The sequence below is a fragment of the Drosophila simulans genome, chromosome 2R (assembly GCF_016746395.2).
Source record: "Drosophila simulans strain w501 chromosome 2R, Prin_Dsim_3.1, whole genome shotgun sequence".
Classification (NCBI taxonomy): domain Eukaryota; kingdom Metazoa; phylum Arthropoda; class Insecta; order Diptera; family Drosophilidae; genus Drosophila; species Drosophila simulans.
The window spans coordinates 9,247,615-9,517,120 of NC_052521.2; the positions used below are offsets into that span (position 1 = coordinate 9,247,615).

Consider the following 269,506-nt stretch of genomic DNA (forward strand, 5'->3'; position numbering starts at 1 on the left):
TGTATGTTTCAAATATAATTATTAACTTTAGTGGAAAAGCAAATAGCATTTTGTGTTTATATTTAAGCTCTCAAATACCAAAGGTTATTTTGCCCTGCAGTTATCCAACTTGTTTGCGTTGTTTGCATTTTGTTTGGCTCTTCCCCATGGCGATGTTTGTCTGTCGTATCTTCAGTTGCCACTAGTTGGACTTGAACTTTGTGCGTGTGTTTTGGTTTTCTCAGCGTTTTGTTTTCGACTTCGAGCCGCTTGTTTGTCAAGGCTCTGGTTTAGCCCAGTAACTCATAACGAGTGTGACTACAGTGAACCCAACCTAGCACCCCCATATGGTGCCCGAAATTAAAAATATGTTGACCCCAAGGCGTTTTATTTCGGTTTAGCAGCAAATTGGCAACGCTCGATTGGAGGCCCAGCCGCAGACTTTTAATAATTACCAGAGGTGCGGCCACTTGAACTTGACTTTAATTGGCTATCGATAAAGTAACAGCGATCCAGCACCTGTGGGTTCTCTCCTATTTTTATGGGCGTCTTTCACTTTGGTCTTTCACTTTTCATTAACGCGACCAATTGATTTTGGAGCCGTTTCGAATGTTATGTAATCCCCGCATACCAGCGATTTCCGATGCCAGCGTTGTCTCATGGTAATTGAATATGGATTACCAAAGTGTAACAAGTGCAAAGCCGTGCGGGCTGCATATTAAGATGTATGAAATGAACAATAACGGGGGAAACTGCTTCGCATTAACAGCAAATGCAAAACGACAGCTACGCCCCCACTTTGCAGTTTCATCAGCTTTTATGATGCCATCCGCGTGACTCGGACTGTCATACCTACGAATGCTACTCCTCTTCAAACGCACTGGAAATGCTCATAATTTGATAATGGCATCAATTAAACTTGATTGCTGGCCGCGACTCTATGCTGGCTCCCATTGTGGTTGGCCGTAATTAGCACCCAAGCGAAATGTTTATACGCCAGTAGTCAAAACTTCTTATTGCCCGGCTGTGCAAACGGTGTCATTAGTTGGGGATGAGTTATGTATGCGAACCGGAATTTTTTCCTTTTTTTTGGCACGTAATGAAGTCATATTTGCTTAGACAAATTAAATGGGAAACTCTGTGCGCTTCTTATCGATAAACATGCGCAAGAAGAAGCAGCAAGCATTCGTATCAAAACAAAAGACTTAGGCAACGAACTTGGGCTTGCGTCGACATGAATTTATAATTTTACGCGCTGCGGATTTCAAGACAGCATTCCCAGCATTGTTGCTGGGCCCGTCCGTCATCATCAGCAGCCTCACGATCTTTATTCGCCATATACACAGGCAGTGTATATTTTAAGCATATTTTGAACGCAATAAACAAGGATTTAGTGGTCAAATAAAATATTTAAACTGTTCGCCTCTAGTTAAGCTTCTGCATTTCAGTTTAAACAACTTTAGTGCGCTGTTTTCGTGATTTATTCAAATTTGTTGCTTGTGCTAGTACCGTGCCTTAAAATATTAAGCTAAGTATTATGCTATTAAATCGTTGACCCGAATATTTATTATTATTTTCCATATATATAAAGGGTATTCAAGATTTAAATTCTACCAAAGTGTCTTGTCTTTTGCATTTTACAAGCCCAGCAGAATGGTTTTAATTCCATTTCAATTTGATGGAACTAGTGCATTTGCCTCGTGTCACTTTTGGTTTCGCCTGGTGATTTTGCAATTTAATTTCTGCCCGCTAAACGGGTTGCGAAAAAGACTCGGCTAACTCGGACAAGTTCTTGGCTCATGCACTTGTTGCAGCGGTGTTATTTGTTTAATGCAGATTTTTAATTGCCTGTCACATAAATTCCAGAGATCTGCGGGCGTTGTAGAACCGCAGGTAGTTTGACATTTCGATTGACCTTCAGAAAGCCATTAGAATAAGCAGCGCATCGGCCATAAAAAGCAAATATAAAATCCAGAACCGTTAGGCCTGCCAAAAAATGTCGGCTAAAAGCTTTTAAGTAACGAGTTGATAAATAAAAATTAAAACATTTTGGATAAGCAAAAGAAAAAACGACAAGAAGCATATGGCGATGATGTAATTAAGGTGTAGAAAGCAGAGAGATGAGATTGATGACCACCAAATCTTGCTGGGAATTCAACAAAAATGCAGCTCAAAAGAGCTGCCTAAGAGAGCGCCTATTCGAAGAGCTAGAAATGCGCTCTTGTGGGAACTCTTTTCGAAAAAGCTTCGCCAAGCTTTGGACACGCTAAACGCTATTAAGCCAACTTAGCCATGAAGCGACAAGGTAAGAAAAAAAAACAGGTAAAAGAAATACCGAAGCAACGTAACCGAACTTACGGTAAGAAAAGGCAGGTAAGGCCGCCAGGTAAGCTCGGCTCTGCCGCCACGAAAGCCCGGCTCTGCTTTTCGCCTTCGATTTTCAGTCGAGTCGCGAAAGTCGTCGAGTGCGTTTGGTTCGCTGGCTCGTCGGCAGTGCAGCTAAGAAAGAAAAGCAAATCCCAGCCACTAAGAAATATTATCAAAAAAGAAAACAAACTGAGAAAGAAGAGAAAGAAGAAGCTGCTGGAAAAGAAGATCGTCATCATCACGAATTTTTGTGCGCGCAGTCTTCGCCGTTATGCAATTGAAGTGCGTTCACAAAATGCCGAGATAGCAACAATTTTGAATTCATTAATTTGCTGGCGAATTAGAAATTTCTGTCGCGCGAGTTTAAAAGACGCATAAATACTCGTGTCCAAATTAAATATTACAATTTATGGCAAACTCGTTTCCACACAAAACAGCAGCAACGAAAAAGTGAAATTAATAAAGTGAAAAGCAAACGGCAATTGTAGCAAAAAGGCAATTACAAAATCAATATAAATAATAATAGAAAATCATTGTTGCAGCATTGAAGGAAAATACGTATACGTATAAAGAAATAAACAACAGTTAGGGGCAAGCACTTTTCCTCGTCGTCGCTCTGCGAATACGTAATCATTGGGAAAATATCAGCAATTTTGCAACAGTTTCGACACAACAACAACAACAATAACAGCAGCAGCAGCAACACCAGCGACTGCAGCAAAAAAAAAACAAAAGTAATTGAGCAGAAAGGTGAGTTCGCAGAGACCAAGAGACACGCATGCAAAGCAGGAAAAAAGCACGAAAAAAGCAGGGAAAAACGAAGTGAAACCCTAGCCCTTGCACCTGTTGCCTTCCTGGAGGAAAACCCAGTGCCCAGCATCTTCCGTTCATAATTGCCCGCTTTTTCTCCAACTGTATGGCTGGACTTCCTGCTTACGCGCTTTTTATTTTTTGGTCGCTCTGTTTGGTGTTTGCTGTTTGCTACACTTCAGTTTCATTTTCATTTAAATGCGAGCTGAAAACACGGCTTTGGCTCTCAAGGTTGACAACATCTGCGCTTGCCGCTGTGCTTTTCGGCTTCCTCCTCGGATTGCGTATTCACATTTGAATATTATACAATTTGGGCCGTCTCAGTTTCGTAAATAGTTCCTTTTTTGCCATCAATTCAAGCGATTAGTGCTGAATTAGCAGCACAATGTCAAGTTAATTTGGGTTCAGCAACTTTTTCTGGCTCTCAGTCTTCATCTCTCAAACTCTTATTTCTGATACATGTGCACTGAAAAAAACAAGTGGCCTTTATTTTGACGTTTAAATATTTGTGCTTACAACAATGTATATTCATTCTTAAAACCAGATATATATAGATATATTAAATCTATATAAATATACAATATATTAATCTTTGCATTTCTTCTTAAAATTCTTTTTGAGAATTCTGATTTAAGTTATGGCCCGAAATTAACAAAATGCAAAACGTTACCATGTGACCTTTAAAATATTCCATATATTTTTGGCCTTTATAACAAGTATATTGCCGCCTTAAAACCAATAAATAAGAATTGTCAATAATTGTTTCAGCACTCATATATATTTGGCAATAAGTAAGCAATAAATGAAACCTCAAAAAAATGACAATCCATTTAAAATCTTGAAAAGGTCTAGTTTCATGATTTTTTTTCGGTTTGAGAACAATTTTTCTCAGTTCACATATAGCCTTGAATAAAACAGATGGATGAGTTTCAGACTGCCAACACGCCTTCGAAAACAAATGCATTTAATAATGAAACGGAGCGGCCCAAAAAAAAGCTAAAATTAAAATGTGCAGTAGGTGTTGCCATTCCGATTCCGACTGCGATTGCGATTGCGACAATTGCCCCGACACTTGCATATATATATATATATAAATCGTATAGTATAGTGTATATATCCGAGCGAAGAGTGAGTGATGAAGAGCTCGAGAGGCAAAGGAAGGAAGTTGCTGTCGGCATGAGTTGCAGTTTCATTGGGCTTCGGTTACAGACTCGAATCCAACTTCTCAGCCCATCATCTCTGCAGTTTGTGGGCCTGTGGGAGTCAATTAGTAGGCAAAATTTAAATACATTTAGGTAGATGGAGAGGGAGGTGAGGGGGCGGCTGGCATGGCACCCAATTATGCATCCATAAATGTAAACAATCGTTGAAAAGACCCTGTAAAGTGCGGTTCTTCGGCTAAAGATGAAGTAGAAGAAGTAAGTGCTGAAATCCGTCTGGCCAAAAGTTCACCATGGCCAGAATCTGCAGACAATATAACGTGGCCGAATCGGCTAATGGGAAATGTCAGTCAGTCGGCCGACAACGTTGACTTCATTTACATTTTAGCAAAACAACAAATGAGCTTGCACTAAGCCCCGAAAAAAAAGGTCGAGCAATAAATTTGTTTTGTAACTCTACCCTTTTTGGCCGAAAACTAAACCCATTTTCTACTTGGCCAAATTCCAGGAGAATTTGCATTCGACCGCCTAACCGTTCTTTCACTCTCTTTGTGCTTCTGGCCATTTCTTTTCACGCTGTGCGCATATTTCATGAGCTGTCGATGAGCTTGGTTCTATTTGGGTTTATTGAAATGGGCACCGTTCATTAGCGGAAAAATGGGTTAATCTCATTCAGCGGTCTGCCATACAGTTGCGGTCAAAAAAGTGGCACTGATATATTTGTTTTTTTGATTGGCTGTAATTTATCTGATTAATTTATGTGTCTTAGTTGTTAAGGAAATTCCTTATAATAGCGAATGGCAGTGTGTAGATTGTGATAGTAGTAAGTGATATAATCTTATGTCAAAAGTGCCTTAATATCTTTACTTACCCATCTCTAAGATACGTGTCAGAGCTTCCGCACCTTCAAAGATCCTATAAAAAATGCGCTTTTCAAGTGCGTGCAGTCTGTGATTCAGAAGCTAATTAATCCGCAGATGTGGTGGCGCCAACAAAGTGTGAAAGAGACATTAAGTCTGATTGGGAGGCACGTGTTGTTGTTTGTCGGCGATTAGCCAGATTTTGAGATACAAGCAGATAGATAGATACATATATAGATGCTGCGAGATGATGGCCTTTAACGCCTAGCCGCCAGACAAAAGGCATCTTTATTAAAACATTTTTTGGCTCGGCATTGTGGGCCCGGGGTATAAATTGCATTTTAAATACAATTTTTCTGTTTCTGTTGTGGGCAGAGCTACCAATAGCTGACTCAATCAGCCGAACAAAGAGCTTCAACACAAATATTATGATCTTTCTGATTGTTACACGTAAACTTCCGCTCCCGGCTCCACGATCATCATCATCATTATCATTATGATCCGCTGCTATGCGAACTGAGAAAGTGAAAACTTGGACGATTTTTTGATTGCAAGCATTTGATAAGCAGTAAACGCAGGAAAGAGTGAGAGAAATTTTGTCATCTATTGAGCCAACTAATGATGGCCAACGTAACAGAGGTGCACAGAAAAAAATACCTAGTTTATTGCATTTCTCTAAAATTTAAAGTTTAATGTCTACTAGAACATGATGTATTTATCAAAATATTATACCATTATTTAAAGTAATGTTTGGAGGAAGCAAGATTTATTTCCCAAATTTTATAGATTTCTTTGGCAATAAAATCTTTTGTTATTAATATTTGTATAATAGTACTAGATACATTTTGAATTGACAAAACTAGCTTATGGAAAATCAAATACCAAAGGTCGAATGATGCTAGTTTCCTATTGCAAGGTGGTTCTTGAAATTTCGTTTGTCTCCTTGGCGGATTTCCGGTTTGAAATTTGAGGTCTTAAGCGCTTTTTCTTGGTGTAAACTTCTCTACCGCTCTCTAAGTATCTATGTATCTTTCTTTCTTTCTGCTAAAAGAAATCGGTTTCAGTTTCGTTTACAGTTTTGGTTTCGGTTTCAAACTCAGTCGGTTGTGGAAAATTTAGTGCAACGGCGCTGTCATAGCTTCGCTTCAAATTGCTTCGTTTACCCGGCTTCCCAGACTCCATCCATCTCTTTCGGCTGGACTGTGTCCGTCTCTTTCGCTCTTCCTGGGAGCGTTTTGGAGCAGTTGAAGCGTGCAGGCGAAAACGAAAGCAGAAGCAGCCGCCAGTTGCAGCTTTTTTTCCAACTTGCTTTTCATTTGCTGAAATTCGTGTTTTTATTTTGTGTTTCTGCTTTTCACTCTAGTTGATTTTGTAGCCTGTTTTTTTTTCGCTCTTTTTGGCCAGCAAATTGTTGCACGGACCTCGCTTTTGGTCAGGGCAACTTGGAACGTAACGCAGAAATGCGGAAAAAATTCGCTTCAATTTAATGAAAGTGTCAACTCGTTTTTCATGGGGCTTTTCGTTAGTCAAAGGCAAAACAAATTTGTGGGATTGGAAATGAGTTTGTTGCAAAAACAGCGGAAAATACAACTTTTTTACTCGGTAAATACTTAGTGTTTTCCATTTTAGTAACTGTTTTAATGTAGTGATGTTTGGAATTATTTATGGAGCTATAAAAATTCGAAAAATGCTGAAATGCATTAAGTAAAACTCGTTTTCACTGATTTTTGAAAACATTTTCTTTAAAACCACATAACAATAATAATAATTTCAGAAAAAAACATTTGAGTTGTATTTAAATGATTAAAATTATAAGTTAATTCTTAATAACTTTTTTGTAGACTTCTACTGCCATTTGAAGATTTATTTACAAATTATGCAAGTTTGTAAAGTGCTAAAAATTTCAGATATATTTTTTTTTTGTGTCTCTATTAATTTTATGAGTTGTTTATCTTTGTTAGCTCGAATCATTTGATTTAATGCCCGAAGACGTTTTGAAAAGGTGTCGGGCAATTTATAAATTTACATTTTGAAAGTGATGCAGCAGCAGCATTCGCTGCATTAGCAACGAAAATTAATCAAAAACCAGCTAAGACATTCGAACATCTTCAAAAATTGAAATGTTAATTTCTTGGGCTTTTTGTATCTATCTATCCATCCCCATCCTCTAGTTCGTTCGTTTGTTTTTTGGGATTCGGATTGCGCAAAGCGCTGACAGTTACATGACTTTGAAAAGTATCTTATGGGTGATGCTCGCACAGATATTCATTTATACAGATATGATTTAACATATTTTGGGGGGCTTAATAACTGCTGGAATGGTGAGCCGAGCGCCAGATGTGCGTGATGGGAAATCCGAATGCTTTTTGCGAAATCGAAATGCACAACCTGTCCGTATCGGTTGGATGTTTAAATATATATTTACTTTTATATTTACCCGTTGCTACTCGTGGAGCCAATCTTACTGTTACTGTTACCGTTCGCCGATGGGGCCATGATGCGCCGCTGATGCGCTCAGGTGTTAAATACCTGGCAGCCAGTTCCGCAATGCGATTCGCTGTTAAATGCTTCGGATTTCGCATTATTAGCTTCCCGATGTGAGCAATTTTGCATAATTTGCACTGCGCACTGCCGCGCATAATGAAAACCTTAACCCCAAACGAGGAACTGAACCATGGCGATTGCTACTGCGAATGGGATTCGGATTCGGATTCGGGTTTGGATTTGAATTTGGACCCCGACTCCACGCCACTTTCACGCTATGCAAATTGAAGCATTTGCAGACAATGCCGACCGCAGACAAGTGTTAGGAAAATATGATCCACTCGCCCACACTAATTTCATTATTTAGTTTGAAGGGCTTTGGTGGTTTTGGTGGGTGGCGAAGGGAAAGTCACAGGAACTCTTCAAAACGAAAGGAAGTTACGTGTTATCACAAAGGTACGGGAAACTGAGTGCATGTAAAATAAATCCCATTCAGTTAAAACCTGCGGAATAAAAATAAACACTTCAAACATATAGTCTTCCAACATGTTCGAGGTGAAATATGTTCAATCTTCACACCTTTCAATTAGAGCCGCGTAAAATAATAAGTGTTAGCCATAAACGTGATACGTTCCAAAGGAATCGATAATATGTCTATATGTCTATAACCTGCAGACATTTCTCATATGGAATTAAACGGATTACCAGACTATGATGAGATCTTCTCAGCACGCCCATTATTTCAACGAAAACACTATCAAATGGCCGATGCGGCTCTTTCTTTTCTCTCCTTTCCACAAGTCAATGACTGCTTAATTTAATTTGGCCACAAATCAATGGCCACATGTATCTTGTTCCCCTGCCTAGTTCTGTTTTTTTTTTTCGTCTTCGGGAACATTTCGCTTGACCCCTGTGAAAGCAATTTCGTTTTGGGGCTCTATTCTGAAGTTTCGGCCAATCAATCATGTGGCTCCCCAGCATTCCTGGCCAGCGTATCTTCTTCGCGGCCGCGAAAGTATCGAATGTTTCGTCGACATCCCATTTTTCGACGCTTCATTAGGTCCAAGGGAACTTTCATGTGGTTTCTGGTTACATAATGATACCATTAGGGGTGCCAAAAATACTTTCTAGCCAAATGCGCGGCCAAAATGTATCTGACCTTAACATTTAGCTGGCCAGCAGCAGAGTTTGGCAAATGAATGTGCAAAAATGATAGCTGGGGAAGCTGGTTTTCAGCCAAGTAGGCACGTCTAATCTTTGCCATCTCGTGACGCACTCGAACAATGCAATCATCTCGGGGGTAAATGAACTGCCAGCTATTTGCACTCTGCCGATGTCTCGCTTACAGTGAAGCACAGCTGCTAACGACCTCTTGACTAGGCACAGTGAGACCCCCACCCCATCCCATTCCACTCCAGCCGTATGCATCCCAGGTGCAATTGCATTAGAATCATTTACATTCACCGATTCAATTAATATGCAACTTGTGTTGTCAGCCAGCGATTGTCATCATCAAAATTCTTTATTGATTGCCTAGAGTCGTGTCTCGTCCCCCTTTCCACTCGTAAAACTACAATAATTCATGACGTTGACTTTCATTCATAAAGTGCGCGATCGTCTGGTAGTTGAATATGCAGTGAATGTAGCCATTAAATTATTCATTGTTTCGGTCCGAGGAAAGTTCTGTAGAAAGTCGAGGAAAAAACGAGTTTTCCGCCTGTCAATCATTGAGCTCGAAAAGCGTCGTTAATATATGGGAATGCATAGAGATTCTCACATAAAATATTATTTTCAGTTCATATGGGCTACCATAGATGATTTTATATGAATCATAAATGTTTATTATTATTTTGTACGTACTGGCGTCTGGCATTCTCTTATCAATTAGTGTTATACCTATTTCAAACCTACATAAGATACACCTACTATATGGTGTGAAACAACGACCTGAAGCATATGGCGTCATCTTTTTAGAATAACAAAGTGTGGGCATCCTCAATGTCAGCTGTTAAAAAGGCTTAAAAAAAGAAGCCACCTTTGTTGTGGGAATTGAAAATACTAATAGAGCCCAGAAATGACAGCCGCATAATGAATAAACTCTTGAGTCGGTAAACAAGCCCAGCTGAAATTTTCGACAGATTTTCCCAAATCAATATTTGCACCCAACTTATTGTATATTTTTCTTTCCATTTCGATTCGCCGGCCAGAGTTATTGAACCCATCATCGGAAATGTGCGGAAAATGCCTGCTTATAATTTAGTATCATTTCGTTGGACAATTGTGAAAGTTCAACAAATTCGAAACTTTAATCAGAGTTCGATTGTGGCTGAACTTGCACTTGGATGATGATGCGGCGGATTGCATCGAATTAAGAAGTAATTGTCAATTGGCATTATTTAAATGATTTCAAATTGCGTTTTTTAACCTTGGCATTTTTTCGTGAAAGTTGCTGCACATTTTTGCGTGTGCGAAGGAAAAATTTATTATTTTCGAGCGAAAAGTGAATGCTGATGGCTGAATAGTTGCCAGCCAGCCAAATGGACGCACACATTTTCCCAATTCCTGAGCTTTAAGATTCGTAACTGTAAAAGATCAGGGAAATCAGCAAAGTCAACACGCACACACAGTCGTCAGATGAAAAAAAAAATAAATAATGCTGAAAAAAGTCGAAGAAAAAATCCAAGGCTCTGATGACTTTATTTTATGGCATCAAGTGGCATCCACAGTTGTTCTGTTTACAAAAGTCCAGTAAGGAAAACAGGCCATCCGCTGCACCGCCGCTGCGATGGTGCAGGATACTCGAGCACCACTTGGCCACCACTCAGATCCACTCCACTCGACTCGACTCCAGTCCACTCCGCCAGCTGCAGCCTGTGGGCCGTTAATTGTCCGTCATATCGCATAAAGAAAAAGAAACTTTCTTGATCTGTCAGCGTTATTTGGCCAGAATTGTTCCGAGAACACAGGCAGATGCCGTTTAAGTGTTTTAATTTGACGTGCCCCATAAAGAATGCGGTGAAATTCGCGGTGCTTTTTGCCGTTTTTTCATCGCATTTTCATAATTGGATAAAAGCATTCTCGTGTAATGAGTGGGATAATATTAAAAAATAATTAATTAAATGATTTGAATATACAACTGACATATTTTTCAGTATATACAATAGGACATTCCCAATTTTCGACAAATAAAGTTTGTTTAAATATATGGAGAGATATTTCCCATTTTAAATCATAGTTTAAAACTTCTAATAAATCAACCACTTTTGGAAATCAATGTCTTTATGTTTGAATATAAAAATAGTGTTTATTTTTAGAAAGTAAATGCATGTTACGTACATGGCAGCATGTTGCATGTTAAACCCTCACTTTATTTTCATATACTATACTAACTTTTTGTTGTTGTGCCTCTACTCTATATATTTTTACCTCATCCTCGGTTTTTTTGTTCAATTGGTAGTTCTTAAACCGAAAAGTAGACAGGTATATCCGTGAGGATCATCCAGTAAATCTCCGCGCCCATAAATGACACTCAGAATGCAATTCACGTAATTACCGGAGACGAGAGTCAAACTAGAACACGTATGTTTTTTTAGAACGTGCCCGGCCTGAGGAACTTTTTGTTAGCCACTCTATGGAACATACATACATATGTTCTATATAGCCGTATGGTGATTTCTGATTTCTGGGCTCGTTTTTGTGTCGCAGACAGTGGCCCTTTGTTGGCCATAAACAACAATGCATGTGTGTGCACAAAGGAAAATGCAGCTCAATAAAGCGGCAACAAATGGCACTGAGACACCACCACCGAGAAAGAGAGACTTGTACAACTTAACGGCTTTTGTTGCATAAATCGGGCTGCAACAGCGGCAACATTTGTTATGCGATTGCGATCTATAGCTAAGCTGGCGCAAAAAATGGCGTCGATCGTTGACAATATCGGCGGCACAGTGGGTATTGCGCAAAAGTCGATGAATATTTATGGCCAGCCCTTGCAGCATCCGAACTGTCGTATCGTCGATCACTCAATCTCTGGGTTTCTGCAAAAAGAAAGCCAACAAATACAGCGCACACACATCACAATTATAGACACTAATAACAAAGACGGCTAAATATATATGACAACAGGTTAGCGAACCTCGCACATTTGCATGTGCGACAGAGACGGGGAGTGTTGCGAAGAAAGGGACGGCACTTTCTTGCCGCTACACGCTTCGAAACCCCGAAGCCCCAAGCCCCCATAGATGTTTATTATGCAATCAACGTTTTTCATCAACTTGACAGACTGAGCCGTGAAAAAACAAAAGACTTCAATAGAAATACTCTAACAGCTGCTGGTCAAATAGAAGATGAATATGTCCACTTTTATTATTCACAGTGTAATATTTGATTTAGACTTCTCTAAATGTGAATTTAAAGCGTTTATATAATTAAACTTAAATTTAATGTAATAAAAGAACAATCCTTAAGGTAAATTTTTTACATACCCTACAATTAATCAAAGTTTGGTTTGTCTAGATGGAAAGATAAAAAATGCATTTAATTGAAGTGTTCTTTTCATATCTTTAAGTATTGTACTTTAAACATTTTTGATTACCACACAGAGCAGTTTGGTAAGGGTATTACTCATTTTACCAACAAGTTGTTATTTGCCACTTAGCTCACAGGTGATTTCGTCTTTATTTACCTTTATTGTGCCGTTGTCAACGTGCCCGGGATGGTATCTCACCCGCACCGTCTGATTCACAAGCCGAATCGCAGTTGGGATCTCAATTCCGAATCTGCTATGCGTAGCTCGCACAACATGATCGTCATAACAAGGCATTTCAATAAAAATTGCATGTTTTACACATAAATTCTTGGACTCAAAGGGAACATTAAGTTTATGCCATAGAAACGGAGAAAAGGCTCAAAAATACAGGAAGGCAAATTGCATTGGTATATGGAGTATATTAGCTTGGGCCTCTCTGCATGCGGGATGACTTGTAAAAAGGGAGTCCAGGTCATAAACAATAAGTGTGTTTCGGTTCCAGGTGCGTTGAACTCCATCCGAGGGATGCCAAAATTCTGTTTGCTTAGCGGTTCGAAGAGAGTAAAACATTTGTTGGGGCTTCTTTTTGGGATTTTTCGCGGGGCCTGTCAGCGTAAAATGAGGAAATTTTGATGTGTTTGCTGTTTTTGGATACCGTTATGCGACGGCCTACCTTCAGATCGCACCGCCCATATTATGAATTTGGTTTACAACTCGAGTATTCACACAACCCTTTACGACTTGATCTCACTCTTTGCAGAGGACAGAGACCCCAGAAATCACACAAAATGGTGTCGCGTCGAAAAATTCTATCACGTTCCCGCGACGATCTTAATCTCGACCAGACGTTCACCCAGCAGGAGGAGGAGGAGGATATCTGGTTCCAGAAGGATAAACTATACAAGGTGAGTTGTTCGTACTTCAAATAATGGATTTGGTGTCACTAGATGTATCTTAACTTTCAACTATTTTAAATTTAAGTTAAAAGCAATAATAATTTCTGAGTTTATATTAAAGCAAATTAAGGTATTAAGTAAGATCCCACTCATCCCTTATTTTAGAATTTGTATATTTTTGATAACATTTTTATCTGAGAAACCAAACCACATTTGCATTTTTCCACCTTTTCCCCTTAAATTCCAGTCAATATAACTGCATTTTGGTTAACTTACATTGGCAACTTTGGTATAATTGGCAAATTACCTTATAGAGATTTCCGCGATATCGTCGAAAAAGCGATGCTAAATGTTGGCTGATCCGTAGAGAACTGAGAACTGGCCCTGGCCCATCGGCCATCGTGGAGTGACTTCCGCTTGGCTTGGACAGGCGGCTTCTATGATTTGTGGCTATTTTCCTGTCGCTCATTCTCAACACGTGCGCTAAACGCGGAGTCGAGTCCACCGCATTGGGGTCACCATGAGACGCACTAACGCCGAGGCTTTGGTTTAAGCTTTTTTTGTTTTTGTTTTTTTTTTTTGTGTGTTTTCCGTTTTATTTCATTGTTTTTGGCTAGGGTTTCTGGTGTTTGTTGTTTGTTGTATTGACCAATTGCATTAATTACCGTTAGGCCATCGCATTGCGTTGTGCATTTTTAATTTGCCTACGGGCCGCCAAGGCAGTAAGTCAGCTGAGTGTGGCCAAAAGCGTAAGGCAAATGCCCAACGGCATTAAGCGGCAGCAGCACTATGGCTATAAAAACGCCATAGGTAACCCTAATATTTGGACAAGCCCAGCACGAGCTCAGCGATCGGTATTCATTCGCCCATCTTCGATTACGCTATGTTATTTTTTGGGTCCGTTTCTCTTTGCAACATGTGTGTGTGTGTATAAGCGGGTTGTTTATGTGTGGGAATCCCATTGACGAAGCTGCTAACTGGTAACTAACAGCCAAAAGCCAACCCTTTTGGCTTTTATCAAGGAGTGTTGGTGGTGGGCCACACAGTATAGGCCTTGGGTGTGTGGGTCTTTTATGGCTCCACGATCGTATATAATGCAAGTCAGCTGCGTTTAAGCTCCATAAACTGAGGTTTTAGTGTAACCTTTTGAACTCTTTCGAGAGCTTTGGATACTTGGGTACGGCTAGGTAATTGTTTTTCAAGCCAAAAGAAGTTAGAGAAGTGATTAAAATGGGTAAAACGTTTTGGAAAAACTTGAAAAAACCAACCTAAAGAAGATTGCACAGTTGAAAATTTGAAATTGAATCTATAACTTGCTTACAACTAATTTTATGTACCTTATTAATATTTAAAAATTAAGTAAGTATGGTTATCAGAACTTTAACTCCTCTTAGCTATATTTCTTTGGCCCCCTTTCCCGCAAATTGCGTACGTCTATTGACTTTTTTGGTTCACCCTAGGCAGGCGGTGCTGCCCACACACTCAACTGGGTTAACTGCAATTCATTCGGCAGCAACACCCAGGGAAAAAACCATCAAAAGGCTGGCCATTAAATCGATGCTTTATTTCTAATGGCGTTTTGCATAAATTTCGTTTCCAACAGCGATTCAGCGGAATTACGGGGAGCCAAAGGCCTCGCCCAAAGTGAAAAGCGTGCGGCAGTTTCTGGATTTCAGTTTGGTCGCATTTGTCTTTTTCCGTCTATGGTTATGTTGCAATTAGCGTGAGCGTGGCATCTATATAATTCCGTTTAGTCTGGCCCCACACAAAGGCGTCGACAAAAACAGAAACTGTATTTCCCATGGTGGAAACGGTCGCAAATGATGTCTGAATCTGAGTTTTCCTTTTGTTGTTGAGGGTTGTTAGTTGTTAGCCCTTTGATTCGACTTGTGTCTGACTGCTGGCTCCTCGGGGCGCTTATTGAGCAATTTCGGTTGCTCTGGCTGCCGCTGTGCTATTTTCAATATTGTTTACAAATTTATTATCTGGGAACGGAGCGACAGAAATTGACTTGCAAACAAAAGACTTAGGCAACGAACTTGCATGCATTCAACCAGAATTCTAGCGTAAGAAAACGAAACCAAACACATAGCCATCAACTACATCGACTTTCCGCCGTCGTTTTTCGTGAAAATGAAAGTTTTTCTCGTTGGTCTGCAGAGTTTTCGCTTTTTCCACTTCCATGCGCAGGCTGTTTTGTTCATTTCTTTTTTTTCTTGTCTGTAAGCATTTTCTTTGTTTTCCTTTTCCTCGGGATTTGTTGTCTGGCGACGGCTGTTTTGGCACCCGTTCACCTGGTTTCGGTCTCGCTTTTGGCCTGGGCCGAGCAACAGGATTTGGCGTTGGCGCAAAATAACCGAAATAAGCAGGAAAAACCACTAAAACGAGACAACAGACATAACACACACACACACATACATCGTGTGGGCTGGCTTTTAAGCCCAAAAATTATACGACATATTCAATGGAAACTTTTGTGGCTGCCACTTCATCAACGTCGCAGGATCAATTGAATTTCCTGCTCGTTGCTTGATTGATTTACCTCATGGCGAAAGAGCTGCTCTGGTCCATTATTATCATATGTCAGCCTAAAATTTGCATAGATTATATATCTGCAAAATGTATTTGCCAGCTGATCCCACTTGGCATTAGGCGAACAAATTGAAAATGAACATATCAATGAACTTTGTTCGCAACTGCTGCTGCAACCTGTCACAAGATGAATTTATCAAGACCGTAATAATTTGCGGTGATTGTATCTATTGACCTGGCAGACACAAAGAGTTTTACCGATGCCGCCGCCGCCGCCGGATCCCAAATAAAAATCATTTTATTAAATGTCAACTCTGAGCGTTGCGAGCATCTGTTGCTCAGTTTCCTCGGGAAGTCGTGACTGCAAAAGTTCAACAACATTTTACACGAAAAAGTGCAGCCAGCACCGGAGATTCTCCGACGTCTCATCTTCGGTGGTGCACCGTGCACGTGTTGCAAGCCAGACTTAATCCATTGGGGCTCCATTACGGATCTTGCAACAGAATAATAGACTTTAATTGCGCCCACAAAAATGTGGTTTTTCGCCTGACGTCACCCGAAAATTCGTATATCTCATGTTTCTGATTTAATGTTGTTCGTATGCTAATCGAAACTCGTTTCGAAACTCGTTCGAACTAATTCCACATGCACAAATCAGATTACGTATACGCCAGGGAGAACACGCGCTCATGGTGTGGCACTTCTGCTGCGGCAGCTTCTGTTGCAAGCTGCAAACTGGGACTTGGGGACTAATTAAAAGTCAGTCAAGAAGCCCAAAAACCAGCACTCGATGAACTTCGGCATTTTGAGGTCGTCTCTCTGCACGGCCTAGAAATATGAGAAACAACTACAGGTTGTAACCAGTTTCGTCGACACTCGAGCGACTCGAGCCTACAAGATTCTTCTGCCGCGGCCGTTGGAAACCTGAAGTGAATCTGCCCAAAGAATCCAACGGAATGAAATCAAAAGTGCTTCCAACTCCCAGACTCTCGATTTCGAGTCCGACGAGTGCGCAAACGCAAAGCATCTGAAAAGGTTAACAAGTTTCACTACATGATTTATTTGCATTTTTAATGTGTGTGCCCGCTGAATGAGCTGAGTAGTGAGCTTGCCTAGACGAGTTTTGGCCAAAATGCTCGTCCGTCCGTCCGTCGGTCCGTCCGTCTGTAGAATTGTGGCCAAAAGCCAGACGAGCCAACCAACATTTGATGTTTGCTGGTTGCCCACAATTTTTGTTGTTCATATTTTTCATATTTCACTTTTATTATAACCCAAAAAAGTGGCTCAAATTGTGGGCATGTTGGTTACTGGGCTAATGGCTTTGTTTATGACGTTCTTTGTTCGGGTTAATTGAGTAAGCCAGGTACGGCGGGAAAACATACCAGCTGTTGTGTTTTTGGCGTTTTTATTGTTGCTGCATGCATATGAGAATAAAATGGGCGGGGGTCATAAATGGAAACCATGAAAAACTAGCACATCTAAAGTTTCAATGCTCATGCTATAGTTTAAAGGCATATTACAACCAAATAAACACGATTATAACATTATTAAGAGTGCCAGTTTAAAGTGAATTTGGAATTTAGTTGTGCATTTATGAAAACTTATAAGTGTTGTTCTAAATTGACGTGTATTCGTGAGGCGCTGATCTAGTTTACAGCCACCTGCTCACGATGAATCGGATAATAGCCCTGGAATCCAGATCCAATGTGGAGTATGTTTTAGACTAGTCCACTTTATGTGCAAGCCTGTTTTTTAAATATAAGACAGAAATGTAAAATATTTCCCGAGTGCACTTGGGCATGACGCAAGACGAGAGCAGAGCAGTGCAGGCCCCACAGACAGAGCTGCAATCAACAGCCTTGCAGCACTTCAAATATCCATGCATATAAGTATATTGTTGGATATAAAAAAGACTTCAAGCCGAGCAACACAAATGCAGCAGCAGCCAAACCAAAGGCAACACCACCGACAGCAACGATATTGTTGTCTATAATTTTAAATGTCTCACTGCAACGCGAATCGAGCCGAAAAGCCCCTTAAAACCCCCTGTAAAACCCCCTGAAAACCCCTTTTTTTTCTGTCTGGCTGTGTTCGTGTCAGCATTTGCTCCGATTTGATTTTAACTTTTATTTAACAAACTGCAAAACAACACAAACGCAAACACAGACTGACGCTTGTAATGGCAGCCAGGCAGCAAAAAGGCAACACAAATAAGTAAAAGTAAAGTGAGTGAATAAAACAAAAAAAAAAAACTTAAAACGCAAGCGCCCAACAAGGCCGTTCACTTTGGCACAAACACTCAAACACGATGGAAAGTGAAAATTGCTAGCATTAGCTGCAGTCACTATGTTTTCCAGATTCCCCGAAAACAAGTTTCGAATCTTTTAGGATCAAATCGATTGATTTTTCGTAGTTCGTTTTTGTTTTGTGCTGGCTTTGTAATGGGTTTTGAAAGGATCGTTAAGTTTGTTAGCCAACTAAAACGATACGATCAGGGTTCCTTATTACTCCAATTAAAAACACACGCTCTCAATAATTGGTGCAGTTTTTGGCTGCTAATAAAATGGAGTGTTTGGAAACTTTCAAACATATAACATAAAAGCGTTGCAATAAAACAAAACGTTATGCCACCTATTTATATTGTGGAAATTAGGCTGTGCTCTCATAATATTTTGCTTTATTTTTTTTGGGTACAATATTTCAAAAGTGAGCTTTAGATAAAATAACTTCTTCTTTGCAAGATAAGCTAAGATATCGATTTATGTCATTCTTTTATTATAAAATGTTTCTTTTTAAAATTGAACAACTTAATTTGTATTGAGTAACAACAACACACTCCCCTTTGGTTTGCCTTTCAGGAGCACATTCAGGAAGTGCTGGACAAATGGACCCAAATCGACGACGAGATCTGGGCCAAAGTGATCGTCTTCGAGCGGAATCGTCGCGTGGCCAAAGCGTACGCACGCGCCCCAGTGCTGACCATTAATGGATCCGACGATGGCTTCGACGGCATGCGGTGAGTAGCAGTTGGCCCAGTCCTCCAGCCCTCCAGCCCTCCAGCCCTCCATCCCTTGACCAGCCATAATTATCGGTCATTGCAAAGCGAAGGCGAGGCGAACAAACAGAGGGTACGAGGCAAAAAAAAGCCCAGCAAAACACATTAAACATGGGCAAACAATGCCTTTGAACTTTGCTAAAACAAAACAAAATGAGACACACACATAAATATTAATGTCAGTTGGTGTTGCTTGAGCACTAGCAAAATCATATGCCCTTGACCCACTGGCAAAGAAAATACCCAGCAGGAGCTGCTCGTCTTTCTCTCTGGCAAATTGAAGACACGAAGGGGTAGCATCACTTTGATAAACATTTTGCTACAGAAAGTTAACTCAGCGTTTTGGAATATTCAATTAAGTTGTAGTAGAGATTCCTAGAATTGATATGCTCATTATTGATTAATTGTTATAAAGTTTACAATGAATGAACATATAAAGTGGTGTTGAGTTGAGAGCCTCGCCGATTCTTGCACAAGATATCCATCTCGGAAACTCATCCAAAACGTGCTAGTAATTGAATTTTCAGTAATTCCCATGACAAGTGTATCGCCAACTTCGATGCGAATGGCTGTGTGGCCTTCAGTTGGCCATCTTGCTGGCTTTTTGCTGTAATAATAAATGCCTGCTGATGTGCTCTCGAAGGGGCATTGAATGAAACGCCCATCAAATTGATGGGCATGCCATTAAAATTTAATTCCACCGATGAACTTCACTACGCAGAAGATGTAAGTGGAGGAGAACCTTCGCTGGGCAGGGGCAGGGGCAGGGGCATTGCAAAACGGTGACCTTAGTGGAAACAATTTCTAGCATGTGAAAAGCTTGCTGGTGGGCTGACTGAATAAAAAAACAAGAACCGAAAAGCGAGTGAAAATGCTTTAATAATTGCGCTTATTTCTATGAAATGAGCGATTTCCGTTTTGCCAAAGCAATTTGAGTCAAGAATTCGGCTTGTCTTATTTCTACTATTTTTTGTTTTTTTTTTGGAGGTCTTCCAAGTGGTTCTTGGTATTTTTGGGTGGCTGCAATTGCAGCAGAGGCCCTAATTAACATATTTCGCCTCAAAAATATTGCTGTTGCGTGCCAGAAATTGGCAAATGCCAAATGCTTTACGCTCAATTGCCGTGGCAATTTGCTTCAGTCGAAATGTCAAGAAGTTTTCAAAACCTAGCATACTCGTACATACTCGTAAAAAGTTTCAATTCAATGGATCTATGCATTATGCATAAGGCTAAAAGTAGATGGGCATGGATGTGGCGATTATTCAGTTCAAATATTGAAAAGAGTTGGCCAAAAAAGGGCATCAAGTGCAGGAGGAGATCGTGTGGCGGCAGCGGCGGCATCCTTTGTAAATGGCCACAAATAAAGTTGCTGCCAGCCAAATGTCAACGGCGCAGATACAAGTACAAATAAATTGCCAGCGGGCCGAAGACAATGAAGATCGAGTGGAAAACAAATGAAATTGAAAATAATAACGAAAGTCATTCATTCAATTCGTTTTCATTCGTGACGAGGTCATCACAGATTGGCCATGCAAATTGCTCTTGTCATGGCAAGTCTTTCACTGCAATTTCCCCCCTATCCACCATGAAGATTGCATTTTTTCGTTTTTTGTGACCATTTGACTACTTGTTTATGTCAACTGGGGGTTAAGCAGCACACAGCATCGGATTGGCGGAGTATCGGAAAAACTACGAAGCCAACTTTGCATGCCGAGAGTGTCAAGTTAATCAATTGCCAATTGCCGCCGACTTCAAACATGCACACCACGGCAAAGATAATTTATGGCCATGTTGTTGGGCCATGTTTATGAGTCTGAGTGTGGTCCAAAGACCCTTGTACTTGTCACTGCCATTGTCTCTTTGTCTCTAGCTGCCTGATTTTTGTCTGCTTTTTTTTTCTTCGTACTTTTCGTAGTTTTATCGCCGTCTAGGGCCAGCAGCTTGTTTGTTTAATTAGCCGCTGTCAGCGCTTGTTAGCCACTGCTATCTTTCGGGCTAACCGAATTGCATTTGAATGTGGAAAGGCGAGGAACTTCGGCGCATATGTACGTGCATACTGAATGCCATTTCACACGCAACGCTTTTCATTGGAAATCTGGACGGTATGCAAATATATGGAGCTATGGCCACGATCTCTACGATGATAGGTTTCATGTGCATAACGTATATATGAAGTATAAAGTATGTGTGGCTAAAACAATAACTATTAATTTGATGTAACCCCTGCATTTTTCACTTAAGTTGCGCTATTTAAATTAATTTATTTTATTAGTTAGTTATTTATGCACTGAAGCTGTACTTGCCTTCGAAAATATTCATTTGAGTGCATTGACTTTCAAATGCACAACAAATTTAAATGTTATGTGTATTTTGTGCAGTTATTAGTCACTTAAACATAACATTAAATCGGTTGTTGCAATAATTTCAACTGCAAGCCGTTTAGATGCATTTACAATATTTTAATTTCAAACTTACAGCAAGATCATAAAAATATATGTTCCTCGTTTAGATTTTCATTTATTGCCAGTCAGGGCATTTGGCCATCGGCTTAGATGAGTGTACTACTTCCCATTTTTGTGTGTTGCATGCATAGACAAATTTCCATTTGTGGAGTCAACTGCCAGCTGCTGCATGTAAATTAATTAATTAGACTGACTAGTTGGCAATTGCTGCTTGGTGTTGCCAGTTGTTAGTTGCTAGTTGCAAGTTGCACGTTGCTGGTGTGGGCGCAACACTCAAAATGGGGGACCACACGCACACGGCAGCAGCTGCGATCAATGATCTTTCAACAAGCGCGTTTAATTAATGGCCAATCCTTAAGCACTCATTGTGGTCCGGCAATTACATTATCCGAGCTCCGACTCCGAACTCAATTGAAATGGCGCCAATACACTTTTGGCAGCTTATGACAGTTTGCGAAATATTCCGCTGCGTGGGCGTTGCCAATCGAATTTGCATGTGGCTGGGAACAAATGAAATGGAAATCAAATTATAATATCAAGCTGTGCTCCGATTGCAACACACAATATGGGTATACACGGTATACACTTTAATTTTTTTTTTTTAGCATGTTTCGTGCGGAAAAAACTAAGGCAAGGGGCGCGCCAAGGTTGAGATTTGCGAGAGTTGGCCGACAGACAAAAGACATTTTCAGCCTGTTTTTATTCAGTTTTATTTTTTCCTTCGACGGGCTGCCGCTATTGCTGAGTAACCGCAGTAGTTGCAAAAGCAACACTGTCATTGTTGCTGCCACTGCAGCACACGTGCCACATTTGTCAGGGCAAGAACAATGGTGGCGACGGCCTTCGGCCCAGCAATTTAAGGTGTGACCCCAAAAACTGGAGCGGGAAATGCTCTGGCCGCACAAATGTTGCCTATAATTAGCCATAATCTAATTAACGGCGAATCAAGCCAAACTAGTTCGCCGATCAGATCAGGGTTCGTTTCCTAAGTCTTTCGTTTGGCGACTTTTACTAAAGCACATAAACCGAATACATGGCCGCATATAAAATATTTTTGTACGTATGTACATATGTATATAGCTATAGCTATAGTAAATCGTTGTCTTTGCTATGGTATTTTTAACTGAACCGGTTGGACATTGTTTTTGCCCACTAGCCGCAGGTCAAAAGCTGCTCCCAACCACTGTTCGAAACCAGTTGCCGTTAACTGCAACTTTTTTACGGTTGCACCAATGATGGTGATGGTCTGGTTGTCCGTTCGCTGGCGTTGGCTTCCTCGAAGAAGCCACATAGCTGGTTCGTCCTCGCAAGTGCAGCCTGACCCAGTGCACACGTTTAACTTGAACTCCAAAATCGCAGTGGTTTCCAGTTTTGCAGTTTGGCAGAGCGAGTTGGTCCGGTCGATGGATCGACTCTCGCTTTCAGCTGGGCCTTTCGTATTTCCAGCTCATTTAGGCGTGTCAAGTCAGGTCCAGTCCTGAGACCAGACGACCTTGCAACCAATATACCTACTCACTATATGGTTATCATACATAAGTGCGATAATGCCCCGGCCACATCGAAGTGAATGTCTCCAAGACATGCTCTGAATAGCTATAGCTATACATTATATCAAACTGACAGTGGGTTGGGCTGCTGGTTCTTGAGTTTAGCTCAATAGCCTGGCACAATAGAACTCTGCAGAAGGTCTTTGAAAACCGAATCTAAATATAATCTAAATGTACTTTGTTGTATAAAAGCGAATATTAATGCTTTACTGTTTAAGATGGTATAGACTTTTTGCTGAACATGCCGCTTAGCGAAGTCAACCTGTACTTCTTACACCCTTCTGCTCTCAGCTGTTGCCTTTCAGACTTAATAACATTTCGCTTTTGATGGCTCGAATTTAACGAAGCATTTACCGAACAAAGAACTGCAAATCCGCTTTCGGCAGCTGGCGTTCAACCTTGGGGGCCACACATCGCATTGGGCATACGAGCGCGGCACAGCCCGTCCATGTCGATTTCATTTCATGGAAAACTTTGACACACATTTCAACGGTTTTTACAAGCGTTTAGCCAATAAATCAGCTCCGGGCGGCAGACGTTACGCGCAGAACTGAAGCACATGGCCAAATGCCACAGCGATGCTAACGGCGATTGTGGTTCGTAGTTGCAAGTTGCTGTTGCTACCAGCTGATGTTGCTGCTGTTGTTCTTGTTCTGCCTGCTGATGTTGCGCTTTGCTGCGCTGGCAGCGCTTCATTATCCAAATTAACATAAAGCATAATAGTGACAGAGCGGCGTCAGGTGAAGAATCCCCGGCAGCAGGAGCAGTGCAACCAGTGCCACCATTACCACCACTTCCATTGCAGCAGCGCAGCAGTAGCATCATCTTCAGCTTCAGCTTCATCTTCATCTTCAGACGAAGATTCAAATTCAGCCTCTTGCCGTGGCCTTTTATGCAAACGACAATTACAATTAGCCTGGCTTCATTGTCTTGGCTCTGCGGCTTCCTCTTGCCGCTTCTTGTTAGCATTTCTGCCGACATTTTCGGCGACCTTAGCGCCGAAGGAAAAACCAAAGAAAAAATCATCGAAAACCTAAAAAAAAAAAAAACGAACATTCATCATTTAGTTAAGACCGAGCTGCGGCTTAGCTGGATTTTGTTTGGGCCCAACTACGGAAAGCCAGATTTATTGTAAGCTTTGAAAATAAACCCTATTTTGGAAAATACAAATTACACGGCGCAATCCTAATCACCATTCACTTTGCAACTTTGATTTAAGGGCATTGATTAAGTTGTGGTTAAGTAAGAAATGTTATATATCAGCTTGATAGTTGAAAAATAACACCTATTTATTTATTGTGGTTAAGTAAACCATATTATATATCAGCATGATAGTTTAAAAAAAACACATATTTATACATTAATCTTTTATTAATAAAACTACAAATATAGCATAATTCAGTGCTAAACAAATTCACAAAATTCAGCTGTTAATGACTCAGCTTTTAGACCTTAGACAATTAGGATGAAAATTAAGGCCTTGGCGCCGAAATATGACATGTTTATTTAATAAATTTTGGGCTGCAGCTGCCGCACTCTGCCGCATGTGGCATAAATCACTGTCAGTCTGCATTTGAGCCAGTCGATTGAACAGTTCTTTTGGGCCTGAACGCCAGGCAAAAACGCAAAATCCGTGGCCCAAAACCGAAAGAGCCAGACCCATGGTAAATGTTTTGTCAAACGTTTAGTGCAACAAAATGTGGCACAGGCAGGCACACGGGCCAAGAAACCAAGTAACCTAGTATGTTGTGAGTCACTCGAGGCAGCAACCTCGATTCGATTCCAGAAAGTGAATGGCGCCAAGTGGCAAATCATTTTGGCCACATTTTTGGGCATGCTGGCTTATCGATTTTAAATGCGGCAGCTGATTGATTTGCAATTAATAAAACGCTCATTACGGCTCTTTAACGATTGCACAACATTGTCTACATTAATTTGTTTTGCTTTTTATTACTTTTTTTTTGCAGAATTGGACTGTGCGGCTTCGACAATCCGATGAGGGATCAGAAGACCGACGAGATGAAGCGCGTCATCGGACAGGTAAGTTTCCAATTTATGGCACAATCAAAGCGACAGCGGTTTAATTAGCTTGGACAATAAACCCCAATAAATCGACGAGAAATCTCCATTAGCGGGTAGATGGCGTGAAGATTACGGAATACTTAAAGCTTGTATCTAATGCGAAAAATAAATTAAATTTTCATACGGTTATGGGAGACATTGTTTTAAATAGACACTTTGAGTATTCTTTAATGCATAAAAGAAAGAGTTGTCATTTTTCCGAATCAATGGAATCATCGCTCGTTAAAAGTTAAACCATTTAATTACCGCATCAAATTCACGAACTTAACTGTTTATAGGGTGTTAAAATCAAAATGGATGACGCTGGGAACATCCTCATCCGGCGGTACGCCAAAAGCAATGTCTACGTGAAGAGTACCGCCAGCAGTCCCAACGAGGAGACCTCCATCGGTGCCGAGATCTTAAAGCTGCCCAATCAGGCGCTCGAATCCGAAAAAATAGTCAAGGTGAGTGGGACGGGACTTTGTACGTGGTTGCCATTTATCGCGATCCGCGATCCCACCTCACATCCATTCCAAATGCTAATGAGCGTTGCATTGTTCTCCCCAGCTCTTCGACATGAAGAAGTTCCAGTCGAATGTGAATCGCGAACTGCGACGCGCCTATCCGGATCGCCGCCGCTTGGAGACGCAGTGCCTCTCCTCGGTGGCGTTTGTCAAGTCGGAGAACGACATCTTGGAGTGCCCCATCTGGGTGCTCATCGTCAATGTGGTGGCCATGGATATGTTGAAGAGCAAGCTGCCACCAGGTGGGTTCATCGAAGCCATATCCCATCTATATCCTAAGCATAATATATAATGTTATCCTCTTGATATTCTCTTCCTATTCAGTGCAACGTCCCATTGTGGACATAAAGAACCGCCCGCGCATTCCGATTCCCGACGAGGATCCCTACAGCGTCGCGGGCAATGGAAGTGGTGGCAGCTCCGGCAGCTCTGGCTTCGGCAGTGGCCACCAGGCGCAACTGCATCCGCAGCAACAGCTGGGCAAGCATCTCAATGGCAACGGTGGCGGACATGTGGCCGCCACGAGGGAGCAGCTGCTGCTGCAGACGCAACAACTGGCCCACAAGCGCAGCGAGAAACCGCCAAAACTACCGCCCAGGGATAATATCTACTCGCACGATCTGATTCCAAAGGTAAGAGAACAGCAGTTACATGTGGGTAATTTATATTTTATTAGTACTATTTATATTTAAATACTTTAAAGTTAGAACTGAAAAGAGCGCGGCGCCTTAACGCCATAATGATTCAATATAAAAATTGCAATATTTAAATATATTAAGAAAAGTTGAACGTAGTAAAGCTTAAAGACACTTTAATGTGCCTGATTTCTTAATATTTATGTCTGCTAGTTCGTTTTAAAGAGTGATAATAATTTCAAATCGTTTCAAAAGTAATTCCTTTGTGAAAACAGTATTCAATGCAAAATGAACATATATGTATGTATGTACATTGGTGCGATCGTGGAGCACGTAATATACACTTTTTATGGCATACTTAGAAGCAACCGAAGTGTGGGAGATTGCCCAAGTGCAGTTCATTTGCTGGCAAAGTGTCGGAACAAATTTGGAAGCGCCAAAACACGAGTAATAAAAGCCACGCCGGCGCAGGAGAAGAAGTGTGGCAACCTGTCGACTCGCTGGGTTGAGTTACTTTTGGTGGCTAGTTAGTTAGTTTGGGTGCCCATGCTTGGTCATATGCGCAATGCGGCCACTTGCAAAATGGAAAATGGGTCTCCCTCATGGAACTCCATGGCTGCATGGCTGCTTGGCTGCATAGCTGCATGGTCTCCATTGCTGGCGATGATTTCGCCGTTGGGCCTCACTGAGCAATTGGCATTGCATTGCACTCAATAATATTCGAATTTCAGCAGCAGCGACTGGCCGCAAATAACTGCAAACGAATCGCGTGTAATTAATATGCGCGGAATGCCGCCGGATTGCTTTGCAGCTCGATTGCCAATTGGGCCCAACGACCGATTCAGTGCCTCTTGGAGTGGAGCACTGGTGGTCCGTTGTGCCGAACTGGTGGGCACACCTTGCGCAACTGTGAATGGAAAATTATGATCGGAGATACCATCACCTGGTCACTTTCCTTCTAATTTCACGCCACACATTTCTATCTTTCAGCCGGACTACGATGACATCGACTTGGAGACCCGTATCAAACTGTCTCGCGGTAAATCGGACAAGGGCAAAGATAATAAGAAATATGGTAAGATCGAGATCCCTCCTTTCTGTCCTTTCCAATAGGAAATTCCTTTAAGCAAGAACTTCCTTAGTATGAACAGGCTACTAAATTAAAAAAAAATAAACCATTATAACTAAACTTATCTTTGTACAGATGATCCCTACTACTGCGGCCTGCGGGCCCGAGTTCCGAACTTTGTAAAGTCCGGCAAGCCGATACCCGCCCAGGTGTCCAAGGATCAGCGGGATGGCAATGGGAACAACATCGGGAACGGCGGCATCAGCACGCTCAGCCAGAAGAAAACGTCCATGATCCACAACCATTTGGGCGGCATGCATCCGCACCACATTCAACAGCAGCAGCAACTGATGGCCGCGGCGGCGGCTGCGCATGCGGCACAGCACCACCATGCGGGCCACCAGCGGGAGCAGCAGCAGCAGCACCACCAGATTTGGCAGACTCGCAGCTATGAGAGCGGCATAGGTATTTATAAACAGGGTGGGCCCAACGCCGCCCACCAATCACACAAATCGCACGCACTGCAGATGCAAATGCATCAGCAACTGCAAATGCAAATGCAACAGCAACAACAACAACCACAGTCACTGCCAACGGAACTAACAGCAACCACTGCAACAGCAACCACCAAGACACAAAGCACAGCTAACCAAGCACGTAGCCACCAGCCACATCCGCATCTGCATCCGCACTCGAATCCGCACGCACATCCGCACCACAGACTCCACCGGCATGTCCACGTTCGCTGCGAGCGGCACGCCCACTTGCAGCAGCAACACTCTGCACCGCTGCAATCAGTGCAGCACCAGCCGCAACAGCAGCAACATGTGCAGCAGCAACAACCGTACTACGACAACTTGGAGGACTCTGTGGCTCGCCGGGTGACACGGCGACACTCCACCCGTCGTTCTGAAGAGAGCTCCGCCTGCAATTGCGTGAGCTGCTATGCGCTGGCTCCACTCTGTGGTGCAGTTCCTCCGCCACGTCCGCAAAGGAGCCTGAGTCAGCAGCAGCTGAGGCGTCACCAGCGGCTAAGTGGAAGCCTGGTGGAGCAGGAGGTCCGGCCGGCGGTGGTCAAGTGGTGCAGCGAGAGCGATGTCTCGGTGCTGGAGCTGGAACCTACGGAACCCACAAACGAACGGTACGACGACTGCTACGACTACGACGACTTCGACATGGCATTCGACCTGGACGATGACCTGGGCTTGACCGAGAACATACCGCGCCGCAAGGGCACCGAAACCGTTGACATGTACATGGATCGCTCCCATCTCCGCCAGCTGCAGGCGCCGGCAGTGCTGCGCACCAAGTCGCAGTCCACCGAGAGCTTCTTTGAGCAGCCCAACGAGGAGGGCTCACTGTACATGTACGGCGGCAGGAAGCGGATTGCGGTGAAGGCGCCGTCGGCGACCAATATCTATGACCGCGTGCGCGGCACCATCGACTACTCGGACAGGGGACGCAGTGCGGCAGGAGCGAAAAGGGGCCAGTGCCACAAGAAGCCACAGCTGCCAGCGCCCAGTTGGCGGGGCGGCAAGCGACAGGAGCAGGCTCAAAACGCTGACAAAAGACAAAGATATGACAATGCCACCAATGGCAACAGCCATGGCAACGGCAACAACAGCAGCAACAACCAGCACAAAAGACAGCTAACGAACGCCAAGCAAGACAATGAGGACATGTTGAAAAGCAAAAATTATTTCAATAGTAAAAACAAAAGTATAGCAGCGGCAGCCGCAAATGCAGCAGCAGCAGCATCAGCAGCAACAACAGCAGCAGCGAAAGCGACAGCAGTATCAGCCAACATTGCAGCAACATCTGGAGGCGGTGGAGCTGAGCCGGGAGCGGGAGCGAGCGCAACAGGAGTGGCTGGGGGAAAGGCCCGAGGAGGCGGTGGGCCAACGATGGCCCCACCACTGGCCACCAGTCTAGCCGCAAACAATGCAACTGCGGTTAGTAAGGCACCTTCTGCTCCTCCGCCGACGGCCAGCAGAACCGGACGCAGTGCCAGCCGCCTTGACATCAGCGACATGGAGTCCATTTATGGCTACCTAAAGCCCCGCAAGCCCCGCAGCCTTAGCCTGAAGAAAATCCAAATACTCGACTACTAAACGGACACGTGAATTTCTATGGGGTTGCTCTAAATCGAAACGAGGTTATATGGCCCAGACATCGATATTAGTTATTGTTTTTTGTTGCCCTATCCCCTTGGATCGGATGATGGGTGGCTGTACATACATACATACTATATTATACCCACAAACGCATCTCGGTTACCTCCTTGCCCGGTGAACAGAACCACTAAACTGTACGATACTTTTACTAACACAGCACCTTGGACTCCTCTAGCCTGGACAGTCACGAAACGCAAATGTACATACACCAAGTGAGAGTGGGTTACTGATTTTAGAGGTAGTCCAAAGTCCAACGAGTGGGTTGTAATCTGTGGAAGAATGCCCTTACATTACATTATATCCCAAAAAAGAGATAATGCAATTAAACAGATAATACCTTCACCAGATTACAACCAAGTACCCGCTTGGGTCTACCAATTGAATCCACCCACCCCAGCACACATCATTATCCTGACAATTGTACCCGCACCCGATTTGTAACCACCGATTTCTGTGCTTCTTGTAGATTCGGAGCTTGTTGAATCACCCTACAATCACATCTACGGACGCCATTTACCGCTGCCAACGCGCGGCTACGTGCCCACGCCACGCATGTTCATCGGGGAATGGGACTGAGCGTAGTTCACACCGCACCTGGGCGGGATTTTAGCCGGATTTTGAGCGGCCAAGGCACAAAACACACCACAACACTTGCACATCCCGGCGTGAGAGGGAACGACGCCTACAGTGCAGAGCTAATTTAAGTCAGCCGGCTGCACACAGCTTGAAATATTATTTACATTATATTAATTTAGCAAAATATTATGGTAAAATAATATTAGGCTAGGCATAAGCAGCAACAAAAAACAAGAGCAATCGCAAACCATTGTAATATTTAGTGGTACGGCAACCGATTTTTCGCGCTTTTCCCCTAGCAATTTTGAGATTACGCACTTGAGCCAATTTTGTTTACCCTGTTGTACGAAATGAATAAATAGCCATTACATTACGAGTTCAGTTAAGCTTTTAAGTTTATTGTAAATTTCTCTTGAGCAGCCGTCGAATCAAATGTCCTGTTTGCGTATTTACTTGAAAAATCTTCTTAACTACGAATTTTTCTAGTAAAAACTTAAACAAGCGTTGTCTGACAGTTTGCTGCTTTTTATTTTATATCTGTAATAATCTGTAATATTCTGTATTGTGTATGAAACGTAATAAAATAATCTTTTAAAACAATCCGTTTAATTTTAGTCTTCTAAAATGAAAACTTTTATTTCGTGGCATAAACTAATGATTTTAATGGCTCACTATGCATGGCATTCCTGGTAATTACATGTAGTAATCGGGATTCCAATCTGGTGGGCGCATATGATCTGGATTGATTCCACCCTGTCCCGGCCTATTCGGATTCAGGGGATTGAACGGGTCGAAGCGGGGCAAAGGTCCCGGGCCCATATTTGGGCGTGATGGAAAGCTGAACAGGTTACCATGACCACCGCGACCCAGTGGATCGAGATCCCCGCGTCCAACGTCCGGAAATCCAAAAGGGCGAGGCTCGAATTGACCTGGAGTGAAGGATCTAACCGAGGTGAATCGATTAACGAGTGTATAAGAAACTATCCACAAGTGTTCTTACCCGCCACGCCTGGGCTCGCCAAAGGGATCTGGAGTCGATACATTGGGGCGTGGTGAATTGGTCGTCTGTGTGGTAACCTCACGCGAGTTGCCCGTGAATACAGGGTCTAGGAGCTCCCTACGGTAGCGTTCAACAATCTCTGAGGCACTCGGCATTATGGTGGTGATGCCTCCTTTGACCTCAGGCACCAGGGTTTCTGGTTCCACGCAGATGTTGGACACCTTCTTAGTGTTGATGTCCAACAGGTTGATCAGCAGGGAGCCCTCGGTGATGTGGCCCAGCAGCAGATACAGCATCTTATCGTGCACGTAGCGCAGCGAGTACTTGGTATCGTCATCATTCCAGCTGTCCGGCAGCAGCTCACTGCCCTCCTCCTCCGGCAAGGTTTTCTATGGAAATCCAGATGATTTCACTAATATCAGTGGCCATGATCATACTCACATCATCGCCAATGCCAACGCATCGGAAGTTGTAGTGCTTGGTCAAAAGAAAGTGGACGAGGGCAATCAACAGGTCTGACTTCTTGGAGACATCAGCCTTAACGGTCTTGTACAGCAGATCCCAGCCGTAGAAGAAATCGCCCGTCTTGGCAGACGACCCACTCTCCATTGCGGCCACCGATAATCCTTTACAAAATCTGGGTGGGGGTAAACAGAACGATTGGAACGTTCTAATTTATGCTTAGTAGGTGGAAATATGCTTACATTTCGTTTGCTTGGATGTGACGTCCGTTTCGATCTCTGAAGCACAATACAGAAATTTCCTAGATAATCTTCCTGAGGAAAGTGCGAGAAGTTCTTTTTAGCAATTTACCACAACATTCTTATTTATTAAGTTTTTTTGGACGTACTTTAGCTCAATTCTTTAGATTGTTTAGATAATACTCAGATAATTTACGTCGATGCTGCATCTTTGTTTAGATAGAACATAGCGAAATTTAATTATTAGAGCTGGGCTAGGGCATTATCGATTTTGTAATATCTCAATACGACTTGTTGATTTTGTTATCGATATAGATTTCATATATTAAATGTTTTAGTATACAAATTGTTGTGAGAGTACATCACAAACATTAAAATAAAAATATATAAATAAATAATAAATACATCAAGTTAATACTAACAACATAATTGCCAAAGTATTTCAAAGAAAATTTCACGGTGACATTTGATTAATACTTCCGGCAAGTTATAAAGTTTTCTTATATCGTACATACCAGACATAAAAGAATTAATTAAATTTCAAAAGTGATCCATATGTTCATATTAAAAATATCTAACAGAAATTTTAAGAAGTCAAGCAAAGTAAACAGTAATTGTAAAAAAAATAAGATGAGCAACTATCGATACACTTTACAATAAACATATTCCTATATATACATCAATATATTTCTATAATATCTTACAAACTAGTAATAGGAAATGCTTAGTACAACACCTACATATATAAACCAAACCTTACGATAATTGCAATTTGCAATTATACAATTCTCTATTACTGACTGAATGTTTTGTTCAACGATTCATGATGATTGCCTCTTTCAAGTTATTGAATTTATTTTAAGTTATTTTTACTCATACTTTGACATTGTAGAATTCATGTTTCCAAAATCTTACTTAATATATTTTTAGAAGTTGCCTGAAGATGAGTTGTTGCGTTCTGAAAACTTGTTTTAATGATATAATGTTAAGTCATGATTTTCTAATTCTGTTCACTTTTAATTTATCGATACGTTGTATCGTTATCGATATGTCGCATATATATATCGATTGCCTGGATCCGGTTCTCCATGTACTTTAGATATCTGCAATATTTTTATGCGGGCGAAATTAAAACGTTAAAAATATAACGCAATTTGGAATATTGATTTGTATTAAAAGATTCTTGTTTTGCTTAAAAACATATATGTATATGTTGTCTCTTTCTTAACGTGCTCGTATTCTTATGGTCGGACGATGGGTGCAAAAGAGATGACTAGTAAGTTTAGGGTTGCCAAGGCTTGCAAAGACTAACAAATTCGAAAATATTATTTAAAATATAAAATATATTTATCAGCCATTAAAATGATTCATAAAACTTAAAATAAGAGTTTATAAATGCTTTGCTAACATGTTATTTTTTCGTTTTTTTAACTAAAAGATCGCTGTTATATAGTGACATTATTGCTAATTTAATGATCCTCTGATGCCAAAAAATTAAATATTCTTTTTGATCCAAATTTTAGGCGTATTTTCCTAAGAAAATTTTAGAGTATCGCTCCGAACTTGTTATATAGACTTCGTAGATCCTACTTCGGCTTGAACCCGAAGGGGCAGACATATTGAATTTGATGCCGAATATCTAGCTGTCATTCTCGGGTGAAAAAATTTTCACATTTTCGATAAGATTTTCTGCGAAGCAGTCAGCATAAGATCTCCCATAAATATTTTTTGCCGGTTTGCCCAACTAATAAATAATTGTAAACACGCGTCGATTGCAGCCCTGTTGTTATTGTTGTTGCCAAACATAAAAGTGATTAGCGCGCCGCTTTTCTCTGCGGCGGCAGCAGAAAATCGTGAATTTTTCGCGCTTTAGCACAAAAATTGGTGCGAATCGCAGTGTTCTAGTCCAAGAGGCCCGGATACGGAACATAAGTCATGAGTAGTAGTGCTCCGGGTAGCGAAAGTGGCCTGGCAAAGGTATCGACGCCTTCGCCATCGCCACTGGCCAAATTGGATGCCGATTTTACGAGTGAGTACTGGGCATCACCATGTGGTAAAGTAAATTGCATATCCCCGGAACGCAGGCTCCAAGTTCGAGATGCACCCCTCGCTTTCAGACGAGGAGCGCCGCTTTTACCTGAAGATGTACCCCAACGTGGATCTGGTGAACCAGCGAAAGGTGCACTGCACCGTGTGCAAACTTCACCTGGGCACAGCACCCGCCGCCGAGAGCAACATCAAGATGCATCCCATACTGCGGGTGACGCACTGCGTCAAGTGCCACGATTTTTACAACAGCGGCGAGTTCTCCAAGGGCGAGGATGGCTCTGAGCTGTACTGCCGTTGGTGCGGACAGGGCGGCGAAGTATACTGCTGCTCCACCTGCCCCTACGTCTTCTGCAAGTCGTGCATCGTGAAGAACCTCTCCAAGGGCGTCATCGTGGACATCGAGCAAAACGAGAACTGGAACTGCTTCAGCTGCACCTCCAAGATCCTGTGGCCACTGCGCGCCCAACACTGGGCGTTGGTCAACTATCTTCAGACGCAGAAAAGGTACGGTTTTTAGTTCTACTTGTCCATGCTTATCACTGTCTTAAGATGGCAATTTTTAGTTGTCATTCGAACGATGATTGTTAAATGGATGTATCCCTTTCAAATTCGAATTCATTAGAATTCTACTACATGTTTTATGATAGTGAATTATCTCTTTCTAAATGCCTTTTCTTATTTAATGTTATGCAGAGCCCTACAGACCCTTCAGCTGCCCGAGGTGGAGGCCCGACGCCAAATGCTTAAGGATAACAGCAATTGCTGCCGCTTGGCAAAGTCGAAAACCAGCAGCTTATCCGACTCTATGGAAAGCTTGGAGTCCAATGTCTCCAAACGCAGCCAAGGCAGCTCAGCGGGCTCGGGTAAGCGGGGATCCATGCCAAAAACCATTCCTCCGGGACCACCATCCAAGCGCACTAAAACTTCCAACAACGAAGTTGTTTGCACACCGGATCTGCTCAGCATGCTGGAGCCGGATTGCCAGCTCTCTGTGACGTCCAAGCCTACTGGACGTCAGCCGGTGACAGCGGCAAATATCACAACCACTCCGAGGATTGTCACTGTCCAACAGAACTACCAACCGGGACAAAGTTCCAGCAGCAGCGGCAGTAATGGAAGCGTAAGTGGTTCTTCATCAGTGCCACCGACACTTAGTAGCCTGCCACCTCCCTTGGTTCTTAGTGGATCTGGAATCCGCTACCGCCAGAATGCCCCTGGTGGGGTCTCGGGTGTGGTACGTCGTACTGTGGTCCCTAACTCGGTGAGGACCAGTGGGCCAGTCTTTCACACAATTAATGGGTTCAAAGTAGATTTAAATAGCGCTGCACAACAGGATTCCTACCGCTTGCCTAATGGTCGACTGATTCAGGTGAAACGTCAGGTACCCCAGGCAATTCAGCCGGCATCAACACTACCAACACCACAAACACCGCCTGCTTTGGTCGTTCCTCAAGTAGGTCCGGGTGTAGTTATCCGACCTCGAGCTCCAATTACGTCCAATAGACCTTCACTGCATATCAGCGCGTACGGTTCTAACATGGGTATCTATAACCCGCAGACGAACCAGCAGCAGCGGGCTCCGCAAGTGCGAGTTGGAAACACCAATCAAGCGCCTCCACCGCTGCAAGGTCCTCAGCCCAATGCCAATGGCGGTCAAACTCTCATGATTACTCCAGCGCCACCACCAGCGCCTAAGGTTCCAACTTTGGTTCGTCACACCTTCCCCAACACGCCGATGGGTCAGGCACGGGCGCAGCTGCAGGAGCAGATCTTTAGCGCCATGGACATCTGCACTCATCTCACCGGCAAAGTAGTGTCCCTTACCCACTCGAACGCCTACAACCAGGTTCGCAGCTATCTGGAACTGAAGCAGTTATACATTCACATGTCCTATTTGATGACCTATGCCATTGGACGGTTTAAGAACCTGCACGAGAAGTGTTTAGTGGACATGCGAGAGAAGGGCTTCAAGAATGACGCCAACAGTCTGGAGAATGGTCAACTAGCTGCTGGTGAGTTACGAAATTTACTATGTTTAAAGAATAATTATTGGACATAGGGGGAAATATGTCAGATCTATAATTGATTAAATATAATACTTAATAATTTACATGGTTGGAAAGCATATAGAAATATATTTGCTAAAACAATAATATGTTAGATTAAGATTCAGGTGGAGCTGGCAAAAAGCTGTCTTCACTTGGAGGCCAAAATATCATATTACTGTCTTTGGAGCGTATTTTCGACACATGGACGGGCGTTGATCTTTAATTTCCGGGTTTCGTTTCGCGCGTGTGTTTATTTTAATCGGATGGCGAAGAAGAATTGAAGAAAGAGCATGTAAGTATGCTGTGTTTATGAAAAACTCTGCGAGTTCCATTTCATTGGCTGCGATGAATATTATATTAATTTAAGCGTGGTCCATGTGTTTGCAAAATACCATCCAGAAGAGGCAATGGAATAGAACCCAGCAGCAGTTTTTCCTGTAAGTCTAACGCTTTACATCTCTCGCTTATTGCAGCCGTGGATTATGTGTGTTACGGCCAACTGGACGACGTGGATCTCTTCAACACAGGCTGCAATAGCTTTCACAATCAGGTCTACGAATACCGCAAGAGTTTGCATGCCAATCTTAAGGATGGCGAGGACTGCGAGCCACTGCCTCCGCTGATGCCGCTGGGAGTTCGAGCCGAAGGTGATCCCATCGATGAGCCCGAGGACCCGGAAACGGTACCGCAACTGGAACCGCAGCAGGATGACACCGGAAAAGACCACGAAGATGCGACCGAAATCGATTATGATGAGCCAGACGATTTGGATGATGATTTGGATGACGATGAATTGGACAACGAGGAGTGCGGAGAACTGGGCACCGAGGAGAGCATGAATCGGAATGAACAAGCTCACGCCTACGATCGAAAGTTGACACGCCTTCTCCGCGAGTATCCTTCGTTGTGGTGCACCCGTCATCCCGATTACGGCAAAAAGGAGGTCACTAATAAGCAGTGGCGGGTGATTGCCAGTCACTTTCCACGCGGCGATGACATCAAGCTGCGCTGGAAGAACGTAAGGAAGCGATACGTTCGGATTGAGAGGCGCTTGAAGCAGGGAAAGCGTTTTAAAGGCTACTTCGACAAAGCGACAAACTATCTGGAGAACAGGGATCGCCCGAGAAGCGAGTGGCTGGCGGTGGACTGTGGCGAAGATGACGGCGACGGTTTCGAGCGCAAGCACCTCGACGTAATAGAAAATAAGATGGAGCAAAAAGCACAAAAGCAGCCAGCAGTTAAAATCAACCTAAAAGGTGGATCTAGAGCACCGATGCGACCCCTCGAGGTGCGTCCCATTGATCAACGCATCATAACTTTCGCTAAGAGCCATCCAGTATTATGGCGCAAATCCGCTGATCCCGAATTCAACAGTATTGACGAGCAAACTAGAAAGTCTCTGTGGCAAAACTTTTGGAAGTCAGCGCCCAGTACGTTAAAATCAAGATCTATAACCACAGTTATCTAAAACCTCTTTATTTATTAATTCATTAAAAATATATAATTTTTCAGATTATGCTTGCGAGTATCTTGTGGAGCGCTGGCAGCAGATGTACGAGATGTACAAGTCCTTCCGCCTGAAGAGTATTAAAAACAAAGGCATATTTGCGAATCTAGAGCTAAAGTACTCAAAGTACTTGGCCAGCTTGTATTTTCTGTACAAGATCGATGAGCAGGACCTGCGCGAAGAGTTCGAACCGCTGCAGGACTGTGTCCCGAGCGGCACTGACTCAGCTGGAAACCTAAAAGATATGCCCGATGACAAGCAGTTTTGTCAGCAACTGATTTTGGCCATGCGGGCATATCCAACACTTTGGAATCCACGCCATGTTGACTACAACGATGTGGGAGCCAGGGAGCGCTTATGGTCGGAAGTGGCCAGGCGGTTACCCCGATTCAAGCGGGACGCTCAGGCCTGTAAGCTCCGCTGGCAGATGGCCAAGTTTGCTTACGAGTGTTACCTACGCGAGATGGAGCGCCATCCGCGGGTTAACGAACGAAAGTTGCAGAAGTTGCGCTCCAACTTTCCGCTCGAGGAGATGCGCTTCCTCAACATTTAGTCTTGACATTCCAGTCTCGTTTTAGGCTAAGTTTTTGTACTTTGAGATTATAGTTTAAGCGTAACTAATCTGTATTTGCCAACTTTGCCAGGAGCCATATATTAAAATATAAATGCATTTTTAATCTGTCGGCAGTGTTGTTAACTCTATGGGTCCTTATGGAATATGAAAATTGTATATTTAATTGAGTTACATTAACATTTACCGTTGCCTTATAGATAAACAAGCTAGCGATGACGAAGATAATGAAATCGAGATTGTGGAGCCCAAAACGGACACCATTACCATTGAATCTGACAACGAAGATGACATGCCATCCACCTCGACCGCAACACAACAAAAGCAGCCTCAGGAAACGGCTATAATGAAGATTACATCCGTGACATCGGAGGCGGCGAAAAACGAACTGCAAGAGAACAACCAGACCGACATCGACGTGGCCGCATTCAGCTCCACGATATTGGCCAGCCTGCTGGAGGTGGAGGTCAACGAAGGCGCTAGTGAGCCCAAGCCCACCTCTCCTGGCCAAAAGAAGCAGCCACGCAAGAAAACTACAAATAAGCCAAATCCAGCACTCTTGCAATTGGAACGCCAACGCATGGAGGACATGAAGAAATCCGATGCCAAGCTGAAAATGAAGGTCATGGTCAAGTTGAAGCGAGCTGAGGATGAGTTCGAGGTGGCGCGAAAATGGGTCGAGGACATGAAACGGGAGCAGGAATTGGCCACCAAGATAAAGGACTCCAAAGCCGCAACACCATCAAACAAAACTAAAAACCCAAGTGAAAATCTTAAAATTTCTGAAACAGGATCTTCAGCCAAAAAAGAGAACAAAAAGCGACACGGTGAGGTTGATAAGGAAAATACCAAGAATAAGGAAAAAATTGGAGATATATTGAAAGCGGCCATAAAAGCCAAAATTGGCGAAAACGAGAAACACATGGCCGAAGATGAACATCTGCCAGTGGATGAACTTCTAACAGATAAAGACAAGGAATTGGACAAGGAAAAATCGACATCCACTGAACCAGAAAAGAATAACACATCAGGAATAGAAAAAGAAGCAGACAAAGAACAACATTCAATAAAAGAAAACATTGTAAAGGGAGAAAGTAAGGATGAATCTAAAAAAGTAACAAAAACTGATCAGAAATCCGATTGTAAAAAAGGCCCGGATTCTGAATGTACAGAAATGGAAGAGGATACTGAGATGGTATCGGAAAAAGAATATGGTGGGTCCGCAGAGGAACAAGGTGATACTGAAAATATGAAAGATGACACATCTTCCGAAAGTCCCACTTTAATTGGAGAAAACGAAAAACAGCTTCTCAAAGAGGGAAAAGAAAAGAACTCGGAAAAATCTGAGAAGGAAGTAGAACCATCAAAAGATGTTGGAAAAGAATTCCCAACGGCTCAAGGTAAAGGTCCCATTAAAGCTGAAGAGCAAGATACCGATGAACTCAAGGACGCTGGTGCGGAGCCTAAAAATTCGACCCAAGACGCTTTAAACACAGTTGAACCCCCCGTAGAAAAATCCACTTCCACACTTGAAAATGATCAGTCTTCCGTAGGGGAACTCATTGAAAGAATGGACGTTACCGAACTTGATGAAACGCCCAAAGAACTACTAGCTTGCGCTCTAGACGAAGTAATTGCCATGGAGGGCATCGAACTAGGTGATGATACAGAGGAGCTGATAAAAGCCTTGGGCAGCCCCAGCGTCCTGGCTTCCGAAAATACAAAGGATAATGAGACTGATTTGGATGCAAACGATTTTATTGAAAATCTCCCACTCGAAACAACCGAGCCACCTGAGATCCTCTTGAAGGAGGATGAGATCAAGGTGGAAAAGCCGACAGGGACTTCGCAGGTCGGAGCATCCAGCCCCGCCGAAAATGGTGACACAGAAATGGAATCCACACTCGAAGCCAGTGACTCTGCTCCAGACGAGCTCGCCACGGCTGAGATTGTTGGCTAGTTTATGGTGATCATTTGAGGTCCCGCCGAAGAGGATTGTTAGCTGTGGCCCTCAAAACCTGCCATTTAGTATTTGTACTAGAATTTAAAACCAAACAAAAAACAAGCACCACAATTTATGTAAATACTTTGATCTGTTTATAATTTAAACAATATTGTTTAATGCTTAAGGAATTGTTTTTCGACATTAACACCATTACATTAACTGAATCGCGTATAAGTTCGTTAATAGCTTTCAGATAAAATTCTTTTGTACAAACAAAATAACAATAATACGGCACAAAGTAAACAAAAGACAATTGTTGACTTTCTATTTGTGTTCTAAATTGTATTCTACGCATATTGTTATGTTTCCGAACTGCTTTAAAAGCCTAAAGAAAACTCCCAAGAAACTTGTAAAGCAATTTAAGATTTAAAAATTTTCTTAATGTTCATTTATAATGAGCAAAACCGAATTGTATGAAGTAATATAGCCGTTTGATCATGAAATAGTACTTAAGCTATTGATTAAAATTGATATAAATGTGTAGTTCTAAGCTTATCTCATGACGAGTGAAAATTTTTAAGATTTAGCTAGCATTAAAGCTGTGTAATTAAAATCTTAGCAGTGTGATTTCTTTGATTATTGAGCCTTGACAAAGTGCTGTGTTTAAGAGATTCCATGGCAACTTCACCTTGTAGGTGGTGCGCAGGTTATAGCCCACTGTATCCTTGTACAGCGGGATTGTACTGCCCAGCAGAAAGTGGAGCAGATTTGGCACATTTACAAAGGTGTCATCATCACACTTGAGAAAGAAGGCGGCTGATGTGTTTCAGGGCCATCACCGACTTAAGGGTCAGGTTGTGGTAACTGTCTATGAAGTTCTCCTGGATGATGTCGTTATGCTGCACAGACTCCCTAGTTCGCTTATCATGTTCCCGCCTCGAATCGTTTTGGATCGTCCCACGATGAATACTATAAGAATCTTGGCAGTCAGGGAGTCATCCAATCCACTGAGATACATTGAGTACAGCGTTCGGAGACCTGGCATTACGCTAAGGTATTTCCCTGCAATCGCAATCGGCGTGGTGTTCTCATAATTAGAATTGTATTTTAACAAGAAATTATTCAAATTTGAAGAAATATAAAAAGGAGACTAGTTTTTTATCCATCTAATGATTCAAATTAATGAATATATATATATGATTGCCTTCTGTGACATCTAGCACCTTTGCATCTTGGGCAGACGCAGGTGGAAGTCCTTGTTTGGTGGAGGGCACTTGCTGCTGAAGTTGGTGACTCGGTACCAGGCCTCCCACATGACATAATCCTTTGCACGGTGAACGGTGAAGGATCCCTTGAGGGCGCACTCTTCATCCCCTTCATAGGGATAGCTGGACCTGAAGAGCGGGTGGTTCGTTCGCTTGATGCCAGCCTTCTCTGCACACAGTCCGGTGACGAACATGTCTTCCAAGTGCACGATTCTAGTGCCCAGCGACGCCTTGTACAGACGTGGCACCACATCAATGGACAGCAAGTAGCCGGATCCGCACAGGTACCTGGGATACACTCCACCCCGGAACATGTACGCTGGCATGTACCATTTCTTCAACTTATTGGTTACCGGCGAAACATTGCAGTGCTGGCGTCCGTACATCATCTCCCTGCGAGCCGTCAATCGTTTTCGCGGCGATGTGACCTCGTATGTGTTGCCGTAATGGAACCCTGCCGTAACCACGTTCACAGGAATCGTTCCTCCGAGCAGGAAGTGCAGTATGTTAGGCACATTGACGAAGGTGTCGTCGTCGCACTTGAAGTAGAACGCTGTTGTGTTTAGACAACTCTGGGTGATGTGCTTTAGCGCCATCACAGCCTTGATGGTCAAGTTGTTGTAGGTGTCAATGAAGTTCTCCTGGATAACATCATTATACTTCTCCGCCTCGCTGGCCACCGCCTCATTCTCAAGCAGGGAAGCCAAGTTCCTGCGGCCCAGAATGAAGACGATCCGTATGGAGGCCTTTAGTGAATCACCCTCACCACTGAGATACTCGCTATACAGTTTTAGACGCTCGGGCAGCACGTCCTGGTATCGTCCTTTAAGATGACCATGCAGCTTTACAAAGACAGAGTAGTTGAAGTCGGTGGAGTTGCCCCAAAGCATGCGGATAGCTCGTCGCCGTTCAAAGTGGTGCACATAGGAGCATACTGCTATTGTCAGCAAGGCCTTGCTCCGACAGAAATCTCGCGGAACAATGAGCGCCGTGTCCTTGGTTGGATCCAAGTAATCGGCTATACTTCTGGGCGCATCACGACTCCATCCAGGCAAAGATGCTGCACAAAATAAATATTAGATAAGTAGTAACGCTACAATAGTTAACTCACCGTTCCGCTTGCTTGGATCTGGCTTTAAAGTATATATCCTGTAGGCCAAGAACACTGCTAGGATAATAATAGCCTTGTACCTTCTGATAAATAGCCAGATTCTGGCCACGATCCCATAGAGCCGCTTAAGCTCGTCCACGAGCCTAATATGCATTTGTTTATGTTTAAAAAACCCCAAATCGACAGTTTTCGAAAAGGCGAGTTTCGAAAGTGTAAAACAAAAGATCAAAAGCAAACAAAATGGAAGCCAAATTGAGTTTTAAAAGTTTTTATTCGCTCTTTTGAACAGAAACAAATTGTTTATTTGGCAATCTCATTTAGTTAATATAGTTCTATTACGTATCATAAATTAAAAAAATTATTTCTTATTAAAGAATACTTCTGTGCGTCAATTCAATAGATTGAAGAAGGTCATGTTACATCACGATTATATAGGATATTTATAGTTTAGAAGTGAAAAAATAGTGATGATGTGTGCCGACTAAAAAATAATTTACATCATATGCTAAATGAAGATACACATATGTGGCGAGTGATGTCTAAAAATAAATACTTTCTCTTCTATTATAAACTCTATGTCATTAAATAATTTTTTAAGATTCTAAGAATATGTGTTTGTCATTGTGCATTACTTTTAACATTGATATGGAGTATTGGGGATGCTTTGCATTAATCCATCTAAAATTGTATATACATGCCTTGACAAGCGAAGTTATCGTTAGTGAACTATGTATGAATGAATGACCTCATTAGGGCTATTTATCACTGTTGCCTGGCCATCAAGCTGATTACATTTTATCCCTAAATGGTCTGCAAGAAATTATAGGAACTGAATGTCAAGAATCTATGCAGAAGCAATAAATCATATATTATATCGCTTTTTATCCAGAGAGCACGAGAAATGGGTAGGGGTAGTGGACATGTGTACCCTGGAGTTCTAGGCTAGGACTTCTAACAGATAGGCCGCTTTCGCAGTCGAACCTGGCTAAAGTACCGCCCCGGAGGTGGGCATTTGATGGAGTAGTTGGCCACGTAGTTCCAGGCGACTACCATGCTATCGTCTTTTAACTGATGCTGTGTGATGCTGCCCTTGAAAGCGCACATCTGTTTCGAGTGAGCAAAGCTAAAGAGCGGGTGGTGGTGTCGATTGATCTTTGCCCTTTGCGCACACAACCCAGTGATGTAAACGTCCTCCAGATACACGAGCGTCGTATTAAGCGAAGCCTCAAACAAGCGCTGCACTACATCGATGGACATTAGATAGCCGGCTCCGGAAAGATACTTTGGATATGCCTCCGGCTTATACATGTATGAGGGCATGTACCACTTGCTGCTTACTTCGCTCACCGGCACCACGTTGCAAAACTGATGGCCGTACAACACATCGCTGCTGGCTTTCAATCGGGTTTGTGGTGCAGTGACTAAATAGGTGGACCGGTCGTGGTAATCCAGGGTATCGTTGTACAACGGTATAGTTCCTCCGAGCAGAAAGTTCAGCAAATTGGGTATATTCACAAAGGTATCGTCGTCGCACTTGAGGAAGTAGGCCGCGGTATTGAAGCAACTGCGACTAATGTGCTTTAGAGCCATCACAGACTTAAGCGTCAGGTTGTTGTAGCTATCCACGAAGTTCTCCTGAATGATGTCGTTGTACTGTTCCGATTCGATGTGAATGCGATTCAGGGTCTCATTGCCCAACATGGCCTCATCTTTCTGGTGGCCCAAAATGAAAACAATGCGCACTGAGGCAGTCAGAGAGTCGCCCTCGCCGCTCAAATAATCCCCGAACATTTTTAAGCGATCCGACAGTGGCGGCAGGTAGTGCCCCTTGAGATGACCATGGAGCTTTACAAAGGCTGGGTAGTTGAACTCGGTGGTATTGCCCCAGGTCTCACGGATGGTCTGTCGCTGAATGAAGTTGTCCACGCCGGTGCATACGGCGATTACCAGGAAGGTCTTATTCCTGCAAAAGTCCTTGGGAACAATGACGCCAGAACTGAGGCCCATATCCAGGTAGTCACCTATGCTGCGGGAGGTTTCTAGCGTCCAATCGGGCAGACCAGCTGTGAAAGCATCAATGGATTATATTTAAAATACATGTGTGATTCAAGAAAATCATTGTCCCCTACCACTACGCTTGTGCACATCCAAGTAGACGAGCGGCAGGTAGACGAGGAGCAGCCCACAGATTATGAAGGCGCTCAGCGTGTAGCAGCCAAGGCGTCTCAACATCCTGGGTAGCGGCATGCGATTTCTTAGCTGCCGCTTCCTCAGCTTTGCTTTGCTGCGTAGGGCTCCACTGGTGGACACCGCCTCGTCCTCGGATCCGGAAGCAGCTGCTCCCGAGCCGGAGGAATTTTCCGCTGCCATGAGGAAGCACTGCTCCTCCAAGTTTTCTGGATTCCACCTCCTGTCCATGTGACTGGATTAACTCGCTTATCGCCACTGGTCCTCCGCCTACAATTCAATGCACTGTTCGCATTTTATCAACTATTAGAACGCCTAGCTGAATTGGGTTGGTTTAATCGCCCACTCCTTTTATTCACATCTAATACTTTTTATGGGAATAACTGAATAACAATGATTCAATCCAAATTGATAAAAACAGCGAATGGGATTGTTCAGCACAGCTGATAGTAAAAATGCTCGTGACTATCGATAAGTTTACCTACCATATATATAACTGAACTCGAAAATTTGAAATTGTAATTATTTAAATTCTTAAATTTCCCCAATATCTTTAATTGCGCATAAATAGTAATAAATTCTTAAATTTCCCCAATCCTTTTGATCGTTCATAAATAGTAATTTTTGAAGATTTTTTTCAGAATAATTAAAACTCAATTTCAATTGTAGTGCTTAATAATTGTCTATGCATAAATTTATTTAAAATGTTGTATGTACAATGAATTCGGAAAAGGTACGCTCCTCGTAATAGTCAAGTGTGTAGATAGTATTATAGACGTAATTGGAGGTCCATGTAATGATTAGGTGAATGTGTTGAAGGTCTGTGATTGTTCTTAGCCTATGTTAAAATTAAAAACGGACTACATATATTCGCCGTCAGATTAAAATATAAAGGATGAGAAGCCAGCCCTTGAGAGGTTTAAATTGCCACAATGATGTCCGGGACCAGCCCTAGAAATCCGCGTCCAGGGTGAACACGTTGTCCAGGGGGTTGCTGACCACTCCCATGCGCTGGTACTCCGCCACCTTCTTTTCGAAAAAGTTGGTCTTTCCATCCAGCGATATCATCTCCATGAAGTTAAATGGGTTTTTGGTGTTGTAGATCTTTCCAACGCCCAACTCCACGAGCAAACGGTCCGCTACGAACTCAATGTACTGGGACATCAGGTCGCAGTTCATGCCGATCAAATTGACGGGCAGGGCATCGGTGAGGAACTCCTGCTCAATGGCCACCGCGTCGCGGATGATCTCGATGATGCGCTCGCGCTTGGGTCGCTGCACCAGGTGCTGGAACATCAGCACGGCAAAGTCGCAGTGCAAGCCCTCGTCGCGAGAGATCAGCTCGTTGGAGAAGGTCAATCCAGGCATCAGACCGCGCTTCTTAAGCCAGAAAATGGAGGCGAAGCTGCCGCTGAAGAAGATGCCCTCCACGGCGGCAAAGGCGATGATGCGCTCCCCGAAATTAGCCGACTTGGACGAGATCCAGGACAGGGCCCAGTCTGCCTTGCGCTTCACAGCCGGCATCGTTTCGATAGCGTTGAACAGGTACTCTCGCTGGTGTGGATCCCGGATGTAAGTGTCGATCAAAACACTGTACATCTCCGAGTGCACGTTCTCCATGGCGATCTGGAAGCCGTAGAAGCATCGTGCCTCCGTGATCTGCACCTCCTGACTGAATCGCTCCACCAGGTTCTCGTTTACGATGCCATCAGAGGCGGCAAAGAAGGCCAGCACGTGCGAGATGAAATGGCGCTCGTCGTCCTTCAGGCGGTGCCAGTCAGTAAGGTCCTTGGACAAATCCACCTCCTCGACGGTCCAGAAAGAAGCCTCAGCCTGGAAATGGAAAAAAGTTACAATTTCAAAAGAGATCATTACTGTAGACTATTTTTTTTTATCATTTTCCATTTTAACAAGTTGTCAAGAAATGTCATCGTGGACAACGAGCTTAAAATGCAAATAAAATGTAAACCAAGTTACAACAAAGCAATTAAAAGCGGGGAAATGTAATTGGCTACATAAAATAGTATAGTATGTAATCGTTATGTACTGCATTTTCCCGCCAAAAACGAAGGCTATTGTTGACATTGGGTAAACCATGCTGCAGTGAATCAGCGGAAGGGGAGGGTCGAGAAATGTGGGAGGGGGTTATTTAGTCAAACAACGCAGCTATCATAAAGTCTGATTCATGTAATCAACCACGTTGAGTACGTGACCGGCTTTTGGCGCGCTTTATCTCGAAATGCCCGCCCTTTTGAAATTTTGCCGCCCAAAAAATGTATTTTCACCACCAATGCGAATGGACAGAGTGTTTTGCTGTATGATATACACACCTTCTTGTACATCTGCCAGATGTCGTGGTACTGGATGGGAAAGATGACGAAGCGTCGGGGATTCTCGCGCAGAAGGGGCTCCAGCGATGGGTCGAAGGGGGTTACGGACTTCTCCATGAGGGAATTGGCAGACTTTCCGATGCCATTCACGGCTGAGGCCTCCTTGGCCAACTGGCCGTTGGCCTCGTGGCCAATGGACATCTTGCGAACGTTGTTGGTGCTATCCGTCAGAATCTTCTTGCTCGGGCTCTGTTAACAACGAAAAACAAAGAAGGCCAACTAAAGCATAAGTATTTTTCCGCTGCGTAGCACTTTTTCGTAGGGAAATCAACACAAGCACACTGATCGCGGTATTACGTCTATGTATAGCTATGAACTTTCCGACTTTAATTGCGTGTTGATTACCTTAAGCGAGAACTTCTCCATGTTGTCAGCAATGTTTTCTTTGGACGCCATTTGAGTTGTTTTTGAATGGATTATTATTAGCAGGTAGTGGCGCTTCTCTGATTTTCTGGTGAAATTCACTTAAACCACGGCGTGTATAAGCGTACAGTTTGAAGTTTGTGTTGCAAATGATCAGGGAAATACAGCTACATTGGTTTTTATGCCGGGCGGCAAACTGTTTCGATTTGCCGCCATTTTTGGTGATGGGAAAACTATGGGAAAATCAGGGTTGTCGAGTGAGGCATTTCGCTGTTTAGAAATTCAGGGTAAATCAAATGTATGTTAGAGGGGTGTTAGTTTGCTCTTCTCAAGCCAAAATTCTAATGCTTGCAGAATACTTTTATGTTTAGCTTCGCTGCTTGTGCCAATGAAGTAAAAATTAAACTTGGATAATGTTATTATCAATAGTTTCCAATTCCAAATAAAATTTCGAAATACTATTGTCACCGCTACTTGGTTCATTAAGACAACCCTGGACTATTCCAAAAATCAACAGCTGATGAAACGCCACTCAATTAGTTTTGAGTGAAAAAGTTTTTGCCCTTTTGCTATTATTAGATTAAATAATATCAGGGCAAAACAAAGTTTTAATTTTTTTTGTCAAGAACATTGATTTAAAATTCAGCATCTTTTATCTGGAAATCGTGAATTATTTGGAAATGCAACAGGTGCTAATGTTACTCAATTTAACATCTTTGAGTGAATTCCATTACAGCGCATCATGTAAATAACAGTACAATAACATAACAGCTGGCTCTTGATATTTATCGATAAGTTCTAACCGTGGACTTGAAAATATTAGTAAACAAATCCGTTTAGTTATAGTTTTCTTTTTAATAGCCGGAATATGGAAGCCTCTTCATCTGAACACCACAAACGTCTGGAATACTGCACTACCAGATTGAAATACCGTCAGGGCCGGGAATTGAAAGCTGTCAAGGTGGGATAATCTGGTTTTCCTAAACTTCTATTGATATCTTAATCTTAATCTTTGTAGGTTTATACAGTGGCTAGTGAGTCTCGGCATTTGCTGATCTTTGGGGTACCTAAAATAAATCTTCAAGCTAATCTCAAGACGAAATTACAGGGATTTGGTAAAGTACAATCGTGTATTTCGGTAACTTCAGAGATGGCTTCAAAAAGTATGATTATCCCTGTTCAATATCTTTTTTATATAGTGTTCCTTTTCTTTCAGTGGAGCTGGAAGCTTTTACAGATGTGTTTGCCGTAAAGTTCGAGCGCCTTGAGGTGGCGAGAAGAGCTAAGAAAATGCTCGATGCCCATCAGTTCTATGGTGGAATCTTACACATATCATACGCTCCAGAACGTGAATCCCTCGAGGAACTTAGGGAGAAGATCGAGCAGCGCAGACATGAAGTAGCTTTTCGTATACGGAGGAATCAGAAGGATCAACCACAAGTTCCAAAAAAGAGCCGGGAAACCACATGAGTACAGGATGTCAACGATTTATTCAACTTAACTGATTTCAATGAACTTCTAAGGCAGAACGATGTCACTATTATCGACACAGCGTTGTGCTAGTTGCTACCGCTCTCTTGCCTCAGCTCCCCGTCCGTTCACTTGGCCAATCCCCAAGCCTCCTGTACTATTTCTGCTTCGTCCGGCGCAGGTCGTGGTAGTAATTCAGCAGACCAATGCGTTTTGCCCATATCTGTGCTCCATACGTGGCCCAAAAGCTGTAGATTACGGCAGGATTAATAAGACAACCAGTGATGTTAAAAACATAGACGCCAAACTTACATGCCAAACATGGCGCCGCCCAAGTGCGCTGCGTGATCGAAGAACTTCCAGCCCAGCATGACGCCGGCAAAGTCGATGCCCATTAGCACTTTAATACCAGCTCCGGCAGAGAATGTCAACGCGGGTAGAAAAAGAATGCTAAGTTGCGTGTCCGGATACTGGGTGCATACATAGGCCAGCAGTGTCATTATAGCTCCAGACTAAAGGAAGAGCTTTAAGTTTATATATGCTACATGGAATAATGGCTGCCTTACCGCACCAAGGGACATCCCCGCCTGACTCGTGGCCGCCTTGTAGAGCACGCTCATCAGACTGGAGAAGACGCCGGCGCTGAGGTAGACTGCCAAGAATTGCTCTTTGCCCAACGATACAGCCGCAGCGTTGGCAAAGCTGTGCATCACGTACATATTGGCGAATAAGTGCATAGCCGAGTAATGGCTGAATGTGGACAGGAACATGGGCCAGCAGACGACTTCTGCGAGAAAGGCAGCAAATAGAATTAGTTAGGAGGGTTGTAAAAATAAATATCATAAAATACTGCTAAGTAAAAAATAGTTTATAAATCCAAAAATAGCTGAACTTAAGAAGTTTTTAGTATTAAGGTTAAACCATAAAGTTTACATAAAAAATATGGAATATAACAAGCAGACATACATAACTAGAAGAAATTTGACCGCTTTCTTATATAACCATATATAACGTATGGAGATCCGGTCGACTACTATTCGTCTAATACTAAGTGTAATGTATTAAATAATTGTTTTTAGGCACTCTTAATAATTGATTGTATCTTATCTGATACATTATGATAGTGGCCAATTTCACTCCTGTATAAAATGCATTACAAAGATAACTTTATAATTTTTTTGTGATTCAAAGGCAATCAAATCCAACTTGGCATACTGCCTAGAAGTACGTAATTTCGCAAGATTTGGCCGTTGTGACATCACTTTTTCTATTTTATATTGGATTTTAGCACTTACTCGCCGCTGGATTGGATGTGAAGTAGGTAATCATTGTGGATTTCAGAGCGGGCACTCGCCACATGGCGAAAGCCACCAAATTGCAGAGTAAGATAGGAGCAAACATCTTGTCGCCGGGTGTCAGTGAGTCCCAGTGCCGCCGGATGTCTTGTTTTATCTGTGTCCAGTAATCCCTGTCCGCCAGCGAACGACTCTGCCACCAACCGAATCTCGCCTGGCGCGCCTTTTCCAGGATTAGGCTACGTGTGTTTTCGTACTCCAGGATGGTGGCACCCGCAAAGCAGCCGACCGTAAACTACAAGTGTGAATCAGGGACTATATGAGAGTCCCGTACAAGTGCTGGTCATGATTAAATCTTACTGCTCCGGTGAAGGCCACCGCCTTGATCACATTGTTCACCGGCACCGGGGTGTTCTGCTCCGCTGCCACAGGCTCCCCAGTCGTCGGCTTCAGGTTGCTGCTCTGTTTTCGGTTGCTGTGAATCTGCCGACATGACCTCGCCGCCGGATGACCAGAGTTTATCCGCAGGACTGGCAAATTCACATTAGCATGACATCTGCGGCTGTAAGTTTACGTGGGGTTACTCCGGATACGGAACTCCGTCGCCGCCTGCTTACTTACGCCACCTGGGGTAGCCAGCTCCGGCAGAGCGCTCGACTCATGAGCATAGTAGTACGGATCTGTGCCAATTTAGCATGAAATATGGAAAATTTGTTTCTATTTTGCTGCCTGGAGAAAAGGGCCCGGAAAATTTTACGTGTGACCAGATTGTACAAAGCCAAAAATGGCAACCTTACAGGGTGTCTTAGAGTTGCCTGAAATTCGACAAATGTTGCTCTGTGTTCATGTATTAAAAGATTAATTAAAACTTTAACATTAAAGATATTAGACCTATTGCAGGCATTTATAGTAAGCCGAATTAAATACAAAGTCTTTTAAATCAATATTTAAATTAGTCTTTTGGTAATTTTACATAATAAAGGGTATTTGAAGTCGTAGAATTTATTTGCTTTACAGTCACATTAACTACTCTCGATCGGTATTGTACAGCAACCTGTGGTTGGCGTATTCGCTATGAAATCGATAACTAGCAACGATTTACGATGAAACAACGAATTTTTACATCACTAGACAATTGGCGTTCCAAAAAGCGACAACAACAAAACACGGCTTGCTTATTTTGCTCGGCTAGCGAGCTTTAACACCATTTAGCACGTGTCCGTGGACACCGAGCAGGCCAAAGATGTCCAACGGGCGCTACGGGAGATTCGGAGCTCTCATCGGCGTCGCCTGCGTGAGCAGCACCCACTGCCGCTTTCTGGTAAGAAGGTCCAAAAGCCGAAAACGGCCGCTGACTCAGATTCTATTTCCATAGATATACTCAACGAAAAATGCCGAGGTCCTGGCCTACCATGAGCTCAAGCTGCGACAGATTGTCCACCAGGCGGGCTGGATGGAGTACGATCCGTCAGAGATATGGAAGAACACACAGGAGTGCATAGAGGTTGTTAATCGCCGGGTTATATCATCATGCGTCAACTAATCAGACTACATTTGCAGACCGCCTATAAGAACCTGGTTATACTGGAGATCAATCCACGTGATATTATTGCCATTGGTATCGTAAATCAGCGGGGAACCTCGGTGTTATGGAATTTGGAGACGGGACAACCGCTGCACAATGCCATCGGCTGGTCAGATTGCCGCAGCACTCCCATCCTGAAGACCCTGCTCCATAATGTCCGGCACAATGTGGACTACGTGAGGTATCGCAGTGGCTTGCCCCTGAGCAGCTGTTTCAGTGCCCTAAAGATCCGTTGGCTGATGGATCACGTTCCTGCCGTAGCCACTGCCATTGAGGAGAACAAGTGCTTATTCGGCACCTTAGACTCCTGGCTTCTGTGGAATCTCACCGGCGGCGTTGAGATGGGGGTGCATTCTACTGACCTTACCAATGCTCACTACACCTCCCTTATGAACGTGTCCACAGAGCAATGGGATCCTAAACTATGCCAGTTCTTTCGAGTGCCCCTGAACATACTGCCACGGATACGATCCAACTCCGAAATCTTCGGCTATGTGCTGGAGGGTCCTTTGCATGGCACCCCCATAGCGGCCATGATGGGTGAGCAGCCCGCAAGTTTGTTGGGCCAACTCTGCGTGAAGGCCGGGCAAAATGTGTGCACCCTGGACGATAGCTGTTTCGTGCTCCTCAACACGGGCAGGGAGAAGCTAGACTCTGCAAACGGACTGATAACGGGCATAGCTCACAAGCTGGGCGAAAAAGAGGCCACTAACTACACACTTGAGGGAGCCATTTCAAATGCCGGTTCCACGGTTACATGGCTGCGGGATAAGCTACAGATCAATACTGAGATTAATTCCAATGATAACGTGGTGGAGTCTTTAAATACATTCATCGGCGAGAACTCGATGATCTCGTCCTCTTGTTCCTCATCCATGCTGAATGCCGAGTGTGGTCTGGCGGCCAAGAGGTCGGAAATTACGTTTGTGCCGGCATTTCATGGCTTGTACGCTCCCTACTGGCGGCACGATGCCAGGGGCATAATCTTGGGACTTACCAGCCAGACCACATCGGAAAACATTGCCCAAGCAGCTTACGAGGCCACCGGGTTCCAGATCTTTGAAGTGCTACAGGCGTTCAAGCGCGATACACCCAACTGGGACCGATCCTGCATGCAGCCCGTGCTTACATTCGGCGGTGATTACGCCGAAAACTCGCATTTGGTGCAGTTCATAGCAGATATTATTGGCTACATGCTGGAGCGACCACAGACCACCTCACCTGCTGGCTTGGGCGTTATGATAACCGCAGGCGTGACGATGAAAGTGGTGTCCCTGGAGCATGCCGTAAAAATGTACACTCCGCCCACTGATGTCTTTTCGCCAACAACTACCAAAAATCGTAAGTTGAATTTGGGTCAGTGCAACGAAATAACATGTTCCCTTCCTTAATTACGAGCTATGTGCTTTTCCAACTCATACTACTTCGTTCATTATACAGAACTATACTATTTTTCTAGGACGAGAGCTGCTCTACAAGCGCTGGGACTATGCGGTAAAGAAATGCCTGCACTGGAACAACTACGAGACGTACGAGGCTGATATTGAACTGTTTGCTCAGCGAGAACTTGATCCCAACTTACCTGTTAGGCGTTCCGTACCGGGCAGTATATTCCTGACCACGTCGTTTGCGATGATTCTCCTGGCTAACTACTTAAAGATCAATCCCCTGAAATAGTTGCTGATGTAGGGAAGAACGGCACCTCTATCTAGTCAACCAAACACGTTCAAATGTGTGCATTAAAATTTATTGTTTAGTTTAGCATATAATCTTATATAGTTGATTTTATATGTATATAATCCGAGTTGTAGATCAAAATGTTTGTGATTCACGTATATACACCACTGCAGATATACAAGTCTTTTTTAAGCCAATGTCCTGATTTATTAATCATTTAATTTAAGCTGTGCGTTACTTCCTTCGCTACCCAAAGACAATTGTTAAAGCTGTTGAGAGATGAGCACAAAAGGGGAAAATCCTGCATGACGCATAGATGATGATGGCCAAGTGAATGTGAAAGCAATCTGTTGAGATTGTGTTTTACAAGTGGAGAAAGCGAGGCACAAGTGCCTAGTGTTCGCCAGATGAAATCCATTTGCCGCTTAATTAGCTGGCTGGTCTCCTCCACGTGGAGAGGCATTCATCACCGGCCCCGGGCTGCAGCTCACCGCATTGAATGAAGCTTAAGTTATTGCGCTTATTGTTGACACGCGAATCGCTGAAGGAGCAGCTGTGCCCGTGCATTCCAGCCTGCAGCCAATGTGCACTTGAGCGCGCCTTCCCCGGAACTGGTGGAGGAGTACGATGGGAGCCACGGAGGAGCACCCTCGCCTCTTGTCTCTGCTGCCCTGCGTTGTCGTCCAGCGCAGGCGAGGCACTCTTTCAAATGAGTTTTTATGCACGAGCGTTTGCCAAATGCCCTACGGAAACACGAGTGAGGCTAATGATTTGCCATCGCGAGCTGTAAGAAAATGTTTAAAGCACGGTTACTACTGACTTAGTAAAGGATACTATTATTTACTTAATTATTTATTAAAATGACAGATTGCTTATGGCGGTACACAAAATGTTTGGAGTAAGACCAAGAGTCGAAAATGACATGTGTTAATTATTGTTTTAAATCATTTTGCTTTATTCAAAAATGTAATTGATTCTTTTTCCTAGAATTTAAGCTGAAAAGGGAACTACAACTATGTGAATTTAATGCTATAGTCAAGAACTTATATAACTATTGAATTTGAAGCGCAGTAGCACACATTAAACTGCAGTTACTAAGAAAGTATTACTATCATTTAAATGTAGAACCGTGTGAAAGTTAAAAAAGTTTAAATAAACCTGGTTGAATATCTAAATGAACAAAATGTATTTCCAATAACCTCAGTACCTCACTGAGATGGTCGGTTATAGCCATGCCGTGAATCTCAGTCATCGGTTTGCATTCGTAGACAAAAACGTCGACGGGCGCAGTAAAATGTGAAATTTGTGCAAACAGTGAGACAGTTCCCCCACAAAACTCCTTCAAAGGTGGTGGAGTTGGGGCCCAAGACGCCAGTAAACTTTGCACGTAGTCAATTTAAATAAATTAACACGCTGTTGTGTGCTTGTGTGTGTGGGAGTGTGTATCTGAATGGGGAAGATAAGGAGAGGGTGTCGCTTCCGATGAAATCCGCAGGACAAATGGGTTATTCCTCTGTGCCCCACTGTGCTGCAATATGCCAAAATAGCCAGCATTTGACATGCCCACGTAGCGAGCGGGCTATTCCTGGTCGAGGGCAACTGGGTATCGATGTCCTGGCCGGGTGGGTTGCCCGCACTCCGTTCGCGCCGTGCGGTTTCCCCCCGGACCGGGTGCAATGCTCCTGGGCGGGTGCTTTTTGGCTGTTTTGTGCGACTGCCACAACGCATAAATCTTCAACTTTATGGCATCAATAAATGTCGGGGCGAAGTAATGATTTCGTCAAGTTCTTTGCCATTGTGCAGTCGCCCAAGCCGAGAAATCCTCCCCTCGTCGTTCGCTGCACTCAATGGGGGTTGGTTGGTGGTGCTCGTGCTAGAGCTCGAGCTCCTGGGTTCCTGCGTTGCTGGCAGGGATCTGTATAACTGGGTAGATCCTGGATGGCACCAATCGAGTTTCGAAGCTAAAGCCGAATATGCACAGAAAAATAAAATCTATATCTAGCACTTCAAAGTAAACGTTTGTAGTAGATCAATATAATCCCAATTATATTAAGACTTTAGTTATATAAATACAAAACCACCTAGTACTTAGATTTCTATTTACATATATAACTCTAAATTTGCTTTGATTAAAAACTTCGCTCAGGTACCAACCAATTCTCTTGAAAGGCTTTAGTTCTTTGAATTTTACAATTCAATTTTTTGGCAGGCTTTCGTGCTTACATTTGTTTGCCTGTACGGGTTCATTCACCTTCCAAATCCCCAAAATAATAAATTGTGGGCATGTTGACGCCCACCAGGAGCACAAGGAGCCAGCGACTGAAAGGCTTCACACATTGGGCGCACAATTTATTTATTGAACGAAATGTGCCAGTAACTCCACGACCGGAGCCCATCTGCATAAGCGTTTCGGGGGAAAAAAATGGAGCTGGAGGAGCATTGAATATCCTGATGACTGGCTGCCTTATCAGCTGGAGCTGGAAAAAGGAGCTCCTGCCACTGACAGAAACTTTTTACGCACTTTTTACGAGGCAACCCACCCAGAGAAACCTCGAAAAACCCGCTTTCGCATGGCAGGCCGTCATAAAAATGTCGTAAATTCGCCGAAGCGAAAGTTTTCCAGTGGAGAACCGGGCTCAGAGCTCCGAGCTTCGAGCTCGGTGCCATCGTAAAAGCCTTAATTAATTTTCTAATCAACATTTTGCCTGCATGTAAATCGTCTGATTTTCCGAGTCCATTTCCAGCCCGCTTGTGTGTGTGTAGCATACTTTCAGGCGCTCCGCCCACAGTTCTCAGTACTTTCAGTACGAAAGTATCCGAAGTTGTTAAGCCTTCAGCTCGATTAGTTGGCCGAGCGGCTTGGTTAAGTCAACGGCGATATGTCAAAGTAAACGCCTATAAAGCCCCAACTGCCAGGAAGGTCGGGGCGGCGGATGCGCGGGGCATCCAAAGTGGCGCCAGTAGTCAAAAGTTGCGTGCTCTGCGTTTGGATGATTCTGGACATTGTTTTGGTGGTGTTTGCTTAGCTTGTTAGCCGGTCCTTGTTTTTATGGTTGGGTACAGTAAAAGAAAAATATTCGATGATAATCAGTTTACTAAATATTTGAAACGTATCTGAAACTTATGTTACTTATACGTTTAAACAAGAAACAATCCGTATACCTATGTTGTATGCCATATAGCTGCTATAGGAGCTATCAGAAAATTTATAATAATTTATAATAATTAAAAGAAGTTAAATCATCTTTGTTTGTTTATTTTGCGGGGTATTTTATCAGGGCTTAATTTATCCGGAGGTTATCTTGTCTGGAGGTTATTTTTTTTATCACCATATCAAAATATATATTTTATTCTTCTTGATTAGGATCAATATTCCTAGATCCGATGGCAAAATATCTCGGGGAGTTAAGTTTTTAAAAGTTAATTTGTCTGAAGATTTCACGATCACTATAATACAATTAATAATAATAATAATAAAAAACCTAAACCTTAATTTAAACGTTACAATTACAATTCATTTTTTCTACATAAACGGGCTTTGCGTCTTTAGATTTTTCATAAATTCATAAGATTTTTACCAAATATTTGCATTTAATTGTGTTGGCTACTTTCTTCATTAAATGTTAAATGAATGCTCGGTTAGACTACGTTTCTAGTGGCAAGTCTGCGAATTACCCCCGCCCAAAAACCCAAATATCACTCATTCGCCCCGTCAGCAGCAGTTCTGTCCTTGCCAATTAAGTGCGGAATTTCGGTTTATTTTTCTTGTGCACAACTGCATGGCACAGCACAAATTAATTTAAATATTTAAAGAGTTTAATTATTTTTTAACTGCCCAACAAGGACGGGCGCAGACAGGGTGGGCAAAACGGAGTAGAAGGAGCAGCAGGAGAGGAGCAGGAGCAGCAGGAGGCCATGAGCAAGTGCCATGATCCGGGGCCATAACTGCATGGCAACCTGCGAGGACGACGACAACGGGCAAACAGCCAAGCGTAAACTTAACTGACAAGTGGAGACTTAACTTCCCATAACAAATTGCATTCCAATTGCATGTCGGGAACGCACACATCCCCCAGCTGCCCAAATCCTCCAGCCCACCTTCTGGATGCCGTGGGGCATAAACAAACACACACGGAGTCGCATTCACTCACTGTACTCCTTTGCTCCTCCTGGCAGGACTTGGTCGTCGTCATTGCTGTTAATTTAAATTGCTTTAAAAAAACGCAGGTGCACAGCACAGTGAATGGGCGAAATGAGAACAGAAACGAGTTCCATTCAGGGCAAATGGCAACAGGAGCAGCTCCTGGCCAGGACTTTCCTCCTGGAAGCAGCGAGCACAGCCTCTCCAGTTGCCAGCCCCGAGATGCCATGCACGAAATAATCCTAAAGGGTGTGAAAAGTATGAATGCAGCCAAGAATGTGCACACCAGATGGGTGGAGTTGCTGGCTGGATGGGTGGTCTGGTGGGCTGTATGGGCTGTATGGCTGGTGGAGGACGCGAGAAATGAGCTAGCTCGCTGTGAAAGGAAAACAAAATTATGCAACTTGAAAATGGGCGACAGACAGACGTGGATGCCTACACCGAACCACACACAATCCCTGCTCCTTGGCTGCTCCTCAGTTCCTCAGCCATCTCAGCTGCAGCGTTCTGTTTTTGTTGCGCGATTGGAGGCGTCTCCGGATCCCAGTTCCATCCACCCACCAGCCTCACATGGCTGACTCCTCTGTGGCTTGGAGCAAGAGCGTCTCGACAAATGTGCTGGAAGAAAGAATATATTGAAGTGCAAAACATATTCTTAAGAATAAGGAACAGCAGACGTAGAAGTTGGATTTAAAGCTCAGTAAATTTAAATTTCAGATTTTAAGTAAATGAATTAGGAAAAAAAAGTATCTACACTTTGAATTCTCTTACCCCAATCAAAAACTTTTTCTAAGAGGTCCCAATTTCCCTGAGTGTACATGTTTATTCAGTGCTACTCCGCAAAAGTGAAATGTTTTGGGTTGCAGTTTCTACTTTGCATTCAATTAAATCCGGACTCGAAGTAATTGCCAAGTAAATACGAAGAGCAAACCGAGATGGGAGCAGACTATAAAAATGCTTGACAAGATAACTTTGCCAGGATTTTGGTAGCTGGAAAATGAGGGAAAAACTCTGCATTTTTATTATTGATAAAATTTGCTAAGCGACAACTTTTGCCGACCGACCAAAGTTCGTGCGGGTTGTGACAACCCTTTTGGCTACCATCTCCTCCAACGAATCAGTTTATTAAAATTCAGGACGAGCAGCAGCAGCCGCAGAAAGAAAATTCCGAGGAGCTCCATGAAATTGTATTACCAAAAATATTGAATAGGGGAGAGGAATCGGGTATAAATAAGGAAGAAGAAGTTGAGATAGGGACTTCCGAGGATTCCAGCCACATGTGTCGCCTTTAGGGGCCAATCGATGGCTGCGATTGGATGGCACAGGCAGCTGAGCCCGCGGGTGCCACCGACTCCTACTCCTCCTACTCGCATACAATCCTGTCGCACTGCGGTTGAATTCAATGATTTGTGGTCCTGGCTGCGTCTTAATTTATCCAGCAGCTTGCTCAAGACAATCACCGCCTAATGGAGTGGGTTTTTTTGTGGGAAAGTTTTTAAAATACTTTTCAGTCGCTCCAGAAGTTTTTGGCCAAAATCATTTGTATGCGGTGGCGAGCGTACAAGCGAAGTTTGGAAAATAGTTTGGAAAAATCCTTCGCCTTGTAAAAGAAAAAAGAAATGAAAAGTGCAGAGGTACAACTACAAGTTAAGGCTACTTATTAAAATCTCCCCTTGGCCCATTGAGCAGTACAAGCACTTGGCTTTCCTTTGAGCACATGTGAGCTTACTGCTCGCTTTTTTCGGCTGAGCACTTGAGTTGCATTGTCCTTTTGTTTGGCTGACTGCTCGTTTCTGGGAAATGGGTTGGGTGGCTCGGCACAAGGACCTTCCTGGCTGCCTGTTGGAATGTGTTGACATAGCGCTAAATTTTTCAGTTACTTTTGTTTGCCCTTCTGCTAGACTTTCTCCGACTTTCGCTCTTGTCTGTGGGCGTGTAGTTAAAGTTTTCCACTCTCTCTCTCCCTCTCTCGGCGGCATATTTGCTCGGGGCCAAAGGGCAAAAGCCCGTTTAATGCTCAAGTCAAATATGTTGGAGCGTTAGACTGTGAAAAAGGATTTGCGGCTAATCAAACAATATGAATAAGGCACTAAGGACATAACCCTTTTAATTGAGCCCTTTACCTTTTTAGCATTTGTGTGTATATTGGTGTATATTGTGAATATATTTTGAAATTTTGATGGCACTTAATTTCCAAAGATTCAATCCAATATATCAACGCATTTATTATTGTTAGCTTATTATTACAGAAAATCTTCCCCCAACTCCACATCATCGAATTTCCCATTTCACAGTTTGCTGTTACCCAACGTTCCATTACCTGTTTTATATGTTTGGCCCCCGCCCACCTCATTCAACTTAAATGCCCCGTGGAAAAGAAAACTTTGTCTTCAGTTTTCCATCCCAATCGCCAAGAACCCTCCAACCCAACATCCATTCTGGCCTTGTCTCAGCCCACTAACCTTGCTCATTTACCGCTAATTCTGAGAATGCTGCAATCTCGTTTTGGCCAAAGACAATAGTGGGAGTCGAAGCAGCTAATGCCGCCTAACCGTTATGGCCATAAAAAGGAGATTCCGAAACTTAACGCAAAGCGACTCAATAAGCGATGGGCAACATCACCTGGGCTCCCCAAATCCTAACCCTTGCCCGGAAAACTCTACCATCAGCCGCAAAGTCCCCCAATGGACTGCTGACTCCGACTACGACTCCATTGAGGCGTAAGGCTCTGGCAAACTCCATTCCATTCCAAATCAACTGCATTCCTAAGCCCTGTCAGGCATTTTATGGCCAACACGAAAGCTAAACTTTTGCCGAGGGAGTCGTAACGCCGCAAGGGAGCCAGTTTGTCCTTGTCCCATGCCCTGCTGGTGCTCCCGGGTTTTCCCGGCTTTTCCCCTATTTTTCCCTCCCGCTTAGCTGCGCTCGTAAAATTTTATGCGTTTTTTGCGCCCTACGCTCGGCGTTGAAAATGAAAATTGTTACTCCACAACAAGCGAGCTCACTGTCGACTCGACTCCGGATCCGGCTCCGGCTCCAAAATGCGGACCTATCCCCCGGAATCCCTTGCCCCGTACTTCAACCAAGTCGAGTGTCGTGTCGACTGACAGACGTGGCCAGGGGGTGGCACTTTGTGTGGCCCAGAGGTGAAAGCGCAGACGGTTTACAATTCATCGAAAAAAAGCCAAATCTCCGGAAGGACCATATACAATTTTGAGAATTTTTTATAAATACTTATCTGGATCTGAAACTTTTGGAAGTATTACCTAAAGTTGGTGATGGCTAATTCTATAACAACTTAAGTAAAATCAATTTTAAGAAAAATAGTATTTTTGTATGTAAAGTATTAAATATTTTGTTTAAAGGTTTTTGCCTTAAAAGATTTAAATGATAATAATAATGTGGCAAAAAAAATGATATAACATTTTAAAATGCGAAGATATTTAGTTTGAAATAGTTTCTATCTTTTATATAAGACATTTTTCAGCATTTAATTTGAAATGTCAGCTTTTTTTCGCTTTCTTTTCCCGCCAGAAATGGCTTGAAAAAAGTTGGCAGCACGTTTTGAATTTGTCCTTTGTTTTTGTTGCTGCTTGTTTTTTATGACTGTGGGGTATTTATTACACTGAGCGGAAGGGGAGGACGCTTCAGCCTGATGTTTCATTTCTGTCGTTTCGCTGGCTCTGTCACTTACTTTCCCCACTTCATCCCCCTCTACCACAACCTGTGCGTTAATGAGTCAACACAAAAGGCTCAGCTGTTTGTTTAATGCATGTTCCACCCCTTTTCAGTCGCCACCCCTTCAGGTGGTTGGGTGGGTGGTTGAGTGGGTGGCTGGAGTTTCAATGTCGCCTTTGTTGCGCTACGGTTTGTACAAATAGAGCAAAGTATTGTACCAACTTTAAGGGCTCCCATCTCGCAGATTGACACAAGTGAATCACTCCAGGTGGAAGGTGTCAGGACGACTTATCTTCGTTTATCCCTAATTACTGTGACCACGTCCGATTCACCGATTTGTTGGACTTGAAATTAGGGATGATACTTTACATATTTGAAGAAGGTTTATAGTTTATAAATATTGTTTGTTTATCTTTGTATCTTTATCCTTTTGGATCTCTTGCTTTTGATACGACTGTTTTAAGAGGAAACCAATCTAAAGTCATGATAACATATGTATTAATATTTTTAATTCCAGTTATCTACTGTCAATAGTTTTCTCCGAACATTCCGGACTTAATGTGCACACTAATTAAAGCTACCGCATATTTCCGAGTCAGCTTGAATTAATCAAGTAAGTTATGGTTTCGCTTTTGAGTTGTCTCACATTCAACATGCCCCAAAAACACAATTCAAAGTTTCCCTCTCACTAATTGTGCAGAAATTTTGCAAATGAAAGCGCCATCAAAAGCAGGGAGAATCCATAAAATTCTGCAATACACGCAGCCATAGGATTGCCATGGAGATGGCTGCGTTATAAACGAGTCTGCGATGTGCTTCAATTATGTGCCAGGATGCCAGGAAGCTGGGCGGGTTTCCCTGTTTCCCCCACTTTTGCGGCAGCAAAAAACTTTTGCCATGTGATGAATGCGAAAATATGTTTTCGGGGACTCCATAATGAGGCAACTCGGCAGCGGCAGCAAGTTGCACCATCAATCTGCCGGCATTCGGCTTTCGAGTCACTTGATGGCTTTGCCGCTGGGCCTGTAAACAGTAGCCGAAAAATGTAATGCGCAATTTATTTGTGCGTTTGTCCTGGCCAACGGTGCGTATGCGTAATGTGATGTGCAATTTATGCGTGCGCCCAGGTAAAAGGCATAACAAAGTGGTGTAGGTCATCCCGCCGCTGGCCCATGCGGCGTATGAGTAATGCACATTTTACGCCTGAATTGCCAAAGCCATTTTCAGCGTCCGCCATTTGCGTTCCCTGCTATTTATTCCCATTCCGCCAGTGGCCCGTATAAAATATTAATAAATTGAAAGCCATGCGAAATGGCATTTTTATGTTTTGCCTCTGTGTCGAGCTTAGGCTTTTGTTGCACAGCTGTCGTTCCATTACAAACATTGCAAATATTGCGCATACGCCATGTGCGGCAGGGCATGGATTTTATTTTTGGCAGCTTTACCAATTGCGAATGCAGTTGAGCCTTTGAGTTACCCCATTTATCTCGTTCGCTAATGCTTTTAAAAGTTAGCAAGCATTTTAATTTTAAAAAGTGGCCTATGTGAAAGTAAATACGTTTTGAATCTTTTTAGGTTGCCTTTACATGTGAAATAGAGTATCAAATCAAATGCCATCCCGTTCCGACATATCCTGTGTGCTCCTCCTTTTTTTCCTGCCACACTTCCTGCTACCAACTGGTTCAATCAACCTTTTTTCGAAGGCATTTGATATTCATGACAGGCAGAAATTTGTACGTGCCAGGAAAAGCTAAGCAGCCTCTGCACTAGGCGACTAGGAAAATGGCAACTCATTGTGTAACGGTGTTGTTTTTGCTGCTGATTCAAATGCAAATATGGCTTGGATTTGGTCCTGGCCAAAGTTTTCGCACGAAGAAACTTTGTTGGCTACGTAGGCGCTGGAACTTCCGGCCAAAAATCGGGGAATGCGGCGACTTTAAGCCCCAATAAGCCGAGGCAACTTTACGGTTTATTGCCATGTTTGTTTGTCAATCGTTTTGGGAAAAGACGTGGAGGCAAGACGGCCCAATCCGCCATTCAATAGGCGCTCATTTTTCAAATCAAGTGAAGTGTGAATGAGCCAAGTCCGCTTAGGCCCAAAAGGACCCTCAACAAATTTGCCATGCCAAATGAAATGCCCATAAAAAGTAGTAGCCCACGAAGGTTTCATCTCTCCCCTTCGAAATAAAGCTGATTCTTTAAATTTTCGCCTTGATTAAATTTATTTATTCGGGTTTATTTAAATGTTTTGTAAACATGCATCAAAGCTTAAATGGCTAGTCATAAAATTGTTTCGGCTGTTTGTTTCTTACGCATTAAAAGTGTATAACTAGGCTTGTGATAAAATATGTGGTGGTTGTGTGTGATTTATATTTAATGCTAAACTTAAAATTTGGCTTAGTTTCTCAATGTTTGAAAACAATGAAATCGCTCGTTGTTTTGTGTGATGCATATGCTTTTGGGTTTTAAATGTACCTACTAATTTAGCTTAGAAGTCGATTATTAAATGCTGACGAAGGTTGAATGATCTAATCCTAGAAATGCTTCAACTGGTTTAAATGCATATTTGTGGCAGTTATTATGTACATTTTAGCTGCATACCTACATATATGCAGCACCACGCAATACTATTCTCGAAGATATCCCCATTCCCATACATTGTGTTTGTACAGTGGCTGCTTAACTTCATTTTGTGTGCCATGTTGAACAGGCGCAGTTATCCTTCGAACTTAAGACTAGGTTTCTGAGCGCATAGCAAAACTCGGGCGGGCAGACACTAAGACAATACTACGAATTACTTTTTGGCATGATCGAGCCATCAGTCTGGCCTCACTTCTCGGCACTCTGCATCGCCTTGCTCAGAGCAGCTCCCAGTTGGCTGAACGAGGGTCGCTCCTTCGGATTGGACACCCAACAGGACAACTGAAAGTGGACGGAGAAGAGGATTAGATCGTTAGTTTGTCAACGACTTTAGCATTCATTTCATATCTAAGGCAAGACTAAAAACCAAAAGATAATATTCAAAGCCCCCAATTACCATTATTCTTATCCATTGAATCATTGACTAATATCATTATCTTCATTTAATTGAAATAGTTAAGTTATAAGTATGCTTACCAATATCTCTCGCAGGCTATCGGGCGTCGCCTCGGCCACTGACCACTCCAAGGAGCCCGCCTGGGAACGCTGCACCACCTGCTCGTTGGTCAGCTCCTCGTGCGGCAGCTTGGTGGCCTGATTGAAGAGCTCCCACACCACCACGCCGTAGGCAAAGATGTCGCTCTTGGTGGTGTACTCGTCCTCCTGGATGCACTCGGGCGCCAGCCAACGGATCGGGAGCAGCGTGTTGCGATGCTTGTGGTACTCGCGGCTATACTTGTCCTTGCAGAGAGCCGGATAGGATACCTTCACTATAAACTCACTGGAGATCACGCAGTTGCGAGTGGCCAGATCCCTGTAAAGTAAAGCATTGCCAATGGGATCTATGATATTTGCTGGCCTCCTCAAAAGACTTACCTATGGGTAAAGCGAGCTCTGTAGATGGCGTCCATTCCCCGGGCGATTTGATAGGCCACGGCCAAAACCTGACTGGTGGTGAGTGGCGGCGGCGAGGAGCTGCCAGCGGTGGCGGTGTTCACTTTTCCGGCGGTGGCCAGCAGGAACTGCTTGAGATCGCCCCAGTCCGTGTACTCCAGCACCATGTAGTGCGGATCCTTTTCGCGACACAGGCCAAACAGACGTACTACTCCCTTGTGCGAGATGGCGCGCAGCAGATCTAATTGTCGTCGAAACTCCTGGCAGGCCTGCTCATCCTTCACTTTATTCAGGGCCTTGACCAGGACAAGCTGCTCGAGACCCGACTGATTGTGCTGCTCCTGCTCCTCCTCCTTGATCTCCTCAATGTCGTCCATGGAGGTCTTGGAGCGACGCTTCTCATTTAGAGTACTCAGCGTGGTGCTTCCACTTCCGCTGCCTCCACTGCCATTTTCGCTGTTGCTGTGCTGCTTTTCCGTATCCGCATCTTTGTCCGAGGGCGAGGTGACCAAGGTAGCCTTAAGTTTGCCCACAAACACATCCCCGAACTCGCCGCGTCCAATTTGAATGAGTTCACTGAGTCCGGATCTTGGCAGAGCCAGTTGCTCGTAGATGTGGGCCGATTTCTTTGAGGCTCTCGACTGCTGGCTGCAGGCTGTGTCATCGGATTTCTGGGCATCTCCACTGGACTTGGATCGGGATTTGCTGTGGCCATTGTGCTGCTTGGACAGGCAGGGTTCCTGCTCGGAGCCCTTGCCATTGCCAGCAGCATCCGGCTGATCCCCGCCAGCTTCTTTAGTGCTCAGATCGTTTAAGCGGGCTTTTCTGGCTTGACGGCGATAGCGACACCACAGCATCAGACCCACCACTAGCACAATGTAGGCCAGGGCCACCGTCATGGTGATCAGTACAGCTCGGGTGACCAGGAAGCCATCGCCTCCGGATTCCTCTGGAGCGAAACCATCCCCAGTCGTCTTAACCACCAACTGGACATCCTCTCGCTTCAGACCTGCACTATTTCCAATTGTGCAGCCGTAGCTACCCTCGTCCTCCACCTGGACATTCCGTATCTCCAGAGTGCCGTTCTCCAGGAACCTAAACCTTTCGCGGTCCGTGTTGTTCTCGCTCAGATACTTTAGATCCTTGTCCCACTGAATCGTAGGCTTGGGGTCCCCAATTGCCTGGCAATGCATCACCACGGTGCCCTGCTCCGAAGTCTCGATGGGTCCCACTGGTGGCACACTAAATTTGGGAGTGACCACCACATTTATGGCCACAGTGGCATTTATCTGACCTTGGGTGTTGGTGGCCAAGCAAGTGTAGTTGCCGCGATGTTCCGAGTTCACGTTTCTGAAAATCAGTGTTCCATTGGCATCCACTTCCACTTGGTCGGGTAAAGTGGTATTTTCCCCATCCTGCAGAGAAATAATTTTGTATTTTGTTAGTTAGGATACTAACTTTTGATGTATGCCATTTTACATTATATTTTCTGAACCACTTTCTGGTTATTACTTTTGCCATATTGCCGCGGCATTCCCAAATTTCTGAATTTGAATATCAAAGACACATGCAAATTTATTATGCAATTCCAATCTGTTAATATCAAAGTTGAATGAAACATTTTTGGGCCGCTATCAGTGGAGAAATAGAAACAGACAGCTGACCATTACCAACCAATTTGCCAACGTGTGCCATGCGTTTTCATCAAAAATGCAGAAAAGCAGACAAAAAGGACGCAATACACTTTGAACAGGTTTGAGCCAGGTTTGTTTTTCGGCCAAATGAAAAACTTTCTTTGAAAGGGTTCGATCCTCTTTTTTCGCCCCGTTCCCAAATAGACAAACAGTTGTCGAAATTGGTTGGCCATGGCAAACAGCTGGCAACACAAAACGCTCAATGGCCACCAAATGGAGTGGGTTCGTTTTTCGGCCATTCGGGAGATAGAAGAAGGGTGCTTAGGCCAGATAGACACGATAGAGTTTTGCATATGAAACGGTTTGTTTGGAGCAAAAGTTTGCCCAGCGGCGCAGTGCGCGTTTTTCAATTTGTCAGTGACATGTGGTCATCATTGACGTGGAGTGGGCGGAAAAGTGCCAGAAATGTCTAACATTCCCATTTGGAAACGCTCGAAATGAAGACCGAAGTGCCTGGTCAATTACTGAATAGGCGGATGTCAACTGGATAGGAGGTACTAAAATTTTGCAAGAACAATCTATTACTTATAAAAAGTAAGTGCAACAAATATATAAATAAGAGCTAGTACTTGTTTGAAACCAAATAGGTGTATTTATATCTATTTGAATCTAATTGGATTGGATTACTTACCCTAATCCATTGAACCTGCGGCGTTGGTGTGCCCTGCGCCTTGCAATGAACCTTGGCCACCACTGCATCCAGCTCCAAGTTCTTGGATGTGGGCTGAGGAACGAACTTCAGCTGTTCGATGACCTCCAGGATGCCAGGAGATGAGCTAATCGGAGCATGAGCTTCCAGCTGCAGCTGACACTGATACTGACCCGCATCGCTGGCAATAATGCTGGCAAAGCTTAGGGTGCCATTCTGCTTGTGCAGCACTAGTCGGGCGTCCTCCCGCAGCAGAGCATCCTTGCCAGAATCGAAGGAGTGACCCAGAATGGGCGCCGAGCCACCGAGTTCCACTTGCCGCAAAAGTTTGCCATCTTTGCGCCAACGGAGTTGAATGCGCTGGTTCTTCAGCTCGTCGGGCAGTTCATAGAGGCAGGTCAAAGCCGTGGGCTCACCCTCCTTGATAATCGACTGAGCAATGGGTCCCTGCACAATGCGCAGATCCTCGGGAGCGGCGGGTAGTGATTCTAGTCCAGCAGCTCCGCCGCGTTTGCCGCGGCACAGGAATGTCTGTTTGTCCCAGGACTCCATCATCTTTTGGTTCTTGCGCCTGGGTAGTCGGGGCAGGCACTTCACACTGGACTGGTAGACATAGCCCTGCTTGCTCATCACTCGACCCGCGGCATTGGAGGCGGTGCAGCGGTACAGACCATCATCCTCGCTTCCCGGCTGTCGGATTATCAGCCGGTGCTGATCCAGCTGGACGTTCTTCCAGGTGCTCAGCTTCTCGCTGTTGCGATACCATTCGATCTCCAGCGGTTCCAAATCTCCTGAGGCGCCTTCCACGTGGCACTTGAGCAGCAGCTCGTTGCGATTGCTGCCCAGCAGTTGGACACTGGCCGACTCCAGATCTGAAGGTAGGAATGAATGGGTAGAATGGTGTTATTATAAGAGGATTATAGCTTTTATATAAATAAAATAGTGGTTAATAGTGGATGTCTATTTAAGCCGATATTATATTATTTTTTTAATTATAATTATTAATTATAAAGTATTAAGTAAATTCAAATTTCCCATAGGTATTTTCTGACTGTGTAAAAGTAGCAGCAGATGCGGAGATTGAGGCTGCGGAATGAGTGTGGGCTATAAACTAATTGAATTAATGCAAGACGCAGGCCGAGGGTTGCCACGGCAGTTCTGCCAACGGAAAGCTCGATGCCAGCGAAGTTATTGATCAGCCCCGTTGAAATGCGAATAGGCTGGCATTCCATAAATATGCATAATATATCCGGAAGATACATTTAGCCTTAATGCGTTTTCTTGGCTATGCGAATTCGCTGCGCTTGCTCCCCCTTCTGATTTCAGATTTTCTGCTTTCCGCTTTCCGGGGCCCTTTGGTTACAACTACATACATATTTCGAACTGGAAAGCAGGGGTATTTCGCGCGGCATTAAGTGCATTTTATCGTCAGTTCAGCGCCGAACACGACGCTGCAATCTTTGTCTTTATCGGCACAGCCTGGCAGCCCATTTAAGGTGGCGAGGAAGCATAAATTGAACTGTCAGTCAGTCGGGAGAAGGCTCCACCTTTTGCTCCCACCTCGCTCCCACCTTGCTGCCCATATGTAAATGCTCACATGCCCCCCGTTCTCCTGCCCGCCGGCTTCTTTCTCCACTTCTTGGCCAGACGGAACGGAATGGAACGGTACTTGCCAACAATTGCCGCATGAGAAAAGAGTTTCTATGGCGCAAAAGAAAAGCGCATAAAAAAATGGGGGGGGGGGAAAAAAACTGCAGTCCAAAAGAAGAATGCGCTGCTCTCTAAACTCTCTGCCGTGGCATAGGGTTTAATTTATGTTTTAGTGGCAGCCGGAGGCGCAAGGGGCGTGGCCAGTCATGTTGCAGACACGCTAGCATACACAATCGCTGCACAGAAAGAAAACTCATAGGTGTTCTTGATGCTAAGAATCCCAGATAATTTCTAATATGGTTAAGATTGAAATACTTCTCAAAATAAGCTACATCAGTACAAATAATAGCAGCTTAGTTAAAGAAAATATTTGCTGTATATTCCCCAAAATTTAAAATATATTCACTAAATATTTTATTGATATCAAAGTTAGTTGTGTGGTTTGAAGATCAGAATGTGTAGTAATTATAAAATATTTCTCTGTGTATGGCTTTTGTATGACCGGACTTCCATAATATCTTGTAGCTGCAATCGTGTATTTGCAGCCCATTGTGGCGATGTGAATGAGATACTTTTGTATTCCGAGCGATAATTGTCGGATACCGAGCGATGCTGCTCCTTAAAGTTCTAATTTGGTATCCCCCCAAATAATTTATTCAAATTGTTTTCCTAGATTCCCTATATATGGAAGTATGTATCTATGTTATGTGTGATTGCTACAGCCTTCGGAGATGGTGCCATAATTTTCATAAAACATTTTTTATCTGCGGCCCGAAGGAGCGAGCCGAGATCTAGGCAAATGGATGATGTATGTTTTATGGATATTTCTCCTCTTTGCCTATCTGAATGTTTGCCAGGTCTGGATGGCTGCGGTTTGCTGGCCGCGTTAGAGAAAATTTACATATGCACATAAATCTTGTTTGGGCACCGACTTTGTTTGCTTCTCGCAGACTCAGTCAGTGAAGAAAAAAATGCCTCTAAATATTTGTAGACACTTATTTGGTGGCAGGCAATGGAAAAACAGAACCAAACCGAACCGAACCAAACTGAACCGACAGCAACAACTCAATAAACAGAGCCCTGTCTTTCGTCTCCGCTGGGTAAGTGTCAAAAGTTTGAAATGTGTTTGTATATTTGCTCTTCTTGGGGCACGTCCGTCAGCTCGACGACGACTTTGTATGGTACATCGGTGGTACGTAGTACGTACCGATGGATATACTCGGTGGGCTTGTGGCACAAAGTTTTTGGTATATGTTACGACTAAAATGACAGTAGAGTGAACTAATTGGCACTTAGACAGCCGAGGAGCAAAAGTATCTAATGGATGGCCAAACATCTGGGGGAAGTGAGCAGCGGGTAAGCTCGCCACTCGACAGGTAAGCACACGAGTATCTGATGGGTGGGCATCTTGACATAGAAGTGGGGAAATGTTGCTTAATGATATTCGTATTTTCGTTAAAGAGGTTGGGCATTTACTATGGTTCGTAGGTAAAAGATTCTAAAGTGCCTTAGGTACGATTATAATCTAGTGCTAGTACCCATACAAAAACCAGAGATTAACATCCTCAACTTGCAAGTATCTTTAAGATACATATATAGCTTGTTTGGTGCTACCTCTTTTTGGCTTCATGTTGAGATACCTCTGCGATCCTACGAACTATTATATGAATCTCGATCCCATACACTGACTAATAGGTAGGACTAACTGTAACTTTAATTACTAGCAAGTCGCGAGTCGCTAATTAACGAGCTTCTCATTAGGCTGATGAATGCATCGTCAGAGACAGCAGATCTTTTGACACCCATGGAGTGTATCTACATGTACCTGTGGGCGTGGGAGGGCGTGCCTAGTGGTGGAGGAGGGGTAACCCTAAGTTGCAGGAGGGGTCGGTCGGAAGGCGGCCGTCATTCACACGTTGAACGTGCAAGTCGAGGTAAACACTAAACACTGGGAACGAGGCAAATAAGACGATGTAAACCAACACGACTCCGAAACAAAATAAATTTGTTAAACTTTTCGCTGGCCGAGGATGGAGCATAAACCACAATCGCTGTAAACAATTGCCGGAATGCCGAGGAGTGTGGGTGTGGGTAGTACCCATAAAAAAATAGAGACGCCTTGGGTAAACAAAGTGGAAGTAAACGTCGAAAGGCGGGCAGCATTATAGATATCGAAATTGACAGTTCCCCCGAGCGGATCGTTCTTATCGGCTGGGTCTTGGGAACCCACCCCCCTTTCTCCGCCTCTGGAGCACCAAAGAGCCCAGAATAAGTGTGCCGACTGCGTCTTATTTCGTCAACTATGAGTCCGCTCCTCCCGATAAGATAACTAGTTTCTGTTGGAGCTGCAGTGCTGCACTTCTTGTTATCGCTCGCTTTTATGAAAATATAATTAATTGATAATCAAAAATAGATTATTTTCGGGCGGGCAGAGTTGGGTATCGAGCTCGAGTGGAAGGGTTTTCAGCGCTGTCATAAACCCAAGTGGCCCGTGTCCACCGAAAGATGGAGGAATGGCAATGGGAGCCCATAGAAGTGGCTGAGTTTCTGAAGTGGCCGGCGGTAATTGTGAACGTTAATGGACTTACGCAGCCCTTCTATCCAGTTGTGCAACTGGAAAACTGGACACTGGCCAGTGGCCACTCCACTCCATTTCACTTCAATTGGCTGGGCATTCTGTGTGTGTGCGGTGCACAAAGCGGCTTACAAGTTATTGACCCATTTCACAAATTGGCGCAGATGCAAAATGTGGAAATGCATCAAAATTGTTTGCAGATACTTACTCAACGAATTAACTATTTCGCAGATCGTTTGCCTCAGATACAAATCGATGAGTGGCTTTCATCAGCGGATTTCGATATCAATGAATTTCCGATTTTCCCATCCATTTTCGCCAGCTCTCCGTTTTCAGTGGCCAGCCATTTATATTTATGGAAAATTTATTGCAACGACTGACCGAAGCACATTCGATGTGTCCTGCTCCATAGCGTTATCGTTGGATCTTTAATTAAAGTTGGCCAGTCGCTGTCTCAGCACCCCAAACGTTTTTCAAATTAAAACGTTAAACATTCGATTATCGCACATTGTCTGTCCTCTGCTTTTCCAGTGGCTGGCGAAAAAGGGGACTTCCGTTGCTGTGACCTTTGCCCTCTGGCGAGGGCAGTTAGCCCCCGTTTTAAAGGGGGATTCCCCGAACTACGCCCCTGCTGCCCCGTTGCCCCGCCGTAATGCTTTCCCCAAAAGTTGCTAATGATCAACTCGTGTAGCAGCACAGAAAAGCTAAAAGTAAAATAAATGCCAAAAAGGAATATAAAGAAAATCCTAGAGTTAGGAAAAGAGTGGTTGAAAGAGATGCACAGAGGAAAAAATTGGTCGCAATTTTTATGCTTTAATTTCAAATCTTTAGTCAAGTAAGTTTTTAGTAATGGTATTTCTTCGTATAAAAGTTTTTTTGTGCTTCAATACACACATGTAAATACGTATTTTTAAGAACTTTTGATAAAAAGAAAATGTGTAGTTAAGAAGTCAATCTAGTTGCTGTTTTTCTTAATCATAGTTTGAAATGAAAACTTGTATTATCCTTGCTGTGTAGAGAGGACTAGAAATGGAGAGAGGACGCAGGATAGCGCGCCAAAAAGTTGGCTACATTTTCTGTTTGCAAGCTCGTGTCTGTTTTTCTGTTTTTCGGTCTGTCTGTCGTCGTCGTCTCCCTTTAATGTTCTCCGAGCTCGGCTCGTAAAATTTTATGCGTTTTTCCGGCATTCACAAAATGAAAATTATCCGGTTCCCCCCAACCTACCGCCCCCCTGACCGCGCGACTCCCCGGGCATCGCGTTCCACCCCCGCCGTATCCGTAAAATAAAAACCCAACTTGCCAACTGCAGTCAACTTGAACTTGTGTCTAGAGCACAGATACAACAGTCTATATGTGATGGGGGTGCGCGGGTGCCCGGGTGCCAGGGCGGTCGATTTGAGGGTTGCTTTTCGCCCTGACATTCCCCTGCAAATCCCGTCCTGGTGCCCGCGTCCTCGTCCTTGCTGTGTCTTTGCATTTTGTTTGGTTTTTATGACTTTGCTGGCTCGGTTCGGTTGCCATTGTTGCTGCTGCCATTTCTCATTTTATGTTTATGTTTCGTGTTAATGTTGCATTTCATTTCCCCCATACATTTCAGCGCACAACACACATTTCCCTCCGGTTTTAGCCACCAGCTCCGCTCAGCTGTTCAATGGTTAGTCTGTGTATCCTGGCTGAGTAGCGGAGCTGCCAGTCCTGTGAGTCCAACAACCCCTTTCGCTGAGCAAATGTTTGGAATGTCCCTTCTCGCCCCAAACTCATCGTCCTCACAGAGGAGCAGCCAGTCGTCTGGTTTTGGTCTGACGCGGCTGCTTTCTTCTTGGTCCTTGTTTTTGGCTCTGACTCGCTTTTGGTTTTATTGCTGTCTGTTTAATTTCTTCGCTGTCTGCTTAATTCCTTCTAGTCATCGGTTAGTCGCCGGGCATTGTCAGCATTTGTCTTCCAGCTTTTATGAATCCCGAAAAAGAGGTTTACTTGATTTGCCCGCTAAGATTGGAACTATCCTTGGGATTTCCATTAAAGAAGCGCTTACTCACATTAGCTTAATAAATTCAGATTAACTTTAGTACTAAAACTCAACTATGTATCTGTAACTTTGGTAAGACTAAAATATATTTACAAACTCAAAATATTTCTTTAAATATATGCTTATTTCAGTACTTTCAGTAGCTATTTACCATCAAATATATAAACATTCTGATTTAAAATGTTAATGCTCTATCTCTCTGCTATTTTTATTGACGCAGAACTATATATTCCTCTATCTAATGAGCTTTTACCAGATTGCCTTTCCCATCCACACAATTTTCTTATTTTCCAGTCTCCATTGCAAATTTGTTAAATGTCGCATAGGAAAATGACATTTTTCTCGCGCTTAATTGAACACTTATTTGCGAGAAAAGTGCAGACGGGGAAAATCCGGGCTAAGACAATGCAGCCAGGGGACACAATGGCGACGAGTCCTGAACAAAATAGTTAGCGAACCCCAAAACTGAGGAGCAACGACACCATCTCCATCCATACTGCGCCATGCATATTTTAATAGTTTTTGTCTGCTGCTCAAGAATTATGAGATTGATGCAAGCTGGGCAGGAGTAGGTGGTAATCACATAACCCACTTAGCTTCAGCTGGCGCCAAGATACATCCCCTCCAAGATACAAGTACGTATATACACTCTCCACGCTTTTCAGCAGCAGCTGTTTTTTTTTGGGGGAGCTGTGGCAATTAAAATCAACTCCCGAAACTACAAATTAATTAGTTAATTAATTAGCTAAAAACACTTGAGATGAGGCTGGTGTATAAATAGCGACGGCGGAGGGAAGATGCCCCTGCTGTTGGGTGGCTTTGATCACAGCTCGGATGCCGTGGCCGCGCTGACAGCCCTGCTACAGATACAGATACAAGTGCAGATGCAGATGCAGATAGCAGATACCAGATATATGTATGTATCTCCCATATTGGAGGGCCCCCAAACACATGCACTCCAGATTGTGCATAAAACTCGCGTTTTGTTTACATGAAAGAGGAAGATGGTGGAGTAGGGGAAGGCGGGGGGAGCTATTTGGTAAATTTATGCATTTTTCTGCTTAAAGGCAACGCAACTAAATGAACATCAATCACGTGACGCCGCTGCCTCAACACGAGGCCAAGAACTGCAACTGCACTTGCTACTTGAAGGAAATCAGCGATGCACTGAGAGATATTTTAACTAATTGTATTGATCAAAACTTAAAGCTCATACAATCATATGTTTCTTTATCCGCTATAAAGAATTGAAGAGGTAGATTTGAGATATGATCTGCAATATATCATAATTGCAAATAAGAAGAAGATGTATCTTGATTTCTTGAAGATGGTTATCTTAGTTAAGAATGGAAGCACATTAAAGTAATCAGAGAAGTTTACTTTTAGAATTTTAGAACCATGTGATCTTTCTCTGTGTGATTCTTCTGCGACCAGGGTCTTCTTCTTCACGGTCCGATGCATGGGATGCATTCTGTGCACTGCACTGCACTTCCTGTAGCTCTGGGCGAGGGGTTAATGGTGGGGAGGGGGCCTTGGGCAGGGGGCGTGGGCAAAGGGGCTGGGTTAGCATGGGATCTGACGCATGTACATCAAAACTTTCGGTTTTTATCTTTCATCGGTTTGTTGGGCTGCGTTCCGTTCGCTTCGGTTGCGTTTTTATGCCTCTTTACCTTTTCTTGTTGTCTTGTGGTTTGCCCGTATGTGAAAAGGGGGGGTTTGGGCCATGGTGGGAGGGGGTTGGAATACCATTAAATGCAGCATTAATCAAATGAATTTGCCCTATGCATGGCAATTACACGCAGAGAAATCGGTGAGCATTTACAAAGTGCAGCAGTTACTATCAACTAGCTAAGTTCTATGTAATATTCCAATGAAAGTTTATGGCTCAAGAACTAGAGTTTTTAGATATAAAGATGCTTGAATCTTAAAATATCAATTGAAGTTTTTTGCAGTGCTCTCAACTACCCGCTTACAATTCAATTTCGCTTTGTTAATTTGCACAAGCAAAGACAGATTTGCTGTCGCCCTTAACCATCAGTCAATTTGCTTATTGCGAACAATTGTGGGTCGTGGAGTTGGGGTGACATGGGTGCTGGGATTGGGATGGCGATGGGTATTGGTATGGGGACTGAAACTGGGAATATAACTACTCACATATCACGCTCAATTTGGCGGGCGGAGACGCCTCCCTGGCGCCGCTGGCCAAATTTGTCGCGATGCAAACATAGTTGCCAACATCCTCCGTGCGCCGCACCGCCTCGATATGCAAATTGGAGCCGATTTGATGGACACGCTTGTCATACGCAATCCGATGACCTGGAATGGAGTGCAAGGAAGGCGAATGCTTAATGCACGGCCATGGGATATGTAAATCGCGCTGCTCACCATTATGCAACCAGTCGTAGTGCAGTTCGCTGTAGGAGTCAGTCGATTCGCACTCGAATTTCACGGATTCATTCTCCACCACGGACTGACTTTGGGGCACTCGCTGGAAACGCGATGAGCTGGCCAAAACGGAAGCTGTAATTATAGAAATAAGCGCGGGAAATTAGTAAACTGGTTCGCATTACAGTCAGCCATTATACAGATTAAAGGGGAGAATTGAAAAAGTCCTTTAAATTTAAATTAAACATCGAACAATTTGGTGTAATTAACTATGAAAAAAAGTGCATTAACCATAATTTCGTTTATTTAAAGTGGTTTAAACAAATTAAATGCGCTTAAGCTGCTTAAATTACAGTGTTTAACGCAAATGTAATTTTGTAAAGCGCTCTGCAAGGGCAGCAGCACAAAAAACACCAGCAACAAAATACTCAAAAAAGGGCGGAAGCACAAAAACAGAGGCTATTTGTTAAAATCGAAAAACCCCTTTTTGAATACTCTTTAGCTTTAATGATTAAGATACTTATTAAGTATTATAAAACTACCTTTTTAAGACAAGCTATTACCAACTATACAATTATATAAGTTCAAGCAGCTTACATAAAATGAATTTTGCATTTAAATTTCAAAAAAATACATTTTATAGAGTATCAGTGAGAGGCATTGAGAAAAAACCATCCAAAGTTGCGTGTCCTCAAACAAAATTACAATATGGTGTATGGCGAAAAAAACAAACAAAAACGTATTCAGAGTTTTGTACCAACATAATTAAAAACCAGAAGGAAAAGGCGTCCATAAAAACCATGCGAAAAATAAACGCATTTCGAGAGGAAAAATGTTTTTATACATTTAATTTGTGTGTTTCTCTTTTATTTGTGAATGCAAATCGGTTATTATATTAAATCAACAGCCGCGAATGCAATTTGCTGCATTTAAAATGCAATTCACTGGTCAGTTGTGAATGCATTTCAATGGCGATTACCAAATGAGCTGCCCACAAACTCCGGCGAAGAACCTTTTCATATCGAAGCTGTTTAAATCCAGACCACAAGTGGCGCCATTCGAGGCTACAAAGTCAAGTGAGTAGATATGGCCAGAAGATACATAACTCCCAACCGCAACTCGAAACGAAAAGCAATTCAAACGCAATTACTTTTGATTACACGACTTGGGGAGCAGGAGCAGGAGCAGGAACATGAACAAGAACTACAAAACGGCCACCATTATATTTGGCCACTAATTGGAGCAATTTGAGACAACACCTCAGATTGTGGGTCCCGGGCGCAGTTCCTTTCGGCCAAGAGCACGACCGCGCCGAGGAATCAATAAGCGGCCCAACAACAACAAGAGGCACAACATCATTACTGGTCTTTCGTCGTTCGGAGGAGGGACTCCATGCGATTCATATGCCAGTCACATCGCCGACAGACGTGTTATGATACACGGCCCAACCGAAAAGGCAGTTGGGCAGGCACCGGGCTGCCCTCCTCCTCCACTTGGCTGGGCTCAACTGCCCCTGCTCGACTCGATCCTCCCCTGAATCGATTTAATTTGCCGTGCGGAAAACGAGTTCGAGTTCCAGTCAAGTCGAGTTGAGTCGATTCGATACGAGACGAGGGAACAAAGTCAGTTACTGGGCGTCGATTAAAGAAATATGCGTCCCGCTCTCCGCAGTCCGTTGATTGCGCTGATGTGGGCACAAAAATGCGTGAGAGGGTGCGGAAAGCGACGAGGGACGACGAGGAGTGGAGCAGGAGGTGGAGCTCTGTGGAGGAGCACTGGTGGCGCAGGAGCCGCCGAGCAGCAAGCTGAAAAAGTGTTGATGCTGCAAACATCAGCGACAGAGCCACGGAACAGCGGGCAGTCCCGGTCCCAACTGCCCATCTCGATCTGTCTGTAGACATACACTGGCAAAAAAAAGTAGTGTAGCCAAGATAGGTTTTTTTGATTTTCTAAATTTAAGACCATTAGAAACGACATTTCAACACTGTGACCTCAGAACACAGTGTTGAGAAGTATGTTTTCAACATCTTTTGAAACGCAAAGAAATTTTTCTCAGTGCATCGTTCCTTTCTCGCATTTACCCTCTTCGCGGGTGTGTGTGTGTGATAATTAGTTCGTTTGTTTGGCTCGAATAACCGAAATCAGCAAGTCAGCAGCAGGCAGTATTACGATTGCCCACTGCTGTGGCCTCCTCTGCTCATCAGCATCTTGAGATTCAGATTCTGATTCTGATGCAGATGCGGATACAGATCCAACTTCGACTGCCACAAATGGTGCGGCAACATTCGTCGATTAAGCACAATGAATGCGAAATATTGTAGTAATAATCAGGCAACCCACTGTGGCAGCCACTTGAACTTGCCCCATGGGTGGCGTTTTGATTTGATTTTGTGTGCGTGTGTGTGTGTGTGGGGCGGGGGTTGGCATTGGTAATGGGCGGCTAGAACTGAACTGTCACTCTGGAATGTGCGGCATTTGTCTGGGAAAAGCGGTGCTGGAAAACTGCAAGTCAACAGACAGGCAGGCACTGAATGAAAAGTGGAATTGCGTCTGACAATTACGCGTCAAACGTTTGATCTAGAGTTTTCTCAGGGGTAAGAATGGCCAGAAAAAGGACTGGATGGTCTTTGATAGAGTTGGAATTCAATTTAAAGGTTACAGCATGGCTAATAATCACTCACAAGGCTGTATTCAGGGATTTTTCCCTTCAACTACAATTGAGCTTCTCTGGATCATTTCCTTTGTATTTCAAACAAAATTGATTTAACAACATGAAAATGGGATTTTGTACTGCTTGCAAGGCATTTTTTCTCAAAAGTTATTATATATTCTCTTACTTACTTACTGTGTAAAAGAAATATCATTTGGGATATGCTCTCATTGAACGCTAGCTTACAAAATTAGTTTGGCTATCACATATAGGTAAAACCCTTTTGTTAACCAATCCAGTGTAGTAGAAAACCTCAAGGATACTGCATTCAATTCAAAGTATCTCAAACGGAGAACAGTTGTTCGTAGAACACAGCCTAATAAATTGGATTCATTATAAGGCAGCATTAAATCCTGAAATTCCCTTTTATACCCCGGCTTTCTAAGCAAATGCATGACTAGTTCATACAATTTTCAAGAGAGAGCCCCCTGGAGAACTTTCGACTGGAAGTCTTTAAGGTTGCCGAAGGATGCAGACAGGCGGAAGGGCAAGGGGCGGGGCGTGTGGCTGTGGCAGTGGCAAAGGTTGGCCAAGGGGAGTTTTGTAGTTGCCACAGCTGCCCTTAATGTGGGATGTACGATGCTTTTGCTTCTGGCCTGGCATGTTGCATGCAGCATTTTGCATGCTTGAATAACAAATTATGACTGCCACACAAAAGGAACTCACACACACACTGACAGCCACATTATTTGCCATACAAATAATGGACCTCTGTAGCGTTGCACAGATTTTGAAATATGCGAATCCGAATCCCCCTATCCTCGCTGTCTGCCGGCTGGCTTTTGTTAGCGGCTGTTTGCCTTTGTGCTACTTAACAGTCAGCAGTTCTCAGCTCTGTCCTGTCTCACACAAACACACACTCGCACGCACACACATGCGTTGTTAAGGACCTCCGTTTGCATAATCGTATCCCTCTTGAGACCTGAGATCCCCCTCCTTCGGGCTCGATCCTTATCCCACTCATAATCCCCGCTGTAAACTATATTTGATTAGCCGAAATTTCGGCGTCGCTTGTCTCACTTTAAGTGGGTATCCTGATCCTTGGCAGGATGGTCCTTTCATTTCAAGTGTGTGTGTGCGCTAGCACTGTGAAAAATATACGGAAACATGCCTTTATAGTAAGTTGTATTTATAATTAGTGAATCTATTAAAACAGAACGGATGTTAAGGGTATAGAAATAAAATATTTATTATTTTTATAACAATATTTTGTTATTCCGAGCAAGTTATTTAGTTGACTGTATATATAATCTGCCTATAAATTGACTACTTTATCTAAAGAAAAGTTTTTAATGAGCAACATCTGTCATTGAAAAGGATAACCTGGCTGCAAGGACCTCAATTGTTGCCTGAGTTAGTGAGTTCGTCACATTTTTCTCATTTCTTTGCTGGCTGTTGATGTTTGCCCAAATGACTTCATTTTGAACTGAGTCCTGGAGACTCATAATTTTCCAAAACGGCTTCTCTCCTCTCCCGCTGCTTTCCTACTCCTATTCCAAATTAGTAATGCCAGCTTGGTGGCTCCTGGCTGACTTTTAATTGAGTCATTTTGCACGCCGCTTGCCTTTCAAATTGAATAGCCAGAGACAAAGGCTCTCTGGGTTTTCGGTTTTTCTTCGCAACACAAAATAGCCCTCGAAGAATAAGGAAATAGGAGTAGTTCTGTTTGGATGGCAAAGCCCTCGAGGTTAATAGAGTCCACATTATGGGTGGTCTCGCCCAAGATGGAATGGCCAATATTCAACGCAACACAAATGTTGTGATTCCTTTGAAGTTTCGAGCGATCCAGTTGCAAAGGCAATCGCCAAATGCCGACATCGAAATAAGCAAATAAATGCGAATGGAAAACCCCTTAAGCAAATGAAATGAATTTGATTGCGAGAAAAAGGCAATCCCTCAAAATCCAATCGTAGCAGACCACTTACCCATCATCAAAGCCATGACCAGGCCGTATATTGAGATCATCCTGGCAGTCATCCGCCTCACTTCGACACCTTTGCTCTCAATTAGCGACACAAAAATATATATAAGCACTCGCGTATCGGATCAGTATCGAAAACGAAGTTTTATGCTGCTGGCAATCCGATGAATACACTCGCACATCCACCAGATAGTCACTGTAAGTGCCGGCCACTCGAAAATGCACTCAACGCATTTGTAAATATTCAATATTTGGATGGCACAGACGTACGACGACGACGATGACTACGACTGCCCTTTTCAGGGGTTTCACTGGGATCACTGGGCTCCACCGGGGATGGTGGTGGTGGTGGTGGTGGTGGTAGTGACTGGAGTCCAGGGCGGTTTTTTGATGTTTACTGTGGACACTCAAATTAAATTGCTATTTACATAGTTGGAACGCATGAAATGCATTTATCACCGAACACACGAACTGATACGCCACTTGCTGTTTGTTGCTTTTTACTTTTATTTTCCGTTGACGGCTGGTTTATGTTTCGTGGCTGCGTTCGCGTTTGCGTTTGCTTTTTTATCAGCGACCAGATTGACAAGCGACGGATACGGATACCGACAAAGGTATCTAGATACACAAAATGCAACGAAATGCTCGAAGACCGAAGAACGAAGACCGCGCAGCAGAGGGCGCAAGGAGCCCAACTGTGGGGTTCAATTACCCAAGAGAACGCGAGCGCAACAAATCAACTTAATTTGTATCTTAAAGATACAAGAGCCCGGCTGCATCAGCTGCATCCTTGGCATCATCGCATCCCGAACCGGCTTTGGTGGGTGATTTTTGGTCGGGGCAAACTCGGCTAAACAAAACGTATCGCAAAAGGAACTTGGATATCTCGAATCCAATCGAACCTCAATCTCAATCTGAACTGTACGCGTTCGAAGTCTGTTTATTACTGAACTCCGCCGGCTGTTCGAAGTTGTTGGTGTGAACCGGCTTTTGCCGCTCTCTCAGTGGAAAATACTGGGCTCAGTTTGCGCTCTCTCCGGAGGAATATACCTACTCATGCCCAGTATTTCTTGCATGCCCTGTATTTCTGCCAGTGTTGCCGAGCTGCAGCTGTCGTTTGTCGCGCGGCAAGTATGAAGTGGAATTTTGAAGCCCTTAAGTCACAAATTTCATTTAATTTAAAATACAAATTTGTGCTCCTTAGAATAAGGAATTTAATGTGAGAAAGTTAGGCAACGCCATCACCTATATTCTAAAAAGCAACCAACTTAATATGTTTATCTTGAGGTGTGTTACAACTAGTTTATTGTGATTAAAAACTAATAACTTTTTCATGAGTTTGTATCAAACATGAGTATTTAATTTGCGATTTTTCTCCCCAGCTGAACACGACACTCTTCCTAATTTCATTTGATGAAATAAAGCTATCAGTTGTCGGCAATCAGATCAGAGTCACTATGCAAACCGCCCGCTGTCTCATCAGCCAACCGTTTCCCCCCCGTTTTTTGAGTCCAAACAATAATGCGTCTTAATGACCAAACCAAGAATCAGCTAAAATGGGGTGGCCGGTCGGCAGTGGGAGGAAATCCATTGGTGGCTTGCTGCTTTTACGAGCAGATATACGCGCGTGGCTCGACGAAACTGCAAGATACTTCCACTACCAATTTTCCACACTCAAAAAAATATAGAAAATCTTGAATTAAGAAATCTGTCAGTTCTTTAAGAGGAAATGTTATTTAAAAGCGATGAAAGAAGATTTTTGATAATACATCAAATCCAATTTTAAAACAATAACTTATATATCTAAATTTACTTTGACTTCTTACTTTGACGGCAAGTTACGACTTTTAATCATATTATTATTATAAAACTGTAGAAGTTTTCTATAAAATGGTTGAATAGGTAAAATGTTATACTGTCCAATCTTTATAAACAAATTCTAATAGATCAAATACATTGCTGTGCATCTAAGACAGTCCATGGCCGCTACTGTGCGTGAGTGTGTGTGGATTTCCATTTTATAGTTTTCCGCTTGATTTTTTTACGAGGCCTTTCAACCCCGCACAATGGAAAACCAAGCGAAGAGCCACAAAAACAATTGCAGCTGATCCTTTAGCCGGCGTTGACTGACACCCAAGAGTCGTAAACTGCCGTTGCCATTTGTATAAACTATATATCCGAAGAGGGGTGGTGCCCACCCCATTTCCTCCTACCCCCAAAACTCCCAACCCCGCCCCTGATTAACAGACCCGGGCCCTTTGTGATTATATCTGCATGGAAATGCGTGTGTGCGGTTATCAAAGGCTGGCCATGGCGATGCCCAGGAGAGCGAAGGGCGAACCATCCAGAGTTGGGCCTCCAGTGCGCTTTTCCACCTCCCATTTGCCAGTGCTCGCGCTGACTCCTCGGACGAACGACAGTTATTGATGTCATAAAGTTGGAGATTTATGCCATGGCCTGGCTGGAATGTAGGGCTTATGTTTTATTATAGGCCTTGTTTCGAATTTGGTTCCCCTTCGCCTTTCGCCTTCCTGGATTTTGGGGTGCAAAACGATCGGGCGAACCGAAGCTGCAAATGGTGTGTTAATAATATTGTATTAACTTTTCATATCGCAAAGGGGTTGCGAAGGGGTAATATGTTAATTGGATAAGTTGCAGAATGCCACAACTTCATTTATTTCAAAAATATGAGACCCTCTTATACTTTGCTACAGTGAAAAGTTTCAATTTGAAAAATTTAATTTTCGAAATCCCACTATTTTTCGGAAGTCTTAAATATATCCTTAGAAGATTGTTACAAATTTGATGGCTCTGTTCTTCGGAAGTTTAACTTTTAAGTTGCAACTTATTCCTGGCCAAACTAGAAAGAAATCTTTTCATCTTTTAGGGTCTTTCGACTATACCGCCATATATGTCTAAGTTATTATTTCGAACTGCTTACCGTAACTCAACGCCTCACAATCGTATAATTTTATGGAGCATCCCAAAGTTGCAACGGATTCCGGCTAGAATCCAAATCGGATTGCCGCCCATAGCAAACATCAAACATTAGAAGGCATTAAAATAAATTTTAGTAACGCGGCCTTTGCGTAGACTAAACAAAATAAACATACATGTACTATACACAGCGTTTGAAGGTGTTTTTGGGCTGAGGCCCGCCCCGTGCGCACTTACTATAAACAAATAAGGCGAAAAAGTACCAAAAAAAAAAGGAAAAAATAGGAAAAAGGGGGGAAATCGAAGAAGAGGAAAAACATCAGCGGAAGGGCCCCCAACAACAAGTTTTTAATGCATGTCGATGTCGTCGTCGCCGCCGCAGATCAAAGGCAAATCGGCTATATGTACATATGTATGTATGTAGGTGCATAGTACATACATATATAGAGGTTGGGGTGCTGCATAGGATACCATACCACACCATACCATACCATACCATTCCGTTTGATGGGCTGGTGGAAATGCAGGCAGGGGTGGTCGCAGTCGCAGTCGTTTAATTGCACTTGCCGCTTACTTTTTTATCTGCTGCCTGGTGGCGGAGTAACCTGCGCATGTGTAGTTGCCATTGGATAACGCCTTTGATGTGTGCTGCGCTGTTTATTCGAGCGCTATAAAAAGCCATAAAATATGCATAAAGCACACTGGCAATTGGAGATTGCAGGCATATGCCAATGGAAATGGACATGGAAATGAAGCGATTAAGTGCAGACGCTGGCAATTGAAGGGAAATTGTCGCTGGAGGAGATGCGGCAAATTCACTACAAGATGATGGGTATGGGTGACACAAAGGTTGGCATATCATGGTGCAAACTAGTCAAAGAATCCAAAATAAATTGTTAAGGAATTTGGCATACAAGGATACCTTTTACATTTCTCAGTATTTCTCAATATAAGCTATACTATGCAACATACTGATAATATATAAACTATTAACTGATAAGCTATAATTTCTATCAAAAAACTTTCATTGTTTTAATTAAACGATAGTAGAAACGCCGTAATGTCGCGCTATTTTACGACTTTTTATCGGAGGATGGGGGGTTGCCTTAATGTGCAGCAAACTTCTCCGTCCGTCATAAAAAGCGCATAAAAAGCCATGGCGGAACACTCATCCGGGTTCCATGGGCTTTACGGCCGTGCCAAGTGGGCTTCCAATTTACGAGGGAGCAGCGGAGGAAGTTTACGAGCCCCGCACAACGTCTGTCCGCCGCAGAAAAAAAGGAGATTGAAACGATTGCGCTATAAAATGCGGCTCTATGAGAGCCATAAAATATTTATTCTACTAAAAAATAACTGTACATGGGATATATACACAGAGACACGCACATGCATAAATACATAAAATATTTATATATATATGAACTAGATAAATATATAAATACAAATAGATTTCTGGGGGATTTCACAAGTTCCTTTTTGATTCTCAACAACAGAACGGAGTAACTTTCGAGGGGCATGTTTAGCGAGATCATGGAAAGTGGCTGAAAGGTGACTCCGCAGGCGCAGGAGCACTACTCCTCACACAATATCGTCGGCCACCTGCGACTCCTGCTCCAGGATCGTGCTCTCCCTCAGCTTGCTCTTCAGATTCTTGCTGGAGTTGGCCTCCGTCAGGCAGGGCTCGTTTTCGTGATGGTCGTGCTCCTGGCCATCGGTGGGCCCATTGACATGGCCATCTTCCAGCTGCACCTTGCCCAGGTGACGACGGTAGCGGTACCACACCTTCAGGCCCAGCACCAGCACAAAGTACAGGAAGGCCAGGCAAATGATCACAATGATAATCCGGGTCACTATCGAATTGGACGCGGATTTTGTTGACTTCACCACCAGCAGAACATCCTCTCGCTTCAAGCCCGCACTGCTGCCAATGGTGCAACCGTAGCGCCCCTCATCCTCTGGCCGAACATTGCGTATCTCCAGAGTTCCGTTCTCCATCAGGAAAAAGCGTTCCGGGTCAGTGTTGTTCTCGTTCAAATACGTCAGATCCTTGTCCCATCGAATCGTGGGCTTAGGCTCTCCGATTGCCTGGCAGTGGATCACGGCAGTCCCGGCTTCCGCCACCTCGATGGGTCCCTCCGGCGGAACACTAAACTTTGGAGCCACCACCACATTTATGGACACGGTGGCTGTGATTTGACCCTGGCTATTGGAGGCGATGCAGGTGTACTGACCTCGCTGCTCATTGCTGACCTGGTTGAAAATCAGCGTGCCATTCTGATCGGTTACGTTTACAGGAAGAGGAAGCTGGGTTTCCTGGAAGGATTGAATTATATGTTAATATTAATGGAGAGTTCTTTAATTTTAATTTGATTTGAACTTTCAAAGGAATGCAATGCTTACCCTCATCCATTTGACTTGTGGAGCAGGCGTTCCCTGCGCCTTGCAGTGGACCTTACTGAGAGTTCCCAACTCCAAGTTCTTGGAGGTTGGCTGCGGCATGAACTTCAGTTGCTCAATAACCAGGAGCACCCCACTACTGGAGCTGGCAGCCACGGAGCCGTCGATGACCAACTGGCACTGATACTGACCGGCATCGCTGGCCAGCACGCTGTTGAATTGCAGGGCGCCACTATCCTTGCTCAGCGCCAATCGGGAATCCTCCCGCAGCATGGTTTCCAGCTGGGGTTCGCTCGTAGTGCTGTCCATCCTGCCCAGCTCCACTTGACGCAACGTTTTGCTATCCTTTCGCCAGCGCAGGATGACGCTATTCTTCTGAAGATACCCATCCGGCAGTTGGTAGTCACAGGGCAATTGCAAGGAACTTTGTTCCTTGATGGTAATCGAGGATTGCGGACCCCTTGAGATGCTCACATCCTCAAACGATGCTGGCGCGGCTGAGGGGCAGATAGTGGAGGAGTTATTGGACTGAGAAGAAAAGATGAGTCAGTCGGTCGACTTAACTCACCGTAAGAGCAGAAGATCAGGCAGAAGAATCCCAGGCCGCAGCCCAACAATCGTCGTCTTCCGTTCAGCCCCATTTCGAGCTGAAGAATTCTTTTGATTTCACTTCGTACTTCCTTCGCTTCTTTCGCACAAAACCGGTGTGTGCTCTTCTTTTCTTCTTGTTTATTTGCCGATTTTTGAAGGAATTCCGTTTGCCTTCGTCGGTTTCTGTTTCAGTTTCTGTTTCGGATTCGGACTCTGTTTGCCCCTTGCTTCACTTCACCTCACTTCATTTACTCCGCCCGGAGTGGTGGAGAGCATTTGGTTTATGGTTATTTTTATGTTACGCACACGCGTCACGCTTTATTATCCTGCCGCAGAAGCAGAGCCCGGGGATCTTGCGAGCGATTCGGTTTCAAGGAGACCCACTAATGGTATCGCTTTCTAGGGGCCAGGGCACAACCTTCCGCGTTCGGTTTCGGAACTCTACTGACGCCGCATCGGGCTAATTTACCGCTGGCAGCCGGCGCACGGTTCGCACATGCGCCCTGGACTGCACCCAGTATTTCCCGTTATTTATCGACGAATGAGAGCGACATTTGCTGGAACTACCTTTTTTCAACCCTACTACAATTTGCGGTTGCTTTCGGTGAATTAAGTAGTAGACGTTAAAAGGTATGTTTTCATAATACAAATGAATATAAATAGTGTTCTTTAAATGATTGACATTTGTTTATTTAGATATATTTTTTCTTTTAATTTAACAGCTCTATAAGTATAAACCAATATAAGATTTCATTCGAACTGCTAAGGCCTAATTAAATAAATAAATAAAATTAAATTAAATTTTAAATGAATATGGATGGAGGACATTGATTACATTTTTTCACTAATTGGAAAACAAATTTAGCACTTTGGACTAAAATGTACATCAATTTACATTGCTACTACTCAACTCTATCCGAATATAAGCTACTTGTCTATAAATACGATTTTAATTTCATTTTGAGTTGTATATTCGAGCAATTCTTGAGAATCTTGGGCTTATTGTCCATGACGAGTGGAAAATGCAGTCTAAAATTGCGGTATAGTTGAGACGCGGTTATAGAGCGTCTGCCTTTTGGCCACGCGGAAGGGACAACGAGTCATCATCTTAAAGACGACGAAACCACAGACGACAAAAAGTCCCCAAAATACATAGGTGAAGAGCAGGATAAAGCGATTTGGCTGCCACAGCACCGTGTAGCTCAGATTGTAGTTTTCTGTAGTCGAAAGCAGGGTCAATCATTACTTCCATGGAAAATATGAAAACTATTTCCGAACTCACCCAAAACCGCGTAGCCCAATCCGATTTTGGACTTTCCCATGCGATACGAGCAAGTGGGCACCATTATCTCCAGATAGCTGTGCTCCTGCTCTTTGAGGGCCTTCAAGTCAAAGTGCCTCACTGAGTTTTCATAAAAGTTGATCACCTTGGTGGAGGGGTAAATAAATATTCTGGATTCGTGCCAGTGTCCTGAGAAAATGATATGTGGATCCAAGTCGCTGATGATGGCTCTCAACAGGGGTCCTCCGCCAATGAGCAGCGGAGCATGGGATACGCCAATTCTAAGGCGATCTGCATTGTTATCCCTATCCGGGTTGCTAAAGTCCAACAGCATGCGGTTTATCTTGAAGAAGCGCAATCGATTGTCATAGTCGAAGAGGTCTTCACTCATGAATTCGTTCTCAAAACGTCGTTGGTTCGAGTTGGATATGTAGTCGCCATTCTCGCCGCCAATATCATTGTCACCCGGCACATGGACGCGCTGAAAAAAGGCAGAGATCATGCGGAACTGTTAGGTTTTAAGGGGTCAATCCCATTCGCAAAGTTGTATAATCGCTTTGGGGAAACTTCAAATTTAAATAATTATAGGTGCACAACAATTTAAGGTGATGCGAAAGCAGTACTCCTTACTTTTTTGTAGTTCTTGTTCTGATAAATTCGTCTGAACCGCTGAACGTACTGTTTGTACTCCTGGGCCGTGGCTATATTGCCTTCGTCCAACAGATCGCCCAGGAACACTATGATGTGAGGCTGTGTAAAGGCCAGAGCTCGCTCGAAAGTCTTGGCCAGGTATCTATCCGAATCGTACCTGGCCAAAGGACTGTGCGACGATCGATCGTAGGAGTTTCCCAGTATCTGGGGATCAGCAATAAGCAGCAGGCGCGTGCAATTATCTATGTGTGAAAAAGAGGTTTTTATGATGCGACTCAAAAACTGCGTTACGGCTTACCTAGTTTGCAATCGATTGGCTGCCAACTGGACTGGGCCATGTAGTAAACTATAAACTCGTTGAAGAAGACCAGCAGCAACGTAAGAGCCACAAAGCCGCGGCACACTAATCTGTTTCTTTCGGAGATTACGGAAGGATTAAATAGTTTGGTTAACAAAAGTAACGTCAACTATGACCCACCTATTGACGACGCGCAAGGAAGCCATAATCCCGGCTATGCCGCATCGGTTTGGATTGCTTGATTAATACTTTTGGTTCTCTGGCAAACGCAACTGGCTTACATTGCGTCTGTATATGAATAATCTATATTTAAATACGCACTGACCATGCAATATTTACGTAAGAATGCTCATATTTTCGGGAATGTGGAGCTGCTGCAACGGACGGCGCACATCTGACCACAACCGGCCCGCATCACCGCTTTCAGGGCACACGCTTAATTGGATTAGAAAGCAAAACATCTAGAACGGCCGGAACGTTGTGTTGCGTCCATTACCACATTCCTCCGATGTTTCGCCAATGCGCGCCATTGGTTTTTGAACGCGGGCAATTCCGTTACAGCGTTTGCCGGCTGCAGGTGCCAATAATTGTGCAATTATCTTTATCCTATGTTTGCACTTCTTGCGCCGCGACGGCTATGTGGCAACGCCACAGCTGTTTGCCAAGCACAACAAACAAAATTAGAGGTGGGCGCGTGATTAGCACTAACTGCATACCCAAAACATAACAAACATGATACTCGAGCAAAATCCATATCTTAAAGTGGTATGAGTTTTGAAATGTTGTAATTAAATTTATAAATACTTTTTAATAAGTTATTAAAATCCCGATTTCATTCCGATTATATATCCGATTTCGTGACACGACCCCTTCCGCTCTCCTCGCTAGCACCAACAACACGTCAATGCTAATCAGCTGAAATGCAATCAAGTACCAAACGGTGTAGAGTCTGGCCACACTTTCACAAAACCTCTGGCAACGCTTCGTGCGTGGATTAATGGCGTGCCACTCCACATAAATGCTCCTCGGTTTTTGCTTATTATTAACAACATAGGCACCGCAAAAGACTTTTATAACCGAACATGTGTAAATAGCTGGACAGGCGCAATCCCATCCAGAGTGCAGTGATTCGAAGGAGACGCGCGCTAAGCGCTCATCGATAGCAGGGGTTCGCAAAATTGCAAAAAAATTGTGCCGCTTCCTGCCCGTTGTGAAAAGTAAGATTCCAAGTGCCAAAAACTGCGCCGCCGTTTAGCATAAAACATTGGGTAATTGCAGGGTTTGGGGCGCTATAATTTGGGCGCTCTCTATTTGTTGTTTGCGAAAAAGAAATAACCAAACAATATTGGCCACTCTGTGTGCGTGTGCTGGTGCTGCTGCCACTGTGTGTGTGTGTGCGTGTGTGGAGCTTCGTGCTTGTGTGTTCGTGATGCCACCCTCCTCCACTTTTTCAATGTTATTTTGAGGGTCGCATTCGTTGTTGTTGATGTCGCGCGAAATTGTTGCACCTGCCACTGAATCCTTGAAATCCTGACTTGCAGGTAGCTCCCATTGGCGGTGAGGATGGCGGACATAGTGTACCCCACTGGATGCCGGCCGCTGGTCGAGGATTTGGGCACAGACGAGCTGATAAGGCGCCTCAAGGTGAGTCCTGCCTCTGGTTCCCTTAACAAAACCCCTCACTAAGAACCATTCTGCTTTACAGACCCTCGCCAATGTCCTGCAGACCATGGACCAGGACGACAATCTCTACCAGCAATACATACCATTGGCTCTCCATCTGCTGGACGACTTTTTCATGCAACATCCATCCCGTGATGTCCAGCTCTTAATCGCGTGCTGCGTTGCGGATGTCCTGCGGGTTTATGCTCCCGAGGCGCCCTACAAAGAACAAGATCAAATCAAAACTATATTTAAGTTTTTTATCAAGCAACTGCACGGTCTAAAGGATCCGCGCGATCCCTCCTTCAAGCGTTACTTCTATCTGCTGGAGAACCTTGCTTTTGTCAAGTCTTTTAATATGTGTTTCGAACTGGAGGACTGCCAAGAAATCTTCCAAGACCTGTTTAGTACCATCTTCAAGATTGTCAAGTAAGTCGAGCTCTTCCTTTATCCTACGAACTCTTTATAATCACATGTTATACAATTTTCTAGTGACCAGCACAGTGTCAAGGTTACTAACTTTTTTCTAGATGTGCTAAGTCCGTTGATCACAGAGGCCGACAATCTGTCGGTGGAATTGTTGGATCTCATTCTGATTAACATTGTAGAGCCGTATAAATCGAACAACAAGTTTGCCTGCCAATTAACAGAACAACTTCTCACTAAAACGGGCGATGCTCTCGAGTCCACCATCAAAATGGTAATATTTTGCTGATCTCTGATGCACCACGTTATTCAAGCTAATCTCTGATCTACAGTTCTTTAACCGTGCTCTGGTCATGGATAAGCCAAACACAAAACTGTCCATTACAAACAAAATTTATGATATCATTTACGAGCTTAACCGCATCAACGCAGGCTTGCTGTGTTCAGTGCTGCCTCAACTGGAGAACAAACTGCTGTCCACAGACGATGCTGAGAGGCTAAGTGAGTAATTTATCAGCATGTACCTTTATTTGCATATTAATAAACTTATTTTCGCTGCTACAGAGGCCACCACTCTCTTGTCTCGTATGTTCTCCGAAAAGGACTCGCAACTAGCGAAAAAGTACCCAAACCTGTTGAAAATCTTCTTTGGGCGCTTCTGCGACATCACCGAACCAGTTCGCATCAAGTGTGTTCAGTCGTCCATGCACTTCCTGCTCAATCATCCAAGTCTTCAGCACGATATCACAGAGAAATTGCAGCTTCGAAATCACGATCTGGACGAAGTGGTGCGCCACGAAGTGGTAATGGCTATTGTGGAAACTGCCAAGCGAGACTTCACCCTCGTTCTCGAAGCGCCCGATCTACTAGAAATTGTGCGCGAGCGGACGCTAGATAAGAAGTACAAAATTCGCAGGGATGCGATGAATGGTCTGGCCTACATCTACAAGCGCGCAATATGCGAACCCAACGATCTAAGCACTGGCCTTAAGGTCAGGGTTGACTGGATTAAGAACAAGATACTGCATGGATACTACAAAGTGGGCTTGGAGGACCGCCTGCTTGTGGAACGCCTACTTATCACCTGCCTGGTTCCCTATAAACTAGCTCCGGAAGAGCGCATGAAGAAGCTATATCATCTGCTAGGCGATCTCGATGCCAATGCCACCAAGGCCTTCGTCGAGCTGCAGAAGAACCAAATGAAGACACGCAATACGGTCAGTGATTGGATCAAGCTACATCACTCTAAGGAGTTCACGCCGCGCGTGCTCAGTCAGCTCAGCGCCAAGCAGGCCAACATCGCCAAGTGGGTTCTATAATAAGTTTTCTTTTGAGAGTTTGTAACCAGTGATGTGTTTTTCTTTTCAGACTGCTTCCAGATCCCCTGAAAGCGGCGGAGTACCTAACCCAGTTTAGCAACAACCTGCGAAAGGATGCTCAGCTCCTACGCTGCATTAACATAGTCCTTAAACGCGATGTAAGCTGTCGGGAGTGTGCTGACACGATGGGAGTTCTCCTGAAAAAGCTTGGCGCACACGTACAATCGAATCTGTATTACAACACAGTTAAGATGCTGATTGAGCGCGTGGCATCAGTGATGGTGGACAAGGAATCTATTGGCGTACTTATTAGGTAAACCGCTTGCAAGTGCCCTTTGTTGCTAGACTTAATCCGTTAATCTTTTTGCTCAGCCTAATTGAACAATGCATTGAGAAAGGGTCCATGTGTGAGGAGATCGGAATTTCGGCTCAGGAAGCGGGCGAGCGCGGACTTAAGTTGTTAGCCGTAAGTATAGAGATAATTTAAGTTATGATACAGAAATCCACATGATTGCTTTATACTTGCAGATGCTTTCATACGTCTTCTCTGCTCACTTCTTCACCGATACTTCGCTGCGTCATTTAATTTCCCTGCTCAGTTACGAGCAGGATTATGTTGCACCACTGGTGCTAAAGACACTAACTCATCTGGGGCGCTATCAGCCACTCATTGACGACCCTACACCGGCTATTCTCGACGAGCTGGCACCGGTGTGCAAGGACTTCGCACTCATTGGAACCCCCAAGCAAGCAAAGCACGCGGTGCGATGTATTTTCGTAAACAGCCAGTCGTCGGCTGCCACTGATGGAGCAACAAGTGGAGCCGGAAGTGCGTCCACAACTACACAAACAGTGCATCCTATTTTCAACGAGATCATCGAGACGCTTCGCTTAAAACTGACACCAAACTGTGAGGATCAGCGCACAAAGATTGTGACCTTGGGTCACATTGCCTACAATATGCCACAGGCCTTCCTGACGCCCATTAAGAATATGATTGCGCGACGTATTGTCAAAGAGCTGCTTATCCAAGAAGTTCCTGCGCAGCGGGACTACGAACTGCCAGAGGACAGTGACTGGTGTGCCCAAGAGAAACTACCGCCGGACACTCTATGTAAGCTGGATGCGCTCAAGGCTATGGCTAGGTGGCTTTTGGGACTGCGTACCGATGAGCACGCTGCCCAGAAAACATTCCGAATGCTGGCGGCGTTTGTTAACCAACGAGGCGATTTGCTCGGCCAGAACCGCCTTTGCGGTGCCGAGAAATCCTGGCTGCGCCTCGGGGCAGCATGCGCCATGCTCAAAGTGTGCGAACAAAAGGGCGTGGGTGATCAGTACAGCGCTGAGCAGTACTTGCAGCTTTCCCAGCTGATGGTGAGTAGAGACATTCATCTGGTGCTTATAGTCTCAATGTCTAACTCGGCATTCCCGTAGGCTGATCCAGTGCCAGAAGTTCGGGAAATCTTTGCTCGCAAGCTGCACAAAGGATTGAGCAGAAGTTTGCCTAGGAACTGTTTGCCGCTGGACTTCATGGGCTTGTATGTGCTGGCTGGTCTAGAGACTGAGAGAAAGTGAGTAGTTCAAGCAACCATCGGATTCGTTCGGAAAAGTATTGATAAATATTTTCATAACAGATTGCAAGACCTTGTGCGTCACTATGCAGAAACGGATGTAAACAAACGGCGGGAATATCTCAAGACTGTGGCTATGACATGTAGGTGTTTGGCTTAAGGAATCATATTGTGTATTTTAACCATCTAACCATATTATTCCAGCTCCCGACAGCTCAACGGAGTCACAATCACTACACATACTACCTGACTACATGCTGGCTTTCGCTATTCCCGTGCTGGTCCACGATCCCCGCTTCACGAATCACGAGGACTACGTACAGCTGCGCAAGATGGAGAAGTGCCTGCGTTTCATACTGGAGCCGCTGATGGCCAAACGCGAAACGTTTGTCCACAGCTTCTACAAGCAGCTGCTGCAGCTGATAAAGCATCGGGAGTTCAGTCTAGGGTCGGACAAGCGCGACAACTATGTATGCCACTCATTTATTTTCCCAGGTTTCCCTTTTTTTAATCATATATATACATATATTTTTTGGTTTTCAGAAAATGTGGGCACTCTGCGATCTTGCCATGTACATTATCGACTCCAAGTTCAGTCCATTTGATGGCAACACGAGCACCTTCTCCATGCCGCTGGCTTTGCCAGAAATGTATTATAAACAGCCTGCCGTTGCGAATTTCCAAAACAATGACGTCTATATACCGCTGGACGTGTATACGCTGGGAGCCAAATCCACGAGCAAAGCTGCCGCAACAGCAATGACGACGTCGCGAGCAGCAGTAGCTCCAAAGAGGCCGGCGGAACAGTCAATCATGGATGATGAGAATCCGCAGGTGAGTGAGGTCCTTGGAATATACTGAGAATGAATCTAACTCTTGTGCGAAATTTGATTTCAGGAGAACAATCTGTTCGACAACATACGAGCGGCTGACACTACGGAGCCCATGGCCAAAAGAACGCGCGCAGGAGCCGCTTCAGCCAAATCATAGGGGCTGGGATGGCGCAGACTGGAGGTGGAGTGAGCGCATACTTGTTAGTTTAGTTATGTTTAGTCTAGGCGCCTAAGTTAACTAAATATTTAAGACGTAGGAAAGACCACGATAGTTGTTAAACCGACACTACCTTTATCCACACCATGCAACTCACAACTTAGCACCCAGAATTCGGATTGTTCAGTTTCGCATTCAGTATGTACTATATCAATTTTGTGAGATACACCAAAAACAGAAACATCAACAAAAAAAAGAAAAAAGTGTCGAAAAATCTGTTAACCGCAACTCTGTAAAAGTAATTATTTATCATTTAAAATGTTTTATCCTGTTCTTTTATAGTGTTTGATTTATTAATTGATTTTACCATTATTTTTAGACTATTGTATATCGAATAAAAAAAGGAAAGTATATCGCGCATAAGTTAAAGTACGAAGTAAAGTAATGAAAACGTAAACAGAGCCTTATTAAGTAATTAAAATTAACTTTTCTATGATCGCAGTTAATTTTTAGTTAATGTAACATCATCATAATACATACAATTATCTCGTTAAATTCAACAAGTATGCATTCAAAATGCATTCAAAAAGGAAACCTAAAAACGTAAGAATTGAAAAGAAAACTACAAAGATAAAAATAAAATGAATACACACATTAAACTATAAAACATGTACATTAAACAATTATGGTTTTTCAATTACAAATAAACGTATGATTATTATTTTAATGTTAAAATGGATATCGAAAGTGGGATTTTAGTTTAAATTATTAATATTTGGCCATTTTTTAATTTAACGTAAGTATACAAAGTGGCTAAAATATAATTTTTGTTTCAAACTTTTTCATTTCAATTTTAAAGTCGCTCTTAGAAGGGCTAAAACAAATTTGAATATAGATAACAAAAGGGCTATCGATAAGAGACCGTCGATAGTTCACAGTGCAACATCAACTCTCCCATCACTAGTTCCAATTGCATTTTCTGCGTTTGTTTTTTTTCGGGGGTGTGACGTTTTTCTTGTTGTTTTTGTGCTATTGTGAAATAAACCAAACAATTGTCGAGTTAAATAGACACTGATTGTTGTTTTGCGCCGCAGTTCGAACAACAAAAACCAATTCCAAACAAAGCTTACGCCGGCAAAACTGCGAAATGCAGGTGGAACCAGCCGACGTCGGCTGTGACGTCACGCATCGCCAGCAGGAGAAAAACAAAACCAATGGGATTTTCTCGACGGCAGTCAGAAGTAAAAAAAACGGGCAACCGAACGGACGGATCTACACCTCCACGCCGAAGACCTCGCATCCAAAACTTGAGCACTGCGTGGGCGTTGCTGAACCCACGGAAAAGGGGCGAGTGGGCGTGGTGACCGCCTTCGATCCGCTGATCAAAAAGGTTGCCCTTCTCTTCGGGGTTCTTATCATTGGCTACAAAAGCGTCATCTTAACCAGTAAGTGTGCCAAGTTTATTGGATTTCCATTTGTTTATATATATCCCCGATGAGGCGGGGGTGCGAATTCAAGGTTGCAATTGTCGGTTGCGTCGTCTTTACTCGCACTTTGTTTATATTCTCGCGTTTATAAATAGTTGAAGTTCGTGTGATCTCATAGCGGCGTTGTTTGTTCCCCCTGCATAAGCCACCGAAAAGCGAAAAAACGTCTATATAAGGAAGGTAAATTGTTTGATGCGCATTAGCCGACTCATTTGCATACGAACGTACTGAAGACCTTAGAAAAATCGGCTGAGAGTGATTAGTCGCTTCATCTTTGAGGCAGAATGCCATTAGTTAGTTAATTGTTTGCCCAGCGGCTATTAGTTATTCGTCTACGCTTAGCTTAACGGTATTTAGCACTGGGTTTTCGTCACGCGACACATACATGCATACATATTAACATTAGAAGGTACCGCTAGAAGGCCCAGGAAAATAACGAATTTTTCTAACGATTCACCAATCTTCATTTGCTGCAGGTTTTGCATTAGGGTGGCTCCAAAAACGTACCACTAAAAGTGTATCAAACTTTAACACTTTTTAGTCATTGGTGGACTTATTCCAAAATATAAATTTAATATAAACAAAAAACGAATTTTATACATTGGCGAGAACAGAAATAATTACAGCAATACAAACGAATATTTATTTCCAATCGTTAAGTGCGATCCAAATCTATAAAAAGCGCAACCTTGGTACATATGATGTAACGAATGGGGTTTCTGTACATTTTTGTAAATTTCTTTGCCCACAAATACTTTCCATTTAGCCAAATTACTTTGATTCCCTCATAGAGTACATATGCATGTATCTGACTAATAAACTTGAACCACCCTAGTTATAAACCCAACATTTTGACGTGTTTATCACGCTAGGACTGATAACACTGAAATCAATAGTACGACAATACTAACGAGCTTCTTGCGTTCTCTTTACAGTGCCATACATCACGGGCGATTCCATCCAGGTGCTGAGCCACCAGGTGCAGAGTAGGTGGAACGAGACCTTGGTGTGGGCGACCAGTCACCAGCTGGGCTCCAGGCTGAGTCCCCTGCTGTGTGGCCTTCTAGTGGCAGCTTTCGCGTACGGAATCGTGTACTTAGACAGCGCGGTGCCTGGCGTAAATCCGCCCTCGCCCTTTACGCCGCGTTCCAAGAAACGGTAAGCTCTGGGGGAATCACCTTCAATTATTCATTATAACGTGGAGTCTTTACTTCAATTTGCAGTTTCCGCGAGGAGAAGACTGCCTCGATGCACTTGGGCTACTTGTGCGCCCTGTTCTGCGGATTTCTGGTAACGGTCTTCATGTACTTCGACTTGTACTCGTAGAACTGAATACCCATTTCCTTCCAATTAGTTTAATAATAATAAGTTCACCAGTATTAGAGTTTATACGCCCACTTCGGAATTTGTATTTATTGTAGTCCTTGAAACTGTGCAATGCTCCTGGAGAGAATCGTCAGGGGGCATTTTGAAGCTAACTTAGTTCCTAGGTATATCAATTATACATAAGTTACTAACTATAAATTATTCATGATTTGTAAACTACAAAAGTACAAAATGAAACATTTCACTGTTGATTGGAGATCAGAATCGAAATGCTTAGGCTAGCATATTTATACCTTATGAAAAGTACACTATTGGCTGGCCTAAAAATCTCAAGAAAACTGTATCCTTAAAAAATAAATTACTTTTGCACAGTGTTTTGCATTAAAATATACGAGGTCACATTTTCAATGCGCATAAATTGCTGTTGCCAGTCAATGTCGCTTACCTGGTCAATCTTAAAAGTTTTCAAGCGATTTTCGCCAATAAATTGGCCCACGAGATGGACAAAGCAGCCTTATAATGGAAAAAACTTTGGTTAAGTAATGGTTATCAGTTTCCTGCATTTTACCTGGGCTCCAAGTTCTCATAACGCCTTCGAAATCGTAGTAAATTCCCTGAAGGACGGGACCCGATTCTTTGTTTCGCACGAGCAAGGTGTGCTCTCCACGTTTTCCCACAATGATCCGTAGCAATTTTCCTGAAAAACGATGATTAATGATTTAACTTGCCAGATTTAGCTATATTAATAATTTTGTCTAAAAATATATATAGTAATTTGATTTTGAAAGTATTTCACTTAAGACCCACCGTAAACATTCCAAATAGCGTTGATTTCTGGATACATTTTGTGAGTTTTAAGGCAGAAATCCACTCGACCAATTAAACTAATTAAGTTTCGTCCTGGTTTCAACATCGGGGAGCTTTGCAACCCTGGTGATTCCTTTTTGGCTGACATTTCGCAACTGGATTTTTCCAGGATAATCGGTGATTGAGCGTTCTCCTTTTTGGGACGAATTTTCACTTCCTCCACGAATCCATCGTATATTAGCTTATTATCCTTTCGACTGACAGTTAGTTTGGTTTGCCGCAATTGGCTGCTATTTTTGCGCAAAAGCTCAGCGGCCGTTGGGAAACTGCGATTCAATTGCGAGACGTTGTTCGCCAGTTGGCTCTTAAATTGAGCTTGGTTGTTACCCAGAGGGGTGCGGGGCTTAACTGGAACAATGATTATTTTTGTTAGTTTAAAATAATTCTCAGTGCTTAATTGCAAAACTTAACCTTTAGCAAACATTCTTGCAGCAATCAAATTGTAACGGCTATATTCCAATCAGCCTGACCGTTTTAATTTTGTTTAAGAATACTTTACGATTTGTTAAGTGTTGGCTAACGTTGGGAATCGACAACAATACTGGGCGAATCGATTGTATCGAATACATATCGATTACACCCCCAACTGTCCACGCGAGAGTTTTATATTTTTTATTTTTACATGCATATTTGTTGATAACTGGGGTTTTCTGTGAACCGCGTCTAACTCCCAGCCAGCCATGAGCACAATATTGGAGAAAATCTCGGCCATCGAGTCGGAGGTGAGTGGAACTTGGAGCACCTGCCGATTTTACAGAAACTAACCTGTCTCGCATCCATTTACCCCGCGGATTCCCCCCTGGATTCCATCAAAATCACCGGGTTATTGGACCACCTTCTCAACTGCATCCTAGATGGCCCGAACCCAGAAGAACAAGGCCACCTCGGCCCATTTGGGTCTGCTGAAGGCGAAGCTGGCCAAGCTGCGACGCGAGCTGATTTCCCCCAAAGGAGGCGGCGGCGGAACCGGCGAAGGTGGGCTCTTGGATATACAATTCAAGCAATCTCCTAACATTATGTATTTACAGCTGGCTTCGAGGTGGCTAAGACTGGAGATGCCCGGGTGGGATTCGTAGGATTTCCTTCAGTGGGTAAATCCACACTGCTCTCCAACTTGGCTGGCGTTTACTCCGAGGTGGCGGCCTACGAATTCACAACGTTGACCACTGTGCCGGGATGCATCAAGTACAAGGGCGCCAAGATCCAGCTGCTGGATTTGCCCGGTATCATTGAGGGCGCCAAGGATGGCAAGGGTCGGGGTCGTCAGGTGATAGCTGTCGCTCGCACCTGTAACCTCATTTTCATGGTGCTGGATTGCCTGAAACCGCTTGGCCACAAGAAACTCCTCGAGCATGAATTGGAGGGCTTCGGCATCCGGCTAAACAAGAAACCACCAAATATCTACTACAAGCGGAAGGACAAGGGCGGCATCAATCTGAACAGCATGGTTCCTCAGTCCGAGCTGGACACGGATCTGGTGAAGACCATTCTATCCGAGTACAAGATCCACAATGCGGACATCACCCTGAGATACGACGCCACTAGTGACGACCTGATCGACGTTATCGAGGGCAACCGCATCTACATACCCTGCATCTATCTGCTGAACAAGATCGATCAGATCTCCATCGAGGAGCTGGACGTCATCTACAAGATCCCGCATTGCGTGCCCATCTCGGCCCATCACCACTGGAACTTTGACGATCTGCTGGAGCTGATGTGGGAGTACCTGCGGCTGCAGCGCATCTACACCAAGCCCAAGGGCCAGCTGCCCGACTACAACTCGCCCGTGGTGCTCCACAACGAGCGCACCAGCATTGAAGATTTCTGCAACAAGCTGCATCGCTCCATTGCCAAGGAATTTAAATAGTGAGTGCGCTTCATTTTGTATCCTTTCTCTTGGTTATTAACATTTATGTATTTCCTTCATAGTGCGCTGGTTTGGGGCTCATCTGTGAAGCATCAGCCTCAGAAGGTGGGCATCGACCACGTTCTCAACGACGAGGATGTCGTCCAGATTGTGAAGAAGGTTTAGACTCTGTGCAACGATAACACTTTGATTATTTGATGGCATTTTTTATTCGAAAATAAAAAACGAATGTGCTTTATGTGTGCGTGGATTCAAGGCGGCTTAAGTTTAAGAAAAACCTTTCAATTTTTATTTTATCAATTTTTTTTATTGGCGCGCACATTGAATTAAATTAAAGCTAGATTTAGCGGGAATTAATTGCACTGCCAGCTCTATGGGAATAACTTTGCTATCACTTGCCCAAGTATATCGATAACCGATAGGTAAAGACAGCCCATATCGAAGAACCTCATAGCACGCTGTTTTGTTGACAAACTTAAATTAAATTATTAAAGCGAAATGGTGGAGCTAAAGATGGGCGATCACAACATGGAGGCCACCGCCTGGGATCCCGGCGACAGCAAGGACTGGTCGGTGCCCATAAAGCCGCTGACGGAGAAGTGGAAATTGGTGCCGGCATTCTTGCAAGTGAAAGGATTAGTGAAGCAGCACATTGATTCATTCAATCACTTCATCAACGTGGACATAAAAAAGATTGTGAAGGCCAACGAGCTGGTGACCAGTGGAGCTGATCCTTTGTTTTACCTGAAGTACTTGGATGTGCGGGTGGGCAAACCGGACATCGACGATGGGTTCAACATCACCAAAGCGACCACGCCGCACGAATGCCGCCTGAGGGACACCACGTACTCCGCTCCCATCACCGTGGACATCGAGTACACGAGGGGAACCCAACGGATCAAGCGGAATAATTTGCTCATCGGAAGGATGCCCCTCATGCTGCGCTGCTCCAATTGCGCCCTTACCGGCAAGTCGGAGTTCGAGCTGTCCAAACTGAATGAGTGTCCACTAGATCCTGGCGGTTACTTTGTCGTGCGGGGGCAGGAGAAGGTTATCCTCATTCAGGAGCAGCTGTCATGGAACAAGATGCTCACCGAGGACTTCAACGGTGTGGTGCAATGCCAGGTTACCTCCTCCACACACGAAAAGAAGTCACGTACTTTGGTGCTGAGCAAGCATGGAAAGTACTACCTCAAGCATAACTCGATGACGGACGACATACCCATTGTGGTGATCTTTAAGGCTCTGGGCGTAGTCTCCGATCAGGAAATTCAATCGCTTATTGGCTTAGACAGCAAATCGCAGAATAGATTCGGTGCCTCTCTTATAGATGCTTACAACCTGAAGGTCTTCACACAGCAAAGGGCTTTGGAGTACATGGGTAGGTTGGTTATCCCTACTTGAAGACTGTCTTTAAAACTCTTTTTATCTAGGCTCCAAGTTGGTGGTCAAGCGTTTTCAGAGTGCCACCACAAAAACGCCCTCGGAAGAGGCCCGCGAGCTGCTGTTGACCACCATTTTGGCGCACGTGCCTGTGGACAACTTCAACTTACAAATGAAGGCCATCTATGTATCCATGATGGTGCGTCGTGTAATGGCCGCCGAGCTGGACAAAACGCTCTTTGACGACCGCGATTACTACGGCAACAAGCGTCTGGAGCTGGCAGGTTCCTTGCTCTCCATGATGTTCGAGGATTTGTTCAAGCGCATGAACTGGGAGCTTAAGACCATTGCGGACAAAAATATACCCAAGGTGAAGGCGGCGCAGTTCGATGTGGTAAAGCACATGAGGGCGGCACAGATCACCGCGGGACTGGAGTCTGCTATCAGTTCCGGCAACTGGACCATCAAGCGATTTAAGATGGAAAGAGCTGGCGTAACGCAGGTTCTGTCCCGCTTGAGTTATATATCAGCGTTGGGAATGATGACCCGTGTGAACTCGCAGTTTGAGAAGACGCGTAAGGTGTCGGGACCCAGATCCCTGCAGCCTAGTCAATGGGGTATGCTGTGTCCCTCGGACACTCCAGAAGGTGAGGCCTGTGGTTTGGTCAAAAATCTGGCTTTGATGACGCACATAACCACTGAAGTGGAGGAGCGACCAGTTATGATAGTTGCTTTCAATGCTGGCGTTGAGGATATACGAGAAGTCAGCGGCAACCCCATCAATAATCCGAATGTATTCCTCGTCTTCATCAATGGTAATGTTCTGGGTCTCACCTTGAACCACAAGCATCTGGTGCGGAACCTTCGCTACATGCGCAGAAAGGGTCGGATGGGCAGCTACGTGTCTGTGCACACATCATACACCCAGCGATGCATCTATATCCACACGGATGGCGGTCGTCTGTGCCGCCCCTATGTAATCGTGGAGAACCGTCGCCCGCTGGTGAAGCAGCATCACCTGGACGAGCTGAACCGTGGGATTCGCAAGTTCGACGACTTTCTGTTGGACGGACTAATCGAGTATTTAGATGTGAACGAGGAGAACGATTCATTTATCGCCTGGAACGAGGATCAAATAGAGGACCGGACTACACACTTGGAAATCGAACCCTTCACTTTGCTGGGAGTCTGTGCAGGCCTGGTACCCTATCCTCATCACAATCAGAGTCCCAGGAACACCTATCAGTGTGCTATGGGTAAGCAGGCGATGGGAATGATTGGCTATAACCAGAAGAACAGGATTGACTCGCTGATGTACAATCTGGTGTATCCCCATGCTCCTATGGTGAAATCCAAGACTATTGAGCTTACCAACTTTGATAAACTGCCTGCTGGTCAGAATGCCACTGTGGCAGTTATGAGTTACTCTGGCTACGATATCGAAGATGCGTTGATCTTAAACAAGGCCTCAATAGATCGGGGATATGGACGCTGTCTGGTGTACAAAAACTCAAAGTGCACTGTGAAACGGTATGCGAATCAAACCTTCGACAGAATCATGGGTCCCATGAAAGACGCGCTAACGAACAAGGTTATCTTCAAGCACGACGTTCTGGACACTGACGGAATTGTGGCTCCAGGCGAGCAGGTTCAAAACAAACAGATCATGATTAACAAGGAGATGCCCGCGGTAACATCGATGAATCCGCTGCAGGGTCAGTCTGCACAGGTTCCCTACACCGCAGTGCCCATTAGTTATAAGGGTCCCGAGCCCAGTTACATCGAACGCGTGATGGTTTCCGCCAATGCCGAGGAAGACTTTCTCATCAAGATCCTGCTGCGCCAGACACGTATACCCGAGATCGGGGACAAGTTCAGCTCTCGACACGGGCAAAAAGGCGTGACTGGCTTGATTGTTGAACAGGAGGATATGCCCTTTAATGACTTCGGCATCTGCCCGGATATGATCATGAACCCCCACGGATTCCCGTCCCGTATGACAGTGGGTAAAACCCTAGAGCTGCTCGGCGGGAAGGCTGGTCTCCTGGAGGGTAAGTTCCACTATGGAACTGCGTTCGGAGGCTCCAAGGTGGAAGACATTCAGGCGGAGCTGGAGCGCCACGGTTTCAACTACGTGGGCAAGGACTTTTTCTACTCCGGCATCACAGGATCACCACTGGAGGCCTACATCTACTCGGGACCCGTGTACTACCAAAAACTGAAGCACATGGTGCAGGACAAGATGCATGCCCGCGCCCGAGGACCCAAGGCTGTGCTCACCCGTCAGCCGACGCAGGGCAGAAGTCGCGAGGGTGGCCTTCGTCTAGGTGAAATGGAGCGGGATTGCCTCATTTCTTACGGAGCTAGCATGCTGATCATGGAGCGTCTGATGATCTCATCGGATGCCTTTGAGGTGGATGTTTGCCGAACTTGCGGCAGGATGGCCTACTGCTCCTGGTGTCATTTCTGCCAGTCGTCGGCGAATGTCTCTAAGATATCCATGCCGTATGCCTGCAAACTGCTCTTCCAGGAGTTGACTAGCATGAATGTGGTGCCGAAAATGATTTTGGAAAACTATTAACGATGCAATGGTCTGAAACGGAATAAAATAATTGTTATATAATAATTATCTTAGAAGTGCTTAAATGGTTAATGATGGAAACTAGCATCCGTTTTTGAATATTTTTGTAAAAATAAAACGTGTGTAATCTCTGGCAAAGGTAAAATTCCTACGCATTCATTAAGTTTCCATGACCGCGAGCTGCAAATGTCAAAATGAAGAGGTTCAAACGAAGTCAGCGAAAGAAAGTCCTCTTGAATTTTAACGAGGTCCTTTTGCATAGCAGCTTTCTGTTCGTTAACAGGCACACGCAAGCTGTTACTGAAAAGGACTTAGCCGTGTTAAATCGCTTATGTTATCCTTTTTTATTGCGCAAAGGATCACCTGGCTTCGAGGTGGAGCCTCAACCCAGATTCCGGCCGATGTGTCAACGTCTCCGTGGTCAATGCACCGCGGTGCATGCACGTGACCTGCGAACTGCAGCCGACACAGCCACCCACACAAGCCAATGTCCTTGTGCGTCCTTTCGAGTGACCTGCGCTTAAAATAGTCACAGCCACCACCCGGTGTACCACCCACTGCTGCTCCTCCTCCGCAGGACCCGTAGAAGTTACTATGTGCAGTGCAATGACAGCAAACGGGGCAAACTGCCAGCAGCAGAAGGAGCATCAGCATCCGAGGAACCAATGGTGCGCACTAGGATGACAATTTAAGGCTGCCCCATCTCTGATCCCCCATACTTGCATGCCCACCTCTTTTCCGGGCTATTCAGTTCCGTTCTACACAGAGAAAAACTATTTCGATTTTTATAAAGCTACTTATAAAGTATTTTAAAGTATTTGCATGACTAAAAGCAAATTACCCAATGTCTGTTATTTCTATTTATACCTACATAACTTTATTATATATGGATTCCATATGCCAATTAGGCGTTGATAAGTATGCAATAGATTTTTAGTTTTTATTAGTTTTTAGTATCTGTGTCTATTTTTCGCCGTGCATAAACTGATGAGAACACAATCTGGGGCCACCTTCCGGCTTTGGCTTTCCTTTCATGTATTTTGGCCATTTGTCAAAAGTTTGCTTTTTGCTCTTCTTATCTGGACGGTTCGTTGATGTGTGCATGGCAATAGATGTATATAGATTTAAATGGGTGTTGGCCACTTGAGTAGAAAGTTAAGCGTAGTCCAACTGCTCTTTTGGCCGGGTTCCAAGCGGGCGAGGGGATTCTGAATTGACAACACCGGATATCATTGGGCTGATAATGCGCAACCCCTCCCAATGGACTAATTGAATCCGAAAGCACCTTCCGATGGAAATAGAGATTAGATTGCTGGAATCACCTTAACTTTTCAGCCAGGATTGTTCCAGCAAACTCTTTGTGTTTTCTAGGTCCTAGGCCACAGCCAAATGTTAACATATTCAGCGGAGAGAACGTGTTTTTGACTATGCTTGTTGGCTCTTTGTAAGCTTTATGTTTCAATATTATTAAAATTTCTAGTCAGTTTTTGTTTTGTTTTAGAAGCAAAGTATTACAAATAATTAACTGATACAATAAAAAAGCTGAAATAATCAAAATGTACAGAGAATAATTTATTAAAAAATTAATTTTAAACGAAAATATTAAGCTACAGAAAAATGTTTACTTATCATGATTAAAAAGAAACATGGCCAATAGAACATAAAACAAATATTATTTGAACTTATCAGTTAACATTCATTTAACAGTGACCACTCGCAGTGCGAACTTAACATCTGTTAGAAAGCACTTTTCTCTGCGTATAAAAGGCAGCGCTTTTGAGCAAATCGCGCTCATTTCAAAACCGGCGCTCATCGCAACGAAAGCTCCGCTGCGGAGCCGAGAAAATATTGTTAATTCCCCATTTGAAGTGCAGCTTGTGGAAGGAAATTCTAAGTTTGTTTATTCGGACGCCGAGTGCAAGTGCAAGAAGCAAGCGAAAAGTAATCAAATCTATAGAAAAGTCATTTAATGTGGAGCAATTAAGCCTGGAAACAAAGTGCATAGTTAGAGTGAATAAGTAATTTAGTTGGAGCAAACAAAGCCATGGAGACTGCAGCGAACTCGGGCGACTCCAAAAAGCCTTTCAAAGTGAGTTCCCCTGTAATTGTAAATTGAAATAAAGACCGCAGGAACAATTGCATTTTAGGCGCATGCATTATTTTCCTGGCATGTCCATTTTTGGGCGTTGTTGTTTTCGCCTTTGTTGTTGTTGGCCGCGTGCTGCGTTCGCTACTTTTTTTCCTTTTTTTTTTGGATTCTTATGGAAACTGGGTTGAACTTCAGAACTGAAGAGAGCCAAAAGCTCGAGTTAAGAGAGTGACGAAAGCTCAGTAATAAGCATTAACTGCCTGAAATTTGACTTTGCAAATTCAAAAACACTATTTAGGTGCTTTCTTTCTCTTTGTCCTTTTTTGCATGTTTGTCTTGCTTTGCATTTGCCTTTTGATTCGAGTATTGGGAATTGTGTGCTTTTGGCATTTGTTTTACTTGACTGCTGGGCCTTTGTTTCCTGTTTAATTTGTTTATCTGCCGCTTAAACAGCAGAAAGCTGTTTAAAGTATTATGGGGATGTAAAAAACGTGCTTAAGGTTGCAGAAAACCACTGGAAGTACATGCAGCTGACAATTTAAAGGAAACCAATAAACCACAAAGCTATTTAAATTGTCTGTGGAACACAGAAAACAACTTTCGTAAAACATGACTGGAGATAACCTCCAGGAGTTCCCCTCCCACCCACTTTATCCATTAAAATGCCGCTGCTTATTTAAATAATTAATTCAAAAACCACCAAACGCAAATCGGCTTAAAAGCTGTCAAATACCATGACAGCCTTCATGGCTGCCATTAAAAAGGGAAAACTTTTCATCCCGACATGTCGCTGTAATTAGCCGCCAGCCACGCCCACATCCACGCCCACGGCCCGCCTCAGGCATTTTGTTAATAATTTATTAAACAATCTACATAATGCCGCGGCATAGTTCAAAAGCAATTTAAAGTTGTCGCCTGATTTCCCCAGCGACTCGAAAATCTGCGGCCTACGCCCATCAACTATTAAAATGTCCTGCGACTTGTGGATTCTGCCCGCATCTTGGATGCAGATGATACGAGTCTCTGGCACGTATCCTTCGGCTGCTCCTAAACGTAGCCAGACGCCGGAGGTCGTTGCACGTTCATCTACGTACGTATGTGTGGTCCAGGACCCTCGGGTCCTGATGGTTGAGCAGCTCGAGTTAGTTGAGATTTAAAAGCCATCAGCTAGCTGCTGCTCTACCAATCTGCCGATTTGCATAGACTTTTGTGTATAAACTGGTCATCTGGAAAAACACTTCACTGATTTGATCTAGACTTTCACATAAATTAGCCTAAACTTGTAGTGATGCTAGTTTGGAACTTTTTATCTTAAACAGTAGCTCTTTTCAATATTTAAATATTGTTTTTATACTTAATTATTATTAAATAAAGTTTTACTTACCACGGAGTTCCAAAAATTTGCTGCGAATGATATAACCCAAAAGCATTTCTGTTCAAGAACCCACTTGATAGACTTTTGAAACATGTTTACTTTCCGAATAAATCTTGTTTCTGTATAATTTTGCGGGTAATTAGATAAACTGCTAATTGAATTGCGACCGCTTGAAAAATCGACGGCACTTGGAAAATCAACTAATGCGATCAACTAAAACTTTTGACAAGTTTCCGAACAAAAACTATGCTCTTGTTTTCGACGCTGCCGCGACTCCCACTTGTCAGATGCTCCAGTAGTTGTGCAAAAAGTTTTCATTGTTACAAAGTTGTGGCCCCACACGCCCCATTCATGATATGATTAATATTTGGCGCTTTCGCAGCACAAAAGTTGTCTGGCTTTAAGTATTTATAAGATAATTTAGGGACGACCTCCGCCGCTGTCTGGGCAAATGGAATTGGGATGATAGAGCAGCCGGGCATGAGTAAAATGAAATGTTCGAAATGCAAACTCGAGTACAATTTCATTTAGTCACGGCGCTCTCAAATATTCATGAAGGACCTCAAGGAGTTGCACGCTGCCCGACGTTTCGGGGCTATAAATTCTGGGTGGAATGCACTCGTGCCATTTGATCCTCCTTGCGCCTCCTTCTCGACGGGTCTAATTTATGTTTCGTTTAACCTTAGTGCTGAGGCATCATTTAACATCGCATGCAAGTTTAATAGAGCCAAAGGCTTGCGTCCTTCGTCCTTGCAACCGGCGAACAGCACCAACCTATGGCACTCGCGAAGGAGCATGCAGCATGAAGAATGCTGACATGCATAACTTGTCAAATAAAAAGAAATTTAAAAGGATACGCCAGGGAATCGGGGAGTGGGGAACGTGGGGATAAACGACAAATATTTGCACCGCAGCTGCTGGAGTGCATGTCAAACTGCCTTCGAGATCTCGAGCAAAGCAAAAGTAGAGGAGCACATAGAACTCGGCATTCGCAACTGATATATGCACAAAGTCGTCGGGCTGTGGGAGGCACTTTAAGGTGGTGACATCCCCCGCCGGGAAAATGCCGTCCATAAATCTCAATTAGAGCAAATGGACATTTGACAGCAGGACATGACGTGGTCGCAAATATTGCGTTCATTTATTCATTGCGATTTTTCGGGGAATGGAAAACAATCAGCGTCGACATGTGGTTGTGCATTTATTATTTAGCAACTTGCACTCCTGTTTATCTTTTCTCTTTGTTTAATGGCATTTTTAAGGATTCCCTAATTAAATAACTATAAAAGCTGGACAAACTTTGCGTTGAAAGGAGAAACAGACTGAATAATTAAGTGCAAGCGGGAGGATAATGAATAAATCAGGCGGAAAGTTTCCATAGTTTCTCCATTCCGTTCACGTTGTTGTCCCAAGAAAAAGGGTGCAGCTAAAGGAAAATTTACAACTTTTCCCATTTCGATTTTTTTTCCGTTTTCTTATTTGGGGTGCCGGCGATGTGAATATTTTATAGGACCTCAGTTGTTTCCCATCTGACATTAATATATTATTCATTTGATGAGCGGGGCCATGTGTAACTGCTACTGCCTCTGTTTCCGTAATTGCAAACGTGTAATGGTTTATTATTCCCTTTTCCCGGCACTGTCCTTCCGCTTTTTTATGGCCAGGTCAAGGACGTAACACGCAACATTAAGAAGGCTGTCTGCGCCTCCAGTCTGGAGGAGATCCGCAGCAAGGTGGCGGAGAAGTTCGAGAAGTGCGACCACCTGCCCACCATCCACCTGGACTCCGACGGCACGGAGATCGACGACGAGGAGTACTTCCGCACCCTCGACGAGAACACGGAACTGGTGGCCGTCTTTCCCGGAGAACATTGGATCGATGTAAGTAGCCCTTAAATAAGGTAGCTTAAAAGGAAACAGGCACTTAAATATAATTATATCAGCACCTTTTTTATTTAAAGCACCTCAATAAATTCGTTTTCCGATTGTGTAATTTTCATTTCTCCAAGTGAACACCGCTTAATTGGGATAACTCATTTTATGTGTCCCTCCTTTTATCTGCCATAATGACTAATTGCATTATTTCTGGAATGCCATGAAAGCGCTCCATGAGCAGGGGACCAAAGCCAGGGAGATTAAATTAAATGCTATCTGCACTCTGTTTATAGCCCACTCACTACGTGACGATAACCACTCCACATGGCAACGAGGCAGGAACTGGAAACGGGGATCTGAACGGAGGAGGCGAGGGCGACACCACCGATGCCAACAACTCGGAGTCGGCTCGCATCCGCCAACTGGTGGGCCAGCTGCAGAACAACCTCTGCAACGTGTCCGTGATGAACGATGCCGACCTGGACTCACTCTCCAACATGGATCCCAACTCGCTGGTGGACATCACGGGAAAGGAGTTTATGGAGCAGCTCAAGGATGCGGGAAGGTGAGCTTAATGGCTTTTCCTAATACCACATAATTGTAGCAAGATTTCATGACTTTAGGCCACTGTGTGCCAAGCGAAATGCCGAGGATCGCTTGAATCTGCTGAAGCTTCTAAAAGCTGGTGCCATTTTCTGCTCGGAACGTTACCCCGAGGATGCGGAGGCCATTGACCGGGAGATTGGACGGCAGTTGAACGAGGCGGAGAGTGGTCAGATGAGCACCACAACGACGAGCAACACCCGCACCATCGAGGTGGTGCAGTGCGACAATCAGAACACGACGATAACAATTACGGTGGGCGAGGCCACCACCACTTGCGCCACAGCCAGTGGAGCGATGGGATCCTCCGCTGCCGAAGCGGCGGCCAATGAGGCCAATGCCAATCCGAATAGAAATCCAAATGCCAACGGCGACATCTGACTGCCCATTTTGGGCAGTCTTAGGTAAAGTCTGCCGGCGGAGGACTAACGCAACTGGGTGCGCAAATCAAAATCAAGAGCCAAAAGGATATACCGAAGACATCAGTCCTGCAACATTGGGTTAACATAAATCGTATTTGTAGCATGTAATTAGGCACTGCGAAATCAGCAAAAACGAAACGGAGACGAAATCAAGTCATGGAGAATGCTTCATAGTATCTAAGAGCAAATGAAAGTTAACGAACAATACACGTACTAGATTTAAACACCGGGTCACGAGGCTCCAAAAGGTCACGAGGCCCGCGCAGATTTGAAGAGTCTTTTAGCAATCACAGTCAGCGGAATCGTATTTAACCGCATATACACGAGTCACATCAAGCCGTACTAGGTGAATAATAATCAAAGGTTAGCGAAATAAGTATTATACTTGAGGTAGAGTCCCACAACCAGAGCGAATCCCAATTGGATGGAGGTGTCCCAGGAAACTGTTGATTTGCTTGCCGTGTAAATTGTGTTACGAATAGTAGGTAGAGTGGAAACGCACATCAAAAATTGTTTTTAGACCAATGCCATTGTGAATGTCATTCGTTAAAGGCCAATTGAGACTGACTGAATTTATGTGTAATAGGTTTTTTTCGTGGTTTGAGCGGTTCGGGAAAGATCGGATGGAAGCCTCCAGCGCTGCTGCCCTGTCCTCCCAGAATCCCCGTCTTCCCGCCCCCGAATCCATAGCCAAATGAATTTAAGCGACAGCAAAACATTGTTAGCTAATTAAACAATAAAGGAACACAATAACGCAAATTGCAATTGCCCAATCAAAGTTGGTAACTGTAACTGTCTACAATTCGAATAAGCAATAAGGGAAACCGTAAACGAAAACGAAATCTAAAACCGAATGCAAACAGTGAACAATTATTAAATATAGTGAAACGCATACAGTAAATGCAAGTGAAAATTCCGAGGCAAACTATATACACGAAACCAAGTAATAAATAAATGATTATTAAACTAAAGTTGATTTAACTAGCATAACTGGCAAACGGGGCGTATGCGCAACGCACAAAGCGTGTGCAACAGGGCGTATGGACTACATCCCGCTCTTCCGCTGGTAAAAGAGAGTTTCCGTACCTTCACCGCTCCATCCATTTCCCTTTTTCCAGTGTGAGAGAGCACAAGAGAGTGGGACTCCTGCACCTGCTGCTGCCATATAATTGCATTACTCTTCTGCCATTCAACTTTCTTCGTGACGTCACTGCCCCATGACGTTTGCAGGTCCTGGCTAGCTGATTGCGATGGCCTACTAACACAGTTCAAAGCTCCCGGGTGACCCAAATTCGTGACGACAGCGCCCCACAGCAACGTCCTCTTTGTGGGCGTGGCCCTGGCTTTGATCAATTGAATCCAGCGTCCTGTGGCCTTTGCATACTCAATACACCCCTACTAGCACAGCACATCCTTTTTCGGTTCCCATTCCTTGGCTGCTCTTTTAATTTGCGCCCTCGGCGATTTTCATCCTGCTGGCAGGGGAAAAAAACGAGAAATCATGGGGCGAAAAGCGCCCAAAAATATTAAAAATGTAACTGAAAACCGCTTTTGACTGCTTTTGATGTGCAATGGCATTTGCGGTGGGCTGCCTGGCCAAGAAATTGTCACACACACTTGAGTTTGTAATTCTTTTGATGTTGTCCTGCAGATTAAGAGGAAATGCCGGAAGCGGAAATGGAAACTTAATCGAAAGCAATCTGAGCTGCACCGATTTTGTTTCTTTGAATAAAAATTATTGCAAATTATTCAGTTGTCAGACATTTTATTTAACAAGTCTAGTACGAATAATTTAGATAAAAACTTAAATAATTGCTTAGAAAATTACGTTTAAGTAAAAATCTAGATTTCATTTCAAGTAAATTTTGTACGCTTGTTTCCTAAACGTAGACAACAATTTTTAACAGTCTAATTTGGACCGCTTCATAGATAGCTTGCGGTAAGCACCACCCAGTACCATACTAGCCGAGATCCGTTTCACCTTAAACAATCGACCATCTATCTCGGCACATGAGAAAAACTTGGTGCGGGCAGGGAAAAAGATCGTGGATGTACCGCACTTGCTACAGTTGACCGCGCGATCTTCGTAGAAAGTCTTTTTCGATTTATTGATCCTTGTCCTTTTGCATTTTCTCACATTCACTGATTTCGACGCTTGGGCTTTTGGTTCCTTACATTTACTTTTCCGATTTAAAATCCTAGAACTTCTGCAGGCCTGGGACATGGGTGACTTTTGAACCTCTACGGTTTCTTTCACATTTTCCGCAACGTTTTCTGGTGATTGCGGTAATGGAGGAGCTCCTTCATCAGGCGCGGCTTGTTCTCCTACATTTGGAAGCTATTCAATTGGGTGAAATGCCTGTGCACTTATGTGGTGTGCCAATACTCACCGGAACATTTCCTTGACTCATTGTCTTGTGATATTTATCTACAACTTATCGGTAGAACATGTGATTCGTAGAAGGGAATGTTTGTAAATGACGACTGTCTGTGTTTTAGTAAGACAACAGAATTCAATGGGTACTGAGTTTTCATGAATCCAGTATTTCCTGGCTGCTACGTTGCATATCTTGCTTTAAATCTTTCTAAATCTTAGAAAGAGCTGCAAAATTCTATGTTTACCAATAGCTTGCTAATCCAACTTGAGCTCTATGCTCTTTTGTGGCGATCCAAAACACTCGACAGTGGATTAATTTCGGTGGAAATCAAGTCGGGTATCACCACTTTATTTCGCAAAGCATTCAACCCACATACATATACTCAAATCCATCGTCTATGACGCTTGTTGCGTGCACACACACACACGCAAACAAACGAGGACTATATGTCCTCCAAGCACAAATGTCAAACGTCTCACAAGAAAGAGGCGGCGGCGGCGGCGGAAAGTGGGCGTGGCAGGGTAAACAACATATCGAGTGAAGTCCTGCTTGGCTCGTCTTACTAACGAGTCGCTTTTCCCCCAAACGAGGACATAATTCTCAACAATTTTTGCTGCTCGCCTTTTTTATTTTCGCATATATACTTTACACACATTTCCCCCAAATAAAAGTCAAGGATAGGGTAGCGGGTGGCCAGGATGTCCTTAGCGGAGCGGTGAAGGGGAAGGGAAGGGATTGCAGTGGCAACCACTCGCCCCGGGCTGTTGATTTTTATTCAAGAGCGTGCGTGTGTGGGTGTGTGTGTGTTGCACATAAACAAGACGCTGTGTAATAGATGCCGCAATGGGCATTACTAATGCGCCCCGTGGCACTTTTGCCCATATTTGCGACAGCGGGGCAGGGGCAGGGGTGGGGTGTGGAAATCAACGGGCTTTGTGGGCGGCGAGGGCGGTCCATAATTGTGCAGTTAGAGCCGCTGGCAGCCGCAAACTGGTGCTTAGATTGCCTCATTTGGATGTTTGCTTTCGCCATCCGGAAGTCATTATGGCTGCGGATATGGGTATGCGCACCTACACCACGAGAAACATCATTCAAGCGAAATTAGTGGATGTATAAAATCAAAATGTAAATTATATATAGTATATATTCTACACAGACTGATGCATCAGATCATTATTGTCATAGGTTATAGCATACAAAACAACTAAATGATTATAAAGATTGTTTCTACTCACATTAACATAAGTTTTTCAGCTAGAGATGGACATAAACTACTTACTACTTTTTTTCTTGAGTGCAGCAAGCCCTGGGACAGTGAACAAGCTGTCAGTAATGAAAATTCAGGCAAGTTCGGCAAATACAAATATGAAATTATCCGTTTTGTTTATCGTGATGCAGTTGCTGGTGCTGCTGGCTGCACAGGCGATTGACCTTTCGCCGCAGCAACAGCATGGTGCGGATTTGGCAGCCAGCTTGAAGGAGCTGCAAGGGGAGATGGCGCATCCATTGGGCAGCCAGTGCATCCGCGATTGCCTCGCCGAGAAGGGCAGCCTAGTGATGGATACACTGCGTGAATGTCAGCAGGTCGAGCAGCAGTTCGACTGTACACTGTACTGCATGTTTGATGTAGAGCCGCGCTATTAAGCCATTAACCGATATAGTGCAAATACGCACAGGCTTGCTGGCCATTAAACCAATTATGGCCAGCCCGTAGCACGTAGGTATCCTTACACAGGAAACACACAAAATAATGAAGTATGCCATTAAGGGGGAAATGTAATTGCTTGTTACATGGCGGCAAGGTCGATGCCAGTGCTTGTTTTCTCTCATTATTTTCCATTTCACATTTATTTTAATTTAATTAAAATGTTTGGCATTTTTTTGTATGTTTTTGGTTTGCCCCGCATCGAAATGCTATTTTTTTCCATTTAATTTCATTTAGACTGCTGACAGCAGGCGCAAATATTTGGCATTTACCCGCACCACTGCCTTGTGTGTGTTTTTCGCCTGACGAGTTTTTGGCGAAAAGTGCCACATATCCAAGGACCAGGATCAGAGGCCATTTATCATCGCCACATGCGGCGGCATGACCTTTGCGACGACATGTGAGTTAATTAATCTAACTGGCCAGACGGCCAAGGTCGTGCATCGCAATTAAACATGGCAGCTGATGATGAAGGGAATTTACCTTCGCGACCAGACGCATAAATTTCAATTTGCACCTATGCATTTAAATTGATGGCGATGGAGGTCCTGCAGCAGGAGCAGCATGCTGCATATGCGAAAAGTTGTTCGCGCCGCGCTTCAATGCGCAATTAGCGGACCATGGCCCATAAATTATTTGAACCGCCGGCGGGGGAAAATGGGAAATGGAAAATGGCGGGCGGAAATGAATGCCCAGCAGGGCGAATAAACAGATGAGCGTGCAAAATTTCGCCCAGCAACCCGAATGCTTGGGCCTAAAGTATGCACCTTAGGTAGTTGGGACAAGGACCAGGCTCAAAGTGCGTAAACGAGATAACCGACCCACAGATATATTGTTATCCATCACGTGACTGCAGCGGGAATCACGTGCTCAGTCCATGTTCAATGCCGAACTTCCGCCAGCGGGCGCAATCAAATTAACCTTGGCTCACGCGGCGTATGCGCAATATTTCAGCCATTTAAGCCCAGCGCTGTGATAAATGCGGCTAAGTGGCTTTGTTTGCTCCCAATGCGAACAAATTCGATCGGCGCGCAGCGGCCGGGGACTCTCTCATGCATTTTAAACATTCCGCCAATGCAAATGCCAATAAATCTCGGCTTTTGTCTCGCCCTCAAAGGCAATGCACCTTTGTTGAAAACTTTTGCCCAGCTCTCGGACGCTTTAATTATGCAGCCAGCAGCAGCAGCAGTCTCATTATGCCGAAGTGACATTTTTCAGCTGCCCGCCGGAGTTTTTCGCCAAAATTGCCAACTTTATTTTTATTGCATTTTTAAACTTTGCCCTTACGCGCCCGAAAGTTCAGGCCAAAATATTTATATTTGCCATCACGCCCCGCAAATACACAGTGCTGTTTGTATTCGTTTTTATCTTCTTGTGGTCCCGGCTAAGTAGAACTATTTGCAGCTGCTCCAGTAAACTTTTCCCACCTACCAGGTCATAGAATCCCGATCCCAGGCCAGAGTTCTTTTTGCCAACTTTACTTTATGCGGCATAGGGTCTATGCTTCTGGCCCGGCACGCCCAGCGTGTCCTGGCTAACAGCGGCTTAACAGAGAGCGCGCTCTCTCTTCCTCTCTTCGCCTCTCTTCTTTGCGAGTGTCCTGCTCTCACGGCCAAAGCTCCGCGAAGGTTAGACTTTGCTGTGTGTTTGCAGGACCTGCTGACTTTGCGCCGTGTGTGTTTGCGCTGGCCGAGGCTGTCGGCAAACTCGACGAGTCCTGCCACGTTTAAATACAGCACGCACAGACGTCTGGCAATTTATTCCAAGTTCGGCCGGCTTTTGTTGCACTTGGCTGCTGTGAGTAGTCGGCTCGCGATCTCAGCCAGAATCGCGTATTGTGATTGTTGCCGGAAGATGTGAAGAATTCGGTTTTTAACTTAAAGTGCAAGGTAATGAGAAACTAAATGTTGCTCCTAGAGTTCAGTGTATATAAACCAACTTACTAGCTTTTTGTCTAAAAGAGGCTTGTGTAAATTATGGAACATAATTAATTTAAAATAATTAGTTTAGCTTTCAGGATAAAAAATAACAAGCAAGCACATGCAAACTATATTCTTTTGGACTTATAATTGCCTCGATATATTTAAATGAAGTTTTACCAAGCAAAAAAGTTGGCCAATTATATTCGTTTGAAAAACTCTAAACACGTTTCTACAGCTACTATTAAATACAGGACACCAAAATTGATATAGTGCAAATTACATTACTATATAAAATTTAAAAAATAATATTATTTTGTGGGTAGTTTTTTAAAAGCCGTTGGTAAAATTCTACAGTATTTAAAGAGTCGATGGTGAAATTGTAATGCAATAACATGCCATAGTCTCCTATTTTTTGGTCACGAGAAATTTCGTTTTCTATGTGGCTTTAAGGTCAAGCAATTTTAGAAATTGCAAAACTTTTTTAAATCAAAGCCAAAACAAAGGCCAAACAACGATTTCGTTATAAATTTTACGGTCAATGCAAACAACGTACACGCGTTTATGAAATAACAATAACACACAGTCTGGCAGTTTTAGTATGCTTGGCTCAGCTTTGAAACATCCCCGAATGCCATACAGCATATTTCAATTATCGTCTAAATTTGTTTTGCTCGTCATAAATCTCTTTCTCTCTCTGTCTCGACCATGTTTTTCAACCAGTGCAGCAAGGAGTCCAGACAAGACGAACAAACTCTCGAGACGAGGTAAATAGATGACAGCAATGAATGCGGATGAGACAAAGCAGGCTGGAATGCCTCAAGGAGCTGAGGAGGAGCAGGAAGCGGAGAAGGAGCAGAAGAAGGAGAGCGATGGAGCAGGGCAGTGTGATCCTGAGAGCAGAATAGTGGCTCCGCCGCCCAGGCAGCGAACTCTAACAAGGACGGCCGAGCTGGATGCGGACTGCGAGGACATCGAGTTGGATGCCGACGATGGCGTGGACGATGCGGCGGATAGCATCACCTTGGAGTTGGCACTATCGCCGCACAGCAGCACCACGCCCACGCCCTCGCCCACCACCGCCGACGAGGACTTCGCCCAGCTGGACAACAGCAAGCCCTTCAAGGTGGGTATTCCACTCGCTACTCGCACATCCTTCATGTCCTTTGTGGCATTTAGCCACGCTACCTGGCGCCCCGTCAACTGGGCCAGCATTTCGTTAAGTGATTACTGCGGTGCTATTGTTACGCTTGATGGGTATATAGAAAAAAATACAAAAATTAAACTGAAAACGGAGGAAAAAGTTTGACGGTCAGGACGAACAAAGTGAAGGGTTCCCCGACGGAACGGCCACTTCAAAGCCTTCGGCGTTGAGTGGCATCATCGACATTGGCACTGCTGCTGAAGTGTTGCTACCGGTGCTTTATTCGCCCTTTAAGCATTCGCCCAACTTTTCAATCCGCTGCAAGAGCTGGTGCGGGAAAAATTCCGGGAAAACAGAGCTGTTTCCTTTCGCCCACTCCGCACTGCCTTCACCATGGCAAACTCCATTTGATTGTGCGGATTGCGTGGCCCTGCCCAATTTGGAGCACAGAAAGAAATGATTAGGGTCACAAATAGTCGCTGTCAATTCTGCAAAGTTTACGAAACAATTTACGCATCCATTTACCTTTTTACGAAACTTTGCATTTGAAAGTTAAAACTCTAAAAACTGTGTGTGTGAAAAATACAACATCAACTTTTGCAAAAATATAGCAATTTTGCTTAGTATTGATATGATTTAATTCTTAAATTTAAATGATTTAAATGAAACGTTTACAGTAATATCCAATTAGCCACTTATAGTAAGTCATGCTCAGTTTAAATCACCAACACTATTAACATAATAATACCATATAGTATAGACCATATTTCACCCTCTACTCAGTTTAGCTCCTTGCACATTTTTTGACTGTGTGGCTGGTCAACAATGGAAATTTAATTAAAATGTTCAAACTGCTCAGCTGCATAGGGTAGTGGGATCAACATGCGGGCGCCCAAGTGCCTCGTATATCATTGTAGACCAGCCAGCTGGCCAATCATCCAGCCATTCCGCCAATCGCCTCCAGTGCCACGCCCACATCTAAGCCGCCTCGTGGCGTCTGTGTGGGCGGCGATAACGATAAGTAGGTGTCTTGGCCACGCCAGCTGCACATCCTAATCGATGTATTGTGTGTTAAAGGCATCAGTGCGATGGCCATAACAATATAAACTGGCCAAAAGATCGGCGTCTACGAGCTATCAAGTAGCTGTAAATTTGCCAGGCGAAAGCAATTAATTGACGGCTTGACGTGGCCGAAACGCGATGTCATTTGTCAGTGGCAACCGACCGGTGATGATGATGGGTGAGCGTGGGCCACGTGACGTATGCGTAATTCATGCGCATTCCGGCTAATTAATAAGCCCTCATCTTGTCTGCCATCTGACACGGGCATCTTCTTTATCGAGCTCTCGAGGGAATTGCCAAGTGCCTGATTCAAAACACTGGCTTTCCTGGAGATTTGTATAATCCCTTTGACTAATTCCAAAAGCAGCTAAATGAGAGTGGAAATTAAGGAAAGGGTTGGTAGTCAGATAGCAATTAATATGCCAACACATGAATGCGTGAGGTAGGATTAATATTATCCTGTATGAAAATAATTTGCATCTCTTCTGCTTAATAGCAGTTAGTTCAATAATTCGATGGTAACCATGACTGATTTGTAGTTTGGTTTACACCGAAGGTTAAATTGGTTTAGATCTACCGCTCAACTGAAAACTCATAGCAGTGCTGCCTCACAGAAAGACAATTTTTGACTTGAAAAAAGGAATAACTTGAAAAATAGCTTGAATTCAGTTCAGAAACTTAATCGAAATATATTAAATAGAGCTAAATTCGACTGGAAAATATCTGAATTGGCAACTTTACCTGCCAGAGACTTCAGTTGACTGCGTAGTAAATTATTTTACTTCGCATGCAGTTTTAGTTATTATTTTGCTTAAGGAAATTCTGTGGTTGCCCAGAACACTTCTGGTCCTGGCAGAAAATTAGATTCCTGTAAAACAAATCTCATTGGACGAGGAAAAATCCAGCTTCCATTTTCCCCACTGGCGTAACGCGCAAATGTGTTTTTCATGTCACAGTCATTTGGGGTCCACAGTCCACCTACGGGCACCACCTTTCCCTGGAAGTCAGCAAATGCAAATGGTTCAAAAATAAATCCTGATCCATTCGGTATGGAGAGGTTTAGATGAAAGGTGGGTTGGATATTAAATTAGCAGACATGCCGCATGGAACAACATCAGCAAGGAGACAGGCAAACAAATAAACAAATAGAAACGAAGAGCAAACATATCTCAGAATACGTCGTACTGTGACTGAGACATCGCGTATACGCCACGTTGCGCATTAAGCCAAATAAACGGGCATTCTTCGTGTCCAGACGAGCGTGCAACTTAGCGCCCCGCTGTCCTCCGACTCAAGTAAGCTAATAAGTACGTGTAAGTGTGGAATGCGACGAGTTTGAAACCAGTGAGAAGTCATCATGGCCCATGGAGCTCGAATGAATGAGCGAAGCTAATGATTTCCTTAAAACAAAGCAGAACACTGAGAAAAAAGCAATGAGTTGTTTAAAATTCTGGGTTTTTGTAGAATTGCATATAGAGTGCATTGTTTCAGTGCCTAAAACAATGTGTTGCTATGACATTTCGGTGGCAATCAGGAGCAATTAGTGCCCAAATGTCTCCGATAGACTCCGAATGAAGGCAACATGAGATGGACAATGGGCACCGCAGGCACATCACAGCAATTTGTGGGGGTCGTGACCATGGGCCATACCAAATTAATGCGGCTTTCGTTACCTAGCCCCCAAATCGGTTTTCCGCATTCGAGTTACTCGAATTCGAGTGCCATAATTGCTAGCATCCTCAGTAATTTGCATATCCTGACCGACCCTAAGTGCTATTTGAACAACAGTTTCCCTAGCAGGCCACATCTCGTGATGCCTCATGGCGAATTCATGGCTGCATGGCGAGAGTCCTGCGCATTGTCCTTGCCACACTTCTGTCTTGTTTGTCGCCTGTTCTAATGATGGTCTCCTGCTACGCAAACTATGAATTTACAGGGGCAATATTGACGCTGTCCGCCGGCAGAAACAGAAAAGCGAGTGTATATGTATAGCCCTAAGGCTCTACCACACGGGGGATAAATATTTGCCAGTCTCTGGAGCAGAGACTACAATTTGGCCAAAGTGAAACCGCAAATCAGGTCGAGGCACTAAGCGCTGCACGATGAACCCACTTCATTTTGCCCTGCCAGCCAATTGAAGGGATTGACCAAAAAGTCAGAGTTCAACAGAGGCCACTCGAAAAGTGAGAAAACTCGGGCTCGGCCCGTTAAGAAAGCCAAGTTATAATGACTTTCTGGCAGCAAAAAGGACGAAAAAGTGGTAACAGGCAAAGAAAGCCGCAGGACATTGGCATTTGGCCCAGATTTCGTGGCAGGGGTGCAGATTGAATGGTATGTGCGTGGTCGCTGATTTCCAGAATGAATACAATCCCAACGGTTCGTTATACCAAATAGTGCTCTTGGCTTTAATGCCCACCCAAGCCCACAGACCAATGAAATTCGCATTAAACGCGTGATAAAGTTTCATTGTTGTCGCTTTGGCCTGGGTTTCCACCAACTGAGCTCCAGACTGCCACCAGACGGTATGGCGTTGGCCGTTTGATGGATTCACTAAGCAGCCAAAGCATCGTATAATTGGTTTAGCACATTGATTGATGGGCTTGTGATGGCAGAACGTAGGACTCTTTTGGGGCTGATGACTCTGCTTTTGAGTGCGGACTGTGAAGGCAGCGATTAAATGGCCACAGACCGCTTGACAGTTGCCTGTCAACTGGAGACACCTGAAGATCTGTCAGAAGCAACCGCACCCATTGGCAATTCATCAGTATATGTACGTACACAATGCCCAAAAGGATCGCAATGGAGGCGTTGGCAACTTTTCGACACAGCTCTCCCACTCGCTTGACCATTCGTTCCTTCTGGTTTTCTTTCACCTTTCGCCTGACCCACCCATCCATGCTCGACCTTGACAGCCTGTTTGGAATCGACAGCATTATGCCCTAAATATTTTAGTAGCAATCTTTTAGGCCCAACAAACGAGAGAAAGAGAGCCTGGACGCCAGCCGAAAAAGCAGAAAAGGTTGAAAAATATAATCGCTTGAATGTGCCGACTTCTGCCTTGACCTTCCCATTGTTCGTTGGCTTTGTTGTGATGGCAAATGATAAATTGATTAGTTGTTGCTGCTGGCTGCTGCCTCCACCCCCATCCACCCCCATCCACTTTCCACAAATATTCAAATTCATATTTATGTTCATCGCAATTAACCTGCGTCTTTTTGTATCCGCACTCTTATCTTTGTCGCCGCGCTTCGTTAACTTCATATTGTTTTTATCGACGGCATTAAATGGATGCCTTAGGGGCCTTTTCGCAAATTAAAGCAAACAAATGTCGTCTGTGTGTTGCTATAGCTTAATGGATAAAATGTGCGAGTGCTAAACAATTGACTACGAGTATGACAAACATTTTTGGCTAGCTAAACATTTTGTATTCGACTTCACATCTACATAGCGATTGGTAGATACTATTACCTTAAACGCTTAAGTATCTACTTTTAAAAGCCAGATTGACAAATTTACCTCAAAAGCCTTAAAGTGCCAATTCGCAGCTCGAATATTTGGGTTAAAAGTGGTCAGGCATTTTATTTATTCTAGACTTAATTAAGTCGCCAAAAGGGGTTCTTCGCTTTTATTAAAAATTCTTTGAAAATTTGTGATATAAGGAGTGTCACATGTTACACTGTAATAATCTGTAAGCCCTGTTTTATGTTTTATATTATAGTTTAAACATTTAACAAGAGGTTATACACTATGATTATCATAATACTAGGTGTCCTAACCCTTTTAAATATAAATACCCTTTTACGCAGCCATTTCTCGCAGTGTACTAGTTAAGCCTTCTTCCATCACAGCTATGCAATTTCCGGCATGTCAATACTGAGCGTGAATTCGGCGTAAAATTCCTAGTAATCCGTCGCCTCCATTCCAGATCAAGGACATCACGAGGAACATCCGCAAGGCTGTTGTGGCCACAACGCTGTCGGAGCTGCGGGCGAAGGTGTCGCTCAAATTTGAACGGGCTCAGCCGGCGATACACCTGGATTGCGATGGCACCGAGGTCGACGATGAGGAGTACTTCAGCACTCTGGAGCCAAATGCCGAATTGATTGCCGTCTTTCCCGGCGAGCAGTGGCGCGATGTAAGTTTCTTAAGTCCTTCTTCTTTTATTCAACCTGGATATGACTCCGACTTAGACTCATCCGACCATTCATGCATCGAACCCTTCCATTTGCCCCACAGCCCAGTGACTACAATGCCAATCTGCGTCGCACATCGCTGGATGCACAGCGTCTGCGGAGTCTGGTGAGCAAACTGCAGCCGAACTATATGAACGATGATGATTTGGACAAGCTGTCGAACATGGATCCCAACTCCCTGGTGGATATCACGGGTCGGGAGCCCAAGGACAACGAATACTCAGCCAGGAGCGATGCCGCCCGGCTATCCACGGAATTGTCTTGCTAAAGGGGTATCATCGTTCCCTCAACGAATTAACGTATGTTATCTTAAGAAATGTGTGAATTGGGATGTAAATAGGGAATTTGTACGAGTTTATATGGCTAGCCGGAGTATTTTTGGAAAATGTTTTGATGACGGCACTTGATGCGACCGATATTTGGATGGTTGTTTTTGCTGCTGGAGGTTTTAACTCGCTAACCGTAGACCAGAAAGTTGTGTATTTTTCGAGCCCACATTGTCGTAGAGCAACTCACCCCGAATGTCTATTATCAGCCGCTAATTGTTCCTAGACCAATAGTCGTGTATGAGCCCATAGCCTGGAGTGCCTTGAAGGCCGATCTCCAGTCCTGGGCTACCTTATCCTCACCTCACCTAACCTCACTCAGCGGACGATTAACGAGCTGCAGAATAGAATTTGATCTAGACAAATAGATATAAATATATGAAATATAGTATATTTTCCATAGCAGAATCCTTGTGAATGTCACACGAATACCAATGCAGATTGGGTTATTAGGGAGCAACTAGAACTTGACGTTACTGAATCTCAATTAAATGAATTAATAATGGAATAAACCTTCACCCTAGGTGCACAGAAAGGGTTTTTGCCTGTTTTTTGTATTTATGCTGCATCATTGAACAAGCACCATTTGCTGCACCATTCGAAAGGTTATCGAGACCTGAATTTAATTCAATTAACATTTACGTTGTGCCCGCAAAAATCAATTGGAAATCGTAATTTGTAACTATAAAAAAAAAATACAAAAACAAAAGATACAAAAGAAATAAATAAATGGATAAATGTGTGAAAATTACTTTTTATCGAAACAATAAAATGCGATTTTATGTGCTGAGTTGGATTCTTGTCCGGATTTGTTGCGGTCGAGAGAAACTACTTTTCACTTTCAAGGATAAGCAACTTGTGCAGTAATCCCTTTTATTTATCTGCTTTGGGAAATGCCAATACCTTTTACATCAATGCAATGATATTTTCATTCAACATTTTCGAATATTTTTAGCTGGCAGTTTGAAGAGCTATTAGTCTGATGCATTTGGGCTTGAATGCAAAAACTATTTTAAAGCATATTTAATCAGCTACCTGTTTTCATTTAGGGCTTCTTCGAATTTAAGATTCATACACGTGCTGCATTTAAAGCTTACCTCCCAGATGGCAAACTAGTTGCATCCAGATAGAAAGGATTCCACAATGTGAAACATGGTAAACATACTTTCCCCATCACCCATCGCCCGCCGGCCAGTCCGGGTTTTTGTTTCCATGTTAAAGTTCCGGCTGCAATGTGCTCGGCAATCCCTGCCAGGCGTCGAAGTTTGAATGGAAATGAGATGGAACTTCCACTTAACCATCAGTCGTATTGGAAGCCGTGCGAGGACCTCTGGGCATCCGTCGCACACACAGAATGCGAGAAATTCTTAATGCGGATAATTTGCTGGGCTGGCGACAAAAGCGCAGGAAGTGTTACACATGGCTGCATAAAATGTGTGTTTTTGGAGGAAAAACACCGGGAAAACTGACAGATAAAGGTAAAGCCATGGAATGCCAGCCAGCAGCCAAATGCGGAAGGCATTGGTCAAAGTTGGCTGCCCTTGGCTGCCGGGTGATATATGCTGGGATGTGTATTTATAGCTAACCAGCTCATTTCCCATGCAACTTTTTGTTTTGCCACCGTTTGCTTGCCCTTAAAAAGTTCGAACGTGCCACCGGGGGATGGGTATATATATATGGGTATAGGTACACCCGCCAGTTGCGGATTATATTAACAACCATGGCAGATTTATGCCGCAGTTATGCACTTCTTGGCGTTCCTTACAGCTGCCTTAACAGCTCATTGGGCGGTTGGGGAATCCAACGAAACACCTGAGCTCCTTTTTCGCGCGAAATGTCCTTGGCTTACGTTGCGGCGCAATGTCATTGTTGTTTTGAATCAAACGCATTAAAAATTTATTGAATTTATTTTCACGAGCTTGTCTCCGTGTTTCGTGTTCCTTGGCAGCCGTGCCATTCGACTTGGTTGCTGCTCCTGCTCCTGTTCTTCATCCACTGCACTTAAGCTTAGTTTTCCAGTTCACCGGGGGGATGGCGTTTGCTTATGCAGCTTGATGTCTCACAAATCGCACCATTAAATGCAATGACAGGACTAAGGCCGGGCACTCGGCAAGTGTCAATCAAAAGCAATTAACAGGATTCGAAAAATCCTGGCGAAAGACACTCGTAACGAGGAAGCAGGACTTGAGGAGATGGATTGTGATGTGATGACTCTTTTGGCCTCTCTTCGCTTGGTCGGGAACTTAATTTATAAACATTTTGAGGTATTTTTTAGCACTCATACAATAGCATTATTCCCTAAAATCAAATATACATTGATTTTTCCCCAGTATTACCTTTCCAAATTCAATGGAAATTCGTATATTTAGACCAGACCAGAAAGCGCGCATCTTTCAATTGTTTCCATTTTCATTTTATTCATCGTTATACAATTCGTTCTAGCAACTAAAGAAAATAATATTATGCAGACGCCTCCGTCAAGGGAAAATCATGAGAATAATCGAGAGAAGGACGTAAATGCTCATCGACTGGCGGAGCGCCTTGAACAGTGCTCCTGGCTACAGTTCCTTTTTGGATGTCCTTCACGCGCACCAAGGAGCAGGGTATGGATTTCGGGGCAAATCATAAATGAATAACAATTTCCGAATTACAATATCGGGCCGTTTCGATGGAGATTCTTATCTGGGCGATGGACGGTGGACGGAGGTTGGTCAGTAGACGAACTTTTTCTGCTCCCCGTAGAGCGACTCGTAGAGGGAGGGGGCCAGGTGCTCGGCCAGGAAGATCTGCAGCCGCTCGCTGGATGTCACTGGGGTGTAGCGGGCCATGGGGAAGGTCCTGGTCACGGCATCGATGAGAACGCGCAGCGTGGGCTGGATATCGGCCGCCTGGAATTGGAGAAGGTGCGGATTAAACACTCGTTAGCCAACGGACACAGGGATGGTGGGGGAGGGGACTGGGAAAAGGGGTTGCCTGGGCACTCTCACCTGGCGCGAATACTTCTCCACCGATGTCATGGCCGCCTCGTAGTAATCCTCGCCGTAGGTCTTCTTCTGCTCCGAGGAAAGCTGGTTCCACATTTGCTTGGCCTGCGAAAAATACGGTGGAATGGGGAAGGATGGGTTGAAGCCAAGTTAATGAGTTCTTAGCAAACTGTTTTAGCAGTCCCCGCTGCTTGGGAATAGTTATCATATCGTAAAAAACTAAAAGCATGAAAAGTCTGATCCACGTGGAAAAAACTGGTTGTAAAAGTTTGGTTAATATAAACATATGAATACTTTGCGCACTTTCCTCGTTTCACTAGTTTTATGCTTAATTTAAACTTTATAAATGCTTCTAAGTGAAAAATTTAAATATTTTGTTATATTTTAGTTATATTAGTTTGTTTAGGAGGAACTTTAACTTCGCGTGTAATGTTCAATGTATCCTTATGCTGGTTTGCCATTAAAAGGACCTCCATCGATTGAAAATTTCTCCCAATGCAGTCCATTAGTAGCTGCATACCCGAGCAATGGGGCCATTATTCTGTCCTCACCTGGTCACGCAGCTCGGTCTCGTTCAGCCAGCCGTTGCCGGGTGCAAATTCACCGGCAGCCACCACGGACACGTCCACTCCCCGGGTGCGCATCTCCTGGCGCAGACAGGCGGCGAAGCAGTCCACGGCCGCTTGGGTGGCACACTGGATTCCCCGGACGGGAGATGGCACGCGATTCAGGCCGGAGGTCAGGAAGACGACGCGACCATGGGCACGGCGAACCAGGGGCAGGAAGATTTGGGTTAGCCGAGCGGAACCTGAAACGTTTGAAAACTAAGATTTCAGACAACATCCATGACAGGGTGGCGCCCCACTTACCCAAAAGGTTGAGGTCCAAGCTCTTGCGAAGCACGGCAAATGGAATCCACTCGAGTTCACCTAAAGCTATCCAGTGGGCGCAGTGCACCACAGACCACAATCCTTCGGCGCCGTGGGGCAAGTGCTGCGACACATAGCGGGCAGCTTCCAGGATCTAAGCAACGGATATGGTTGTGAACTCGGCTAAAGGTTTAGGGCTACCAGATTGGAAAAGCATAAGGAAGCGATTTTTCATGGAAGAGTGTTGCTCTTCCTGCTTATTGTCTCCTTTTCGTTAAATAAGGAGAGAGCTTTTCCTTTTTTTCTCCTTTTTTAGTGGAATAAGAAGCGTGCACAACTTTCCACGAAAAAAAGGCTCACAAATTTCAAATTCTACGCATACCGATTGAAGCTCTTTCTTAAGCGACACTCAAGCTAATTGCTATATCACTCCAGTTGGTGGTTGTCATGGATAAGCCTATCGACTCAGCTAAAAGCTCAGGACATGCCGCCTGTGTAGACTTACAGTTTTCTCCGATGTGACGTCCAAGTGCAGCAGCTTCATGCGTCCCGAGGTCTCCTCCTTGAGAATCTTGGCCTCGTCCGACTCCTCGATGGGCGTGTTGAATCCTGCGTAAACGGTGAAGCCCAAGTCGTCCAGTTTCTTGGCCAAGTACCAGGCCAGGGGAGCCTCGCAGCCAGTGATTAGCACGCCCTTGCCCGAAGCCGAAACCTGAAAGGTAAGAAAAGGGACGGCTAAGATTAGGTATGGTTCAATTAAACATTCTAGCTTAGTATAAATCGTTTTATTACATTTAATTTGTTTATACAAACAAGCGGTTTTAATACAAAATGTTTCCCAACCTAACAGAGATACCAAATTAGTTTTCATTATAAATTCTTAAATATTTCTTGAGCAATTTAGAATTTAATTTGCGTATATTTATTGCCGTTTAACTATTTAACATTGTTTGAATAATATCCTGTGATATTTTATTATTATATTCATCTCTTGAACTTACAAAGGAGAATAATATAAAATATTCGAAATATATTTACTTTAATATAAGAGTGTAGCATAAGGTGAATGGATTGATTTTGGAACGTTGAACTCTTCAGGCAATTAACGTTCGGTAATTATGGCGCCAATTAGCTGACAATTGAGCCGTGGCATTCTGTTTGATTTTGAGATGAAGTATCAAGTTTTCGTTGGGTGTGGTCTCTGAAGTTTCACCTTTGGCCCAGCCGAAGCGCCGTCTGTGGGCCTTAAGTCCGCTCACTTAAAAGTCGTGTCACAAACTGGGCTCAGACGTCCGCGAGTTGGCAACTTTGTCGAAGGCTCTTTGAGCTCGCCCCCACAAGAAGCGGCCTGCTTTCGATTTCAAAGCGAAAGTCCGGCGTGGTGCGGAAGGACTCCCACTCGGGGTGGGAGTGCTACCATCTGGGGCTGGGTGTGAGAGCTGGGATGGCTGTCGCAGATATTTGTTTAAGTTCATCACGGCTTGAGACGACGCCGCCGATGATGATGCTGATGCTGATGGAAAGTTGAAGTGGGCGAGCAGGAAGACGTGTGCTCACTAGGACATCCGCTTTAGACACGCGCTCCAGTCAGTCAACTTCTTTCTTTCGGTCTCCGTCTCCCTGGATTCTGCGGGCGGGGATAGTGTCATATCCATCATGCCATTACCCCATATAGTTCGCCTCGATTCGAGTGGGGTTGGCTCCAGTGTGCGTCAATCGGGTTCGAACGAGGAAAAGGAGGTGGACGGCTACTCATTGTTCGGGCTATTAAACTGTTATAAAGTGCTCGTAAAATTGTGGAAAAAAATAAGAGGAATCGGGCCAGCACGGGTGTATTATTATTGGCCGTGCTGTTGACACCCATTAAGACTGGCCGACATTTTATTGTGGCCATAAGTGTTTGGCTTATCGAAATCTGTTGGCCGTTGTTTGGCGTTAATAAAAACACAAACACTCGACGGTGGGCGGTTGGCGGTTGGCTTCTTTGCCGCACACGCCCACCCACCCACAGAATCCTGTCAAAGTTTCCCGCAAGTTATGTCCCTTCGGTTTTTACGGGAATCTACTTTAGATATAGTACTACAACGCTGATGCAAACTTTGGGCCAACTTTAGCACTAAAAATGCACGGGGCATTCTTCGTCCTTAGTTCCTTGGGCTGCCACCCCAATTTATTGCGGTTCAGCACAAATTACTTTAAACTTTTGCTGCAACTAAAAACAGCAACTGACTTAACGGAATTGAGCAATTAAAGCGCAGCAAAAAGCAGCAATAAAGGCAAAATATAAAAAACCCCAAGCAGCTAAATGTTTAGAGTCTATTAAATTGCATTGGGGGAAACCAGAAATTGTGGCAGCTTCTTCTGAAGAAATGCGATGGAAAAACAAGGGATTGCCTTTGCCAAAGAAAATGTACTGAGGAAAGCTGGGAAGCTGCTGTATTCCTTAGCTTCCCGATTATCAAAGCAGTTATAACTTTTGCAAGAAAAACATTTAATTACCGACCGCTTAAGCATTTGACCTTTTCAAAAAGGGTAGTTCAATTAAAAGTTTCAGTTCAGCGGAAAGAAATTCGCACAATTGTATATAATGCAGGAAGATATACTGACATGATTGAATATCTTCAATCGCAATAAGTTTTAAATTGATATATCGGGATTACTTATGTCTCTGAAGTTTAGAAGTATAAATTATCTCACCCAAGAAGGCAAATATATGTTTTTCATATTCTAATTTATAAATTATATTTAGTACATATTGGCTAATATCTAGGATAAGGATATGACAGGATATACAGATTGAGTTTGAACAGTGTGAAAATCCGACACTTAATGCTTAAAATGACAACGGTTACTTTTGAGTGCATTATAAAAATCCGCCCACTGAATGGATTTTGTGCTGCTGTTGGCCATTCGAGATGGCCATTCACCCAGTTTCAACATTTGTTCACTTCTGGCGGGTGGCTTTAACAGCTTCTCCCGGTGCTCAACAAGGATACCGGGGCAAAAAAGAGAGAATTTCGACAGTGCAGTGTCTACGTGCGAGGCATGAAAGAGTCGCCCCCTTGACGCAACCGCGTGCCTCTTGCCACCTGCCACTTGCCACTCTCCGCTGCTTTCTGCTTTCCACCTGCCACCTGCCCATTTGGCCACCTTCTCCAACGCCTGACATCGCACCTCTGGGCGAACACGACGGCTTGCGGTTTTTATAAAGCAATCCCGAAATAGAACCCAAGTTGCATGCACCCCGAAATAGAGCGCGGTGGAAGTTTGGGGTGAACTGGCGGGGCGGAAGGCCACATGGGTGGCAGGTGCATGTCAGACATTCCGTTTAACTGAGCACTTGGGTCGGAAATGCATGCCGAGCACTGGAAGCGAGTAAGTCAATAAGGAGGCGTGCCAGGATCCCTATTCCTTCCCACACACACACACATATCCTTCGGCTGCACTTTGTGCTTTAGCAATTTAAATGCATCCTTTATTGCATTTTAATTGCGGGCAACTGGAAGTGGAAGATTTATTCGCTGACCAGGAGCAGCAGGTGCTATCTGCGGTTGTGTTACCCCGAAAAGCGGAGCTTTTTACGCGCACTTTTAGCCACGCGGATGATAAATGGTCGCGGGGCACGCGATTCACCGCCTGCAGCTGCTTTTCGCGCACTCATTACCTCCGGCTTACGTACACCGCGGCGTATGCGTAATATTTATATAATGCATTATGCTGGCCAAGCCAAAAGGGCCTTCTGTGTCTCCTGTGCGGAAGTTAATGTGCAAACTGCTCTAAGTCAGCCGACATGGACTCTGTGTGGCAGGAATTGCGAACGCCATCAAATGGCGGGGAAGTGGCGAAAGTGTTGGAGCAACTCTTTTGCCCCCTTTTCCACCATCTGCTGCTGGCGTGGCACGTGTGGCAGCGTGGGCGAGCTGAAAGTTACGAGTGTAAAATGTAAACAACAATAGGAGGAGTCCGAACCAGACTCATGAACATGCCAACAGTGCCTTCATTTGCGTGAATAAATTTATGACTGTCCAGGGGTGCAAAAAACACACCGCTTCCTATTTCGAGGATAATGCGGAAGCGTGGGCTGTGGCGTGAACTGCGTAAAAGTTGTGAAAATATGTTGACCGGAAGCTAGCCCACTCGCTCAGGATCAATAGGTGGGTATTTCATTTCTTAGAAAATTACGGCCATCATAATAAATATATATTAATTTTGTTGTTGAACTAAGTTATATACTCGTATAAGCTGGCTTCAAAATTTATATTAATTATTACTCAATCTCAATTGCAAAACTGTAAAAAATTTGATTTTCGCTTGGTTGATATTTTGCGCATTTCCAATGGCCGCTAGTAATTGAAAAACTTTGACTGGCCAGTCATAAACTGAATAAATAACCAGGAAGTTAAATAATAATAAACCAGTTTTATTATTGTACTTCCGGGGCGGAATTAGTGCTCGCAATAAATAAAATGAGTATCGAAGTAAACAGATTTCATTCCGTGCCGAGGAACTATTGAACCCCTTTCGATGTCGGACAATGAGCCAGGCTGATGGCCGCTTATCGGTGGCCAGAGCTCTGCTTTTATTATCTTATTTTTATTTTGCCGTCCATCGCCGTTTGCGCTCCAGCTCCAGCGTCCTGTGTCCTGGCGTTATCCTTGCAGACGCATAAACCTCTCAAGAAAACGGGGCACGCTTGACCGCTCAAGAGGCCCCAAATAAATCTACATAAGCGAAATGGTGCAGCTTCGGCGGAGTGGGAGTCGCTTGGAGTCTAAGTGAAAAATGGCAAACAAACCGCATACAAATTGTCCTCGCTGTGTCACCATTCCCAGGACTCAACTGGGCGGTATCCTTTGTGAACAACGAGGCGACGAAATGTGGCCAAAAAAAAAAAAGAAGAGAGAAAGCAAGAAATGCGAAACAAAGAGAGGCACGCACACGCATGCACGCATATTAAATCAGTGGCTAAAAATAGACAGCGAATAAAATACGGCCAACAGAGAGGGAGAGTGTGGTCGAGAGTGGTGGCCAAAACTCGAGGGGAAACCCCTCACCCAACAGAAGTATAAATTAACTAAAAAACGGAGGTGGTCGCTGGGCGGTTGGCAAACATAAATGACAGAGAAAGACGGGCGCCAAAAGTCATTGAACGTATTAAGCTGTAATAAATTAATTAACCGGAAAGTTAAAAACCATTTCTGTGTTTTGCTTTCCTGCACACCATCGCCCCGATCCGATACACGCACGAGGTATGGTATCCTGTTGGCGTGCGGCGCTCGCAGGACCTCCGCCAACTTCACGGCGTCGGCATTAAAGGCTTTTCGCATTGCGCATACGACGCGTTGTACCCAAGGAGACCTAGGCCAATTTGCAGCCTGTTTCCCTTATTCCTGTCGCCCCACGTTTGCGCCTGTGTGTTGGTTAGACAGATACAGTCGTACACACATACACACATGGGTGTGTGGGTGCCAGGACACGTTCGTGCGTTAGTGTGTGTGCGTGTGTGTGAAGCAGGCAACACGCAAAGCTTTGACTTTGTGCCAAGCCAGCCATTATGGCAGCTCAGCCTGTTAGCCAACATCTCTGGCCGGGTGTTTAAACGAAGGATTAGACGGAGCACCCTTCTGCCGTATGGAAATTTATCTGTATTTAAATTCCCATTGTATCCGGTCGAAAAATGATGCCCCTGGCAATGGCTGTTAATTAAAATATAGTGTAGCAGGTCCTGCAGTGAAACAAGGAAACAAGGACTGAAACAGGATTGAGAGCAGGGTACTATTTATACTACCAGGCTATTAGAAGTAAACGGGTAGGTAAAAGTCAATGCAGTTAAAAATATATATGGCTAAAAATAAAACAAATTTATATGGCCGTGTGGTTCAGCGATTGTCTAATGACCTATATAGTATTATAACTAAAATTAAACACTCATTTAGATATTGAGCCATAGTTTCAAGAAGAATGTTGTAGATATTTTTGTAATATATGGATAATATATGAATCATATGACAGCTATTTGATATATAAAAGAGTTGTATTATTTGGGTTGCTTAATAATCAATTATAGTTTTGAATTATTTATTTAATAATATGTTATTTATTGATTTATGCATAATTTTTCGGATTTTTGCATCGTTTTTTTTCGAATTTTCCAAACTTTTTACCATGTGTAAGTTTTGTAAGAGTTTTGGATTTCCCAAATTGATTTAGTTGGAAATCCATTTACGGCTAATGAATGCCTACGATTAGGATTGTAGCTGGAAAACAGTGTCATATTGTTGCGAACGTGAAATGCGAAATGAACTGGCTGCCAATCAATTGTGCGGCAGCTTTGTCCGCAATTTACTCACATTCGGTGACCTTCGACCTTTTGGCTGCCGAAGCATGATGTGCGATGCGCGCTGGCTGCACGGCTGCCTCGGCTGCAGTTGGTTTTTAATTTAACTAAAGTGCGCAGCAAGGCAAGCAAAGAACTTTCCAGGGTTTGGCTGGCGGTCGGGGGTCGGGGGTCAGGGGTCAGAGGGCAGCTTGAGTTGTCAAGGCGATTTAATGGTGTGCAATTCTAAGAAACGCAATGCGCGTTTTCGAATCCCACGTCCAATGTCCCATGTCCCAGCTCACAGCTCACAGCTCAAAGCTCCCATCTGCCGCGTCCTTCATTTTCAGCCATTGTCAGGCCGAGCACGCCATTGCCATTTCTGAATGTCCTCAGTGTATTTATGTGTGTGTGCTTGCATGTGTGTGTGTGAATCAACAGGCCACGCGCAACACCATAAAACCGAAACAGAAAACGGTGGAGTATATGTATCCGTTGGATACAAAGGAGAACGCAGTGCGGCCACCAATGGGCAAAAACAAGCGAACGCAACTTCGCACATAATGAGTTTTTATGGCCTGCTAGCGAGCACCGTCCTTTATATAGCCTTCACTGGTCCCGAGATTGGTGCCCAGGGATACCCCAGCCAGCTTCCAACTGCTGGGTCCCTCCACCATCATCATCCACATCATCATCATCACCACCATCTTCATTGCCGCTTCCTAATTGCGAATGCACTCGCTCCCATCGTTGACATAGCAGTTCTTGCACTACTTTTTTTTTCTCCGTGCACGACACACGAATCAGCGTAAAATTTGTCTACCGCCAAAGTTTTATGGAACTGTAACTGCGACAAAGTGTGCTGCAGTGGGACTGTACGGAAGCTGTCCCATTGGAGCAAAAACCCAGGGAGCTAAGTAGATGGTTTGCTGGGTAATAAACAGGACTCGGGCACCAGGACATTGTTGCAGATGTCGCTGTCGCATACACTAAGAAAAAAGTTTGTATTTGCATATGAAAGGAAATGTTTGGCCAAAAACAATGCATTTAATTTTAATTGTTACAAACATTATATTTATAAAAGGGGGAGAAAATACAAAGATTTGTGGACACTACGATTTAGAAAAGAATCTTTTCTTATAATATGGCTAAACATAAAATAAAATTGTTAAAAATAATTTGTATTTTTATATCCTTTATAGAATTGAAGCTGTGTTTAAAATCCATTGGCACAGTGTTGCAGCTGCTTTTCTATCTGAGTGACTGGATCAGGACTCAGTCGTAACCGAAAAACTGGTGGGTGGATCAGCTGCGGATTCACCTGGCGGAGATGGACAGTTTTGTCGGGCAGTTCCTCCGCTGAGAGCTTCAAGATCCCCGGACATTCAATTACATTTCAAAATGGCATTGGGATTGCGACTGGAGTTAGGCGGGGGCGGACATAGAGGGGGCGTGTTGCAGTGGGCGTTGCTGATGTTGAGCAACTGCTCATTAGCGTGGCTCACACGAAGCTATTAATTCAATTATTTACACTGTTTCTGGCAGCTGACAAGCCGCACACCCATTTCCATTTCCATCGCACATCACCCATCGCCCATCTCGTGTCTTGTTCCGGGAAACTGTTGCGCTTCGCCCGAGGAAAGTTCCCAGACCCCCAGGAGAGATGATGGGGCAAATGGAGTGGAATGGGATCGAGTGGGGCGGGAAAGCGGATTGTCGACTTAATTATGCATATTAAGCTGGGTGTAATTTGCGTTGCAGAGCGGATCCACTGCCGAATTCGATCCAAAGCCGTCAGCCGTCTGCGGTCTGCAATCCTCGGATGCAGTTGCTCCTACCAGCTGCAATTTAGGCGGGCATAATAAGGGAATTACGTAACTCCAACGCGAGGGGGTGCGTGGGAGTGGGCGTTGCCGTCATCGGTGAGCATTTCATTAGCTGCGCATTTACATTTCATTGCACCCAATTTGTGCTGTCGCGTCAACAGTTGCCAACCCAACCCATAGCAACCCATCGCAGGCCATCCCAATCCCGCACTGAATTCACATCCTCCGAATCCCAGCGAATTTGTGTGCGTGCGTGTAATTTAATTCGATGGTCGTGCCATAAAGATGAATTGCACAACGTGATGTGCAAGGACAAACAGGCGATGGCAGCCATATCGCACACATAGGATGTGTCCAAGGGTCCACGAATGTTTCCAATAACTTTATCTACTCCGCACATGTAAATGTAAATGTTAATGCGAAACAAACGGCAGACAACAGAAATCGGGTTAATAGCTGAGGTCTGGCCAGGCCGAAAAGCTAATCAAAGGCAAGGATATTTCGTGTCCTTTCCTTCTTGCTTCCCTCTTTCTCAACAAAAAAAAAAGAGGAGTTCTGTTGCCGTGGCTAAAAATAGATGGCGACTTTCTTTCTGAAGGACGTTCACATTGTTGTTATGCAAATAATCCATCGAATGTCAGTGATATCAGCCATTTAGGACTTGTCTTAAGATGTTTGTTACAGTTAAGGACGAATTTTGAGCTTACAAATTCTGGGAAATAGAGAGATCAAACAATTGTTGATTTCGCGAAGGATTCCACAAAGGAGCTGGAGGTAAAAGTTGGCTTATTGGGAAGTGAGAGAATTATCTGATTGTTCCAAGAAAGCGTTGTAAAATGCATTAAATAAAACCATTTGTCAAATACACTGCAATTATACTGCAATTATACTGCAATTAACATAAAACTATACATAACTATTTTTAAGCAACCTTTTTATAAATTCCAAAGAAAGCAGAAAGAGCTGCCAAGTACAAATCCCGCGGAATAATCAACTAATTTCATTATCGTCCATTTAATGGGTTTTTCCTATTTTCGAGGAAGTGCCTGGCATTGTCCTTGACAAATCCTTGGTGAAACAAGACAGCTGATTCCTGCCGCCAGTCGCCGTGTCCCCTTTTTGCGGGTTTTGCATCTGCTGCCGTTGCTGTTAATTATCCTGCCGTCGTGCTTATTACCTTAATGTCGGGTTGCGCATCGCGTTGAGTGCGGCACAAGCAGCCTGCAATTGCCAGGACAATGCCATCCTGGCACCTGCAGTCCTGTCCACCGTCCGTCCGATACGGATACGCAGTGCCCAGGCACAGGACGATGGTTACGTGCCACGAATGGTGGCCACGGAGCTCGGAACTCTTATCCACCTGTAATTGCCAGGCAGCAAATGGCCAGTGTCACTACTCCTATACTCGTTCCCTGCTCCAAAGGAGGCTAATTAAAGTGCAGGCAAATTTGAATTATCTGCCGACTTCGTCGATGCCCCACAGTGATGGTCATGGATGTGCAACGAGGCAAATGGTGCGAAATCGAGAGATAACCTTATTGGATTTGATGGCTTTTCGTATACGCATTGTGGTAATTTGCGCAGTTAATGCGAGGATATTAGGGCAAATAATCCTATGGGGGGTTGGGGGGCACACACATGACCTGAGGGGCATTTCGGTTGAGCTGCTTAGAAGTTTAATTGAGCAAGGCGCCAGCAAACAGGATGTTGAAATAGAGCCTCCAAGGCTTTTAATATTTAATATCGAATCATGGAAGCAACTGAAACTAGAGGAAGGCGATGACTCGGCATTTCGTGGTTAAGTTATGCACAAGGAAAGGGTTGCAAAGTTGGTATATAGTGGATATCATGTACGCCTGGATAATCGGATTGTTAAGAATGCTTAACTATCTTAGTTTAGTTAAGTTAAGTTAACTAAGGTGTTTTGTTTGTTAGTGGTTTTTACTTCTCATGATTTTAACGACTGACTGCCTAATCAATCTTGTTTAAGAACGCACTTTAATATAATTGACTGTCTGCCGCAGCCTTAAAGTCTAAGAAAGTTCGAAAGTAGATTGAAATGACTAACAATTTACTAGATAGCTCCTACTCGGCAATTTTCGGTTGGTCTCAAGTGAATCACGACTCCACATTTTTCCTACTTGCGAATTTATATTCATTACCAAACCCTTTTCTTTCAGCAAGTTGTGCTCGGGTTTCCCCACCAGGACTGCTCCGCCTGCCTGCCTGCCTGCTTATTTATTTGTTTTCATTTTCATTTCCCGGCTGGCTGCCAGGCACAGTATAAGCCCTGAAATACCAGACGCAGGCAAATCCGAAGCCAAATCCATAGTCAAGGGTTTCCTGTGCATCCTCCTGCTCCATCTGCTCCTCCAGCTCATCCAGCTCCTCCTGCTCCTTCCTCCCCTCCGGCCTGGTTAAGCATAAGTTGACGACGTGCCTGCCGCAGGACCCTCTCCTTCCGCCGCCCATGTGGATATGGATTCTTTGCTGGCCCGACGACTATTTTTAGTGCCACTGATTTGTTTTGCCTAGTATTTGAGACCCTCCGTCGTCACTTGTGGTTTTGGCTTGGCACTTGTACCCGGCCAAAACGGAAGGGAAAAATAAAGACCGTTCCCGGCAGACAGAACCCCTAACTTATGGACGCCCGTGGCGCTGAAACCGAAACCGAAAACCCCAAGTCCAATACCAATCCCAATCCCAATCCTAGGCCCAAGCCCAAGCCCAAGACTCTCCGATCCTTTATGCGGTTTTCGACAGAATTGAGGATTAGAAAGTCTGCGAAGCGGGAGGACTTACCTTGACGAAGTGGTAGAAGAGCACGGCTCCCACGGTGGCCAGGGCGAACCAGACGAACACGGCGAAGGTCGAGATGCTGGAGATGTCCAGGGCGTGGAGCAGGTGCGATGTGACAATGGCCGCCGCCTGGCAGAACAGGAAGGGCATGAAGAGTCGCTCGAATATGTCCCAGGGAATCTCGTGTGACTTCTGTGGCAGTGCCGATATGGATCCTCGTCGCAAGGAGGCGCGTCGCGAGGCACGGCGCTAAAGGATGAAAGATAGATAGATACATACATATTAATCATATAGTATATATGCCGATTTAATTATTCATTTCATTGCAGCGCATTAGCATTTCAGTTTTCAGCTCTATAAATAGCCAGACAAAATAGCTGCGCATTGTTTGTTTGGGAAATATTTAAACAATTGTGGCAGCTCTCGTTTGTTTGTGTTTTGATCGATAAATAAGGCGAATATGCAAATTATTGCACGCACTCATTGTTTTTATTTCCACTGCGGAAAATCAAAGATATCCGCTTGCAAATATTCGCAGAAGTGCATTGAGTGCTTTCTTCTGCTTGACAGGTGTCCTGAGTTTTCCGGAATTGCCGAGAAAGCTGTGAAGTTTTATTTGGATTAGCCCGGAATTCGCTGGAAAACTCTGAGCGGCAGGCAATCTGTTGCCCGTCAATCGGGGAAAAGCTGATGAAAATCTTTTGCGATTTGCAATCCATACTATTTATTGACTCAGGACTTCCGATTTGGCGCTCTTTGAAATCGATAATACTTCTGCTCAATGTTCGACTTCAGTGGCCGATGAAATGGTCGAGCACATATTTGCCAACAACAATACATCATCGGGCATTTCATTAAAGCTAACCAATTGCAGCCACAGGATCCGGAAACGACCACAAGCACTTACAGCAACCAATATGCTTGCATTTATCAGACGCTAACCCACACATTGACATTGACGTATAGCAATTACACATGACGTGCACAATACGCTCGAAAAAGTGTGGGAAAGCCACTGGAAAATGGGCTGGCAAGAGGCACCCTTGGCCGCCCCTTTTGGCCATTGGCCATAAATCAACGACAGTGCGAAATAATCAAATGGTGGCATCTGCATAAATACAGAAGCCAATTGATTTATTCGGCCCGAAAATAAAGCAATTCCATTTCGCTTGCTTCGACTATTTTTCGTGCGCCGGATTTGTAAAATTGCCGGATCTATTTATACCTCCTAGTGCTGTCTGGAATATCAAAAGGAAATCAACCATGTCATTTCGGATTGCTTTCGTCATCCGGCGACCTTGCCACCAATTTTGGGACTTAGCTTGCCACAGATACGTGAGTGTATACTCGGAGTATTATATGTGACTAATGCCGCCATTCTGTAAGTGGCCTACATATGGGCGACAATTTCGATCCGATCTATATATGTACATATAGATGTACATATATGCACTTGCCGGTTCAGATATATCTATATTTATGTGTATTTATGTACGATTTATGTACTTAATGGGGTCGCTCAGCTGCCAAGAAATCGGTATATGTCTCCAAGCTTATTTTTATTATTAATAAAGATATGGATATTTATTTTTAGATGATGCGGACGAATTAAATGGAATGGAAAGTTCTAGCATTGCAAAAATACTCGCACTGAAAATGTATTCGATGTGTATTTCGTTTGGAAAAAGTCCAATCCATTCTGGAATGTCCATAATCGTTTGCCTCAATGTCAAGACTTTTATTGTGCAAATCTGACTATAATGTAGTCATACTTTAGGTTCCACTTAATGCCAGACAGGCGGTAGAATTTTGACAAGTCTCTGGCGGAACACTTAAGTTTTACATCTAGCATTTTGCATCTAGCATTTTGCATCTTTCAATTTCTAGTGGCTCGCACGTACGTTGACCCACTTGGATCGTGGCCATTAAGTGAATTTTTGTAATTAATTTGGCGGCCCGTTTTGAACACCGCATGACTTCCTGCCTGTCGGCTCCTTCGTTGCCGCCAAAGGATATCCCTTTTCTTTTGCGGCCAAAATGGGCGTGGTTGTGCCAGAGACTGGAGTTTGTGTATTGGCATTTCTGGGTTAAGCTAACTGGGCTAAGTGTGTGCCATATAAGGTACACACAAGCGCGGCGACAATAAATTTGGCCTGCGTAAACATGGCCACAAATGGCTTTTTTGCCGCAGGCTAGATTTCACTTACCATATTGTTATCGAAGACCTGCATGACGGATGCTGATGATGGTGGCGCTGGGCGAATGTGGACTTTCACGCACTTTCCCAAGGAGTTGGGCAGTTTTCGTAGTCTTAGAGTATAATATATCCGGTGCTCGAGTTTCAGATATTTTGCATATATTATATATTTTCAAGATAGATTATCCGCAGCGGTACGGTTTGGGGGCCCGTGGCCTGGGCGCTCTGAGACACGGCGTGGCACTAAGCGGTACGATCGAGTGGCGCTGCCTGCAGCCGCCGAAAAATTTCGCTCGCCGATCGACGATCTCTGCCGCTGCCGACGGCGACGGCGACGTCGACTTCAAGTTCTGTTGTATTTCAAAATGCTGCAAGCAGCAAATTGTCGTTTTGATTTTTTAAAAATATATCTGAAGTATGTGCAGACATGCGTGTGAGCGATACACATACATACAGCATATGTGTGCTGGCATGCCTATTCAGAATAATAAATATATTTAAATATTTGTTGCTCTTGGCGCTGCCCCACTGAAGCCGCCGCAGCATCGATGATTATTTTTCCACAGCGGAAAACAGAAAAAAAAACATCCGAATGTGCAGATACATTTGTTAAAATATTCTTTTTGGCTCATTTGAATATTGCTTCAAAATGGCCCTAGTTTTGAATACACACAGTTTATGCGCATAAATAGTATGTGTGCAAACGCCAAAAGTCGCATTCTTAACCCCACGGCGAATAGATTTCTGTTGTATGTTTCACTGTGACGTCATTGTCACTGTTGTTTACACTCGCGTTATTGTTAATTTGCAAATTGCATTTTCATATACATTTTTTTTTTAATTCCCAGCTCTTTGCTGCATTTTGTATGCTTTCATTTCGGTTTTATTTGTGGGCCGATGTTGGGAAAATTGGAAAATTGCATAAATAAACCATGACCCTCTGGGTCAGAGGGGGGGTTGGGGTTCAGGAAAATGCGGGCCACGTGTGGGTAAAAAATCATTCAACTTCAGCCACGAGAAATGGTGAAATAAAATGCAATAAATGACCATTTGCAATCTCGCCCAGCAACCAATAAAATGAAGCAAATAAAAGAGTGCTGCAATCATGTTTACGCTCCAAAATAAGAATTTAAATGATTCCAATTAAAAATGCACCAGTTATATAAGAAGAATATGTTTGTTTAATTTAAATGTCCTTTTAACTCTTTTAAGAGACTTGAAAGTATATAGCTTGCAATTTCATTTAAAAGGATCTGAAAACAATCCATTGGTTTGGTATTGGTATCTTTTTCAAGTTTAAGATTCATTTGGTGATAAACCTACATTCACTGGAATCCATAGAGGATATCTGATAGTCGACGAAATGCCATTCTCGTATAATTTACTTGCTTTAAATACTCGATTTTTATGTTTTCTCGCATTGTTTATGCATGTTTGTGTCCAACAATATATTATTGTTATGCATAGAATTTGTTGAGTAGCTATTCTGCATGAATATAGACAGTGCCATAAATTGACGTCTATATTGGAGCTTTGCATATATACAAAAATCTATATATAATGAACAAAATTGTTTGCTACCCAGCCAATGGAAGCATTTGCCCGTGCATCTATACAAAATCGGTTTTTTGTATTTTTTTCAAAGGCGGCTGCGTTGTCAGTCAATGTAGCCAAATTAACAAACGAACAGCGATTTTTTTTTTTTTCGTATGCGTGCCACCAAAAGTTGTTGACTCTTTCGAATTGTCATGCATTTTAAAAATAGGCGCAGCAAAAATATTCTGGACATCGTTGCGCACTTTGAAATATACGAAAGAAGATTTATGGTTCACAGTACTTTTGTACCAAAAAATCATAAGCAAACCAAAAAGCAATCAATCAAAGCAATTATGAATTCTAGGATTGTCAACATTCGAAACAAAATTGGTTTTGGTTATTAAAAAAATTACTTCGAAATTGTGAAAGTTACCTAAAAAAAACAAAATGCCTCCCAAGAAGCCGGGCAAGAAGAAAAAGGACGTGGACTGGTCCGCCGATGAGAATTTCTCCAAGGATCGTTCCATGATCTACATCGAGCACACGTACGAGTGTCCCATTTTCCAGACCAAGGCCGACGAGTGCGGTTCATTCTTCACGCAACGCATACCGGAGCGCAAGTTCCAGCTGGTGAAGAATCGATACGGACGCCAGGTTCCGCGGGACGGAGCCTTCGAGATAGGATTCTCGCAAAATGCCCGCACCTCGGAGCATCTGCTGTGGTCTGGCTTGGACAAGGGACCGCCGCGTCGGGACAAGTTCCCAGTGGACTTCGAGGCACTGGTGCCCGATGTGAACAGGATACTCAAGAAATTCTATCCCGACAAGGCGGTGGGCGTGGGCGCTGACGACGAGGACGAGGAGAAGGAGGACATGTAAACATTTGCCGCACTTTGTTGTCTGAATTATTATAAAGTCTTTACCATAACAATGGCTAATACATGGCGTGAAAAGTAAACAATCAGCCAGAGACCTGTTGGAGCAACTCTAAGACGTCATCCATCCACCCACGCGGCGATTAGTGCGATTCTTCTTTGGCTTTTGTGTGCGGAATATTGCTCGTATTGTCGGATGCGCCACGGACTGACGTACTGACATCACACTTTGACAGCTCCTTTCAAAAGTTAAATGCTTAAATCGACCAGAATAATTAACCCAATACAATGCTGCCACATTAGCAGCCACACGATATATATGTGTATATATATATTATTATTACTGCGCGGGGACATTAGCGACGTCCTATTGTCTGGCTGAGAAATCAGGGCAACCAAATCCGGGACATGTGATGTGCAGTTGGGCAGTGGGTAGTGGATAATGGGTGCTACTATCTCGTTCACTTGGTGTTGACACAACAAATACCCCGAAACACATTTTCAATGTACACAATGGAGGACGAGCAATCCAAACAATTTAAATTGAAAGCTGAATTTGAAACAATAGACAAAGGGCACACACATGTGCTAGTCGGCTTATAAATGCTCTTAAAACTATAAAGTGAAAACTATGCAAGTAAATCAATTTCCTATAAGCTTTTAGCTTGAATTTGCATACAATAAAAGTGCAATCTATACATTGCCAAGTTGCTTTACATAAATAAAATGCAAGACATAGTATTTTCATTTGCTGTTCGCCTTTGGACTTTAATCCAAACCCTAGTCCTAGAGTAATTTTTCCAAAAAGAGCAGCAGAATCCCCACATCCACATCCTAATCCATTGCGGATGTATTTGAAAATTGCAATGTGCCAGCTACACAATGGGCAGCTAGCTAGGAAAGTGCCTGGAAATAAATAAATTGGTAAACCGAAAAACCATCGACTGAGGGCAACTGAAAATTTGCCATTGCAAAACTGGCGAGAGGGGGAATGAAGCCAACAAGTCGTGAAAATCCAAACCAAATTACATTGTGGGCCAACAGCGATGACAATAACAAATACCAGGAATTCAGGGTTTGCTTCCAGCTGGCCCTTGGGACAAATACTAATACTGTTCCAACATTAAAAGTACAAAGGCAGCGGGAGAAGTTGCAGCGGAAAAACAAGAGGATTTGGTTCCCTTTTGATGATTACGTGTGTGTGTGCAAATGCAAAACTATGGCTCTGCGGATTCACACCAGAGTTTTCCCAGCTCCGCAGTTCGGAGCTACAGAGCTCCTGAGCTCCAGAGCTCCGGAGTCCGGATCAAAATGCAAATTAGTCTGGGTTACAGATGGTTTTTTGATTGACTGTTATGGTGGCTGACTTCCAGCCAAGACTAATTTGAATATCACGCATACGTCATGTTCGCCCAGAAACTACAGATGGCTTTTTAGCGCTTGACCGGCAGACAAAGGCGACTTTCAAAAATATTTAGCAACATCCGTGGCGCAGATCATTAATATTAATATAATGGCTGTAAAAATGGCGGGCAGAGGCAGCAGCCAGAAATAACAAAAGTAAAAAAGATAAAAATGAAAACGAAAATGTTGCCGCGACATTCCGATGATTTCAACAGATTTTATGCGACCGGCACAAAGAAATGTCAACGAGGCGTTCTTCGTTTTTCGTGTCACAACTTATTCGGTGGAAATGGGTTAATGTCCAGCCATGCAGCCTCCATCGCCAGAGGTGGAAGTGGATGCATGTGTCAGCTGTCACCGGGATATCGAAGGGGAAACCACACGCCAAGGACAAGCCAGGACGATTGCCAAAAGGCGAGCGAAGGGAGCTTTAATGCAAACAGACCGCAACATTTTGCATTAGAGTGTGCGATATTGTGCGAGATTCCCGGCCAAAAAGTGGGTGTTGGCCCGTTGGCCCGTTGCTCCGTTGGCCAAAAGCAGTTTGGCAATGCCAGCCACTGACGACGGCCTGATGTAAAAATAATCCACGCAGGCGAATGCCAGCAAAATGGCGCACAAACAAACCGAAATGTTGTGTGTTATTTTTGAAATGCAATCAGCTGGATGAGGTATACAGCTCCTTCGATTTCCGGACACGTTTCAGTTATCCCATCCATTGATCTTTATATCCAATATCACATAACCCGTGTGACCTATCCCACATCCTATTACCAATATCCCATATCCCTTTGCTGCAACAAATTGCAGCTGGATCTAAGGGCCATTTATTTAGCAGCGATGCGAAGGCGAATGGCAAATGGCAAATGCCAGATGCTGCCATTTTAGGCTTTTGCATTTTGTTTTATCGCGCCTAGTCGAAGGTCGTGTGTGTGGTTTGAGTGTGTGTGTGTTAACCGGGCCAAATCCCCTTTTAATGAGCCAGCTGGATTGGCCTTTGGCTGATTGCACGCTTAACTGGCCTGCAGATTGCATTTGTCACACCTTAATTAAGCAGTTGCGGATGGGAGAAAAGGTCAGGCAACATCAGTTTTTTTTTTCTCTTTGCCCTCCTGACCTTTAACCTATTTCGCTGGGGAGCAGCGGTTTTATTTCCATGCGTGGCTGTCATAAAAGGTTCGGTTCTGCCCCCATTTTCTGGCCCCGAAGATGATGATAATTCCTTGAGGCCGAATGGAGACGAGCAGCCATCTAATTAAGCGTAAATTGGCAGCCACAAAATAGGGTTCCGCGCTCCCAACTCCCGGATGCAATGTGACGGCCATCAGGCCCACCGCCCAAATTCGAACGCCCACGACCTTGGGGCCGCCCACAATGTTGCTGTTGTGTTATTAACATGAAATTAGTTTTCGGCTAACGCTAATTAAAATTTACGACACCCGCTTTACCTGCAAAATATTTGCGCAAAACTCCCAAAAGTTTACGCTGGCTTAAACTGGCATTAGAAAGCTTAATCAGAGGATCAAAAAGCTAGGGCACATCGCAATAATAATAATTTTCACTGTTTAAATCCTGAAAATTTTGTGGTAAATTAAATTGAATTGGCATAATGCTATAAATAAGATTTTCAGAACCAAAGCACATTCAATGTGACTACTAAATTGTTTATTAAATCCAAATGGGCTAATTAAGACCAAGAAAGCCCATTAAAAAAGTACAAATAAATTTCGTTGGGGCAATCAAGATTCTGGCCATGAAAACTTGCCATTCTATAAATAATGATATAGCCAAGGAATCCGTAATTGCTGTAAGCTGAAATGCACAAAGCGAATTCACCTGATGCTGGATATAAAATTGTTTTTCCCAATGCCACAATTGGGCATCCAATTCCGAGTGAGTGCAAATAATAACATGGAACTTTTTTTATACTGACTGAGGCTTCGTTTTTATTTAATTTTACATATACTTCTGTTGCTGTCATATGTATATATATAATCTCATAAATTAGTTTGTTGTGTATATATAGAGATTTTGTTGGTAATACATTTGTTCCTTATGCCGCAAACGCATATAATTAAATTTCAATAATAATAATGGTATCGTTTTTTTGTTTTGTTCGGTTTCTATTTGTTTTAGGGCGTTTTTTGCTTGAACTCGAATCCAGTTTTTGGTTCACCAGCTGAGATATATATACATATATATATCTGCTGCTATGTACCTATATGTGTATGTGTGTGTTTTTAGATTCGTAAGCAAACTGAAGTAGGTATCATTTATAACCATAAACACACAGATGTACATGTACACATCTATGTATGTATATAGCTGGTAGTTCTTGCCTGGAGTTTCGCAGTTGTCATTCTCCCGCATCTATATATGTATGTATATTCCACACCCGACTCGCTTTCATTTACATTATACATTTATAACCATAATAATTTACAAGTTAAATGGCTTAGAAATTATTAGTAGGACTTCCTGTGTGGGCTACCATACTCATACTCGTACGTACATAATACATAAAACACTTTCTAATTAAAGTTAAAAACGTCCTGCTCTGTGTCGCCTCATCCTACATCGTCCTACATCATCGTACATCCTCGTCCTGTTCGGTACGTTTCGGTTCGGTTCTGCTTCTGTGATGTCCTGTTCGTCCTGTTAGCTTCTGTTTTTTGTTCGGTTTTGGTCTATTTACATAGTGAGAATCTCTAAATTACTTAGACTTCGCTATAGCAATCCTCTTTGTTCTGTATTTACATTGCATATCGATTGAAAAAAATGTTTCGCAGACTTTTCTTGACTTTTGGTTTAAGTTAACATAAGAACGTTACAGGAAATACCCCTCTCCAGGCGGTAAGTTATGTTTTATTCAACGTCTATCAACTAATTTAGGTAAAATACGTTGTTTACATTTAAATTTAGTTTCAACTGGGCTGTTCGCTGTGCATTTAAAAATAGTGCAAAAATACATTTTACAAAAATTTGGTGCATACTTTGAGGCGGTGCTATATAATCACAACATTTACAATTTAAGTGCATTTGCTTGTCAGTGTGTGCGTGTGCGTGTGTGTGTGTGAGCGTGCGTGCATGTGTGGGTGCATGGAATGGGTGGGGAGGGGCGTGGTCGGGGGCGGGGATCGGGAGGCGAGTGTACAGATAGTTTAGACCTAATGTAAACGTTAGAGTCGAACTCTTCGGCCTGCTTGAGTGTTTTGTGGAGATTCCGCTCAAAAGTGTCAATTGAGGACGGATTGCTTTTAAGCCTTGATTGTGTGCATGTATTAGGGAATGTATGTCCTTGTGGCGGAGTGGGCGTGGCCCTCGGCAGTCCCAACTCGCCGAAGCCTCCTCCACATACATAACATCTCGATTTGCATTAAGGTACTTGTGACTACTTATGTTTATAGCTCGAAAATACTCTTTTGATTCCATTTAAAAGTGGCCATTCCTGATGTCTGGGATTGGGACCGGTGCTCCCTGTGCGCGTCCAAAGCTAAACCATGTGGGAACTGATGTCTGAAATTCGGGATTTTGGTGCCGTGGAAGACTGATCTGCTGGCCCAACCAACTCGGCGGATTGCTCCTCAATCCAAAGCAGTTGGATGGGATTGGTTTCCTCGCTGCTCGGAGTTTTTTGTTCTTTTTTTTTGTGCTGATTCGTGCGATTTCTACAAACAACGATGCACACAAAATATAATCACTAATTAATCAGGCTCTAATACAAATTCAGTTGTCCGCGTTAATCGCTTAATAATTTGTAGGTAAGTGCAATTGTGGTGCATTTCAATACATACATATAATTTATGCTTTTCGTTTTGATTTGGTATAATTATTTATCACATAAAACGTGCAACAGTGCAAAATTGTTAATGCTAATTGTTTGTCATAATTTCTCCCGCTAATTGTTTCAATTGAACATAATTTATTAGGGTTCGTGTGTGTGTGTTGTTGTTGTTTTATAATTTTGTAAGTGTAATGAATTGCATGAATACTTAATGGGTTCAATTAAGGTTGAAATTATAATGTGGGCTTGGCTGAAAGTAATTGCAAACATGTTAGCTGTGCGTAATAGCTGAAATATTTTGTGGAAAAAAGTGAAAAAAACTGCTCTTTAAGTTGATATCCCAATTATTCCTGCTCAATTACAGAATCCCCCAAAACATCTCCATTTAACAATAGAATTTTGTCCTTGAAATTTTCCAAACACCATGAAGCTCTTCACTGTTTTCCGATCGAATTGCCCCAACCCACAATTTATTTTCAGCAATTTGCATGCAAGACCTTTCAACATACTCAAATATCAGTGTTATCAATGTTATCATGTTGTTCGAAAGTTTTCTTATCATTTTTTTTTTTGTTTTTCGGTTTTTAGTGGTCAGCGCAATGTGTTCACTTATGAGTGGAATTAAAGTGGCATTGAATTGCACCAGTGGCTCTGGTTGTTTGCTACATTGAGTTGCGGCTTTTTGTGGCAAGGTCATAAAAAGCTGACCCGAATCAATGACTACAACACCTGATGCCCATTGAAGGTCACTTTAGGTCCAAGTCTGCGGTTCTTTCTGGCTTAAAAATGTTCGTTGTTTTTCAGTTTTGCATGCAGCCTCCAATGCCTCTATAAATTGTCTTTGGCCACAATCTCTCTGTGCTCAAACTTTTCAAACTTTTGGCTATCAAATGTTATCTTAGATCGTACTAAACACGGATATACATCGAATACACATAGTTTACTTGTTGAATAGTACGAGTATTTTTGGGCGATGGTTGACACTTTTGTGCTCAGCAAAAGCAGTTAAATTATATAATTCCATTTCGCGGATCTACACCTAACACAACTAACATTTATACGTTTTTTTTTTTACGAGGATATTAATCATTTAAATATATATTTCTAAATTTTCCATTTTCCAGACCGCTAAACAGCTGTGTCAATTTCCATTTCAAAATCTCCCATCTTATTTCCTCGAACATTAAACATTTACTTTCTTTAGAGTTGACATTTGTGCTCTGACTTGTATTCGTGTACACTTAACGTGGGCAATAATTTAAGGGTAAAAACTAGTTACTAGACCTTGTTGAAAAGTTTGTCTGACCGCCAAGTGAAGAGCTCCATGTGGCCAAAGGACTACGGAAGCTGAGGTCGCCCGTCGGGACTTACCAGCAAGGATCCACGGATCCTGGGATTAACTCAAAGTTTGCTGCTTCAGGTGTTCTTCAGCGGCAACATAAAAGCCCTTGGAAGGATGTTCTTAGTTTTGCAGGATTTCAAACTCAAAAGGTAAATATGTGCACTATGTTTTTAGATCCATGAGAAAGTTATAGTTTGGTATTTGATTTACTGCGTGTGTAGTTGTTAACTTACTTGTTGTTCTTGTGGTGAGTGTTGTCAGGTGTCGTTGTTGTTTTTGTGAAGAGAAAAATATAGTAGTAGTTGAGTAACAAATTCTGTAATCTTGTGAAAGAATCGAAGTAAAAATCAGAAATGCATGTTTGGGTTTCGTTTTCAGTGTATATTAAGTTGTGTATTTGTTTTCATTTTTTCCTTGTTTTTTTGTGTATTTTCTTGTTTTTTTCCGCTTTATCATATATTCGTATAATATATAATTAATTATTATAAGTAGTTAAGAAAACGTTTGTTAAATTAAAGGGGGAATTATGCTAAAACTAGACCTCCTACACAATCGAAATTAGTGTGGGAAAGACAGAGACAGTGACAGAGACAGAGAGACAGAGTTTCGGCGAGATAGAAAAGAGGAAGGCAAAATTATTTACAGCAAATACTAATTAATTAATTAATAAGACTCTGGGCTAGACGAAAATCAATAGAATAGATTGACCGTGTTTTCATTCGATAATTTGTGCGAATGGCGTGCGCCATTTGCTACTCATAGTTAATTATATGCTCCATCTTTCTCTTTGATGTTTTTTTCACGATTTTCTACGATTTCTCATTTCTCTCTCTCGTCTGCAAATATACAAATACAAATAAATACAAGTTTTTTGGGGGCTGACTATATATCCTTAAGTGTACGTTTATACTTGTATGTGTGTGTGTGTGTGTGTCTGTGTATGTACCTATGGTTGCTTGTGTGTATATGTGTATGTATCTTTTAACATTCAATTCAACAATTGTTTTTATTCAGCTTCATAATCTGTATTTGCTCGCTAAGTTGACTCCTACTACTTTATGGTACTCGAAAAATAATTTGTAAACTAAAAACTCTACAATTACAAAACATTTAAAAATTAAAAAGGGGAAATACAAAATGTTTCACTAATTTAGACGTAATATGTTTATTTACAAATTCTTTTTATACACAATACTGTTTGCTGTGAGTGAGTGCGAGACGCAAAGGCTTAATTAGAAACGGAAATGAAAACGTTTAAATAGGCTAAAAAGTAGGGGAAATAAAACCGAAAATAATTAAATTGTTATTAAACGATCTTCGTTAGTACTTCGTTCAATTGGAATATGAAATTATTGGGGAAATTGCGCTTTCGCTTTTGTTATTTACAGTCGAACTTATGTACTTTCATTTGGGCATGTCCTTATGGAAGTTGTCATTTTTCTCGTTTAAAATTTCGTTCTTGTTTTTGTTAGGATTATAGAAAAATAGGCCAAAAATATATGTTTTTTTTTCTGTGTGTCTGTGTGTGTGTGTGAGATTTCTATACCTTTACCGCAATTGTCGTACGTTCGTTCAAAAAATGTGATTAAAACTTTTGTTCGTCTTTGATTTGTTTTCGGGTGTTTTTCCTCTGGATTTTGGTTTTTTAATTGTTGTTTAGTGCGCATTTGTTCTTGTCGTTCATCTTCATTGGATTTGTGCATAATTTCAAGGATTACAATTAATTGCATATACATATACATTATTCGTACTCGTTAGCATTTACTGGTAGTTATCATTTACTTAGAGTTATACACACGTTAAACTGCGCTTAGGATTTCCGTATGGTATAGAAATTGCTATTATTAATTTACTTTCATTTATATTTAAAGGTGGGTTATTTTGCAGTTATTTATGTAAACGTTTACTGAATCATTTAATCAATCATTTCAAAGGAAAACACCTAGGTTGTCCCCTATTTATACTTTTCGGTTAATAACGAAGATCGTTGATATAGGAGGGCAGGAGATTGGGGTTCGATGTGAAATTAAAAACTTACTCGTAAACGTATGCTCAATTAGATTTATATAATTTGTTTGCGATTTTTTATACGCACTGTATATAAGATATGAAATTTTATTGCTCGCAATTTCATATGTTATTCCGTTGTAAATAATTAAACAATTGTTTAGGATTTAGCAATTCACACGAATCGATTTAGTAACATGCAAATACGTGCAAAAATATAAATGACACCAATTATCGATTGATTAAGTCCACAAAGTCAATCGCGATTAAAACGCTTGCTGGCTGTTTCAATATTTCAATTGAATGAAATGCGGAAATTAATGTGGAAATTCGGGGGAAAAACGCGGGAAATGCAGCATGTGAAAATCGCTCTAGAGGGTATTCATTATTATTGTTAATTCGCCATTGGTATTATCTTGCGCTTATTTTGCCGTTGTCATTTGTTTGCGTACACAACCGTTTAAAAATTTTAATTTGTAAATTTCGGCTTAAAAATTTGCTTGATTGTATTTCATAATTGATTGATTGTGTTGTGGGAACTCGCCGCTTAACAGGCATAATAATAGCGAATAATTTTCATGGACCAGATAACATTGTTGTTTGCGTTTTAAGGTTGAGTTTTTAGCTTTTCCAATCGTGAGAATAGCGCGAATAAAAAACTAATGCAAAAGTCGATTAGGAATAAACACTTGTGGCATCGAAAAAAAGGTCGAGAATGGATTAGTGTTAGTTAGCATTTGTACAAGCTGTTCGTTTCGCTTATAAGCTTATCGTTTTTTATATATATATATATATTTATAAGTCCATTGTTATTTAAACATAGTTCAATTATGTAAATAAATTTACTTAACTACAGATAGCTGCCATTTCCGTGAGAACTGTTGTCGCTCATGAACGAAATCAAAAACTCTAGTGTGGAGGGGAGAGATCCTTACAGGCAAACGAAAAGGATAATTGAAAGTATTATTTACAAACATGAGAAGGACAAAGAATCGGAGCAAATCATCTATAATGGCGAACGTATTACTAGCAACGAGAGAACTTTAAACCAAAAGTATCTGAGTACTATAGAAACTTAATTGGGTTTTCAATGAAGTCAAGTCTTTTTCTTTATGTAAATGTTTGCTTCATTCGCATAAGTTGTAAATGTTTGTTTTTGTCGCTAATCTTGCTGTTATTGCATTGTATATAAGTATATTATATTGCACTCGTTAGCTTGTTCAGTTATCAGCAATAAAACCTAATGCAATATTTTCTTCAATTGTATATTTGTTTGTTATTGGTATATGTATACTATTAATATATATTTAATGTCGGTTTTTTCTGTGTATATGTATATATAATTCATTCGTCTTCTGCTTGCTGCCTCATCGTTATTTTTATCGCTTTTTTTTTTTGCTTGCTTCGTTTTGATTTCATTTCATTTCATTTGTTTATTTAACATTAACATTATTTAACTTTAATACACGTATAATTAAATAATGTACACGAAATATATTTCATATAGTAAGATATATTTATAATATATTTATTTAATATATACTAAAAATAGTTAGGCCCAATTTTGTTTTTCCTCATTATGTTTTCTGTTCCTGCGAAACAAGTTTGAAAATGAAAAAAACATAGTTTTTTTTTGTTTTGTTTGTCCTTTTGCTGAATTGTAATTTAGCTTTAGTATGTATAACTGCATCTTCTGCTTGGGCTTTTCATTAAGTTAATTTTTAATAATAATAGTGTAATAATAATCATACCTTTCGTCAAGCACATTTTCTGCCTCATTTTGTTTTTAATCATAGCTTTCGCTTTTCTTACTTGGCAATTGTCCATTTAGCCCATTGCGAGCTGCATTTTTATGTGGCTGGGGATTTCTTTGCGGGATTTGCTCGGGGAAATCTTTCCCATGAAGGATATCAGAGGATAGGCGGGTGGTTTGTGGCTTGTCTGTGTGTCTGGTTCCTGGATAATGTTTAACTTAACAGGGGTCTTGTTTGCTTGGGGCGACATGTTAAAACTAATTGTTTGTCAATGTGAGTTCGCTAGGTGTATTTTCTGTGTGTGTGTGCTGTGTATTAGAGTCTGTGTGTGTGTGTGTGTGTGTGGTTGGTGGGTGGGTGGAGCTTAACGCCCTCGCGCCCAGCGTAGTAACGCATCCGCTAACACATCCAGATGGGCCTTCGTCTGCAAAGATAGGGAAAACCAGAAGAATGGCATTTAAATAATGACATCACGTATACGCCGTGTTGCGCGCCGAACTCACCGTCTTGTAGAACATGCAGGATCTTCGGTCCTCGTCCTCGCCATCGGGACAGTCGATGAAGCCATCGCACAGCACATGATCGTCTATGCAGCGGTATCTGCCCTGCCGGTCGGGAATCGGGCAGGCGAATCGCTCCATGCCATCCATGGCGGTAGGACACTCTGCAAGACGAAACGCAAACAAAAACGGTTGACAGTCAGTCAAAATGGTTTTCTCTTGGCCAGGCGGCAGAAGTGGTTGGTTGCGGAGTTGGAAGCAGTTAAGAAACAGGTAAGAAGCCCCGAACTTTTCCCATAAATCGTTCAGTGAAAAACTTCTGCACACGCTAATGTCTGTCATGATTTGCGTCTAAACGTTGCAACTGCCAGCCGGCGCATAGAAGTATGCTATGGATATTTCACCACCCCTCGCCGCCCCATACTGCATTCGTTTGTTTGTGTGTGTGTGTGTGCGGCGGCCGCTTAGCAGGTTTTTGTTGTTATAAATAGTTTCACGTTCGCTTCTTTACTACTTTCTGCGGCTAAAAGGAGGGAAAACGGGGCAAATGGCTGGGGAAAATCCAGGCTTGGCTGGCTTCGCCTGCACCGACGCCGCCGCCACCGCCGTCTAACGGGGAAAAAAAAGCCAACTGAAATACAAACTTTACTTTTTGTGGCATTTCACTTTGTGCTTGCCTTTCCTCCATATCTTTTTTCCTTTGCACTGCCTTCCACCAACAAATACATAAAAATAAATCACTTGTAGGACATGTTGGCGCCTCCGGTTTAGTTTTCCCTGCCACATGTGCGCTGGTATGTGTGCCGGTTGCATGTGTATTGGAATCCGCTGTTCGAGCTGCCCGTATAGGTTTACCCACCACCCACTTTTCCAACTCCTGCTACCCGCTCATTCCCAATTGCCATTTCCGCCGTTCAACTTGCTCTTGCAAAACTTTCCTCTGCTATTTTTGGCTGCATCCAAAATAATTCTGCTCTGGTTTTTGCCACGCGACCAGCTTTGCCACTTAATAATTCTGTATTTTATTTGTCTTATTGCGGAAATGAAAATCACTTGGCAAGCCCCGGGCTATTTAATCAGAAGGTGTTTCCAGCTTAGCGCAACTGCAGCAAGGCTTAACGTATGTTTTTCCACTTCCAGTGAAGTTTTTATATAGCATAATTATTCGTTTTTATAGTAAAGTTTTCTTTTGAAAAAAAAAATACTTCATATTTTTCAATGGCTTACCCACGATTATATATTATTTAGTTTATATTGGTAATCGGGATTAACCAACACAATGAGATATTGGTTATATGTAGTTTGAAAAGTAAGAAACGTTTACTCTTAATCGCTTTATATTTCCAACGTATTGTATTCAAGTGCTGACGTTTTTTCCATTATTTCAATGAGCTGTTCTATTACCAACTGCTGTGAACTGACATTAAATTAATTTTATTTCTTTTGCTCACGCGCCAGTCGTGCCAAGTGCATTTCATTCATTAAGTTGATCTGTCTGCCCTTCGTTTGCATTTCAGGTGTGTGTGTGTGAGTGTGTGCGATTGTTGCAATTGCAAAATCACCTGACAAAGCATAAATGTGAGCAGCTGCAGCAGTGGCAGAAACCCGACACTCGACTGTTTGTGTCTCCCCATTGGATTCCGGGGATTGCCCATTCCGCGCCGGAATATTGTTCGGCTGTCAGCGGGAAATCAATTGATGATGGTGTGTGTCTCATTCGCCTCCCCTGAATGTTCGCTTCGTTAGGCACCTGGCTTCTGCAACCTGCCTTCAATGGATTCCGACTCCAATTGCGTGGCGTGCCAAAGAGCCATTTGCATTTTGAAGAGCGCCCACATCTTCTGCGGCACGTTGGCTACGGTTATGATGATGAAGATGACGGCGATGATTCAGTTAATGGTGAATGGTGAATGGCGAATGGTGAACCACGATGACAATGTCGCACCGCCGGAGGCGCTTCTCACGATTGCCATTTATCAACTTCGTTGGACGCCGCATAATTGCATCAAAGGACACTTGGGCACGTTTTAACATTCGAGCGGGGTTTGGGGCGGGGATGAAAGGGGAGGTGGTCGCTGCAGGGATTCGGCCAAAAAGGACGCAGCTTTATGCAGATTTCTGCATACATTACGCATACGCAATGTGGCCGCGGAACCAAGAATTCCATTAGTTTTATTGCCAGAAAACGAGCAGTTGTTGTGCTATTCTGTGCGTTCCTGCAACCCACATTTTGTACTTTGAACTTAATTTCACACACAAATAACTTGCAAATTGTAGCAACGTTGTAAAGTTCGAGGGAAATTTCGGTCGCATTTGCTGGCTGGCTATGTTTTCTTTTTCCTTTTTTTTTTTTTTTGGGCCAAGTCAGCGAAGTTTCTCCGCTTGCCTTGCACCACCCACCCACTGAACCCACCGAATCCACCGAACCCACTCGCCCACTCAGTCGGAAAGCTAGCTTCTGAGGCTATTGAACTTTAAATTGATTTTTGCGCTTGTTTGCTAGTTTTGCTCGTCTCCTTTCTTCGGGCGGGTGGCTCAAATTGCAACTAACCGGTGGGTGGAAGTGAGCTCGAAGTGGGAGTGGCAGTGGGTCTGGCTTGGTTCTAGTTCTGGTTCTTCTTCCTTTTCTGGTGGTGCTTCCACTGCTGCCAATGCATCCATTTCTCCCCCTGGTGGTGCTTATCGTTGTTGCAATAAATCGAAATAAGTTCTGCTCGGAGAACAGGGTGAATGGCCTACTTTCTGTTGGACGGGCCAAATTAAACTGATTTATATAGACATATATATGTATTACGGACCGATAAGCAATCAAACATAACTGTGTCACCTAAAATATTCGTGCAGAAATGAATATTCTGTGCAATTGTAGTCATAGATTGCTATGATGCATCATTGAAATAAAAGACTATTGTCTCGACACAAATTTTAATTTAAGTTTACAAGCCAGCTCAATGAAGTATTTATTTAATATCTAAGTACCTTAGAACTAGAAGCTAAAAAGGATTTTTACCTTGTTGCCTACACGTGTGACTAACTTCGATTAAGGACACTAAAAACTGCACACATTCTATTCTAAGAAATCACCACAAGCCACTCTATTTCCATAGCAGACGATAAAAGGATAAAAAGATCTACTTGCACAGCTTTTCTTGCGACTGCAAAACAACACATCAGAGGCGATATAATCACATGTCAACAATATCCACTCGGAATACGCGATGGAAATTGTGAAACTTCTTATGACGTTCGAGTGCATCTCTGTATGCAAATCACCGCCACCCGAGGCAACTGTACCCAAAGTTTAGAAGCAGAGCAGCCATTCCATTCAGCTTAGGAGAATCAACGCATGTTGACACTAAGACACCCGCCAACAGCAGCAGCAACAACAATAACAACAACAATGATGGCTAACAAGCCACAAGAACAACAACACGTGGGGTGTCAAAAAATCAAAAGCATAAAAAGGATTTGGCTGTTGCCAAGCCAAGGAGCTATATACTCGCAGTTGGGGCATGGATGGGTTTTTTTTTTGGCCAAAAAGTGCCAACCGATGCTATTTTCGTCGCACGACAGACAGACGTATACGTGGCGAATACGTAATGCAGGAGCAGTGAGCTTCGCGAAGAGTTCGTGGCGAAAAATAAGTCGCAGAAATTTGTAACAAAGTTCGCGTAGTGAGAAAACCTTTTGCTCCCACACACACACACACGCACACAGCGACACTTATACAGATGCACGAAGGATGTGGCGATGGCGATGAAAGAGAAAAAGGAGGAGAGCTGCAAACGCCTGTTGTCTCGTCAGTGTGGCGCCTAAAAGGCTGCCAACAATAATAACAAAACCCACGAAAAGAGACCAAGCTGCACACAGATGCACTCCGTGTTTGTGTCCATCTATACATACAAGTATGTGTGTGTGTGTGTGTGTGTGAGGGCGTCAGTGTGCAGGAAGCGCCAGCCAAAGGAAGCAGCGCGCAACGATTTTGCAGCAATAAATTGATAGTTTTATGTGGCGCACATAAACAGGAGCAGGCGGCAAAGGACGATGGGTTCTGCAAGTCCTGGGACATTAAAGTCGCGTCCTTACGCCCACACACAAAGGCAAAAGGGATCATCTTGCGCCAGCTACCGCCTGCTTCCGCCAGTAACCGCCCATTCCGCCTGCAGATTACGGCCGTAAATAGCAAAAGGCATTGCATAAAACAAAAGGCTGAGCAAATTTATAAATGACAACTACAAAATTGATGGGCATTTCCTTTTTGCGACAACCTCTCCATTGATTCTATGCCATCCCGAGATCATCCAGCCAATTTGTCGTGTTGCGAATTTCACTTTTTGGGCCCAGCTTAGGCACAGCAGCATAGCTCTTCTCTGACACATTTTCCATCCTGTTTGTCCTGTTTGTATGCCGGCATTGTCCTTCATCAAAAATGTATTCACCGTTTGTCAAGTTTCAACACGAAAAACCGGACAGCAGCAGCAAATTGAGGTGTTCCCCGAATGGAATAAGATGCTCCTGTCATAATTTGTTTGCCTTTTTCCGTTTTGCAGAACCGTAATAAGGTTTTGATTAAATTTGCTGCTCAAATGTATCTGCCAGGCGAAAATCTTCCGTTTGGCTGTCTATTATTTTAGGACTTCTGTTACCGGGGATCGCCTTACTTTTGGCTTTCTGGGTTGTTTCTTTGGTTAGCAGGTCCCAGCATCTAGTCCTTCGTTCGCCTGGCTTCAATTAATTTAACATATTTTCTTTTTTTGTTTTTCCACCAGCTCACCCACGTACGTGCATAGTACATACGTACAACAAATGGCCGCAGGTTAGCTTTTCTCCATTTTGTTTTCCTTTTTTGCCGCTTTGTTTTGCTTTGTAGGGCGTAAAGAAAAAGGCGGCACAGAAAGCAGGAACGTAAACAGCCGCCAGGTGGCGCGTTGGTGGTGGTAGTCTTATGTGTGTGTGTGTGTTTGTGTGGCCCCTCGAGGTACATTTTGTTTTCGGATCGCATTTATTGTAATTTAATAAGCCCGTTTCAACGTGCCCTCATCCATTTCCACATCCTCATCCTCGTACTCATCCACATTCAGCTCCAGAACCAGCGAGATGTGATGGGAATACGCTGCCTGCAAGCTAGCTGTCGGTTCCGCCTTCTGCATGTAGGCGAAAAGCATTTCCCCGTCACTTCATATTCATAGCTGATAAATCATACACCCGACCGCCACAAAGGCACGCCCACCGGCAGGCCCGGCTGACGACATGGGAAACCTTTTAGGACGCATTCGTCCCGAAAACGCTTCCCACTGAAGTGGTTTGCAATGCTCTCGTTGGCAACATTGGATCCGATTCATGGGTTTCGGATGCGCCACCGCAGGACCTGGTATCGTGTATCAAAGGTTGGGGAAGGCCAGGCATCTAATTATCAGGCACTTGGCGCTTTAATTTTATTGATAAATTCCCAGGGATATGCCGCTACAGTATTTCTCTCCTCATAACTAGTTGATGATGCATTGGAGGCCACATAAACACTTGGGCCGAGCCGTTTACAGGACCTGCCCCTCGTTTCGAGTTTATATGCAAATGTTATGTCCTTCCAGAACCACAGCTTCATGCCTCAACTGGCGCAACATATTTTGCATATTGTAGCAGAACATTTAAAATTTCCCATAACTTACGCTCACTCTACTGTCGGCGGCATTGAAGGCCTCGAGCGATTTTCTCGCAATTTCTCATAGTTTTATGGCCCGTTCATGGTGTAACTTTTTTCCATTTCCCAGTCAAGTCAGCACTTTTGTGCTGCGATATGCGGCATGCATATTGCTGATGATGGCAACAGATTTAACACAAATTAGGTTTAATCATTGTGAGCTAGGGCACACTTTTTTTTTGCCAAAAAAGAGAAACCTAATATCAAGTATACGCCGCATGGACCCAAAGTGAGTAAAATTGTTACAATATTCTGCTGAATGTGCAACTAATTTATGTTTCTAATTCAAATTATCTTTTGTATTAATACACTTTAAATGAAAACGAGAACTAGTATAAAATATCTAAGCTATTTTATTGTCTTGCTGTAATGCCATAAAACACTTTGGTAAATACTTGTTAAATATCTAACTTCTGTCAGCCATGTATTACGTTGGTATCTATAAGATAAATGCTATCTGAAATCACCACATTCTCACCGACATATAGTGGAAATTAAAGGAAGACAAACGACTCCATGCGGATCAAAGGAACTTGTCATTCGGAAGCGAATCAAAACTTACAACTGGCAGATGGAATTAAGATTGGACTAATCTGCCTAAGAGCGTGCCAAATGCCCTTTCAACGGTTAAGCCATTTAATTTTGGTTTATATATTTTAATTAACTCCCATCAGAAACTCACACACATGTGCACACACACACACACACCCATCGAGGGTTAAAGGGCACGGCTGAGGCTCGTCTGCAGAAAACATAAGAAAAGAATAACAATGGCGAAGCAGAAGCAAATGGCCAAATATAGCAACAAATAAACGAAGCAACAAACCATCAACAGTTTAATATGCGACGTCTGTTCTCCGTGAAAAGGAAAAACGATAGAGAGTGAGAGAGAGGGAGAGCGGGAAAAGCGGCGGAAAAGTGATGGCGATAGAGAGGCAGGCGAGGAAAACGAGGAAAACTTCTGGGAATTGCTGCTTACACATTTGTAATCTTGTCTTGTCTTCGTTGGCTGTCTCTGTTGCCACTGTGTTGCCACTTTTTAGGGAGTGCCGGGAGGCGCATTTCTATTTTTAGCTCCTGTACTTGAGCGTTGGTATTGGTGCGTATCTGTGTGCGCCCGTGGGTGTGAGCCGTGCCTTTGTGTGTGTGTGTATGTGTGTACATTCGTTACGTACGTCCTTTTCGCTGGTTTCTTCAGCTCACTTCCTTTCGCATTTCGTCAAGAGTAATAAAAACTCATATTTTTGGTGGCCCCTCCTGCGCTCTCCCTCTCACTAAATATATATATCATTCTCTCTCTCTCCTTTTCCCTTAAAGTCTGCCTTTCTCGTTTTGGCCAAATTAAATGAATTTGTTAACGCGTGCTGGTTACTTTTTTATGCCGCCGCTGGCTTTTCCTTTCACGCATCAAATTGGCTTCGTGTCGTCAAAAACCGATCGATTGGCCAGCCAACAAACTCACCGAACTCCCCTCGTAGGGCAATGCAAAAATCGAAAATGAGAAAAACTTCCTAATTGGCAATTAAAAAGTGTTAGAGCCAGATGCAGGACCAAGAAAAATGAAGGCCATTAAAAGTTTTGTAGCTCTGAAATGTGGCCGAAAACAGACGCATTCTCCCATTTTTGTCGGTCTCGATTCATAAAGAGATTTTAAGAGATGTTCTATAATTAGTGCGAAGTGCTTTTACCCGGCATGATACATTTCAAATTAGTAACGAAGGCAACACGAAAAATGTGTGTGCAGTCAGAAAAATCGGAAGTGGTGCTCTTATGTAACAAAGAAACATAAATCTAGAAACAATTTGCTTCTACTTTTTATATCCAATTATACACCATTATTTTATGGGGGATATATTTATAATCAAAGTAATACATATTTTAAATAAATAATTATATTTATAAGCACTTTTCTGAATGTGCACGAATTTATTTAAAGACTTTTAACAAGCGCAAACGTTCATCTTTTGTTTGGGCTTATAAATTAATGATGTGCTGGGGTAAGCTGAGTGTGCAGACCGAGTCGATTGTAAAGTGTAATTGTAATTATTTTAATTGCACCGTTAAAGGGCACATTTGTGTGTGTGTTTGTGTGTGTTGCTCGCTTTTGCAACAACAAAATAAACCGCAGAGAGAAGTCCCATTGGCCACAAAAGTGTTAAAGCAAGAGCAAACAAAAGTGCGAATGGTTATTATTTGGGTTTGACGTCAAAGGCCTAAAACGCCAATTACAAAGCGCACACACACACATACACACAAACACAGCTAGCTACGTGCCTGGCCAACACATTGAAAGCGGAGAGCCGCGCTCACACACACACTCGCACACAAAAGCACACACAATTGGCACACTACAATTTTAATACAGCATACTTTCGGAGGTCTCATGCTGCAAATGACAACAAAGGCAAGTGGGCGGGGTGGGCGGAATGGTGGTTGGGTGGCTGGGGGCTGGACTCATCTGCCTAACCCCTCCCCCCCTCTTCTTGCAGCGCGACTATCTCGCTCTCTTTGTCCTCCGCCTGGTGACTTTTACTGTCTGTTTTCGCTGTGACCTCGCCCACCTGACCCCTTGAGTCGCCTTTGGCACACTGGTCGCAGATCTTTTGAAACCGAACCGTGGTATCTGGGCAGAAACCCCACCGTTATTCCCGCCCTCTCTCATCTGCGCTCGTTAACCGCATTGCTCTTATTCCTGTGTGTGTGTGAGTGAGTTTTCTTCCACTTTTTTTTTTTTTGCGGCCGCAGCAACAAATTTTTATGTGTTTACCTTTTATTTTTGCTCTTTGTTTTGGCTCACGCAGCCGGGCGTGTGAGGGGATTCCCGGGCAAGGACGAGGCAGAAAGCTTGACCCCTGGACGCACCTTCAACCTGTCACCCCTCTCACTCTCTCTCTCGCTCTCTCTCCCTCTCCCTCTCTGTTCATTTCTGGCTTAAGCCTAAACCAACTGATGTTTTAGGCCAAAATAACTAGGGACCTGGCGCTTGTGGCATTGTTAAATTTTATGGAAAATGCTGGCTAAGTTCAAGATCCTGCTGCTCCTTGAATCCCGTTGACTGGTAATTCGAAACGCAATAAAAGCGACTGCCCCCCTTTTTATGGGCTTAATTATGAGGCTTTGGCGTAATTGAAATGCGATCTGGCTGACACTTAACATGTGGGTGGGTAAATCAAATTGAATTTCAGCCACATCACTCATCATCAATCTCAATAGACGTGGCTGTGTTCGCTATTTATAGTACTGTGCATAAATTTTCGCCCAAACTATAAAGCCAGAAATGCCATTTTGGTATGTGCATTTTGAATTTGCATTTAAATTGCATCGCCGGTGCTTGCATAAAACTTGAAGACGCTGAATAAGGCGGCCAAATTAACTTGCCTTTGTTGCGGGCAGCCGTTTATTTTAATTTCCACAATGACTAAACTTAGTTACACACTAACATCCACACACACAACGCACACATGCGCGTTTTTATATTGTTTATAATTGGCGGTGTGTTAAAAATAAAACAAAGTCGCGTTATTTTTGTATGTGTCGACGTCGACCGACAAAAAAGAGCCAGCAAAAGGCAGCGATTTGTATGTAAATCGCTCTTAACCAGCGACAATGCCAGGCATACAAAAAAAAAACATGCACTGAAAACAAATGCATAACTAAGCATAAAATGGCAGGATAACGAAGGATTAAAGGTAATATTTAAAACCTTTTTGACTTTAAATAACTTATTAACACCCGGTCTTGAGATTTTTTGGCAGAATGATTTTCAGGTATTTTTCATGCTCTTCTTCAAACTTAAGTTTTCTCTCAGTGCAGGCACTCACACACCCACGCAATCGCCTGACTGCTGCCGGAATTCTCACATACATTAGGGCCTAAAAGGGGAAGGTAATCGCGTGCTTCGTGCAGATTAAAATGCGACAAAGCAACACGACAAAAAATATTTTAAATAAAAGCGCAGTCAGCGAGAGAAGGGCGCTGAAAAAAAAAATAAAAAGAAAAAGTAAAAAAAAAATGAAAATGAAAATAGCGGCCAAAAGGCTCGACGGCGCACACAGAAAAGTCGAAAAGCGTCAAACGCGCGGATTTGCATTATGCATACGCATACACTTACAGGTGCTAAAGAGCGAGAGGGAGAGGGGCTATCGGGAGCGAAAGAGAGGGGCGCACACCAATTAAGTCACGGCAAAATGCGCGACGGAAATGTGGAAAAAAAGGAAGAAAAGCTGGGGGCCCATTTTTGGGGCATTTTTTTTTCTTTTTTTTGCTGTCTACATCATGTGGCATTCACTTCGCGGTGGCCTAAAGCACGCGCACACAGTACGCGACGAAAATATAATGCAAGCATGTCTGTATTTATCAATTCAAGTTAGTTAATAGTGGGATTGCATTTGTAACAATACTTTTGCCATATTTTTTAAGTCTTAAGCTTAATACTTTATTCTTAAGTTGGCAACCCTGAAAAGGAATCCCGCAGGATGTGCTACGCTCATTAAACGCACTGTGCAGCAACAAATTGTGGTCGCGGTTGACATCCGCGAAGGCTTAAACCTCCGCTCCGCGACAATGAGAAGGATAAAAGGCCACCGCGCCCCCATACGCGTTCCCGTCATTTCCGCTTAGCTTGACGCCTTGAATAAATGGGTGAGCTTTGCTGGCATTTTCTTTTTTCTTTCTCCATTTTTTTTTCCTTTTCATTTCGGTTTATTTTCTTTTTTTCGGTGGTGGAAAGGTTTTTTCAATTTTCTTCGGCTTTGCGGCACCTGTTGAGCGATGGCTGCGGCTCAACCAATTAATATCTAATTAAGCCGGAGGGCATCGAGCCAGCGATTGGGGATTTTGGTCATGTGGCAATGCGAGTACTCGTACGTCCGCTCCAATTCACGCCCCAATGAATGAATGAAACTAGTCCACTGCCAGAGGTAATTGCCACTGAATGGAGCAGGACTAACTCGAGATAAGCTGGATGGATGTTCGATAGAAGGACCAATCGAATTGACCAGTTCAATTGAAGCTGCACTTGCTGAATCACTTATTGCAGCACTAATGGGCAGCAAGGATAACATGGGGAGACTCAATCGGGTTTGAAAGGATGTATTGATGTGGGATTTTGTGGCTCTGCTTTCGATTCCCCGGGAGATGGGAACCATTTACTAATTGCTGCCCCTGCCAATCGACTGTGAAAACGAAGTTGGGCACGGCGGCCACTCTTTTACCCCCAAAAACGTTGTATAACCCATAATTTCACACCCAGGCAATTGCTAATTGACAAGTCGACCCGACCAACACCAGTTTTTTCTTTTTTTTTTCATGCCTCAAGGCCGACTGCCTATGACGTCAGCCGCGGAATCCTCACAGGATTTCCAGTGTGGCACTGTTGAGTCTTAGGAAAACCACTGACCGTCATGGAAATTAACCGAAGCAGTAAGTAATAAACAGGAGAAAGAAAGAAAGTAGATTTTCCAATAGCAGCAGAAGCAGCAGCGGCAAATTAAATTCAGGACTTGTCGGGATCATGCAATTTCTGGTGCCAGCGTCCTTGGCGCAAATCAAAGTAATTACAGGCGAGAGAGTCTGCCAAGTGCCCCGGCCACGCCCCCTTTTCTCTTTTTTTTGGGGCGTTCCTGGGGGCTCGGCCCCGCCGCATTTTATTTATAACTGTAATGGTTATAATTTCGGGCCTGCGGTTGCTTTAATGATGATTATCCTGCTCGGAACTTGGAACATGGAAAATGGAGCTCGATGGCTCCCCCGGCATTTGCGTCAGTATATCGACAGTGGGCCAGGAGGCGCCCGTCTTGGCCCCCTGGTGGTTGTCCAGGTCCTTCAGTTCAGCAATCAATGCCGCTCAATAATTTAAATTGCCTCCTCGGCTCACTGCCGTCTGAGGTTATTTATACAAAAATTCTAAATACATTTGGCGTTTATTTCCGTACTTCCAGTATGGCCCCTTTCCCCCACTTGTTTTCCATGGCACTTTGGTCTAATTTCCCGGGGCAAGCATTATATACCACATAGTATCATACATACATACATACATACATATGTATGTACGTGTCGGACGCACTTGGTAAAACTACTTTTCGCAATTGTTTTCCTGGCATTGGTGGCCATAAAAATTTCATGTCGCTGTTTTCCGCCCCGTGTGCCGTTGCCAAAACTCATATGGCCAAAACAAGGAGCTGCTCCTTCCAGGTGCTCCTAACTGGACATAAACATGTGCAAATCAACATAACTCCTGCAAGCCATCCAGCCATCCAACCATCCGAACCCAACTTCCCGAAGTTTCCCGGACTCCACAGAACTGCGATCTGCTGCTTTTTGGCTGGCAGCTGGTGATGTGTTTGTTTGTTTACTTTCAAGTTTTTGCCTTGGCAATTTTTCGCAAATTGCAAACTGGGACAGGAATCCCGAGGGGATTGGCATTGGGACAGGGATTAGGGATCCTGGCGGCCACATGGCTCGGACTTTCTGCGGTGCCCTGACAACATGTTTTGAACATATCACTTTTCTATATGGAAAATTATTTATAACTTTTGACATTTTTAGTGCTGTGCTGCTGTGCATGGATTTTCCCGGGGAGTTGTGAAATCGGGCCAACATTGATGGGGGAGCTTGGTTCTTTCCACGAAAAGTTCAGCTCCCATTTCGGCCCACAAAGCCGACACGTTTCCTCCACTTTACCCACATTATTAATAATATTACGAGAATGCTCTGGGTAAGATGCCCGCTGCTGGGCACGTAGTCTGCTTAGCTCCTGACTTTTCATTAACACCAGGACATCCAGAATGGCCAGGTGGGCCAGGAGGGCCAGTTGGGTATGGATGGCAAGTTGAGTTAGAGCCGAGAAAAGTTTCATTAAAATTGTTGTAGCTGGTCGAAAAGTTGCACTGTAATTTTGCGCACATTTTTTATTTTCCCTCGGAAAGGGAAACTTCTGCGCAGCTTCTCTTCATCATGAGTGGCTAAAAATAGGCACTGAAATATATGAGAAAATGGCATAAAAGTCGGGGCGAAAAAAGCGGACGAAGGCCGCTTAAACTTTTAAGGCAAGTTTATGCCTTGTTTGGGCGCTATGACAATAAAACTTTTACTTTTGCATTCTTTTTCCATCTTACCTGTATATATATACTATATATACATATATATTTACGATGGACCCCGAGTTTTTATCGAGAAATATGCTCTCTACTCTGCTCTTTCAGCTGAAGTTTTGATTATGCCTGAATGCCCCGAAAAAAAAGCGAAATCCCCGGCTCTACTTAGTTACTTAATTTCCGCGCGACATGCCCCAGCTACTCCAGCAAGTCTCAGCCTTGGAATAGGTCTACTCCGCATTCTCCGCCAGAAGGAGAAGGTAAAAACAAAAGGCACCGAGGGGCCAAACGGGGATTACCCTGGGTCCTGGGGTTAAAGGTGCAGCCAAGACGTCGACTGTCAAATGACACAATGCCAGGGGAGTTCAGCCCCCGTTGACAGTTCCCAGACGGCAGCCACTTAAGTACCAAAGAGTGCGCACCTTTGGCAATATTAATAGCCGGGCCAGGGGATGGGCCCGTCCATGGATGCATGGTGGGACATGGCAAGTGCAGCAGACAAGTGCAGGCTTCCTTCCACCTTCAGAAAGGGTTGCCTAAACGACGAGGGGATGTCACGGCACCGAGATGAAGCTGAGCAGCAACCCCAAGAGCAGTCAGGGCTTTTCATTAGCCTGCCAGTTGCCTTCACAGCCACCATCTACATCCCCATTGCGCCGGCACTCTCCTCCATTTAATTTCCTGGCCAAACTCAATTTGAACTCTGACCTTAGCTGGATTTAGACAGCAGCACGCCGCCGCCTGCCTTGGCATATTTTAGAAAACTGTCAGGCGTAGCAAATGGGTAAACAAGATGCTAACCGGCTGATGGCTGATATGGGGCAAGACCAGCCACACGGTGACGGGAACAGTGACTGCAAGCAGTGACTGCAAATGGACAATTGCTACAGGATAACCCAAGAGATGAGAGCACTCCAAATTGTGCCAGGTTAGTCTAAGAAAACACTCAAACGAACGAATACAAAGCAGAACAGCTCACTTGGTAACCGAATTGTGGTTGACTTTTATCCAAAAGCCAAAAAGATTCCAGGAGCAAAGGTTAACGAGCAGTTTCAAGTGGCAGGTGCACACATATGTTTTTGTGCCACAAAGCAACACACTTGGTAAATACAAATTGAAACATGTGCATTCATTGACTAACCAAGCATATCACGAACATGCACAAATTAATTAAATAATAATATGATGAATTAAGAATAGTGAACAAATGTCTGTTTGCTGCATTTTTGGAAAAATGTAGTGAAACAATATAACTTAATTAAGGTCGAAATAAAGTCATCACTTGTATGCAAAAAACCAATTTGATATATTGCTTTTCATTCAATTGGGCTTGTGCGCTTAATAACTCAATGGATTTTTAGTAAACCGATTATTTGACATTTCACATCGATTTTTAACACACCAGTAGCTTTGCAAGCGTCTAACTGAAGAGGATTTTGGTAAACCGATTACTCGAAATGCCACTGCCACTGGTGTCGCACTTCGGAAATCACAGTCCGGTGAATGGTGCGCCAGTCCTGATGGCATTCAAATGTCCCACGCCTGTTCCGCCCCCAACACAACACCATCTGACCTCTCCTGCTCCTGCTCCTGCTCCGCCACCCACTCCTCCACAGCAATGTCCATTCATGGACATCGCTTTGCGTTCCTTTCCTTTCCATTCCAATCCAATCCGGCTGGCTTTTGTTGGGCTGGCAGCTTTCGCATTGTGGCCACTGTCACAGCCAGGCCAAGTCCCATTCATGTGGCCAGAGCCAGCCAGCCAGCAGTCCAGCTGAAATCGTGGCCCACATCCACACCCAACCAACATGGTGCCGCCACCCAAAACCCATTCACATTGTCATTCTGCCGTGTTTGTTTATGGCTTACGCAGTGGCTCAAGTGTTTGGGTCTTGTGTTTGCGTTTTGTTTAGTTTTTGATTGGAAAACAATGGCAGCGCCTGAATGAGTGGGTGTCCGTCCGGATGCGGGGGGGTTCGGACTTTCCAGAGGGCAGGACGTTTTGGACGGCTCTTCAGATGCCTAAACTCGATTTGGAATCGTTATCGAATCGGCCACGTCACTGGCGAGGGCTCCGAATAAGTGATTTGGCCTAGTGTAGCGCCAATTCAATTATATAACTTCGAGTACGCCCAGCATTACAGGGAAATTGCGTATCCGCAACTTTATCGATCTCATTGCGCTGGAACACTCGAAGAAAACATGTGCTTATTACCTTAAATCAAGGTAGTACTACGTGTTTATACAACTGTTTACTTTCTGCAAAAGGTCAAATAACCAAAGGCCCTGTTATTTTCAAATATTTCCCAGCCCAATGGTTCAAATTGCTCACAGTTTAGAGAGATTAAGTTAAAAATGCATGAGATAACAAGGCATTTTGAGATGTATTTCAAAGATAATGATTCTGAACTCTACAGCAATACAAATATCCAAACAAAAAGGACACTGTTGCTGGTTGAGATTGAGATACCGAGGAGTAGAGAGCTATAGGTACAAACCAAATCCAAATCCAGGGTATTTGTTCAGCCATGGAGGAATGATTTCGGTGTGGGATAAACCCCGCCCCCCGTGAAAAGTTGCCTTTGCCCCGCCGGCGAAGACGAAGCCTTCCGAGCGATTTCTTCTGCTGGTCTTTTGTCAACTCACCTGCTTAATGTGAAGCGACAAGCGGCAAGGACGAACGATAAATTAAACATGAGAAATCTACTGGCGTATTATTCTTAGGCTGCCTCGAAATAAATTCAATTTGACATGGTGTGCATCCATTAGCAAAGTTCGTGGCTATATTTGCCATCGCCGCCATACGCACACATGACTCGAATTGACAGCCCGAGGTCATTTGGTGGAGTCACCTACTGGCATATTAATGCAGAAACTTCCATACAGCTAAGATTGCGAATTGCGAGTGCCGAAAATGGCGAAAATTGAGATTGAGATTGAGATTCGCATGGAGATGGAGCTGGTGGTGCTGCTGGCTCGGCCTTTTGGCCTTTTCTCCGCATATAAATCTTATTTAATTGCAAGCCAGCTGTCAATTTCCACTAAAGCCCTCTGCTGGCGTGGGAAATCAGCCGGTGACACAGAATGACATTTATTTGCCAGACGATCCTGGGAGCGCAGACATTGCGGTTTAGCTCTGATTTAAGCTTTCAGCTGGATTTATTCGAGCTTAAAGATACAGCCAGCTGGCCTCGTTAGTGATACGCTGACCATGGAAATTATCCATCTTGCTGCATTTATGTGTCCACTGCCAATGGGCAATTTAATTCGACCGCTGGCTTTTCCACAAGTTTAAAAAGGTATCTCTCTCTCTCTCTCTTTCAACTTTCCGACTTTTCCCTTTGCCCGGGCATTTTCCTGGCAGGCCGACAGGTGTGGCCCTATGTTTTCCTAAGTTTGCGGCAGGCAACAAGTGCTGCTCTCTGGCATTTTCCAGCTAGCAATTTTCACGTTTTTCCCGAAACTGTTTGCTTTGCTTTCTGCCAACTGGCTCTTGCATACTTCAATGTTTTATGCAGAGAGAAAACTCTTAATGAAATATTTAAAATTTCCTTTGGAACTTTATGTTTTAGTCCATAAATTTTGTTAAGAACTACAATTAACTGCATTGAATAACTGCCTTCACATCTTTGGGTTTTTATTATATATTTTTTTCAGTGCACTGATAACGGAGAATAATTTACCAGCACACACACACACACAGGACGAGAGACAATGATTGATTGAAAAGTGTCTGCAGTTTGTGGGCGCGTGGGCGAAATGGGTGGCGCAGAAATAATAATAATAATAATAATAATAACAATAATAATACCTCCCCCTTTTGCCATTCAACCAAATTGCTGTGCGAATTAAAATAAACAAAGCCCCGCATAAATATTGCATAATTTGAGACCCGGGCCCAAAGCAAAACCCATCTCACTTACTGCACGACGATGACGATGATTATGCGTAAATTGGGGAGCGGCTAGATCGATGAGCTGGGAAAAGGTCAGCCGGCAGCTCCTTTATTTGCTGGGAAGAAAGTAGTAGCGTAGCCAGCAGCTTTCTCCGCTCTTTTGCTGCCCGCATGGAGATGGTACCATCCCGGCACATCCTGGCCCATCCTGGAACCCTTCCGTCGCATTTTTTTCTAGAGCGGCGTGGCTGCTGCTAAATTATGCATGCAGCTGTGTGAGTGCCAGCCTCATTATGCACGGCTGCTGCGAGTTGCCGGCCCGGAAGCCTTTAAGTAGGCAGCTCCCGAACCGTCGCCGCCACCTAAACCCCCCTAAGTCCACCATACCAGTCCGACCTGGCCTGGCCAAGAGCTCTCCGCTTTCTTTGCTACACTTCCAGGGCTTTTCCGCACAATTTTTCGTTACATCTTTTCTGTTTTTCTTTTTTTTCTCTCTTAATTTCAGTTTTTAGTTCTGCCATGCATGCTGAACATGCTGAAGTGATGCACCTTAAAGTAGGTCCTGCTGATGCTGTCGGCTTAAATAAGCCATAATTTGCATTAGCATGACTATGCACTTGGCTACAGTGGCTGGCATAAGTCTATGTGCACATGTACACACACTTGACTGGCTTGCTCCAGTTTTCACTGCCTGATTTCTATTGCGTTTGATTTCCATGACCTGTGACGCACATGGAACAGACACTACACTATGCCCGCCACTCCGGCACTCCGCCACTTTCCCAAAATGGGGCGATCCTCCCCATCCAAAACCGGCGGCATATGTCATTCGGAAGGCAGTGTGTGAGTGTGTGTGTGTGCTATTGAGACCTCGCCTCACAGCTAAATTTTTATACTCGCAATTGTTCTTGGATCCTTTTTGGGTTCGCCACCCAATCGACCATTTCCATTTGACATTTTCAAGGACACGGACGAATGCGTATCTGCGTAGTTAAGTGTCCTAGGACGTCAATCAACTCTTTTTCGAGACCAGTGGGCTGGGGGATGTCCTGGGATGTGGCAATCATCTCCGAAACTCACACCAAAATATGCCAGAATCTGTCACTCGTCAAGGTTCTTAAATTCATAAATTCACTTAATACTTTGGGGTATTGCAATAGAAGTTAAGTTTTTAAGCTTTTTGATAGTGTTCAACGCCTACATGAAGGACTATTTTCGTAAATGAAAAGTTCATTTATTTATCTCGTCGCCGACATGCGTCATTTGCAATTGGCGACGTGACGAAGAACCAATTAAAATGCGCAGGTTTTCAGTACCAATTAAGTCCATCAGATCAGTATACAAATAAATAGTGTATAATTAAATAGCAATTCGCGTGGCTGGAGACCAAACCTTATTTAAATATTTTAAACAAGAGTTTCTCTTATAATTGCTGTCAGCAGTTAATATATTTTGTATCTATATATATTGAATAAGACATGAAACCCTATATATTCCATTATTCAAATGGAAATTAGCACAAAAACCATAACCAGGCATCTTCTAAATATACATACTTAAGAATCCGTCTAAGTATAGCCAATAAATAACGCATTATTCATAAGCAAAGCAGCCCAATTACGTGAAGCTGCTAACACTTGGTTAATTTTCCGCTCACTTGGAGCTAAAACAATGCCAAAGGACTCGCTGAGTATGGGGGATTGGGGTTTTCAGGACCTGCCTTCGTCCTGTTCGCTCTCCCGCTCTCTCTCGCTCTCCGTCTCCGTCTCCGTCTCTCGTTCTCCCAGTGCCTACTGCCTCTGCTCACATACAAGTATTTCGCAATTCATTCATAAATTCCGCGTCAGCTCACAACTCATTAAGCACGCCGAGGATACAACAAGGATACCTACTATGCCACTACTACCCGCACTTACTTCTTGCCAGCCGCCTCCTGATTGCATTGCATCATCTTTTGTGGCTAAGGACTCGTTCCGTTCCGTTCCAGCTCCCCCGCTACCCCCTCTCTGGGTAAATATATCATAAGCAAAAAGTCCTTGACGCTTCATTGACTAAAAAATTCTAGCACAAACACACACACACGCACACACACACACAGCGCACTCACACACACTCAGCCGATTACTCAGCCACATTTATTTGTCGAAGAGTTTTACTGGGTTTTCTGTTTTTCTTTCCGCTCTTCATTACGGATGACTAAGAGCTGACTGGCCAAATAGGATATACTATATGGCATGGCTGTATGTGTATGTACTCCAGTGGTCTCCAGTGTCTTATTATAGATTTTGGCCAAAAATCTGCGCCTTGGTGTGGTTCATTATAGCCCCATAGTTGATATTTATGCAGTGCTCGCAGCTATTTGCTTGGCCATGTTTATTCAGCAGCATGCCACAATCCTTTAGCCACTTTGGCCAGATTCATACACTGCTCTCGCCATCGAGAAATAGGAATATAGATGTGATATATACATAAGTGCTACATGGTGTGTGGGCATAAGTGTGTCAGTCTCTTGGATCCCAGACAACCGTTCTGCGTTCTGTGACGTAAGAAGAAAGCAAAACTTTGGCCAGCTATTGGGCTGCTGTCGTCAAACTGGCTGAATGGGCCACCATCACGCACACTCTCACCCAGACAATTGGCCTGCTCAATGGCCTGCCCCCCTTGCCAACACCCCACTCCCCCCTCGTTTCCCAACGTGCTTACGCTAATGTAAATATTTTCCAACCCCACCCCCGAATCCTCCGCTTCGTTGTTGTTGTCCTGTGCCACAATTATATATGCAGCAGCCCTAGAGGAGCAGGTTCTGCCAGCTTTAAAGTCCACCCCTCACCTACTGGGCCAAATGACAAGCTGACTAACTGACAAACTGACGGATTGGTGGATTGGCTAACTGACTGACTGGATGCTGGTGATGATGTCACTGTTTATTGATTCATCCACTGGCTGGCAGCCACGATGTCCACTTCCACAGCACGTTTCTGTTTATTTTTGGCCAGTGCATTAAGTCAAAAGGCTAATTTGCCGGGCCGAAACGGAGTCCACCTCATTAACAAATTCAGTGTGTGGGCGTGACCGGGACGTTATTGCTTCCAGTTCATTTGGCCCTATCCAGCCTGTCCAGCCTGTCCAGCAGTGCAAATGGGGGTTGTCCTCCTAATTAGCCATGGCCCACGGGTCATGGGCCAAGTTGTAGACTTGAGGCACAAATGCAGGAGCATTCGATAAAGGGGAAGGGGGAATGTGTGGCAGCGTGAATATTTTTGGGCGCCCCCTAGAAAATGTCAAAAGTGTGCCATGCCAATGGCATTGTAAAATGTTTGGAAAAAAAATCTCTATAGGTCAAAGGGCAAGCTGCGTACGCAATCAGTGTATACACGAAATATATGCCAAAGAATCCAGAAGAAATTTGAGTCAATGGTATCATAATTGCATAAAAAAATGAAATAACTAAATGTAAAATAATGTTATTAGTTAAGAACTCATAAAGAATTAAGCAATTCGGATTTTTATATTTTAAAAAACTGGATTTTTAATGGAAATCCCGCTTATATGCTAGCAACTGTTCCAGCAATTCAATAAATCAATCAAAATCCGCATGCTCACGAGAGGTTAAAGCGGGGTTAAGGTTCTCCGAGGCAACCAATCTGTCTGCCAAAGCCGACGGTATTCCCAATTTGTCTGATCTGTCGCCGCTCCTCGAGTGTCCTGGAAATCGGTCATTTGCATATCTATGCCCGATTATGGTGGCACCCAGCCGCCAATGTGGACTGAACTGGTGGTGCCCACAAGTTGTGGCAGACAACCTGTCGCTGTGGTAAAATTTTCCATCCGCTCGACTGCAGCCGCCACACGAACATGACGCGGAAAATGGGCGAGGAAAAGGTCGACGGCGGCCACTGACAAACAGATAGAAAGACAGACAGACAGAGAGACGAACGGAGTGATAGACGCATCTCCAATATCCATTTCCAACTAATTTGCGTAATATTTGACAGGAGCAAGGGACTGCAAGGATGTGTCGCTCTGCGAGGAAGGACCTCCGTCCGCACAAATCGATGATCTTTTTGCCGCCAAGTGGCCACTTGAGGACCGAGCGGTCCTCAAATTACAAATTAAATCAACCGCCAGCGTATGAAAATGTGGGTTTCACCCAGCGAAGGAAAAGCAAAGGCGTGCGCACACACACTATCGCACGCACACACACACACATACTCACGCAGGATGTGGGCGTGGGAGCAAGGACTTGTCAAACGGAGGCGTCCTGTCCAGTCGCCTCGGACCCCCGGGGTGTTGTTACTAAATTAGTTGGAAACCGGACCAGCAGGATCGTAAATTGTGAACGCGTTTTAATGATGTCAAGTTGTAAACGCAGCCGCAGGTTTCCCGGGAAAATACGAGTGACGGGTTTTTCAAGTTTTTTTTTTTTCAGCAGCGTTTTTCTGTATTTTTTTTTTGGTTTTGCCACAGGAGCAAACTCTTTTGGTCAACAGGGAATGGCAACTGAAGTGGGACTTTGTGGCATGCTCACTTTAGATGGCACGTAACATAGGAATATTTAGAATATTTAGGTATGTTTAATAAACTGTTAGTAAAGATATATTCACTGGAATAATAAACTAATTGTTTTTATATTATTATGAAGTGGTTTTCCTATGTGGTCGATTGAAGTGCACGGGTCCTTAGCTATATTGAAAACACATGTGTGCGGATCTCACGGCATTCTTCTTATCCGTATAATCGTTTTCCAGTGTAAACACTTAGGGGGACGATTGTAATTTTCCCGACTACCAACAACTACCAACTACCCAGCAACTCGACTACCGACTACCAGCGAAGGTGTGAAGTGAGGAGCGTTGACGTTTTCACAGCAGACACTTGATGACGTTATGCGGAAATAAACAAAGACACATACGCACCCAGAAAATGTGGGAAAAGCGAGCTGCTGGCAAGGAGAAATTGGAAATGGGAAAATGCAGGGGGGGTTACGGAAAGCGAGGGCCATAACAATGAGGAAAATTGTGCAAACATGCGCATAAAATGAAAACTCATTGATTGTCTTCGCATATTGAATTTTCGCAACATCTCTCAATCTGGAAAAACCTTGCCAAATCAATTGTGTTCGCAGATGGGGAAAATCCACAGAGAAAACGGAGATGGCCATGAAGCTTCAGCCAGCGAACTAATCCAATTTAATTTAATTGGCTATTCCGTTGCCACGAAAATTTCGCACTTTATTTAACTTAGAGTTAAGACCGTTGCGTGCTTAAAAGTTAAATAAACTTGAAGTATTTTCTGGAACAAAAACATTTATAAACCAATTCAAGTATTACAATCAAAAGTTGTAAAAAAAACAAGGAGAACATAATACATAAACTCAACTTAATTAATAGTTTGTGCATAAGTGCATAATTGATACGATAGCCATATGGCACATCAATCAATTAGTTTCCATTTTGGGCTTAATTATAAATGCTTTGTAGGTACGAGAATTTGTTGTTACGCCAAATTGGCCAGAATGTCGAATGTGGGGGCAAAGGAGTTGAATTTGAATTTTGGATTATTTTCACAGCCACATGGAAAATTCAAACTGGCCGAGAAGTGGCCATCATCAAGCTGCCAGCTTTTGTTGGTCGACCAGCAATGAAATCGCATTTAGCTCACGGCCATAACAATGTTCGCCATTAAACTTGAAAGTGTTAATTAAAAATTAAAATTGATTGTCGGCCAGGACGAGACCGAGGCAGAAATCTTCCTTCGAGTCCTCCGATTCCGCTCCAACTTTCTCTAAGCACATTCCGTATTCATGGCGACCATCAAAACTTGTTGTAAAGTAATTTAGCCAGCCAAGTGATTAACAACGGCCCAAATGGATGGAAGCCAAGGACGAACTTCCAGCCGAAGTCCTGCGACTAATTTGCTAAATGCAATGGCCAAAAATAACGGGCTGCAAAGTTGGCCAAACTAACGAAAATAGCTGCTGAAAAAAGGAAAAAAAACTTTTCCGCTCCGGCCATTGTTGACAAATGATTTAGTGACAATCTATTAAACGCCGACTGATTGATGATTGATGACCCCGGGTCGCCCACCACCAGCAGCACGGCTAAAAGGATTAAATTGCTGGCCGAACTGCAGCCACCTTGGATCATGAAATATGTATGTATGCACGAGTTGGCCAGGAGGAATAACAAGGGTCGCCATAATGAAACCGCTCCATACAAACGCGTTAATAACTGGCGCAAAAGAAATGGTGACGGAAATAGAGCGATTATGGCATGTCCTTCGGGACCTGCCCCACTTCCTTTGGCCCTTTGAACCCAAAAAAGAAAGCACACACACTTGTGCAGTGGCTATGTGCAAGTGTGTGTGTGAAGTATGTATGTACTGTGGGGTCAAGAGCGCGTTTCACTCGACTCAATTCGACACGAAACAGCGCCGCGATATTGGAAAGATATTGACCGACTATTGTGGGTAAATGTTGTCTTTCTGGGCATGTAACACGCATTTGTAAATTAACCATGCCGCAGTAATTACAATACACTGCGCTTTAATACAAAACTTTGCGAGTTATTCGATCTGATTTAATAGCCATACATATGGAATATTAAATCAAATGCATGTAGGCTGAACTATAAGCTAAAAACATCCTGATTTAAACAGCCAAAGAAGTTTGCTGCTTAAAATAACCTTTCAAATTAACTACTTGCTGCTTTTAAATTTCAAAAACTATTTTAGAATTTCAAAAGTTCACTCTAATTAGATTTTAATAAGGGTTTATTTCTTGCGCTAGGTGCACGTTCGATTGGATTGAATTAATGCCAGACAGTCGGCTAAAGGTCAGCGTTCCATCGATTCCCCCATAGTCCACCACTGTCCATTAAACCCCAGTTCAAGCCTCTATATAATGGGATTTTATAGGTATATATATGTATATATATCTAAAACTCACCGATTTGTGGCACATCGTATTGCCGTTGACCGCGGGCGGTGCGCAGCATCAGCTGGCTGGCTATGCTGTGTGAGATCGGTGGCTGCGCGGAGTAACCGCCTCCTGGCGATCCCATGGAGCCCGCCGATCCGGAACCGGATCGCTTGTGGCTGGGATCCTTTTTGTCCTGCTGCGACTGTTGCTCCACCTGCTGCTGCTTAGGTAGTCCATCGCCGGCGGCTTGTTTCCCGGAGGAAGTAGTGGCGGAGGAGACGGCAGAGGATGCACTGCTACCTAGCTCGCTATGTGGCTTCTCGTTATCCTTGGAGCCGGAGCGACTGGATGGCTTCAGATGCTTGCTGGCCGTGGCCTCCGAGTTGGCAGACAGCGATAGTTTGCCACTCCGCTGCGGCTTGAAGTGCTGCGCGAAGATCTGGCGCTGCAGCTGCTTTTCCGCCTCGGGATTATGGGCAATGCCCTGGCCATTTCGTTTCCTGGCCCACTTTTGTTGCACCCTTATGTTGTAGTTGCTCGGGTTGTGGGTTTTGCCGGAGTGCATCGTCTTGAAGGGGGCATCTCGCTGCTCCTGTTCCTGCTCGAAGAGCTGCTGCAGGGAGTCGGGTGCACCCAGTTCCAATTGCTCCAGTGTGCGGTAGGGATTCTCCGGAAGGGGTTCGTCCTCCAGGCCATGATACTGATAGGCATCCAGTTCACGCAGCAACTCATCCTCGCCCAAGTGCGGCTCCTGCGGTTCCTGTTCCAGTTCCGAGAAGTCATCGAAGTCGCCAAACGAGTGCAGCGGTTCGTAGAGAGCCTCCGCCTGCTCCTCCCTCTCCGCTGGCTGCACTACCCTACCGTAGTATTTTACGGGTCTATTCTCCAGATCCCTCAGCTGCTCATAATCCTGTTCCAGGGTAACCGGCGTCGGTGGCTGTTTCTGCACATTACCGAAGATGTAGCCCCGTGCGGCCTGCTGCAGCAGCGCCGGATAGTCGCCCACGTCCAGCTCCTCGCTGGGCTGCATCTGTATCCGGCCGGCGATGAAGGGATGACCGCGATGATTGCTGCCCGCCGGCGGCTGTTCCGCCGTCTGCTTGGCGCGGGCCAGGAGCATCAGTCGCTCTCGCTCCAGCTGGGCCATGTCCGCTATCTCCTTGTTCAGCCGCACGGTGGTGGCATCAAAGGCAGCCGCTGCGGCGGACCGATGGCCATGCGGCGAGGATCCACCGCCTGGCGGAGATCCTCCGGGATGCTGTTGGTGCTGCTGCTGCTGCGAGGGTGCGGTCTGCCAGGCGGCGGCGGCTCCCGTCGAGGGTCCAACGGGATGACTGGGCACCTGCACAACCTTGGCTTCGCCCAGGGACTTCTCGCCGTTCCCATTCCCATTCCCGTTGCCATTTCCGTTTCCGCTCAGGTGGAGGGCATAGAGGCCGCCCTGGATGAGCAGGACGCAGAAGAGCGTCTGGGCCAGCGAGCAGAACATTTTCCGTTTGTTGGTCTGGCGCAGCTTCTCGATTAGACGGCTTATCTTGGCGGCTTCGGGTTTACCAGGGGTTTACCAGGGGGAAATACAGTTAGTCTGCTAGTCCGGGGGGATGGTGTTTGGGGGGAGGGCGGGAGTTATAGAGACAGGTGGCAGGTGGTTTTTCGGGGCTGGTGGCGGTGAATGGTGGTGAGGGAAAGTCCCGATATCAATGTTTCTCTCTGGACTTTCGATGCTTTGCACACACGGCTTTTGTGGGTCTTCAGGCCCCACACCGCTGACCAACACTGTGCCGGCCTAAGCCTGGCATTGCACTACACTGGCCTGCACCGAACGAAGTTATTTCGAAGTTTTCGAACTTTTCCGAAATTTTGTGTTTTTTTTCTTTTTCAAACTTTTTGGCTATCGCGTTTTTGTGGGGATGCCTTGCAACGACCGTTGTTTATGGTTTCGTTATTTTTCGATATTATCTGTATATTTTTTCGGGCACTTAACTTGGCGTTTTTTCACTGGCCAGTCACTCGATTTCGATTTAGACCTTAGGCTTATTAGTTAGTTTTTTTCGCGGCACTTTGGTTTCTTGGGTATATAATTTTCTTGTGTTGTTATTCAGCTTTCGTTTGTGGTGTGAAAACTTTCCCTTGTTCTGGGTGAGTGATGTTTTAGTGGACTAGCTTTACTACTAGTGTGTGTTTTTTTGTATATATATTTCTTTTTTTTTTTTGTTATATTCTTTTTTATCGCCTGGCTCCAAGAGTGTTCCGCACGTTTGAACCGACGAGCAAGGACTCGTCGTGTCGTCTCAGCAGGATTTGCCTGTTTGTCTGCCTTTTGCTTGGCCGCCTGACGCGTGTCCCTCTGCCACTGGCTCTGCCTCGGTCGGCGTCGCGGTCGCTGTCGCTGTCCGCGTCGACGTCGCTGCCGCTCCTCAAGGCGTTTCGGATTTCCACTTTATGTGGCAGTCGTTGTCGTAGTCGCACTCGTACACCCACTCCCTGCACGCTCCGCCTCGAATTTCACTCCTCGGACGAACCGCTGGCTGCTGGGCTGGCTACTCTCCGCTCTCTCACTGGCTCCTTTCTCCTTTCTCCTTGCTCTTTCTCCTGGCTCCTGGCTCCCTGCTCCTTTCGCCGCTTTCTCTGCTTTCTCCTGCTGCTCCTGCTGCTACTGCTACTGCTGCTTCTGGGCTTCCTCAGCTCCAGCTTGTGTGCTCTCGGTCAGCGGGAAAAACTCGAGCTCGAAACGACTGTTCGCTCTATACTGAGCGCTGCGGCCGCTCAACCACTTGTTTTCAACCAGCCTCATGTGTAGAGTTTTTCCCGAAGTCCAACGGGATGAGCGAAAGTGAGAGAGAGAGTGCCTGCTACTGCGCACTGTGCACCGTTACCGGCATCATCGACTCCCTGTTTTCCATTTCCCAGATGCCATATGATTTGCGGTCGCCAGTTTGCGTGGGTTGTCCAACATCCGCATCGGAGTCCTTCGTTCCGGCGGGGCATTTCCCCAGTTCGACTCGAATTTGGGTAATCCCATTTAGCTGTCATCAGCTGTGGCTCCTCTAATCCCAACTACAGCCGAGGATTCAATCACTGAATGCACTTTTCACTGGGCTTACCCGGAATCGCGTTGTGTTTTCTAGCCGGAAAAATCAATTGTGGGAAAATTAAGTGATACCACATATCTGGTTTCTCCCGAGATGGGGTTTGTGATTTCATTAGAGGGCAACTAATGGGAATTTCACTGAAATCACTTACCTAATGCATGTCGACAAACATTTTTGTAACCCTTTTGTAACAAAAGATGTTTGTTTATTAGTTTTAAGCTTTTCTATTGCATCATTGCATTATAGACCCTTTTAACAATCATATTTTTAATTTTTAATGTTTGTCATAATTATCATGAAAAACTTTATTAATTATTGAAAAAATTAATATTGAAATGCTTAAATGAGGTTAGTAAAAAGGAAATAAACAGAATATAGTCACGATATATAAACGATATAATCAATTTTGATCATAACAGCCCTTGCAAAAGATTTGGCAATATAAGTGCCATAACTAAGAATACATTTCCCGTGATATTTGCAAGCCCCTTTCTTTTGAAATACGCCGATCAACCGCCCAACGAACTAACGGTACATTTCCCCTACATTTCGAAAGTCGAAAACGATTGACAACCACACTGGGGACACACGTACATACATACTCTATCCACTGGCAAAATACAACTCACGCAGCAGCAGCACCGAGGATATATTGTGAATAAAAATGAGCACATAGATTGCAAGTCATTAAAGCTGCCGAACCGAATACGAATCGGGAAAGGGGAGGACGCGGAGCCGAAGGACCCTTCGATTCGGGTGAAAGCCAACATGAATGAAGGAGAATGTCCTGTGGAAGAGGCGTCATCGTTGCTTGCAGCCCGCTTTTCGCTTTTCGTTTTTCGACTTTTGCCATTGTTCTTGCTGTTGCACACAACAAACAGCTGAAGGCTGGGGGCGGGGGGGCGTGGCTGGGCGGACCGAGGACGAAGACGAGTCCTTTTGTCGTCACAATGTCTGTGGCTTTTACGTTTTACGAGCGAGCTATAATATATTCGCCGTGCCAACGTAATGATTTCCGAGCCGAGGTGAAATTGAATCGCGAGCTCAAGCCACGTGAATGGACTTGTTCCACGGTGTGGAGAGTTTTGAATGGACGAAAAGGTGAATAGTCGCCATGTATAATCGAAAAAGTTTCGGAGTCGAGCGTAAAAACAAGGTGAGAATCAGAGAACTGCAGCCCGCCACTCGCACTCTACGTCCACCCGATAAACACTCGGTACTCTAGGCACCCCGTTTTTTTTGACACCCTACTTGCGGCAACACAAACTACTCGAGTGTTTTACCGACGTTGTGTTTTTGTTACGAGTAAAAAAACCACCCGAGGCCTGCTGCGCAAGAGCCGTTTGGGTGAATGGACGCACAGTCAACGATCGGCCGCACGTCATTTTTTGTATGCGGGCTGCAGTTCTCTGGTCATTTTTTGTACACCTAAAATTTGTATGGGAGGAAGCGTGACGGGTATAAGAAATGAAGGGTAAAAGGGAATACCCAAGAAAAATTTCGTGCTCACGTCTTTGATGGACTCAAAGGGTGCCACCCGTTTCGAATCATTCCGTTATTTATTTTTCACACGTCGCTACCTGAATACTCTAATGACAAATATTCTTATATAAAGTAATTTTTGAAATGAATTTTGTGACATTATGTACTATTATTTTTACTATAATCTATATTTAAATAATAATAACGTTATTAATATATATAATATATAATAATATATAATATAATATATATATATATATATTATATTAATAATATATAATATAATAAAATATTATATAATATATATAATTAATAATAATAATATATAATAATAAGATGAAGGGCATTTTACAAAGTATTCGACAAAGTCTAGAGCCACGCCGAAAGAATAGTGTGTAAACGTATGGAGTGTAAAACGCATGGAGTTACGCATCTTGTCTGTGACTCGATTACCTACGAGACCACTCGAGTATTTTTGGAAACACCCGAGTATTTTTGGAAACACCCATGTGTTTAACGGTATACCCACAAGTGATTTTCTCACTCATCCCTTTTTAGGCAGTGTGTGATCGGCACCCGCGACGCGGAGCACCGTATTGATTCGGGTGCGCGCACAACGGGGTGTCTTGTCTACATGTTCAGATTTATACTGTGTGTTTGTAAGTACCCGCGATGTGCGTGGCGGGTAGCACCCGCACACAAAATTGTAGGGTGTGAGTCGAGTGGTAAAAAAGTGCCACCCTTGCAGTTCTCTGGTGAGAATACAACTAGAGAATAGTCATTCATTCATAGCAACATTTTATCAATCAATTCTGAACATAGAAAATCAAGTTAATACAGTAAACTAATTATTTATTCAGAAAGGTTTATAGGATAAACTTTATGTATGCTTGTAAACTCCGACATGACTATGTTTAGTATTTCACCATTATGCCTGTTTTTACTGCTGTAATATAACTAAATTCGATATTATTTCGATCTCCAAGCTATATCTCTTTGTATGAAAGTCTCCAAGCGAAAAGCCGGCTTGGCCTCTCAATTTGTTGCACGGCCCAAAAGTCTCCGGCTCGTTTGGAAAACTCTACAGGCGACGGCAAACAGCTGAGCCTGGCCAGGACCTTTCGCCGCCCCCAAACACGGTCCTACCACAAGCCAAATGCACTTGCTGGGACCACAGGCGAGCGAAGAATTCCTGGGGGGGACAACAACAGATGATTCTGCCGCAGGAATGCGCAGGCGCAAACTGAAGAGGCAACGACTACGTCAACAACAAAAATCGAAGCGGCGGATTTTCATTCAGGAGATAGCACCCCCCCATCCACGAAAGTTGGGGAAACAAGAGCGCGAGCCCTCGAGCAGCGATATGGAAATGGTAACATGGGGCGTGGGTATGGGGCTTGGGAGTGGGGAAATTTTAAGGAGCAGGGGCCTTTGGGGAAAATCAGCGCCTGGCTGGCGTCGTTTTTCGACGGACGATGTCGTCGTCGAGGAGCCGAAGAATCGGGGAATCGGGGAACCGCGGAATCGGGCAACTGTTGTGGCCGAGAAACGGGGGGCGGAACGAGGACGATGGGTGCGCCGCACGACGATGACGCCTACGCAGCTCTGTGACGTAAGCAGGCTCGCAGGACCTCCGAGCGAGGAGCCGAAGCTCGAAGCGAATGCAGACTGGCCCCATTGTCCTGGCCGATGGCGATTCATTGGCGATTCCACAGTTGGGCTCGTCACACGGCCACCTCGGCGGTGTCCTGTCTCACACTGATCCTTTTTAGGAGCTGTGCACCTTTGCACTTGGAAATTGGCGAATCGAATGGGGTTTTATAACTTAGGAATGACTAAAAAAAATAAAATAAACTATGAAAATGAAAGCATATGTACTACATTATATCCATGTAAATGATATATGGCGATTCAGGCGTTTGCGATTAGGCAAACTATACTACCAGTATCCTATTCTCAGAAGATTAAACTATTAAAAGAATTTAGAATGAGAAAAGAAGAAGATATAATGTAATTTATATAATTTAATAGATAAAGATATAATATAGTTGATATTACATAAAATATATATACACAATTGTGCATAACTAGCAACTCCAAATAAAACTCCTTAGTATAAGGATGCTTTCTAATGGTAATTTGTAGCTATCTCCTTTATTATTTGGATACCTTGATATGGGTATCAATTAAAGTGTTTGCTTATGCAATAACCCCATGTCATTCGCCCGCCCACCCCCCTTCCCCGCCTCCCGTCGTGATTTATGATGTGGCTTTAATTGACCGCTGAGAGCAAAGTTCAATTACAACCCCCGTAAGCATGCTGCACTTTGGTGGGGCACAGGACCCTAATCGGTTGACTGATGGGCGATGACGGAGTTTGGCTCGAGTGTCCGCCTGCCTATGCTCAAGTCGCCACTTGCCGATGACAACTCCGGCTTCCGACCTCCAGTCATGGCCACCTCCAGCTCCAGCTCCACATCTAGCTCCACCTTCACATCTACCACCCATCGACATCGGGGCTGGATTGCCGGCTGTGCTGTTGACATTGAATTCCGTGGGATATGGCCAAAATGCTATAAATAGACAACCAGCCGAGTTGAGCTGAGTTTCCTTTTGGCGCTCGCCGCTTTTCCTTTTTGCGCCGCCTGTCTTTCAGACTTCGTCCACAGCCAAACAGGAAATTGCATGGATTCCACGAGGCGCTGCCAAGACGCCATCAAAGCCGTTGATTAAAAATTGAACAGCCAGCCCAGCGACAACGCAATAGGGGCAAATAAATAGATATAACCACTGTGTAGGGTAAGGTGGTGTGGCAAGTGGCAAGTGGACTCCTGGCCGGAGGAAAATCTCGTTGCCAACGAATGGCCGCACAAACAAAATCAGACTTCAAGGGTCACTTCCGCTTCAAATGGCAAATCGGGTTTATGCCGGCCACCTCCTACTGGCATAACTCCCCCAATTCCACAATTCCTCAATCCCGTTGCTCGAATAAAACATGTCTGTGTCGCACTGCCTGGCTTCCAAGAATTTTCTCTAAATTAGTTTCCGGACAAGAATGCTGCAAGCCGCTTCTTTTCGCCCATTCAACTGGAAATATGGACATTTTTTTATTTGCAATGCGAGTATAACTGCTTGAAAATCAGATGCTGTATAAATAATAAGATGAACAAGGGTGTACACAAATCAATCTCAAGGATACCAAAGGATGTTAGTCATATCAAAGGCTCGCAGTTACAAGAAATTCGCAGCAAATTGAAAATGGTTAAGTGCCTCAATTGCTGAATTTGACAGACAGACATAACTGAGGAAAAATGGTGGCATATCCACATAACATCAGCATTACATGTTCGAGTTTCTATTTCGGGATTATAATTCATGGTAAAAGTTGCAAATATTATGCGTAACTCTGCGCATCTTAACTATCGCTGCTTTTTCAGTAGTATGGTGCACCAAAAAAAGTTATTTTCGCATTGGCTAAATATAAACGCTTACCAAATTTTAATGTCACTTTCAATGTCAACTGTTACGTACTTTGTGTGGCATTTGTGGCATGAACTGAGGCCCGAAGTGCAGGACTTTAACCCGAACAAACGTTCTTGATTTTCGGAACAGTGCAAGGCGGTGCTCCACTAATGTGGAGCTACTATTATTGGGTAGGAGGCACCACAACGTTTAGCAAGTGGGTGACAATGAATCGGCTGTGACGACAAGTGGCTGACATTTGAAAGGCGAATACTGGGCAGTTAACTGCAGACCATAATAATTATGCGGTTAGAAACGGTACCAAATGGGCCGGTACCAATAGATTTCAATCTACGAAATGCAACAAATCGAAACGGATACAGATACAGCCGCAGCTACAGATACAGATACAGATACAGATGTGTACTTGTAGCTACGCACAAATAATTGTCGGGAAATCAATAAGCCACGCCCCACGCCCCCAAATTTTCATGGCGCGTGCGAGTAATCAAAACGACATTTCTCTTGCCTATGACGCCGCAATAAAGTATGCCGTAAAATAATTCATTCAATTCACCGCCGACCGGTGGTCTATATACTTACAGGTCCTGAATAAGGCAGTAGTAGTAGTATTGGTTCATAGGTGGGTGGTTGGTTGGGTGGGTTGGCTTGTGTGTCCTTGGGGCTCGTTGCATTGATTTGTGCAAATCAGCTGCCTAATCGTCAGCGAAACGTTAATTGGATCAGGACCTACGCACATGGACGCGGCAATAAATGACAGGATATTCGACATTTGCCCGCCCAGTGCGGCAAAAATTTAAATAATATCATAGAGCATAATTAAGCACGAACGGGCTTATATCCACGACAACACATCAAGAGTTCGCTTCAAATAATTTATAATTAACCAGAATGGCAGGGGGACATTCTCGGAGTTCCAATCGCAAACAGTACACCCACGCCCCAGATGACAGGGAATATCCATTAACTTGCAATTAGGCGTATTAAGTGGGTCTTATTGCGGCGAAGGATTTCCACTGGTTGGGTTTGGTTGGGGAAAGTGGGGAAGTGGCATCTATTAAGGATTAACATTCGATTTTTACGCGCGCAATGCAATTAATCATAGCGATATGTCTATTTCAATCCAATAATCTAATTCAGCTGAGTTTGAATAACTACATTATATTTTCTTCGCATTCCTTGACGTCTTTTCAAGAGAAAACCAAATCAACCGAATGCAATTTCCCCCACTGGGCGACAGGAAATAAAGTTTAGTGGGGGAGGGAGGAGGGATGGAACCGCCGAACTACTGCTGGCATTTATTAAAATGCAGTTCATGCGGGGAGAAGGGGGTTGGCTTGAACGGAGGGGGCCTAATCGAATTTCAACTGCAGCTGCCGCTTTGAGAAAATGCCAGCAAGGACAATGCCGACAATCTGCCCTTTTATGCAAATTCTCCGTGGCCGATGTGGCTGCTCCTCCTTGTCTGCTATACTTTTCCAAGGAGTCCGCTTATCGGATTCAGTGCTGAACTGCAGTGATTGCTGGAAATTTTTAAAAAAGGTTTTTAATAATTTATGCACCCAAAAATATTCCACAATTAACAAGTTTAATTCAATACACTGCGACAATAAATGTGCCAATTTAAATAAGTAACATTATCAATAATATAAATAAATTTAGACTAAACTCAAAGAAAAATCATTCTCAATTATTTCGATTTGAGAATTTCGATCTCGATAGCATGCTCATATCGATATCGAATCACTCTCAGATTTGAAATGACAGCTGTCAAATGTCTCCATCCTTTTCATTTCTTCAGCCCTTCCTTCACATCTAACTTTTACAATCTTAAAAATCATTAATTATTAATAATTTAAGTTAAATATTAACATTTCGTTTTCAAATCAAGCATATGACACTTTCTATTATCCTTTTGTAGAAACTAGTTACTTACCTTTTACAGGGAATTCTTCCAGCACTTAGCAGTTTTTTCTTTACCCCAAGAAACCAACTCAAAATGGGCCACATTTCCTCTCGCTGCTAACGGTTAAAAACCGCTTTTCCCGCCACTCCAGATTTTTTTCTTTTCGGTTCGCTTTCCATCGCTTTTCCCACGCGACTTAGCAACGTCGGCGGGCTTTTGTGTGCGACTTAACGATGCGCAATGTAACTGTTACATTTCATTACTGTCATTACCAGGGATTGCCGTTGCTTTTGGGCCATGTCGCTTTTGGCCAAGTTGCCGCTGATGGTCAGCCTGCCGCCATTTTGATGACGTTGATGAGTCTGATATTTATTTGTTTGCGCTGTCGTTTGCTTGATTTCTTCTTGATGACGAAAAGCAAACTTTGTGAAACTTTTCTTTTTGTTTCTCTTTCCGTTGTCTGTCTCTATTTCGGCTCCTTTTCTCAGTTTGTTTGTCAAATTTACCTCAGTGTCAGATCATAATTGTCCCCGGCAACTAGGCGCTTTGTTTTTGGCCAAGGACAAACTTGTAAATTAGCTTGATTCCGCTTGTCATGATGATGGCGATGATGATGACGATGATGAGAGATGGGTTCATAAATTAATAACGCCCACGATCTGCCTTTGACCCGACGACCGCCTATCGAATCAATGGCCAAAAACTAAACGGAAGGCAATTACAAGAACAAACAACATAATTCACTCGGCCTGGTTAAATGGCACAGACCACGCCCACCTCACACCCAGCCCCCATCATTATATCCGCAATTCAATGTTCAAAACTAAGCACATAGATCATTAGAAGTTAAATGTTTACCTTCCGCCACGTGGGCGCCTGTTTGAATTTCACTTGCCATCGAAATTGAGTTTCGATTTGCCAAGACCTCGAGTTATTCGAGCCGCAGCTCATTAAACATATAATGGGCTCTCATTAGAACCATTTCGACGTCAACTCGGCATGGATAATTCACAAATCCAGCCAAATATTTGGTTACAGACTCCAGAGAATGTCGTTGCCGTTCATTGACAAATCAAAAATGATGAGACTAGAAATTTGTATATTGAATAGAAGGTGATTCTAATGAACGAACCAAATTTATATCCTCATACCAATCAGTTTTTCCTTATTATAGAGCTAATTTAAAATAGTTTTGAAGCAGCCAGTTAATAAGTAGTTAATTATACAAAAGAATATATAACTTTGATTTATTCATTTGGTAGAAAAGGTAAATAAAACGCACAGGTGTAATCAATGATATCATTTTATTTACACTTTATATTAAGGCAAATATCACATTTATTCGTTTCCATGCCAGAGCAAATAAAATAGGTAACAAACAGCTTCCTTTAAGCCAGAATTTGTGCCCATCTTCTTGGCCAAATTTTGTCCTCCAACCAGAATTCATGTTGACTTTCGTAAACCAGATAATTGTGAATGTAAAAAGAGTCTTAACGCCTGTCCTATGTGTGTGTGTGTGTTCGATTATTTTTAGACCCTTATTTGCTAGCCAATTGAGCTGTAGGGAGGGAGGGGGGTGGCCCAAATCCGCCCACCAAATCCACTGTGCATATGAGAGGGCCCAATCCGTCGTTGATCGATTTCATGGGCAAACATTTACTTATTTGCATTGCAGGACCGCCCACAAATGCGGCACTTACGCGTATTTTTAGCCAAGCATTCGAAAATAGGCAAAAAGATTAGGTAGCCAAAACTGGATACGCTACTCCGGCCTTATACATAATACCGGCTAATTGACAAGTTGAGAACGAACAGACAGGGGATTTAATTAAGCCCAAAACTGTGCTCGAGTGCGTCTTGGGCCGGTCAAATCTCGTTAGCTTTAATTAGACTTGTTTATCACACACATGCTCATTCGCTCTGATTGCAGGCGACACAGTTTTGGCATCCTTTGTCTGCTCGGCACTAGTGTCCATGTCCTGTGTCCTGTGCCCTCTGTCCCTCGTCCTATATCCTTTGCCCAGCAGGACGCACCGCCAAAGCCGCTATGATGACAACTAATTGGGAATGGGCCTGCAATTGTGTGTGCCTGCCTCTGCGCCACATGCTTAACACTCGAATTATCTCAAAATTAACTAATCCCAGCCCCAAAGCCGGAAAGCAAGTGGTCTAGCTGGGCAGCTCGGGTTCAGGCACTTGGAAAAATCTCAGTAAACAGAGATAATCAAATAGAACATAAGCTGTAAGAACTTCATTTAAGCATACTTCAAAAAGTACAACAGATTTTAGTATATTTAATTATAATTATTTTAAATATAATTATTTTTTGCAGTGCTCAGATAATGCATCAGTTGGCACTCACACAAGCGAACGTTTGAGCCGGCGAAATGAAGAGTGGTCTTTTGGTCCAGTCGGCATAAACATAAGTTATGGACTTCAGTTGGCTCCAAAGGCCAGACAGCAAAATGCCAGGGAATCCTGAAAAATTTCCATACATTTCGGTGAATTTCCGCACTTTAATCAACTCGTAGTTGTGCAGTAGGCGTGGTCAGACACTTTTGAGTGAACTAAACTGGCACGTACTTCTTGCTGGTTTTTTTCCACATTTTTGGGCTCCTCTATACGTTCCACACAAAAAGTGGGAGGAATGGGGCGTGAAGGTGAGCGCTAAGTGTGTGCTGAAAACGCTTTTTGAAACTTTCACAGCGGTTTGTCATAATTTGGCCGACACGTTTGCAACGTAAATTCGCAAATGAGAGAGCCAGGCGAGCACTGGTAAAAACTTTCAGAACTCATTATAGAAAACAAGAGAAAACGCTATAGTCGATTTTCTCGACTATCAGATACCTCTTAATCAGCTAGTGGGAGTGCTGACAAGACAGATGGACATGAACAGATCGACTCTGATATTGATCCTGATACTTGATATGGCCGGAAAAGCCTGTTACATACTTTTCAACGAATCTAGTTTACCCTTTTAATCTAGAAGTAAAAAAACTTATTTTTTCTAGATGTCCTGCTTTAATATCCTTTTGCCAACGACTTCATTACGCATTATGCATTCTTATTCGTGTATTTACGAACGATTTCTATAACTGAAACTGATGGGCCTTCAAACACATTCTGGCTGTGAGTTACCACACCTTTGACATGTCTCAACTTCGGGATCGCCCCACTTTGCAGCCATTTCAGCTTGCTCCACCCCAAATACCCGTCCACCGAAACGTTTTCCAACCGAGTGCCTCAGTTTATCAACATGGATGAGGCGGCGGAGTACGTGTCCAGGTCGCCAAAGACGAGGAAGGAGCAGGCACTCAACAAGCTTCTGCGGCCAGGTGGCTGCTGCTGATGCAATTTCTCTGACATAAGGATTAGCAAATGGAACACCTAACGCCGTGGCATCTGGCGAGTATATAACCACACTGGGATGTTCCGCAATCAGGCAACCGATTGCAACGGCGGCCTGTCTACTGCATAATATGGGAAGGCTTTTGGGGGCGGAAACCCTTTAGGCAAATATTATTTACGAGCCAAATTATGGACTCAAATAGTCGGCTAGCGGCTGAAATGGACTTTAAATGAAATTTATTTTATTTATCAGCTGACTCATAAATATGCCAACGACACACACACACACACCCGCGCCAACTCAAACACTGACAAAGGGTAACTTCTTGCCTTTTTTTCCTCCTTTTGGCAAAAGTCAGGAAATTTCCATTTGTAATAGAAGACTTTTCGAGGGCGTTTTGCCAGTCAATGGCGCACAAGTCGCAGAGAGCGGCATATGAATGAACCTCTATCACCCCCGCTGGCATTTTCCGCCTTGGGCGAACGGGTCGTATGAGCAATATGCACATATGTATGTGTATGCTTAGCCGGAGACGCAACCTTTGGGCGAGTGCAATAACTGCAGGCTCAATTGATTGAAAAGCAATTTGTTCCGCCCACACACTCGCATTGACATAATATAGTAATGTGTGTGTGGGCCAGGCAGAAAATAGGATGCCAGTAAATATTCATAACTGCTAGCGGATTGTGCAATAGCGACTCGCAGTCGCATTAGGCACCACGTTGGACTATCCCCACCGATATCCAGCTGGCATTTCGATCCATCCTTGCGCTCACTGACTGGTTCACTGCCTCAACTGACGGCTAATGGACATGTAAGAGTTACCGCAGGACAAACAGTTTAATGCCAATCTGAAGTATGTGTTGGCCAATTCCGCACGCGCTGCAGTTAATCTTAGTGGGCGGTGGGCGGCTTCTCCAGTGTCCTTGCGCGCAAAAGTAGGCAACGCGCGTGTTTTTCCACCCGCCAGAGCGAAAACTAAGAATAGTTTTGCGTTCTCTATCTGTGCACAAACATAAATTTCACACTCGCATAAATTCCATTAAGAAAAATCAGCAAAGCGCGACAGGCATACACAATAAGGGAAAACCGCAGTGGGTGCGAAGTGGTGGGGTTGGGGAAAACTAGAAACATTTGACGCCCACGTCGACTTGGAATTTTCAGCTTTTCGTTTTCCTCATTTTTTTTCCCACTTTTTCGAAAGTGGAGCTGCTGCGTCAACTGTTTCTGGCCAAAGACAGCGGCGCTGTCATAAAACGAAACCTAATGGCGAGCGAGGGAGACGGAATCGCTTGGCGGGCTAGACAGAGATGGGGCGAGAGTGAGCCAGCTCAATAGACAAGCGTTGGTAGTACTCTTACAAGAATTTCGCCACTACAAATATTTGGAGTATGAAAACAACGACGGGCGGCAGCAATAACAGCGTACAACGCCCACGCGAAAAATCTCTACGACTCTCTGACTGCCAACTAGCCACTCTCACACACACATACCCCGCATATAGTGTGTGTGTGTCTCAATGAATGATTTTTCAAGCCCCAATCGGCCAACACCAACACTAACGCCAAGGAGCCAAGGACAAATCGAGTTTATTGCGGGTTGTGGGTTTTTTGGAGTTGGGGGTTCTGGGGCAACGACAATGGCGCGTAGGCGTTTGCCGCCAAAAATGCTGCCGGCAAATATGCAACCCCAGCCACAAAGGTCTCAACCCATTCGCTTGCTCCATTGTTCCATTCAGAGTAGATTGCAAGCCAGTCTTATACACATACATGTGTATATAGTATGTGGCTGAATGCACGGGGGTGCCATGATGTCAACTGCTCAGTTAGTGGGAATTTTAGCGGCCAGCAAGGCGCGTAAACTGTTTTAATAACCCACTTTGCATGGATTTCCCGGAAACCGAGGACACCTTCATTCATTAGGCATTTATACGATTTTGGTGAGATACACGCTCTACATAAGGGTATGACAGCTAACTTATACTGCTTAGAATTAAAAGTTTAGAAGGATATAAGAGAAGCTTATCTAATATAATTTAAAGGATTTTAATTCAAAGTAAAATAAACTATCTTATATATTTTACTATATTTATTACCTACAAATTAACGTAATACCCAAACATTTTTAGTACAACATATAGGCATAATTGCCGGTTTCAGCGATGTCATTTTGAAAGTGCCTTATATAATCATAGTGCGGCGAAAGTTGTTGGCTGTGGAAACATCGTTAATTGAAGGCATTACCAGCGCACTGTGCAGGTATGACAATTCCGGTTGATTGCTTGTGAGTTTTAGTGTTACGCAAATATTTATAATTACAGCTGGACGCCGCAGGTTTCATTTGGGCATTTGCATATTTAAGCCGAAGCAGCATTAAGTTCCATTGAAATCTACCCCTGTAATTTAAGCAGCGATGGCTAATTGTTGTATCGTTTTCTATAAGCAGACGAATTCAACTTGTCTACTTTTGCAAATTAATCGATACTTCTATCGGTTAGGTCATTAGTGTGTTAATTATTTCGAAGAATAAACTATGAATACCTTAGTTATAGCTTCAGGATTATAGTGAACTATATATTAGATTAAATTATACAGCTACACAACTTTCCATGCAATGTATCTATGCACATCTGCATAATATTCATCTGCATCCACTGATATATGCATGCACCTGTTCAGTTCAATGCGCTAATTGCTGAACTTGCAACAAAGGTGTCCTGCCGTTGAATGTGTGCGTGCGATTTTTGAGTTCGCCATGTTGCCATGCCAAAATGCGCTTTTTTGCTGACTGTACTCGAAAAATTTGTGCTCAGCTCTTGGATGTTGGCCAAAAGTGTAGATGCATTTGTATCTGTATCCGTATCCGTATCTGTGCCTGTGTATCTGTATCTTAGTGTGCGTGTGCGCCAAAGAACACAACGTTGACAATGGAAAGTCGCAAGCAAAGGAGCGGAATGTGGCTTCCGTTTGTGCGGAAGTCGTCGCCATCTTCTTGCGTTCGGTCATCCTGCGCCCACTCGTTGGAAGCAGCCGCCTGCTCCTCGCAGATGTCGTCCTAAAAATCACGGAAGCGGGCGGAGGGCAGAAATTATGGCGGCATTTGCCACAAATCGTGCGTGTAAAGTGATGTCATGGCCCGGCGTCGAAAGTCCAAGTGCATGCGTCAGCATTTGCGTATGATGCAATAGTTGTTGTTTGATGCCCCCAAAAAAAACAGATGCACAGCCACCTGCCCGGGCAAGCCAACTGGCGATGATGACGATGCCTGGACATTCCTCATATATTCGCATATTTCCGCATAAAGCATCAAGAGATTGGCTAAAATGGCACGGGAAGGGCGGCAAATGCAGACAGGCCGCGGGAGGAGAAAGTGTAAAGTGGAGAGGAGAAAGAAGAAAGTGGAAAGTAAGGGAAAGCAACAGTCGCCGCCTTCGTTTACTGTTCTCATTGCAATAAACTTGAGCACTTTGTGCCGTCTTGTCATGAATATTTGAACAACGCAAAACGGTGGGGCTTTCCAACCACCCAACATCCCCGCCCAACTCTTGGCCATTTTTTTGTATTTTTGTCAACAACCTGTGTTGGTCCTGTTTCTGTTTTTGTTTTTGTTTTTACTGCTTGTTGTTTATGCGACTCCCTTGGCTATTTATAATTTAGCAGAGAAGAGCATTTTCGGTAATTAATTTTGTCAAGTAAATGTTTGCACATTCAAATGTCTCGCTCTCAAGGCCAGTTCATAGAAAAAATCGGATTCATTTTGTTTTTGAAAATATTGACACGTTTCGAAAGAGCACCACATGTGCAGGTGGTGCCCGTAAAATAGGATAAATACTTAGTACATTACAGATGCAATTCTTCCAGAGGAGCAGAGGGCGAATCTTCTCGACATGGCACATCCACCCGCGCAGTATTTTATATAAGTACATATCAGACATATTGGGTTTTCCATTAGCATGAAAAGCTTTCTGGAAAACAAGGAAAACACGTGGGTACCACCTCGATTTCTCAATTCTTTCCATTCCACTTTTGCATACCCTACGCGCGTTTGAATCTCTTCTGTTTCAGCGTATACGCAATATTATGTTAGGCAAAAAAAAAAAAAAAAACAGGGGCGACATTTCACCGTCTCCGCCTTAAGGGCACACAAATATTTATATGTGTTTATACAAATAAATATTCGCATTCTGTTTATTGAACCAAATAAAAAGGTTGACAAGTCGGGCGGCGTCAACGAGGGCACAACAAAGGCGGTCCCACATGGCGTATGAAATGCTCGGGCAAACTCAATTAGCAAGTGCCAGGAGTGCGAGCGCTAAACTTTTTCCCCTTGATCCCGAATAAATGGAAGTTGCCAAAGTTATTTAACGCATTAATTTGATATACGTCAAAAACGGAGTTTTTTTGACCGGCTTGCTGTGTGAATAACCTGGCCACACTATCAAACTGCTAGAAGTTTTTCTTTTTTGCCCCGAAAATAAAGATTTTTAAAGCACACATTCGCATTTCCTTGGCGATTTAATGGAGGCATCATCGTTACCATCACCGCGGTATATAGCCCAACCGAACCCAAACCCAAACCCATCTTATCTCATCCCATTTAATTTAATCTCGTCTTGTCAGCGAAGCGTACAGCATGCAGCCCACTTTTCGTCTGCTTTCCACTAAATAAATCCGCTTTCACTGCGGCCATGGCTTCTACGCGAATGTGGATTTTTACGCTCACTTTTATGCGGCCGCGTGGCATAGCAAAGTATAGCATATAGCATACTTCTCAGCGCGGCCGCCATAAATCAACGCTGGTAAATCAAAGCGCGAAACCAAACTGACATGCATTACGTATTTATGTATATCTGGGCGAGAGCGGGCTAAAAGGCGGCGTGTCAAGGGCCATGCAGTATGCAAAACATTTAGATATTTATATGAGCATATATATGAGCATGCCACCATATGCATATATACATATATAGGTCCCAGTAAGTGTTTGCTGGATGTCCTTTGGGTGCTCTTGGTCCTGGCTTCGCTGGGCCCCCTTTTTTTATGGCTTTCCAGATGCGAGTTGAGCACAGGCGACGGCTTTAAAATGCAATAAATGCTGAAATGCTGAAATGCTAAAATGCTGAAAATGGCGGCAGATATACATACTTATACATTTTCCGATAAATGCTCGCCGCGGTCAATGGGTTAAGTGCTCCAGACACGCGGTTAACCACACCAACCAGATATGTGCTGAACCCAACCGAACTGAGCTGAACTTTGGATCATCATGCACAGCAACGCTTTTACGCTCACCTTGTCTAAGCTATTCCGCATCGCCACCCGCTGATGCACATCGTCAATTTTTAACGAGCGTGTTGTACGTGACCTCCGCCAACTCCTCCTCCAACTCCCTTGCTCCCCGGTGAGGTGACGTCATTGAGGATTCAAAGTCGCCGACCGGCAAATGTCATATCAATAGATGGGTTCTGGGGTTTTTAGCCCGCCCGCTCCAACCTTTGAAGCACGCGAACGCCATTTGGAGGCACATGGTTTACTCCGATCGGGTCGTGACCCCATAAGACAACTGCCCATAACTCAAACCTTAAAGCGATTATATATTTATATATAAATATAAATATATATTCTTTGTAATAAATACGTTTTCTTTTTAAAAGCCTATGTATTCAGTTTATAGCTAAAGCAAAGTATTTTTTATGATACATGTTTTTAACAAGAGTTTACATTTCGTTTTTAAATAATTTGTATATATGAAATAATCGTGAATAATCGTAAGATTAAGGCATAGTTTAAGCAAATCGAGAATAACTCCTATATAAAAACTACTATTGTTTCAAATGTATCTTTTTGACGTTTCTTTAGCTTCAAACTGAACCGTTAAGCGGATGTCCAAGGGATCTTCAACTTTCACAGCGCAATAAGCGTGAATATTTGTTCGTACATAAACGATATTTGCGTACGTTTTTTTTTTGTTGGGGGAACTGCGATTGCTTTGTGCTTCTTCTTTGGCTTTGTGCGGGAAAACGAGTGTCGACGACATCGTTTGTCGGGCAAATTGAAATTTTATTATAGTCAGCTTATGTGTGCCGTACAATAAATTCTCATTTTGTATAACCAAACAACAACGGGCCCAACAACATCGAGATTAAGTTGGAGAAAGCCAGGTGGGGGCAAGTCAGGTGCGTCAGATGGGCAGGTGCGTCAGGTGAGCTGGTGAGCTGGTGGCTTGATTGAATTGACACGACGGAGCAGAGCGGTGGAGTGGAGGCCACATGGCATCCCTCACTTGGAGCCGAAGCTCAAGGAAACTACTCCACCGCCGACTCACCTTTGATATTTCAATATTTCCGGCGGGGATAAAGAGTGGCAGCTTAAAATTGAATGAAAATACTGAAAATATTAAAATGTGAAGTGAAATAAGGAAAAAAGGAAAGTGTAAAAATAATATACATAAATGATTCCCGTTGACTGCGCAATTTCATTTATTTGTGAGTAATTTCATTCAGCCCATAATTTCATAACGCGCTGACATTTAAGCGCGGATAAAGGCCTTTTTGGATCTCTGGTCAAATGATTCGGGTGGATCCATTAAGCATACACAAAGGCGCGTCGGAGCCCAAAAGGATACACTCGTATCCTTTGGGCCTGTGGCCCTTTTGTTTGTTCTTGGGCTTCTTGTTATTTTCCTATGCCCGCCAGCCATTCTTTATTTCTTCGCCCATTTTTCCCCGCCGTCTGCCAGGCGAAAACTTTGCTTTGGCCCTCGAATATTTTCGAGTGGCTCCTTACGGCCACTTCCTGTGGGAGAACCCTTTCCACCTGTTGCTTCCCGCCACCTCAAGTTGAAGCTCTACGCCCGGGACGCAAAGCAATTTTATGCGCGTTTTTTCGGCGTGCTCATTAATTAAAAACAAGTTGACTATGTCAAATGACTTTGCCCTCGGCAAGCAACAGACTCGGATACTCAGATACTTGGATACTTGGATACTCGGCACTCGAGAGTCTTCCGTCGCGAAAAGGTCAGCTCTGAGTTGCTAAAGATGTGGCTGCCGGATCCGATGCACTTTACAGGTGACACGTGTCGCTCTCCCAGGTGAAGTGGGCCAAAATGGGTAGCAAAGTGCAAGAGCACTGCAGAAAATTGTGGCAATACTGCAAAGGAATAGCTTTGTATTTGAACACTGGACAGCCCCATCAATATAATACTATATATTATATATTATATAATATAATATATATATAATATTATACCCCATACGCAGTTATCCAGTATATCATATGAATCTTAACCGACAACTTTTGGGGTTCTTGCTCAGTGTACTGCACTGCAGATGGAGAAACAAGGAAAGGTGTCAACGGAATGTAGTGTTCCCGATGAAAATGGCAATGGTGAGGCTGGCATATGCACACACCCACAGATTAAATCTGTTCGGGAACTCCGTGTGCTTTAAATATTAAATATTAAGGGATTTCTAGGAATTTGTCAAGCATAAAGCTGCCGAGCTTCCAGAGCGGGTCAAAATGAGGTGGAAGCGAAAGCGGGCGTTCGTTGATGGGTGGAATAGCAAATGAAAGGAACCGGAAACGCTCAGCCAGAAGTCGAACGAGCAACAGGAAGTGCCGGCGAAACAAACAAGCAAACAAACAAACAGACAGACAGACAAAGAGGCAAACACACGTGGACAACAGAAGACAACACTTTTATGAAGCCAGCAACAAAAGCAAAAGAAATAATAACAAGCTGGCCATAGCAGATTGTGGCCATGCTTCCCCGTCGCAGTCGGAATGAAATATTTTGTATATCGTACACACTATTCTGCGCTTTGTCGTTCACAGAAACAAGGCGTGACACAGTTGTTGCACTTACAACACCCTCGGACACACAGAATCAGACCAACTGGCTTGGGCCAGCAAACGGAGATGACTACTTGGATGCTTTCTCAGAAAATCCAAAGAGGTCTAGTAGACTCAAAGGACACACAAATCTCAACAGATTGTGGTTACCGCTTTAAAATGGGACAACAATTTCCAGTTCTTTCCAATCAAAGAATCTAACGGTGTCTATGAACATATGTATTACGGAGTTTGAAGATGGAATGTAATTATCTCTTTCGTTATATAAGTGAAGTTCTTCTAAAGACGTGCGATTTTAACACATTTTTAAAAGATCTCAAGCTTGCGCACAGCGTTTAAGCTTCTTGATCTTTCCAAAATTCAAGATTAAAACTAACGGCTTATCTTGCATACTTTACTCCAGGGTGACCTCCATTATCCAGTGCTGTTAATCAACGTATTAGCTGTCTTTCCAACTTGGAACTGTGCAACCCAATGAATTATATAGTGCGTTGGCATCACTGTCACCACATGGTCACATGGTCGTGAGGTCGTGCCTTATTTATAGACCCAGAGCCCGTGCTCCTGGGCTTTGTGTCAAAGTCAGCCTGTCAGTTGCATCAAGTCGAGTTCAGTTCCCTGAAGTTTCGTTTCTAGTCCAGAGTGCAGTTGCAGCCCAGTTGGACATCTGTTTGCACTTTCCGCCCACGTCCTTTGTCCAGTGTCCACTTTTCCATATAGTTGCATGGCAAAGAGCATGGCTAATAACAGGTTGACAGAAAGAACAGTGAAAATGAATTTTTGGTGAAATCGCCATGATCTCAAGTATTTTGGGTCGAGCTGCTCTCATGGTTTCACACCCACTGTCTGTAAGGAATAAGTACATAATTATATACATACTTTGCGCCATTTATTCACATTTATAAGCTGGTGGGTGGGCGATTTGACTGCTATTTAATTTTAAATTTGCCCGCAAATAGTAGGTGCAGTACGTTGAACCGAATGAGCTCTAAGAAAAAAAATCGTGATTGTATTCCTTTTCATTTTTGAAGCATCAGTTTCAGGTATCGTTTTGCACGGCAGCCATTCCCTGGAGAATCCCTGGGATTTAACAAATTTTCAGACAGTTCAATGCACAGCGCCGAAGTTGAAAGGTCGCCATTTCAATTTATAGCCAGGTTCTTTTTAAGACACTGGCTTTCCTAACCCGAGAAAGGAATCATCAGTGCGACATAGCAGTTTGTCTTAATAATCCGATTTTAATGGAAGTTATCCAGAGAACAAACCACAATTTGCAAAAACACCTATACTGCATACATTATTGTTTAAGCAGCATTTTATTTTTGACATTATTTGCACTAATTAGCTGCGCGGTTGCAACCACATGCTGCTGAATTCAAAAACTTTCATACATTTGTTCAAACGCTTTTGCTACAGCATTTATACAGCATTGATACAGCATTTATTATTGCGGTTTATTTTAGAACATATTTAAATATTGAAACGGACAAGTTATTTTTAGAATATTTTTGACTTCCCGCCGATGCAATTTTGCATTAAGCAAAATGTTTTGCATATTTACTAAAAAGAATTATGTATTTTTCTGTTTTCTTGGCTATAATTCATTTTTGTATTAGAAAATTAAAATTTTTTTTAATTTTGTATTAGAGACTATCACATACCTTACCTTTTACATATAAAAACAGTTGCCTTTAGATTTAATCTTTGTCGCGGAACAGTTTGGGGCTATCGATAGTTAGCCAAGTTCCAATTTAGAGCCGCTAGAAGTTCGAGATATTTGGGTTAGGACCTCAATGTCTATGTTATTTGCGCTCACTAAATCTGTTAAAACCAAGCTTATTTTTGACAGATCGATTTACTCCGTTTTAATCTCAATCTTAATCTCAACCCTCTAGAATCTATTGTTACTGAGATCGCGACATTCATAAGGACGTACACACAGAATCAAGAATATATATACTTTATATGGTCGGAAACGCTTCCATCTGCCTGATAAATACTTTTCAACGAATCTAGTATCCCTTTTACTCTACGAGTAACGGGTATAATAATTGTATCCATTTCTCATACCTCGATGTTTTGAAAACATGCAGTGCTGCCACTACGATCGAAATGCGGTCACACTAGACAGCTGATTTTCGCAACTGGAAGATTTGTTTTGTTGGCAAATGTTCCATTTGCCGGCTTATCCAGCACATACAACAGTCTCAACATGAAGGAAAGCTGCATTAGCGCCAACGGACGGGAGCAGCTCGGCTGGGAACATGGCGAACGATGCGGCACGCTGTTCCTTGAATGTGTCTACAGGAACTCGTCCATGTACTCCGTTGTGGGCGATCTGATCGCATACGTGCTGCTCCTGGGGGCTACGTTCTACGCAATAGCTTTCGGCTTCCGACTGTTGATGTCCTGCGCACGAGTCGTCTTCAAAGTGGTTATCGCCTTCCTCGTCTTCCGATTGCTGCTAAGTTTGGGCACCGTCGACCGCACATCTGTTAGTTATTCCGAATGAAGTGAGCAATCTGGTGGATGCCATCGTGAGCGCGCTCATGGAGGTCGCCACTACATTAACTAAATCATATGTAAATTCCAAATTAAAGAATACTGTAAATAACATTAAACGTTTTGTTAAATATGTTCACATGAAAGAGAACTTGCCAGCATTAAAGCATAATATTTTATTTAATTAACCCAAAAGAACAATTGCTGACGCTTTTAACATGATCAGCTAACTATCTTAATTGAAACGTTGATTAAACAAAAAATTTAAGCTTTAATTTCGTCATGGTAAGGTGATGGTATTCATTTATCCTCACACCACTCGTTCTCCTTGCGGACCTGTTCCTCCTCCTGTGGCAGAAAGTCATTCTGGATGGCGAAGGTGTCGCGAATTTCCTGCGGCGACTTGCCCTTGATCATATTGGCCACCGTCTTGCAGGTGACGTCGAGCAGACCCTGGATATTCAGGTAGTTGGCCGCGAGGATCAGTTCGAACAGCGTGCCCTGGTCCACTTTGAGAAAGTCAGCGTCCCAAGATGAGATGTCATCCGTGCGCTTCTCCTTGTTCTCAACCTCCTCGGTAACCACGGGATCGTCCTTGTGGTAGGTGGCCCAGTGGAGCACTTTCTTCAAGATCAGCGAGTTGACATTCGGCAAAGGAAGAACACTGTTGTCGCTCTCATCGCCCATATCCTCTATTGCAATGCGAATCGTTTCCGAGCACTTGGCGATCTCCTGATCCGTGTCGAAGATCTCCTTGTCCGCAGACTCCAGCCGAATGATGGGCATCTCTGCAAACAATTTTTTCTATTTACTTATATCTATATTTTTAATTTTACTCGTACACACCTCTAGCTGATTTTGATCCCAAGATTTGATACGAAATCGGTTTGATTTATTTGCAGACGCAGCCAAACAAAATTTTTAGACACAACACGATGTCACTTAGCTGTGGCCTACTGGCTAAAAATAATATTCGCTTGCCTTCAACTTGAACCGGACTAGTGCGGCGGCCGCCTGAAAACAGGGCGTTTTTTAAATAAACAACTTGGCTGCCAATAGTTTCCCGGATTTTTAGAAAACTTAGAATGGCGTACGAATTGAAGAGGAAATTCAGTAAGGAAACGGCCGCCAGTGTGCACATATTCGGAACGGGTTTTAAAGATGGCGCCTATTACGATTTAAGGTGTGGAGACACTGTGACAACTAGCGGTAAGCAAAAGCTCAGTTATATTTTTTTTTAATTATAATTTATATATTCATGCACTATGCAAGAGTGCTAAAGGTTGTATCATTTAAACAGAAACCTATCAAATTCTGACCTTATTGTTAGTTGTTATCCTGTTTTCATTTAATGAATTTCAAATTTAAAATATTTTTGTAAGCAATTTTAAGCTGGGGCAAGGGTTTGTGTCGCGGCTAGTGTAAGCAGTCAACTTGCGGTATTTTTTAGTACATTTCACTCCATTCTGGGTTATATATTCGCAGGCTATACTCCACACTGCTTCCAGCGGATTGTCCAAAAAATAACATTAAAATAGCCGTGTGCATAATTACAATATTTTCGAATATAAATCGCCCGTGAATTCGCTAATTAGCGGTCAGCACTTGCGCCAGCTAAAGAAATCGCGGCACCGGTAGTGGGCCAAACGAAGCTTTTTTCCGGCTGAAAAAAACAGGCGGCGGCGTCGACACGCGGACCGGACCAAAGGATCCGAAGCTATCCGATCAGGTTCAATCCGATCCGGAGAAATTTCCAGGACTTCCGAAACTACCCCGCACAAGAGATGAACGTGTACGACGTGTTCGAAGATCTGATAAAGAAGCTGCAGGACTGGAAGCTGATCGGCATCATATCCGGCAAGTTCAACGAGCTGAAAGAGAACCATCGCAAGGTTGACTTCGTGATGCGCGCTCTTATTGACTTCAAGTACATTGAAAAGATATTCCTGAATGTAACGCTCCGGGAGGACAAGTGCAACAAGCGGAGCGTGGAGTTCCGTATGCTGGGCAACGAGCAGTTCTCGCTCAAGAATAGGAATTACTTCAAGGTAATCATTGCCCCCTCAATCGCCAAACCCTTCCCAGTCTCTAGTCTCTAGCTAATCCCTGCGACTCGTTTCAGGCTCTAGAGCTGTACAACAAAAGCATCTGCTATGCCGAACCGAACTCGGAGCACCTGTCCATCGGTTATGCTAATCGGTCGGCGGTACTATTCGAGTGGAAGCGCTACCGGCAATGCCTGGACAATATCGAGCTGGCAAGGCAGGCCAACTATCCGGCGAGACTGAGCCACAAGCTGGACAAGCGGGAAAGGGACTGCCAACAGCTACTCGATCAGCAACCGCCGGATGTGGTGCCCTATGAGTTTAAGCTCAGTTTCGAACCGCATGCCCAGGTGCCCTTCATCGCCGACTGTTTGGAGTTGCGCGAAACATCCGCCGAGGGTCGCTTTGTGGTGACCAATCGGGATTTGGTCGTCGGGGATCTTGTGTGCGTGGAGGAGCCCTTCTGCTCCACACTGTTGACGCCCATGCGATACATTCGGTGTGCCACCTGCAAGCGGGAGAACTACCTGACCCTCATACCCTGCGACAGCTGCTGTTCCACGATGTTCTGCTCCGAGGAGTGCAAGTCGATTGCCATGCAAACCTATCACCGCTTCGAGTGTCCCATAATTGACCTTCTGAACCGTATGTTCAACAAGATCCACTGTATCGCCCTGCGCACCACACTGGTCGCGCTGAATATCTTTCCCAGCATTGAGGAGCTAATTGACTTCTGTGAGCAGGAGCAGAACCAGGGCAAGTGCGCCTTTGACCTCGACTACAACGAGCTGACGCCGGAGGAGCACTACCGGGCCATCCATGGACTGGTGACGAACCAGCACCTGCGCTCCGTCTCTGATCTCTTCCAGCGCTCCGTGGTCTGTGCTGTGCTCAAGCACTTTATAATCGAATACACACCGGTCAAGGAATATGTGGGCGGCGAAGAAGGCGTGAACTTCTTCACGGACCTCCTGTTCCGACATCTGCAGACATCTCCCTCGAATATGCATGGCATCGACCTGGTCGAGCAGGTTAACGAGACCAAGGACGACCAGACGCACTCGTCTGGGGCATACGCCTTCCTCTCGCTCTTAAATCACTCTTGTTCGCCGAATACTGTAAGGATATACGAGGGCACCAAGGCGTACATGTTCATCCTGCGGCCTATTAAGGCGGGAAATGTGCTCTACGACAACTACGGGTAAGTAGTAACCAAAGCATTCTGAGCACACCAAAATGCAGTTAGGACTATCCATAAGTACACTTCAGTTCAAGTTAATAGGGGTCCAAGTCACTGCAGCTCTCTCCAAATACTAAAACTAATGGATATCCAACATTTCAGTGCTCACTTCGTAATCAGCAGCAAGGAGCAGCGTTTGAAAAGGCTGTCATTGCAGTACCGCTTCGACTGCAAATGCGAGGCCTGCGAGCTGAACTACCCTATGTTCGGAATGATGCCGCACAAGCCGACGGTGCCATCGGTGACCGATGACACGGAAGTGGCACTGAGCTCCTACAACTATGATTTCGCGGTGAGCAACTATCGAAAGTACTGCGACTTCCTCACGCAATACGGTGACGCCTATCCGTGCGAGCAGATTAGCTCCGCTGAGGAGTGCCTAAAGATGGCCCTGCATATCATGGCGGACGCAGTGCCGCTCAAGGCCAAGATGTAATCGGATCCTGCCGCTGAAAAACCAACCAACCCACACAACCAACACGGACGAACTTTTCCTTTGCTAACTTTGACTGGAGACAGCGTATTAAAAGCGAGACACACAAATCGAGGAGAGTAATTGATTATACATACATGTTGTTGCCATAAGTCTGTAGCGCAGGCAGCAGCGCGATGGGAGGGAGCATGCCCTTAACTTTTATATTTGTAATTGTACATTTTCGACCTTTGATTATATTTTACCGCACACCACACCTACACAAAGCCCACCACACCCGCACAACGCCCACCACACCAACGCAGCGCCCACCACACCCACACAACGTCCACAACGCACACCAAACATTTCACAACAATTTGCAAGTTGAATATTCTAAAGTTGATTTATTTTTTGATCACAACAATGTCTTCGATGAAAACAAACAAACAAACAAAGAATAACTATGCAACCTACGTCGTTTTTATAATTATTTTACAAAAACCAACTGAAGCTGAAATAAATATTTTCAAAACGAAGTGACTTTGGCTTCAAGGCATTTTGCTGTACAAGTCCAGCAGGTTCTGGTTCAGCAAGGATCCTCCCCGCGACATGGTCGTCGCCATCTTTTCCGAGGATGATGCCGATGTCGTAGGCTGCAGCTGGACAAACTCGCAGCCAGAGGAGCTGGCCGCTGTGTCATTGAAGAGCACATTGCCGAAAGCCTGCTCGAACTGCTGCTGGAACTGGCGGGCATTGATGGGCTGCAGATCCTCGCTTTGCGGCGGATTTATGTTCAGCTGAGCTGCCAGTTGGTCCATGCTGTTGGGCTCTCGCTGTTGGCGCTCCCGCTGCTCGGCACTCTTCGCATAGATATTATCGCCGGCTGACTCAACGTATTCCGCGTAGTAATCCTGATCCACGTCCCTGATGAAACTACCGTCCATGGCCTGAAAGCCCATGCGAATCAGAAGCGATATCTTTGTGTTAAAGCACTGCAGCCAGGCCCGATTCGTCTGGTAGATGGACAGCTGCGCATCCTCACCGCTGGCATTCCAAAAGTCCAGCAGCGTGTTCTTCGTGAAGTCAATCAGCATGTGCCGTTTGGCATCCGGATACAACCTGTTGATCGCCTCCAAGTGCCGAAAAGTAATCTCCAGCAGGTGGTGCTGATGGCGGGAAACGAACAGCTGCCACTTGTAGACCATGGTCATCAGATTCCACAGCTTGGACATAGACTGCTCGTCGAGTCGCATCAGGGAGCAGGTGGCAATGTCGTTCAGCATAAACTTGCAGTGCTCGGCGGTCAAAAGCTGCGCACTGTTGTGTTTCGATCCGTTTAGGAGCGAGTCTATAAACTTTGGTTCCAGCAGCACAGAAGTCACATCGTGGATAACTGAAGGAAGATATATATAGTATCTTATAAACCTTTTTATTTGAATTAAAGCATATAGCTCTGTAGAAGGCTCCAGACTCGAACTTTAACCTTTACCAAAGTTTGCAAGGACGACTCTAAGTTCACATTTTTTTAGAGGGATTTCTTACCCTGAACCGACTTGTCCTGAGCAATCTGCTGCGCCTTCAGCCGCTGATCGATCACGTAGAGCATCTCGCAACCGAGATTTACCAGGATGAAGACATTGGCCCGGGGATTCGACAGCTGGTGCGGACTGAAGTTGGCCATCGTTTGACGGGCTACTCGATGGCACGGGTGGCGATTGCGAACTAAACTGGAAAACCGATGACTTCGTGGAGCACGCAAGGCTCGGAACCCAAAACCGTTATTGGATTTTCGGTTTCCGTGCGGACTACCGGCCCCCATTTACACGGAAAAAAATTCGTAATCCTTTCGTATGACATCGGTTATAAAGAGCTAATAAGTAATCTTACTTAATTTTTTGAGAAACCAATAAGAAAACTAATGTATATGAGTATATTTTAAAAGGCCTTTGGTCATAAATATACAATATAAGTTGACCTTTACCATGTATCCTATGGGGTTTTTTCCAGTGTACTTTCGCATTTGATGGCTTTATGAGAACCTCGGCAACGTCTTTCAGTGCAAACAATAACGAAAGTCAGTCCGTGGCGACAGGACAGGCCGTGTATAATTATGGCAGCCATGGTGGGAAGGACGAACCGCCACCAGGACCGGGCAATAAATTTTATTGATTTGTAAATTTCCATTTCAAGCGCAGGGCAATGGCAATTAGCCTGGAAATTATGGCAGCAGGTTGAAAAGTTAAAGCGCTTACCATATTATAGTTATGTCCATCACAGCAGGATGGAACGCTCCCACGACCAGCAGACCTGTCTGCTAATTCGATGACCGGGTGGAGTGGTTGGTGGTTGATGGTTGGTGAGGTCTACCACCAGTTCCAGTGCGCGAATGGGAGGCAAGCACCTGCAGCGAAGGTCGTCCGGAAAGGATGCCGGAAATTGCGTGATTCCCATACCACAAAAGCTACACTGATTACCATAATGAAGGTGGTATTGAAATTTACTACATAGCAATTGGAAAAAGATCGTCAATTTAATAGTATCCACTAGCAAGATATTTACATATATTGAGTAATTGAGTAAGATATTAGAATCCTGAAGATTTCAATGCATAAATTTTCAAAACAAGAACTATCGAAAATACCGAATTGAATTCGTATCCTAGAAAGGCGTTAAAAACAATTAAAAATTTGTATGGTTAGGTATTTATGATATGAGAAATAGGACAAATAGATTCGATACTCAAAAATTGCCGCCCCTTTTTTGAAAACAGAACCTATCGATATACAGATAGCAAAGTTCTGGATAGTTTTCCAAGGGCAGTGGCAGTAAGATTTTCGCCACGAATTCCATTGGTCACTCTAACAAAACGCGCAATGTTTTCGCACAAGTTTAGTTGCGGGTCCTTGACCAAAATGACTGAAGCCGGCATTACCTTCGATCCGCCGGTGTACGAGCAGCGATACTGCGCCACGATCCAGATCATGGAGGACGCCCGCTGGAAGGATCAGATCAAGAAGGTCGTGGAGTTCGGCTGTGCCGAGATGCGCTTCTTCCAGCTAATGCGTCGCATTGAGACAATAGAACATATTGGACTGGTAAGAGCTTGACTTCGACTGGAAATGAAACAGGCACAAGTTGATTGTTAAGGAAATACAATTCTAGTTTATTTCCGCTGCTGTTTATACACGCATATCCTAGCTTAGACTTTTATTGTTTTTATGAAATAACCATTATCTAGTTATATTAAATACTTTTTGAGGAGAGTATGTACCTGGCTGCATGAAATGTGGGTGAAACGAGTCGTACATGTGGTCTATAATATGGTAGTTGATAGCCTAACGAAACTAACACAAAACTCGAAAATAAATGTAATATACTAAAAATCAAGGATTTCCTATCAAGGCCAATGGCGCACTGCTCCTGTGCACCTGCTAAACATATAAACATCTCTTACATCTGGGGACTACTCGTACATGCTATAATGGATAATTCAACAACATCTTCCCTATGGAGCTGAGAGTGCCAATCAAAAAACCTTATGTCAACTTATCGATAAAATGTTTAAAAACCAAAATTACACAACATGTTGTCGGTCTCACTAGTTCGAGTCCATGCCTCGCCTGCCGACAGGTCCGAAGTATGATTATAAGTAGGATCTGTCCTGTTTGTTCCTTAATTACCACTAAAAATACTTGAAAGCGAATTTAGATTTATTCTTTTCCGTTCCGTTCTGTTCTGTTCTGTTTCCTTCGTCGTCCGACTTCCTAATGATCCGTCTATAGTCCCTATTCCTAAGTGTCATCTGGCAATTATTTGCGACAGTGCCTGGACGAGTGGACACTCCGCCCCTTGCCGTAGTTGTTCTCGTCATCGTATTCGCCGTACAGGTTCTGCACAACGAGCAGACTCGAGTTATTCTCCGCATCGTGCTCGCCGTGTTTGGGTTCAGTCTTATAAAGAGCTCTGCGCGTACGGCCTGACTTCAGCTTTCGCTCTCCCTCGCCGGTGGCCGATGCCAGAGTGGAATTCTCCTTGCGTGTGGCGCAGCCACGTTTGTTACTGGCCACTGCCGATAGCGGCGTAGTGCGGTTCTTGCTAACGGCTCCGGCGGCCAGTTTGACGACGCCCGAGTTCTTGCCCGGACGACCCACTCCGCGATGGACTCTCACCGGCGGCTGGTTCTGCTGGTACTGGGTCTGCCTGCTGGTGGTTTGCTTCCGGTGGGTGCCCTTGGGGCGACCACGCGCACGTTTCTGGGAATGATCGGAGCAGTCACTGTCCTCCATTGATCTATCCGATTCATCCTGTATTAAATAAATAAACTTTATTATAACAGTTCTTTTGAAACTTCGCCAAAAAACTCGTCCAACCGAAATACTCGTTGCTCATCTTTTGTTAACTGGTTAGATAAATTTATACATATTATTTTATGAATTTTACCTCGCCTTCTTCGCTATCTGCCGCCTCTTCCTGTTGTTCAACATCTATTGTCTCCTGGTTCTCCTCTTCATCGTCTTCGTCTGCCTCCCCCTCCTCCTCCTCATTATGCTCCTGGACAACCAAACCCTTTTCGCGACGCCGCTGCTCCATGTCTAGTATCGCGTAAGTGGGTTTACCTTCGTAGCGCCTTGGAAGACGGGATTCCAGCGGGCAGATGGTCTCCTCCCGCTCAAACTCCTTCACTGCCCGTTCGCGGGCTATTTGATCAGGATCCTGTGATAGCACCTCCGCCCACGAAAACTTCTTTTTCGTCGTTTTCTTATTCGACTTGGAACGCAGATTTTTGGGCGATACGCGGTTCGTAAGTGAGTGCTCCTGGAACGGAGTGCTTAGCGTTGAGTTTCGCATCACATTCACGGCTGCCTTGTTGTTCAGCTCGAAGATGTCACACTTGCTGCCATCCACCACGTCCTTGGTGGAGACACAGGTGCGGAGGATCTCCTCGCTGCTCAAACGCATTTGATTGGGATCGTAACCCAGGCGCTGGTACTCGCGCTTAAAGATTTTGCGGTAGCGCTCGTAGTTGGGTCGCTCTTGGTAGGCCAGCTGACCGATCTGCAGCAGGAACTCTCCCAGATATTTAGGAACTTGCTTTCCATAAAACTGTCGCAGCATCTCCGGCACATCCGTCATAAACAGCTCCTTAGCGCGATGCACTTTCTCCTGCTGCTGCTGCTGCGCCACGTCCTTCCACGGCAGATAACCCTCGGACCAGTACAACAGGTTGTAGCCTAGGCACTCCAGATCACTTCGTCGCGAATGGGCACCCAGGTGGGCGTCACGTGACGTAAACTCTAGCGTTCCGTCGTGCGCCCTGCGCTGATCCATGATAAAAGGGCGATGAACTCCGCGATCTTGGAACTTAGACGCCAGGCCGAAGTCGATAAGAAACACATGCTCCTCCTCAGTGGGCAGGAATTTGTACTCCGTCGGGTTGCAATCCACGTGCTTGCTGCCCCTGCTGCGTAGTTTTTGTTCAACGTTCGGTTCCTTCTTTACCTTCTCCTGGCGGCTGACCCGCGTCGAAACCGGCGTTTTTTTTGGTGTGGCTATCTGAGCGCTTCTGCCCCTTTTGATAGCGGGGCGACGGTTCGAGGGGGGAATAAATTCATCCGACTCGTTATCAGAGGATTCAGGCGATTCATCGCTATTTTCCGCTGTTTCCTTGGGGTATCCATCTTCGTTGAACTCCTCGCGATAACTAATCCGCTTAGTGGGTCGCAAATAGTGCGATTTAACCATCTCCTCGTACATGGAGTTGCGCTTTTCACGACGGCAAGCGCGCACTGGATTGGAGCCGCTGAACTGGACTGCATTGCGTACGGATCGCTTTTTGTTCACTGGAGTTTGGAAGACGTCTAGGCTGTTGCTATTGTTGCTGTTCGACGTGGCGCCATCATCGAAGTCCTCGTCGTCTTCGTCTTCATCCTGCTTAATATCGACAATTTTTTTCAGTGCGAACTTTTCTCTCTTCAGGAAGTAGTCATCGTCGTTGGTCTCCTGCTCTGAACTGTTGCCACTGTCCGTGGTCTGCTGCTTCTCATCGTAGTGATCCTCGTAGCCATTACCCTTGGGCACCGCCTGCCTCCTAAGGTACTTGCACTTGGACACCATCAAATTTTGTGCCTTAATGTCATTATGACAGTAACCCTTGTCGTGCAGATTCTCTAGGACATTGATGATGTGTACGGCGAGCACTAGGAGTGACTTCTGCTGCACTCTTGAGTTCTTGATCAGCGAGTGCAGATCGCGATCGAAGCGCGGCAGCACCAGAAAGCGGTAGCGAACGTCTCCAAAATAGTGGGTGCCCGACGCAATAAAGCTGGGAATTCCAGAGGGCGGTCCCCTGCTGAGGACATGCGTCTGTGGGGCTGGCAGGCTTGCAGCATCTTCTGCGACATCTGATAAATCTAAAAATGTGTAAGGATACAAATGTGACAATGCTGAGTATTTCCACAGCATACCATTGTTCCGGGATGTGTTGATCAGACAGTGAATCTCAACAAACAGAGGCCCATTTGAATGCGGTTCAATTTTGACCACATACTTGGCTGTCTCCGAGCTGGCAGGGCAAACAGTGTCGTCCGAGGCTAGGAAGATCTCGCCAAAGTTGCCCTTTCCTGAAACAAATGGTTCGTTTATTCTCTTAAGAAACATAATTGCTCCTTTTAGTGCACTTACCTATGGGTCGGCCCAAGCGCCAGGCCTTGGAGAGCACATCTCTCAGAATGGTTCCGTTGACCACCGAAGGTCGGAGCGTGTAGACCGGGCGCGGTGACTCCATCACACTGGAGTTGTTGTGATCGCTGGCAATGCTGGCTCCCGTCAAGAGCAGACTTCGTGCTTGCGGGGTGTGCAGTAGTGTGGGGGGATCAGCCTCGGTGCCGGCAGCAGATCCTGCCGAGGAACAGGACTCCTCATCGTCGTTCTCGTGGAACTCGAAGCCGTTGGCGCTGCTGGAACCGCCACTCAAGCGCTGGCTCTTCTCGGCGGCCTTGACCGCAGAACGCTTTCGCTTGCGAGCACTGCGATCCGTGGTCGGGCGCTCCAATTGGAGGCGCTTGCCCATCGCGGCAGCTGGCGAGGATCCTTGGCCGATTTTCGGTGGCACTTTTCGTAAGTTTCCGGGATTTGATACTCACGTTTAGGATATCTTTTTTTATATTATTGTATGCAAAGTCTTTTGTTTTTGTGTGATTCCGCTTTCGACTGTGATTCTCATTCAACTGCTGAAGAAAGAAGAAGATTGATGGGTGTTAGATATCTATTTTTAGGTTATGAGTCCAGTATTGTGGCATCTATTCAAACTAAAACTGATAAATATGCGAGGGAATTTCGTTGTTTTGTTTTTTACGTTTGCCTCAAGTCCGTTTTTATCACATTTATTTTTAATTGTTTGCCGTGCAGTGTTAGGCAACGCCTCAGTCATTTTAAGTGTATGAGTTCAGCCCACGATTACACGGAGTACGACCGAGTACTTTTTTATTGCAAATTGCACTATTGGAACAAGTGATTCGTTCATTTCTTGTTTTTACTAAAATTCATGTGCATATTTTCGTTCTTCTGCTATGTTGCAGTGTTGCAAAGTGAACTAGCCTGGTGCGCGTCCGGGGGCACGAATACAAACACAAACAAACGCGAACGCACCACCATGTCTGGAAACACAAACAACACGACATACAAACATGCCGAGGTCCCGAAAAAAATCGATTATCTGGCCGGCATTATTAAGCAAAGAATTAAATGCTGACACATTTATTCGGTTGCTCAACGTTCTCCCTTTGAATTCAACGCTTTTCATGCGCCAATCATTTGCTAATGGGCTGAAAAATCGAATTGAGTTTTCAGTATGTATTTTTCTCACGTATTACTCGTTCTCTTCTTCTTGTTTTTCTACGTTTTCTTTTGACCCGTTCCAAGTGTTTGGATGTTTTTCACTGTTTGCGTTTGGTTGGGCGCTTGATTCGCAATGCTTACACTTTTCACTTGGTGCAACGGTGTATTATTGCACTCTCACAACATGCTTTGCAGTACAATTTCGCATCCATTTGGCTTTTCGTAACAATTACACATTCTTCCTGTGCACTGCTACGGGCACACACACACAGACACGCAGTTTTGTGGTGTGACCGTAGGGAGAGATGTAAATGCTGTTTTTCAGAGTGAACGTATTCTTTAATTGTGAGAAAGGTGCATTATCAACTTAATTGTATTTTATTTAATATAAAAAGCGAAGTTAACTTATTTTAATTTAAAGTAATACAACATTTTACAATTTAAATAGCTTAAAACCCTTTTTCCACTTCATAAGTTATCAATATAATATTCAGTACTGTGCTGAATTCAAATCTGAATTCAAATTTTGCTCGTTCCAGTCCCATTTGTTTCCTTGAAATGACGGTTTTTTTTAAATACTCCATTTACTCGCAGGTGGACATCGACGAGTCCTTGCTCAGGAGAAACTCAACCAGCGTTAATCCACTTGTTTCCGATTATGTACGGAGTCGTGCGAGTCCTCTAAAAGTTCAAATTATGCAGGGGAATGTGGCAGATTCTTCGGAAGAATTGAGGGACACCGACGCTGTTATCGCAATCGAACTGTAAGTTTCTTATTGTTTAAACCACATCCATTTTAAATTATTACTTTTTACATTTTAACACACAATTATATATGTATTTAATGTTTTCATTTCAGAATCGAGCACGTTTACGACGATGTATTGGCCAAAATTCCAGTCAATATTTTTGGTTTCATGCAGCCGAAATTGGTAGTCTTCAGCACGCCAAACTCGGACTTTAACGTTATATTTACGCGGTTCAATCCGCTGTTGCCAAATGGTTTTCGCCACGAGGATCACAAGTTCGAGTGGTCACGCGATGAGTTCAAGAATTGGTGTTTGGGCATTGTGGAGAAGTACCCGAACTACGTGTTTTCCCTTACGGGAGTGGGTAATCCGCCCAAGGAATTCGAGTCCGTGGGCCACGTTTCACAGATAGCCATATTCGTTCGCAAGGATATGCTGGAGATGCAGTTGGTTAACCCGTTGGTTAGCAACCCCAATATCGATAAGGAATCAACTCCCTACAAGCTAATTCATGCCGTGGAATATCCATTTTATGTGGATACGCGCACCGAGAAGGAGAAGCTCTGGACCGAAGTGCAAATCGAGCTTCAGCGCTTCAAAAGACATTTCAAATCCTCAGAGATTGAGGAGGATACTTACCAGGACACTTGTAATATGCCTATTGCTGTCTTATTGGATCACCTAGATTACATGGGTGCCACCAAAGAACTTATCGAGGAACTGCTACTGGAAAATAATCTAAAAGTAGAGAACGAGTGTGTTTTAATAGTTAGTTCCGATGAGGAATCGGAGTGGTCTGAGCCATACGAGTTTTCTAATCGTTCCTCCCAGGATACTGCTTTAGTCGACCAGGAACGAGAGGAGGAATGCTGGGATCAAGAACCCGAATCATAAGATACGATTACTAAAAAAAGTATATATTTAACCATATTTCTAACACCATTTCGAAGTCTCGTTTGTCCATTACAAATTTCCAAATCATTTTTTATTAACAATAATGAATTCTTGACAAACCGAAGATCGGTATTCAAACTTTAGTCATTATGTCTAGAATTTAGATTTACTTACATCAACTAAGCTTAAATTAAACGGTTGTATTTCGATAGTGAGCATAAAAACCCATATTTCGAATGCGAAGTGTAAGAACTGCAAGCTGATATTACAATAATCTTGTTAGGATCTCTCGTTTTATTAATACTTTTGGACTATGAATAACATTTGCAAATCATCTAACTTCTGCTTTTATTTTTGGGTCATTAATTCCTTTTAAGACTTTACAATAAACCATTACCAACAAGTTGTGTTAACTGACAATCTGTTGACATTTTGAGTGCATCATCGGGGGTGCGGGTGGGTTTCCCAGAACATGGGTGACCACTCCTCCCCCAGCTGACCACTTTCAGTGCACAAATCGCTGCGAAAATTGGGGTTGCCTTGCCGCCAAGATGATGACTATGACGCCGCGTCGTCTGTCTCGCTGTGGCACCCGCACGGAAATTGCTTTTGTTTGCAACTGAATCAGGGGATGCAGGATGCAGGGAGGGAGCAGGAGTCATGGGTCCCTTAGCATGCAGACTTGGCGCAAACGCAGCGCACACCGAGCAGTGTAGCCATTAACTCCCTCAGCTCACACAAGTTCCTGCCCCGGCTGTGGTTGCCAGTTAATGGAGTTGGCGTCAGCACGGAGCCGGCGGATCCGGAGCCATCGTTAGTTGTAAGTCAACCTCGCTCCTGACAGGCTGGCAGGCCAATCGAAAGCGAAACCGTGTGCCCGAAACCAAATTGCCATAGCAGCCAAACTGCCGTGACAATAGCGCAAAAAGAAAGGATTCATAAACATTCACCTGCCATTCACATAGCTACACTAGTGCTGCCTTTACCTTGACTTGTGTGTCACACGTAAATAGGAATTTAACTCGATTTTTATTACATTAGCGTGGCTCCGTGATAGTGCTCGCTCGCCTGGTTGATAGTCCTTCCATCAGTCGTTGGTGAATCGCAGACATGGCGGACGAGGAGGCCGGCAAGGAGGGCGAGAAGAAAATCGTGCACGTTTATCCTCTGGTGAAGGTTGGTTAAGTATAGAGTTAACTACATTCCACACTATTTGCTGATGGAATCCACTCCCGATTTAAGCACACCGACATGAACGAGGAGATGCGGATAGAGGCCATTGAACTGTCCATTACCGCCTGCGAGAAATACTCATCGAACTACGAGGTAATTAAAATAAAATCCTTTCACTTTGAACGGGCTATTCCATTACATTCTCATTGAGAAGATCTCAAAAGATTATCAAGTTGGTTGACCTTAAATCCTTTTATGATTACTTACTTATAAATTAACCAAAGAGGATAAAGACAACTCAATACTTTTAATCTACCGTCAGCACGCTGCCAGAATCATCAAGGAGAACATGGACAAGAAGTTCGGCATCTACTGGCATGTGGTCGTGGGCGAAGGGTTCGGCTTCGAGGTCTCCTACGAGACGGAGAACATTCTCTATTTGTTCTTCGCCGGCAACCTGGCCATCGTGCTGTGGAAGTGCTCCTGAATGCGGGTCAGCAGTTACACTAACGTACCTAGAAACCGGAACTGGAACCAAAACCGAACCAAACAAAAATTTAGCATTAATTTAGTCATACAAACAGAACACTCACCGTAGTTAACGAATGTTATGAATATTAAGCCTAGTATCGGCGGCGGAGTAATAAATACCCTGGCAACCATGTGACTTGTTGGGAAAAGAATGGTTTTTTTTTTATTACAAAATGTACCTACATGCTAGCATTTGAAAACAGGCTTATTAAATTGTTTGTATGCACTAAAACGAGAACCCTAAGACTCCAGATGCGCACCGCCTACGCGTACACATCCTCCCGATCCGCACCGGCACCATCGCCGCCGTCCTCGAGATTCGAGAAGAGCAGGAAATGCGAGGTGCGATGCAGCTCGTGGTAGAACTCCTTCGGGTTGGCCAACTGCAGTTCGTACTTCATGTTGGGATCGTGGCGCACGCCCATGAAGTTGTAGTTCCAGCTGCTTTGCGCCGGCACCATGAAGAACCCAAGGAACTTGTTCGACAACAGCATCTGAACGCGTTCGTAGTGCGAAGGCAGGTATCCCTTGGGATTGTTACCCTTGTCCGTGTTCTTGGAGCCCCACTCGAAGCCCGAAGGCGTCAGCTTGTAGGCCGTAAGGGAGCAGGAGCCGGGCGTAAAGGAGCACGTGATCACGATCGTCTTCTCGCCATCCCAGTTGGAGTTCTCCTGCATGATCTTCGCGTGCGTCGTAATGTCCTGCGGTGACAATTGGGGCAGCTCGTTGGGCTGCGTGTGGATCCATCCTAGCGGCTCCATGTCCTTGAGATACTGATGCGTGGGCAGGGTGTTGGGCAAGTTGATCGTCTGGTGAGTGCCCCACTGCGGCGGCATTACGATGCATCGAATCTCCTTTACCTGCGGATTGTCCGGTGGACTCACACCGTACAAGTAGCCAGCTATCTGGGCCCGCAGATCCGAGATCGTGACAAACTTCTTGAGTATGTTCTTGGGCAGGATGTAGGTGTAGCCGGTCTCCTTTATGTCGTCCGAGCTTACGTAGATGTGATTCGTTCGCAAGTGCAGATTGGTGGCTGAGATGGCTCTTACTCGCCACTCTGTCTTCGAGCTGAACGTCTGCGTTTCGTAATTGGATGTAGTGGAGGTAATAATTTCGTCACCATGCTTGTTTGTGGTACGCGTAGTCGTGGCCGTCAGTTGGTTTTGCTCCTTGGTCTGCTTTTCGATCTCAGCAATCTGCTGGCGCTGCGCTGAGGGCGCACTGATCTCCATGCCCAGAATGATGTCACGGATCTCGGACTGAGTTAGCGAGGCCACATTTACGTTGTTCTTCTTGCCGTAATCGGCGAGAATGAGGTCCTTCAGCTGCACTTCCACCTTAATCCATTCCTCGTCGGTCAGAGTGGGCCAAATATGATGCGCCTCCGTTATGGTGGTCTTGTCCGGCTTCAGTATGATCTTTGTCCTCTCCGTATTGACGTGGAGAGCGCGCAGAATGAGGATAAGTCGACTGAAAGCCGTATATGAAGAGATGGTCTTCAGCCAATCGTCGTACAGGTTGAAGAGCACCATCTGTGGCTCGGTAGCCTTCAGAATGAGGTCACCAAACTTCTCGACTTTGAGACAAGCCTGGAACGGTAGCTGAAGCTCAGAGCCCTTGATCACAATGTTGGGGAAGTCGAGCAAGTGCACCTCCAGCGGGTCCAACATGCCCTTGCGCGTCACAATAATTTGTTTGGGCTGCTCCTCAACCGGCAATGATCGAATCAAAGCGGCCACTTCCTCAGCAGTCTTCCACTTGGCCAGCTGGCCCAAACGCTTCTGGCCAGCCCACACAGAGGTGTGGATGATCTTAAGGAAGAGCTGACCCGTTCGCGGATTAAAGATGAAGATTGCTCCGTTAATGGGCTTCGTCGTCAGATTTCCCTCGAACGTCTTGTGTATGGTGACACGATACACGTTGGTGTCGTCCACAAACCAGATGATCTGGTTCGAGAACAGCTCTCCGTAATTCTGCGAACTGAGGTACGGCTCCGTTGGCTCCGAAGAGTACAGCTGCAACGCCTTGCGGATGCGCTCACGCAGTACATAGAGCGCGGGGTTTGCCTTCATAATTTTGGCCATGGCCTGCTGAATTAGGGTCTTGCAGCCGGGGAACCAGTTGCCGTAGGCCGAGTGCAGATTGTAGGCCAAATCGATGGCAATCAACACGCCCGTCGGTGAGGGATAGATGGACATGTTGTCAGTGGTGTAATCGAGGAACTTGGCCCTGGCATAGCGCTCCACGTCGTGCGAGTCATAATCGCCCCAACGCAACTGGATATCCAGCCAGTACTTTTGAGTGGTGGTGTTATCCATGGTGTCCTTGGTATCGGCCAGCAGTGAAGGTCGCGACACATTCCATTTGTAGGCGGGGAAGAGCAGGATGTCGGCACACGACGAGTTCATCTTGTAGGACTTACGTGGATGAATGGTTTCCTTCTGCACCGTCTCGATTTCCAAGGCGTCCAGTTCCTGATCGAACACCTGACACAAATCCATGACAATCGACTCGTGGATCTTCTGCCACAAATGGGCACGGAATATTTGAATCAGCGAGATCTTCAGTGTCGGAATCTTGCCGTGCATGAATATACCAGTCAGATCCAGTTGCACCTGGAAACCGACGTACACATTCGCTCGATTGATAGTCGGTGACCACCAAAGTGTGAATCGACGATTCGGAATCTGGTTGAGACCCGATCGCTGAGCATTGGTCAACTTCTTGTACTTCATTGACTCTTCGAAACCGGAAGCCTTCTCCCAGAAAAGACCCTCCCACGTGGGGAAGTAGGTGCCCTTGAACAGCGTGTGCTCCAGTATGCCCTCCACTCCACCCAACGCCTGGATCATATCTGTGCGGTAATTGTTCAGGTTCCACAGCTTGCCGTCGTGACGCTGATGCGTCCACCAGAAGGGATTCTGCTTAAGCACCTGGTATTGCTTAAACTCGGTACGAATGCGCCAGCCCTTGTCGTAGGCCAGTGTGTGACGATCCTTTTGGAACAATGTGTTGATACGCGGAATTCCGCGATCCCAGCTATCCTCCAAATCCTCCAGTGTGAGCCTACGATTCTGGGCATTCGCCTCCTGGCGCTTCAATGCGTACTCCGCCCAAACGCGCTGCGAGTCTATAAACTCACTCTCCCACGGCTGAATGTATCGATACAGATTGGGAATAAGCTGATCCTCATCGTGGGACATACCTGTAAGAAGTATGAATTGCTACTTAGCATTATGTACTAGTAATCGGATTTCCTTAACACCAACCGGAGCGGAAGTGGGTTATGCCCACATCAGTTTGCTTGGACCAACGCAGATCGGATTGCGGAATCAAGACGTGACCCATGCTCAACATTCCCAGACCGCCCAGTTCCTTGGGAGTGTAGAACACAACGGGCGGGAAACGGGAAGGCATCTTAGAGTTGAGGCCAATCTTGATACGAGTCTGGATTTTGTTCTCGCACTTGACCAACAGATCCAACAGTTCCTGGGTATTGACCACAGCCTCGCGGAAGTAGGTCATCAAGCCTATGAGCGCTGTGTTCCATTTGTTCACAATCTATAATCGAAAGTATGGGCTTTACTTTTAAATCCTAAAAAGATATTCCATGTTTATAAACTACCTTTGTGAACGTAGTGGACCCAGAGGCCATCAGGATCTGTCGAACACGATTATGGAAACGACCCAATGACTCATCGTCCACTCGCAGGAAGCACTGGGCAGTGCGTTCCTTTGTGATTTCGTTCTGTAAATTCCAAACACCATCACGATGGGTAAACTCTTCATTCTGGGTGCGACACTGTGGGGGAAAAACGATGAATTATAAACTGATCTTCAGTTGAATTAGTGGCTAAAGGAACCTTTGGCAAAATGCGGCACTCAAATCCACTCATGTTGAACAGCAGATTGGGATTGTCCTTGGAATACACCGAAACGAAAGTGCTCTCCCAACCAATGGTGGTCACAGAGCGAGGTAGTCGGTTCTTAATATCCCAGAAGACTGCGCGACCCCTGTAAAACAAAAGAATTTCGTCGTTACACATTTTCAAAGTGGATATTGAGTGAATGGACCCTTACAAGTTCACATCGTGCTTCATCAAACGCATGCGAGCATCGCGTGGCCAACACTTCTTGTTATTGTAGCCCACAATGTTTTCGTTGTTCGGATCCGGATGCTCGGTAAGATAGCGCTGGATCAGATCGCGCGCCTCCTCCGCCGAGAATCTGAAGAACAAGTGAATACGATCCACATAGCGACAGTACAATCGAATAGGATGCGCCGTTTCAGTAACTGTGTCCTGGAACGTGAGGAAGTCGTTCGGCATTTGGGGTGGACCAGCCATCTCGCTGGATCGATGGAGACCCAAAACCAAGAGATCTAGCACCAGTCCATAGTATTGTGTGATGAACGATGAAAACTGCAGACCGCGAATGATGCCGTAGCTGTTCGTGTGGTTCATGTCCTTGTAGTTGATCACAACGTTGTTCTTGGCCGTCATGTAATCGGCGATATTGTGATCGACAATCAGGCGGAGCAAACGATTAAGCAGCGTCAAGTCAATCTTCTCGTACAGCTTTTCAAATCTAGACTCCAGCAGCACATTGCACTCGCCCTCACCCACATCCCACACATCCTGCAGATTGTTAATGCCTGTTGGGGAGAACAATACGATTAAACTAAGTAAGAGATGGGATAGTATCAAAGGGGTTCTATATTCCTTTTTGTTTCATATCACTGTGTATTTCTCAGATCATCTTTGGCGTGAGGTTTGCAACAAGGGGATGATCAAATACATATCACTTTGCTACAAATCACACACCCAAAATGCCCGGTACCGCCATCAAAAATGTTCTCTAGTAGCTTGTTCAAACTTATACCTTGACACCACTTGTAGGCCAACAATGGTGGCGGCTCCGTGTCACTGGGCTTGATCCATGGCGGAAACAATCGACGCTTGTCAGCCTCATACCACAGATACTGATCCAAATATGCGTCTGTGATCTTTTCCAGGGGTTCCACCTCGTAGACTGGAATCAGATGGCTGTACAAGTCCATGAACTCAATGCCCACCTAAAATAGTAATACAAGTTTTAACATGAACTTCAAATACAGGTAGAAATAGTGATAACCCACCTCCTTGAACGCTCGCTGCGTGAGCAGATGACGCTTGATGCGGGACAATGCCTCGTGAGGATTGTCGTAGGCCTGTTCGATGAGGCCCAGCTCCTCACGCTGACTTTGATTCAGCCTGGACTTAACGCTGTATGCCTCTTTTAGCCTCTCAAGGGCCAAAATCAGTAGCTTGGTATCGTGTTTGTACGAAAGTGGTGGGAAGGGAATGGGCGCAAAGCGACGTGACTCCAGCCAATGGACGGTGGTTGTGTAAATAGCCACAGCCTCCTCCGGTGATATGTAGGGACCATCCTTTAAGTAGTTGTGCTGCCTCTCCTGCTCCGCCTTCAGATAAAGACGCGTTAGTCGCCCCAGATTCTTCTTGCACACCGTCTTGTCCACAGTTGCTCCACGTCGTATACGTTCCCGATTATAGTGAGCCGTATTCGTCCACCAGTCGGCTTTCATCTTCACGTAACGCAGGATCATATTCTCAATGGGAATGGGTAGACCGGGCACCTTCCACGGAATGTTCGCCTTCCAGCAACGCCATGCCTCCGATAAATGCTGCAAAATGGTACGAGCTTTGTTCTGCTTGATGCCCTCGGGCATCATGTCCACAATATCGTGCATCACGGAGGCACGCAACTCCAGATCAAAGTGGGATTCAACACGCTGCTTAGTCACTGTCTTGGCCACACCCTTGGAGTGACGACCCTCGAACTGACGCGACAATAGATTGCCCAGCCAGCGTTCCAGTAGCGGAGTGATGCCGCGCATAAAGAACAGCCAGACTCGCCATCCAGGTGCCCAAAAGCCACATCCGGGTCCCTTGCCAACGGGCCCCGTGTTGAAGCGATAGTATATCAAATGTTTCAGATCCTTACACATTCGAATCTGCCTCATCAGCTTGTATTTATAGCGATACATGCCAGTCAGCTGGCCAACATGAGCGAATATGTACTGCAGTCCGTCAGCCAACTGAAAGGCGTCCACATTGTTTAGCCGATACTGAACATGAGAGTCAATGATTAGCTTGGTCAGACGCAGGATCTCACGGCACAAATGGAAAGCTAATATGAATGAAAGGATTTGTTAAAAGGGAAATTGTTAGAACTTTAACTGCTTACCATTTCCGAATCGCGACTTCTTACGCTCCTTCGTGGTCAGAGTTTTAACGGGCTTCAAGTTGAAGTTGTAATCTAAATGCAAGTAGTTAAGATTTTTTCGGTGAATCAAGAGGTTCAGCATATTGTATCCCTGACGACAAACTTGCAGTCCAGCCTCAACCCAATCCAGGGTTGTGGTCTGGAAGAATTTTGTGGCCTTAAACGAACGGAAGAGGTAGCTGCAAAGTAAGGATACAATTGAAAACGTTTCTATAGTTCGACTTGAATAGAACTCACCGTTTCTTTTGTGGCTTTGGTTTGCGGTGTTTTAGGGCATTGAGCACATAGTATTTGAGCAGTTTCTGGTAGCTAACGCGCACCTTAACCGGATGTCCAGGTGGACAGTGCTCCTTGTACCAGCACTTGACCAGCGGCACATCGATGGCACGACGGGAGCGACCAGAGCGCATATTAAAGGGGCGGGGTGCCCATAGCAAGGCGATTCCGTTTGCAGTATTGTCAGTGTACAGGGGAGTGTCCTGCAGGAACGGCTGCACGTCGTCCGGAAGAGTAAAGTCCTCATCGTCCTCAGGCAGCGGCTCCTGAATCTTCGAGTTAGCATTGCGATGGGATATCGGATTGATGAGCGGATCAAAGTAAAATGCAGGCAAATCGGGATCTTCGGTCTTGATATAGACCACGTTGGGAGTGTGATACCTGAAAAAGACAAAGTACATCGGTCATGTGGATCCTTTAAGCTTTAAGTGAGTTTTAATGTATGCAACTATCAGCAGTCACGATTAATTCTTAACAATCGCCACGAACATATTCATTGCAGCTCCCGTTTTATCGCAAATTTGGCAGTAACCTGGGAGCTCGTCGTTTTTCTAACGCGGCATGAAGCATTTCCAGAGAGGCTGTTCACTTGGAAACGTTTCTAACCACGTAAATAAGATTTTAGAATGGTAATTTTTGAATAATGTGGGTTCTTACCAGCTCAAATGCACAAAGTGCGGCATATTGTTGTACAAGTAAGGGAAGGCAATGCGATATTCCGTGCGAATTGGCTGCCGGATAATGACTTTGTTAATGTCGTTGAACTCGTTCCAATCCTCGTCCCTAAAAAAATAAAAGCAGGAATTACATTTTAACAAGTATTTAGGGCGTGCATTGTCTTACCCAACATTGTGGTCCTTAATGAGGGGTTCAAACTTGGGTCCACCTGGAATGGCCATATTAAGAGCCTTGGCGGTGAAGAAACTTTTTGGGTCAAACAGATAAAAGAAGTTATTGTCCACTAGATCGGTGAGCAATTGGTTGGCCAATCGATACAGCGTGGCTAGCTGAGGCAGGGAAAGATTCCACTTTCGGTAGGTAGTGCCGTTTACAAACCTTAGATGGTAATAAATTAATCAAAACAAGATCAGATATAAATGACAAATCAAAACTCACTGTGTATCCACTAGAGGTCGATGGTCATAAAACCATTTGTATACGGCATTGTCTTCATCATTGTCCAGCTCAATTTGAATGGCCTCCAAGGGCTCCACGTCCAGCACGTTGTCGGCATAGTCTAGAGGCGGCTCCTCATCGTCAAATGGCGGGAATCTCATACGCTTAAAGTGGCGACGATCGCGTTTCTCACGCCGCATCATGATCCACATTGTTCTGCGGAAGTGTTTGACGTCAGTTGTGTCCACTGGGAAAAGCTGAAGTCAACTTACCCCCATTGTGCTATGTAGACGGGCTCAATAACCCAGGGAATCTCATTGACAAAGGTGATGGCTCCCGTAATGTGGTACAGCACCTGGACATCCCGGATCTGCTCCCATGGCATGGGCATGTTCTCCAGCAGCTTGAGCACAGCATGTGGCATGTACTTCAGTGCTCCGAGGTAGACTCGCTTGTCATGACGATACTTGCGCGACGTCATGTCTCCGTGATCGCGAATGATCTTCCTGATGTGCTCCGGTGGCATATCCTCCTTTTGGGTATCCACGAAGCCAAACTTGCGCTTCTCAGCGAATCGCTTGGACTGCAGATGCTGCCATTTGAGCGCCTTCTCCTGCAGCTTCTCCTCGGTGAGTATGTCCGGTTTGGGCGTGGGAATCTGGCCCAATCCGGGTCCCTGACCTCCCGCCGGGATCGGTATCCCGTTGGGGTGGCCACCGGCCGGCGGCAGCGGAGCACCCGGTGGCGGAATCTGCTGGATCTGGTTGGCCATCTGCTGCTGGGCGTGCAGTTGAGCCTGCTGGGCATGGGCAGCCGCGTAGGCCTGCTGGGCCATCAGCTGTGCTGCCCACGCATTCTGCGGTATCATGTACGGCGGAATGGACATCGTTCCGCTGCACTTATCCTAATCAATAAACGACGAAAAACATACACTTTACGACACACAGACACGTTTTGTTTCAGGAGAAATCGAAATGCCGCCGCCGCCGACGTCGCGGTCTTTTGCAATTTTCACCACGCCGTGAAAAAGCGTATATTTCGCTTTTCCCCCAGCTAATCTTGGTTTCAATTTCTTACCTGGCAGTTAACTTGTAACTGTACTGCCTATTTGGCACTTTTTCTGCCTTTCTTTGGCCGCAATTCACAATTTTCCCGGTTCGCAAAACGAGAGGTTTACTTTTTCATGCGGCAGCCATTTATAGATTAGTAGAACGGTCACACCGCTCAATCGATAAGACATTTATCGTCTATCGAGAGCTTAGGTGAATTGCTAAACAGTCTAGAGGTGAAAATCAGTCAAGATAACTACGCAAGTGCGAGCAAATATTCAAAATTTGAAAATTTAAATAACGCTGTTTTATTTATACATATTTACTAACCAAATTCATCAACAATGATTTAACCCAAAACATCGACCATTTATTCACTTAAAATACTTTGTTTTGTAAGTAGTACACAATATCTCTATATTAGCATATTTTATTTAGGGTAAATCCTTGTAATTAAATCAAATGAATCAGCTCGTCAACAAATGTGTTAATAGTAATAATTAGGAACTTAATTAGTGTAGTGCGTCAATATTATTGTTGATGACTGGTAGGAATAAGAACACACAGTAGACTTTAGCTGGAAACAAACTGCCGAAAGTAAAACACTAAATAAGATAAATTATAACTCAACTTTTAGTCATTAACTAATGCTCACTGTATCTTAGAAGTTCAAATAACCGAATTAGAAGATCCCATCGAGTCATCTGCGATCTTGGGACACCTCATTTCGCATCGGGTAACGACATCCCCAGACTTCCGAATGTTTGTCCAATCAATGATCATGTGCGAAATCGATCCCCGGGACGTTTTGGGCCACTATAAATATTGTCGGCGGATCCGCTGGGTATCACAGTTTACGGACAACAACGCTTCTGGCCAGAACACGATCGGGAATAGTTGCTAATTTGAGAGAAAAACATTAAATCTAGAGTGCATCCCCGTGAAATTTCGCAAATAAAAGCAACAATGGCAAAGGTATTGCACACAAACAAAAAGTGTTTCTATCACAATAAGTAAATGTTGTGAACTTTTTCAGTTATTTTCCATCCTTTTGTGCCTGGCTATTATCGGATTCCTCAGCGCAGCTCCTGTGGAGGTAGGTCGTATCTTAAGTTTCTCCATTTCCCAACCAACCCACGAAATCGAATCGCTTGGCAGGACAAGAAGCCCGCTGAGGAGGCTGATCTCTCCACCGCAGACTCCATTGGCTACGGCTACTATGCAGCACCATCGCCCATTTACTACGGCGGCTATGGAGGTGGCTACAAGTACGGCGGATATTCCGGTTACGGCGGCTACGGCGGTTATCGGTCCTACGGCGGCGGCTTCTATCGTCCCCGAATTTACCCAGTTTGGGGCTAGGTGACGCAATACGAAGATGACAGATCAAAAAGAAGTTCCAGGCATATGTACATACGTTCCTTAACCCAGAAAAATCCTAAGTAATCGCACCAAAGAAGTTATACAAGCCCCCCAGTTTTGAAATTGTAACCCTTTCACTGTCTTGCAACCACGAGTTGATGACGTCAGCGGCAGTTTTTGACCCCAGAGCACAATTAACACCGGCTTTATTGCAATAAAAACAAAAAAACAAAAAACTTTACGTACGACTACGCTCGCATGTGCGGTTTATTATTTTCAAATTTCAATTGTCCAAAACCGGATTGGTTTTTTGTTTTTTTTTTTTTTAACTTCCAAAGAAATTGAGGCGGCTAACGTAACATACCCAGCAAAATTCCGAGTTGGCCAAGTCGAGTAATTACACACATCTGAACCTTTAGTTGGACCTATCTTTAACGATCCACATGGCCAAATTTCGAGTCATAAACGGGGTCACAAGAAAGCTGGTCTATACAGTGGATATCAGCCAGAAGTTTGAAGTATATAAAGCTCTTTTGTACAATTTCAAAAGAAAATCATAGTTATTATGGCCATAAACTATTTAAAGCTCATAATAATGTAGTGATGATTAAAAAATTATATTATGTTTTTCAACTTAAAATCCAAGTTAAATGCATTTCCTACATCAAGTGTTCCAAATTATTAAAAGTTGAAGCTGCTTCTGGATATTAATATCATTTATAAAATGTTTGTTTATTTGGTCATGGCTTATATTTCACATTGGATTTGTAAACATTTAAATAGATTGGCTTTACTGTCGTCGCCACACATGCAAAAATACGAGTGTTTACTGTACTCGGAATTGAATCCTGGCATAGGGAATCCATAGGCTAGAGTTTAAATAGAATACATCCTGGCCACATGTCCCATCATCCTAGTGGCGACGCGATCCCGTGTGCCGCTTGTGATGCTGCTTGCTGCCCTTGGAATGCGATCGGGATTTGCGTGAGTGGTTGTCCTGCTGCTGGCGGTGCTCCTTCTGGTGGTGGCTCTTCTTGTGGCCCGGCTCCTTGTGGCTCTGCCTGGCCTTCCGCTCAGAGTGATGCGCTAGATGCTCCTTAACGTGGGCGCCGCCATGTTTCAGGCTATCGTGTGCCGAATGCCTCACCTCCTGGGGTTTGGTTTGGTGGTGGTGGTGCTGCTGGGACAACTGGCGCTTGTGGTTGAGATGATGGGTCCGCTCATTGTCCTCCAGTGGCTGCATGGCCATGGCCACGGCCACCAAGATAGTGGCAAAAACGATAATCTGCAGCGGGCCAAACATCCGGAGCAATCAAGGCGAATCGACGGGGATTGATAGTAAATTAAATTGAAGCCACTGTCATATCTGAACCGGCGATAAGATTAGGTCCGCCCCTTGGAACCGCACACTCACCGCCTTCAACATGATAACTCCGATATAGGATATGGACTTCAGTGCCTCCTTCTTCTTCTGCGGTGCAAAGCTCTCGGATCGTGTAAACCCGGCGACGCTCCAGTCTCGACTGTTTTTCGGAGACTCTTCCGCCGCCGTTTATATCGTTATCTCCTCATGCGAGTGCCCACAGCCCCTAGCCACCATATCACATAGATGGGTATATATATTCGGCAAGTTTTATCGTTCATTTAATGGGCAGACAGACAGACGCACAGTGGAGTGAACAGCTGTTGGATGATTTTCGGGCCAAGATTAGCTGGGAAAGTGCTCAAACCTCACAGTTCTTTCCAGAATATGACATTAAACTTTAGAATTTAATAGGAAACAGTAGTCAACTTGAGATACTATCTATCAGAATCATCAAATCGAGCGTAAGTATCTATAGATACAGATACAAAGCATATTCACTTCTTGTTACTTTTCTGTAAAAGTTACTATATATGGATTAGTTAATATAAGGCTATCATCTATCACCTTGTTAATATTCTTTAGAAATGTGCAATAATTACATTTAAAGCTTAATGTGAGCATGACACTTTGTTTGTTAAGCTGGCTCTTCATTTCAATGAATGACTACTGATTTCCAATTGATAATGGCGATGATGTCAAATCTCACGTTCTTTTTATTAATTTAGAAACTACTTATCTTCAAAAGACAAACTGTGCAGCCTTTAATTGTTATCTCTAACAATCGTATTGGATCACTTCTTGAACAGTAGACTAAATACATATGAAATCCCTCTTATCTGCGAAAGGAAGGTGAGGCAATCGGGGTTATAAATTTAATCATAAGTCTCGACCAAGTTCCACTCGAGATACTTTCAATAAACAATAATAATGCGCACTAAACGCGGGCCAAATATTGTAATAATCAGGCCGACAGTTCAATAATTTTGTTAAGTCATATGTTTTATTATTGGAATCAAGAAAATTATACATACAAAGTGGTATAAATAATAGAACTGCTTTCGCTTGCTTGCTCGGTGTGGAATCTATTGATTAATAAGTTTATTAATATTGGATATAGAGTGTATGTGGATTCTTTTTTTTTCCATTTTTGCTGATGTATGTAATTAGCTTCTATGCATATGCGTTTCCCTTTCTATCCTCCAAAACTTCTACCTCGCCATTCTCGTCGCGCTCGGCGTACAAAAAGTGAATAAAAATATAGTGAATATTTTTTAGTGCGAACAAATTGGGATTACAATACTTCATATATAAGCTTAAACATAAAATATAGAAAAAACATGAAGAAAATATATATGTTGATAAGACCGAAAGTGAAAACATAAATACAAAATATTGATTCACGAATAAACTTAGGATTAATACATTCCTTTGCTTTGTTTTTTTGACATTTTTTAGTTTTCTACTTTTTTTTACGTTTTCGTTCGATTTCTTTTTTTTGGATATAGTTTAATATAGTAATTTGCGATCAGGCTCTTAACGTGGCTGGCCATAATTGAAAGTCTACCAAAAATGAAGCCGCTCCGAAGACAATTTTCAAAACGATTTTCGACTACATAAACAACGCGAAGATTCAAAAAGGGTTGATTTGCTGATTTTCACTGAACACACATTGGGCTCAATATGTCATTGGATCTACGGTTGGCTAATAAAAGTTATTTGCGGAAACTACGAAACATAATATTGTATTGCTGCTGATATTACTTCTTCTTTGTTTCGTTTCTGTGGCGAAAATCGTCCCCATGCCGACGAACTACTCCTCGATGGTGTAGAGGAAGTAGTGGTTCTCGTTGTCGTTAATGGCAGCCGGCGGTGCCTGCGGTGCCTTCCTGGACAGCGGCTCGAAGCCCATGAAGAGGAACGCCTCGATGAGGCGAGCCCGATTCGGCTGATCCTTGGGCATGACCATAACGATGCCGTCCACCTCTAGCTTTTCCTCGGCAAACTCCAGAAGCGAGATGAAGGTCTGCTTGGAGCCGGCCGGAGGTAGGTCCTTCGGCAGAGCGACATACAACAAGTTGTTGACTGGGTTCAGAATCGTATTCCAATTGGTGTACTGGTCCTCGGTGACATGCAGCTTGATGGTGATCTGCACCGGCTGGTCGTGCTGCAAGATCTGGCGCAGCACTTCCTGGCAGTCATCGTCCGAGCACAGCGAGTGGATGTCGGGCTGCGACTCCAAGTCGGAGCAATCCGACTGGGAGGACGACAACGACGACGCCCGGGAGCTGGCCTCGTACAGGCTGCCACCAGCCGAGTCGACCGAAGACTTACGGCTGTAGCCTGCACAGAATTAACACATTTTAGAATAATTGTACTTAGATGATTAGTTATTATTACTCACCCGTTAAGAGCGATGCCCTATCGTGATCTGTTCTGTGGTGGACAGGGACATCAGGACCACCACAGAGGCCCTACGCCGAGAGAGATGCGGTAGGAATCCGAGGACATGGTCGTGGCGCAAGACGAAGTCGAGATGGTGCGGAGCTTACCGTCGGCAATTCCGCTGTCATTAAATTCTCTTCTAACGAAGCCACTACTAAACACTGGGTCGCTGTGTAAAAAACAATAGGATATTTAGTCACAAAACCCATATCGAACTGCGATGTGCCTGTTCGATTTTGTAGCGCCCTCCCTCTGCTGGAATGTTTATATTCCCTTTTTAATAGCAAACATATAAAGAATATTCCCAGGTTTTTATAAAGATGATTTCCCATTAACAAATTACTTATGTGAATTATGAATTGAATTTAAAAACCCGAAATCTTGCTAACTATTTACCACAACATGGTGTAGAGTAAAACTCAATTGGTAACTGAACGTCGCAAAAGCTGGTAACAAACTGATGGCCACGAAGGCAGAACAAAAGGCTTATCGGCGAAGCGGCGACAATTAAATTATTTCGCTTTTATGACGCTAACAAATTGCAGTTGTTTATTTTAAAGCGATAAGATACGCGCGCGCGTCTTATCGGTCCACCGATAAGCTGTGTCCGATAGTCACGCAGCGCATGCAGCCCTGCGCTCACGCACCACCAATTTCACCACAAGATGGCCGCCGGCAGCTGTCAAAGCGGGAGCGAGCACGCAAACACACACACAGACAGACACTCGGCATAAACGTTTGCACAAAGAAAAGCGGAGAAAAAATTAGCGGTTTCGGTGGAAAAAAAAACAGTGAAATTTATATAGTTGAACGAACAAGAACAGACAGCAACATACCAAGCTAGCGAACATGTCGATCGGAGTGCCCATTAAAGTTCTGCACGAGGCCGAGGGGCACATAATCACTTGCGAAACCATCACCGGCGAGGTGTACCGCGGCAAACTCATCGAGGCGGAGGACAACATGAACTGCCAGATGACCCAGATCACGGTGACCTACCGCGACGGACGCACCGCCAACCTGGAGAACGTGTACATTCGCGGCTCGAAGATCCGATTCCTCATACTGCCCGACATGCTGAAAAATGCCCCGATGTTCAAGAAGCAGACGGGCAAGGGACTTGGTGGGACGGCGGGACGGGGCAAGGCGGCCATTCTGCGCGCACAGGGTGAGTCGGGCACTTTGGCCCACACACACACACATACACATGCACTTTTTGCACAACTGTCTTTAAAAACAACAAAATATATTCAATGCGCTCTTTTTAAAGTTTAAACTTTTAAAGTTCCACAAAATTTAAAAAAAAAATTTGCTATCTCAATTTAATAATCCAAATACCATAAAATTCGTATAATAGAAAAAAAAAATATGATAGTGAAATTTATAGAATTTAATATATATTTAAAATTGTGATACAAAAAATAAAGTAATGCAGGGTTTAGTTTGTTTTAAATCGTTAAATCATATCGATCCCATTTAATTCATAACATTCAAAGTTTTAAGTATTAACGTATTGTTGAAAAAGAAACATGCTAAGGTAGTGAATTTGTGTAGACGTTTATTTTTAAAAAGGAAAAGTTAAAAAAATTATAGAAAGTCATGTGCCGTGAAATCTAGAAAGGAATTGTATTTTTTAAGACAGTCGTGCAGTGTATGTGATGCCCTCAGCGAAATACAATTATTAATAACGAAATTTCCCTTACAGCTCGTGGCAGAGGAAGAGGCGGACCTCCGGGCGGCGGAAGAGGCACTGGTGGACCGCCAGGTGCTCCCGGCGGCAGCGGCGGACGCGGAGCATGGCAGGGCGGACCCACCGGCGGTCGAGGACGCGGCGGCCTGTAGGAACTGGCTACTGAACAACGCATTTCTATTCTCTAAGTTGCGGGCACCATATTTTATTAGCGGGCGGGTCGAACTTCTCCAGATGTTTTTTGTAAAGTATTTACCGGGCGAGCAGCCAAGAATACACAGAAACTTGAATTTGAAAACACAGACTTTGTTTGTTGTCTAAGTAAAGCAAGCACCTGAAAGGTGGGAAGGGATTAGACACCATAACCAGGAGGACGCTCACAAAGTTTGGCTTAAAATTAAGCACACCAATTCGATTAATTCGATCTAATAATCGTCGCCTTTCGAATGTTATACAAAGAGAGCAATTCCATGACAGTATTACAATCGGTCTTAACTTGACTGTCGACGGATAGCTCTCTTCATTTCACAATTCGCGGAGGATCTGAAAGTGGAAAGCTGGGCTAGCACCTCAACGGACAGGACACAGGGTTAGGCCAGACGAACTGGAAGTGGAACTGGGTTTAGTGGTTGGGTTAGTCTCATTGCCTCACAGCGCATCGTCGAATATTATACAAAGAGAGCAATTCCATGACAGTGATATTAAATGCTTTCTGGACTGTCGACGGACAGCTCTCTTTATTCACTTATTCGCATTTGGATTCGATTCTAGGTGTTAATCAGACATTCAATGAGGACGGCACAGATACATACAGATACCTATATATTATAAACGCTTTCCACACATTGCACATATGTACATTTGTGTATTGTTTGCCGGCAGACTACGTGCGAAATATGCCAGGCATTTTGTTGTTCTGTTCGTTTCCTTTCTGCCAAGCCAATTAAATCAACAAACTGCGCACTTGGCAGAGCATTGTGAATTGAGCGAAATAGAGGCCTGAATGGGAACAGTGACCACCAGCAACAGCCGATGGATTGGATGCATGTGGTTCAATGCCTAATGGATGCAATTTATGGTTTTGCATGGAGGGGGGGCTGAGTAATAATTCCCCGAATCGATGGCACGTGTGCAGGGCAATTGAAAATGCTTTCGCAATTAATAAAAAAAAGATGGGGCTCTGCTGACGTACCACAAGATGTTCTGGTTCTCGTTCTGAATCTTCTGGCTATCTGGCTGCGCCACCATATCGCTAGACGTCGTCATTGCCAAGTTAAATATTTGGTCTCCGGTTGAGATTTATCACAGCTGCAGTCTACTATCTGTCTCCTGGTATGTGCTCTTTATCTTCTATCACAGATTGCGTTGCTTCGGTCGGTTGGTCCTTCGGCGGAGCTTGGAACTCACATCGAAAAGATGTGGCTATTGGATATCTCAGTGTAATGTGGCGGCCCGGTTTCCGTGCCTCTCCTCCACTGGCGATGTGGAGACTGCTCGCTGCTGATCTGTGTGGTGCTGTGCTCGGGGCGTTTGTCTGTCGACTGACGACATCCAAACGGTGGCGGCATCATTTATCTATCTGATTAAGTAGCAGCGACTAGGAGGCCCCACGATATATCTACATACATACAAATGTATAATAGCCTAGTTCTATCCGAGAGATATACAAATATGCCGGAGAGCACGGGTACAGTCGACCGGTCGGTCAGGAGGTATGGATCTGAATTGGGGTGCGGGGTGAGTCAGAGCCCCAAGGTTAAATGGAGCCCCCCTACTTCCCACAAAATGCGGGTGAATCGCTAAACAAATAAGGCGCAAATAACTATAAGCAAAAATGCCGGCACACGTAGCATTTGCATATACCAAGTCGCAATGGGCAAACAAAATAAACGAAGAGAGCTGCGGCTATAAATATCCATAAAAATTAATATACAAAGTCTAAGAGAAATTCTTTTTTTTTTTTTGTTGCGCTAATTCAGTCAAAAACATCACCACATTTTTTAGGCTGCACGTGTCTGTGTTTTTTTTTGAACAAATGTACCAAAACAAACGAATGAAATGGCTATTAATATTGGCGATAAATGCCATTAATAAGTCTATAGTTTGTTTTAATATAAGCAGGGGCATCGAGGTAAAGCGGGGTAGAAATCAACGTAAAGAGTTATCTTTATTATTAATACATATGTATGTAAACGAACAGCAGAGGTCATCTCAATAACTACAAACGAATACTAATAAAAATACCATTTATCGACAATAAACTGGACTTTTTATTGCTGACGTAGGTTTCTTTGCCTTTCGCAACTTTGATTGACAATCTATCCATATTTTCCAGTCTAAACAAATAACAAATATCTTTAGCTCAATTAACAAGGTAAAAAAATTGTATAAACAAGATCTTTGAAACCTCAGTTATTTCACAGGTGGTTTCCATAGAAAATGTATACAGATTTAGAAACAAAAAGAATCTCAGGTTAATATGAAGATAAATAGTATCTTAATACACACAGGTTTTATTTTTGTGCCCTTAGCTGTGTGAACACATTTTTGCCAGAAAAACGTGTACGGTACCGTTGCCATATTTTGGTGTAGCAACTTACGGTAATCGCTTTGTACTTTGGCTAGTCTTTCATCATTGACCACGTGTCTTCGGCGTGACGAACGCGATAAGCAAAGAACCACCCTAATTAATGGGTAAACGATGTTTTTGAGAGGAAAACCATGTGTAAAGCTTTTCAACTGCCTCCTGAAACTGCAATGCAGCTCAGTTTAAGTAGAAAAAAGCACAGCAGATCTAGATCACTATCCAGGTTAGATCTAGATAAATAAAAAGTGGGCGATAAGATAACGTAATTGGTGCGCTTGTGTAATCAACATCAAAACTTGTCGTTCTGCTTGGACAAATATTGGTGGATCAGGTACAATCTTTCGACAGTGGAAAAACAATCGTAAAAGACGAAGTGTACTAAGCAAATAGCAAGCAGGATTTTTAGACAAAAGCAAGATGTCATAAAGCAAACACGGGCACTGGAAATTATTATACATATGCTATAACCAGAACAATGGCGAGATAAGGGATAGGATCTTGTGAGGTTCCCCAAGATAAGATAAACGCGAATGAGGGGTAGAAACAGTGGAAGGAGGCACCAAAGAAGCTGCTAGAATAGTGCCGATGACCCAATATCGCTCTTCTACATACATGAGCACATATGTATGTATATGCAGTACATATATCCATCCCTCTTTCTCCTATCTCACTTGCCGCACAAAAACAACGCGAAACTGCAATGGCGAGTGGAATTTTCCCTTGTTTACAGCGAATATGCTTGTGAGCGTGCGTTTGTATTTGTTGTTGTATGACATAATAAAAGCCGCCCAGGATGCAAGCCCCCCCAAAGAATAAAGAAGAACTTGAACAAAATGCTGGTAAATCGCGAAGAACTAAAAAGTAACGGAATAAATACCAGTTTTTAACGAGTACCTTCCCAATTGGATTGCTAAAGCAATATTTCAAAATGCCATTTCCGATGGAAAAGAAACAGGTAAACAAAGAATAGAGAAAACACATACGCACACAGATGTTATGGGTTCTCCAATTGGAAGGAGGTCCAACTGTAAATAAATTATGGGACACGGCGTTGCCGGATGCGCAAACATGATGTGTGTTTGCGCTAATTAAGTAATAAACATTGCCTGCAAACAGAAGTATTAATAAGGCATTTATGCAAGCAGATTATCGTTATAGACTTGTGTTTACAATCAACAAAAGTAATAAGGCAGCGCAAAGAAAGTGGCAACGCTGCGGGTCGGCCATCTTGAACATAAGGCAAAACAGTAAATAAATAAGGCATAATAAAGTAAAAAATTAAATTTCATATATCTCGGCTGAAATCAATTATTTACTTTACTTACGAATCGTGCCACCACACATACATGGCCACAATTTCCATTATTTATTTCCGTCGTTCTCATTGTATTTGCCTCTGTGTGCGTCACAGATGATTTTACAGTAAAAAAAAAAAACAAACTGACCCACACAGCTGCACACGGTTATATGTGTGCGTATGTGCGTATGCGTACGTGAGAAAATCAACCAACACCGTTACCAGATTTGTTAGCATGTTACACTTAAACTATTGCACTACAAACCATTACAACCAAGCCTACTTGCCACCAATTGGAAAGGAAAGGAGTCGTGGACTCCCTCGCACTATTTTCATTTCATTTCTCTTTTTCTTTTTTTTTTATTCTTCGCACTACAAAATCGACTTTGCACTTTTTGTCGTCGTGTATGGCAACCGCTTTGGATACCATTACTTACAGTTTATTATTCATATTGGATGGCATTTTCACACTTAATGGTTGCAACTTAACGCACTGAGAAGAAATCGAGTCGAACGAAATTTGACTTTTTTGTAAAACTGGCTTTGATTGGGGTGCAAACCTCCCAGCAATTTGTGATCTGATGTCGTCAAAAGTTAGTATAAAACTGAGGAAAATACCAACGCGATACTCCTTATATACGTTTTTCCACGACTTTTTCGGTGCATCTTAGGACGGCTCAGTTTGGTCACACTAGCAGCAAGCTCAGGCAAGGGATGGAAACAAAGAACAGTTACTTCTTTGAGGGATTCTTAAAGCTAATTGATGGGTTCAAATTGTTTATATATACGCACCTTTTCTGCTCTTACAATTGCAAATCACTTGAGGATATAGGATGCAATTGCTCCGTCGATTTCCTAAGCAGGTGTCATTAATTGTTAATTTTGATTAGCTTAAAAAACATAAGAAACGATCCAAGCTTATGTCAAGATATGAAAATCGTAATAGTAAATAATTATAAATCTGCAATAAAGTAAAGTGACAGTTAAAGTTTTTAAATATTTAAAAGCTATCAGATTGACAAATCGATCAAATTTAAATAAAACTTAAATATAGCATTTAACAAATAAGAGAATATCCCTCTTACTAGTGTAAAATAATATAAAAAAATTATTTAGAAAATATCGATAACATTCTTGTCGTTCTCCCAACCCTAGTCACAACGCGTTTGGTCAAATTTAGGATCAGTCGTTCGTTCGTTCGTTGGAATAAAATAAACTCGGGAATTAAATCTTGGAAAAACGTGCGAATCCGTCATCCTTTCAACTAAAAAACCATGAGCGCCTTTCCCGGTACGTTCGCGTTCGACGAATATGGTCGGCCTTTCATCATCCTGCGCGACCAGGAGCGCCAGAAGCGCATCACAGGAACAGATGCCATAAAGGTAAATGAAACGGCGATTAATCATCTCATGGCCTTGGATTCCGCATCCTGGACGAGCTGATCAGGATCAGATTCGCAGGCAAATGCTCTGCTTGCAATTGGTGTGCTCAATGAGTCTCAGGAGTGACGCATCGTCTGCGGAACATTCCAGATGTTCTAAAAAGCCGGTTTTAAATAGACTCTCTGCTGCTAATATTCAATAATATGCTGAATATATCCTTCATTGGTAGTGAGCTATTCCTCCAAACAAGCTTTCATTCTTCAGTTGCACTCATAAACAATGCATTTCGGAAAAACAATTTGTCTGGCCGATTTTGAGGTTAAAACGCCGCCCAGATGTTTTCCTTTCATTGCCGGCTGAGTCACGCGCACTGCGAAAAGTTTGGAAGTCCGAATGAAAAGCCACCGAAATGCTTAAAAAGACCAACAATTCCTTCGACAGATGCAGTTTCTACTGCTCTTGTATGAAACCTACTATCTGCATATGTTCATCCCAGACTTCATTCAGTTATTGGTATATTCTAGAATCCAATTAGAATATCAATTTAGACCAAGTCGATTTAAACCTTAAATTTGAAAGAAACAATTACGCTTGAGAAACAACTAATTTACATTTACTATCTTATTGAAAAGTAAATGTAATATGATGTATCCATGTCTACCCTAAGTACTTACTAAATTATCAATTTTTGCTCCAACAGACGCACATTATGGCCGCTCGCCAGATCGCGTCCACCCTTAAGACCTCTCTGGGTCCCAAGGGTCTGGACAAGATCATGGTCAGCCCCGACGGCGACGTGACTGTGACCAACGACGGCGCCACCATCATGAAACTGATGGAGGTTGACCACGAGATTGCCAAGCTGATGGTGCAGCTGTCGCAGTCCCAGGACGACGAGATCGGCGATGGAACCACCGGCGTTGTCGTGTTGGCCGGAGCACTCTTGGAGCAGGCCGAGGGACTGATCGATAGGGGCATTCATCCCATTCGCATCGCCGATGGCTTCGAATTGGCCGCCCAGTGCGCCATCAAGCAGTTGGACGCGATCGCTCAACCCTTCCCCGTGGACCCGAAGAACAAGGAGCCATTGATCCAGATCGCCATGACCACGCTGGGCAGCAAGATCGTGAACAAGTGCCATCGTCAGATGGCCGAGATGGCTGTGGATGCTGTGCTGAATGTGGCCGACATTGAGAAGAAGGACGTGAACTTCGAGCTCATCAAGATCGAGACCAAGGTGGGCGGTCGCATGGAGGACTCGATGCTGGTGAAGGGTGTCATCGTTGACAAGACCCTCAGCCATTCGCAGATGCCCAAGGAGCTAAGGAATGTCAAGCTGGCCATCCTCACCTGCCCGTTTGAGCCCCCGAAGCCCAAGACTAAGCATAAGCTCGATGTTACCTCCGCGGACGACTACAGGGCGCTGCGCGAGTACGAGCAGGAGAAGTTCACCCAGATGGTCAAGCAGGTAAAGGACGCCGGCGCCACCCTTGCCATCTGCCAGTGGGGCTTCGATGATGAGGCCAACCACCTGTTGCTTCAGCAGGAGCTGCCCGCCGTGCGCTGGGTTGGCGGTCCGGAGATCGAGCTGATTGCCATCGCCACCGGTGGACGCATCGTGCCGCGTTTCGAAGAGCTCACGCCTGAAAAACTGGGTGTTGCAGGACTCGTTCGCGAAATGGGTAAGTTTTCATTTTATAGTTGGATCTAGTCCATTTTTAAATGACTTTGATTCTTTCAGCATTCGGCACATCCAAGGACAAGATGCTGGTCATCGAGGAGTGCAAAAACTCCAAGGCCGTGACCATCTTCTTGCGTGGAGGTAACGCCATGATCATTGCGGAGGCTAAGCGATCCATTCACGATGCCATCTGCGTGGTGCGTTCGCTTGTGAAGGACTCGCGTATTGTTTACGGTGGTGGAGCTGCCGAGATTAGCTGCTCGTTGGCTGTGGCCAAGGAGGCCGACCAACTGTCCACGCTGGAGCAGTACGCCTTCCGCTCCTTCTCCGTGGCCCTGGAGAGCATTCCGCTGGCCCTGGCGGAGAACAGCGGCCTGCATCCCATCGAGACGCTGTCGGAGCTGAAGGCCAGACAGGTGGCCGAGAAGAAGTCCAGCCTGGGTGTTGATTGCATGCTGTCGGGTGATTCGGACATGAAGAGCCACAACGTGGTGGAGTCGCTGCACTCGAAGAAGCAGCAGATTCTGCTCTCCACGCAGCTCGTCAAGATGATACTCAAGATCGACGACGTGCGCTCCAAGAACGAAGGCGGCATGTAAGGACCGCCCAGCAGCAGCACCATACATCAGATCTAGTTTCAGATTCACATCCCCACGCTTCGCTATCTCTTCACGAACAACACCCGCGTTAAGCCTCATCTCTATGTACATCTGTATTAATTGTTTAATTTTATTAATCCACAAGTTCTTTGGAAAAGAAGAAAATTACATTAAACAAGGGGCTATCCCTGTTCAAATACACTAAAATGGAACTAAGACATCGACTAGACTTTCTTGCCATTGATGGTGGTCAGTTGCTTGCGATTGATCTGATCGAAGAAGAGCAATCCAGCCGAGCGTTCCACGCTCTCTGGCGGCACCTGGAACACACTGATGGGAGTGTCGTTGCTAATCACCTGGTTGGGCATCACGTACGACTCCATGTGGAGTTTGTGGTCCGCGGACTCGCCCACAATGACCTTGTAGAAGTGGGTGGGAACAGCCACGGTGTTGGCGCCGATGACCTCGTACTTGACATACGTTTTCCCGTCGTCCTCCTTGTGCGGTAGGTACAGTGGACCCGTGCAGACGTACACATTGGAGTAGGTCTTGGTCAGTCTTCGCACGTGTGCCTCCAGCGTGTTCCAGGCATCCCGGTTGAAGCCCTGGCCCACCTGTGGCGCCATGTTCGATAGGTAAAAGGTTTCGTCGCAGTGCTTCTGGTGCAGCCGGTGATTTCCAGCGGCGGCCATGTGCCCGCGATCATAGCCCGATCGTCGGTAGTCCGTGTTCTGTGACCTGAAGAACGGATGGATGCTCTCGTCCTGCTTGAAATCGCACTTCGACCTGTCCACGGCATCGTTCTTCGCCACCGACTCTGCCGTAAGGTGCTCGAACACCCAGTGGGGCACCCGGTTCCTCCGATCGTAGGACAGCACGTAGTCGGAGTGGGAGCGCACGTGATCGAGTCCGGGAAATCCGTACTTCATGATCTGGCCGATCCGCGACGGAGTTGCCGCCAGGCTTACATTGTTCTCTTGGGCGGGAATTAAACTGGCAGCCGAAACAGTTCCAAAGGTGGGCAGACCAGGCAGCCGCGGAAGGCCACTTGTGGAGCCATCGTGCCGGCGTTCGCGCTCGACGTGTGAGCCCAGGTAAAAGGCGCCCAGGGCGGTGGCACCCAGAGCTAATACGCCACCTACTCGAGGAGCACTCATTTTGGCACTTTTATTTAAAAATCTGTACAAAACGACCAGATAACGACCGCTATTGCACAATTCAGGTACTTTAGTGTGACCAAAGTTTATAGTGGTCAAACGAACTACAGTGAAAGACATAAATATATACACAGATTAACATTGTACAAAATTCCCGTTCAGAATCAAATCATATAGTAGGCGTTGCCACGTTTCAAAATTTATTCGATATCCGATTGCTGCGTGTGATCAGGGAATTTAAGAAATATTGTTGCTTCTTTATATTGGGGATTTTTAAGAAAATCAATAGCGTTACAGAACGTTTAAGGTTAAAGAACGATTTTTATAACAGAATTTAAGTCTTCCTCTTTCGAGTGCTCCAAAAATTATAAATCAATATTAGGCACACCCAAAAACGTGCCATTGTAAAATGTAGAACTTCATGTTAAATCATCTCTATGTTAAAATAATGAAATGAAAGCATTGTCAACTGGAACAACGATTCAAAATACAACTTGACCTAAATGAATAAAATAGTACAATATATTAAATTTTGTTGCTGAATGCTAAGCTAAAATTTTGTTGAATTTTGGCTTACTTGCCTTCGGAAAGATATTTACAACCCTCTGAGCACAATAAAAAACCCCCCAAGCACCCAACTTATAACCAGACTTTCTTATCTCAAACCCAAGCTAAAGATTTTACATTGAATTGTGTATGTATAATCGAAGAAGGGGCTTTTATTTCGCTAAAGATGCGCGTGGAATCGTGAACTACATGTAATCTCTTTCCGGTCCGGGGGCCACCTGCCGATCTCTAGGATCCCACGATGATGTTGTTGATGGGAATGTGAATCAGCTTGACGAAGAAGCCGATGAAGCCCATGATGGCGAAGCCCACGGCGGTGGCGATGGCGATTTTCTGGAACTCCTTGCGGTCGGGTTTCGTGCAACGCTTCACTAGGCGGATGGAGTCCTTGGCGAAGGCGCGTCCGGGTTCGGCGAATTTAACAACCTTGTCCATTTTGGATTTGCGAGTATTTAACCAAGAATTATCAGTAAACTGAATTGATATTTATTTTGCTGCCGTGTCGCTTCTTGCAGTGTTACCAAGTTGCTCAGCTGAAAACATACTAAAAATTAACGCCTTTCCTTTAGTTGTTTCTAAATTCTTTTTATTTGCAAAAAATTTAAGTGTATTTGAATTTTTTCATTAATTTAGAGTTTTAATTTAAATTGAACCCATTCAATTATTACTTTGAAGCAAATCATTTTATGAACTGTTTTTAACATTTGATTTGGGCACACTACCCAGAAAAATTACCGTCGATGGTGGGATTGTGGATTTTTGAACATGGAGACCTTTTTTATTTATTTATTTTTGGCCTAATTAAGTAATAACCCTGAAAAAAATATACAAAGACTTAAAAAATTGGCCTAACAGTGGGAGGAGTTTGAAAAGTATTTGAAAAAGCCGCCGTCTCTAGTAGAAGTAAGTAAAATAAGAAGTCTAAAAGTAAACGTATCCTTTGGGTTGTTTCAAAATTGTTTTTAATTGTTAAAAATATAAATGAATCTACATTTGTAATTCATTATTATTTTAATTTTAAAAGAAATCCATTCAATTATTACTTTGAACCAAATCATTTTAGAAATAATTCATAAGATTATGTATAGCTTTTAGCGTTGGTCACACTACTAAGAACAGCAGTAAAATTGCAAATAAATATGTAATTATTTGGCGATAGAAAAATGGAGGAGTCACCTTACCTGCACAGCCCCTACCAGGTGGCCATTATAGCCACCGACCTGCACCACGAGGATACCATAATCCAAGCAGCCCAGTCCCTGGACTGTCTACACAAAACCATAAACTCGATTTTCGAGCGAATCGATGCCCGCTTGGCGAGAAATGGTTCAAAGGTTGAGGACATAAACAATCGTGTGAAGCGCGCCCAGGCGAAAATCGATGCGCTCGTTGGCTCCAAGCGGGCCATCCAAATTTTTGCACCCGCCCGCTTTCCGGCCAGCGACGTCCTGGCACCGCTACCAGCCACCTTTCCACAGGTGGCAGCCAATCCCCTGATGGAGCAGCCGGTGGAGCAGAAGCCGCAAGGGTCGTACAGCAGCCACAGTCCCGCGGAGCACAAACCGGATGATGCAGACATCTTTTTCCATGTACGTGGCGATCGGGAGCAGGAATCGCCACTGGTCGCCGAACGGAAGATAACCAATCGGACCGCTGGCCTGGGCAGCCTGCCTGCGGGTGGAGTGCGCTCCGTACCTTCGCTCATGCGATTCAACACCAATGAGTTCGCCTACGGCGAGGATCTGAATGCCTGGAAGCGATCCCTACCGCCGCAAAGTGCTAGACGCGTTGCCAGTCAGTCCACCCAACTCACGGTCGATAAGCAGCTGGCTCCGGCACCTCATTCGCTGGCCCACGGCACCACCAAACTGGCCACTCCAGCTGGGGACCTGCGCTATAATCCTGCTGCCTTGGCTGCACCCGCCATTGATGTTCCACTGGACCTGCCCGACCTACCGGGCATAGCGAATGATCTGCAGTATGAGCCAGTGGAGGAGCAAACACCAATAGCGCCTTCCCAGCAGTTCGGTGATTTACCCGAGCTTCCGGATTTGGGGCTCGAGGAGCAGGTTATAACAGTGCAAGCCATCGCGGCACAGACGCACATTCCGGGACCGTTGCGTAGGAAGAGTGTTGGACAATGTCCATCGCCAGTTACGGCGGCACCACCGCCTCCTCCGCCACCACCGCCGCCTCCACCTCCTCCGCCAGCGCAGACGAACGCAATTCCATCACCGCCACCCTTTCCCACCAAAGGAGCTGTGAAACCGCTCTCCCCGTCGTTAGCAACACCTCTTAATATGCCGCAGCCGCCTCCAGCTACTGAAGATCCGCGATCTGAGCTTATGGCCGCAATAAGGAACGCCGGTGGAGTGCATGGCGGTCGTCTGCGGTCGCCTGCGGCTGCTCCGCTCGACGTGGTGGACAACAGTCGCTCCAAGGCGGGAGGCGCTGCCACGGGGGATCTGATGGCGGACCTGCACAACAAGCTAATGCTGCGACGCAAGGGAATTTCTGGGAGCCAGAATCCCGCGGAGGCCACTGCTGGCAATCCCCTGATGCAGCAGCTCTCCCGCGTCATTCCGCCGCCGGTACAGCCCCGCAAGGGATCTCAGTCCAGCGGCGAAGAACACTCCGAGGACGACGAGGATGGGTGGAACTAGTGAATGCGGGCGCCATCAGTATCCTCATCGATTATTTAGCTTTAGCACCGGTTTATGTGCCTTGCCCGTAGCTTAAAGCATACAAATCTCTAGAACGAATTTCAAATTCTGTGCCCAAGCGAGCATGTCAAATTAGGTCAAATTCAACCAGTTAAATAAAACTACACAATAGCAGAAATGTGTGCAATTTCTTATTGAAAACATTGGCTAACTTTTATTGATAAAATTACTCGACAATTAAACATTTTGGGATGCCAAATAAAACAAAACAATTCTTTATACTGACTAAAATGCACTCGATATTAAATACTTAAAAAAATAATTATAATAAAACACTAAATTCTAGTTTAAGATAAAAGTTGTTTTCCTATTTGAAATAAACGAATTCCCCTGTTAAATTCTTAACAGTGCTGTTGTATTGCTCTCTGCCAGTGCTGTAAAATGCCGCAGTGGAATCACATTTCGGGTAAAAACAAGTTGAAATATCCACCGAATTTAAATATTAAAGCTGCCAAATATCTGGAGCTACAATTGGGGATAAGGACAAGGACTACTTGTACGCTGGACGAGAGCTTTTACAAGCAATCCGGTGAAACCACATATAATGACAAGTCCGTCGCGGGATATAAACGATCTTTTTGACGATATTGTCCTGACCGAGGAGAAGGAGGCACGTTTGGGCTACGAGGAGGGACTGAAGGACGGCCAGGAGCAGGGCAACGAAGAGGGCTACAAATTGGGCTACGCCCAGGGCGTATCCCTAGGCGAGGAGCTCGGCAAGATTCTGGGCCAGGTGGTGGCCCAGCAGCAGCTGAAACACACGGACAAGGTGCGTCGAAGCTTGGAACAGTTGCGTTCGCTCATCGAGGAGTTTCCCCGCACCAACGATCCGCAGGCGGACATAGTGGGTGCTGTGCAGGACATTCGCTCCTCCCACCGTCGTCTTCGCGCCCAGCTGGGATCCAAGAAAACACCTGGTGCAGCACCTGCAGAGCCCAATTCTGTCGAGCACAAGGACTACAGCTTTTAGCATGTCCAAGGTGGGAGTTGTGCAGTTACAGAGGCGTCTGGATGGCTTACTGGCCTTCCTTAATCCGCACTGGGATTTTGTCAATTGCCACATGGTAAACTACTTGACGGACCACCACTGGGAGGGCTTTCTATCCGAAACGCTGAAAAGTGAGATCGCCGGAAAGGAAGATGTCGCTCTGGCCATAGAAGACCTATTTTGGAAAACTGATGAATCAGTAAGGTTTCCGGCATGGCGCGAATTCCTCAGCAAAAGCAAACAAGAACGCCTGGCTCTTCATCCGGAACTGCTGACTAGCGTGGAGGAACTTATCGAGGGTCAGGAAAACTCCACGCAGCTAAGCATTCGGGAGTTTATGAGCGCCAAAAAGTGCCATGAGGTAGGCCGACCAAACATTTAAATGATAGTATATTAGGAATTGATTTAATCTCTCCGATCAGGTGGAACTAGCAGCCGCTCTCGTGGACCAGCTTGTCAAGAACTCTGGTCAAGAATGCTTCATTGTAGACGCGGGCGATGGCAAAGGGTATCTATCCTCGCGCTTGGCGCTCCAGTATGGTCACCGCGTGCTCGGCATCGACGCGAACGCGGCAAACACCGAGAACGCATTGAATAGGAATCGCAAACTGCAGGTAGGCCGGGCTTACAAAATAAAGTTAGCTTTATTTGATTACGTTTGTAGACTTAGAAGTAAGGTGTGTAGGTGAATCCATTGGCTAGTCGCGCATCTCGCCCTCCTCGTCGTCGTCCTCCATGCCCTTGATATACAGCACGTTGTTGCAGCGGATGAGCACCTCGCCAAGATTACCAGTCACGGAGCCCTCGATCACTTCCTCCGTGTTCGCCAGCTGCATGTTCATGTAGCCGTCGACGGAGACCAGGAAGCCCTTGTACTCCTGGCCCCACTTCAGCTTCACCAGCACCGGTTTTCCCGTCAGGCCGTTCAGGAAGGGCTTGGGGTTGATGGGCATACCAGCCGACATTCTGTTTATTTGTTTTTTTTTGTGTTTTTTGGAAAAAGTTACAACAAGCGTGCTGAAAATCGCCGGCTTCTCGCGTTTTTTTGTGTAGTGTGACCGCAGCTGCGCTGTGAAAACATGCCAGAGCAAGAAGAAGAATGGCATAGCACAACAGTATTGGAAAACCATTTAAAAGCGCCAAATTTAAAATTCCATTTAATTTCAGCGCGCTTGGAATGGACTCACGGAACGAGCGGAGCTGCAAGTCCAGGGAATCACGCCCAAGAGACGTGGTAAAAAGTCGCCAGCCAGAGAGAGTACCAAGACTGCGCCCGCCTTGGAAAACTACAAGACAACGGCTAAGTTTATAACCACCGAACTTAACTTTGGCGCCCTGCTAGCGGGGCATTTCACTCAGCTTGGACCGGAAGACAGTCCAAACATTTGCCTTACTGGATTGCATACCTGTGGCAACCTGGCCGCCACCTGTCTTCAGGTTTTCCACGCCCAATCGGACTGCCACTTGCTTTGTAATGTTGGCTGCTGCTATCATTTGCTGCGGGAGCGCTACTCGCAGCAGGAGTTTTTTGGCAATAAGGCCCTGATGGAGCTGCAAACAGACTATGGATTCCCATTGAGTCAGTACCTGCGGGAGCGACAAGTGCGCATGGGTCGCAATGCCCGGATGCTGGCGGCCCAGTCAATTGAACGCACCGTGGACGCCAAGGAGCTGCCAAATGTAACGCTCTACTACCGCGCTCTCTTGGAGATCCTAGTTCACCGCCATGCGCCACAGCTGAAGAACGAACTCCAGGTGGGCAAGGTACGGAAATTCGAGAGTTTCGAGGAGTACATTCAAAAGTGTGCCACCAAATTGGATGCTCCTTGGTTGACAGCTGTCAAGAAAGAAGAACTTCAATCCCTGCTCCAGGAATATGCTCTGGATAAACACTTTTTGGATCTGTTCTATCTACTGCGCATGTCCTTTGCTCCGGTGCTGGAGAGTCTTATTCTCCTGGATCGCCTGCTCTACCTCAAGGAACTTGGCTATGAACGCAGCTATCTGATAGATTTATTTGATCCCGTCATTTCGCCCAGGCATTTTGCAATTGTTTCTATAAAGCCGCAAACACAACAATAATGGCATTTACAAATGCATCAAAAGTTTGACGGAAAAGCCGGTTGTGTTTAATTATTTTTAGATTATTAGCATGCAATACTTTTCATATCGTAAACGTATTGCGTTAACGCTTTTAAAAATCTAACTAGACCATAGCACACAAAAGGTAAATAAGATTGTTGAAACTAAGAATTTTTTTTTTTTTTTTTTTTTTTTTTTAATTTTTATTATTTATTGAATCTTCCCTTTGTGTTAAGAGACTAACAATAAGTGTTCAAATCTTAATCTAACTTAATTAACTTTCACTTAGTGATAGTTTTTTTTTTTCATTAATGCCCTAATAAGTTTATTGCTGGGCTGGGAGGTCGTTGCGGTGCAGCCGGCTTTGACTGCATACTCGGATTAGTTTTCTTGCGAGGGGATTTGTATGGGTGGTCAGCTTTTCGTTATACTTCGTTTTTTTCTCAGCTATTACTTCGATTACTAATTTGATTTTTAGGTCTCTGTGTATGTTTTCGTTTCGAAGGTACCACGGCGCTCCAGTGATAATTCTCAGAATTCTTGACTGTGCTCGCTGAATAATGTCTATGTTACTTCTGGATGCGTTGCCCCACAGCTCGGAGCCATAAGTCCAGATAGGTTTTAAGACGGAGTTGTATAGAAGAGCTTTGAACTCCAGACTAAGTGGAGAGCGAGCATTTATGAGCCAGTGGAGGTTCCTTGCTTTAAGTTTAAGATGTTTCGATTTGGCTTCTATATGTTTGCGCCAAGTGAGCCGCCTGTCCAGATGAACTCCCAGATATGTTACCTCGTCGGCTTGTGGAATGCATATGTTATTCAAGACCAGTGGTGGGCATGTTTGTTTGTTTAAGGTAAAGGTAACCTGCTTGCATTTTTGAACATTTATTGAAATTCTCCAGTCGGCAAGCCATCGTTCTACAGATGTTAAGTGTCGGGATAGGAGTGCCGTGGCTTTTATTGGGCATTTCGAGCGACTGAGTATCGCGGTATCATCGGCGAACGTGGAGGTTATTAGATTGTAGTCTATGGGGAAATCCGCCGTATACAGGGTGTATAAGATTGGACCCAGTACACTGCCTTGCGGCACTCCAGCTTCGATTGCGCAATCGCGTGAAGTGCTTGTATCGCATCTTATTGCAAACACTCTGTTATATAGGTATGACTTCAGTAGCTTATGTGTGTTTTGGGGCAACAGCTTGATTATTTTAAACAAAAGTCCATCGAGCCACACTCTGTCAAATGCCTGCGCGACGTCTAGAAAAATGGCTGTGCAGTATTCTCGATGTTCAAAAGCAGTACGAATTTCTGACGTGATTCGGTTGACCTGTTCGATGGTTCCATGTTTTTCTCTAAAGCCAAATTGATGTGTTGGAAGTGTGTTGTTTATTCTAAGATGAGGGCTAATCCGAAGGAGTAGCATTTTTTCAAACAGCTTTGAAAGACATGTTAGTAAGCTTATCGGTCTATATGATGATGGCTGCGTTTTATCTTTTCCTGGCTTTGGAATCATTACTATGGTCGACTTTTTCCATTTTTGAGGGAAGTATCCAAGCTTGGCGATTGCGTTGAACAACAGGCAGATGTGAAGAATAGCACACTTTGGGAGTTCAATGAGCATTCTTGGAGTTATTAGGTCGTAGCCAGGCGATTTTCTTGGGTTCAGTTGCTCTTTGATAACCTTTGCTAGTTCACATGGTCGGAATTCAAAGGGTTCTTGAGGATCTAGATTGGCTGCTATTAAAGGAGGGAGAATAAATGTGTTGGTAGAGGGATTTGGTCGGAATACATTTTGTAAATGGTCAGCGAAAGCACTGGCTCTTTCTTCATCACTTCGAAACCAGGTGCCAGAGGGACTTCGGAGTGGCATAATTGGCGCTATTGGAGTCTTTAGGTTTCTGTGAGCTCTCCAAAGAGGGTACTTAGTGCTGGTGGGAGAGAGTTGCTCGATATATGAACGTTGGCTGTTTTTTTCCTCTTGTTTGAGAGCATTGGTAAGCCTGCGTGTGGCTATCTTAAGCATGTGCTTAGTAATTGGTGATCTATTAGACTGCCAATCCCTTCGTAGGCGTCGTTTATCTAATACCAGCCGCTCGATTTCGCGATTAGTTTTGATGTAGTTTGGTTTTGCATACGTCACTGGCGGGGTTGAAGCCTTTGCAGCCGAAACTAAAATGTTTTCAAGAGTTTCCGTTGACTTGTCTATATCCTCCTTTGTAGATAATGCCGTCGTTAGTTCTATGTGTGAACAGACATACTTTTGATACCTTGGCCAGTTTGTTCTAAAATTTGTGAGTCTATACGGTGGGTCGACGATGTGGGGGCGAGTTAGCATATTTAGAAAAACGGGTGAGTGATCTGATGATAAATCTGCTAGTGCTTCGGCGGTGACCATGTTGCGGGGGACATGTTTAGTAATTGCAAAATCGATCAGGTCTGGGATTTTTCTTGGGTCTGCTGGCCAGTATGTAGGCTTACCCGGGGATACATAGTCTAGCTTGTTTTCTGGCTTCGTAAGCGCATTGTACAATTGCTTACCCTTTGGCGACACAAGTCGAGATCCCCAATGGGTGTGCTTGGCGTTATAGTCACCCGCTGCGATGAACCTGTCACCTAGTGTGTTAAAGAATTCCATGAATTGATCCTCAGAGATTGGAAAGCGCGGTGGGCAGTAGACTGCGGCTAGAGTCGTTGAACCATTGTTGAGTTGTAAGGCTATGGACGTAGATTGTAAGTAGTTTTTGTCAAAATTGTTTAAGTGGTGGTGTTTTATGCGATTTCTGATGAGTATTCCAGTGCCTCCATGAGCTTTACCATCTGGATGATTTGTACCATAGAACAAGTATCCTGGTATATGAAAATTGTTTTTATTTGTGAGGTGCGTTTCTGATAGTAGCATTACGTCGATGTTTTTTTCGTAAATGAACTGTGTGAGCTCTTGTGTATGCCGTGAAACGCCATTTGCGTTCCACAGAGATATCCGTAGGGAAGCCATTATGGGGATTTTGAAGATACAAGAAGTTGAATCAGGATATTTTGGTTTTTCATGAGCTCTTGCAAAGTATTTTGCATGAACGTCATGAAGTCTTTCATGCTTTGCTGTAGGGATAGCATCATAGCTTCGATGCCACTTTGTTGTGTTTGTTGGATGTTTGTCGGTGTATGTTCGGAATGAGCAGTTCTTGTCGGTGGGGCGGGCACTTCTAGTCCGGATTTTAGGGCGCTAGCGAAAGAAATTGTTGGAGTAGTGCTTGGGACAGTTAGGGGTGGTTGAAAAATCGGTTGCGGAGAGTAGAAATTGACTTTGTTGTATGTATGTGCTGTGGCAATACGTTTGTTTAGGCGGCTCTTCAATTCTTTGTACACCACACAGCCTCTGTAGTTTGCAGTATGTTTTTCCCCGCAGTTACTGCATTTCTTCACAGACTTATCGTCCTTGTTTTTGGGGCAGTTTGCGGTAGTATGAGGTTCGCTACAGACAACACATACGGACTTAAGGGTGCAGTATGCCTTGGTGTGGCCGTATTCTTGGCAATTAGTACATTGAACTGGATTGATACGTTTGTGCGGCTCCTCCACGGTGATCCTCCGATGTAGCAAGTACTGTAAATTGTATATTGGGTGCACTTCGTTTTTCTTTAGTGCCTGGAGCTCTGGTTCGAGTTCTATTTTGAATAGTGGCTGCGGAACTTTGTCTTTGTTTAAAATATTAATAGCTGTCTTTGCAGAAAAGTTTTTGGCCTTCAGAGCCTCAATTATCTCAGCTGGTGTCACTGTTGCTTCAATGCCCTTAAGTACTACCTGTAGCCCTTTGCAACTTTTTAATTGGTATGTGTAGTAGTTTTTACCAGCATCATTTAGGTATTTAGTCACTATACGGTGGTCTGCTTCTGTTTGGATCTGTAGTTTTATTTCATGAATATTTCCTTTTTTAAGTGGGATAATGTGGAACTTGCTGTCACCAATCAAAGCAACGAGTTTATTTACAAGTGCATTTGTACTTTGTTCTCGTATGAAAATTGGTGGAGGCCTGGTCTTTTTTGGTTCCCCTACCGTTTTTTCGTTGGGTTGTTCGGTCGCAGAATCAGCCAAGATAGCATATCGGTTTGAATTATTTACTGCAGAGTTTTCATTGCCGTTGTTGGTTCGATTGATTTTGGGTTGATTACCTGCCTTATTGTTTTGAGGGCTGAGCTTTCTCTTGATTTGGATGTAGCGATCCATGCCAGTCTGCACAGTCGAAATCGACTTCTGCTTTTGTTTTGATTCTTCTTTACGTGCATTATTGTTGTTGCAAACGGTCAGTGCTGCTGAATTATTTACAGCTGGCACAGCGATAATTAGTTGGGCCGCTGACGAAGTTGATGTTGTGGCAGTTGCCAGTGAGGTCACTGCACTCGTTATTGCAGTGTTACAGTTACCCGGGACGGTCGTTTGGCGCTGCGAGAGGAGCGGGGTAGGAGAGGCGGTCTCTTCGCTCCACGACTTGTGAGCCGAAGCAGGCAGAGAGGGAGAGCAAGAACGCGGTCTGTCGTTCGCTGAGGGCAAAAGTTTCGAGTTAGTTGAAGGTGAGGGTGCTCGATCACCGATTTGCGGTGAGACGAAAGAAAAGTATGCATTGTTGCGTTGTAAAGAGAGCCGGCGCTCGTCTTGTTCACATTGTCGCTGAGAACGTATGTCGTTTTGATTCATTGTTCTAAGTCCACATATAACAATTACCAGAACAATATGGAATAATTATTTATTTTAGTAAATAATTACTATAGTCAATAATTGTTAGTTGTGCAAACTGCACTTTACACTTTGTGTTTAACTTTCACTATACTGTTGTAGTTTTTAGAACTTGCTATTCGTAGCTTGAAAGAAACACGTCGTTTCGATAAGTGACTCAAGTGGAAAAAAAAAGTGTCTACACTTGACACAGTGTTTGCACTTTGCGCTGATTTAATCTCTCGCCCGCCTTTGGCTGTGGACTTGAGAAACTAAGAATCATTATAATAAATGTAATCATGACTTGTAATTATTTTAGAATCCCTCTGGATTTGCTTTGGTTTGTTTGTCGTATTTTAAAGCTTTTTCCACCACACAGGTGAATTTATAAGTATGCACTTGAAATTGCTATCTCAGAACTTTTGAGACTTTCGAGTATAAAAACGCAAACAACATTTCAAATCGCCGCAAGTGCGGTGCGTAGAGCTTTAATTGTCGGTTGTGTACGCGGGAGCTCAGAATTATTATTATTATACTAAAAGTTTCCTTGAAATCGCTTGAAAAACTTGTTGCGAATTAGGCCAGTTGCAAATAAGTTGTGTGACTAAAAAACCTGTGTATTTTCAAAGTAAGTTATGAAATTCGGGTTACAAAATTGGATATTTTAAGTTGAAATAGTTAGATGTCCTTGAAAGAACCCCACTTCTTATAGAATTGAAGGGCGTTGTGAGAATTAAGATTACTTGGAATCCTATTACCAAAAGAAGTATAAATATATTTTGGATATTTGCTATATAGAAATTGTAGTCTCATGAATATTTAATGAAGTTTAAGACAAATTCCTTGCTAATTTTTAGGGCCATTTGCTGGCCGAAAAGGTATTCTACTTAGCTTTACAAGCAGCTTAGTTGGGTGCAGATATGATGGGAATTACTATAAGCGTATCATAAACCTTCCTTGTAATGTAATTCGCGTTGGAATGGAAAAGATAATGGCTGCTAAAAATAATTAAGGCGGCTGGTTTAATAGAATCTAGGTAAACATGGGTAGAAAAACACTCTAGATTACTTTGAAACCATCGACCATTTCAAATGCGATCGAGATAAGATAATGCTGATGAGGGCACTGGCACTTGATTAATAGTTCAAGCGATTTATTTCAGAGTGGCGATTCCCATTACATCGACATCGCCAAGATGGTGTTGACCGAGGTCCTATTCGTAGTGGTCGCCGCCCTGGTGGCGCTGTACACCTGGTTCCAGCGCAACCATAGCTATTGGCAGCGCAAGGGCATACCCTATATCCCGCCCACGCCGATCATTGGCAACACCAAGGTGGTCTTCAAGATGGAGAACTCCTTTGGCATGCACCTGTCGGAGATTTACAACGATCCGCGGCTGAAGGACGAGGCTGTGGTGGGCATCTACTCCATGAACAAGCCCGGCTTGGTTATACGCGACATAGAGCTGATCAAATCCATTCTGATCAAGGATTTCAATCGGTTCCACAACCGATACGCCCGCTGTGATCCCCATGGCGATCCCTTGGGCTATAATAACTTGTTCTTCGTCAGGGATACCCATTGGAAAGACATTCGCACCAAGCTCACTCCCGTTTTCACCAGCGGCAAGGTCAAGCAGATGTATACCCTGATGCAGGAGGTAAGGATGTGTGTTGGAACTTATTTATTCTTCTAGAGGATTAAACATACATATATGCTGTGCAGATTGGAAACGATCTGGAGCTGGCACTGCAGAGGCATGGCGAGAAGAACTCGGGGAATTTCATTACGGAGATTAAGGAGATCTGCGCCCAGTTCTCCACGGACAGCATAGCCACGATTGCATTTGGCATCCGTGCCAACAGCCTGCAGAATCCCAACGCGGAGTTTCGTAACTACGGACGCAAGCTGTTCACCTTCACCGTAGGCCGTGCCAAGGACTTCTTCGTGGCCTTCTTCCTACCCAAGCTGGTGTCGCTGATGCGCATCCAGTTCTTCACGCCGGACTTCTCCCACTTCATGCGCAGCACCATTGGCCACGTTATGGAGGAGCGAGAGCGATCGGGCCTGCTCCGCAATGATCTGATTGATGTCTTGGTGAGTCTGCGCAAAGAGGCGGCTGCCGAGCCTTCGAAGCCTCACTATGCCAAGAACCAGGACTTCCTGGTGGCCCAGGCAGGCGTGTTCTTTACGGCGGGATTCGAGACCTCCTCCTCGACCATGTCCTTTGCCCTGTACGAGCTGGCCAAGCATCCAGAGATGCAGCAACGCCTGCGCGAGGAGATCAACGAAGCTTTGGTGGAGGGCGGTGGGTCATTGAGCTACGAGAAGATCCAGTCCCTGGAGTATCTGGCCATGGTGGTGGACGAGGTGCTGCGCATGTATCCGGTGCTGCCGTTCCTGGACCGCGAGTACGAGAGTGTGCAGGGACAGCCGGACTTGAGTCTGAAGCCGTTCTACGACTATACTCTCGAGAACGGAACCCCTGTGTTCATACCCATCTATGCACTGCATCATGATCCAAAGGTATTCCATCCTATTGATAGGTTCATAAGACCCCCCCTCTGACTATCTGCTTATCCCTAGTACTGGACCAATCCCCGCCAGTTCGATCCGGAGCGCTTCTCACCCGCGAACCGCAAGAACATAGTGGCCATGGCATATCAACCCTTCGGATCTGGGCCACACAACTGCATTGGCAGCCGGATTGGCCTGCTCCAGAGCAAACTGGGCCTGGTCAGCCTGCTGAAGAATCACTCGGTGCGCAGCTGCGAGGCCACCATGAAGGACATGAAATTCGATCCCAAGGGTTTCGTGCTCCAGGCGGATGGTGGCATCCATTTGGAGGTAGTCAACGATCGCCTCTACGAGCAGAGTGCTCCATCGATCCAATGAATCTGAATCGCACGAACTGTGTGATCTGTAGTACACGTATGGATACATACACATATATGGAATAAGTGATTAGTTGGATGGGGCAATCGCCTTCTGACAGCTGGCATTCGCCTGAGTTATGATGCACATTATACAATAATCCGTGTGTCAGAAGCGGCGCCTAGTCTACTAAATAAAAACAAAATCATTATCTAATTACATTTAATCTGCGTGCTGAGCAGCTAGCTACTCAATTGCGCCACCAATAAATAAATGCAATAAATGCAATCTTCACGATTATAAATCCAGTGCAAAGGCATCTCCAAAATGTAACAATAAACCAATAGCTGCCATCTGGGGAATGAGTAGAGTCTATACAGATGAGTTTGGATCTAAAGATGTATTATATATGTATGTATAGATGGTAATGCATATTCGCCGGCGATGGAACACGCAATTTGCCAATCAAATTGCCTTTAAGATGCGACACCAGCTCAATTTTAAACCCCCAAACACGCGACTCCGGTGCTTAGTTTCCATTCAGTTGTTGTTGGCTCCATAGGCTCCTCACCCAGGAAAGAAGTATCCAGATTATCCCATATCCCATATCCAGGTGAGTTAGATGCCCAAAGGATCGCGAACCAGTCTAAGGTGAATGCCGCCCTTGGCTTGGGTAATGATGGCCTTGGGCTCCAGCTGCAAGCGGTGGGGTGTGCGCTCCGAGGCGGTTATCATGTGGTTGCGCAGCAGGTAAACCAGACCCACCTTCGCCTGGAGATAACCAAAACGTTCGCCGATGCAGCCATGCGGACCCAGGCCGAAGGGCATGTAGGTGTAGGGCGTGTGGAGCTTGCGATTCTCGGGGGAGAATCTTTCAGGCACGAATTTTCGCGGTTGAGGAAAGTACTGGAAAATTGGAAATCTCTAGATATTGTATCCAAAAGAAGGAGTATCCTCTCAACCCACCTGGGGATCCATGTGCAGGGCATAGCAGGGTATGTAAACGGGCATGCCCTTGGGCACCACGAACTTGTTGTGGAACGGCGCCAGCGAGTAATCCTTCCCAGAAGTGCACTCGCGATCCAAAAACGGCAGTGGCGGATACATGCGCAGCACCTCCAGCAGAATCAATTGCATGAACTCCAGTGACTCGATCATCTTTAGCGTCACCTGACCCCCACTTTCGACCAGTGCGTCTTTGATCTCCTCGCGCAGGCGCTGCTGTACGTCCGCATCCTTGGCCAACTCGTACATCGCGAATGCCATGGTCGAGGAGGAGGACTCAAAGCCGGCAGTGAAGAAGAGTACAGCCTGGGCAACCAGGATGTCGCCCTCGAACACAAATTGATCCTTGATCCCCGATTCCTTCGCCATCTGCGTGCTCCTACGGAACTCAATGAGAATGTCGATGAGATCGTTGCGTTTCTGTCCGGACTTCTCTCGCTCCGACATCACATAGTTGATGGTCTTGCGCAGGAAAAGAGTGGCCTCCGCCGGCACCACCTTGAACCTAAGTAACGGAACCAGGTGGGGCAGGAAAAACACCAGAGTGATCTCCGCCGCACGCCGCAGGTTAAACTCGAACACAGATCGTCCATGGCGGCGGAACTCGCACTTCGGATCCGTGAAACTGTTCGCACTCACTCCGTACGCCACTGTGGCTATCACATCCGTGGTGTAGAGAGCACACAGCTCCTTGGCCTCCAAGTCGAAGCAGCGCATCCGCTCGTTGTGCAGCGGCTGCTGGCGGAGATGGGCATCCAAGCTGGCGCCCACCTCCTCGATCAGGGGAAACATCTGCTTCAGTCGATTGCCGGTGAAGAAGGGCGATAGCTTCAAACGCACCTCCTTCCAGGCGGGATTCTTCAGGAAGAATATGTTCTGGGATCCCAAAGGATCGCTCTTAGGGTCGGAGTTTGAGTACCGGTTGGAGAATCCAGCGAAGTCCTTGACCAGGATATTTCTCACCATTTCGGGGTCTCTCAAAAGCAGCGCCGGCTTGTGGAACACATGGATGCCCACGAAGGGTTCTTTTTCCGCATCGGGATGATTATACAATTGGCATATAAATTCCGCGGGACTCATCCGCATGTTGAGCAGTCCCATCAGGTTGCCCACTATCCATTTGGGCCTGATTTCACGTACTCCCATTCGCCGCCAATAGGAGTAATGCTGCTGCAGCGCCAGAAAGGCAATCCCTATTAGGGATCCCACGAGGATCAACAGTACCAGTTCCATGCTAACGCCACCAAACGAAGTGTCCAACTGGCTCAAAAATTGCCAGCACCACTGGGTTAAAGCTTTGGGTAAGCGGAAACTCTAGTATGAGATCATCAAGATGATCCTGAGTGCGGTGAATGAATCTATTTGTGAATGGAAGTGCTCGTCGAGATGCTAAGTGGGTCAGGTTCAAATCATGCATATGGAAATGCGTTTTTTGGCGGTCGCGAACAAGGTCTCCTCATTCAAAAGTACGACTTTATGGATTTTAGCTATCTTCACCAGCATTATATATATTTTATAGTAATACTATTCCAACTTATATCTTATAGACACCATGCTGCTCATCTGGCTGCTGTTGCTCACCATTGTGACACTTAATTTTTGGTTGAGACACAAGTACGACTACTTCAGGAGTCGTGGCATTCCGCACCTGCCACCCTCCTCCTGGTCACCAATGGGCAATCTGGGACAACTTCTATTCCTGCGCATTTCTTTTGGCGATCTCTTTCGGCAGCTCTACGCCGATCCACGAAATGGTCAGGCGAAGATCGTTGGCTTCTTCATATTCCAAACGCCGGCGCTTATGGTTCGGGATCCGGAGCTAATCCGCCAGGTGTTGATTAAGAATTTCAACAACTTTCTCAACCGATTCGAATCGGCGGACGCCGGAGATCCCATGGGTGCACTGACGCTACCGCTGGCTAAGTACCATCACTGGAAGGAGAGTCGGCAGTGCATGTCCCAGCTCTTCACCAGCGGCCGTATGCGGGATGTCATGTACCGCCAAATGTTGGATGTGGCCATCGACCTGGAGCAGTACCTGAACAGGAAGCTGGGGGATCGGCTGGAGCGCGTTCTGCCACTGGGTAGAATGTGCCAGTTGTACACCACCGACGTGACGGGGAATCTCTTCTACAGCCTGAATGTCGGCGGATTGCGTCGTGGGCGATCCGAGTTGCTAACGAAAACCAAGGAACTATTTAACACCAATCCTCGCAAGGTTCTGGACTTCATGAGTGTATTCTTTCTGCCCAAGTGGACGGGTCTGCTGAAGCCCAAAGTTTTTACCGAAGACTATGCGCGCTATATGCGGCACTTGGTAGAGGATCATCACGAGCCCACCAAAGGAGATCTCATCAATCAATTGCAGCACTTTCAGTTGAGCCGCTCATCCAACCACTATTCCCAGCATCCGGACTTTGTAGCCTCGCAGGCGGGCATTATACTGCTGGCCGGATTTGAAACATCCTCAGCCCTGATGGGATTCACTCTCTATGAGCTGGCCAAGGCGCCGGATATTCAAGAACGACTGAGGAGGGAGCTACGAGAAGCCTTCAACTCCACTGCTACGCTAAGCTATGACACCCTGATGACTCTGCCCTATCTCAAAATGGTGTGTTTGGAGGCACTGCGTCTCTATCCGGCTGCTGCTTTCGTCAACAGAGAGTGCACCAGTTCAGCATCCGCGGGATTCTCTCTGCAGCCACATGTGGATTTCGTAATTCCACCAGGGATGCCAGCATACATCTCAATACTCGGCCTCCATCGCGATGAAAGGGTAGGATTAAAACCAAATGTGATCATAATCCTAACTTACTTATGACAATCCAAATTCCAGTTTTGGCCGGAGCCCTGCCTCTTTGATCCCGAGAGATTCGCTCCGGAGCGGTCCAGGCACATTCACCCGATGACCTACATACCCTTTGGAGCTGGTCCACATGGCTGCATTGGTAATCGCCTGGGCGTCCTCCAACTGAAACTGGGCATAGCGCACATTTTAAAACAATATTGGGTTGAGACTTGCGAGCGAACAGTGTCGGAGATTCGCTTCAATCCAAAGTCCTTCATGTTGGAGTCTCAGGATGAGATATACCTAAGATTCTGCAGGAATAGTTTGTAGAGTTATAGGCATCCTAAAACAATCGGCTGTGATATGTAATCACCTTTGTTCCTATAATCTAAAGAGAACCCTAATGTTCCGAAAACTTTGAACTTAAAACGAAACTGAAAGTATTTATGATAGTATATTTAAGGGTTTCCTTACACTCCTGGATCAATGAATCACAATAGAAAATTATCTTCATTCAAGTTGCTTAATGAGTTTTGCCAAAGTTAGATGTTTTATTTCAACGCTTACCCCCTTTTTTAAAATCTACCCAAGGCAGGTTTTTTGGCCACGCACACATCCTTGAAATCCTTATTTTAATATGACTTAATTCTGTGCATTCAACTTGCTTAGCTTCTCTTCGATGTCCTTGATGCGACACCGGATTTCCGGCGCCGAATCGCGCTGGAACTTTTCCAAATTCGATTCAAAGCTCTGCTTGATCAACCTCAGTGGCTGCTGGTTCCCGTTTCCACTCAGCCGCTTGATCAGCATAAGAACGATGTTGAGCGCCTCCTTTTTCAAACCGGAATGTGGAACTCCAGCGGCAAGAGCAACTGCAGCCAAAACATCTGTGCAAATCTTTTCGACAATGGCCTCTCGGGTTTTTGGCGCCAGATCCTCTGTCTTGATCTTCTTCTCCTGGTTTATCTGCGGCAGATCGGGCAATTGAGCAGACTCATCGAAGACATGGAGCCGTTCGATATACTTGGTGAGTGCTGCCAGCAGACTGACCTGCACTGGGCGAGTGCTCTCCGCCAGAATGCTCGTACAGTTTTCGGCAAAGAAGAGTTGGTAGCGGTGCTGCGTCTCGATGGAGTGACGCGGCCATGATTTGCCCAGTGTCTCCCACACAACCTCCTTTAGTCGATTGAGTGTTTGAGCCCGCTTGTTGCGCTCGTCGGCAGACAGTTCCTGACTGGTGCTGGGCTCGTCCTCGTCGTCGGACTCCTTGCGCAGCTCCTTCTTTTCCAGCAGGTTCCAGCTCATGTTGTACACTTCTTCAAAGCGATCCGCCTCCAGTTGATCGAGAATTTCGCCGAGAGAAGCCAGGGCCATGGTGCGATAAACGGGTTCCCTCTTTCTTGCTTCCCTCATGGCGGCGTCGATGATGCTGGAACAGATTTGATGGTTCCGATCCAATCCTTTGGTGAGTCTGGCCAAAGCTTGTAACAGCCGCTCTTTGCCCTCAAAAGTGCGTCCTTGCAGACCGCTTAGGAGCAGTTTGATCAGCCTCAGTCGGTCGGGCTCATCCAAGGAGCTACTTAGGCGAGTGGCTATCGTTTGGATCGCATTCGCTGCCTGCGCTTTACGCGACCAGCTGGCATCGGTGAGAGATGACTCCAGTTTGGGTATAATCACATTTAGATTGAGACGGATGCCCGCGTCACCTGGGCTAACGTCGTTCCACAGATCCTTCCACAGCTCGACATTAGATTTCGTCTCTTCATTGGGCTCTTCATGCATGGCAAAGAAGATCAGCGGCAACATACTGTCCATGTAGTCCTTGAGTAGTTCATGGTGACGCTTGTTAATGGACTGAATGGTAAGTGCAATGGAGCGATTTCCTGGCTGCTCGGCATACAACTCTTCCAGCTTAGTGAATAGACTTTTGATCGACTGCTCTTTCGCCAAGCCCAACAGGTGGCCAATGGCACTAGCGTTGTACTTGCGCACAGTGGCGTTGCGATCCTTGATGCCCACAAAGCAGGCACGAATGTATTTTCCCACCAAAGGTGTCATCTCCTTGCCTAAGCGAATGCTAATCTGTAATAATATAATGCTGTAAACGATTTAAATCTACTATTATGCATACCTACCAGACAAACAAAATGCGCACAGCCAATCTTGGTTCCGAGGTTGACACTACCCTTCATGAGCTCCAGCACTTCGGGCGTCATCTTCTCCAAAACGTTATAGTCTATATAACGCACACACTTCCCAATGGTTTCCATGGTATGAAGCGACTTGGCAGCCTCCGCTCGTAGCGTATCCACCGCCTCCTGGGCCTCATTGTCCGCACCCAAGCGAGTGGATACGTAGGAGAGCTTAGTGTTCTCCAACTCGCCAGTGGCTCGTAACAGGCAGGGTATCAGGGTGGCGAGATGCGGGGCAATGAGCGCTCCCGAGGAATCAATCATGTCGGAGATGGTCTTGATGCTAACTCTACGTATCTCGGGCACCTTGTGACCCACTCCGGTTTCTAGCAAAAATGGCAATGTCGATGATGCTACGGCTGTCCCGGATTTGCCATGATCCGACGACGATGCGATGACACACAGCTTGCCGAGGAATGAGGCAGTTCCGTTTGCAGCGACCCGTGTGCCCTCATGAATGTCATCCATCACACGAAACAGTTGGAACCATAGCTCTTTCAGCTCCGGCTCAGGAACCTCATCCACTTCCATACTGTTAGCGGGGAGAGCACGACGAACCTGCTCCTCCGAGCGTAGCTTAAGACCGTTGGGACGCTTCAGGAGATCCCTTACTGCCAGGCAGCAGGCGATTCGCACTCGCCACTCCTTGCAAGTGAGATTGTCCAGCAGCTCACGCAATATTTCCCAGTAGTAACGCTCGGTCACTTCCTTTGAGTCAGTCACAATTGTATCCCAGATGGAGATCATCGAGTTCTGAATTTTGGGTGTGGGATCGTACTTGTACCGATAGAGGCGCGGAATGATCTTGCCCAGATATGGCTGCATCTTCTGCCTGGACTCGGCAGAGAGGGTTTTCAATCCAAAAGCAGCACCCAGTTTGCTGGTCCATGTGGCATTATGATTGGCCAGCTGCATGAACTGATAGATCATGTCCGGCTGATTGAGATCGGACGCCAGGGAGCACAGCTCCTTGTAGGTAGTGATGTTGCCTCCCGTTGGAGTTTTACCCAGCATTCCTTCTGCAAAGAGTTCAGTGTCTGGGGATACTTGATTGACCTTTCGTTTTCCTCCAATCAGTTGATCCAACAGCGAGTTTGCCAAATCACTTTGGCTTCCAGAATCCGATAGCGAGTAGACCAGTCCCAGGCCCCGGGAAGCCACGTCCTGAACAAACTCTGATAAAGGAACATATAAAGTTTATAAACTTTGCACAAAATATTGAAGTGGTTAATAACCTACCGCTATCATCTGAAAGAAGTTCGGTGAAAGCGAACTGCAACAGTTCTTTTTTGGCCAATACAGCTGGACGTTGGCTGCAGTGCTTCACCACAGCTAGAAGCCACACGGATATGGCCTGACGGGAATGCGGATTGGGATCGGTGACCAGACGTATTAGCGAGTTCAGGAAATGATCAAAGTCGCCATCGTTGCAGTGCTTATTAACAAACTTCTCATCGGGTGGCCCCTTGTTCACATCATAGCCACAAAGTGTGTTTACGATCGCTTCCGAAATGGCTATGTTTAGAGCAGCATCCTTATTAATCTTGGTCAGGGCAAGAAACTTCTCCAAGTTGCGCTTGGTGAAGTGTTCGCCGTCGCCAATGGCCAGATATCCGAGACATCTGGCTGAGTCCTCACGAATCTTCTGACGCGCTGAGGAGCTTCGCAGTAATTGAAAGACGACGCCAAAGATAACAAGCTTTGTCGAGGAATCTATGCTCGTATACTCGGTCATTTCCTCGTCGTCGTCTCCATCGTTGGATGGAACCTGGATCTCCACGGGGACGTTTGGTATTTCCACAGCCTTGCCGATCATGGAGATGCATTTCACTGCTGCCGACACCAGCAACCATTGGGATTCACAGAGGGATTTTGCTGGATAAAAACGAAGATAGATGCATTTTTGGATATTCCTTAAATGTCGTGGCGATAACTTACAGATTATTTTTACCGCATTAACAAACTGCGGCCAGGCAGCAAAGTCCTTGGTCTTATTCTCTTGCTTAAGCATAGCAATTTTGCGATTGAAGGTGTGACCCACCACAAGAAGCCAGCCATGCTTGTGCTCCAATGTTTTTTGTGTTAGGCTATTCAGGCATTCACCCACTTCTTCATCGAATTTTTCATCGGAGAGACCAAAAGCCCAGAGAATACCATAGACTTGAGCCACATTGATACGCATAGTCTCGGATACATCCTTCAAAGTGTTGCCCAGTGGTTCCAGCAGATGCAGCTGCTTAGCAGCAAAGAGTTCCGGAGCGGCATTCAACAGATCATACAGGCAAATGAGATTGGATTCGCCTAGGAATTAAAAATAGTTATAATGTTATATTTCAATCCCTTTGCTAACTTACTTCTCTTGGCCTCCACGCTTCGCTGCACAAACTGCATATATTTATGGAGTGCATTATCCTCCGTATCATCGTAATGCAAGGTTATGTACTTGCGCAGCTCATGGGTGTACTTTTCGTCACCGGGAGCAGCAACTACTCCAGCCGAGTACCACAGGCACAGACGCAGATAATCTAGAATCTCCTCGTAGACCTCCAGGCTGTAGGGCAGCTTAGTACGGCCAACTACCACGCAGGCAGTGTTCTTTTTTAGGCGTTTGTCGGCCATCTCATGGACGTGCGACATCATCACCTCGAAGCTGGGTAGCAGAACTCTACGCTGCTCCAGGGACAGGTGGTTGAAGTCACTGATAGATTCGCTGCTTATGCGGTTCTTAGCCTGATCGATGGAAGAGAGCATGCTGTAATTTACGTGATCCTTCTTCGAGGTGCCGTACAAGTAAGTGGTCACATTCTCGCGTAGGGAGTTTCTGATAAATGCAAGTCATAAATTATTACAGAAACTAGCTCCATAAAACTATAACAAACATACCGCTCCCCTGCGATGAGTAGCAAAAGGTATCTGGCTGGTGCATAGTACTCCGGATAGCAGCTGGTGAGGAAAACACTGGTCACATTCTGCACGATCTGCACCTTGGACTCCGCATTGTCCAGCAGCATGGCCAATAGCAGGTGCTGTTGGCCATCCAGTTTCACGCTTGAGGAATCGACATGCTCATCCACCTCCATTGCATCGCTCTTTTCCTTGGTCTTCCAAGCGAATGCGGGAGCCATCGAAACCAATGCTTCCCTTATGGATGAATGCAATTCTGGTGCACAGCTGGCCAGGTTGTTGAAGTACCCAAGGACTAGTTTCAGATCCTGGCTTACGTCTTGCGGAAAACTGCGAGCGTGTTGCGCCAAAGCGGAATATGCTGCATTTTGCACATCATTCGGTTCGTTGGAGTCGCGTCCAATGATTTTGGTGATGCCGGTAAGTATTACCTTGGAAACCTTCGAGACCAGTTCGCGGGGACCCCTAGGTCAACAAAAACGTATTTAATCATATGGGTTGGAAATTATGGTAAACTTACTCTCTGAGGACCAGTTCCATAAACTGAAGCGCCAGGACCTTGCACTTCTGGTTGGTGTTTGTGCCGAAGAAGCCATCAAAGGTCACTTGCAGGCCCTTGGTGACGTTAATGCTTTTGCCACGGCACTTGATGAGGTACTGCAGCAATTTTTGGCGCACTCGGGCGCAGCAGGGACGTGTCTGGCGGTCAGTTAACTTGCTTTGGTTGCCAGCGAACAGAGTGTACAACGGGGCAGTCACCGCTGGGTTGCTGAAATCCAGCATTGTACAGAGCTTGCTCAGCTCTGTGATTGCTGGAGTGGCTACGCTGAAACGTGTGTCCGCGGAAGCCACCACCAGTGGCACGAAGATCTGCAAATCACTAAAGACACTGGCGCACAGGAAACGAACTATTCCCTTCTTGACCTTTTCCAGCTCCTCGGCCCGCCAATTGTAGGCGATGACGCGCGTAAAACTGTACGGGCTCAGACCCGGAGGCACATCCTGTTCCTGAGTGATGCCATAGGGCAGAAGGAGCACATCCTGGAGCAGTGCCAGAAAGTTTGCACAGATGGCTGGCTTGTCCTGCAGATCAAGTAGCTTTGAGCGCTGCTCCGGGTCGTCGGGAATCTTTATGTCCGACAGTATGGGCAGCAGCAGGGCGAACAGCTTGTCCTGGTAGCTCTCCAGCTTGTCCTCGCAGCCCACCACTTTGCTGGCCAGCGCAGTCTGTTGTTCCACCGCCAGGCGCGGAAAGCCCATAGTAATGAATATGATGGCGAAGTTCTTGAGGAAGGTGCTGCTATCCTGGGCGGCATACTGATCCAGCAGTGCCTCCACGGGTATTTGCACATGTCCGCGCGACGAGAGCCGCCTTTTGATATGGGTGAGCACTTCTACGACCTAAACAAAATTTGCATTAGTCAACCAGCCAATTTTGCATTGTCACGATGCGAGAAGGGTGTAGGAAACCACCCAGCCTATCATTGTTTGGCCATCCACTTGCCTTCGTGCGCACCGCATTGTGTGGCGAGTTCATTTTGAGGATCACCGGGGTCAGGAACTTGCCCACAGCGGCTTCCAGCTTTTCATCCGAGTCCGCATTACCCAGACGCAACAGGACGCGCTCCAGAAGCTCTGAAATCGAAGGAATAGGGTGGGTTTTTTTGGGACAGCTTTGGTGTATTGTCTAGCCCATCTCTTCAATTCGCTGATGAAGCTTAAAGGTTGATGCACACAATACTAATTTAAATTTTTACCAATTTCTGCATTCGGTCCAGTTTCCATTTTTCTGCTTTATTTTTGTTTCCCTGTTTCAGTGTTACCAGCTTTTGTGTTGAAAATTTCGCAGATGCTAATTTTTAGCCACTTTCGAAAGCTTTGCAACACTCAAACTTTTCGAAAGGAAACCGCCGCCAAATTCGAAAGTTTAACTAAAGCGAAAATCTTTGCCATTTAAATCATTCAATAAAAACATAATTTGTAATCAATCAACTTTTATTTAAGAAAATCATATTAATAATGTATAAATTCTATGCAATTCGTGTCCATGTTCTTGCGGTCGTCTTTAGTTCTGTAAAAAATAAGAAATCATATCATTAGTATGGAATATTTAGATTCATTTCAAGAGGCTTTTTCTTTGATAAATATCAGTATTCTCATTTTTAATGAGAAGAGTCAAGGTTTTTCAGCAATTTGTTTTATGAAGACCGTCATGATTTTATCATCAGAATGCCAGTTAATAGCTGCTTTACAAAATAATATCTTTTACGCACCTTTTAATGGAATAGCTGGCTGCACGACTGCTGAAATGCTGTGGAAACTGAGATAAGACTGGAGAAAACCCATGGTTAAAGTTACTTTTTTTGTTTTATTCAAAAAGAATAATTGCTACAAATATTATCGCCCGAATGGTAGTTGTCCGCTCTAGTACTTCTTGAAGCTCTTCTTGGCTCCCTGACCCTTGCTGACTTTCAGGACGTTGAAGCGCACAGTCTTGGACAGAGGACGGCACTCACCAATGGTGACAATATCGCCATGCTCAACATCTCTGCAATAAAGGAAATAGCTCGGATTAGAAGGAGATCCTACAGTGTTAGTAGAAAGCTAGCACAAGGCTTAGTTTCAGTATTTTTACATTTAGTAAAAAGAGTCAAGTTCTTTCAGCAATTTGTTTTATGAAGACCGTCATGATTTTATCATCAGAGTATGAGCTATTAGGTCTCGTTTTTACACCTTCCATGTCATGGAGATGGAAAAACGGCTTCAAGCTGAGCTTTATATGTTTACCTGAAAACAGGGGAGCAGTGGACGCTCATGTTGCGGTGACGCTTCTCGAAACGGCTGTATTTGCGCACAAAGTGCAGGTAGTCGCGCCGAATGACAATGGTGCGCTGCATCTTGGCCTTGCGGACCACGCCGGTCAGAATGCGACCACGGATCCTCACATCACCGGTCCAGGGGCACTTCTTGTCGATGTAGGTACCATCGATGGCCTATAGCAGGGGGAGTATACGAATGTTGTTAGTGAAGGAATTCTACGCATTTCAAGGGCTATCTCCTGGGCATCACCTCACGGGGGGTCTTGAAACCGAGTCCCACATCGCGGGAGCGACGCAGCAGCTTCTTCTTGGTGATGCCGGGCTTGACCTTGCGGTTTAGGTTGACACCGAATTGTTTTTGGAAGGCGCGCTCGTTCTGGTTAGTTGGTCGTTCGGTCGGGATCGTGTTTGGGGTTCAAGTGGGCGGTGGTGGTGGTGTCGGATCAACAGGCGGGCGACAGGCACGGGCGGGAACATTCGGCGTGCGTGGGAAGGCGTGAAATGGAAACAAACGAAGGGGGCGCAACATTAGTCGTGGTTTGTTCGGCTTCCTCTTACCTCCGCCGGAGCGCGGAAGCCCAGGCCAATTTGGCGATAGAAACGTGGCTTTTTCTTCAAGTTGGGACTTTTGCGACGCACTACGACCACCGCGTGTTGCTTGCGGAACGAGCGTTCGGTTTGCTGCAATATACATCATTTCGTGTTCACTATTGGCGACACCATGCGCTAAAGTGGGGTTAGGGCGAGGCTGGTCCAGGTTGCGCCTCCCAGGGCGTTTGCCCGCTGCTCCATAGGTTCATCCATTCACTGGTCACTTACACTTTAGAGGGCATCTTGTTGCGGGCTCGTATGAGCCGTTTAGCCCGCGTATTTCATTTATTTAGCACACTCTCGTGGAATCTTACCTGATCAGCCATGTTGATGAAAAAGGAAAGAACGATTCAGAGTGACCGTTTGCTGAATGGCGCCGCAAGTGGGACCGTCGCAGAGCAGTGCCGAAATACCAAACAGATGGAGGCGGTAACTCAGGCTCTGTTAAGTTCAATGTTAAGCATTTTAGCACAGTGGCTTATATTAGTAAATATTTCTAAATAAACAGTGGCTTGTAGTCTAAAGTTTTTAAAACTATTACTTAATAATTTATATACTACTATGTGAATTTATTGCACTGTATATATTGTAGTATATTGTATTATTTTGATTTGAATAATATTTAGCTTCTGCTGTTAAGCTAACATTTATTTTAACATTAACAGATAGTTTAACACTTGCATTTATCCAGCCCTGTTTTGCAGTACACACTCAAACCATGGTTGGAAGCTGCGCTAAACACTTTACATATTCCGAAAGATGGCGCCCTCGTGCAAATGGGGTGTTGGCTTTTTGAATATTTTATTTGGCGCACTCGAATTTGCATATCTGCTGATTCAGATAGTTTGTCGCCGCTATTGACCTTCATCTTCTCGCCATTGACTAAGAATATTCAGTCAAAGCCAAGCCATGTTTTTCTCAAGCACCACTCAAGTACATAGTGCTCCACGCCAAGAAAAAAAAGGAAAATGCCTTTGTGCCTGCATTTTGTGGGCTTTCTTTTATTTGGCGGCACACAAACTCGCCACACTTACAGGCGGAATACCTAGCGCGCTAATTCTCCACATGCCCCACGAATACGTCGGATTAAAAGTAATGACAACGTAAACGAGTGCCAGAAGAACGGCCTTGAAATGCCGCCCACTTTCAAGGCGCAATCAGCAGCCGCGGCAGCCGTTGCAGCTGCTATAAATCCGTTTACGGCTAAACGTCACGGATGTGGCAAAGAATGCAGGACGAAGGAGGCTGCTTTCGCCCAGGCTCTGCCTGGTTTTCATTGCCATTGTTAATGCAGCTGTCTGCAGCATAAAATTGCGGCAAGCATTGCTGCAGCTGCTGTTGCTGCTGCTGCTTTTGCTGCTGCTGCTGCTGATGACCTTAACCTGCAAAAAAGGGGCTTGTGGGCGGGGCAGTAGGAGGAGGCGCTGCATTAGGCGTGGCATGCGTGTGAAGCTGGCGAAGGTTTTCCCAGTCGGCCTCTCGCCACGCTCGGCAATTTCACCTTGCCGAGCTCTGTGACGGCAATGAAATCCCTTTACAGTCCCTTAGCTGCTCCACCACCGCCCATCGTCGCCACCCATCAAGGCCATGCTATCCCGCCTGCTCGTCGTTTTCGAAATTCCTCAGGTAACTGAAACTGCTTGGGGTTGGGCTTATGGTTTACCTGTTACTATTGCGCCTTATGCGCCCAGGACATCATTCGGCATTATCGATTAAATAAGCCCCGGGACATCATAAACAGCAGTAAGAAAGTTTATAACTTTTTCGCTTTTGTTTCGCTCGCTTATTATTATGATTTCCATGCTCATTGCCATTTCGGGTGTGGTGTTACTCTTGTTTGCCCGCGCAAATGAAAAAACTTTTCCCAACTGCCAAAGTTCGAACAGTCAACAGTTAAAAATCGATGTTGGCTTATTTGTTACAGAGTCGAAACTCAATGGTACCAATGGCATAGCATAACTTGATAGGGTTTGCTCACCAATTCAATTTGGCAAAAATCATGACCTCTACCTATTTTTAAAAACACAAAAAAACTTTTTTTTATTAAACAGCAACTGAATTACTTTCAAGTATGTTGAAATTATTTAGTTATTATGCCTTAAGTTTCAGAGGAAAAATTTAATCATAATCTACATTTCTATTTCTGTAGTTTTCTCGACCCTAAAATAGAATAAATAATATAAATTACCATCTATATTCAAAAGTACATACTACTATGCATTCTTGTTCAGTTTGTGTGTATCTTCTTTAAATACATAATAATAAAATGTTGCTTAGTTTGTAAATGGCAATGATGGTATTTAATGGTTACTAATAGTAAGAAAGTTATTCATTTCAATTTTAACTGGACTATAAAAAATCAGTATGGCAAACACCTGCATAGGTTCACTGTAAGTGAACTAAATTTCCAGCTATAAAAGCTTGACTATAAAAAATATAACTAAGCTCTTTAAAGTCTGGGCCAAAAGTTTTCGATGTTGCTCTCAAATTAAGAATATAATTTCCATGTTGACGGCAAGGGACACAGAGCGCAAAGATAACGGCATCAAGTGCGCAGCTTAACGGTACATTAGGTAAACAGTGTTGTCAACTTGTCCGGCTTGGAAGTGGGGGCGGGGCTTGGGGGCGTTTGTGCCTCAGTATGGGTTCTACAACACTGTATACATACACTTACTACTTGAAAGTGGATCGAAAAAGTGGAGAAATGGGTTTGGGGCGTCGCGAGACGGAACCATTGACCCCATGAATGGGAAAAGCTTCGGGGAAACTGAACTCTGAACTAGCGACAGAAAACAAAGCGGATCCCTGGTGGTAGCGGTTGACCAGGAATTCTAAGGCACCGACAAAAACGTATCCCACGATATCGATGTTTAACAATTCATTTAAATAGACACTTAGGCCTAATAGGTTCAAATTTTGGGTGATTTAATGATGCATTTATGTTTCTGTCTTTATGAACAGGAAGTTTTTCATGCCAATTGATATTTAATGAGCATTGAATTCCAGCCGTCTTAAACATATTATGCTACTTATTTCTTACTGTGTATAAAACCACCCAACCCCTAAACCCCTGAAAAAAGAAAGTTGGGGATTTGGTGTTCAGAACGTGTATTTGAAAAGTGACCGAGATAATTTTTGGCATGCTTTGTTTGGTTTTACTTTCGCCATCGTTTCGCCCACCTCCCGGCCCATGCAATTTTGATGAGCAGCAGCTGGGTTGCGGTTGAGCCCCTGGGCTTGGGTCTGGAAAAAACCCCCCCGAAAACCTCCAACCCCATGGATGGCCCCAAAAAAGCACCCCTACCGTGAACCTGCCCGCTCTTTGGGTTGTTTAAGCAAGTAAATTTATGCGTTGCGCGTGGGGAAATGGAATGGGATGGGTGTGCGAAGGTGCCCCAACTGCCTTTATCTTTCTGTATCTCTCTGGCTCCTCGTAAAAAGCAAATGCAAAGAAATTATTACGATGCCGTATTTTCGGGGCCTTTGGCAGGGCGTTGCCTTGACTACACCTGCACACCACCGGGTTGGAAAAAAGGGGTTGCAGGCTGTAATTATGTTAATTTTCCGTATTTGTAACATTCCCCAAATATTTGCAGATAAATTCCGGAGCAGGAGGGTCCCTGGAAAATCCAAGTCTCAGTTGATGAAAATGTTTGCTATCAGCGGGTTGTCAGGACCCAGGAAAACGACTAAACCCTCGGACATTTATTGGTTGAAACGCAAAGGCAAAGTGACAGATTGTGCGGAAATTAGCTAAAGAATGCAAAGTCAATTTCCGCTTTTGTCAATTATCCAAAGAACTTAATAGGCATAATAATGTTATTGGAATCAACGCTAATATCCGCCCCAAAAGGGTAGCAAAACAACCAACAGATTTCTTGTTAATTAAGCAGAAACAAGTGTACAACGCTACTTGACTGCCTAATCGGAAGCGGCGTCCACATGGAGAGCTCCCAAATCACCCGGCAAACAACTCTAATGAAGCCTGTCCAGCTTTCGGAGCTTTGCGGAGAATATCCACCTCAGTTTCCCGCTCCGGCCGACTAATTGAAAA

The 269,506-nt window shown here is 44.3% G+C and overlaps 48 protein-coding genes and 1 non-coding gene across 63 annotated transcripts; 24 read left to right on the forward strand and 25 right to left on the reverse strand.

Annotated features, from left to right (window-relative positions):
* Positions 1 to 2,344: 2,344 nt before the first annotated feature.
* On the forward strand, positions 2,345 to 29,767 carry LOC6734064. 2 transcript variants are annotated; one of them, XM_016167855.3, is made up of 10 exons: positions 2,345 to 3,096; positions 12,949 to 13,093; positions 18,475 to 18,632; positions 24,648 to 24,720; positions 25,041 to 25,208; positions 25,312 to 25,510; positions 25,593 to 25,900; positions 26,894 to 26,978; positions 27,108 to 29,127; positions 29,613 to 29,767. In XM_016167855.3, exons 2-9 carry the CDS (start codon positions 12,977 to 12,979, stop codon positions 29,081 to 29,083), a joined length of 3,084 nt encoding a protein of 1,027 aa, XP_016027067.1. In that variant the 5' UTR covers positions 2,345 to 3,096; positions 12,949 to 12,976; the 3' UTR covers positions 29,084 to 29,127; positions 29,613 to 29,767. The 2 variants fall into 2 exon arrangements, with proteins under 2 accessions (XP_016027067.1, XP_016027066.1); XM_016167854.3 differs by having other exon boundaries at positions 2,391 to 3,096; positions 27,108 to 27,437.
* Positions 29,768 to 30,264: 497 nt separating this feature from the next.
* LOC6734065 (proteasome inhibitor PI31 subunit) lies at positions 30,265 to 32,356 on the reverse strand. Of its 3 annotated transcripts, none has more exons than XM_039292442.1 (5): positions 32,339 to 32,356; positions 31,427 to 31,498; positions 31,164 to 31,359; positions 30,723 to 31,111; positions 30,265 to 30,665 (listed from the first exon to the last, which is right to left on the reverse strand). In XM_039292442.1, the coding sequence occupies exons 3-5, from the start codon at positions 31,329 to 31,331 to the stop codon at positions 30,416 to 30,418; spliced, it is 807 nt and encodes a 268-aa protein (XP_039148376.1). In that variant the 5' UTR covers positions 31,332 to 31,359; positions 31,427 to 31,498; positions 32,339 to 32,356; the 3' UTR covers positions 30,265 to 30,415. The 3 variants fall into 3 exon arrangements, with proteins under 3 accessions (XP_039148376.1, XP_016027068.1, XP_039148375.1); XM_016182276.3 differs by lacking the exon at positions 32,339 to 32,356 and adding an exon at positions 31,573 to 31,728; XM_039292441.2 differs by lacking the exon at positions 32,339 to 32,356 and adding an exon at positions 31,573 to 31,704 and having other exon boundaries at positions 31,427 to 31,519.
* Positions 32,357 to 32,998: 642 nt separating this feature from the next.
* Positions 32,999 to 42,398, forward strand: LOC6734066. 4 transcript variants are annotated; one of them, XM_016167857.3, is made up of 6 exons: positions 32,999 to 33,452; positions 33,508 to 33,976; positions 34,166 to 34,592; positions 35,031 to 35,484; positions 35,994 to 36,950; positions 37,033 to 37,709. In XM_016167857.3, exons 1-6 carry the CDS (start codon positions 33,359 to 33,361, stop codon positions 37,578 to 37,580), a joined length of 2,949 nt encoding a protein of 982 aa, XP_016027070.1. In that variant the 5' UTR covers positions 32,999 to 33,358; the 3' UTR covers positions 37,581 to 37,709. The 4 variants fall into 4 exon arrangements, with proteins under 4 accessions (XP_016027070.1, XP_002081101.1, XP_016027069.1 ...); XM_002081065.4 differs by having other exon boundaries at positions 34,166 to 35,484; XM_016167858.3 differs by lacking the exons at positions 35,994 to 36,950; positions 37,033 to 37,709 and adding an exon at positions 37,799 to 42,398 and having other exon boundaries at positions 33,006 to 33,452.
* On the reverse strand, positions 40,760 to 42,073 carry LOC6734068 (beta-1,3-galactosyltransferase 1). The gene is made up of 2 exons (XM_002081067.4): positions 41,920 to 42,073; positions 40,760 to 41,868 (listed from the first exon to the last, which is right to left on the reverse strand). Exons 1-2 carry the CDS (start codon positions 42,071 to 42,073, stop codon positions 40,760 to 40,762), a joined length of 1,263 nt encoding a protein of 420 aa, XP_002081103.1.
* Positions 42,172 to 44,571, reverse strand: LOC6734069 (beta-1,3-galactosyltransferase 1). The gene is made up of 2 exons (XM_002081068.4): positions 44,049 to 44,571; positions 42,172 to 43,982 (listed from the first exon to the last, which is right to left on the reverse strand). Exons 1-2 carry the CDS (start codon positions 44,335 to 44,337, stop codon positions 42,871 to 42,873), a joined length of 1,401 nt encoding a protein of 466 aa, XP_002081104.1. The 5' UTR covers positions 44,338 to 44,571; the 3' UTR covers positions 42,172 to 42,870.
* Positions 44,572 to 44,769: 198 nt separating this feature from the next.
* Positions 44,770 to 47,077, reverse strand: LOC6734070 (ribonucleoside-diphosphate reductase subunit M2). Its single transcript, XM_002081069.4, has 3 exons — positions 46,842 to 47,077; positions 46,437 to 46,685; positions 44,770 to 45,939 (listed from the first exon to the last, which is right to left on the reverse strand). The coding sequence occupies exons 1-3, from the start codon at positions 46,890 to 46,892 to the stop codon at positions 45,058 to 45,060; spliced, it is 1,182 nt and encodes a 393-aa protein (XP_002081105.1). The 5' UTR covers positions 46,893 to 47,077; the 3' UTR covers positions 44,770 to 45,057.
* A 281-nt stretch (positions 47,078 to 47,358) lies between these two features.
* Positions 47,359 to 49,030, forward strand: LOC6734071 (RNA-binding protein 48). Its single transcript, XM_016167859.3, has 4 exons — positions 47,359 to 47,548; positions 47,721 to 47,820; positions 47,878 to 48,022; positions 48,076 to 49,030. Exons 2-4 carry the CDS (start codon positions 47,728 to 47,730, stop codon positions 48,327 to 48,329), a joined length of 492 nt encoding a protein of 163 aa, XP_016027072.1. The 5' UTR covers positions 47,359 to 47,548; positions 47,721 to 47,727; the 3' UTR covers positions 48,330 to 49,030.
* On the reverse strand, positions 48,331 to 50,417 carry LOC6734072 (presenilins-associated rhomboid-like protein, mitochondrial). The gene is made up of 6 exons (XM_002081071.4): positions 50,246 to 50,417; positions 49,985 to 50,186; positions 49,625 to 49,919; positions 48,896 to 49,116; positions 48,642 to 48,841; positions 48,331 to 48,577 (listed from the first exon to the last, which is right to left on the reverse strand). Exons 1-6 carry the CDS (start codon positions 50,290 to 50,292, stop codon positions 48,487 to 48,489), a joined length of 1,056 nt encoding a protein of 351 aa, XP_002081107.1. The 5' UTR covers positions 50,293 to 50,417; the 3' UTR covers positions 48,331 to 48,486.
* A 269-nt stretch (positions 50,418 to 50,686) lies between these two features.
* Positions 50,687 to 53,080, forward strand: LOC6734073 (glycerol kinase). Its single transcript, XM_002081072.4, has 4 exons — positions 50,687 to 50,945; positions 51,000 to 51,128; positions 51,185 to 52,550; positions 52,669 to 53,080. Exons 1-4 carry the CDS (start codon positions 50,868 to 50,870, stop codon positions 52,884 to 52,886), a joined length of 1,791 nt encoding a protein of 596 aa, XP_002081108.1. The 5' UTR covers positions 50,687 to 50,867; the 3' UTR covers positions 52,887 to 53,080.
* A 9,828-nt stretch (positions 53,081 to 62,908) lies between these two features.
* On the reverse strand, positions 62,909 to 80,826 carry LOC6734074 (tyrosine-protein kinase-like otk). Its single transcript, XM_039291568.1, has 7 exons — positions 79,854 to 80,826; positions 75,219 to 75,353; positions 74,988 to 75,149; positions 66,565 to 67,454; positions 64,222 to 65,654; positions 63,823 to 64,159; positions 62,909 to 63,627 (listed from the first exon to the last, which is right to left on the reverse strand). Exons 1-7 carry the CDS (start codon positions 79,903 to 79,905, stop codon positions 63,535 to 63,537), a joined length of 3,102 nt encoding a protein of 1,033 aa, XP_039147502.1. The 5' UTR covers positions 79,906 to 80,826; the 3' UTR covers positions 62,909 to 63,534.
* Positions 80,827 to 84,088: 3,262 nt separating this feature from the next.
* Positions 84,089 to 86,274, reverse strand: LOC6734075 (tyrosine-protein kinase-like otk). The gene is made up of 3 exons (XM_002081074.4): positions 85,752 to 86,274; positions 85,187 to 85,680; positions 84,089 to 85,099 (listed from the first exon to the last, which is right to left on the reverse strand). The coding sequence occupies exons 1-3, from the start codon at positions 85,822 to 85,824 to the stop codon at positions 84,365 to 84,367; spliced, it is 1,302 nt and encodes a 433-aa protein (XP_002081110.1). The 5' UTR covers positions 85,825 to 86,274; the 3' UTR covers positions 84,089 to 84,364.
* Positions 86,275 to 86,434: 160 nt separating this feature from the next.
* LOC6734076 (metallophosphoesterase 1) lies at positions 86,435 to 88,665 on the reverse strand. Of its 2 annotated transcripts, none has more exons than XM_002081075.4 (5): positions 88,186 to 88,665; positions 88,006 to 88,115; positions 87,687 to 87,949; positions 87,057 to 87,537; positions 86,435 to 86,991 (listed from the first exon to the last, which is right to left on the reverse strand). In XM_002081075.4, the coding sequence occupies exons 1-5, from the start codon at positions 88,209 to 88,211 to the stop codon at positions 86,804 to 86,806; spliced, it is 1,068 nt and encodes a 355-aa protein (XP_002081111.1). In that variant the 5' UTR covers positions 88,212 to 88,665; the 3' UTR covers positions 86,435 to 86,803. The 2 variants fall into 2 exon arrangements, with proteins under 2 accessions (XP_002081111.1, XP_016027074.1); XM_016182274.3 differs by having other exon boundaries at positions 88,006 to 88,121.
* Positions 88,666 to 88,943: 278 nt separating this feature from the next.
* Positions 88,944 to 94,648, forward strand: LOC6734077 (sister chromatid cohesion protein PDS5 homolog B). Its single transcript, XM_016167860.3, has 14 exons — positions 88,944 to 89,222; positions 89,547 to 89,649; positions 89,711 to 90,096; positions 90,160 to 90,367; positions 90,426 to 90,594; positions 90,658 to 91,399; positions 91,462 to 91,725; positions 91,785 to 91,878; positions 91,941 to 92,786; positions 92,847 to 92,983; positions 93,047 to 93,126; positions 93,188 to 93,453; positions 93,527 to 93,817; positions 93,881 to 94,648. The coding sequence occupies exons 2-14, from the start codon at positions 89,569 to 89,571 to the stop codon at positions 93,971 to 93,973; spliced, it is 3,657 nt and encodes a 1,218-aa protein (XP_016027075.1). The 5' UTR covers positions 88,944 to 89,222; positions 89,547 to 89,568; the 3' UTR covers positions 93,974 to 94,648.
* A 262-nt stretch (positions 94,649 to 94,910) lies between these two features.
* Positions 94,911 to 97,177, forward strand: LOC6734078. The gene is made up of 3 exons (XM_002081077.4): positions 94,911 to 95,418; positions 96,396 to 96,618; positions 96,684 to 97,177. Exons 1-3 carry the CDS (start codon positions 95,121 to 95,123, stop codon positions 96,784 to 96,786), a joined length of 624 nt encoding a protein of 207 aa, XP_002081113.1. The 5' UTR covers positions 94,911 to 95,120; the 3' UTR covers positions 96,787 to 97,177.
* Positions 96,840 to 98,201, reverse strand: LOC27206964. Its single transcript, XM_016182733.3, has 4 exons — positions 98,065 to 98,201; positions 97,594 to 98,001; positions 97,355 to 97,483; positions 96,840 to 97,299 (listed from the first exon to the last, which is right to left on the reverse strand). The coding sequence occupies exons 1-4, from the start codon at positions 98,075 to 98,077 to the stop codon at positions 97,145 to 97,147; spliced, it is 705 nt and encodes a 234-aa protein (XP_016027076.1). The 5' UTR covers positions 98,078 to 98,201; the 3' UTR covers positions 96,840 to 97,144.
* An 8-nt stretch (positions 98,202 to 98,209) lies between these two features.
* Positions 98,210 to 99,761, forward strand: LOC6734079 (GTP-binding protein 128up). Its single transcript, XM_016167861.3, has 4 exons — positions 98,210 to 98,375; positions 98,508 to 98,628; positions 98,682 to 99,522; positions 99,586 to 99,761. The coding sequence occupies exons 1-4, from the start codon at positions 98,334 to 98,336 to the stop codon at positions 99,686 to 99,688; spliced, it is 1,107 nt and encodes a 368-aa protein (XP_016027077.1). The 5' UTR covers positions 98,210 to 98,333; the 3' UTR covers positions 99,689 to 99,761.
* A 151-nt stretch (positions 99,762 to 99,912) lies between these two features.
* On the forward strand, positions 99,913 to 103,533 carry LOC6734080 (DNA-directed RNA polymerase III subunit RPC2). The gene is made up of 2 exons (XM_002081079.4): positions 99,913 to 100,904; positions 100,957 to 103,533. Exons 1-2 carry the CDS (start codon positions 100,022 to 100,024, stop codon positions 103,485 to 103,487), a joined length of 3,414 nt encoding a protein of 1,137 aa, XP_002081115.1. The 5' UTR covers positions 99,913 to 100,021; the 3' UTR covers positions 103,488 to 103,533.
* Positions 103,534 to 105,249: 1,716 nt separating this feature from the next.
* LOC6734081 (DNA fragmentation factor subunit alpha) lies at positions 105,250 to 110,821 on the forward strand. Its single transcript, XM_002081080.4, has 4 exons — positions 105,250 to 105,576; positions 108,616 to 108,831; positions 109,119 to 109,390; positions 109,449 to 110,821. The coding sequence occupies exons 1-4, from the start codon at positions 105,532 to 105,534 to the stop codon at positions 109,807 to 109,809; spliced, it is 894 nt and encodes a 297-aa protein (XP_002081116.1). The 5' UTR covers positions 105,250 to 105,531; the 3' UTR covers positions 109,810 to 110,821.
* Positions 110,822 to 111,595: 774 nt separating this feature from the next.
* On the reverse strand, positions 111,596 to 112,399 carry LOC6734082. The gene is made up of 2 exons (XM_002081081.4): positions 112,241 to 112,399; positions 111,596 to 112,188 (listed from the first exon to the last, which is right to left on the reverse strand). The coding sequence occupies exons 1-2, from the start codon at positions 112,259 to 112,261 to the stop codon at positions 111,751 to 111,753; spliced, it is 459 nt and encodes a 152-aa protein (XP_002081117.1). The 5' UTR covers positions 112,262 to 112,399; the 3' UTR covers positions 111,596 to 111,750.
* Positions 112,400 to 113,560: 1,161 nt separating this feature from the next.
* On the forward strand, positions 113,561 to 116,790 carry LOC6734083. 3 transcript variants are annotated; one of them, XM_044922497.1, is made up of 3 exons: positions 113,561 to 113,945; positions 114,171 to 114,333; positions 116,576 to 116,620. In XM_044922497.1, exon 1 carries the CDS (start codon positions 113,561 to 113,563, stop codon positions 113,870 to 113,872), a length of 312 nt encoding a protein of 103 aa, XP_044778432.1. In that variant the 3' UTR covers positions 113,873 to 113,945; positions 114,171 to 114,333; positions 116,576 to 116,620. The 3 variants fall into 3 exon arrangements, with proteins under 3 accessions (XP_044778432.1, XP_016027079.2, XP_016027080.2); XM_016167863.3 differs by lacking the exon at positions 114,171 to 114,333 and having other exon boundaries at positions 116,576 to 116,790; XM_016167864.3 differs by lacking the exon at positions 114,171 to 114,333 and having other exon boundaries at positions 116,581 to 116,790.
* On the forward strand, positions 116,628 to 123,367 carry LOC6734084. The gene is made up of 3 exons (XM_016167865.3): positions 116,628 to 116,978; positions 121,984 to 122,193; positions 122,295 to 123,367. The coding sequence occupies exons 1-3, from the start codon at positions 116,628 to 116,630 to the stop codon at positions 122,517 to 122,519; spliced, it is 786 nt and encodes a 261-aa protein (XP_016027081.1). The 3' UTR covers positions 122,520 to 123,367.
* Positions 123,368 to 124,968: 1,601 nt separating this feature from the next.
* LOC6734085 (D-beta-hydroxybutyrate dehydrogenase, mitochondrial) lies at positions 124,969 to 139,866 on the reverse strand. Its single transcript, XM_016182273.3, has 7 exons — positions 139,579 to 139,866; positions 137,375 to 137,620; positions 126,936 to 127,142; positions 126,431 to 126,584; positions 126,113 to 126,369; positions 125,565 to 125,666; positions 124,969 to 125,465 (listed from the first exon to the last, which is right to left on the reverse strand). Exons 1-7 carry the CDS (start codon positions 139,600 to 139,602, stop codon positions 125,289 to 125,291), a joined length of 1,167 nt encoding a protein of 388 aa, XP_016027083.1. The 5' UTR covers positions 139,603 to 139,866; the 3' UTR covers positions 124,969 to 125,288.
* A 1,585-nt stretch (positions 139,867 to 141,451) lies between these two features.
* On the forward strand, positions 141,452 to 142,293 carry LOC6734087 (selenoprotein BthD). The gene has a single exon (XM_002081086.4). It carries the CDS (start codon positions 141,552 to 141,554, stop codon positions 141,981 to 141,983), a length of 432 nt encoding a protein of 143 aa, XP_002081122.1. The 5' UTR covers positions 141,452 to 141,551; the 3' UTR covers positions 141,984 to 142,293.
* A 3,008-nt stretch (positions 142,294 to 145,301) lies between these two features.
* Positions 145,302 to 179,152, reverse strand: LOC6739394. The gene is made up of 3 exons (XM_039291397.2): positions 176,404 to 179,152; positions 152,774 to 152,934; positions 145,302 to 152,694 (listed from the first exon to the last, which is right to left on the reverse strand). Exons 1-3 carry the CDS (start codon positions 177,863 to 177,865, stop codon positions 152,635 to 152,637), a joined length of 1,683 nt encoding a protein of 560 aa, XP_039147331.1. The 5' UTR covers positions 177,866 to 179,152; the 3' UTR covers positions 145,302 to 152,634.
* A 20,402-nt stretch (positions 179,153 to 199,554) lies between these two features.
* On the forward strand, positions 199,555 to 200,216 carry LOC27206162. The gene has a single exon (XM_016167867.3). It carries the CDS (start codon positions 199,748 to 199,750, stop codon positions 200,045 to 200,047), a length of 300 nt encoding a protein of 99 aa, XP_016027085.1. The 5' UTR covers positions 199,555 to 199,747; the 3' UTR covers positions 200,048 to 200,216.
* Positions 200,217 to 200,288: 72 nt separating this feature from the next.
* LOC6734092 (S-phase kinase-associated protein 1) lies at positions 200,289 to 201,169 on the reverse strand. 2 transcript variants are annotated; one of them, XM_039292058.2, is made up of 2 exons: positions 200,884 to 201,169; positions 200,289 to 200,828 (listed from the first exon to the last, which is right to left on the reverse strand). In XM_039292058.2, the coding sequence occupies exon 2, from the start codon at positions 200,821 to 200,823 to the stop codon at positions 200,338 to 200,340; it is 486 nt and encodes a 161-aa protein (XP_039147992.1). In that variant the 5' UTR covers positions 200,824 to 200,828; positions 200,884 to 201,169; the 3' UTR covers positions 200,289 to 200,337. The 2 variants fall into 2 exon arrangements, with proteins under 2 accessions (XP_039147992.1, XP_016027086.1); XM_016182272.3 differs by having other exon boundaries at positions 200,289 to 200,825; positions 200,884 to 201,165.
* A 312-nt stretch (positions 201,170 to 201,481) lies between these two features.
* LOC6734093 (SET and MYND domain-containing protein 4) lies at positions 201,482 to 204,273 on the forward strand. The gene is made up of 3 exons (XM_016167868.2): positions 201,482 to 202,085; positions 202,160 to 203,283; positions 203,425 to 204,273. The coding sequence occupies exons 1-3, from the start codon at positions 201,822 to 201,824 to the stop codon at positions 203,756 to 203,758; spliced, it is 1,722 nt and encodes a 573-aa protein (XP_016027088.1). The 5' UTR covers positions 201,482 to 201,821; the 3' UTR covers positions 203,759 to 204,273.
* On the reverse strand, positions 204,122 to 206,227 carry LOC27206886. The gene is made up of 2 exons (XM_016182663.3): positions 205,280 to 206,227; positions 204,122 to 205,130 (listed from the first exon to the last, which is right to left on the reverse strand). The coding sequence occupies exons 1-2, from the start codon at positions 205,554 to 205,556 to the stop codon at positions 204,286 to 204,288; spliced, it is 1,122 nt and encodes a 373-aa protein (XP_016027089.1). The 5' UTR covers positions 205,557 to 206,227; the 3' UTR covers positions 204,122 to 204,285.
* A 327-nt stretch (positions 206,228 to 206,554) lies between these two features.
* Positions 206,555 to 213,634, forward strand: LOC27206325 (small RNA 2'-O-methyltransferase). Its single transcript, XM_016172210.2, has 3 exons — positions 206,555 to 206,832; positions 212,168 to 212,337; positions 212,433 to 213,634. Exons 1-3 carry the CDS (start codon positions 206,611 to 206,613, stop codon positions 213,214 to 213,216), a joined length of 1,176 nt encoding a protein of 391 aa, XP_016027092.1. The 5' UTR covers positions 206,555 to 206,610; the 3' UTR covers positions 213,217 to 213,634.
* LOC6739397 lies at positions 206,873 to 211,896 on the reverse strand. 3 transcript variants are annotated; one of them, XM_016172130.3, is made up of 5 exons: positions 211,715 to 211,896; positions 210,419 to 210,963; positions 210,202 to 210,357; positions 208,178 to 210,147; positions 206,873 to 208,041 (listed from the first exon to the last, which is right to left on the reverse strand). In XM_016172130.3, exons 2-5 carry the CDS (start codon positions 210,804 to 210,806, stop codon positions 207,547 to 207,549), a joined length of 3,009 nt encoding a protein of 1,002 aa, XP_016027094.1. In that variant the 5' UTR covers positions 210,807 to 210,963; positions 211,715 to 211,896; the 3' UTR covers positions 206,873 to 207,546. The 3 variants fall into 3 exon arrangements, with proteins under 3 accessions (XP_016027094.1, XP_016027095.1, XP_016027096.1); XM_016172131.3 differs by having other exon boundaries at positions 208,178 to 210,138; positions 210,419 to 210,966; XM_016172132.3 differs by having other exon boundaries at positions 210,419 to 210,966.
* Positions 213,635 to 214,020: 386 nt separating the features above from the next.
* LOC6739396 (dynein axonemal light chain 4) lies at positions 214,021 to 215,072 on the forward strand. Its single transcript, XM_002076266.4, has 3 exons — positions 214,021 to 214,392; positions 214,459 to 214,542; positions 214,712 to 215,072. Exons 1-3 carry the CDS (start codon positions 214,327 to 214,329, stop codon positions 214,874 to 214,876), a joined length of 315 nt encoding a protein of 104 aa, XP_002076302.1. The 5' UTR covers positions 214,021 to 214,326; the 3' UTR covers positions 214,877 to 215,072.
* LOC6739392 (pre-mRNA-processing-splicing factor 8) lies at positions 215,058 to 223,833 on the reverse strand. Its single transcript, XM_016172133.3, has 14 exons — positions 223,678 to 223,833; positions 222,873 to 223,504; positions 222,601 to 222,816; positions 222,328 to 222,540; positions 222,142 to 222,267; positions 221,446 to 221,865; positions 221,170 to 221,387; positions 220,061 to 221,112; positions 219,805 to 219,997; positions 219,004 to 219,577; positions 218,787 to 218,937; positions 218,549 to 218,725; positions 218,193 to 218,484; positions 215,058 to 218,128 (listed from the first exon to the last, which is right to left on the reverse strand). Exons 2-14 carry the CDS (start codon positions 223,484 to 223,486, stop codon positions 215,184 to 215,186), a joined length of 7,191 nt encoding a protein of 2,396 aa, XP_016027097.1. The 5' UTR covers positions 223,487 to 223,504; positions 223,678 to 223,833; the 3' UTR covers positions 215,058 to 215,183.
* LOC120284546 lies at positions 221,921 to 222,098 on the reverse strand. The gene has a single exon (XR_005543824.1).
* Positions 223,834 to 224,449: 616 nt separating the features above from the next.
* Positions 224,450 to 225,238, forward strand: LOC6739391 (neuropeptide-like protein 31). The gene is made up of 3 exons (XM_002076263.4): positions 224,450 to 224,624; positions 224,686 to 224,745; positions 224,808 to 225,238. The coding sequence occupies exons 1-3, from the start codon at positions 224,616 to 224,618 to the stop codon at positions 225,009 to 225,011; spliced, it is 273 nt and encodes a 90-aa protein (XP_002076299.1). The 5' UTR covers positions 224,450 to 224,615; the 3' UTR covers positions 225,012 to 225,238.
* Positions 225,239 to 225,709: 471 nt separating this feature from the next.
* Positions 225,710 to 226,620, reverse strand: LOC6734097 (histidine-rich glycoprotein). Its single transcript, XM_002081096.4, has 2 exons — positions 226,426 to 226,620; positions 225,710 to 226,296 (listed from the first exon to the last, which is right to left on the reverse strand). The coding sequence occupies exons 1-2, from the start codon at positions 226,435 to 226,437 to the stop codon at positions 225,925 to 225,927; spliced, it is 384 nt and encodes a 127-aa protein (XP_002081132.2). The 5' UTR covers positions 226,438 to 226,620; the 3' UTR covers positions 225,710 to 225,924.
* A 735-nt stretch (positions 226,621 to 227,355) lies between these two features.
* On the reverse strand, positions 227,356 to 232,057 carry LOC6734094 (ornithine decarboxylase antizyme). The gene is given in 4 exon segments (XM_016182271.2): positions 227,356 to 228,717; positions 228,779 to 228,830; positions 228,832 to 228,988; positions 231,702 to 232,057. Coding segments are annotated over 4 exon segments (813 nt in total). The 5' UTR covers positions 231,776 to 232,057; the 3' UTR covers positions 227,356 to 228,187.
* Positions 229,468 to 230,807, forward strand: LOC6739401 (small nuclear ribonucleoprotein Sm D3). Its single transcript, XM_002076271.4, has 2 exons — positions 229,468 to 229,987; positions 230,525 to 230,807. Exons 1-2 carry the CDS (start codon positions 229,669 to 229,671, stop codon positions 230,659 to 230,661), a joined length of 456 nt encoding a protein of 151 aa, XP_002076307.1. The 5' UTR covers positions 229,468 to 229,668; the 3' UTR covers positions 230,662 to 230,807.
* Positions 232,058 to 235,538: 3,481 nt separating the features above from the next.
* LOC27208695 (T-complex protein 1 subunit epsilon) lies at positions 235,539 to 238,271 on the forward strand. The gene is made up of 3 exons (XM_016184253.3): positions 235,539 to 235,775; positions 236,476 to 237,457; positions 237,517 to 238,271. The coding sequence occupies exons 1-3, from the start codon at positions 235,668 to 235,670 to the stop codon at positions 238,053 to 238,055; spliced, it is 1,629 nt and encodes a 542-aa protein (XP_016027100.1). The 5' UTR covers positions 235,539 to 235,667; the 3' UTR covers positions 238,056 to 238,271.
* Positions 238,162 to 239,344, reverse strand: LOC27208667 (endonuclease G, mitochondrial). Its single transcript, XM_016184232.3, has one exon. It carries the CDS (start codon positions 239,330 to 239,332, stop codon positions 238,280 to 238,282), a length of 1,053 nt encoding a protein of 350 aa, XP_016027101.2. The 5' UTR covers positions 239,333 to 239,344; the 3' UTR covers positions 238,162 to 238,279.
* A 558-nt stretch (positions 239,345 to 239,902) lies between these two features.
* On the reverse strand, positions 239,903 to 240,334 carry LOC6739406 (protein transport protein Sec61 gamma-1 subunit). The gene has a single exon (XM_002076272.4). The coding sequence runs from the start codon at positions 240,212 to 240,214 to the stop codon at positions 240,008 to 240,010; it is 207 nt and encodes a 68-aa protein (XP_002076308.1). The 5' UTR covers positions 240,215 to 240,334; the 3' UTR covers positions 239,903 to 240,007.
* Positions 240,335 to 240,774: 440 nt separating this feature from the next.
* Positions 240,775 to 242,643, forward strand: LOC6739404 (WASH complex subunit 1). Its single transcript, XM_002076273.2, has one exon. It carries the CDS (start codon positions 240,943 to 240,945, stop codon positions 242,440 to 242,442), a length of 1,500 nt encoding a protein of 499 aa, XP_002076309.2. The 5' UTR covers positions 240,775 to 240,942; the 3' UTR covers positions 242,443 to 242,643.
* Positions 242,644 to 243,046: 403 nt separating this feature from the next.
* On the forward strand, positions 243,047 to 243,472 carry LOC27206326 (protein LTO1 homolog). Its single transcript, XM_044922654.1, has one exon. It carries the CDS (start codon positions 243,047 to 243,049, stop codon positions 243,470 to 243,472), a length of 426 nt encoding a protein of 141 aa, XP_044778589.1.
* Position 243,473: 1 nt separating this feature from the next.
* On the forward strand, positions 243,474 to 250,896 carry LOC6739409 (methyltransferase-like protein 25). The gene is made up of 3 exons (XM_002076278.4): positions 243,474 to 243,851; positions 243,913 to 244,104; positions 244,658 to 250,896. Exons 1-3 carry the CDS (start codon positions 243,474 to 243,476, stop codon positions 245,570 to 245,572), a joined length of 1,485 nt encoding a protein of 494 aa, XP_002076314.1. The 3' UTR covers positions 245,573 to 250,896.
* Positions 244,116 to 244,575, reverse strand: LOC6739403 (small nuclear ribonucleoprotein F). Its single transcript, XM_002076279.4, has one exon. The coding sequence runs from the start codon at positions 244,453 to 244,455 to the stop codon at positions 244,189 to 244,191; it is 267 nt and encodes an 88-aa protein (XP_002076315.1). The 5' UTR covers positions 244,456 to 244,575; the 3' UTR covers positions 244,116 to 244,188.
* On the forward strand, positions 250,741 to 253,457 carry LOC27206327 (cytochrome P450 6g1). 2 transcript variants are annotated; one of them, XM_016172214.3, is made up of 4 exons: positions 250,741 to 250,907; positions 251,442 to 251,939; positions 252,005 to 252,805; positions 252,866 to 253,457. In XM_016172214.3, exons 2-4 carry the CDS (start codon positions 251,475 to 251,477, stop codon positions 253,172 to 253,174), a joined length of 1,575 nt encoding a protein of 524 aa, XP_016027104.1. In that variant the 5' UTR covers positions 250,741 to 250,907; positions 251,442 to 251,474; the 3' UTR covers positions 253,175 to 253,457. The 2 variants fall into 2 exon arrangements, with proteins under 2 accessions (XP_016027104.1, XP_016027103.1); XM_016172213.3 differs by lacking the exon at positions 250,741 to 250,907 and having other exon boundaries at positions 251,429 to 251,939.
* Positions 253,362 to 255,706, reverse strand: LOC6739414 (probable cytochrome P450 6g2). Its single transcript, XM_002076282.3, has 2 exons — positions 254,120 to 255,706; positions 253,362 to 254,059 (listed from the first exon to the last, which is right to left on the reverse strand). Exons 1-2 carry the CDS (start codon positions 255,389 to 255,391, stop codon positions 253,772 to 253,774), a joined length of 1,560 nt encoding a protein of 519 aa, XP_002076318.2. The 5' UTR covers positions 255,392 to 255,706; the 3' UTR covers positions 253,362 to 253,771.
* LOC6739413 (probable cytochrome P450 6t3) lies at positions 253,552 to 257,464 on the forward strand. The gene is made up of 3 exons (XM_016172215.3): positions 253,552 to 253,766; positions 255,706 to 256,934; positions 256,995 to 257,464. The coding sequence occupies exons 2-3, from the start codon at positions 255,711 to 255,713 to the stop codon at positions 257,274 to 257,276; spliced, it is 1,506 nt and encodes a 501-aa protein (XP_016027105.1). The 5' UTR covers positions 253,552 to 253,766; positions 255,706 to 255,710; the 3' UTR covers positions 257,277 to 257,464.
* Positions 257,460 to 263,922, reverse strand: LOC6734099 (proteasome-associated protein ECM29 homolog). The gene is made up of 9 exons (XM_039292278.2): positions 263,800 to 263,922; positions 263,547 to 263,677; positions 262,563 to 263,443; positions 262,022 to 262,507; positions 261,493 to 261,959; positions 261,077 to 261,439; positions 260,378 to 261,013; positions 259,082 to 260,313; positions 257,460 to 259,028 (listed from the first exon to the last, which is right to left on the reverse strand). The coding sequence occupies exons 1-9, from the start codon at positions 263,825 to 263,827 to the stop codon at positions 257,589 to 257,591; spliced, it is 5,664 nt and encodes a 1,887-aa protein (XP_039148212.1). The 5' UTR covers positions 263,828 to 263,922; the 3' UTR covers positions 257,460 to 257,588.
* A 468-nt stretch (positions 263,923 to 264,390) lies between these two features.
* Positions 264,391 to 265,919, reverse strand: LOC6739417 (40S ribosomal protein S11). 2 transcript variants are annotated; one of them, XM_016172128.3, is made up of 4 exons: positions 265,767 to 265,919; positions 265,112 to 265,237; positions 264,830 to 265,035; positions 264,391 to 264,590 (listed from the first exon to the last, which is right to left on the reverse strand). In XM_016172128.3, the coding sequence occupies exons 1-4, from the start codon at positions 265,776 to 265,778 to the stop codon at positions 264,467 to 264,469; spliced, it is 468 nt and encodes a 155-aa protein (XP_016027109.1). In that variant the 5' UTR covers positions 265,779 to 265,919; the 3' UTR covers positions 264,391 to 264,466. The 2 variants fall into 2 exon arrangements, with proteins under 2 accessions (XP_016027109.1, XP_016027110.1); XM_016172129.2 differs by lacking the exon at positions 265,112 to 265,237 and adding an exon at positions 265,420 to 265,542 and having other exon boundaries at positions 265,767 to 265,797.
* Positions 265,920 to 269,506: the final 3,587 nt, after the last annotated feature.

Excerpts from the sequence above, each read along its gene's own strand:
- LOC6734075 (XM_002081074.4), bottom strand. The coding sequence starts at position 85,824 with ATGGGGCTGAACGGAAGACGACGATTGTTGGGCTGCGGCCTGGGATTC. Across the intron at positions 85,681-85,751 it reads CCTGATCTTCTGCTCTTACG|CCGCGCCAGCATCGTTTGAG; the intron begins GTGAGTTAAGTC and ends TCTGCCCCTCAG. Across the intron at positions 85,100-85,186 it reads CACAAGTCAAATGGATGAGG|GAAACCCAGCTTCCTCTTCC; the intron begins GTAAGCATTGCA and ends CAATCCTTCCAG.
- LOC6734087 (XM_002081086.4), top strand. The coding sequence starts at position 141,552 with ATGCCTCCCAAGAAGCCGGGCAAGAAGAAAAAGGACGTGGACTGGTCC.
- LOC27206162 (XM_016167867.3), top strand. The coding sequence starts at position 199,748 with ATGAAGGAAAGCTGCATTAGCGCCAACGGACGGGAGCAGCTCGGCTGG.
- LOC6734071 (XM_016167859.3), top strand. The coding sequence starts at position 47,728 with ATGGAAGCCTCTTCATCTGAACACCACAAACGTCTGGAATACTGCACT. Across the intron at positions 47,821-47,877 it reads GGGAATTGAAAGCTGTCAAG|GTTTATACAGTGGCTAGTGA; the intron begins GTGGGATAATCT and ends TAATCTTTGTAG. Across the intron at positions 48,023-48,075 it reads TTCAGAGATGGCTTCAAAAA|TGGAGCTGGAAGCTTTTACA; the intron begins GTATGATTATCC and ends CTTTTCTTTCAG.
- LOC6734066 (XM_016167856.3), top strand. The coding sequence starts at position 33,359 with ATGAGTAGTAGTGCTCCGGGTAGCGAAAGTGGCCTGGCAAAGGTATCG. Across the intron at positions 33,453-33,507 it reads ATTGGATGCCGATTTTACGA|GCTCCAAGTTCGAGATGCAC; the intron begins GTGAGTACTGGG and ends CCCGGAACGCAG. Across the intron at positions 33,977-34,165 it reads TATCTTCAGACGCAGAAAAG|AGCCCTACAGACCCTTCAGC; the intron begins GTACGGTTTTTA and ends AATGTTATGCAG.
- LOC6739403 (XM_002076279.4), bottom strand. The coding sequence starts at position 244,455 with ATGTCGGCTGGTATGCCCATCAACCCCAAGCCCTTCCTGAACGGCCTG.
- LOC6734064 (XM_016167855.3), top strand. The coding sequence starts at position 12,977 with ATGGTGTCGCGTCGAAAAATTCTATCACGTTCCCGCGACGATCTTAAT. Across the intron at positions 24,721-25,040 it reads TGAAGCGCGTCATCGGACAG|GGTGTTAAAATCAAAATGGA; the intron begins GTAAGTTTCCAA and ends AACTGTTTATAG. Across the intron at positions 25,511-25,592 it reads GAAGAGCAAGCTGCCACCAG|TGCAACGTCCCATTGTGGAC; the intron begins GTGGGTTCATCG and ends CTTCCTATTCAG.
- LOC6739392 (XM_016172133.3), bottom strand. The coding sequence starts at position 223,486 with ATGTCCATTCCGCCGTACATGATACCGCAGAATGCGTGGGCAGCACAG. Across the intron at positions 221,388-221,445 it reads CCAAAGCCACAAAAGAAACG|CTACCTCTTCCGTTCGTTTA; the intron begins GTGAGTTCTATT and ends CTTACTTTGCAG. Across the intron at positions 218,938-219,003 it reads ATGAAGCACGATGTGAACTT|GGGTCGCGCAGTCTTCTGGG; the intron begins GTAAGGGTCCAT and ends TTTGTTTTACAG.
- LOC6734084 (XM_016167865.3), top strand. The coding sequence starts at position 116,628 with ATGACAGCAATGAATGCGGATGAGACAAAGCAGGCTGGAATGCCTCAA. Across the intron at positions 116,979-121,983 it reads ACAACAGCAAGCCCTTCAAG|ATCAAGGACATCACGAGGAA; the intron begins GTGGGTATTCCA and ends CCTCCATTCCAG. Across the intron at positions 122,194-122,294 it reads CCGGCGAGCAGTGGCGCGAT|CCCAGTGACTACAATGCCAA; the intron begins GTAAGTTTCTTA and ends TTTGCCCCACAG.
- LOC6734078 (XM_002081077.4), top strand. The coding sequence starts at position 95,121 with ATGCAGGTGGAACCAGCCGACGTCGGCTGTGACGTCACGCATCGCCAG. Across the intron at positions 95,419-96,395 it reads CAAAAGCGTCATCTTAACCA|TGCCATACATCACGGGCGAT; the intron begins GTAAGTGTGCCA and ends TTCTCTTTACAG. Across the intron at positions 96,619-96,683 it reads ACGCCGCGTTCCAAGAAACG|TTTCCGCGAGGAGAAGACTG; the intron begins GTAAGCTCTGGG and ends TTCAATTTGCAG.
- LOC6734069 (XM_002081068.4), bottom strand. The coding sequence starts at position 44,337 with ATGGACAGGAGGTGGAATCCAGAAAACTTGGAGGAGCAGTGCTTCCTC. Across the intron at positions 43,983-44,048 it reads GGATGTGCACAAGCGTAGTG|CTGGTCTGCCCGATTGGACG; the intron begins GTAGGGGACAAT and ends ATGCTTTCACAG.
- LOC6734074 (XM_039291568.1), bottom strand. The coding sequence starts at position 79,905 with ATGACTGCCAGGATGATCTCAATATACGGCCTGGTCATGGCTTTGATG. Across the intron at positions 67,455-74,987 it reads CGCCAAATTGAGCGTGATAT|ATCTGGAGTCGGCCAGTGTC; the intron begins GTGAGTAGTTAT and ends TCCTACCTTCAG. Across the intron at positions 65,655-66,564 it reads CGCAGGTTCAATGGATTAGG|GATGGGGAAAATACCACTTT; the intron begins GTAAGTAATCCA and ends ATTTCTCTGCAG.
- LOC6739417 (XM_016172128.3), bottom strand. Across the intron at positions 265,036-265,111 it reads GTTTCAAGACCCCCCGTGAG|GCCATCGATGGTACCTACAT; the intron begins GTGATGCCCAGG and ends CCCCTGCTATAG. Across the intron at positions 264,591-264,829 it reads CACTGCTCCCCTGTTTTCAG|AGATGTTGAGCATGGCGATA; the intron begins GTAAACATATAA and ends CCTTTATTGCAG.
- LOC6734072 (XM_002081071.4), bottom strand. The coding sequence starts at position 50,292 with ATGCTCATGAGTCGAGCGCTCTGCCGGAGCTGGCTACCCCAGGTGGC. Across the intron at positions 48,842-48,895 it reads CGGGGATGTCCCTTGGTGCG|TCTGGAGCTATAATGACACT; the intron begins GTAAGGCAGCCA and ends CTCTTCCTTTAG. Across the intron at positions 48,578-48,641 it reads GGCGGCGCCATGTTTGGCAT|CTTTTGGGCCACGTATGGAG; the intron begins GTAAGTTTGGCG and ends CGTAATCTACAG.
- LOC6734073 (XM_002081072.4), top strand. The coding sequence starts at position 50,868 with ATGTCCAACGGGCGCTACGGGAGATTCGGAGCTCTCATCGGCGTCGCC. Across the intron at positions 50,946-50,999 it reads GCACCCACTGCCGCTTTCTG|ATATACTCAACGAAAAATGC; the intron begins GTAAGAAGGTCC and ends CTATTTCCATAG. Across the intron at positions 52,551-52,668 it reads GCCAACAACTACCAAAAATC|GACGAGAGCTGCTCTACAAG; the intron begins GTAAGTTGAATT and ends CTATTTTTCTAG.
- LOC6739396 (XM_002076266.4), top strand. The coding sequence starts at position 214,327 with ATGGCGGACGAGGAGGCCGGCAAGGAGGGCGAGAAGAAAATCGTGCAC. Across the intron at positions 214,393-214,458 it reads ACGTTTATCCTCTGGTGAAG|CACACCGACATGAACGAGGA; the intron begins GTTGGTTAAGTA and ends TCCCGATTTAAG. Across the intron at positions 214,543-214,711 it reads AATACTCATCGAACTACGAG|CACGCTGCCAGAATCATCAA; the intron begins GTAATTAAAATA and ends ATCTACCGTCAG.
- LOC6739404 (XM_002076273.2), top strand. The coding sequence starts at position 240,943 with ATGGAGGAGTCACCTTACCTGCACAGCCCCTACCAGGTGGCCATTATA.
- LOC6734099 (XM_039292278.2), bottom strand. The coding sequence starts at position 263,827 with ATGGAAACTGGACCGAATGCAGAAATTG. Across the intron at positions 263,678-263,799 it reads TGGACCGAATGCAGAAATTG|AGCTTCTGGAGCGCGTCCTG; the intron begins GTAAAAATTTAA and ends CTTCGATTTCAG. Across the intron at positions 260,314-260,377 it reads ACTTCTTTCAGATGATAGCG|AGTTTGTTCAGGACGTGGCT; the intron begins GTAGGTTATTAA and ends TTCCTTTATCAG.
- LOC27208695 (XM_016184253.3), top strand. The coding sequence starts at position 235,668 with ATGAGCGCCTTTCCCGGTACGTTCGCGTTCGACGAATATGGTCGGCCT. Across the intron at positions 235,776-236,475 it reads CAGGAACAGATGCCATAAAG|ACGCACATTATGGCCGCTCG; the intron begins GTAAATGAAACG and ends TTGCTCCAACAG. Across the intron at positions 237,458-237,516 it reads AGGACTCGTTCGCGAAATGG|CATTCGGCACATCCAAGGAC; the intron begins GTAAGTTTTCAT and ends TGATTCTTTCAG.
- LOC27206326 (XM_044922654.1), top strand. The coding sequence starts at position 243,047 with ATGACAAGTCCGTCGCGGGATATAAACGATCTTTTTGACGATATTGTC.
- LOC6734065 (XM_039292442.1), bottom strand. The coding sequence starts at position 31,331 with ATGGAGAGTGGGTCGTCTGCCAAGACGGGCGATTTCTTCTACGGCTGG. Across the intron at positions 31,112-31,163 it reads GCGTTGGCATTGGCGATGAT|AAAACCTTGCCGGAGGAGGA; the intron begins GTGAGTATGATC and ends GGATTTCCATAG. Across the intron at positions 30,666-30,722 it reads GGCGAGCCCAGGCGTGGCGG|ATCCTTCACTCCAGGTCAAT; the intron begins GTAAGAACACTT and ends CACCTCGGTTAG.
- LOC6739394 (XM_039291397.2), bottom strand. The coding sequence starts at position 177,865 with ATGTTCTGCTCGCTGGCCCAGACGCTCTTCTGCGTCCTGCTCATCCAG. Across the intron at positions 152,935-176,403 it reads ATACGATGTGCCACAAATCG|AGTGTCCTACCGCCATGGAT; the intron begins GTGAGTTTTAGA and ends TTCGTCTTGCAG. Across the intron at positions 152,695-152,773 it reads CCTGCATGTTCTACAAGACG|ACGAAGGCCCATCTGGATGT; the intron begins GTGAGTTCGGCG and ends CTATCTTTGCAG.
- LOC27206886 (XM_016182663.3), bottom strand. The coding sequence starts at position 205,556 with ATGGGGGCCGGTAGTCCGCACGGAAACCGAAAATCCAATAACGGTTTT. Across the intron at positions 205,131-205,279 it reads TCAGGACAAGTCGGTTCAGG|TTATCCACGATGTGACTTCT; the intron begins GTAAGAAATCCC and ends ATCTTCCTTCAG.
- LOC6734068 (XM_002081067.4), bottom strand. The coding sequence starts at position 42,073 with ATGCATATTAGGCTCGTGGACGAGCTTAAGCGGCTCTATGGGATCGTG. Across the intron at positions 41,869-41,919 it reads AGATCCAAGCAAGCGGAACG|CATCTTTGCCTGGATGGAGT; the intron begins GTGAGTTAACTA and ends TATTTTGTGCAG.
- LOC6734080 (XM_002081079.4), top strand. The coding sequence starts at position 100,022 with ATGGTGGAGCTAAAGATGGGCGATCACAACATGGAGGCCACCGCCTGG. Across the intron at positions 100,905-100,956 it reads AAGGGCTTTGGAGTACATGG|GCTCCAAGTTGGTGGTCAAG; the intron begins GTAGGTTGGTTA and ends CTTTTTATCTAG.
- LOC6734070 (XM_002081069.4), bottom strand. The coding sequence starts at position 46,892 with ATGGCGTCCAAAGAAAACATTGCTGACAACATGGAGAAGTTCTCGCTT. Across the intron at positions 46,686-46,841 it reads TGGAGAAGTTCTCGCTTAAG|AGCCCGAGCAAGAAGATTCT; the intron begins GTAATCAACACG and ends CGTTGTTAACAG. Across the intron at positions 45,940-46,436 it reads TCTGGCAGATGTACAAGAAG|GCTGAGGCTTCTTTCTGGAC; the intron begins GTGTGTATATCA and ends TTCCATTTCCAG.
- LOC6734092 (XM_039292058.2), bottom strand. The coding sequence starts at position 200,823 with ATGCCCATCATTCGGCTGGAGTCTGCGGACAAGGAGATCTTCGACACG.
- LOC6734081 (XM_002081080.4), top strand. The coding sequence starts at position 105,532 with ATGGAGACTGCAGCGAACTCGGGCGACTCCAAAAAGCCTTTCAAA. Across the intron at positions 108,832-109,118 it reads CCGGAGAACATTGGATCGAT|CCCACTCACTACGTGACGAT; the intron begins GTAAGTAGCCCT and ends CTCTGTTTATAG. Across the intron at positions 109,391-109,448 it reads CAGCTCAAGGATGCGGGAAG|GCCACTGTGTGCCAAGCGAA; the intron begins GTGAGCTTAATG and ends TCATGACTTTAG.
- LOC6739413 (XM_016172215.3), top strand. The coding sequence starts at position 255,711 with ATGCTGCTCATCTGGCTGCTGTTGCTCACCATTGTGACACTTAATTTT. Across the intron at positions 256,935-256,994 it reads GCCTCCATCGCGATGAAAGG|TTTTGGCCGGAGCCCTGCCT; the intron begins GTAGGATTAAAA and ends TCCAAATTCCAG.
- LOC27208667 (XM_016184232.3), bottom strand. The coding sequence starts at position 239,332 with ATGTCTTTCACTGTAGTTCGTTTGACCACTATAAACTTTGGTCACACT.
- LOC6734083 (XM_016167863.3), top strand. The coding sequence starts at position 113,561 with ATGAAAATTCAGGCAAGTTCGGCAAATACAAATATGAAATTATCCGTT.
- LOC27206325 (XM_016172210.2), top strand. The coding sequence starts at position 206,611 with ATGTTTTCGCACAAGTTTAGTTGCGGGTCCTTGACCAAAATGACTGAA. Across the intron at positions 206,833-212,167 it reads CAATAGAACATATTGGACTG|GTGGACATCGACGAGTCCTT; the intron begins GTAAGAGCTTGA and ends ATTTACTCGCAG. Across the intron at positions 212,338-212,432 it reads GCTGTTATCGCAATCGAACT|AATCGAGCACGTTTACGACG; the intron begins GTAAGTTTCTTA and ends TTTTCATTTCAG.
- LOC6734077 (XM_016167860.3), top strand. The coding sequence starts at position 89,569 with ATGGCGGACATAGTGTACCCCACTGGATGCCGGCCGCTGGTCGAGGAT. Across the intron at positions 91,726-91,784 it reads TCTATTGGCGTACTTATTAG|CCTAATTGAACAATGCATTG; the intron begins GTAAACCGCTTG and ends CTTTTTGCTCAG. Across the intron at positions 93,818-93,880 it reads TGGATGATGAGAATCCGCAG|GAGAACAATCTGTTCGACAA; the intron begins GTGAGTGAGGTC and ends ATTTGATTTCAG.
- LOC6739391 (XM_002076263.4), top strand. Across the intron at positions 224,746-224,807 it reads TCAGCGCAGCTCCTGTGGAG|GACAAGAAGCCCGCTGAGGA; the intron begins GTAGGTCGTATC and ends ATCGCTTGGCAG.
- LOC6739406 (XM_002076272.4), bottom strand. The coding sequence starts at position 240,214 with ATGGACAAGGTTGTTAAATTCGCCGAACCCGGACGCGCCTTCGCCAAG.
- LOC6739401 (XM_002076271.4), top strand. The coding sequence starts at position 229,669 with ATGTCGATCGGAGTGCCCATTAAAGTTCTGCACGAGGCCGAGGGGCAC. Across the intron at positions 229,988-230,524 it reads GGCCATTCTGCGCGCACAGG|CTCGTGGCAGAGGAAGAGGC; the intron begins GTGAGTCGGGCA and ends TTTCCCTTACAG.
- LOC6739414 (XM_002076282.3), bottom strand. The coding sequence starts at position 255,391 with ATGGAACTGGTACTGTTGATCCTCGTGGGATCCCTAATAGGGATTGCC. Across the intron at positions 254,060-254,119 it reads CCCTGCACATGGATCCCCAG|TACTTTCCTCAACCGCGAAA; the intron begins GTGGGTTGAGAG and ends CCAATTTTCCAG.
- LOC6734082 (XM_002081081.4), bottom strand. The coding sequence starts at position 112,261 with ATGAGTCAAGGAAATGTTCCG. Across the intron at positions 112,189-112,240 it reads TGAGTCAAGGAAATGTTCCG|CTTCCAAATGTAGGAGAACA; the intron begins GTGAGTATTGGC and ends CCAATTGAATAG.
- LOC27206327 (XM_016172214.3), top strand. The coding sequence starts at position 251,475 with ATGGTGTTGACCGAGGTCCTATTCGTAGTGGTCGCCGCCCTGGTGGCG. Across the intron at positions 251,940-252,004 it reads TGTATACCCTGATGCAGGAG|ATTGGAAACGATCTGGAGCT; the intron begins GTAAGGATGTGT and ends TATGCTGTGCAG. Across the intron at positions 252,806-252,865 it reads CACTGCATCATGATCCAAAG|TACTGGACCAATCCCCGCCA; the intron begins GTATTCCATCCT and ends GCTTATCCCTAG.
- LOC6739409 (XM_002076278.4), top strand. The coding sequence starts at position 243,474 with ATGTCCAAGGTGGGAGTTGTGCAGTTACAGAGGCGTCTGGATGGCTTA. Across the intron at positions 243,852-243,912 it reads GCGCCAAAAAGTGCCATGAG|GTGGAACTAGCAGCCGCTCT; the intron begins GTAGGCCGACCA and ends CTCTCCGATCAG. Across the intron at positions 244,105-244,657 it reads ATAGGAATCGCAAACTGCAG|CGCGCTTGGAATGGACTCAC; the intron begins GTAGGCCGGGCT and ends ATTTAATTTCAG.
- LOC6734076 (XM_016182274.3), bottom strand. The coding sequence starts at position 88,211 with ATGGCTTCCTTGCGCGTCGTCAATAG. Across the intron at positions 87,538-87,686 it reads AGAACAAGAACTACAAAAAA|CGCGTCCATGTGCCGGGTGA; the intron begins GTAAGGAGTACT and ends GCCTTTTTTCAG. Across the intron at positions 86,992-87,056 it reads ATTGGGCTACGCGGTTTTGG|AAAACTACAATCTGAGCTAC; the intron begins GTGAGTTCGGAA and ends TTTCGACTACAG.
- LOC27206964 (XM_016182733.3), bottom strand. Across the intron at positions 97,484-97,593 it reads CGCTATTTGGAATGTTTACG|GAAAATTGCTACGGATCATT; the intron begins GTGGGTCTTAAG and ends ATCGTTTTTCAG. Across the intron at positions 97,300-97,354 it reads TATGAGAACTTGGAGCCCAG|GCTGCTTTGTCCATCTCGTG; the intron begins GTAAAATGCAGG and ends TTCCATTATAAG.
- LOC6739397 (XM_016172130.3), bottom strand. The coding sequence starts at position 210,806 with ATGGGCAAGCGCCTCCAATTGGAGCGCCCGACCACGGATCGCAGTGCT. Across the intron at positions 210,148-210,201 it reads CAACACATCCCGGAACAATG|ATTTATCAGATGTCGCAGAA; the intron begins GTATGCTGTGGA and ends ACACATTTTTAG. Across the intron at positions 208,042-208,177 it reads CAGATAGCGAAGAAGGCGAG|GATGAATCGGATAGATCAAT; the intron begins GTAAAATTCATA and ends TATTTAATACAG.
- LOC6734093 (XM_016167868.2), top strand. The coding sequence starts at position 201,822 with ATGAACGTGTACGACGTGTTCGAAGATCTGATAAAGAAGCTGCAGGAC. Across the intron at positions 202,086-202,159 it reads AGAATAGGAATTACTTCAAG|GCTCTAGAGCTGTACAACAA; the intron begins GTAATCATTGCC and ends GACTCGTTTCAG. Across the intron at positions 203,284-203,424 it reads GTGCTCTACGACAACTACGG|TGCTCACTTCGTAATCAGCA; the intron begins GTAAGTAGTAAC and ends CCAACATTTCAG.
- LOC6734079 (XM_016167861.3), top strand. The coding sequence starts at position 98,334 with ATGAGCACAATATTGGAGAAAATCTCGGCCATCGAGTCGGAG. Across the intron at positions 98,376-98,507 it reads TCTCGGCCATCGAGTCGGAG|ATGGCCCGAACCCAGAAGAA; the intron begins GTGAGTGGAACT and ends ACTGCATCCTAG. Across the intron at positions 99,523-99,585 it reads ATTGCCAAGGAATTTAAATA|TGCGCTGGTTTGGGGCTCAT; the intron begins GTGAGTGCGCTT and ends TTTCCTTCATAG.
- LOC6734085 (XM_016182273.3), bottom strand. The coding sequence starts at position 139,602 with ATGCAGGTCTTCGATAACAATATG. Across the intron at positions 127,143-137,374 it reads TCTTCTACCACTTCGTCAAG|GTTTCGGCTTCGGGCAAGGG; the intron begins GTAAGTCCTCCC and ends CTTACCTTTCAG. Across the intron at positions 125,667-126,112 it reads AGACCGAGCTGCGTGACCAG|GCCAAGCAAATGTGGAACCA; the intron begins GTGAGGACAGAA and ends TATTTTTCGCAG.